The sequence below is a fragment of the Apodemus sylvaticus genome, chromosome 19, assembly GCF_947179515.1.
Source record: "Apodemus sylvaticus chromosome 19, mApoSyl1.1, whole genome shotgun sequence".
Classification (NCBI taxonomy): Eukaryota; Metazoa; Chordata; class Mammalia; order Rodentia; family Muridae; genus Apodemus; species Apodemus sylvaticus.
Window position 1 is genome coordinate 35286908 of NC_067490.1, and position 288358 is coordinate 35575265.

At 40.7% G+C, this 288358-nt stretch overlaps 2 protein-coding genes, 1 non-coding gene and 1 pseudogene across 4 annotated transcripts; 2 read left to right on the plus strand and 2 right to left on the minus strand.

Moving 5' to 3' along the window:
* Positions 1-32529: 32529 nt before the first annotated feature.
* Ros1 (ROS proto-oncogene 1, receptor tyrosine kinase) lies at positions 32530-168926 on the plus strand. Its single transcript, XM_052163597.1, has 44 exons — positions 32530-32652; positions 44163-44207; positions 45805-45864; positions 47132-47158; positions 58824-58884; positions 62330-62478; positions 63807-63945; positions 67123-67324; positions 67945-68021; positions 69312-69431; positions 70512-70696; positions 72012-72109; positions 77003-77499; positions 79723-79935; positions 80795-80905; positions 82181-82359; positions 83173-83364; positions 88448-88548; positions 90381-90595; positions 91277-91437; positions 91812-91956; positions 94345-94607; positions 96093-96156; positions 96445-96647; positions 98791-98996; positions 111499-111782; positions 113311-113487; positions 120766-120965; positions 122367-122511; positions 123236-123468; positions 124567-124743; positions 130356-130524; positions 132045-132162; positions 134311-134501; positions 140225-140308; positions 144222-144357; positions 146102-146264; positions 148248-148312; positions 149123-149252; positions 153810-153907; positions 154465-154665; positions 155789-155923; positions 163258-163421; positions 168616-168926. The coding sequence occupies exons 1-44, from the start codon at positions 32530-32532 to the stop codon at positions 168924-168926; spliced, it is 7017 nt and encodes a 2338-aa protein (XP_052019557.1).
* Positions 40591-40735, minus strand: LOC127670255 (small nucleolar RNA SNORA48). Its single transcript, XR_007974499.1, has one exon. It is a non-coding gene; the product is annotated as a small nucleolar RNA SNORA48 (small nucleolar RNA).
* LOC127669553 (high mobility group protein B2-like) lies at positions 100041-100510 on the plus strand (annotated as a pseudogene).
* Positions 168927-190438: 21512 nt separating the features above from the next.
* On the minus strand, positions 190439-195491 carry Vgll2 (vestigial like family member 2). 2 transcript variants are annotated; one of them, XM_052164543.1, is made up of 3 exons: positions 195411-195491; positions 192961-193270; positions 190439-191028 (listed from the first exon to the last, which is right to left on the minus strand). In XM_052164543.1, exons 1-3 carry the CDS (start codon positions 195489-195491, stop codon positions 190439-190441), a joined length of 981 nt encoding a protein of 326 aa, XP_052020503.1. The 2 variants fall into 2 exon arrangements, with proteins under 2 accessions (XP_052020503.1, XP_052020501.1); XM_052164541.1 differs by having other exon boundaries at positions 190439-191031.
* Positions 195492-288358: the final 92867 nt, after the last annotated feature.

Here is a 288358-nt window from a genome sequence, read left to right on the forward strand (position 1 = left end):
AACTGGACAGAGAAAGGGTTAATACTCGTTTTAAGGACTTGTTCCCTTTAGGTTCCCTGACTTTCCTCTGCGAGGCCACACCCTTAGCTCTAACTCTCACACCACCTCGTGGCCTCTGGGAATTATTACATCTAGGGGTGCAATGTGGGAGGGGGTCTCTAGGCGGCAGAGGAAGGCCAGACCTTCTAAGACCAAGTGATCTTTGGAATCTTCTCCACTCCCTAACTCTAGGCCTAAACTGACAGGTGTGGATAACTTTTTGCCTTAAAAATGTTGTTTTTGTTGTTGTTGTTGTTGTTGTTGTTGAGATTGCGGTTGTCGTCTGTGTTGAGAGGGATTCTCTTGTTTCCCTGGCTAGTATTGAGTTTGGTAAGCAGCAAGAGGCTGACCTTGAACCTCTGATCCTTCTTCCCCTACCTCTCAGAGTCAGGGGAATACAGGCAGGCCTTCACATCCTGCCTGGTTTACACTTTAACTTTTGAGATTCAAGGTGTGATTTGGCCACGGACTTTGCACCTTCTTCTGTGGCAACCTCAGAGGAAAGCCTTCCAACCGAGGCTTCCTTAGATCTGAGTGGAGAGCCAGCCTCTGACTGCCACAGATTCCCTTGCCTTCATATTAACTCCTCTCCGGTTGTCATAGAGACGAAATAAATACTTATATAAAGATCTGGAGTGCGAAGGAGGTACTTAAACAGGAGTCTTATGTTGGAATCAAAAGTAAATATTCTTTCATGAATACATTGAGTATCTTCACACACACCATAAAAATTTACCTCGGTAAGAAAACATTCACTAACTTCACCTCCTTGTTTTCTTTCCTTTGGAAAAATAAATTTTTCTTTTGTTTTATTTGGGACGGAACCTAACTATATTGCTCTGGCTGCCCTGGAACCCACAGATACCCACCTGCCTCTGTTTCCCAGGTGCTAAGATTAATTTGACCACCAAACCAGACTTTCAATTAGAAATTTTAAATCCCATTTTTCTTTGTTTTGTGTGTCCGTGTGGCTCCACCCATGGAAGAGAGGGGGTGTTTGTGAGTGTTCCTTCGGTCTTTCCATTTTGCAGGACTCCAGGCTTGAACTCAGATCTGTCTTGTTTGACAGCAGACCCTTTATCCGCTGAGCCATCAGGTCCTTCTCTTAAGTTTATTTCGAAGAAAGTGAATTTGGACAGCTCCTGGCTGTCTCTAGCAAGTTCAACTCTTGTGAGCCGGACTGACAAGCAAAGACGACCAGGAGCATTGTTGACCACTGAGGATACCATTGAGTCGTGGGGGCCCTGGTGACCTCATTCATCTCAGTCAATACTTTGTGAATAGTTTTATCTTTCGATCTTGAAGTCCTCAGCCAGATAAAGGGAAAGATCTGGAGGTGAGACGGTCACACAGACTTCCATTATACCATTTTTTTTTTCTCAAACATGAAGAAACATTTCTGTACAAAAACCCCACAGAGGTCACTAGCAGTAAAGATGCTGCAGGACCAAAGCTGAACTTCTGGAACCCCAGAAGTTGGAAGGAAATCCAACTCCCACAAGCTAAGAGAAACACAATACCCAAGCATAGGACACCAGCTTGCGACTCCAACATTCTAGAGGATGAGGCAGGACTTCACTGACAGCCCAGGCTATAGAGTGAGGATGTGTCTCAGAGAAATAGCAGGCAGAGCCAGGTGGGGTGACACATGTTTGCAGTCCCAGCACTTAAGTTACACAAAGGCGAACTCAAGCCATTAAAGTGAAAATAAGTCCTTTTTGGAACATTTCTTTATATTTATTTATTTTGGTTTTTTGGATTTGGTTTTTTCAAGGCAGGGTTTCTCTGTATAGCCCTGGCTGTTCTGGAACTCACTCTGTAGACCAGGCTGGCCTCAAACTCAGAAACCTGCCTGCCTCTGCCTCCCAAGTGCTGGGATTACAGGCGTGTGTCACCACTGCCTGGCTTATTTTTATTTTTAATGGAACCTCGTAAGACAATGCATAGCCCCATAGGAGGAACAACAGTATGAACCAACCAGTAGCCCCAGAGCTCCCAGGGACTAAACTACCAGCCAAAGAGTACACATGGAGGAACCCATGGCTCCAGCTGCATATGTAGCAGAGGATGGCCTTGTTGGACATCAAAGGGAGGAGAGGCCTTTGGCCCTGAGAAGGCTCGATGCCCCAATGTAGGGGAATACCAGGACAGGGAAGTGGGAGTGGGTGGGTTGGTGAGCAGGGGGAAGGGGGGAATGGGATAGGGTATTTTCGGAGGAGAAACCAAGAAAGGGGATAACATTTGAAATGTAAATAAAGAAAATACGTAATTTAAAAAAAGAAGAAGAAGAAAAGGCAACGCATAGCTAAAATACCTCTTTTATACAATAGAAATAACTAGCCGGCCGGTGGTGGCGCACGCCTGTAATCCCAGCACTCTGGGAGGCAGAGGCAGGCATATTTCTGAGTTTGAGACCAGCCTGGTCTACAGAGTGAGTTCCAGGACAGCCAGGGCTACACAGAGAAACCTTGTCTCAAAACAAACAAACAAACAAACAAACAAACAAACAAAAAACTTAGAGTAGTGAATACATAATCTGATCTCAACACTGACCAAGCCAGGAGAGGGAGGAGTGGCCCAGATATAGCTCAGCAGGATGGGTTGACAAATGTAAATGTATAACCACTGTACTGGCTGGTTTGTGTGTCAACTTGACACAGGCTGCAGTTATCACAGAGAAAGGAGCTGCAGTTGGGGAAGTGCCTCCATGAGATCCAGCTGTGGGGCATTTTCTCAATTAGTGATCAAGTGGGGAGGGCCCCTTGTGGGTGGTGCCATCCCTGGGCTGGTAGTTCTGGATTTTATAAGAAAGCAAGCTGAGCAAGCCAGAGGGAGGAAGCCAGTAAGGAACATCTCTCCATGGCCTCTGCATCAGCTCCTGCTTCCTGACCTGCTTGAGTTCCAGTCCTGACTTCCTTAGGTGATGAACAGCAATGTGGAAATGTAAGTTGAACAAACCCTTTCCTCCCCAACTTGCTTCTTGGTCACGATGTTTGTGTAGGAATAGAAACCCTAAGACAACCACTATTATATTTTTCTATATAATGATATAAAGAAGCATTGCTAAGCAAATATATCAAACCACAAATTCTTACATCAAGTGACTGTGCCTGTTTTAATCTTAAGATTTCACCTTACTTTAAAAAAGAAAAAAGATTTATTTATATGAGTACACTGTAGCTGTCTTCAGACACACCAGAGGAAGGCATCAGATCCCATTACAGATGGTTGTGAGCCACCATGGGATTGATGGAATTTGAACTCAGGACCAGTAGAAAGACAGGACATCAAGTGGAGGGATGGGGTTGCCATCCCAGTCAAAAACTCTGACCCAGAATTGTTCCTGCCTGAAAGAATTGCAGGGGCCAAAATGGAGGAGAGCCTGAGGGAAAGGAGGTCCAGTGGCAGGCCCAACTTGGGATCCAGCTCAAGGGGAGGCACCAAGGCTTGTCACTATTAGTGATGCTACGATGTGCTTACACACAGGAGCCTAGCATGGCTGCCCAACAAGCAGCTGACTGAGACAGATGCAGATATTTGCACCCAACCAATGGACAGAAGCCAGGGACCCCTGTAGCTGAATTAGGGAAAGGCTAGAAGAAGCTGAGGAGGAGGAGGGCTACCCCGTAGGAAGACCAGCAGTGTCAACTGACCTGGACCCCTGAGATCTCTCAGACACTGAGCCACCAACCAGGCAGCAGTCACCAGATGGTATGACGCCCCCGACACATATACAGCAGGGGACTGCCTGGTCTGGACTCAGTGAGATAAAGAAGATGCACCTAATCCTCGAGAGACTTGGAGCCCCAGGGAGTAAGGAGGTCTGGTGGGGTGGAGGTGAGAACATCCTCTTGGAGACCAGATATGGGAGTGGGTGGTAGGGGGAGTTGGGGCGTGGGATGATGGTGGGGTAAGAGGTAGGGAATGAGTAGAGGGGTGGGGGTGGTGCGGGGAGGTATGGGATGAGGAACCGGTAGAGGGTAGACCGGGAGGGGGATGTTCCAGGACAGCCAGGGCTATACAGAGAAACCCTGTCTCAAAAAAACCAAATCCAAAAAAAAAAAAAAAAAAAAAAGACTGGACTGTAAAAACAGATTAAAGAATTTAGAAAAAATATTAAAAACAAAGCACACACACACACACACACACACACACACGCACACGCACACGCACACAATGCATAGTATATAAACATTCAAGTAAACATATTGACCATATCGCCTCCAGGGAAAGGAGAGGGCAGAAAGGACATGAAGAGTGTACAGATAATTAAGGCGGGGCCCTATGTGCATACTGATTGTCTGCCTTCCAATGAGGATGGTTACTCAGCCTTGGCACTGAAGGTAAGAAAACAGGGAAGAGAAGAAGCAAGCGGAAGCTGGTGGTTAGAAACTGAAAGCTGGGCAGTCCATGTAAAACATCAGTGGAGAAGCAAGACCACTGAGAAAGGCACTCGACGCATGCGCAGCTTTCAGCTCTCCCTCTCCGGGAACAAGCTCTCCGCACACGGCTCTACTTCAACTCAAGAGTTACCAAAGAATCAGGAGGGTACATCACACCTGAAGTTTAGCAAGTGGCCCCACCAGGCCCCTTGTTTCAGGTAGTGATTCGCTACCGCCAGAATCTTCCTGGGAAGAGCACACAGACACCAGTGAGAGTTGAAGAGAGGAGATATTACCGTGGACCAAAGCCAGGCAAGCTCCCGAAAGAGTTAGATCCTTAGTCCATTTTTATGTTCTCACTTTATACTCTAAAACCACAAGGTGGGTGGGCAGGCGAGCAAGCTTTTATAGAAGCGTGCATGCGAGTTAGCAGGTTGTTAAGGGCAGTGCCACATTGCTTCAGCTTTTCCTTCAAGTCATTCTGTTCCAGATAGCAAGTGAAGTCACGCTTGGCAAACAGGCAGTCCAAGCAGCGTTTTAAGTAAATGACTAAAAAAAAAAAAAAAAAAAACAGTATCTAAAATTGGTGTTTTCTACTTATTTCTCTGACATCACTAGGAGTAACTTCATTCTCTCTCTGACAGGGTCTCCAGTTTCCCAAGCAAGCCTCAAACTTGTTAGGTAGCAGAGAATGACCTTGAACTTCTGATTCTCCTGACTTTCTGAGTTCTGTGATGGGTGGGAGGTGTAAGCCATTACTTAACGCCATTTTTTTTGTTTTGTTTTGTTTTGTTTTGTTTTGCTTTGCTTTGTTTTTCGAGACAGGTTCTCTGTGTAGCCCTGGCTGTAACTAACTCACTGTGTAGACCAGGCTGGCCTCAAACTCAGAAATCCGCCTGCCTCTGCCTCCCAAGTGTGCCACCACTGCCCGGCTCAACGCCATAATTTTATTAGTCAGATTGCTTAGCGCTGTGTGAGGAAGATAAGAACTGTTTATTTGGAACATCAAATTTTTTAGGGTGCAGAACCACTGGGCTGAGATAGCCTGGAGTTTATGTCCTTCCTGACAGTCAGTTTCCCCAATGTCTTACCTATCCAGATCAAGGTACTGCTTGGTCTTAGCAGAAAGCACACTATGGGATGAGTGGGAAAGAGATCATGTTCTCACTCTCCCAAAAGCAGGGAAGCAGTTGCTGGTGCCCCCTTATCAGGACAGCTGACCGGGACTTGTGGCTTCTGTGTAACATCCAGTTTATAGATCAAGCAAGCCAATTGCCTAGGTTTCCCCAGCCACTTTCAATTCTTATTATGTGACTAAGGTTATGTGATACTAGAGAAAGAACGGGAGCACTGGGGGCATGCTGGAAACATGGGAATAAAGGCTGGTGAAGAAATCAGTATGGGCCAACAAGTCCTGAAAGCCCATACCAATCAGAGGATCTCCATGACTTGTGGCTGATGTCCACTCAACCTAATCGACTCATTATATTCTTTTTTTAAAAAGATACTCTTTTTTCTTTTTTTATTTATTATATATAAGTACACTGTAGCTGTCTTCAGACACACCAGAAGAAAGCATCCGATGTCATTACAGATGGTTGTGAGCCACCATGTGGTTGCTGGGATTTGAACCCATGACCTCTGGAAGAGCAGTCAGTGCTCTTAACCGCTGAGCCATCTCTCATTATATTCTTAAAACACAGCTCCTTGCTTATGTGCTCGCTTATTGATTGACTGATTGAGACCAAGACCGAAAGCGGTGTTTTCTACACCAGCCACCATCTCGATATTTAGCTAATAATGACTGTGGGTTCCAGATCTTCCTGGGACTACCACTCATCCGCTGAGACTGCAGATGCCCTAGGATGCTTTCTTCCTATGCTTCTAGTAACTGAACCCAGGGCTTCCTGCCTGCTAAGAGAGCATTTTACCAACTGAAGCACACCTTCAGTACCAGCAGATAATGAAATCCAAGTTTGCTTGTTACTTCTCAGCCCTAGGGCTTGAACGTGGGCACTTTAAACACACTAGGCAAGTATTCTACCACTGAGCTACATCCCAGTGTGGTTTCATAACTAGTTACAGGCATGCGCCACCACACCCAGTTCATGCATTGCTGAAGACTGAATGGAGGATCACGTGTGGTGCATTGGGCAAGAATTCTACCAACCAACCTGCATCCCCAGGCAGGCTTATTTGAAAGTGGGTCTCATGTAGTCTAACCTGGCTAACTTGCTATGTAGGTGAGGATAGCCTTGAGTTCCTGATCCTTCAGTCTCTACCTCCCAATTACTGGGATTATGGGTATAAGCCACTCTGACAGCCTTAGGCTGTTATTAATTTTTTAAAAAGAATTATTAGATTAAAATGACATTTGAAATGGTTAACTTCAGGTATTTAAGAATTCGCACATAATTTTTATCCTATTTCATGTTATTTAAGTGTATCTTAGCAATAAAGCTGAGCTCATTTATTACTGTGTTGTTCAAGTTGTCTTTCTGTTGCTAAGGTAAAATGCTGACCAAAATTACTTTGGGGAGTTGTCTTAGACACTGTTCTATTGCTGGGAAGACACACCACCATGACCATGACAAGTCTTATGAAGGAAAGTATTTAATTGGGGCTTGCTTACAATTTCAGAGGTTTAGTCCATTCGCAGCATAGTGGAATATAGGCAGACAGTGCTGGAGGAGCTGAGAGTTCTACATCCAGTTACACAGGGAGTAGGAAGAGAGAGGGAGGGAGGGAGAGAGAGAGAGAGAGAGAGAGAGAGAGAGAGAGAGAGAGAGAAACAGAGACAGACAGAGACAGAGAGACAGAGACAGAGAGAGAGAAAGAAAGAGAGAGAGAGAGAGAAAGAAAGAAAGAGAGAGAGAGAGAGAGAGAAAGAGAGAGAGAGAAAGTGACAGAGAAACAGAGAGAGACAGAGACAGAGAGACAGAGACAGACAGAGACAGGGAGAGAATGGGCCTGGGCCTTGAGCATTTGGAACCCCAAGGCCCACCCCACCCTCCAGTGACACCCTTCCTCCAACAAGGCTGAACCTATTCTAACAAGGCCACACCTCATCTGTTTCAAGTAGCATCACTCTCTAATGATCAAATCTATGAACCCGTGGAAGGCCATTCTCGTTTAAACTGCTGTGGGAGGAAACGGTTTCTTTGGCTTATACTTCCATGTCACAGTCCATCACTGACAGAAGTTAGGGCAGGATCTCAAGCATGAACTGAGGTACAGATCCTGGAGAGGAGAGGAAGCCTCTTCCTGCCTTGTTCCCTATAGCTTGCTCAGGTTACTTTCTTATACTGTCCAGCACCTTCCTTTGTTTCTTTCTTTCTTGCTTTTAAAGATTTATTTATTATATGTGAGTACATTGTAGCTGTCTTCAGACACTCTAGAAGAGGGCATCAGATCTCGTTGTGGATGGTTGTGAGCCACCATGTGGTTTCTGGGATTTGAACTCAGAACCTTCAGAAGAGCAGTCAGTGCTCTTCACCTCTGAACCATCTCTCCAGCTCGGCACCTTTCTTTCCAGGGGTAGAATTGCTCATAATACATTGGGCTCTTCCACAACGGTCATTAATCAAGAAAATGTCACAGACACTCCTGTAGGCCAGTCTGATAGAGGCAATTTGTCTATTGAGGCTCTCTCTCCTTAGGCGACTCTAGTTTATGTTAATCTGACAAAAACTTAGCAGCACAGTGGTCTGCTTTCACGGTCACTACTCAGTCTAGACTGACTTCCAATGCTCCATCTTCCTGTGAGGAGGGCTGAGGGAACCTGAAAGCTAGCACAGACTGGGTGGTTGGTTGGTTTTATAGAGACTACATTTCTATGTAAAACAGTCTTCCATGTCCTGAGAGTTGCTCCTTAGACCAGGCTGGCCTCAAACTAACAGAGATCCATCTGCCCTCTGCCTTCCAATTGCAGTGCTACGTCCGGCTTTAGTGTACATTTCGATATGCACTATGATAGTCACGTCAATGGAACCATATTCTTTTTGTTTTTTGTTTTTTGTTTTTTGGGGTTTTTTTTGGTTTTTATTTTATTTTATTTTATTTTTTTTTGCTAGCGGCAAGGGAAATGACTCCTTTTGGAGACAGAAACATGTTTTACAAGTTTTGAGGAATATTGGCTTTTTATAGATAGAACAGAAATCCTTCTATAGTCCAGTTTGAGCTCATTTCTGGATATGTGGACTTCCTGAGACCTAAACCACTCTTGTCTTCTGTTTCTTTTTTTGGGGGGGAAGGGGGATTCGAGACAGAGTTTCTCTGTGCAGCCCTGGCTGTCCTGAAACTCACTCTGTAGATCAGGCTGGCCTCAAACTCAGAAATCTGCCTGCCTCTGCCACCCAGAGTGCTGGGATTAAAGGCGTGCACCGCTGCCTGGCTAACTCAAACCCTTCTCAACTCTTGTTTCAGGGGAATCTGATGCCTCTTCTGACCTCCACAACCACCAGATAGGTATATGGTGTACATACATACATGCAGACAAAACACACCTTTAAAATAAATAAATCTTAAAAATTAAAAAAGAGCCAGGCAGTAGTGGCCCATGCCTGTAATCCTAGCACTCTGGGAGGCAGAGGCAGGCGGATTTCTGAGTTCAAGGCCAGCCTTCTCTACAGAGTGAGTTCCAGAACAGCCAGGGCTATACAGAGAAACCCTGTCTTGAAAAAACCAAATCCAAAAAAACCTAAATAAATAAATAAATAAATAAATAAATAAATAGAAATAAAAAAATAAAAATAAAAAAGATGTGTCTTTACTGTGAACCATTGCACTGAAGCTCTTATTGAATATATAGAATGCTACAAATTTATGGCATATGTATTTTACTTATTAATTTTTCCAAGACAGGATCTCTATTTATCTCTAGCTGTATAGAACTGACTACATAGACTCGCTCAGAGATCTCTCTGCCTCTGCCTCTGCTTCTGCCTCTGAAGTTCAGGAATTAAAGGTATGTGTCACTGCATCCTACATATATGTATTTATATTATCCAAGTATAGCCTTCTGTCAGAAGAAACCAAGATAAATGGCAATATGTAATAAATTTACGTCCTATACGTCACAGGTTCACAAACATTTTTCCATCTTAGAATGATGGCTTTTTTCTTCTTTTTTTTTTTTCTCTTCCCCCTTGAGACAGAGTCCCACTATTTAGCCCTGGCTGGCTTAGAACTCTCTATGTAGACAAGGTTGGCCTCATCTGCCTGCCACTGCTTCCTGAGTGCTGGGGCGAAATGTGTGTGCATCACCATACCTGGTTTATAGTGATGCTTTCATTTTGTTCGTTTTTCTTGACACAGGGTCTCTCTTTCACTGTGTAGCTCAGCCTAGACACAAGCTTGGGTGCTAGAAGTACAGGTATTGTGTGAACTGTCATGCCAAATTGCATACATGTGGGGCTGAGAGGGCTCAGCTGGTAAAGGTACTCACCACCAAACCTGAGGATCTGTGTTCCGTCCCGGGAACCTTCATGGAAGAAGGAGAGAACCAGCTCCTCCAATTTGTCTGTGGTCTCCATGCACAAAGCTCACTGTAGCACCTTCACCAACCCTATGTGAAATAAGTAAATGTAATGAAGATTATTTAAATCCCAAACCACAGGGACTGGAGAGTAATTCAGGCTACGCGCTTGCAGGAGACCTGAATTTAGTTCCCAGCACCCAATTCAGGCAGCTTCTTAAGCTTCAGGAGATCCAACACCCTCCGAGTCTCTGAAGGCACATGTGAGAGCACACATACACACACACACACACACACACACTCACACAGAATAAGAGAGATACATATCATATATTCATAAGACAAATCCAAACACATATATAAAAATTATAAAAATAGGGCTGGAGAGATGGCTCAGCGGTTAAGAGCACTGACTATTCCTTTAAAGGTCGAGTTCAATTCCCAGCCACCCTATGGTGGCTCACAATCACCTCTAATGGGATCTGATGCCTTCTTCTGGTGTGTCTGAAGACAATGACAGTGTACTAACATACATAAAATAAATGAATCTTAAAGAAAAAATGTGTGTCACTACCTCCTGGTAAGGCACATTTTAAACAAAAAATATGAAAATAAATCTTAAAAAGGCCAATCCCAAATCACCGGTGCATAGACACACAATGACTCACACAAAGAAAGAACTGGCTTTCTGCTTCCCTCCCCTTTTGTGACTGGGCAGCTTAAGAAAGGGTTGCAGGTGTGAGCCACCACACCCAGACTTCCTTCTAATCCCTTTCTCCATCAGGTAACCATTGTCATGTTTGGAGTGAGTTCTTCTAGGAAGTTCAAAATATGGCTTTGAGTTTTACTTTAGGAACACTGCTGGTTAATTGTAATTATTATATCATGGGTGTGCTGACCATTACACAAATAAAAACTTAAATACAGATACACCTTGGTTTAAAACTTGTGGCGAGTATAAACTCAGAGGAGCTATGAATGGACTCTTTCATTTCATTCTTTTGCACAGGAAAAGCTGGTTGGGCTGGTTTTTCTCCGTTTGCACAGCATTCCTGGCACAGTTCAGTTTCCCAAAATTCTTATCTACCTTGAGAAAGCATTCTTTGTATTAACTATTTTTGCTTGGCAGTTCTGGGGAAAATAACTTTATTATATTTCTCTTTGCAGGAAAAAGGTTAGCCCATAGGAATATCATGTCACTCTGATGGGATGGATGCAAAAGCCATCTCTAACAAGTCAGGAAATACATGCCATTTTAAACCTAATTGTTATGTAGCATATATATGATACTTTCACTTATATACATCATTACATTTTGCCCCCTCCCATCCCTCCTTGCTTCTCCTGGTACCTTTTCTTAATAGTCTCCCTCCCATCCCCCCTTCTCATCACACACACACCCAGTTCTCATCACACACACACACACACACACACACACACAAACACACACACAGTGTCATATACCTATGAGACATATCTTTGTCATATATATAAGTATACACATATACTTATATCTTTAGATCTAGAGCTGCATATGAGATCAAGCATACAGCATTTTCTTCCTTCTCCCCATTGTCTGCTCGTGTTTTTCCCTTTTCTTCCCTCGATGTGATCCCCTTTGGTCTTCATGCCATGTATATAGGAACATGAGCAGCTGTAGAAATGGACATGTGTGGTGTGGTAGCTCACACATGCAATCCCGGTACTTTGGAGGCTACCACAGGAGGATTGCTTCGAGCTTGAGGCCAGCCTGAAGCTTTTAACCTGGTTCTGCTTCCTGACCACAAAGTGACCCCCTGGTCTCCAGCTCCTGTTGATACCTCCAATGCCAGCATTGAATGGGGCACACAGTTAAAGACATTGCATTGGGTCTCTGAAGAAACTTTGCAATTTAAAACAAAAACAAAACAAAACAAAAAAAGCAAAACTCTCTTGTGAATGCTGAAGGAAATGGCTGGGAGTGGATCTTGAGGTCTCCCTTTTTGGTCACCCTTTTCTCTGACTGTAGATGCATTGTGACCAGCTGGCTTCCTGATTCTCTTGCTCTGTCTTTCCTGCCACGATGAGATGTATCCACACTCTGTCTCCATATAAATGTAAGCCAGAAGGATCTCTTTCTTGCTTAAATCACCTTCTGTCAGGTATTTTGTTACAGGAACATGAAAGAAAGGGGTATAATAAAGTGTCCTTTAGAGGAGATGTATACTGTCCTGGCAAATAAAAATCTCCAAACATATTTCTTCCTAATAATAAAAGAAAGGGCCAGGCGGTGGTGGCGCACACCTTTAATCCCAGCACTTGGGAGGCAGAGACAGGAGGATTTCTGAGTTCGAGGCCAGCCTGGAACTCACCATAGAGTGAGTTCCAGGACAGCCAGGGCTACACAGAGAAACCCTGTCTTGGAAAAAACAAAACAAAACACAACAAAACAAAACAAAACAAAAACAAAAGAAAAGAAAAAAGAAAAAAGAAAGGAACTTGAATTTGTAAGCCAAATGGTGTGGTGCACGTCTATAATCCTAGTCCCCGAGATGCTGGGGCAGGAAGAGCAGCAGTTTGAGGCCTTCAGGCAAGAACCCAGTGAGTTCTAAGTTGGTCTGGCAAAAAAGTGAGTCCTACCACCCAAATCAAATCAAACCAAGTCATAAGAACAAAGCAACTAACAGAAAGCACACACTCTCTTCTGGTTTCCTAGATTAGGGCTTCATTGTCTCTGTGCTTGGATTTATTTCCACAATGCTGTGAGAAATGTCTGAGCCCATGCAGGCAAACATGATCTGCTAAGACAAACTGCAGATGTGGCGAGGAAAGCAGGCCCAGCACGAGGAGGCAGCAGGCCAGGCACCTTCTATTCCACAGTCTTCGTGAGCCCCGTCGAAAAGCAAAACAGCACAAGCCTTCAGTACATGGTTCAGATTGGGTCTGTGCATCTCAATCGGCTCTTCAGTAAGGAAAAGAAAGTGGCTTTGGATTACCCTCCCCCTCCCCTTCTTGGTTAGTAATATAACAAATTAAAATAGTTTCCAACTCCTAACTCAAAAGCTGGGTGAGGTGCCACAGCCTGTAATTCCAGTACTTGGGTAGCAGAGGCAGACGGATCTCTGTGAGTTTGGATTGGAGGAGGAGGAGGAAGAGGAAGAGGAGGAGGAGGAGGAGGAGGAGGAGGGCTGGGGAGGAAGAGGAAGGAAGGAAGGAAGGAAGGAAGAAAGAAGGAAAGAAGGAAAGAAAGAAAGAAAGAAAGAAAGAAAGAAAGAAAGAAAGAAAGAAAGAAAGAAAGAAAGAAAGAAAGAAAGAAAGAAAGAAAGAAAGAAAGAAAACTTTGGTCCAGTAAGATGTCTCAGTGTGTAAAGATATTTTTTGCCAAGCTAATCAGGGTGGAATGAGAGAGTAGACCTTCTGAAAGCTTTCCTCTGCCTTCCACATGAGAGCTGGGCCATGACAGTCTTTATTTGTGTGTGTGTGTGTGTGTGTGTGTGTGTGTGTGTGTGTGTGTGCTTGCGCATGTGCATTAGCTTGTGAGCAAGTTACTTTTGTAAGTAAGAAAGTTACTTTTTTCCTGCACATATGTGTATCATAGCCGTGTAGGAGCCTGTGGACATCTCATCTCCCTGCAACTAGTGTTACAAAGGGTTGTCACATTCAGGATGTAGATGCTGGGAACTGAACCTCCGTCCTCTGCCAGAGGTTACCTTTAACCCCAAACACTGAGTCATTTCTCAAGCCATTTAAAAAATCTTTTTTTTTTTTTAAATATGAGACAGTCTCCAAATTTGTGGCTCAAACTGGTCTCAAAGTACACAGCCAAAAGTGACCTTGAATTTCCCACCCTCCTGCCTATACCTCTCTAGTGCTGTGATTATAGGTGTGTGGCGCTAACACCCAGTTTATATGATGGTGGGTGGAACCCATGAGTTTTTGCCTGCTAGACACTCTACCAAACAAGCTTCCAAACAAGCTTGTCCCAGGCACTTTCTTTCTTTCTTTCTTTCTTTCTTTCTTTCTTTCTTTCTTTCTTTCTTTCTTTCTTTCTTTCTTTCTTTCTTTCTTTCTTCTTCTTTCTTCTTCCTTCCTTCCTTCCTTCCTTCCTTCCTTCCTTCCTTCCTTCCTTCTTCTTCCTTCCTTCTTTCCTTCTTTCCTTCTTTCCTTCTTTCTCTTCCTTCCTTCTTTCCTTCTTTCCTTCCTTCCTTCCTTCCTTCCTTCTTTCTTTCTTTCCTTCTTCCTTCCTTCCTTCCTTCCTTCCTTCCTTCCTTCCTTCCTTCCTTCTTTCCTTCTTTCCTTCTTTCCTTCTTTTCTCTCTCTCTTTCTTTCTTTCTTTCTTTCTTTCTTCCTTCCTTTCTTTCTTTCTTTCTTTCTTTCTTTCTTTCTTTCTTTCTTTCTTTCTTTCTTTCTTTCTTTCTTTCTTTCTTTCTTAAAGTCAGGGTCATGTGCTGGGATGTATAGGCAGACACTGCAACCTACATATCCTATTTTGGCATGTGTATATTTGTATAACTTAAGTATCCTACCTGGGATGTTCAGGCATGCACATCCATGCCTGTGTTAATGAAAGGAGAGGTAAAGGAGTTAATGTTTCACAAAATGTCATGAGCCTGGGCAGTATGAAACGTAATTTTTTTTTTTTTTTTTTTTTTGTGACAAAAGGCTGAAAATAACCTTTACGGTGTTTTGTAAAAGACTTGAGTCAGTTATACTCATTGAACTGTTTGTTCAAACTTCTCTGTCTTTTCTCCACTGGAGAGTCTGAAGACAGGACAGTAGTTCTGGAATAGGAGGATGGAATTGCTCTCCTGGGCTGTTGGCTGCCATTGCTGTTTTCTGAGAGAGCACATAGGTTTCATTAGTTCTGCTTCACCTGCAGTCTGGAATGCTTTCAGTCTGTGGAGGGTTACACTGCCACCCCGTGGAGCTGAGGCTCTCGGCATGAGCACGGCCTGCCGCTGCACTGGAAATTTACACAAGATGTCCTCTAAAGCAAGAACACATGAAAAGGCCATTCCTGCCAGTCACACAGGAATTAAGACAATGATTGCTTTCTGTTAAATGAAGTTATGTAAAATAATAGTTGTTTCTTTGAACATTTGCTCGAACAGAAACCATAGAGCTCATGAAGGAAAAAAGATTTTCTATTTTCTTCTGCACTAAGTCCCAATAGAGGAAGACTATATGTTTCAATTTGTAATTAAACATTTTCCCAGGACCCCTCATGTGGGTACTGGGCGAGCTCCCAGCAGTTGGAGACTGATCAGTCTCCTTAAATCCAAAATAGGTTATTGCTGTGTGATGCAGGGATTCAGACTTCTTTTGTTTCTAACAGTTTGTTACAGACATAAGGGAGCTTATAGGATTCTGTTTAGAACAATAGGATGCTCTGAGACATTAGTTTATTCTTTTTTGTTTTGTTTTGTTTTGAGACATGGTTTCTCTGTATAGCCCTGGCTGTCCTAGAACTCACTCTGTAGACCAGGCTGGCCTTGAACTCAGAAATCCGCTCCGCCTGCCTCTGCCTCCCAAGTGCTGACCATTAGTTGTATTCTAATGTGGGGTTTGGTGGCTCATTTTCACTTGGGAGAGAGCAGTAGGAGGATCGGGAGTTCAAGGCTAGCCTTAGCTTCATAGAGAGTTCAGGACCAGCCTTAGACTACCTAAAAGCCTGTTTGAAAATAAAACTAAAAACAAAACAAAACAAACACCAAGAAGTTGACAGATCTAATGTTGCTAGCAGCATGCTAAACTGTACTCAAATAGCTCTCACTCATTGAGTTGACAATTGGAGGTGGCATATTCACATAGAAGGGTATTGTCAGGGCTGGAGACACATTTCAGTAGTATTGTGCTTGCCAACATAAATATGGCTCTGGGTTCAATCCTCGGTACCAAAGAAAATGAAAGAAAAAAAAAACAACAACAATAAAATGCAGTCGGTGGTGGTGCACGCCTTTAATCCCAGCATTTGGGAGGTAGAGGCAGGAGGATTTCTGAGTTTGAGGCCAGCCTGGTCTACAGAGTGAGTTCCAGGACAGCCAGGGCTAAACAGAGAATCCCTGTCTTGAAAAAAACCAATCCAAAAAACAAAACAAAACAAAACAAAACAAAAACCCCCAGAAACCAAATATACTAAACATCACCAGACAGTACACATTAAAATAAGAGAACTGTATGGTTTGTGAATTAGATCTGGAGAAAGGTGTTTGAAAGTGAATAGATATTGGGAAGCAGAATAAGAATATAATTTACATGTCAAAGTTTCCACAACTGACTTTCAGGTCGTTAACTTAGAGACAATTGGAGAGAGAAGAGAAGCCAGCGCTTTCAGATACAACCTCGGTTCTCTTAGAACTGGAGACTTCCTGTCAACAGGTACATCTCAGGTCAGCTTCTGGCTAGGTCATCTTGCTGCCCAAGCCTCCCTTGCTCACCCAAGAACGATGTTCCCAGAGTTGAGGTGGAGGGATAAAGTAGGGGTGGTCCGTTCTCAAACAGTTACTGCTGCTTTGCCAGGCACGGACCAACCTCTGAGTCCAGGTGAAGGAGGGAAAGACACCCTTCTTTAGCTCTTCTGAGACATTATCCCGGTCGGCTCTTACTGGAAGAGTTTGCATCCCCAAGCGCTCTAGGTCTGGTTGGGGTTTTGCGTGCCCGGATCTCCAGTTTTCTGAAAGTTAGAACACAGACAATGAAGCTGGGCGGTGGTGGCGCACTTCTGTAATCCCAGCCCTCTGGGAGGCAGAGGCAAGCACTTGATTTCTGAGTTCGAGGCCAGCCTGTTCCAGGACAGCCAGGGTTATACAGAGAAACACTGTCTCAAAAAAAAAATAAAAATAAAAAAAAGAACACAAACAATGGGCTGGTGAGATGGCTCAGTGGTTAAGAGTGCTGACTGCTCTTCCAGAGGTCCAGAGTTCAAATCATAGCAACCACATGGTGGCTCACAACCATCTGTAATGGGATCTGATGCATTCTTCTGGTGTGTCTGAAGACAGCGACAGTGTGCTTATATATAATAAATAAATCTTTAAAAAAACCAAAAGAACACAGACAAGGTGGAATCGCCTCAAGAATCTTTTTTAGGGGTTCCTTTTATTTGTGTTTTCCTTTAATTAAAAAATTACATTTATTGGGGGCTAGAGAGATGTCTCATTGGTTAAGAATACTAGCTGCTCTTACAGAGGACCTGGGTTCATCCTATCCCAGCACCCACACGGCAGCTCGCAACTGTCTGTAACTCTAGTGTCTTTTTTGACTTCTGAGGGCAATGTGTGTATGGTGGTACTCAGACACAGGCAACCATTCATGCACATAAATAAATAAAAGTAAGTAAAAAAAATCTCAAAATTAAACTAAATTTATTAATTTATCTACGTGGCCATGTGTGTGGTTGTGAGAGGAACCCAATTTGTGGGTAGTTTTTTTTTCCTCCACAATGCTCTGGGTATTAAACTCAGGTTGACATGCGTGGTAGCAAGCACCTCTACCAACTGAGTGGCTTGCTCTCCTATTTCTTTTTCCTTATGCTGTTTGTCCTTTAATCATCTTTTTCTCTTCTGGCTATCCACTGAGTATTATTATTATTATTGTTATTATTGACCCATAGCACTAGATTATGCCCCTGTATTTAAAATGCAGTCATTTTTTTTCCTTATGCTCCCAAGCACAGGCCATTAGCACAGGCTTGACAGTTCAGTGCTGGTTTTTGCCACTGCTCCCTTCTCTCTTTCATCAAATCACATTTAACATTTATGAGCTTCGTAAGGTAGGTGGTCATCACTCTTCAGAACTGGTTATTGCAGGGTGGTCCATGGGTTCTGCGTGCTGGATACCTGCTTCATGTGAGCAAAGAAATTCTTTGTAAGGAGCCTTTGAGGTGAAGGGCAACACTCTACTTAGTATTTGTCCCCTGACATTGCTTTTCCATACTCTTTCTCTGTCAACATTCACCACCGCCCCCAATCTAAAGTCTCCACATGAGAGGATCTATGGAAGAACAACAGGGAATGTTTCCTAAATGCCTCAGCGTGGCCTGCACTGAGATCCCTAAGATGATGTCATGGTATCTCCACTTGGTGCTGTGCTTAAACCTGAGGAGTGCTGAAGGGACAAACATTATGGGAGTTTGTTCATTTCCTGTAGGTGTTCTTGCCAGAAAGAACCAGGCACAGTCTTCAGTGGTCAAGTAAGTTTCAGGAGAGGAAAATGAAGTGTGTCTGCTGTCACCATCCAGGCTGATGCTAAGATGAATCAAGGTTCTGCAGGACAAAACGTATACCTGGTCGGAAGGAAATCATGCAGAACTTACCCACAAGGCATTCTGAGAACTCAAGAGGGGGTTGAAGCCACTTATACAAGAATGAGGAAGGAGGATAGCAGATGAGAGAACCTGCTGGACTTGAAATTCCCATCAGACCCACTATTGGAATTTGCTACTATATTTAGCCTGGAAAAATGTCTATGAAACTCAGTGAGAAGTAAAATGTACCCCAGGTGTTGGCACTTGAGAGTTACAGACAGGAGGATAGGGAGTTCAGGGTCATCGGATAGGGAGTTCAGGGTCATCTTCAGCTACACAGTGAGTGCAAGTTTTGCCTCCACTACAGGAGACCTTGTCTCAAAATAAACCAAGCAATATTAACAGCTTTTTAACATTAATAACTAATCATGTCACACTCTTTGTCTGAGCTGAGGAGAAGGCTCTAAAAAACAATCAGGCATGCTGGCATGTTGGTACTTACTTGAAGTTCACCACTTAAGATGATGAGGCAAGGATTACCATGGCTTCCAGGTCAACATGGATGACAGAGGGTGTCTTAGTCAGGGTTTCTATTCCTGCACAAACATCATGACCAAGAAGCAAGTTAGGGAGGAAAGGGTTTATTCAGCTTACACTTTCACACTGCTGTTCATTACCAAAGGAAGTCAGGACTGGAACTCAAGCAGGTTAGGAAGCAGGAGCTGATGCAGAGGCCATGGAGAGATGTTCCTTACTGGCTTGTTTCCCCTGGCTTGCTCAGCCTGCTCTCTTATAGAACCCAAGAGCACCAGCCCAAAGGTGGAACCACCCACAAGGGGGCCCTCCCCACTTGATCACTAATTGAGAAAATGCCCCACAGCTGGATCTCATGGAGGCACTTCCCCAACTGAAACTCCTTTCTTTGTGATAACTCCAGCCTGTGTCAAGTTGACACATAAAACCAGCCAGTACAGAGAGATAGTGAGATGAGCCATTGGGTACAGGTGCTTTTGACAAAAATATGATTGCCTGAGTTTGATTCCAGGAACTCATGTAAATATGGAAGGAAAAAACCAATTCCAAAAGTTGCCCTCTGAACCATATGTGCACTGTGACAAACATGCCACTGTAATACCAGTTATGCATGCTCTCTCTCTCTCTCTCTCTCTCTCTCTCTCTCTCTCTCTCTCACACACACACACACACACACACACACGAAATGATGATGATGATAATTGATGATGGTTGATGATTGGTGATGATGATTTATGATAATTGAGGGTTGAAGATTGATGATAATTGATGATAGTGATGATGATTGATCATGTAAAGTGGAAACCTATGGTTTCCTTGGAAAGTCAGTTATGTCAAATAATGCTTTTCTGGGGTACAAAGGTGAAAGGATGTTTTGCTGAAGCAGACAAAGGTGAAAGGATGCATGATATTTAGAAGAACTATAAATATGACCCAACAGATAGTGAGAGCTCGAGCATGGGTTCACTTTGCTCCTCTTTATTCTTTGCTGACAACATGCATGGATTAGTTTGCCTAACATTGCATTGCTGAGCCTCGCTGGTGGTGACTCATAGAGAGAAACTGGCCAAAGAACTTCTTGTGAGGTTACCGCAGCTTCTTGCAGCTTCTGTGGACTCAGGCTGGTTGGCAAGCCTCACAGCTTCTTCTGGATTGAACTGAAATTGCTGATTCTTATGTGGTGCCTGTTGAGTGGACTAGACTGCAGCTGCTGATTTGTGTGTGGTGTCTGCCAAGTGGACTGAACTGAGAGCAACAAAGATTGGAGTCGCCCCCAAAGAACTAAACAGGTCCACTTCCCCTGTATCCTAATAACTTTTCTTTTCCACTACCTCTGGTCGGTGGTAGAGGAAGGGGAGGTTGAGCCTTATAAAAGTAGATTGAAAAAATTTATGCATACAATGATCGGTGATGACTGATGATGGTTGATTGAAAGGGGAAGTTCTGATACTAAGGTCTAGGGTCCTAATCGATTCTTGATTTGTCAATAAAGAAGGCCAGGTACAGGTCCCAAGAGGGAAAGAGGAGAGAAGGGGCTTTTCTGCCATGCCTTGGAGGGAAAGTGTCATAGCAATCATGTAAGGCCTCAAGGAGAGCTAGGCCCTGAGGCCTCTGCTAAGGACAGGCAGCCAAGGATGTGGAGGAGAGACTGAGATAATAAATTGGTAAGGGCATTCTTTTCCAGGCGAGAGATATCTGCAACCCGAAATTGTGCTTAGCAGGCAACTTAAGGTAATAAAGCTGAGTGTGCATCTTTTATCCGTGGATTCAAGGGTCTCGGGAGTGGGCTGGTAGTGAGACAATCTTGGAGCAAAGGCAGGTGGAAAGAGGAGCCAGGTCAGGGCTGGTGGAGGCCAATCCAGAAGCTGAGCCAAGTGGAACAAAAGGGATCTGGGAGGGGCTGGTAGCTTGGTCCAGGTCCTGGGCAAAGGCAGTACTGATTTTTAAAATTACACATGACAATTGATGATGATGATGATTGATGATGGTTGATGATTGATGATGGTTGATGATTGATGATGGTTGATGACTGATGATGACTGACAATGATGACGGTTGATGATGATTCATGATTATTGATGATAATTGATGGTGATGATAATTGATGATGAGTAATGATTGATGATAATGATGATGATAATGACTGATAATGATGATGATAATCAATGATGGTTGATGATGAAGAACAACCCAACTGGGTATGGTAGCACATCCTTTTAATTCATCATTTGGGAGTTAGAGGATTGGGAATTTAGTGATTCCTCCTTGAGGTCATAGTGAGTTTAAGGGCTGTCTGAGCAAAATAAAATCATGTCTTAAAAAAAAACCCGACCAAACCAACAAATAAAGACAATAACAAAACAGCAACAACAACAAAACTAACCAAACCAACCAACCAACCAAATCTGAAAAGATAAAACCAAAACCAACTGAACATGCATTTGCCTGGAATCCCAGAATTTGGGAAGTTGAGGGAAGAAGGTGAAAAAGGAGGAAGAGGAAGAGCAGGAGGAGGAACAGGAGGAGGAGCAGGAGGAGGAGCAGGAGCAGGAGGAGGAGCAGGAGGAGGAGCAGGAACAGGAGGAGGAGCAGGAGGAGGAGCAGGAACAGGAGGAGGAGGAGTTTAAAACTGATCTGGGCTATAAAGCAAAACTTTGTCCCACAAACAAAAAAATACAGTAGCTCATGCCTGTAACATTAGCTCTTGGGAAGTACAGGAAGATCAAGGCCATCCTTGGATATATAGCTCACCACCAGCCTGGGATATATGACTTCTCTTTTTAAAAAACCAATGAAAAGAAAAACAGAAATAAAAGAGAATGAAGAAAGAAAAAAGAAAGTAAAGAAAGATGCTCAGATAAAAATAAACTGGCCAAACAAGCAAATAAGGCTTTGAGTAGATATTTCTGTGAATGCAGATATAAAACCAACAAAAATGATGTATCAATGACTAGGGTGACTGATATATTTTGTGCCATAGACACTATATATCATACTGAGATACAAACCACAGTGCTATGACCAGGGTACTATGGTTAAGTAGAGTGTTTAGTATCTGAACCAAGGTTTACCAATAAATAAGGTCCTGTGCTTCTGATGTTTAGTTGGGACTCATCCTGTGATAAGAGAAACAAGTCAAAAGAAAATAATTGACTTCTGAATGTGGGCAAACACACTTATATGTACACACACACACACACACACACATACACATTTTTTTTTGAGACACTATATATCCTTGGCAGGACTTGAACTCACAGAGATCCACCTGTCTCTGTCTCCAGAGTGGTGAGATCAAAGGCTTGGGCAACTACATCTGGCTGTGTGTGTGTGTGTGTGTGTGTGTGTGTGTGCGCGCACGCGCGCGCGCGCGCGTGCGTGCGCACTCAGGCTGGTCTTAAACTTAATATAAAGCTGAAAATGATGTTAAATTTCACTTCCCAAAGGCAGTGATTATAGTCAATAATTTCCACATCTGACTTATTTGTGTGTGTGTGTGTGTGCAACATTTTAAAACATTGTGAAATATCTAAAAATATACAATAAGGTACAGAAACTTAAACTTAACCTCTGACACAAAACGTGACAGTTGTAGATTTACAAAATATATTTGTTGAATGAGGCATTTTCTGTTTCGATTTTTCTTTCCATTTGAGTTCAGAGACTGGAAAATTCCCATGTGAAACCCTACAATGGTCCTCTACAATTCCAGGGTTTCTTTTTTTAGATCACAACCTCTACTCGACCAACATCCACTTCTATTTTTCATCTGCCCTGTTCAGGTCAGTACAGATTTTCAAAAATGATCCATTATCTCTCTAGAAGTATAAAATATGTATAATAAAAGAATCTTTTGAGTTTGCAGATGTAGTTCAGCATGTAGCATGCACAAAGTCACGACACCACACAAACTAGGTGTGAGGGTACACACTCTGTCTAAGAACTCAGGAAGTAAGGACAAGAGGATCAGAAGTTCAAGGTCATCTTCAGTTACAAAGAGAATTAGAAGCCAGCATTGGCTATGTGAGATCGAGAGAGAGAGAGAGAGAGAGAGAGAGAGAGAGAGAGAGAGGAGAGAGAGAGAGGAGAGATATTTTCTTCTTTGAATGTAAACTCTAAGCCAAATATTTTAATTATTTATATACAGAACTATAAATCATTGTGCCTACATGTGCAGGCACACACATCCCATCACACCCAGTGTATGTGGTGCTGTACATATAGAACCCAGGGTCCCATATATACTATACCCTACCAAAGAAGCTGCATTAAGTGTTTACTTATACTATTTACAATGAAAGTCAGGCTATGGTAGCCTTGCCAGGCTTGGATCTTGCTATGTAAACCTTACTTGCCCTGAACTGGAGGCCTGTGCTACGTGAGACCCTGACTCAAACAAAAAACTTTGTGTCAACTTAGAACTCACAAAGCCTCTAGAACGACTGTGAGTTACCAGTAGATTTCAAAAGAAAGGAATTAAACTTAGTTATATAAAAATTAAGAAGTTGTATCTTTGTAAAATCTCCATTGCAGACCTTCTCTCTCTCCATGAGAACCAAATAACCCCATTAAAAAAATGAGGTACAGATCTAAACAAAGCTATACCACTCCTGGGCGTATACCCAGAGGATTCCCCGGCATGCAATAAAGACACATGCTCCACTATGTTCATAGCAGCCCTATTTGTAGTAGCCAGAAGCTGGAAAGAACCCAGATGTCCCTCAATGGAGGAATGGATACAGAAAATGTGGTATATTTACACAATGGAATACTACTCAGCAATTAAAAACAATGAATTCATAAAATTCTTAGGCAAATGGTTGGAGCTGGAAAATATCATCCTAAGTGAAGTAATCCAATCACAAAAGGACACACATGGAATGCAGTCACTGATAAGTGGATATTAGCCCAGAAGCTCTGAATACTCAAGACACAATTCACATAGCAAATGATTCCCAAGAAGGAGAGGGCCCTAGTCCTGGAAAGGCTTGACCCAGCATTGTAGGGGAGTATAAGGACAGAGAAGAAGGAGGGGGTTGATTGGAGAAGGGGCAGAGGGATGAGGGCTTATGGGACTTAAGGGGAGGGGGGGAATCGGGAAAGGGAAAATCATTTGGAATGTAGACAAAGAATATAGAAAATAATATAAAAAATAAAAAAATATTTAATTCCCCCATCCCCAAAAAAGAAATGTTCAGCATCCTTAGTCATCAGGGAAATGCAAATTAAAACAAGTCTGAGATTCCACCTCACATCAGTTAGAATGGCTAAGATCAAAACCTCAGGTGACAGCCGAAGCTGGCAAGGATGTGGAGAAAGAGAAACACTCCTCTATTGTTGGTGGGATTGCAAGTTGGTACAACTACTCTGGAAATCAGTTTGGCAGTTCCTCTGAAAATTGGACATAGTATTACCCGAGGAAGCTATACCACTTCTGGGCATATACCCAGAGATTTCTCCAGCATGTAATAAAGACACATGCTCCACTATGTTCATAGCAGCCTTGTTTATAATAGCCAGAAAATAGAAAGAACCCAGATGTTCTTCAACGGAGCAATTGATACAGAAAATGTGGTACATTTACACAATGGAGTACTACTCAGCTATTAAAAACAATGATCTCATGAAATTCTTAGGCAAATGAATAGAACCAGAAAATATCCTGAGTGAGGTAACCCAATCACAAAAGAACACACATGGTATGCACTCACCATGATAAGTGGATATTAGCCTCAAAGCTTGGAATATCCAAGATACAATTCACAGACCACATGAAGGAAGACCAAGTGTGGATATTTTGGTCCTTCTTAGAAGGGAGAACAAAAAACCCACAGGAGGAGATACGGAAACAAAGTGTAGAGACTGAAGGAAAGGCCATCCAGAGACTGCCCCACCTGGCAATCTATCCCGTATACAGTTACCAAACCTAGCCATTATTGTGGATGTCAAGAAGTGCTTTGCTGACAGGAGCCTGATATGGCTGTTTCCTGAGAGGCTCTGCCAGAGCCTGACAAATACAGAGGTAGATGCTCACAGCCAATCACTGGACTGAGCACTGGGTCCCCAGTGGAGGAGTTAGAGAAAGGACTGAAGAAGGTGAAGGGGTTTGCAACCCCACAGGAGGAACAATAATATGAACCAATCAGACTCTCCAGAACTCCCAGCGTCTAAACCACCAACCACAGGCACCCATGGCTCTAGCTGCATATGTAGCAGAGGATGGCCTTGCTGGACATCAAAGGGAGGAGAGGCCCTTGGTCCTGTGAAGGCTCTATGCCCCAGTGTAGGGGGATGCGAGGACAGTGAAGTGGGTGGATGGGTGGGCGAACACCTCATAGAATTAGGGGGAGGGGGAATGGGATAGGGGATTTTTGGAGGGAAAGCCAGGAAAAGGTATAACATTTGAAATGTAAAGAAAAAGAAAATATCTAATTTAAAAAAATAAAAAAAAAAACTTTAAAAATAGCAACTGTAATAGATGTTCCAAGACAGTTTACTTTTGGCCCCAAACACTTAACAGGCTGACCAGCCAGCTTTCTTAACCTTGCTGTGGCTAGAGCCCAGATCCTCTGGCTTTGCTCTTGCCTACATTCATCCATTTCCTGTGAACTAATCTAATCTGTAAGAAGAGTCTTTAAACAGGAAAGTAAACATTGCATTGTTCTGTGGTAGAAGGGTTTTGCAAGCATTGTGCATTGTGAAATTTCATTGTTTCTATGAGGACTGAATTGAAGCTTTGTCTCAAACAACCCTGGCAAATGGTGGCAAGTTCAGATAAAGGGACTGGAGGAAGACATGCAGGTTTTTTCTAAATCTGGTTGGTGTCCTGGTTCTTCTATGTACAGGACTTGTGTCACTGCAAAAGCTTTAGGAGTGCAAAGCACAGTGTGTTGCTCTTATTTGCTGGTGCTTTTCACTACTAAGTGGTCCAAGGGCTCTCATGAAAGTATGCGAGTGTTGAGATCCCTTCCCTAACTATAAATAGCTGAAGAAAACAATGCTAGATCTTTATCTGAGCAACAGAAAGAGGTAAGGCAGGAAAGTTGAATAAAGTACATGACACCAACTAACATGGTATTCTACTGCCTGCATTTGAACTTTGAGAACTATCTCCGGATTCATTAAAAACTGAACATTGATGCTACATTTTTTTTCTTTCAGAAATGATAACTATAATGGGAATACTTCTTCCTCGATTTTAACAAATGCGTTAACATATTTATATAGACATGTGGTTAGGCCTCATAAAAAGATGAATGGGTGAATGAAGAATACTCTGAGGTTGCATCTCACACTCATCAGAATGACTTAAGATCAAAAACTCACATCAGCAGAGGTTGGCAAGAGTGTGGAAGTGAAAATTTGTACAACCACTCTGGAAATCAAGTTGGTGGTTTCTCAGAAAATTAGGAATAGTTCTACCTCAAGACCCACCTATGCCACTTCTAGGCATAGACCCAAAATATGCTGCACCACACCAAAAGGACAATTGCTCAGCTATGCTCATAGTAGCTTAACTTGTAATAGTCAAACACTGGAAACTCTCCAGATGTCTCGCAACTGAAGAGTGGATAAAGAAAATGGCGTTCATTTATGCAATGAGATACTACTCAGCTATTAAAAACAAGGACATCAAGAATTTTTCAGGCAAAAGGACATGCACAATATGTACTCACTTATAAGTAGACATTAGCCATAAAGTACAGGATGACCACACTATATTTTACAGATCCAAAAAAGCTAAACAAGAAGGAAGGCCCAAGGGAGGGTGCTTGAATCTCAGTCAGAGAGGGAAATAAAAGAGACATTGGAGCTGGATGGAGGGAGGGAACTGGGTAGGAGAGGGGTGGGAATGGGAACAGGATAGGGTGGGTGAGAAGGGGTGTCAGGTGTAGGGGGAGCCAGGAGAGAAGTTTGGGAGAGTGAATGGAAATTGGTGGCAAATGTGGAGCAGATTTCTAGGATGTACCGGAGACCTGGGATGGGGGAGACACCAGGGAGTCCATAAAGGAGACTCTAGCTGAGACTCCTGGCAGTGGGGCATATGGAGCCCCATGTGGCCACCTCCTGTAGCTAAGCAGGACTCCCAGTGAAGGAATAAGGACAAAAACCCACCCACAAAACCTTTAGCCCAAAATGTGTCTTGCCCACAAGCAGCACAGGGACAAGATGAAGCAGAGACTATGGAATGGCTGGCTCAAGTTGAGACCCACCCCAGGGACAAGACCCAACCCCTGACAATATTAAGGATGCTCTGTTATTCTTGCAGACATGAGTCTAGCATAACTGTCCTCTGAGAGGCTCTGCTGCAAGATATTTCCTATCCATGCACATTGAGGCAGTGAGAGGACAGTGATTGGAGGGGAGAGAGAGGAGGAGGAGCTAAGAGAAAGTGAGAGGAGGAGAGAGGAGAGGCTCAGTGGACCACCTGAGCAGAGGGAGAAGGGGATGCGGATATCCAGATGGCTTCAGATGTATTTCTGATGTTTTGGAGAGGTTAGAAATATTGGGATAAGACTTTATCATTTTAAATTGTCATAATGTAATTGTGAGTTATATATATATATATATATATATATATATATATATATATATATATATATATATATATATATATATATATATTTGGTTAATTATTCAAGTTTTAGAGTCATGCTTTACCGGATACTTGGAAGAAGTCGGTGCTGGGCAGAAGTGTGGGACACCCACCATTTAGACAGTCTATGGCAGAGAGGAAACACAGCTGGGATGCTGTGAGAGCTAGCCAGGAAAGATTGGCTCGGTGGCGTCAGTAAGAGCTGACCTGAGTGAGACCTTCCAGGACTTGGTGAAGAGGCCTGGAGGGGTGGTACTTTATATAATTATTTTCCCACTACAAGGCTCTACCCAGCAATGGAGTGAAACAGATACAGGGACCCACCGTTGAACATCAGGTAGAGCTTGGGGAGTCTTGAGGAAAAGTGGGGTATAGAACTGATCAAGGAGATCTACAGCGTCAACTAGCCTGGACCCATGGGGCCTCACAGAGACTGAAGCACCAACCAAAGAGTATGCAGGGGTTGGACCTAAGCCCTATAACATTTGTTGAAGATGGGCATCTTGGTCTTTATGTGGGACACCTAACAATTGGAGAACGGGCTGTCTCTGACTCAGTTGCCTCCTATTGGATCCCTTCCCCTACCTGACTACCTGGTTGGGCCTCAGTGGAGAGGTTGTGCTTCGTTATGCTTGGACCTGGTGTCCCAGGGTGGGGTTGTAACCAAGGGGGGGCTTCCCTTTCTCTGGGGTGAAGGGGAGATTGTAGTGGGGGGTGGGATTCTGTAAGAGTGGAGTTGAGGGTGACCTTGAACCTGGGATTGTCTTATGTCTACCTCTCAAATGTTAGGATTGGAAGCATGTGTTTCCATACTTGTAAATCAATGTTTTTTAGTTTAGTTTTTGAGTCTATAATAACTGTTCACAGCCGAGCAGTGGTGGTGCACACCTTTAATCCCAGCACTTGGGAGGCAGGGGCAGGCAGATTTCTGAGTCCGAGGCTAGCCTGGTCTACAGAGTGAGTTCCAGGACAGCCAGGGCTACACAGAGAAACCCTGTCTCAGAAAAACCAAAAAAAAAAAAAATGTTCACAGTACAAAATTAGACAAGTATGAATGAGGCAAGATCTCAGGATCCCTTCTTGGCCATTCACATACATTATGGTAACTAACGTTGGAAATGTGTTATTGGGGAACTGGTTTCTCTGTGAAATTGAAACTTCTGCATATCAGAACTATGAAAATGTTGACTACTTTTGTGGTGGTCGATTATATTTTCTGGAGTAGAACAATAATTGCTAACGTAGGTTTTTCTGGAAACTTGTCTCATGGAGATGGGGCATAATTTCTCTTTCCAGAATCTGGGAAGGTTTATAACTCTGGTAACTAGTAGAGTGCAGCAAGTGTTACCCCATGATTTCTAAAGACAGCACAGCTCATGATTTCACACACACACAGACACACACACACACACACACACACACACACACACACACACACACACACACACACACACACACACACACACACACACACACACACACACAGAGGTTTTAAAGACAGGTTTCTTTGTGTAACACTTGCTGTCTGCTGTTTTAGAACTTGTAGACCAGGCTAGCCTCAACCTCAGAGGCCATCCATCCTAATGTTGGGATTAAAGGTATGTACTATTACTGCCCAACTCCATACACACAGACACACAGACACACACACACATTTGGTTTTTTGGATTTGGTTCTTTTGAGACAGGGCTGTATAGCCCTGACTGTTCTGGAACTCACTCTGTAGACCAGGCTGGCCTCGAACTCAGAAATCTGCTTGCCTCTGTCTCCACCGCCCAGCTTTTTTTTTTTTTTTTTTTTTTTTTTTTGAGACAGGGTTTGATATAGCCCAGGTGGCCTCAGAGTCACCATGTAGTCAAAGCTAGCATTGAATTCTGATCTTCCTGCCTCCAAATCCTTAGTTCTATGATTATAGGACAGTGTCACAACACTTATTTTTTCTTTTTTCTTTTCTCTTCTCTTCCTCTTCCTTCTCCTCCTTTTGTTCCTGGGTACATATCGCTGCTTAGTCTTGTACTTACTGTGCAGCACAAGCTGTCACAAAATTTGAGGCAACCCTTCCCTGCCTCAGCTTCCAGAGTGCTGAAATTATAGCCAGTACCACCACGCCTGGCTGATTTTTCTTGATGTGAATAAAATGCAACAAATATCTTTAAACACACATGTCCTTACACTCTTGTAAATTTATGTGCTCAAAAGATTACAAAACCTAGAGTAAACATGCAATCTTCAAATTACAGCAGTTTTTCATACCCCACTCCTAGTCCAATAAATGAATGTCTTAAGTTTTCAGGCCACATTTGGTGACCTATTCTGTTAGTGAAGTAAAAATTACAAGTGTTGTTTATGTTATCAAGACAAAAGGCATAGGTGGTCCAAGTGAAGAAAATTAAAGATTTATGTAATTTAATTTCATTGTATGAATATTTTGCCTGCATGCATGTATGTGCACCACATGTATGCAGTACCCATGAAGATCAGAAGAGGACATCAGATCCCATAAAACTGGAGTTACAGATGGTTTGAGACATTACATGGGAGCTGTGAACAGAGCCTTTACAAGAGCCTCAGGTACTAAACCCCTGACCCTTCTCTCTGTGTCTGCCACCAAATAAAGATTATGATTTTAATTTGTAAGAGGAGAAAAATTATTTTCTGCAGAAAGACGTTTAGAGTCCTATGATCAAGAAACAGAGTAGCTCTATATTTTATTCTTTACTCTGTATTTCTGAAAACACAGCAGACTAACAAAGAACATGTGGGCAACAGGGGAAGATTTTTAAGAAAACAATTTTTGGGGGGTTAAGTATGGGGTCAGTCAATATCCATTCATGTTTTATCATAGTCAGTGTCAACCTTTACCACAAAGACATGCAACTGCGGACAAATCCTCATGTCTGTGTCACTGAGAACCTGGATCCTGGGCTAAAGGTTAAATGATATTTGCTATTGTTGATTGAAGACAAGAGGGCAGCTCATTTGGCACTTCAGATAGTTGTTAAAGAGAACATTACTGGGCTGGTAGGATGGCACAGTGAGTAAAAGCACTTACTGTGAAGTCTGACGACCTGAGGTCAACCCCTGGGACCTGAGTGGTTGAAGGAGAGAAGCAATTCCCACAATTGTTCTCTGATCTCCACACACTCACTGTGGCACATATGTACTTATAGACAGGCACACATATACTAAATATAACAATAACATTAATTATGATAATAAAACCACTGCCACATACTTGAAATATAGAGGCAGGAGAATTAAAAATTCAAGGTTGAAGCTGGGTGTGGTAGAGCATGGCTTTTGTCCCGGCACTTGGGAAGTGCAGGCAAGTGTATATCTGAATTTAAGGCCAGGTTAGTCTACAAAATGAGTTTCAGGAGAGTGAGGTCTACATAGAGAAACCCTGTCTTGAAAAAACAAAAAAATTCAAGGTTAGGCTGGGCATGGTGTATGCATGCCTCTAAGACATTCTTTTTTTTGAGACTTAATTTATTTATTATATGTAAGTACACTGTAGCTGTATTCAGACACACCAGAAGAGGGCATCGGATCTCTATACAGATGGTTGTGAGCCACCATGTGGTTGCTGGGATTTGAACTTAGGACCTCTGGAAGAATAGTCAGTGCTCTTTACAGCTGAACCATCTCTCCAGCATTTGAGAGAAAGAGGCAGGTGGATCTCTCTGAGTTTGAGGCCAGCTTGGTCTACATGGTGAGTTCCAGATAAGTCAGAGCTACATAGTAAGGCCTTGTCTCAAACAAAGAAACAAAGAAAGAGGAGGAGGAGGAAGAGGAAGAGGAGGAAGAGGAGGAGGAGGAAGAGGAGGAGGAGGAAGAGGAGGAGGAGGAAGAAGTGGAGGAAGAGGAGAAAAACAAGAAGAACAACAAGAAAGAACAAGAGAAAAGAAGAAGAAGAAGAAGAAGAAGAAGAAGAAGAAGAAGAAGAAGAAGAAGAAGAAGAAGAAGAAGAAGAAGAAGAACAACAACAACAACAACAACAACAACAACAACAACAGCAGCAGCAGCAGCAGCAGCAGCAACAACAACAAGGGTAGTGGTGATGCTGCTGGTGGTGGTGGTGGAGAAGGAGGAGAAGGAGGAGAAGGAGGGGGAGGAGGAGGAAGAGGAGGAGGAGAGATGGCGCAGAGGTTAAGAGATGGCTCTTCCAGAGGTCCTCTGTTCAATTCCCAGCAACCAACCACATGGTGGCTCATAACCATCAGTTAATAAGATCTGGTGCCCTCTTCTGGCCCTCAGGTGTACATGCAAGCACAGCACTACATAATACACAAATCTTAAAAACAATATGAAAGAGGCAGAAGGAGTAAAGTTCAAAGTTATCCTCAACTATATAGAGACTTGAAGGCTAACCTAGGCATAGAAAATTCTGTCTGTGGGGTGGGGAATGGGGTAGAGAAACCAGAGTCGATCTATCCAGAATGGCTGAATCCTGTAGCTTGCAGATTTTAAATTCTTTGTTGTGGCTTCATATGAACTTTGTCTGGGTGATAGACCCGTGGAGATTCTGTACCATATTTTCTTCCCAAGGTGCTACACTAGTAAGTATCTTAGTTCTCTATGGTGCTTGGTTTCTGTCTCAATAGATTCGATAAGGCTGTATTTTAGTTAATATGTAGTAAAATTCTGAGAGTTTTTTTTTTTTTAACAAACTTCCTTGTCTTGAACTTGCCCTCAGAGAATATTTCTAATAGTTTTCAGCTTCTTTTGCTCTTTAAAAAAAATTGGTTTCAGAGCATTCCTAATTTATTCCCTAGCTCATTACTTACTATTAAGGCTTCTAGATTTTAAAATAATTATGAGATACCACGGTTTGCTAAGCATGCATAGTCAAAACCCAATTTCCTGCATTTCTCAGTCAACCTCAAAGAGGGGCGGTGGCTGACGGACCTAAGCGTTCTGCGTCAGGATTGTGTGACCTGGCTTGCTGGAAAGCAATCTGAGTTTCTACTGTTTATTTTGCATGTGGAGAGCTCTTCCATGATCTAGCCTTTAGCCAGGGGACGTCTTTCATTATGGGAGCAAAAGGAAGCTAAACTATAAAATAGCCTTGCTGTGATGTTCCGGGCTATCTAAGATCCAAAGGTCTAAACTAACAGGCCTCAATAGTCTTTTAAGAGAGACCAATGTTCTAACACTGCAAAAGAAAACAGAAAACCCACTCGTCACACTTGCAAGTGAAATATGAAGCTTAAAGAATTCTTAAAGCAAGATGGAGGTATGAGGACACCAGCCGTGTAGGAAGCAGCTCTCCTGAGGGATGAAGAACGTCTTCTGCCTTACCCTGAAACCTGTGAACTTTGTGGTCCTTGGGTGCATATGGATTTCTGTGGTGCAGGGTGCAGTTCTGAGCAGCTGCCTAACGTCCTGTGTAACTAACCTGGTAAGTTTCACCGGCTTTTGTCTTTGCAGAGATTAGAAGGCGAATCCCATATATAACTGACAGGATTGTTTTCTTTCCATGACAAGGTCCCCTTCCCTCACCCCCAAGGTAGGAGAAATCTATAGCTTCAAGATATAAGGAAGGATATTTTATTTAATTGCTTTCAAGTTCTAGATTTTTTTTGGGGGGGGGGGAATGGGAGACCTTAGATGGAATTAGATTTTACAAACTAAAATATTCTACTAAGTAATTTACTATAAAATATTAATATTTGTTTAAAATATAAAATAGGCTTTTGATACACTTTAATCTTTATATTTCTCACTTAACAGTGATCATATTATGGGTGGATTACTGACTAGGAAGCAGGTGCAGAGGCTAGGTACAACATTTTGTGTCAAAAGACAGGATTATTTGTGTCTCTTTTTTTGTCCCTAAGAATTCATCAGGTTTGACTAATCAGTTTTGACATGAACACCTTTTCTTTATTATTGTTGTTCTTTTTTAATGTATTCTATGACATTGCCTCAATAGTGACTTGGGTGTGCTTAAAACGGCCATTACGTTTATTTTAACTTTTATATTTTATAGCCACCAATTAACTTGAAAAACCAAAGCCAGGAAGATATGCATTGTTCCTATCTAAGGATTAAATAACATGATAGATTAGGTATGTCATTTTGTATCCTTATAAAGTAACAAAGTGTCTAACATTGTACTCATTCTTAAGCTAACACATTGGAGGTAGAGTTCTCTGGCAGATTAGAAGAGGGTGTTACACACATGTTTTAATTTAAGTAAAGCAGTAGATTGTTGCCCAGGCAAACTATAGAGAGTAACAATTTATAAGGAGTTTACAGAAGTCTTAGCCAAGATCACTCTCACTGATGCAGACAGGTTTGCTTTGGCTTCTTGCAGTTATGCTACAAACTTGCAAAGAGAAGCACAGAAATCAGGTATTGTGAGGAAGGCTGAGGCAGGGGGCCCAGGAATGTCATGCTAGCCTAACTTGCAGAAACCGTATGAGAATATGGTCTTCTGCCCTTAAATGAGACCTCTTCATTCACTTCCTGATAAGTCAATGGATATGTGGCAATATATGTATATATCTTTACACATCACACTGTTTATATGATAAAGAGGAGAGAATGAATGAGGACAGATGGTTCCACTGTTAACCCTTGATATTTTTCTCAAACATACTTTGATATGCATGTTGTGTGTATATATAATTATTTTTTGAGACAGAGGTTCACTTTGTAGCCAAAGTTGGCCCCAAACATCTGGCAATCCTCATGCTCCAGCCTGCCTAGGATTGGAATTACCATAGCAAGCTACTATGGCTGGCTTAAACATATTTATAATTTTACATATAATCATTCAATTTCACCTTACATTATGGATTTCCCTTATATCCTTAAGATCTTTGGAAATAAGCTCTTTAGCACATTTAGAGAGCTCTATTAAGAGCGTGTACCATTGCAGGATGTATATTTCCTTACTCTTGGAACTGATTTTGATTATTTTTCAAAACTCCAGTCTTCATTTTGTTTTTTGTTCTCCTTATCGTTGCGTTGTTCTCTGTGTGTGGGCTCCGTGCCCTCAGGGTTTGGCAGCCTAGACAGACATTCAGTTCCTTTGTTGGGCTGCCTTCCGTTTGCCACCTACAGAGGAGGGTACAGCCCCCAAGGTGGCCATTGCAAGAGACACAGTCTGCTGGTTTGACCAGTAAATGTAATAAAGTGTTCTGAGCTGAGCCTCCCACTCAGGTTTGGAAGGGGCAGCAGTAGGTAGATGGGCAAATTAACACAGCCACTGTGAGGCATGAGATACCCACCTTAGTATTCCCCACCGTCCCTTTTTAATGTGGACCTTTGCTGTGAAGAACATCTTTGATATCAGGATTTTGATAAGTGGTTGATATTAAGGCAGTTTCTGTTTTCTATTTAAACATGAAACACATTCTTGAATAAAAGAATGTAAGGATTAAGTCAAGCATGGTGATCCATGCCTGTAATCCGCAGAACCAGGACAGGTTCTGGGCTACAGAGTGAGCTCCAGGATAGAGTAGTCTACAGAGTAAGACAGACCGTGACCACAACAAGCCAGGCACAGAAAATAATAGTAGAATTGCTGGGGAAAGCACATGCCTGAGTTCTGTGCTTGAGCAGAGGGGATTGTGTGTTGACTGAGAGACACTATGTGTGAGCACAATATATCAATGGCCTTATCTTTGAATTCTAGATGCCATGTGCTCCAGAAAAAAAATAGTGAATCTTCTCAAGACCATTAATATTATGAAATGGTTTATAAAATAGACTCAGTCCATCCATCCATCCATCCATCCATCCATCAATCCATCAATCACTCAATCAGCCCTACCCCCAAATTCATAGTCAAATTAAGTTGTAGAAGTGCATTTTGCTATAGATCCTCAGGGCACAGCAGAACATAAAAGGCTTCGTTTTTATCACAATTTTCTCAGTTGTAGAAATGATTTAATAACCGAGGGCTAAGTTCAGGACTTAGCAGTGCCAGTTCTACTTAGTATCCTTCCTGGAAATCTGTGTAACCCCAGCTCTGCACCGGTTGTAGCTGGAAACTCAACAGGGTCAATAGGATGTGACCAGTGCCCTCGTGGACACGGCAGTATGCTGACATGCCAATGGTTTGATCACTAGACAGTTAAAAAAATTACTCACGTATTGTACTGTAGTTTTAGAGTTTTGACGAATTAGAGAATGATAATGATACAGTTTAACATTTACTAACCAGGAACCAACTAAAAGACTATTAGAAAACACAAGCTTCAGGAGGCTGCTCTGTTTAAAAAAAATCATGTGCAAATATCAATACCTTTTTTGTATGTCAACATAAAACATTTAAAAACAACAAAAACAAGATAACTGGGTTAGGGTGCATGCAGGAGACACTTCTTAGTGTTTAATAGTGTGCACTGCCCTTGCAGAGGCCTCAAGCTGCTTCTTTTCTTTCTTTTTTTTTTTTTTTTTTGGATTTGGTTTTTCGAGACAGGGTTTCTCTGTGTAGCCCTGGCTGTCCTGGAACTCACTCTGTAGACCAGGCTGGCCTCGAACTCAGAAATCCACCTGCCTCTGCCTCCCAGAGTGCTGGGATTACAGGCATGCGCCACCACTGCCCGGCTGTCAAGCTTGTTTCTTAATCTAGGCTCTACCCCAGGTTCTAACCCAGCCTAAATCCAGGTTGGGGGGCTCACAATTACCTAGCACCAGGGAAATCTGATTCCTCTAGCCGGTGAGCACCTGTACTCAAGTGCACACTAGAATCCCCTCTCCCGACATGATTTAAAATTATAAAAGCAAATCTTAATAAGATAATGGAGTAATCCCCAAATGCTGTGAAACGTCTAGAAATTTGCATAGTTTGTTTTCATGTAGAAATAGATTGGCCAGTAAAATGGAAAAGAATCCAAATCTAAAACTAAGGGGTAAGGATAAAGTTGACAATTCATTCTTTGTTGCCTTTTTCCCTATCTATCTATCTATCTATCTATCTATCTATCTATCTATCTATCTATCTATCTATCTATCTGCCTATCTATCTATCTATCTATCTATCTATCTATCTATCTATCTATCTATCTATCTATTCACTTTACATCCAAATCACAGCCCTTCTTTCCTCCCACTTCCTCCTCCCAAGAGCCTCCCTCCATCCCTCTCCACTTCACCTCAGAGAAGGGGTGAGCTCCCACCCTGGTATCTCAAATCACTTCAGGACTTCCTCCCTTATCTGAGGCCAGACAAGACAGCCCAATTAGGGAAGCGGGATCCACAGGCAGGCAACAGAATTAGGATAAGGCCCACTCCAGTTGTTGGGACACTTGCATGAAGACCAAGCTGCACTTCTGGTACATATGTGGGGGAAGGGCAATAGTTCTAGCGCTTGTAATCTCTTCGGTTGGTGACTTGGTCTCTGGGAGCCCCAAGTATCCAGTATAGTTGATTCCGTTGGTCTTATTTGGAATCCTTATCTGCCACCCACCTCTGGGTTCCTCATTTCTTCCTCCAACCCATCCACAAGACTTCCAGAACTCTGTCTAATGTTTGGCTGTGGGTCTCTGCATCTGCTTTTGGTTAGCTGCTGGATGGCACCTCTCATACTAGGCTCCTGTATGTAATCTAGGCTGACAGATACAAACATAGCCTGGGACTCCAGGGTGATTAAAATAGGAAGGCAGGCCAACAATGTGTCCAAAAAGATCATTAAGCACGTTTCCCAGAAAAATTGGAAAATTGGGTTGCTAATGCATTTATTTATGTCTGCCTCACATAGGGTACTTGTGTATCCAAGCCAGCAGTGACAAATACAGCTGCCAGCAATGTCTTCACATGCAGCATTATTGTGACAAGGCCTTGACCAACAAAGCGACATCAAAGTCTCATAGTGAATCCACACCCTGTGTGGTCATGGTCGCAGTTGTTTCTACCATACACACATCCTGCACTGAATTGTAATTTTTATTTTTAAAAAAGTTTTCAGAGACAGGGTTTCTTTGGGTAGCCCTGGATGTCTTGGAACTCATCCTGGGTACCAGGCTAGCCTCAAACCCAGAGATTCCCCTCACCTCTGCCTCCTGAGTGCTAGAACTGAAGGTGTGCACCATCATCACCTGGCTAAAATTCTCAAAATTTTAAATTTATGTGTTCATAGTTGGCAGTGCTGTGGTTGAAGCTAGAGCCTTGCATATGGCAAGCTGGTGCTGTACCACTGAGTAACTCATCAACTCTACTTTTTAATTGATATATAAAAACATTAAAAAATTATATTATAGTAGTGTATTATTTGATTGAATTTTCTCAAAATGTTGTGAGTTTAATCTTTTGTGATTCTTTTTTCCTTTTATGTTAAGGGAGAAGTTATTCTTTTTTAATTATTTATTTTTATCTTATGTGCCTTAGTGTTTTGTCTGCACGTGTATCCGTGTGAAGCTGCAGTTAAAGGCAGTGATGAGTTGCCATGTGGTTGCTGGGAATTGAACCCAGGACCTTTGGAAGAGCAGTCAGTGCTCCCTTAATTGTTGAGCCTTTTCTCTAGCCCATAGTTGTTGTTGTTATTGGTGTGTGTGTGTGTGTGTGTGTGTGTGTGTGAAAGAGAGAGAGAGAGAGAGAGAGAGAGAGAGAGAGAGAGAGAGAGAGAGAGAGTGAGTATGTATGTGTGCGTGCGTGCACATTGAGTCAGAGTCTCATTCTCTGGCCTGGAATTGGAATCAATTCTCTTGTCTTAGAGACACCTAAATGCTGGAATTATAGATCGAAGCATCAGGTATTATTCTTCTTATACGTGAAATGAGAACTACTAAGTCAAGCAGGTCTCTTAAGGGGCAAGTATATGTTAAAACAAGTTTGAACGCAGAGCAGGCTGCTCAGTTCTGTAAGTGAGGGAGGAAGTTAAGAATTTGATTAGTTCCAGCTCAGATGATGCCAGGGCAGAGAAGACTGTGCCAAGGAGTAGGTGTTGCAGCAGTCCTGAGGGTCTGTGATGTGGGACCAGGCCTGTGTGTTGGAGGGAGATAACTGGAGCCACTGAAGCTTTGCAGACGGAGGTGAAGGTCCAACGCTCAGAGAAAGGGGTCCCAGGGTGTTCACAAAGAACACAGCTTGCCTGCACCCTCGAAACCAGAACCCAAGCAGTGTACCAAAACGCCCTGGACCTCAGCTATAAAACAGGGTTAGTAAAAGAACATGTTTTGTAGGGTTGTTGAGACAGTTTATCGAGATGTGGCATAAAATGGCTCTAAAAGGGCCTTCTAAAAGTAGAAATGGTTCTATAAATGTGAGTTCTGATCGATGATTGATTATGAAGGGGACGGTGAATGAATGGAGGCAGGGAAATTGCTGCCACAATTCTGAATACCACAGAGGATCCTTGCCCAAGGCCAGGCCTGCCATTCCGAGCAGCTGGCTGAATTTCCTCTCTACCAACGGCAACACCGGGAAGCAGTCTTGCTGCGGTATGGCTTTGTGGCCATCAGGAATCTCCCGTTTCTGTGTTTAACACAGACACAAACTCAACTCAACATCTTCTATTTTGCCTTTACAAGTTAACATAATTTTTGAGGGGATGGGAAAATAATAAATTGCAAATCAGTTGTCTTTCATCTGAATTTATATTATTAGGATTTAATCACAGTCACAACAAAAAGCAAAACTCAAACTCCAATGGTTCAATGTCTGGGATCCAACTCACCATCTCCTGTGCTCCTCCAAGGGCTTGGGCCATTTCTTCAGTCCTGCCCTTTGTAGCACACAGCTTGTCTTCTAGGCGCCAGCTGCCTGTATTCCACTGCTGCTGCTGCTGTTCTTGGTGGTCTTCACATGGTACTGGCATTTCCAAAATACTGCTATCTTCCACTGTAATTAGGCTTCACCAAAAGCCTCTCATAGGCTCTCTTGATGGTGACAAGCCTCTGCTCCTATGCATGACCCCTTCAAGTCCTGGGCCATCAATTGCAACTGAGGCTGCACTTTCACCAATGGCCTCCTGTGACCTCTCACTGTGCCAAGAGCCTCAGCTGCTCTTCATGACCCCTTCATGCATTCAAAACCAGTACCATCTGGGTGACTCTTACACAGTACCAAGTCCAGCCACAGCACAAAGTACAACTGTGGCTATCTCTGGAACATAGCCTCTGTGCTCTCAGAAAACACTTCCCAGAAGATTTCACCTCAGTGATGCTGGTTTCTTCTTAATCACCACTAATTTCTTAGCTCCAGTTAACCAGCATCAATAGTCCCAGTAACACAAAGGTTCGATTTAGTGGTTCTGGTATCTTGTTAATCACAGCTGATTCTTCAGCCCCAGCTAACCAGAACCACAGAATCTTTACAATCGAAACATGGCCCTGATAAGAGTCTTTACTCGTCCCTCTGAAATTTCACAAGTCAGGCCTCCATCTTCTGCACTGTTCCTAACATTATCATCCAAGCTCCTACAGAACTTTCCACAGAGCTCTTAACACCGAATGGATCATCTAGACCAAGTTCCAAAGTCCTTCCACAGTCCTCCCCAAAACATAGTTAGGTTGTCCCAGGAATACTCTACTACGCTGGTACCAATTTGTCTTAGTCAGGGTTTCTATTCCTGCACAAACATCATGACCAAGAAGCAAGTTGGGGGAGAAAGGGTTTATTGAGCTTACACGTCTGCATTGCTGTTCATCACAAAAGGAGGTCAGGACTGGAACTCAAGCAGGTCAGGAAGCAGGAGCTGATGCAGAGGCCATGAAAAGATGTTCCTTACTGGCTTGCTTCCCCTGGCTTGCTCAGCCTGCTCTCTTATAGAACCCAAGAATACCAGCCCAAAGATGGTGCCACCCACAAGGGCCCTCCCCACTTGATCACTAATTGAGAAAATGCCCCAGCTTTGGATCTCATGGAGGTACTTCCCCAACTGAAGCTCCTTTCTCTGTGATAACTCCAGCCTGTGTCAAGTTGACACACAAAACCAGCCAGTACAGTTCCCTAGTGGTGATTTGAGCCACGGACATTGATGCTGACCCTGGCTGCTGCATAGCCACAGACTCAGACATGGTCCTCAGCAGCAGCTCGGGCCATGGCCCCGGTGGCTGAGTTGAGTACTCATAATAGGCTACTCCTCTCCATCCTCAAGGCCCTAGTCCCATCCTCCTTTATAATGCTCAAGCTGCCCCACTTCTCTTTCTCTCCCATCTGACCACCACATATTCACACATGGCGGTGGCTCCCACTGCAGGCTGGCCAGAGAGCTGGGCAACAGCCTCCGTCTGAGCCGTGCAGGGTCGGCAAGTAGGTGTCTTTGGCCCATCTCTGCCAAGGGCTGGAAGGCAGATCTTGGGGTTAGAGTGGGGCATGGAGGTCAACAAATCTCAGTCCTCCTCCTTCCAGGCTTCGCTGTCTGGATTTGATTCAGTTTGTTTTTTTATAAGTCCTAGGCATAAAACAACTTTGTCCGCCAAGACAGATGTCAAGCTAGGATGAACAAAGGAACTGCCATCTGCTCTGCCCTTGACTGATACAGGAACAACCCCACCAACAAGGTGTCTTTGTGTCCATTGCCAGGGGTAGGGGTATGCTCTTAACACATTGTTTTGCATGTATTAGTGAACAGTATTTACCCATCAGGGACTATTCCAAGTCTAGGAAATTAAGACTACATGTATGACTAGAAAATATCATCCTAAGTGAGGTAACCCAACCGCAAAAGAATACACATGGAATGCAATCACTGATAAGTGGATATTAATTAGCCCAGAAGCTCTGAATACCCAAGGCACAATTAGCATAACAAATGACTCCCTTGAAGAAGTAAGGAGAGGGTCCTGATCCTGGAAAGGCTTGATCTAGCATTGGAGGGGAGTATCAGGACAGAGAAAAAGGAGAGAGGTGATTGGAGAATGGGTGGAGAGCAGAAGGTTTATGGGACATATGGGGAGGGGGGAACCGGGAAAGGGGAAATCATTTGGAATGTAAACAAAGAATATAGAAAATAAAAAGAAAAAAGAAAAAAAAGACTAACATCTATGAAAAGGAGTGAGTTTACTGTTAGCTTAGCAATGGACTGTCCCTTGTGATGGCACCCTGTGTACAGTGGCCACACTGGATGCCTAAACCACACTTCCATCCTTGGGACTTTTCGTCATCTCCTGTGACTTATTAATAGAACTGGAAGCCAAGGATACCATTATGCCCTGTGTTGTACCAATTACTTCTCTAATTCAGTGGTTCATATCAATAAACCTTTTTTGTGTTTTTGTATTTGAGATATGGTCTCAAGGTAATCTTGGCTGACCTAGAACTTAGTACAAGGCTGTCCTTGAACTCAAAGAGATCCACCTTCCACTGCCTTCTGAGTGCTGGTATCAAAGGCGTGTGCCACCACACCCAGATTAGCAAACTTTTTTTAAAAAATAATTTTTAATATTTTGAGGCTATAATGTAATCACACCATTTCCCTGATTTCTTTTCTCCCCCCCCAAACCCTCCCATGTACCCTGTCCTTTGTTCTCTTTAAGGTTCAAGGTGTTTTTCTCTTAGCTGTTGTGATATATGTATTCACATGTGTGTATACTGCATATGTATATATATATATAAATACTATTATGAATATATTATTATATTCATAAATACAGAAACATGATCTGCTCAGTTCATATAATGTAATGCGTATTCATCTCTTTTTAGGGCTGGCCATTTGGTCTTGGGTAACCAGCGGTGTGCAGTTCCCTGGGGACGACTATTTCTTCCCACTTTCAGCATTCCTGAGTTGCCCATATTCTTTATTTTAGATTGAGGCCCTGTGGGGTTTCTCCTTCAGCAAATCCTCAAAGGGAAATGGTGTGGCAAAGCTAGAATCTCTGGACTCAGGAGGAGAGGCAGTTGGGTTGAAGGTTCTAGACAAGGCCTGAAGACATGTACGTGGTAAAATACTGTTTCACCAAATCGGTCCAAACCAACTCAAGCCAAATCATGGAGGTTCAGATCAGGACCAAACAGTACTAGAAATGTCCATGCAGGTTGTCTCTGCCTGTGGTTTGAACCAGTCTGTCTGTAGAGCAGAGCATGAATGAAAAGTAACGTATATTCATGGGCACTATGCCAGTTCTGACCTCAGTATTATGGGCTGGTATGTTATCCTTTATTCGCTTCCTGTAGTCCATGGAGTCCTGGAGTCCATGAAGGACTCCATTCTAACAAGGACCAGGAAAATGGGCAATTTACACTCCCCCTCCAACTCCTTTTATTTTTCATAGACTACCACCCCCACCCCTACCCCCAACAACAACAACAAAATAAACAAACAAAAACTCTACCTCTCACCAACCAAGCAACCAACCAAGCAACCAACCAAGCAACCAACCAAGCAACCAAGCAACCAACCAAACAACCAAGCAACCAACCAACCATCGAAAACTTCTTGCATAGTAAATGCAAGGGTCTGGATTTGATTGCCAGCACTGGAAAGACCATGTCAAACCAAACTAAACCAAACCAAACCAAAACCAACACCAAAACCCAAAACAACTAAATGCAATCATGTTTTGACCCAGTATACTTTTTTGGAGGCCATCCTATGCTCCATGAGACCCTGTTTCCAAAACCAGGATGATAAAAACAAAATGAAACAGAAACTTTCTCTTAAAAAAATATCTGCTATTTTAAGTTATTTGCATGTGTGTGAATGTCTTTGTAGTGTGGGTACCTGCATCTGGATGCAAGTATCTGTGGAGGCCAGAAGAGGATATTAGATCCCATGAGGATGGAATTATTGGTGGTAGTGAGCAGCTTGATGTGGGTGCTGGGAACTAAATGCAAGCCCTCTATATACATGGCAGTCTTAGCCACTGAGCTGTCTCTCTAGCCCCAACAAATGCCCCTTCCTTCCTTTCCCTTTCATTCATTCTTTTGTTCATTCCCTTTTTTTTTTTAAAAAAAGACTTATTTATTTATTATATATAAGTACACTGTAGCTGTCTTCAGACACATCAGAAAAGGGCATCAGATCTCATTACAGATGATTGTAAGCCACCTTGTGGTTGCTGGGATTTGAAATCAGGACCTCTGGAAGAACAGTCAGTGCTCTTAACCGCTGAGCCATCTCTCCAGCGCCCCCCCCTTTTAACTTTTAATTTTATTAGTAGTAGTATTAGTATTAGTATTATTTTATGTGTATGAATGTTCTGCTGGTATATTTGTCTTTGCACTGTGTGCATGCCTAGAACCTGCAGAGGCCAGAAGAGGGCATCAGATTCCAAGGATCTGGAGTCACAGGTGGTTGTGAACTACCTTGTAGGTGCTTGAATTGAACCCCATGTTTTCTGAAAGAGCCAGTACTCTTAATTGTGGAGTCATCTCTCCAGCCCCATGCCTTCTTAAAAATTTGAAATATGTGAGAAAGGAAGAGAGAAATCATGTTTGTTTTGTTTGTTTGTTTGTTTTGTCAAGGCAGGGTTTCTCTGTGTAGCCCTGGCTGTTCTGGAACTTACTTTGTAGGCCATTCTGGTCTCAAACTCGGATCTACTTGGCTCTGCCTCCCAAGTGCTGGGGTTAAAGGCATGCACCATCACCGCCTATCTGATGATTTATGTTTTATCAAATACGACATTCCAAATATGTGGAATTACTCAGTGACCCATAGTTACTCGATAATAAAAAAAAAAAAAAGAAGGAAATTTGAGGATAGTTCTTTTTCTAATTCAGGAGCCCTAATCCACAGGTCCATTTAACTCGCCATGACACCCTTGTCCTTTCAGACCCATGCTCTCATGCCTATCCTTGCAGATGGTACAGAATTTCTAGGCGCTACATATGTAATTTACTACAGATTGGATGACCGGAAAACACTTGGCAAGTCACTCTACCATTGGGGAACAATGAGAAGCACACTATTCCAAGAAGATTAAAAAAAAAGTGTAATGGTCCACTGGCGGGGTATTGATGGTATTGATGGTACTGATGGTATTGATTGTGTTTCTTGTTCCTTCTTCATTGCAGGGCAGGCAGCTTGACAGTGGAACACCGTACAATCTGAGTGAGGCGGTGAGTAAATTACTCCTATTGTCAAGAACTTTCAGCTTGTGTTGACTAAAAGAAAAGGACTATTGGTCTGTTTTATTACAATAAGAGTAAATGCTAAAGTCTCATTTTCTCATCGTTGGTGAAAAGTGTTTTATTGAAACCAGTGAGAGGCCTGAATTATAGAATTCATTAAAAATGAGATGTGTTAAAGTACAAAAAAAAAAGCAAAGGACTAATACAGATTCATTAGTTTTGCCCACACAGCTGGGTGACTTGGGATACATGACTTCATATTTTATCACTCGATGATAAACGGTTGGGCTATACAGTTCTTGTTGTGTCTTTCAGCAATTATGTTTTGTGGCTTTATTAATTTTCTGTGTGTAGATTCACTTATGCAACAAATGTTTATTGACTCAACATGTGTATGTGGCAGGCACTGGGCTAGGCAGAAGAAGTTTACAACTGGGACCTGCGTTTGAAGAAACTACAAACCTTTCATACATAAAACCATGAACAGAAAATATAATAGTGTTGTTATCACAGGACAGATAAGAGGTCACACACAAGACCAAAGTGTGTCTCATTTGCCTGTAAGACCTTCAGACTGAAAGAGGAAGAGCTTTCCAGTACAAAGATTTTTAGACTTTTCTCCACTTTTTCCTTTTTCCTCTGAGGAGATCTTGCTGTCTATAGGAGAATGATGTAAATCTTAATTGGAGACTACTCAGTGGGAATAGGTGCCGGCTATTAACATGACCAGCTGAGTTCAATTCCTTAGGCCAGCATGGTTGGAAGGAAAGAACTAACTCCTGTAGGTGGACACTGGGAACTGAACCTAAACCTAAACCTAAACCTTCTGCAAGAGCAGTAAATGCTCTCAAACATTGAATCATCTCTTTAGCCCTTTAGTTAAATATTTGATTCTACAAGGCAGATAGTTTAGAGAAAGAAAATGTGTCTGGGATCCCGATTTAGGCAACACCAACATGCACATGGGAGAATGTGTGGATGTGAGGGACTCTGTGTCACATGCTGACTCTATAGGGGGACTCAGGCGCAGGTGTCTAACGAGAGAGTGCAAGGCATAGACAAAGTGGGAGCCATGAGCCATCTGTGCAACAGGAGACCAGGACAGTCATGAGATGACATTTGAGAGCAGCTTTGGGGTAAAGGCAGCCAGAATTTAATAGATTCAGAAATGGTCTACCGAGTAGTTTTGACGTTTTGACTGGTTATAATCCGGGGTTTTGACTCTTGCTGGTTGTAGGGGCACAGATGGAGACTCATGGTATTCTTGATATCTTTGGCACCCTGGACTTTACCTGCTGCCATCTACCCAGTGCACAGGGCATTGGGTGTTCTTGGGGTCTCATCTGCCCTGGACCATCCTTCACTCTGCTTCCCTGCCAGCTTGCAGTGAGCCACACTGTGCTCTGGCCCATCTGCAGATAGGCAGCTCTGATTAAAAATCTCACTCAAATCCTTGAGGGGCCTTAGCGTTTTTCAGTAGATGCTCTATTTCTAAGATGCAAGACGATACTTTTCGTTACTATGGACTTTCAAGGGACAAAAAAGTCTTATTTATTCATTCACACCTGTGTCTCATCTCTTGTAGTGTATCCAAGGATGTCAGTTTTGGAACTCTGTAGATCAGGAACAGTGTGCTTTAAAGTGTGTAAGTATTACTTATTGTTACATATTTTAAAGAGAGGGTCTTAAGTAGCCCAGGATGGCCTCAAACTCCTATATAGCTAAGGATGACCTTAACTTTCTGATCTATCTCCAGAGGGCTGGGATTACAGTCATGTTCCACTGCATCAGCTACATGGTTACTAGAGATTGAACCCGAGTCAGCAATCTACCAATGGAACCATATCCAAGCCTCCTAACATCTTTTTCAAATTATAGATATGGCATTTTAAAAGGATATTAACATTAGTTTTAGCAACCCAGATCTGTGATCCAGTCGCTCCAAAGGCAGAAGCAGGAGAATGTCTTGGTATTTGAACCCAGCCTGGGAAACAAACATTTTGAGTCTCTGTAAAAGACTAATTCTCCACTTAGACACTAGGATATTTTTCTTGTCTTGCTAACCTCAGTTATAAAACTTATTTATGTGCGTTCCCGCTTGTAACCTTGTGCATTACAGAATATAATTTTGCAAAAGGAGGCTCATTTGTCATCTGGTCTGAGTTATTCTTACGTATCATTACAATTTACCACTTAATTACTTGTCTAGTTATGTCTGGTTAGGTGTTTAAAATGTAATTTATACCACCATGTGACTTCCTCCAGAGTAGAAAGCACTCCACCATTTTTGGACCACATCTCCTCCATTGACTAGAGTGGAACACACAGCAGGTACTAAGTCTTGTTGAGTGCATGAGTGGGAATACCATTTGTTTCCAGATAATCATCCAGGGCCCCACCCATCAACAAGGACAGAAGAACCTGCTGGCTTTGTTAGCTAGAGCTATTGATGGCTTTCAATTCAGTCTGTCTTCCTTGAGCTGCAGGTACCTTTCTGTATGCTGAGAGTTTTCCAGTAGATAACCCACTTCATTATTCCTAGTGATGCAAACAGTATAACTTTTGGAGCTATTAACACACAACACACACAGTAGCTTACCTGTACTCTTCTTCTTCTTCTTCTTCTTCTTCTTCTTCTTCTTCTTCTTCTTCTTCTTCTTCTTCTTCTTCTTCTTCTTCTCTCTCTCTCTCTCTCTCTCTCTCTCTCTCTCTCTCTCTCTCTCTCTCTCTCTCTCTCTCAGTAAGGTCTCCATGCCCACATGAACTCCTATTTGTTAGTCTTACTGTTCATTAATATTGTTGGAAAAAGTATTCTGTAGGAGGAAATGCACAGCTGACTTACTAAAGTGACCCGAGACTTTCAGGACCTTATGTAACTTTTCTTTCTTTCTGTTTTTTTTTTTTTCATGCAGAATGATACCTACACCACCATTTGTGAGGTGAGTTCACAATCACTTGCAAATATGTTCAAACCCAAGTCTGTATTCTTAGACTGCAGAAGGCTACTAAAGGAAGATGAAGAAATTTTCAGTGGCAAATCTATTTATTTGTTTATTTCTTTCTATGGGAAAGGTCTAATAGGAGGGTCTAATACTGTTTTGGCACAGACATTTGCTGTTTTCTATATCTGTATGTATATATAAGTTTTTATTAATGTGCATGTGCATATATACAAATTCATGTATGCACACACATATCTATATGCATATAAAGTCTCCCTCAGTGTCCAAAGGGGACTGGTTCCAGTAACTCTCAAAATTCACAAATTCTTTCATATTCAAATCCCTCATGAAAATGTAGTAGTATATGAATTATGCTCTATGTGCATCTCTACATCTTTTTTTTTTTTATTATTCGATATAATTTATTTACATTTCAAATGATTTCCCCTTTTCTAGCCCCCCCACTCCCCGAAAGTCCCTCAAGCCCCCTTCTCTTCCCCTGTCCTCCCGCCCACCCCTTCCCACTTCCCCGTTCTGGTTTTGCTGAATACTGTTTCACTGAGTCTTTCCAGAACCAGGGGCCACTCCTCCTTTCTTCTTGTACCTCATTTGATGTGTGGATTATGTTTTGGGTATTCCAGTTTTCTAGGTTAATATCCACTTATTAGTGAGTGCATACCATGATTCACCTTTTGAGTCTGGGTTACCTCACTTAGTATGATATTCTCTAGCTCCATCCATTTGCCTAAGAATTTCATGAATTCATTGTTTCTAATGGCTGAATAGTACTCCATTGTGTAGATATACCACATTTTTTGCATCCACTCTTCTGTTGAGGGATACCTGGGTTCTTTCCAGCATCTGGCAATTACAAATAGGGCTGCTATGAACATAGTAGAACATGTATCCTTATTACATGGTGGGGAGTCTTCTGGGTATATGCCCAGGAGTGGTATAGCAGGATCTTCTGGAAGTAAGGTGCCCAGTTTTCGGAGGAACCGCCAGACTGATTTCCAGAGTGGTTGTACCAATTTGCAACCCCACCAGCAGTGGAGGAGTGTTCCTCTTTCTCCACACCCTCTCCAACACCTGCTGTCTCCTGAATTTTTAATCTTAGTCATTCTGACTGGTGTAAGATGAAATCTTAGGGTTGTTTTGATTTGCATTTCCCTAATGACTAATGAAGTTGAGCATTTTTTAAGATGCTTCTCCGCCATCCGAAGTTCTTCAGGTGAGAATTCTTTGTTTAACTCTGTACCCCATTTTTTAATAGGGTTGTTTGGTTTTCTGGAGTCTAACTTCTTGAGTTCTTTATATATATTGGATATTAGCCCTCTATCTGATGTAGGATTGGTGAAGATCTTTTCCCAATTTGTTGGTTGCCGATTTGTCCTCTTGATGGTGTCCTTTGCCTTACAGAAACTTTGTAATTTTATGAGGTCCCATTTGTCAATTCTTGCTCTTAGAGCATACGCTATTGGTGTTCTGTTCAGAAACTTTCTCCCTGTACCGATGTCCTCAAGGGTCTTCCCCAGTTTTTTTTCTATTAGCTTCAGAGTGTCTGGCTTTATGTGGAGGTCCTTGATCCATTTGGATTTGAGCTTAGTACAAGGAGACAAGGATGGATCAATTCGCATTCTTCTGCATGCTGACCTCCAGTTGAACCAGCACCATTTGTTGAAAAGGCTATCTTTTTTCCATTGGATGTTTTCAGCCTCTTTGTCGAGGATCAAGTGGCCATAGGTGTGTGGGTTCATTTCTGGATCTTCAATCCTGTTCCATTGATCCTCCTGTCTGTCACTGTACCAATACCATGCAGTTTTTAACACTATTGCTCTGTAGTATTGCTTGAGGTCAGGGATACTGATTCCCCCAGATTTCCTTTTGTTGCTGAGAATAGTTTTAGCTATCCTGGGTTTTTTGTTGTTCCAGATGAATTTGATAATTGCTCTTTCTAGCTCTGTGAAGAATTGAGTTGGGATTTTGATGGGTATTGCATTGAACCTGTATAGTGCTTTAGGCAAAATGGCCATTTTAACTATATTGATTCTGCCGATCCATGAGCATGGGAGGTTTTCCCATTTTTTGAGGTCTTCTTCCATTTCCTTCTTCAGAGTCTTGAAGTTCTTGTCATACAGATCTTTCACATGTTTGGTAAGAGTCACCCCAAGATACTTTATACTGTTTGTGGCTATTGTGAAGGGGGTCATTTCCCTAATTTCTTTCTCAGCCTGCTTATCCTTTGAGTATAGGAAGGCCACTGATTTGCTTGAGTTGACTTTATAACCTGCCACTTTGCTGAAGTTGTTTATCAGCTGTAGGAGCTCTCTAGTGGAGTTCTTTGGGTCACTTAGGTAGACGATCATGTCGTCTGCAAATAATGATAGTTTGACTTCTTCCTTTCCAATTTGTATCCCTTTGACCTCCTTATGTTGTCGAATTGCCCGAGCTAGTACCTCAAGTACAATATTGAAAAGATAAGGAGAAAGGGGGCAGCCTTGTCTGGTCCCTGATTTCAGTGGGATTGCTTCAAGTTTCTCTCCATTTAGTTTGATGCTGGCTACCGGTTTGCTGTATATTGCTTTTACTATGTTTAGGTATGGGCCTTGAATTCCTGTTCTCTCCAAGACTTTAAGCATGAAGGGATGCTGAATTTTGTCAAATGCTTTTTCAGCATCCAATGAAATGACCATGTGGTTTTGTTCTTTGAGTTTGTTTATGTAGTGGATTGTATTGATGGATTTCCGTATATTGAACCAACCCTGCATTCCTGGGATAAAGCCTACTTGATCATGGTGGATGATCGTTTTGATGTGTTCTTGGATTCGGTTGGCAAGAATTTTATTGAGTATTTTTGCATCGATGTTCATAAGGGAAATTGGTCTGAAGTTCTCTTTCTTTGTTGGATCTTTGTGTGGCTTTGGTATCAGCGTAATTGTGGCTTCGTAGAAGGAATTGGGTAGTGTTCCTTCTGTTTCTATTTTGTGGAATAGTTTGAAGAGTATTGGTGTTAACTCTTCTTTGAAGGTCTGGTAGAATTCTGCACTGAAGCCATCTGGTCCTGTGCTTTTTTTGGTTGGAAGACTTTCTATGACTCCTTCTATTTCTTTAGGCATTATGGGACTGTTTAGATGGTCTAGTTGGTCCTGATTTAATTTTGGTATTTGGTATCTGTCAAGGAAATTGTCCATTTCCTCCAGATTCTCCAGTTGTGTTGAGTATAGGCTCTTGTAGTAGGATCTGATGATTTTTTGGATTTCCTCAGTTTCCGTTGTTATATCTCCCTTTTCATTTCTAAGTTTGTTAATTTGGATACTTTCTCTGTGCCCTTTGGTCATTCTGGCTAAGGGTTTATCTATCTTGTTGATTTTCTCAAAGAACCAGCTCCTGGTATTGTTGATTTTTTGTATGGTTCTCTTTGTTTCTACTTGATTGATTTCGGCCCTGAGTTTGATGATTTCCTGCCTTCTACTCCTCCTGGGCGAAATAGCTTCTTTTTGTTCCAGGGCTTTCAGGTGTGTCATTAAGCTGGTAATGTATGCTCTCTCCATTTTCTTTTTGGAGGCACTCAGGGCTATGAGTTTTCCTCTTAGCACTGCTTTCATTGTGTCCCATAGATTTGGGTATGTTGTGTTTTCATTTTCATTGTGTTCTAAAAAGTCTTTAATTTCTTTCTTTATTTCTTCCTTGACCAAGGTATCATTGAGTAGAGTATTGTTCAGTTTCCACGTGTATGTGGGCTTTCTGTTGTTTCTGTTGCTATTGAAGACCACTTTTACTCCATAGTGATCAGATAGGAGGCATGGGATTAGTTCGATCTTCTTATATTTGTTGAGGTCTGTCTTGTGACCAATTATATGGTCGATTTTGGAGAAGGTACCATGAGGTGCTGAGAAAAAGGTATATTCTTTTGTTTTAGGATAGAATGTTCTATATATATCTGTTAAATCTAATTGGTCCAAAGCTTCAATTAGTTTCATTGTGTCCCTGTTTAGTTTCTGTTTTCCTGATCGGTCCATTGAGGAAAGTGCAGTGTTGAAGTCACCCACAATTATTGTGTTAGGTGCAATGTGTGCTTTTAGTTTTAATAAAGTTTCTTTTACAAAAGAGGGTGCCCTTACATTTGGGGCATAGATGTTCAGGATTGTCAGTTCTTCTTTTTGTATTTTTCCTTTGACCAGCAAGAAGTGTCCCTCAGGGTCTCTTTTGATGACTTTGGGTTGAAAGTCAATTTTATCTGATATTAAAATGGCTACTCCAGCTTGTTTCCTGAGACCATTTGCTTGTAAAATTGTCTTCCAGCCTTTTACTCTAAGGTAGTGTTTGTCTTTGACCCTGAGGTGTGTTTCCTGTAAGCAGCAAAATGTAGGGTCCTGTTTACGTATCCATTCAGTTAGTCTGTGTCTTTTTATTGGGGCATTAAGTCCATTGATGTTAAGAGATATTAAGGAATAGTGATTGTTACTTCCTATCATTTTTGACGTTATTTTTTAAATTTGAATGCTTAACTTCTTTTGGATTTGATGAAAGGTTACTATCTTGCTTTTTCCATGGTGAAGTTTCCCTCCTTGTATTGGTGTTGTCCTCCTATTATCCTTTTTAGGGCCGGGTTTGTGGATAGATATTGGGTAAACTTGGTTTTGTCATGAAATATCTTAGTTTCTCCATCTATGGTGATTGAGAGTTTTGCTGGATATAGTAGTTTTGGTTGGCATTTGTGTTCTCTTAGAGTCTGCATGAGATCTGCCCAGGACCTTCTAGCCTTCATAGTCTCAGGTGAAAAGTCTGCTGTGATTCTGATAGGTCTTCCTTTATATGTTACTTGGCCTTTTTCTCTTACTGCCTTTAGTATTCTTTCTTTGTTTAGAGCATTTGGTGTTTTGATTATTATGTGACGGGAAGTATTTCTGTTCTGGTCCAGTCTGTTTGGAGTTCTGTAGGCTTCTTGTATATTCATGGGCATCTCTCTCTTTAGGTTAGGGAAGTTTTCTTCCATAATTTTATTGAAGATATTTGCTGGCCCTTTAAGTTGTAAATCTTCACTCTCCTCTATGCCTATAATCCTTAGGTTTGGTCTTCTCATTGTGTCCTGGATTTCCTGGATATTTTGGGTTACAAGCTTTTTGCATTTTGCATTTTCTTTAACTGTTGAGTCCATGGTTTCTATGGAATCTTCAGCATCTGAGATTCTTTCTTCTATCTCTTGTATTCTGTTGTTGATATTTGTATCTCTGTCCCCTGATTTCTTCCCAAGGCTTTCTATCTCCAAAGTTGTCTCCCTTTGAGTTTTCTTAGTTGTTTCTACTTCTGATTTTAGATCCTGGATGGTTTTGCTTAGCTCCTTCACTTGCATGTTTGTGTTTTCCTGTAATTCTTTAAGAGATTTTTGTGTTTTCTCTTTCATGAGCTCAGCCTGTTGACCAAAGTTCTCCTGTATTTCTTTAAGAGATTTTTGTGTTTCGTCTTTCATGACCTCAGCCTGTTGAGCAAAGTTCTCCTGTATTTCTTTAAGTGTTTTTTGCATTTCCTCCTTGTTGGCTTTTGTATTCTCCTGGATTTCTTTCAATGATTTTTGTGTTTCCCTTGCAAGGGCTTCTACCTTTTGATCCATTGTCTCCTGAATTTCTTTATGTATGACCTTCATGTGTTCCTGTACCAGCATCATGACCAGTGATTTTAAATCCAAATCTTGTTTTACTGGTGTGATGGGGTATCCAGGACATGTTGGTAGAGGAGAATTGGGTTCAGATGTTGCCATATTGCCTTGATTTCTGTTAGTGACGTTCCTGCGTTTGCCTTTTGCCATCTAGATCTCACTGGTGTTAGTTTATCTTGTCAGTGCTGGACTCACCAGTGCAAGCTGCCCCTTCCCAGTAGCCTCTGGTGCACAGCTTACCTCCTGCACTGCTTGTAGACAGTGTGCTGCTGCCCAGGCTGTTCAGATCCCAAAGCAGGCACCCGAAGGCTCCCGCTGGGGCCCGCTGGATTCACTGGAGCACACTGACTTCTCCCAGCTGGCCGCCCGGAAGCCCAGCTAGCCACTTGCAGGACTTGGAGATGTAATGCTGCCGCCCAGACTGATCTGGATCCGGAAGCGGAGAGAGTAGAGCTAAGGGCTTCTGCCTGAGGCCTTGCCCCAGATTGTGTCTGTGGAGCAGATGGAGCCGGTGTGCACTCCCAGGGAGTGCCGACGGTGTATGCTACTGTGACCTCCCCTGAGTTCCGCTCACTCCGCTGGGCAGCCGATCTGCCAACCGGGCTATCGCACACAAGGTTAGCCTGGCCGCCCAGTCCCTGAGTCCAGGCAAAAGCCTGGGAGGCCAAGGTCCGAGCAAAGTTCCCCTACGGCTTTGACTGTTAATTGGGTTTGCCAGGTGACTAGGATGGCGGGCGTGTGCGCCCGCGCTCCCTGGAAGCGCCGGGAGAGTCTGCTTTGCTAACAATCACCTGGGCGGGTTGACTCACAGATGGCCCACCAAGCCGCCCAGTTCTTGGGGTCAGTCCTGTGCCTTTTGGGGCCTGGACCCCCGCTTTGTTAGCCTTAGGCTATGCCTGTTACAGGTCTGCCCGCCTGAGCTCTCTGTCGTCCTGCAGGCAAAATGGCGGCGGCGCGCTCGCAGGCCTGGGCAAAAAACCTCCTGGTTGGGTTGGCACCCCGATGGCCCCCCGACCCGCCCAGGGCCTGGGTGCAGGCCAACGCCCGTCGGGCTCAGACCACCGCGGTGTTGGCCTCGGATTATGTTTGTGTACCTCAGTCTGTCCGATTCCTGGAGTACGGAACCAAGATGGATCCTCCTCTCCTGACTGGTGGGAGGCCGAGTTCTGAAGTGGCCTCCGTGCAGGAAAGGCGCCGCACAACTGCAGCTGCTTGCTGTCCGGCTGGTCAGCGAAGGTCAGTGGTCGTGGGCGCAGGGCCTAACTGGTCCCTGTGACGCCTTGGTTCCACTGCTGATGGCCCTTCAGCTGGAGCAGCCACTGCTGCCGCTGCTGCCGCCGCCGCCGCCCGCATCTCTACATCTTTAAATCAACCGCATCTCATTTTTAATAGTTAATACAATGGAAATAGATCATACCTTCCCTCCCTCTCCTCCATACTTCTGAAACAGTATCTCATGTAGACAAGGCTGACCTGAAACACTCTCTGTAGCTAAGGATGACAATGTACTCCTGGGCTTCCTGCCTCTACCGTCAATGGTGTTATGGGCCTGTGCCACCACGTTCAGCTTAAATAGATTTTTAGGCTGTATTGTTTATTACAATTAAGACAAAAGAAGCGTGTGCACACTTTAAGTATATGTATACAATTTGGCTAAGATGCAATTACAAGCATTTTTGCTGCTCAGTTGGCTAAATTTGCAAAGTATACAGAAATTTATAACCCAAGTATAAAGGCAAACTATAACTTCAATCTAATATAGAAGGTTATAGTTTCCAGTGCTGAACAAAGGAGAGGCTGGGTCTGACAGGGAAGAAAGAATAGAAGAGTGCACTCTGGGCTATCTCTGCTGAGAGAATTTTCTTAAAACATTTTTTTGCATTTATTTATTTATTTATTTATTTATTTATTTATTTATTTATTTAGTGTTTGTGTTGGATAGGTGGATATGTTCATGCATGTGTGTGGAAATCAGAGGACAGTTTTCAGGGGTCGTCCTCCCCTTCTGCCATGTGGGTTCTTGGGATGGAAATGAGCTTGCCAACTTTCCCACAAACTCAAATCACCGAGCCATCTTTCTCCAACCACAGAGTGCCCTGTCATACCTATTTACATTACATTATATGAGATCTGTTAGGCCAGGTGTGGCGGTGTACATCTTTATTATATATACTTAGAAGGTAGAGGCAGAAGGATCATCCAGTCCAAAAATAAAACTAAAGAACAGAAAAAAAAAAAAAAAAACTAAAGAGAATGCTGTAATTCCATTCCTTGTATTAGCCAAAATCCAGTGTCAACACTTTGAATTGAATTTCCCTCTGCTTATCTGCAAACTAGTGCTATTATTTTTTCAGTTTTAAACCTGGTTATGGGATGGTAAGATGGCTCAGTGAGTAAAGGAACTTCCTGCCAAATCTCATGGCTAGAGTTTGATATCAGAAAGCCACACGGTGAAAGGAGAAAACTGACTCCTGTAAATTGTTCTCTGATCTTTATATGTAGGCCATGGCATGAGCTTCCGCCACACTGAATAAATAAACAAGTAAATAAAATAATAGAAGCATTGTTATGCTCTGCTTAGGTGCCTTGAAACCAGAGCTGAAACTACGTTACCTTGCCTGCAGCAGGATGTGCATGATGACCCATGAATAAACATCGAGGCATAAATATTCTTTTTTTAATAGGAAGTTAAAGCTATACATTGAAGCTTTAAATACCCAATAGTCAGTGGTTATGCAGTATCGCAGAGACTTTCCCTGCTAGTGGGTAGAGCTGGCGTTTAATTGACATGAAACAGAGTGAAAAATTTGTCCCAAAGGTGAACAGATGAGGTTCTTCCCTGATGAGATGGAAAAAACCAAATTTCCTCAGAACCCAATTACATGATTAAAGCAGCATTCCCATTAAATGACATTCGCATTAAATGACAGCCATTAGGAGGACTTGTCAGTCAGGGATACCAAGGAGAGGCTCGCACGTCAATCATTGTGCTTCCTGGGGGGTCCATGCTTATATAATGCCATTCTTTTTCTGCATGAGAGTTTTAATTCAGTTATCCATACCTTTTGGAAATCAAGTACTTTCATCATGGACGTTTCCAGCCCGGGAGGTTCATATTATCTAGTCTTTGGAGGTAAAGCTTAGAAATGGTAACTTTGCATAATAGAGCCTAGAAAATGACAATGCCAAGTGAGCTACAACATTCTCAGTCCTTTAAAACATAAACTGTATCTATGATAGCATCTTAACCTTTTGATGGAGGGTAAATGCAGCCTTCCTTATTTCTGGAAGCCCTTTTGTGGTTCCTTATCGCCATTTGACAACCTTACTGCCCCCGTCTGACCCAACCTGAGTCCCTTTCCCCACGTTCCCCTTGCCAGACACAAAGGCTCCAACTCTTCTTTAACTGTAGGCGGTCGCCCTTCCTGCAACTGGAGGTCTGTCTAACCCACAAACACCATCACAGCCCCTGCTCCTTCTGATCGCTCAATTCTTAGTTGAGAGTCACCTCTGTACTGTTCCGGCTGATCACACTAAAGGAAGTTTCCTAGTTATGCCCTGTGGCTTTGATCTTCGTTCTTGTTCCTGTTGCCCTGACACAGACCAGTACTGCCACGCTCAGCTACATTCTTTTTTCATTATCTGAGGTGTTTGCTTTAAACTTGTCATCCATTTATTTTACACCCCTTCTAAGACAATGTAAATTCCGCAAAGGTAGGGAACAACATTGTTTGCTTCCATGTTCTTATACTCGAGAACAATACTTGGCGCAGAAAAGAGATTCAATAAATATTCTTGAGTGAATGAAAGATCTTTTAGAAGAGAATATTGCAATTCATATGGAGGTTACAGGGGTGTTTCTACCTTGTGCTAAGAAAATTAGGAAAGGTGGAGGCAGCCTATGAGCCAACCCGGCAAGCCAAGGGATAAAAGATGGTCTCACTACTGTGGGAAAATGATAGTGAGGATAGATTCGAATATGGCAGGTGGATGAAGTCCTTGGGCAGAAGAGTGTTGGCAGCCCAGTATCCTGGAATAGATCAGTATAAAATCAGTGATTCTCAACCCTTGAGGCATATCAGATAGCTTACATATCAGATATTTATATTATTTTTCATAACAGTAGCAAAATTACACTTACGAAGTAGCAATGAAATAATTTTGTGGGGGGGGTCACTACTGCATGAGGATCTGAATTAAGGGGGGGTCACATCATTAGGGAGGCTGAGCGAGGTCTGGAAGCTCTGGTTTAGCTCTGGACAGTGTGAACTGCTTTGAAACAACCGCTTCTATGTTCACCCCAGTCACCTTAGGCTTGGGAAATGCTGACTGCTCTCATCATAAGGGCTGATGTTGCTTTGCCTTCGTGAGTGGGGCACCACTGCTGACAGTTTTGCCTCCACTCAAGATAATGTTTAAACTTTCAAATTGATGGAAAGTTCATTCTATATTTCCCCTGGAACAAAATGTACAGAAAAAACAGGGTCACAATTTTCTTTTTTACCAGGATGGCCTATATTTCTAAGTAATATACATTTCTAAACAAAGTTCCTTGTGTCTTGGAAGAGAAATGCTCATTCTATAAGATGCTTCTGTTGCCCAGTGGTTTGTACTTGCTTCACACTGGGGAGCTATGCTAAGGGAGCTTTACTCAAATCTCCAAAGGGGACGTGACAAATAACTGAACCTGAAAGGTAAACAATCCCAAGCCCAAAGCGCCCTATTTGAATTAATCCTTAACTAAGCAAACCCGGGCTTATCGGGTTCTACTTCCTTTCAGAGCACAGTTCAAACATCTTCAAGTTAATATTTGCATGTTACAGCTCTTCTTTCCAGGGCAGGTGCATTGTGCTATGGTTTCTATCATCATCCTGAGACTGACAGTGGGCTGTTCCTGGTATTACAATTATAAACTGGAGGACACCAGGAAGATTGAGCACAGCCTCTCTGGAGTTTTATGATGTGTGCTTTACCCCCATGGGTTTCTTTTCGCTGTAGCTAAGGGTGAAACATCTCAAGTTGTGGGCTATTTGGGTTTCAGTCTTCAAATATGTACCCTGCTTTTGATTTAATGAGATAGTGTCCATTGTCATTAAGCTGTTGGAGACCTTAAAAGTCAGCATTGGTATGAATATACTCATTAGAATGTTGAGTATTGTATAATTGGTAGCCAATTTTTAATTCTAAGAATAATAGGGAAAATAGTCCTAACAGAAAATTAAATGCATTCATTATCTTGGGCTGGAATTTTAGTTTTCCAGATCATCAAAACTTTGACCAAGATAGTAAAAAATAAAATTGGATTATTAAGTTCAGCATTTTTTGTTTGTTTGTTTTTGTTTTGTTTTGTTTCCCTCAAACTATAGAATGGCAGGGGCACAGGATGAATTTAGTAGATCAGGAGTCACCTTAAGCAAAATGAAACAGAACAAATTAAAATATATAAGGCACTCTGCAGGGTTTCTTCTTGCAAGGAGGAAAATGTTCTAAAATCCCATTGTGTCGATGATGACACAATTTTGGAAATTACTAAAACCCTCCAGAACCACTGTGCACCTTAAATGCTTGTGTTCTTTCTCATTCTTTTTTACTCTGTATTTGAGACTGATTCTTATATAGCATAGGCTCCCCCAAACTGTTTGAGTAGCCAAGGATGGCTGTGAATTCCTGCTTGTACCTGGAAAGGGCTCGGATTACAGGCATGTGCCACCTTGCCTTAGTTATAAAAACCAGAACAGGGAAGTGGGAAGGGTTGGGTGGGAAAACAGGGTGAGGGAAGGGGGCTGATGGGACTTTCAGGGAGTGGGGGGGTCTAGTAAAGGGGAACTCATTTGAAATGTAAATAAAAAATTTATTGAATTAAAAAAAAGGAAAACAAACAAACAAACAAAAACAACAACAACAAAAAATAATTAAAGTTAGAGAAGGCATTTAGGTTCCTGATTTTAGTTGAAGCTTATTAGGAAAAAATGGCCTTGAGGCTGAACTCTCACCTGTCTTCCACAGAGGGAGTCCTGTGAGGTCGGCTGCAGCAATGCGGAGGGTAGCTATGAAGAAGAAGTGCTGGGTAAGAAAACACTACTGATAATTTCTGCCACCTGGGACTTATTCCTATGCAAGGCTAAGGAGCGCCTGTCAAAACACCTACCCTCCTGCACCTCAATAGCATAGAAAATATTTGTCTGTGAGACTTGTATGGCTCTCACCTATAGTGCCAACACCCAGAAGGCTGAGGTAGAATGAATACAGCAAGTTTAAGGTCAACCTAGGCTACAGTGTGGCATCACTGTCTCAAAAACCAAAAACTATCTCCACCAATATTTGTATATGAAAATGTTCTGTCCTTTCAAATACTAAGGCCATGCTGATTGTACTGGTTGGTTTTGTGTGTCAACTTGACACAGGCTGGAGTTATCACAGAGAAAGGAGCTTCAGTTGGGGAAGTGCCTCCATGAGATCCAACTGTGGGACATTTTTCTCAATTAGTGATCAAGGTGGGGAGGGCCCCTTGTGGGTGGTGCCATCCCTGGGCTGGTAGTCTTGGGTTCTATAAGAGAGCAGGCTGAGCAAGCCAGGGGAAGCAAGCCAGTAAGAAACATCCCACCATGGCCTCTGCATCAGCTCCTGCTTCCTGACCTGCTTGAGTTCCAGTCCTGACTTCCTTTAGTGATGAATAGCAGCACGGAAGTGTAAGCTCAATAAACCCTTTCCTCCCCAACTTGCTTCTTGGTCATGATGTTTGTGCTGGAATGCAAACCCTGACTAAGACACCGATGAAGAGCCAGTAGGCTCTTGTAGATAAAATATAGGAGATGTGAAACATGATTGATACTTAGGGCAGCACTTTGTCTTCAACATCAGTAGATGAATTATCTATCTATTTATCTATCTATCTATCTATCCATCTACCCACCCATCTATGTAGTTAAAAGAGGCTTTCATTGCCCAACTGGCCTTGGGTTTAATCTGTAGCTAAGGGAGACCTTAAACTCCTAACCCTCTGTCCTCTACTTCTATTCTCTTGGGAATAACATATCACTGTACTCAGTTTTATGGGGTTCTTGGGATCAAATTGCAGGTTTTTGTGCGTGCTAGGCAAGCACTCTATTGATGAGCTACATGCCCAGCCCAATCCCTGTTATCCTAATGAGGGCTTTACATCCCAAATAGACTTGATATCAAAGAAAACTGCTGTTTTGATGAACTGAAGGCATTAGGATATTATATCTAATGTGAAATACATTGTTCAGCTAATAGTTATTTGGTAAAGAACTTACTGTGTGGGTGTAACTCAGAAAAGGCTGTAGGAATTTGTGAGTGTATAGAAGCTATGCCTCCCAGGGCTGGATTTGGAATGGGTGGGAGCCTTGTGTGTTTGTGTGTTTGTGTGTTTGTGTTTGTGTGTGTGTGTGTGTGTGTGTTTGTGTCTATATAAATGGCTTTGTACCAATGCATTGATAATCCAGTAATGTCTGCAGGGTCAGAACTTTGGTAAGTCAAGCCTGGTGTTCCATAAGCTGTCATTTTTTTCTCTCAGAGGCTTGTGTTTACCTCATGGCTGTTGGGAGTTAGAAGGAGAGTGTTGCTTACTGTCCCAATATACTCTGCCCTTCAGTGTCTCATAAACAACAACAAAAAAAAACCCAAAAAAAACAATACTCTGCATTTCTGTAAAGGGGTAGAGCTGTGGCTTTTTTTTTTTCATTTTTGTTGTGAAGGTTAGCTATAGATAAAATCTGTATTTGTGATTTCCAAATGGTACACAGAAGCACCCCAACACATTACAGAAACATAGTGCCTCATAGGGCATCATAACACCCTCAGGGAGGTTACAGGAGAGTTTCAGTCCTGAGGGATGCAGGGCGAGTGAACATCTACTACATGCTGATGGCTCTGCTGCTCAGGCGTGGTTCATGACATAACAGTTGATTCTACTGTACTCTTTATGTGATGTCATAGTTAATAAGGTTGAGACTCTGGGTGACATCTAATGTAACAAAAACTTTCAGAGAAAAACTAAGTGCAAGACAGGACTTGATGATGGCAATACTTAATTAGATTACCCACATCAGAGAAGTTATGAAGTGCTCAAGGGGCACCTGATTGTCATTAACATGCAGTAACTTTTATTTAAGGTTGAAATAAGTATGTAATTTGACCCTTTAAAATGTGTGCTATTTAAATGTTCTAAACTACATTTATTTTAATTTTAAAAAGATTTATTATTTTTAATTGTATGTACACATGTGTGTCCATGTGTGAATTTGTGCACATGAATAAAGGTGCCCGTGGAGGCCAGAAGGTCAGATTCTCTCTCTAGTGGTAGAGTTACGCCTAGTTGGGAACCATTAGACTTGGGTGCTGGGAACTGAACTCAGGTCCTCTGTGAGATTATCAAGTGTTTCTAACCACTGAGCCATCTCTTCAGTCCCTATGTTGTGTGTGTGTGTTTGTACCCTAGCATGCTTGTGGAGATTAGAGAACAACTTGTAGGAACTGGTTCCTTCCTTTCATCATTCATGTGCTGTGAATTGAACTAGGCTTGTCAGACTCAGCAGCAAGCGCCCTTACCGTCTACACCATGTTGGCAAGCTCTTTTTGCTGCCTTGTTGTTTGTTTTAAGAGAAGACCCACCTGTGGCTTAGGCTGGACTGAAACTCATGGTGTAGCTGGGCCTTAGACTTGCAATCTTCAGCCTCTCTGAACTTCCTGAGTGCAGAGATTATAGCTATGAGCCACTAGGCCTGGCTAATGTGCCACTGTTCCAAGAATCTGCTGAGTTGTTAGGACACATACAGTTCTGGAATCACAATGTTAAATAGAGCAAATGGTCAGATAACTCATTTGTTCTAAAGAACCATGAAAAATGTACTAAAACCAGGAATGTCAGAACTGATAAAGGTGTAAATCTGATTCACAACTTTTTTTTTTTTTTTTGGTTTTTTGGATTTGTTTTTTTCTTTTCTTTTTTTTTTTTAATATTTTTATTTTCTATATTCTTTGTTTACATTCCAAATGATTTCCCCTTTCCCGGATCCCCCCTCCCCATATGTCCCATAAACCTTCTTCTCTCCATCCCTTCTCCAATCACCTCCCTCCTTTTTCTCTGTCCTTATATTCCCTTCCCATGTTAGATCAATCCTGATTCACAACTTTAAAAAAATATTTTTTAATTATATTAGCAGCTTGGCTACATACATTTTCCAGAATATAAGATAATCAACTTTTTGCTTAAATTTCTCATTCGCTTACAATCTATGCAATATGGCTTGACTAGGTAAAGGGCATTTTATTACCCACACACCTAGGCAATAAAACACTCTAAGTAAATGGAGCCCCAAAAGAAGTCTGGTGAGTCTCAGAGCATTGTTGTGTGCCTGTGATAAAAAGAGAAAGACTACCTTGAATATAATTTATTGCTCAGGTGCGTTATTGAGCAGGACAGACCTGGATAGAACAGGCACACCCATCCACAGGAGTGAATAGTGGCTGAAATGTTGTTTCCCTCCCAGAAAACACAGAGCCTCCTACAGCACCCTTTGCATCTTCCATTGGAAGTCATGGTGTGACATTACGATGGAACCCTGCCAACACCTCTGGAGTAAAATACATCATTCAATGGAAATATGCCCAACTTCCAGGAAGCTGGACTTACACAGAGGTATGCAAAGCTATTTCCTTATCTAAATAAAGACATTTTGTCCCTAAATTATTCAAAACTCCAAAATATTATGCCTTCCTCACCCATGGTGGTTTTGGTTTGCAAAGTATAAGTTGGATGTGCTCAAATATTTCTTAAAATGTTTAAATGGAAAATTATTTGAAATAATAGATTGAATAAAAGATTGAACAGATTCAATATTGAATATTGAATAGATTTAATAAAAGATTGAAGCCAGTTGTGGTGGAATAGGGGTATAAACCTATATCTTGATAGGCTGAGGATTGTGAGTTTGAGGCCAATCTGGGCTAGGTAGAAAGTTTCAGGCTATCCTGAACTTCAAATTAAGCACTGCCTAAAATAAAAAAACAAAGGCAATGCAAAGCAAGCAAACAAGCAAGCAAGCAAGCAAACAAACAAACAACTACAACAACAAAATAAGACCAACCAATGCCACCACCACTACTAAAATGAGTCTGAAGTTTTAAATCACATGACAATGAGAAGCATGATGAAATATGAGGTCGTCTTGCTCTATCACATTAGAAAGTCAGTCATCTTTTAGCTCAGTGTATCCATACTCTGTATCATTGATTAGACCATCTCTGTGAAGGTTATTGGATTGATTGTCACAATGCTGGTATTACGGTGCCTGTATGTACGATATGGTACTTTCTGGAGTTGCAAGCTTCCATTGGGGATTCAGGGAAATATCTCCTGTGGATAAAGAAAACAAATTTGTTGACATTAATGCATTCTAGCACAGCTCAATAATTGTGGTTGGATTAAATGAAACATAGCCTCTGCTACTCTAGAACAAGTGTATAGTCTACAAATATCATTCCTCCAGTAGAGCATCATAGAACCACTTATGCTACTGATCATTGTCTGCCCTGCCTTCAAAAGGGATTCCAGCTAGGGTGAAGGGCAGGAGGGAGATTCTCACAGGGGCATGTTTTAATTTAGAAATGAAGGGTATGGTAGCCTTTCAGGCTGATCACTTTCAGGAAAGCATGAGCAAGTTCAGAAAAAAATTCACCCAAGATACCTAATATAGTAACATGGGAATATTCAAGTAAACCCTTAGGTTAAGTGTTGAATAACTGATACCTTAGCTTTCCCATTTTGAGGAAAGGGAAGATGGCGTGAATAATGTTTGAAATGACTGATTTTTGAAAGCTCAGCTACTGGTCTGTTTCAAACCCAGAAGGATCTGGGCAGCCACATCTCCAATGGCACACCTGTCTTCCACAAGTTAACCTGAACTCCATGTCCCAATGAGGCACGGTGATTGGACAAATGTTGACTTTTATCTCTTCTGGATCTAGACTGTGTCCAAGCTCTCATACACAGTGGGACCCCTACATCCATTCACGGAATATATTTTTCGAGTGGTTTGGATCTTCACAGCCCAGCTACATCTTTATTCCCCACCAAGTCCCAGTTACAGGACACATCCTTACGGAGGTAGGCATATGTATGTCACTTGTGATGTAAGGACATTATTCTGAAGCTTTGGTTTCATTCATTTTGGTTTTAATCCTTGAAAGAAATTGAGTCCTTTGGTATTCCATTTGGTCATTGAGCTCTTAACTGTGTGCCCGGCAACATTTACAACTCTTCAGTGATCAGAACAATGACCCCTGCTCTTGTTGAGTCCACATTTTCATTGAAGGGAAATGTGTCATGACTAAACACATAAGGGGTACTGGTTAGTTTTTGTTAACTTGATCCAAACTAGAATCACTAGGAAGAGGAAACTTAATTGAAGAACTGTGTTCATTAGATTGGCCTGTGGTAGCATTTTCTTGAGTAATGATTGATGTAAGAGGACCCAGCCCACTGTGGCTGATGCCACCCCTGGGTGAATGGTCCTGGATTGTATAAGAAAGCAGGCTGAGTAAGCCAAGGGGAGCAAGCCAGTGAGCAGCACTTCTATGCTTCAGTTCATGCCTAAGATTTCTGCCTTGAGTTCCTACCCTGATTCCCCTTTGTGACGGACTGTAACTGTAAGCTAAAATAAACCAGTTCTTCTGCAAGATAGCATTGGTCACTTCAGTGTTTTGGGGTTTTAATAAAAACCCAAACTAAGACAGAAATTGATATTAGAGTGTAGACTACTGCTGTGACATACCTGAAAGCAGCAAATATGTCAGTGTTTTGGAGTGAGTGAGACACTGCTAGGGCAAAGGAGGTTCTGTATGCTTTACTTCAATCTGCAGCACTTCAAGCATGGCCCTAATCCAGTATCTGACCTTAGGTTCTAAGAGGAAATGTCAGAGAATAATCAATAGAGGTGGTCACAGAATCTCTGAGACCAAATTATCAAAGAAAGGACACTTACCAAGGAAGGAGACATGTCCCCAACTAATTTTATCAGGTTGCCAGCTCTAGTTATACCTTCTGCTGATGAGGAAGCCACAGTGATACTCAGATACTTATGTTCATACCTATTGTTTTATATTCTCTTTGGCCATAAGAATTATATGATTTTAGTTGGTATTAGTGCACTTTTCCTTTGGACTATTACAAAGAAAGCCCTATCCCCAACCAAAAGGAGTGTTTATAAGACAGATTATTACTTTCTAAAGAGACATGTGTGTGTGTGTGTGTGTGTGTGTGTGTGTGTGTGATACATTTAGATAACAATCCTACTTTGCTGTGTGGTTGGTTTTTAACTTGCTTGAAGTGGAGCAGATCATATCTGAACGTTGACTCTAATGAGTTGCTGTTGACATCCTGATTTTAATTCAGTTGGAGGTTGTTTCTTTTTTTCCTCTTCACATAGGTGACTGAGCACATAAAAGTAAGGAGAAACACAAAGATGTTTGTGTGCTAATGATAACTAATGATGTCTGCTAATAATAAGTGTGAGAGTTTGGGAGGGATTGTATCATAGGAAGGCTGTGAAACTTATGGAAAGGCCTTCTAAAGACAATCTAGTGGGCTGGATAAACTGTCTCACTCATGATACCTCTAGTTCACCAGGGGTGGGCAGAACATTTGCCAAAAGTGTTCAGAAGGAGAGAACTCTATTCAAGATCAAAGACATTAAAACACCATTCTGTGGAGAGAGCAGATACAAGAATATTCCATGGGGATAAGGTATAATTAGTAGCAGAGACATGGAACAGAGTTTGGCTGGCAAAGTCATTTGTTGGTCTTTTTTCTCAAAGTATGTAGAGTCTGTGAGTAAATGATTCATCATTTAACTCATGTTCCCTTCATCCACTGCAACGGTGGGGTATGAGTGAGGCTTTTAGGGTTCCCAGGGACTTTGGAGGATTGTAAAGGATTGTCGGGGCAGATAGTAGTACAAGCAAAGTAGATTATTCTAATTCCTGTTAATCTGAAGCACATTTACATCTGGAACTAGTCAGGCCATAGTTCATGGAGGAAAGAGTCCTATGACTTGCCTTGGTCATCTTGTGCCATAGTTCATGGAGGAAAGAGTCCTATGACTTGCCTTGGTCATCTTGTGATCATTATTGATTCCTGTTTTGTGTAGATCCTCTTCTTCTTCTTCTTCTTCTTCTTCTTCTTCTTCTTCTTCTTCTTCTTCTTCTTCTTCTTCTTCTTCTTCTTCTTCTTCTTCTTCTTCTTCTTCTCCTTCTCCTTCTCCTTCTCCTTCTCCTCCTTCTCCTTCTCCTTCTCCTTCTCCTTCTCCTTCTCCTTCTCCTTCTCCTTCTCCTTCTCCTTCTCCTTCTCCTTCTCCTTCTCCTTCTCCTTCTCCTTCTCCTTCTCCTTCTCCTTCTCCTTCTCCTTCCTTCTCCTTCTCCTTCTCCTTCTCCTTCTCCTTCTCCTTCTCCTTCTCCTTCTCCTTCTCCTTCTCCTCCTCCTCCTCCTCCTTCTCCTTCTCCTTCTCCTTCTCCTTCTCCTTCTCCTTCTCCTTCTCCTTCTCCTCCTTCTCCTTCTCCTTCTCCTTCTCCTTCTCCTCCTTCTCCTTCTCCTTCTCCTTCTCCTTCTCCTTCTCCTCCTCCTCCTCCTCCTCCTCCTCCTCCTCCCCTCCCCCTCCCCCTCCCCCTCCTCCCCCTCCCCCTCCTCCTCCTTCCCCTCCCCCCCCCTCCTCCTTCTCTTCTCTTCTCCTTCTCCTTCCCCTCTTCCTTCTCCTCCTCCTCCTCCTTCTTCTTTTCTCCTCCTCCTCCTGCTGCTGCTTCTGCTTCTGTTTCTTTTTCTTTCTCTTCTTCTTTCTCCTCCTCCTTGTCTTCTTCTAAAGATTTAATTGTTTAATTGTTCACGACCTCTGGAAGAGCAGAGTGCTCTTAACCGCTGAGCCATCTCATCAGCCAGATTCTCATTTTCTAATGTGCTTCCCTCTCACCATTCCCTTAGATCTCCAGAGGATTCTGACAGCTCTTTCTCTAGAAGATAGGTTCTATCCAATGCTCCAATATTGTATTATTTTATAAGTTAAAGTTGAAGAAATGCAACAGTCTTAGTGTAGCTCAGTTCTTAGCTGGTGTGATTAAGGGAGCAAGAATTCCAGCTGAAAAATTCTAACTCCCATCCCTTGGTCACATTTTCAGTATCAATCAAAAGATCTTATTTCTGCCAACCTTTGGAAACATTTTTCTCATTATTCTAGTCTAAGAGCATAGCAATCTACACTTTGTACCCTCACCATGTCGCTCATTATCTCTCCAGTTCCAGAAACTGCGCCTTTCATTATGAACATCGAAAGCTCAAGCCCTGACACTGTAGAGGTCAGCTGGGCTCCACCCTATTTCCCAGGCGGACCTATTTTGGGTTATAATTTAAGGCTGATCAGTAAAAATCAAAAATTAGATTCAGGGACACAGAGAACCAGTTTCCAGTTTTATTCTACTCTTCCAAACACCACCTACAGGTAAGAGATAAACAGAAAAGCAACATCAGCCTTAATGCAGTCATGATGATGATTTAAGAAATCTGGCTAAAAATTAGTTAAGTGTATTTAGAGACATGCCACTGACTCCATCCCATTGTGTTGAAGTTGTACTTTTTCTCAATTTGCATGTGTATTAGATCACACAATTCTAAGCAAAAATGTCTTCAATATAGCAGAGGATCCTTATAAATATGAGGCAATGATAGCATATATACCATGGCTGTAATTTGTTTATTTAATCGAACATGAAAAAAACGAGGAGGTAAAATCCTGTTAGTGGTATTGTTTATTAACCACTGAAGATTATTTTATTATCGTTAGCCTCTGTGGAATTTACTAAAACTTCTTTAAACAAGGGGAGCAATGGAGGTCATGCAGATAGCAGAGTTCGGCTTTTGACCTCAGTGACCCTGAACTGTTCCTGGGGAATGCAAACAAAGATGTGATTGATAGTCTCTGGGTGCTGAGCAGTGACACTGAGTAACTAGATCTATGTGCTACCACAGGATCTTTAAATAGAATCTCTGTTGCCCCTATATTTATCTCATGTTCACAACATGCCATGTGAAACGCATCTCTCCAAATTGTTTTTGGAATAGGTTTTCTATTGCAGCAGTCAATGAAGTCGGTGAAGGGCCAGAAGCGGAATCTTTAATTACCACCCCATCCCCAGCAGGTATGGTCTGGGCCCTGTCTTTTTGTTTCCTAGGGATAAATGTTGACTGGGGTACAGCTCAGAGTTCAGAGGTCATATGGAAGACCTCAAGATCCCTTGATTTCATGCATGTTCTTTTTTTGGTACCTGATAATTTTTAATTTTACATTATTTGTATTTGACAGATAGGTTAGATAGATAGTTGATATTAGAATTTTGAGATTTTGAAAAATAGAATGAAAAAAGTAAGAATTTTAAGAAAGATGGCTTCAAATTCTTGGTTTTTAGTTTATGTCAATAGTAATGGTAATTTGCATTTACAAATTGAGGAGTTACATATAAACTTTCTTATCTTGACATTACTTTACATGTGTATTGTTACATTAGACATTTTTCCAGCCTGCTTCAATGTTTTAAGTATACCTAAAAATTAAGAATTTAAATATTAACTTTGTGAAAATTCAGTGTGTGTATTAATTTTTTTGTAATTATTCCTTTTTGGTTACTGTGTTTAAACAATTACGTTGAGAAGTTGAAAACTACTGGTACTTATAGGAGCAAATGCTTTCTAAGAAGCACTAGGTAATTTTTGGTAGAAATGAGTTAAGAGTCTTGACTCAAAATTCCTTTAGTCTGTTCTCTACTTTCACCAGAATTATGTCTGCTGACTTGACTATCCCTTGCTCCAATCTGCACACAACTATGCTGTGGTATCAGATGTCATTTATTATCAGCCAATTTTTGTTGACTGTTCCTAGACTCTAGGAAAAGAGAGGCATTCCTGTCCTGCATGAAGCATGTCCAAAGGAAAAGTTAAAAATAGAGCAAGGTTAAGGTTGCTTACCATTTATTAATTGTTGGGAAAGTGTCCATCACCCGCAGACCTTGCATCAGTTTCCAGATGAACAGGATATCAGAGTTCTGTAGCCTTCACATTTTATTTCAAGACTTTTCTTTGTCAACATAGCTCAAATTATGTAACAACCCTCTTAGGTTGAGGCTGGATTACGCCTACTAAGAAAAATATCCTGACTGGGGATAATGATTTACCTTCTTTTGGAACAAGGATGTTGAAATGATGTAATACGCCACATGATATGGTCTCATAGTCCTACTTGACTGTCATCATATTTCCTATGATGGATTTATGAAGATTATGTCACAGTTGCAATACCTCTAAAGTGACTCCAGAAAATTTAGTCAGTCTTTTAAGAAAAGTGCTATCTTCCTTGTGTAGAAGTACTAAAACTTTCTGTGTTAGTTTGTTATAGTTGGCCAGTCTGCCTATAAATCATGTTTTTTTTTTTTCAGTTCAAGAAGAACAATGGCTCTTTTTATCCAGAAAAACATCTCTAAGAAAGAGGTCTTTGAAGTACTTAGTAGATGAAGCACATTGCCTTTGGTCAGATGCTATACATCATAATATTACAGGTCAGTCTAACAGAATCATGTCTCTTTACTATGAAAAAATATATCTGGAATTTCTGGAAGAAAACTTCTGGAATAGAGGAATATTAGAAGTTGCCCTTGGATCCCAGAGCTAGTATGGTTCACGTGTTCTGCATTGTTGATCTCTGGGCCCCCATAGATCCCTGAAACATTATAGGATATTGCCAATGCTCCTGGTTATCCTCCAGAACTTGGTAGAAGACACAGTTTTTGTAGACACCCTTACTTTAGTCTTAGAACATGGAGAAATCAGACTGGGTACTGTCCTGGAAGCTTTATCCTTTCTGGAGAGCTTTCATAGTGCCAAAATGGGCACAGGAAACTGTTCTCTGGATATGACTAAGCAGTTATGCATGTGAACTCAGTGAATGTGCAAGATCAAGGCAGAAAAAGATTCCAGCACGGATGGGGGAGGGCTCAAAAGATCCTCTGAGAGGAGCTCTTGAAAACTATTGGCTGCTGAGAGATGTCACGTGACTGGTATTTCAAGACCCCTGAGAGGCTGCTCATATTCTGAGGTGGCTTCATACCCACACATGTACTAGAAACACTATGTGGACCAAGAGGGCTTGAAAAAAGAATTCACAAAGGAACAGTGGTTGGGATAGAGGAAGAATTAAAGGGGAGCGAATGGGGCATGGATCTGATCCAAAGACATTTATGAAACTCCCAGGCAATAAAATAATATCTGAATATGCTTTTGTGTCTGGGGATATCGCCTCGATAGGGCATGTGCTTAAACATGTCTGACTGAGGCTTTGGAGAACTTCTTCTGCGCAAAACAAACAACCCTTCTTCAAGTCTACTCTACCCCAAAGTTTTCCAGTGTTTCTAGGATGTATTCTCTTGAATGCTTGTGGGCTATACTATTCTGAATTCTTCTAGTATTTTTATGGACATTATGAAACTACCCAACATATTTGCACATATAAGTTGTATGTACTGGAAGAATATAGAAGACTATTTTTAAATTATAAGAACTTCTAATTGACTTTAATATTAAAGACGAGTTTGCTTCAGTCTAAGTTTAACCATGTGAATGTGCTTGCTTGGCTTTTCAAGGAATATCAGTCCACACTCTGCAGCAAGTGGTTTATTTCTCAGAAGGAGCCGTCATATGGATGAAGGGTGTGGCCAACATGTCTGATGTGTCTGACCTGAGAATTTTTTACCAAGGCTCAGGTCTGGTCTCTTCCATCTCCATAGACTGGCTTTACCAAAGGATGTATTTCATCATGGATAAACTGGTGAGTCAGGGGAATATGACTAGTTAGCAATACTAACAAGCATATCTGATGGTAACCACAGGTCTGGCTCACTGATTACTGACTTCAGATCCTAGATTAGCATTGAATAATCTTCTTAATTTTACAAAATGGTCTACCTTTGACATAGTGGGAGCCAGTTCTGGTCTGCCATTAAGTCATCATTATTTGTGGCTTTTCATGGTTACAAGTTTTTATTAATGATAATTTATCTGCTTGTTATCACTGTGTGTTGTATCCCATAGCTGCCTGTAGCTATTACGAACTGGGTTGCTGGAACAGAAGCTGAGGGATGAATGGGAGAGGGGCGAAAGGAAGGAGGGCCAGGACAATGTTTCATTGATTGAGGCTGAAACTTTAATGGCGGTCAGACCTTTTAACAATTTGGGCAAACCCTTCCCCTCAGACTCATGGGTTGAGTTCCGGTGGAAGTTGTCTAGCTTCTCCTGGAGGTTCTTGTCTTGACTGCTCTGGCAGCTGGGTGGGTCACCTGCTTAATTCAGGAATTCCTAGACCTGGAGGAACATTGAGCTTAACCTTCACTGAGCTTCTCCACCCTAGGATAAAAATTACTTCCTTAACCTACTTCCCTATTATGTCCTAATGGCAGATTCCTGCCTGAAGCCAGGGATTGTCCTTGGCCAAGGTCAAGTACACTCTTAGCACTCCATCCAAGGATAAAAATTCCTGCTGTACCATGTGGAATGACTCCCCATTATGGCTCTGTACAGTGTGAGATTGTCCATCATGGGTAAAATTCCCTGCAAGCATCTTAAATTATATGGCAACCTGGGTTTATTTTAGTAGGTCTCTGAAAATATGCCCGTACTGGATTTTTTGAGAAGATACTGTTTCCAGCTTTCATTTTTTAAGTGTATGATTAATGCAATGAACAAAAACAACCACTCTCCCTGAAGCCCACAAGCTTGAAGTATCCAGCAGAAGTTTTAAAAATAATTGGGTTTCTCCATAAACCAAGAAAAACATATATATTATTGGTACTAATAGAATAAGCTGATTAGGACATAAGATGCAATGTTCCTTTTGTTTTTTGTTTTTTGTTTCATACTAAGTATTTTTATATAACTGGCCCAATATCCATGATCTTCCTGCCTCAGTCTCAGCTCTGGGATTACAGCTATGCACCAATTAAATTATCCTTTAAATGCTTTTTAAAAAATAAAAACTCCATAGCTTTTATCACAATTCCAAGCATGGAACAGCTCAGGAAATACTTGGTGGCTAAGATGAATATAGCCAGACATTAATCCTATTGGTATACTCTTTTGTTTGCTAGGTATATGTCTGTGACTTAGAGAATTGCTCCAATTTTGAGGAAATTACTCCGTTCTCTGTTATTGCACCTCAGAAAGTTGTGGTTGATTCCTATAATGGGTAAGTGTTAGCCTTGTAAACATGACTTCTCCTCCACTGGCAAAAATCTCTGCAAATCTCTCTTGTGATCACAGCACTTTAACACTTAAGGAGTCCATTTGAGGGCCTCATTTTAGGTCAACTGAATTAAAGTTGTGTTCAAATTTGGTTGCTTCCCCTTCTAGAGCAAAGTACAATTACATGTTAATGACCTCTTCTTAGAGAACTTGGGACCAAGACTCTAGTCCAAGACTTGACTCTACATTACGATGGGAATCAGTAGCTCATGCTCTCTTTAACAGCCAGTCTGGGAAGCTTCTTCATTATGTGCCTCTGTAGCTGAACCATACAGTTCTTTTTCATCTCCTGCTCTGGCTCCTTACATCTGTCAAGAGGCCGACTTAATAAGTAGGCTGATAAGCATCCATCCCCATGTGATAGGATTTGATGGCTGAGGAAAAGTACACATTTCAAGTCCAAGACTCCTTTTCTCTGATGTTGAAAAATGAAACAGACAGCCAACAAACAAACAAACAAAGTCCCCACACATTTGGGTTCAGCCGTGCTGCTGCTCAGTTGCAGTGAGATTCCTTAGCAAGCAAGTCTGTCTTGTTAAGTTTCAACAACAAGCTGTATCATCCTGAGAATGAAATGAAGATACTAGATACTGTATGTATGTTAAGTGTTCATGAATGTGGTTTGGGAAAAATATAGAAAGTTATTTTGGGGGTTATTTTCTAAATATGTCTAAATAACAACAAACTCTTTACTTATAAGCATGTTCAATGTGAAATCAAATATTTTTCTTTATTGTGGGAATAAATTGGCTTATTTTTTTAAAAATGTAGTTATATTTATGTACAGAAAACTTAGTGTATGTTTAACCCAATTTAGTGGCGAGTTCTTTAGCCTTTGCCTTTTCCAGCTTGGCAATGCGAGCCACAGACTTAGGACCCAGCACGTTGCCTCCCCAGTGGCAGTGGATGTTGTCATATCTGTCATTATAATTGGTTCTGAGAGCTTCCACCAGCTTAGCCAGAGTGCCCTTGTCTTCCGAGTTAACCTGTGTGAAGGCAACATTGGTGCATGTCCTCCTGTGGACCAGGCACCCCAGCCTGGCCTTTCCCTTGTTGATGCAGTAGGGCGCCCCATCTTTCAACACAGGGCAGGCAGGAAAACCACTAGCTCAATGGGGTCTGCACCAAGGGCCATCACCACCAGCTGAGCCTTCTTGTTCTCCACCAAGGTGGTGTCTGTGTTGACTCCTCCTCAGAGGACAGGTGGCCTCTTAGTTGGGACGTCCCCTTTGCCAGTGGCTTTCTTCTCAGCCTGGTCCTGTCTACTGATACTTGGGGCTAGTTCCTATACTGTTTAGAAAGTTCTTCCCTACTATGTCTTGAAGAATATTCTGTTTTCTTCTAGTACTTCTAATTTTCAACTATAGTTCAGACAGTACTGGAACTAACTCTGTAGACCAGACTGGCCTTGAGCTCACAGTGCTAGGATTAAAGGTGCACTACCTGCCTCCAGACTGCTGCATTTAAAGGCACGGAGCATCACAATAAACTTACCAATTAGGACCACCATTGCCTGGTTTTTCAAGTTTTAAATGAAAAGTTTAATTATTAGTTCACACCACCTGAATGCACCCAGTATCATCTAGTCCAGTTCTGATTTCTTCCATTTGTGAGGGTCTAAGAGCATATGGAATATATATGGAATGCTCTGTTGTTGCTGTTAGTTACAGGATATTACGTCATTCTGTTGATAATGAACTTGACTCACCAAGTCAGCCTTCCTAGGCTAGCACAGTGAGATAATCGGTGATCCCCATTTCCCATTAGAAAAACATGGATTTGTGCTTAGATTTTGAAGCGTGATCTGAAACGATCATGATAATTAGGATTTATACTGATTTGTTTGTATTTAACTTATTTCTAGGCTCTTTCTCCCAATAATCATTTTATCCTGCTGTAGGTCCTTTTGCTAGACAGGGAAATTGGGACAAAAGTTGGTTCAGTAATCACCTAAGCTGCTACGCAATGACCCAGGATAAGACGTGTTGCATCAGGCCCTGCCTTCTGATCTTCTACCTGGACAAGACAGTTTCTATAAAAATCAGCATGTACCTTTCAGTACGTTTGTGGTCTTATGGGAGACATAACATGTGCAGTGGTTTGCAGCTGTACTGGTGGTGTCCTTCATGCAGTTAGTTTTGCACATTATATCATGCCCTTGAGGAGTTTCAACTTGACATGAATCTTGGCTCATTCCTTCATCTCGCGCTTTGCATCCCTCTCCCACTTCTGGTGTCTTCTTCTCACTCTCCTTTCTTCTTCCTGCTTTTCTTTCCTCTTCCCATAGTGATCCAGGTTGAAGTTCTGCTTTCTTCCCTGCCACAGTCTAAGGACTATGCTTCCTTAACCCAGACTGCTTTTCTTTTAAGTTTCTCTAGATACATGTAACAATTTTTCAACTTCGTAGGGTAGACAATCAAGAGCCATTCTGTTTGTCCACTACCATTCTTGGTTGAGGCAAACAACCTGGACTTCTATCTCAAAGTGAGTTTGTGTCTCAGGGCTTTACATTCGCCTGGAATGTGGACACAGTTTTAAAGATCTGGGAAGATCAGTAAGAGGAATAACAGTGGACCGAGTACTGAGAAGAAAAAAATGGTTTAATAGTTGTGATGCAAGTTGGAATGTAACAAGATGTTGGGTTAGTAAACTGTACTAACTCACCAGCATCTATTTTCATGATCACACATTTTAAATTAGCTACCAATCAATGATTTTATATACCAGTTAAATTAAAAAATAGTTATTTTCTGTGTATGAGTGTTTTGCTTACCTATGTGTCTGTGAACCAATTATATGCCTGTTTTTTGAGGAAGCCAGATGAAGGGTGTCACATCTCTTAGACCTGAAGTTATTGATGGTAACTATGTGTGTGCTTGGAATTGAACCCAGGTCCTCTAGAATAGCAGCAAGTACTCTTAACTGCTGAACCATCTTTCTAGCCCCATTGGTTAAAAATTTACATTGATGTTTGATTTTTTTGTTAAATATTGAGCCATGTGTTTTCTTTTTCCATTACCTGTTCATTGCTATGAGGATAGACCTCATATAGAATATGCATCTTCAAAATGTATTTATTTTATTTTCATGTGTGTATGTGTGTGTGTGTGTGTGTGTATGTGTGTGTGCATTTGAGTACTTTGAGTACCAGTGCCGTCAGAGGTTATGGGCCTGAAATCCACTGGAGTTATAGGCTATTGTGAGCCTGTACTCTGCTATACCCTGATAGGGGTGCTGGGAATAGAACTTCTGTCCTCTGAAAGGGCAGAGAGTGTTCTTAACCACTGAGCCACCTCTTTAGGCCTTTGGTGACGCACCTTTAATTCTTCTGTTGGCTTCCTTCTCTGGCTAGTTGGGTGGCCCTGCTCAACATCTTTGGTCAGTACTTGTTGGGTACTTCTTTACTGTTTACAAAATGGAACACTTGTGTCTGCCTGACTCATTTATAGACAGATCTTCATAAGTTTAGAACACTTCAGATACAAAGTAGTTCTGTTAATTGTAGCAAAATACAAATGGCTTAAATGTTTTTTCTTTTTTTTTCTATTTATCATTGATGAATTTTCTATTGATGATTGTCAATGCATGAGAAAATTTATTGACCGAATTTGACTTAAGAATTTGCATAGTCCAATAAGGACACATGCTCCCCTATGTTCACAGCAGCCTTATTTATAATAGCTAGAAGCTAGAAAGAACACAAATGTCCCTCAATGGAGGAATGGATACATAAAATGTGGTATATTTACACAATGAAATACTACTCAGCAAATAAAAGCAATGAATTAATGAAATTCTTAGGCAAATGGTTGGAATTGGAAAATATCATCCTAAGTGAGGTAACCCAATCACAAAAGAACACACATGGAATGCAGTCACTGATAAGTGGATATTAGCCCAGAAGCTCTGAATACCCAAGACACAATTCGCATATCAAATGATTCTCAAGAAGAAGGAAGGAGAGGGCCCTGGTCCTGGAAAGGCTTGATGCAGCAACATAGGGGAGTGCCAGGACAGAGAAGTGGGAGGGGGTTGATTGGGCAATGGGTGGAGGGAAGAGGGCTTATGGGACTTATGGGGAGGGGGGAACTGGGAAAGGAGAAATCATTTGGAATGTAAGCAAAGAATATAAAAAATAAAACAAAAGCCCAAAAAATAAAAATTCTAAAAAAAAAAAAAAGAATTTGCATAGTTTAGAGGAAATGTTTTTAGAAATGTGTGTGTGTGTGTGTGTGTGTGTGTGTGTGTGAGTGCGCACTTGTCTGTTTGTGTACACATGGTGACTAAAGGTCAAAGCTGGGTGCCCTCTTCCATCACATTCTGTTTTGTGAGACAGGGTCTCTCACTGAACACACAGCTTGGCATTTTCTGGTAGGCTGTTTGCTAATGAGCCGCTAGGATTTACATCTCACTGTCCCTGGAGTTTCCAAGCCGAGGTTGGCTTTCACATGACTTCTGGGGCTCCATATTCAGCTCTTCATGCTTACCTGGAAGTACTTGACTCACTTGACCATCTCCCCAACCCTAGCTATGTGATTTTCACATAATATTCTTAGGTCTAAAAATCTTTAGAGATACTTTTTAGTCTTAATTCTATTTCTTCTGAAAAGTCCCTTATAAGCACTATAAAACAGGATGGAATTCTCAACTTCTGACTGTAATCAGTAGGGCATATGTCCAGCTCTGACCTTTGTTATTTTGCCCCTTGGGAAGTCCTGGGATACATGGTACTGGTTGAGTACAGCAATTAGCCTGGAAAGTTACAAAGCTATCCTTGTGCTGATTTATACCATGCTCTCTCTCTCTCTCTCTCTCTCTCTCTCTCTCTCTCTCTCAGGTACGTCTTTTATCTCCTGCGAGACGGCATTTACAGAGTCAATCTCCCTTTGCCACCTGGCAGGGACACCGAAGCTGTACGTATTGTGGAGAGTGGCACGTTAAAGGACTTTGCAGTAAAGCCACAATCCAAGCGGATCATTTACTTCAATGACACCATGCAAGTCTTCATGTCAACGTTTCTGGATGGCTCTGCTTTCCACCGGATCCTGCCTTGGGTCCCCCTTGGGAATGTGAAGAGCTTTGCTTGTGAAAACAATGACTTCCTCATCACGGATGGCAAGGCGATTTTTCAGCAGGACTCCCTGTCTTTCAATGAGTTCATCGTGGGATGCGACCTGAGTCACATAGAAGAATTTGGGTTTGGTAACTTGGCCATCTTTGGCTCCTCCGTCCAGTCATACCCTCTGCCAGGACATCCACAGGAGGTCTCAGTGCTGTTTGGTTCTCGAGAGGCCCTTATTCAGTGGAAGCCTCCAGCTCTCGCCATAGGCGCCAGTGAGCACTTATTTTGCACTTATTGTTAGTAGTAGGGTCTTTGTACTCCATGGGCAGACCACAAAAGAATAGCCCATCCACCTTTGGACATATGAAATGTACTGACTTTCTAGTTTGGCAACTAGCCAGGTAGATACAGACTTAGGCTCAGGGCTTGCATGAATTTCAGCCATTCCCTCAAACCTTTCTAAACTTGACTCTCCATCTCTGGATAGACAGAATGCATATGGTAGGAAGCACGTAGGCTCTGGAAAGTTTTAGGGAAAAAAAGGGTGTCTTAGGAGTTTATTGCTGTAAGGAGACATTGTGACCATGGCAACTCTTATAAAGGAAACGCTTAATTGGGACTGACTTACCATTCGGAGGTTTAATGTGTTATCATCGTGGTGAGAAGCATGGTGGCATACAGGTAGATTTGTTGCTAGAGACGTAGTTGTGAGTTTCTATCCAGATGGGCAAGGCAGCAGGAAGAGACAGTGAGCCACTAGGCCTGGTTTGAGCTTCTGAAATCTCGGAGCCCACCTCCAGTGACGCAGTTCCTCCAGCAAGGCCACACCTCCAATAATGCCAATTCCTATGAGTCTATGGGGGGGGAGACATTTTCATTTTTTCCATTAATCTTCTTATTTATTCACTTTACATCCTGATTACTGCCCCTTCCCAGTTCCCCCTCCCCCCCACAGCCCCTTTCCTACCCCCTTCATCTTCTTGTCTGAGAAGGGGGAGGGCTCCTCTGGGTAAGAACCCACCTTGGCATATCAAGTCACTGCAGGGCTAAGCACAATCCTCTCCCACAAGGCAGCCCAGTAGGGGAGCAGGATTCACAGGCAACAGAGTCAGAGACAGCCCTGCTCCAGTTATTGGGGAACCCACATAAAGACCAAGCTACACATCTACTACGTGTGTGTGTGTGTGTGTGTGTGTGTGTGTGTAGAGGGAGGTCTAGCCCATGTGTGCTTTTGGTTGGTGGGAACCCACATAAAGACCAAGCTACATCTACTACGTGTGTGTGTGTGTGTGTGTGTGTGTGTGTGTGTGTGTGTGTGTAGAGAGAGAGAGGTCTAGCCCATGTGTGCTTTTGGTTGGTGGGAACCCACATAAAGACCAAGCTACATCTACTACGTGTGTGTGTGTGTGTGTGTGTGTGTGTGTGTGTGTGTGTGTAGAGGTCTAGCCTATGTATGCTTTTGGTTGGTAGTTTACTCTCTGGGAGCCTATGGTGGCCACTTTCATTCAGACCAGCTTTGTGAACAGGTGGTCTCTGTCATCACTGCTGAACTCTGTGCTGCTGTGGAAGTAGCTATAGACCAGCCATAAATGGGTAGCAGAACTGTGTTTGAGCTTAACTTTCCTGACTGAAATAGGCAGTGAACACCTTTGCCCCGTGGACCAACTTTTGCCAGCCTCTGATCCATCAGGCAGTAATAGTAAAGTTTGACTTTTTTTTTTTAACTTCACGACAAACTGATTATGTCTATTTGCTATGTACCTCCAAAAATAGCTGAGGATGAAGGCTTGAGATGGAATTCAGTGGATGCAGTGCTTGCCTACCACGCACCAAGCCCTGAGTTCAATCCCTAGCAATGCATAAACTGGATGTGGTGGTGGACACCTGTAATTCAGGAGGTGGAACTAGGAGAGTTACAAGTTCAAGGTCAAGGCCATCCTCAGCTATGTGGGAAGCTCAAGGCTAGCTTGGGGTATATGAGGATACCTCCTCCTCCTGATCTTTTACACACACATTGAGAATGAATTGACAGGTTATATTCTCCACCACCCCCAAGTTGATTTTACCTCTTGTTAGAGGCCTTTTTTTTAGATTAAGAGCCTGGTTATGTCTGTTAGTGTTATTGAGAATCCCACTAACATGTAGAGTGACAGTCTTAGCTGGGGATGGTGGCACATATAATCTTAGCCCTTGAGAGGTTGAGGCAGGAAGATTTACAAATTCAAGGCAAGCCTGGGTTACATGGCAATATCCAAACTCAAAACTGTTTTTAAAAGTACACTTTCACGCCTTGCTGGAAATGCTGTCTTCTTCCATAAAGCTAAGTGAGGGGTGAAACGGCACGACTATCACCTGTACCATCACACTGACCCAGTTAGTAGAACAAGCAGGACTAATGGCTCTGAATTTGAGATAGGTTACTGGCTAGTTTTTAAGACTTCCTTGGTCTGTCCTCATGGTGACATTCTGGACAATGACATTATTGAACTCCTTAGGTCCTTCCGCCTGGCAGAACTGGACTTATGAGGTCAAAGTTTCATCCCAGGACATTCTTGAAATCACTCAAGTTTTCTTGAACATAAGCGGGACCATGCTTAACGTACCCAGACTGCAGAGTTCGACAAAGTACACGGTTTCTGTGAGAGCAAGTTCTCCTAAAGGCCCAGGTCCCTGGTCAGAACCCTCAGTGGGTACCACCCTGGTACCAGGTAAGATGATGACATGGGTCTAGGAGGTGATCTGAGCAATAAAGGGTTTGGCCTGAGTGTCCTTTTCAGTTTCTTGCTTCAAATGTTATCAAGAGATAAGAATGAGCAGTGTTGATCTCTTGAGGGTGAATTTTCAGTCTGAGATCAGGGAATCTAATAAACCATTGTGAATATTTATGTTTCTTACCTGATATCTTATACACTTCAGGACAGATTTGAAGAAATCTCATTTTCTTCTTCATTGATTACTTCTTAGTTTAGTCTTCTGTTAGGTCTTAGAGAAGTTGAAGGATCTATGAGTAACACCAAATTTCACTATCTTGGTTGAAAGAAATGATAGCATATATGTATAGGTATAGGTATTGGTATAGGTATAGGTATAGGTATAGGTATAGGTATATTCATCATAGTTGCTTCTGGATTCTCAGAATAAGATAATAGAAAGAAGTCACAGTGGGTAGGGAGGGTGATAGTGGTGTGACTACAGGTCCCTGGTATGACACTGTGAGTCACTCTTACAGAGGTAGCATGAGTATGTACCCCTCTTTATATTTTATTTCAAATATTTATGTAAAAATAAGAATAACACGTAACAGGATAGCTCCTTCTACTAAACAGATGTAATTGTTTATGTCATTCTGTAATCTTTTCTCAAAATATTGACATTTTATGTTTCAAAAAAGTATTCTATAGTTAAGTGTGTTAGCACACAGCTTTAATCACAGCACATGGGAAACAGAGTCAAGCAGATCTCTCTGAGTTTGATGCCAGCCTGGTGCTACATAGAGAAAGCCTGCCTTTAAACAATGTATGCGTTATGTGATATTTGTTATTAATATCTTTTTATTTTACCATATAGCTACTGAGCCACCATTCATCATGGCTGTGAAAGAAGACGGGCTCTGGAGCAAACCACTCAGTAGTTTTGGCCCAGGAGAATTCCTGTCCTCTGATGTAGGAAATGTGTCAGGTAGACACCCTCTCTTACCCACTGTAGGTTCCTATTCCGAAGCCTTGCCAGGTGACTCAGCAAAGAAAGAACAGAGTTCCAGTTACCAGGGCAACCATGATGAGAGGATTTTGTCAGTGCTATTGTTAAGGTAGTGTCAGCTCTTAGGTAGGAATGTTATTTATTGTGTCTGCTTCGGAAGGGCTTTGGTTGGTGCTCATGAGTTTCATTGCATCAATATTGTCCCTCAAGAGCCACCTGTCTTGTTCTGCTGAGACAGCTTTTCTTAATTCATTTACTGTGGCTTTGTCACAAGACTAGATCAGGAAAACTGCTGCATAGCAATTTTTTCTTTTCTTTCTTTTTTTTTTTCCCCAAGACAGGGTTTCTCTGTATAGCCTTGGCTGTCCTGGAACTTACTCTGCAGACCAGGCTGGCCTGGAACTCAGAAATCCACCTGCCTCTGCCTCCCAGAGTGCTGGAATTACAGGCATGCACCACCAATGCCTGGCATGCATTAGCATTTTAAACAGTGTTGGAAAAACTGTTGACAAGGAGGACTCTGAGGTTGCCACATAGCACTACTGCGAGAAGTGTTCTTTCTAAAGTGGTGAGACAAGGATCTTGCCTGAGGATGATCTCGTCTATAGTTACCTACTTATTTTATATTTTGACTTGGTCCTTAAGCTGACAACAGCATTCCCACCCAACAAGAGAACTGGACTAAGAAGGTCAGCGTGATGCTAGAGGAAAGAATGCGACCTGGAGTTGTTTGCAAACTTGGTTCCCTCTCTTTGATCTTGAGGCCTCAGACAGAACAGACAGTCTCATGGGATCTACGAAAATAATAATTTTTCTTATTTGCCATCACTGTTTCGGAAGTTATATTAGATTACAAAACACCTCAGACAATGTCAGACAGGTGCTCTGTGTAATTTTGTTCCCCTTCCAGGTTTGAGGGGTTGAGATTTGGGATTTATTTTACTGAAATAGTCTTTTTTAGTGTGTATGAGACAGCTTCTTACCATGAAGCCCTGGTTGGCTTGAGACATGAAATATAGAGCAGGCTGGTGTCAAATATGCAGCCTTCTAACTGCCTCCACTTTCCAAGAATGAGGCATAAGGGCCTGACTGCACCACCACAATCAGCCCTTACTGAAATATGCTTGACAGACCCATAAGTTCTCACCAATAGCTATGTCCGCACCATAGTTTATAGGCATCAGAGTGATTGGCTCATCCGACTTCTATTACTGTACCTGGAAATAAGTGCTGTTTGTGTGTCTTTGCTTTGAGATATGGATTGGTACAACAACAGCCTCTACTACAGCGACACAAAAGGCAACGTTTATGTGCGGCCTCTGAATGGGATGGAAATCTCAGAGAATTATCACATACCCAGCATCATAGGAGCTGGTGCTTTGGCCTTTGAGTGGCTGGGTCATTTTCTCTACTGGGCTGGGAAGACATATGTGGTAAGTCAGAGCCTGGCCTCTTGGGTGCTCTAAAGTAAATGCCTTCCCATTTCAGTGACTTGCATGGTATCAAGCTATTTCTCCAGGCCTGGGAACTAATATTTTAAGAATAAGAAAAGTACAGTGCCTGGCATGTAATAGTACTCAATAATTATAAGAATTAAAATGAGGAAAATATGTAGTAAAGAGGAGCAAGGAAAAGGCTCATCTTCTATAAAGACATGTGTATCCCTCTCAGTTTAAGAAAATTCTCCCTCTCCCTTTCCCTTCCCCTATCTCTCTTTTCTCTCTCCTTTTTTGGTGGTTCATGGGGATAATAGAGAGCCTAGTGCATGCTGAACAAAGCTCTTCCACTGAGTTCTATGCTTAGCCCCATCAAAATTGTCTCTGTCATGTGGTACACAGCTTTAATCCCATATAGATGCCATCCCAAAGCCAGATGGATGCCTGAGTTCAAGGCCAGTCTGGTATGAATGAGATCTAGGCCAGCCATGGCTACCTGGAGAGACCCTGAAAAACTAAGAAGGTATTCATAGGTATTCTAACTGGATATATAATTATGATAACTGAATGTTTTAATTCAACATACTTCTCCTAGGCATGAAAATAAACCAGTTCTATGGCGATATTTTGCCAGGTCTGCTAGCATTTTCCAAGGCTTAACCAGTACCACAGAATCCTGAGTATCTGTGGTTGAATGAGTAAATGAACGTGTGAATGAGGGAGAGATCTTACTAGCGATTGGATTTCACCATTCAGAAATAACGATGCCATTTGAAAAGAATTATCTGGCAATATTGTCACGTTTTCTAGATCCAAAGGCAGTCTGTGTTGACGGGACACACGGACATTGTGACTCACGTGAAGCTGTTGGTGAATGACATGGCCGTGGATTCAGTTGGTGGCTATCTCTATTGGACGACACTCTACTCAGTTGAAAGCACCAGACTCAATGGAGAAAGTTCTCTTGTACTACAGGCTCAGCCCTGGCTCTCTGGGAAAAAGGTGACAAAATAAAAATAGGATGCAATTATTAAATGACACTAAGTGATCATTCTATAGGAATGACAGGGCTGCTGCTACTTTCTTTAGTTGAGGTGGAATTAGAATAAGATCACTGTTAGAATAAGATCACCGTATGACTGGCATTTCCCTATGCCTCATTTGGGGGTCAGAACTAATTAATTACTCAGTTCAAATATAAAACAGGGATTTTTGTAGTTTGCCTTATCCTGAGTGAGTCCACATTGAATAGCTTTTTTAATGTTAATTCATGTATACAATGTACTTGATTCATCCTTTATTTATTTCTCTCACATCCCTGTCAATCCCCACTCATTCCTACGAGTCGCTTTTGTAGGTTAATGGCTTCTGGGTTTGTTTGGTGACTGATTTAGTTTAAACAGGACCATCGGTGTGATCATTGCATTAGAACTATGCATTGGAGACAATTGGGGTCATGAGTAGCTCTACAACTAAAGGCAATGCTCCTACTCTTGCCAAATCTATGGAAGCCAATAGTACAACAGTGAGGGGTAGGGCCCCCTGAGTTCTTCCTCCATACATGCCTGTTGAAGTGCACATTCCTGTGTGGACTGAGTGTAGGTTTCCTTAACTCCTTCATGAGTTCAATAGCTGTGTCTCATCCAGAAGACATCATTTGATAGCTCTTGGTTTTATCTTCCAGCTCTTGTATTCTTTCTACCTGTATTCTGAAAAGCTACTGAGCCTTAGGGGACATTGAATACATGTCTTGTGAAGGGCTCTGAGCAAATGAAAGGATAGAAAATAATACAGCCTAACTCTAATGACCCCAAGAAATCAGGAGTTTAAAATGCTATCTCACTTTGTTAGAAACTAGGTAAAAGGTCACATTCCAGAGCCCGCCCTTTGTTTAGACCTAGCAGAAAGGCCTTGAATAGGTGATCCTGGCCCCACAGGGTAACTGGAAATGGGCTAAACTTATCTTGCTTCTGTAAACTTACTTATGCCATTATCCCTAAGTAGGACTTCACTCAGCTATAGACATTATAAGAAACTAATTGGTCCACTGAGCATGAGCTCCAATAATTTAAACTGATTGTCCTAAAAACTATAGAGTGATACAAATCGATTGGCTCACATTTCGCAGGCTCTCCATGCTAAGAAATAATTGGTTTGTGATTCGAGGGCTCTGTCGTAAACTTATAAAAGCTGTCGCAATTCGGCATTCGGGGTCCATAGTCCTCTAACCCTGCGTGGTGCACGGCTATGGAACCCAGAATTCTGAAATAAAGAAATCCTCATGCTATTGCATCGAGACCATTTCTCAAGAGTGATTTGGGTGTCGCTTTCTGGGGCGTGGGGTGCTGGGGCACCCTCGGTTTTTGGGGGGTCTTACACAATCATCCTAACTTATTTTTAATTCCTTGAGCAGCCATGAGTCTACACATTTGCCATCGTTTGTAGGTTTAGATTTTTCAAAACCTACTTTAATTAGCGCTCTTGAATACTTCAGTCTACCTTCTAGCCCACTGACCAGAGGTATCTGAGGAAGAAGGATAGTAGAAAAAGGGGGCTGTGGACTTGTTTAGAAGTTGTACTTTGGATAAGTTCAATCTTTGTTGTGAGGATATCAGCAGTCCAGTCCAAGTAGCAAAACCCAAACACAAATCAGCAGAAGCACTTGATCCAGCAGAAACTGCAAGGCTCCACAGAATTTGCATGAGCCAGTGGAAACGGCAAGAGTTAGACTACCACAGAAGTGAAGAGAAATGAAGACCAGCGAAGCATTGCAAGGCATGACAATGCATGAGCGTCCTCTCTCTGTCTGTGGGGTTATATTTATATTCTGTCTAAACATTATGAGCCTTCTCAAGCATCTGCTCCAGCGAAACATCTTGTCTGTCTGTTTCAGCAAAACATCCTCTCATGTATCTGCTTCAGCAAAACATCCTCTCCCACAAGACAGCTTTCAGAAAAACATCACATGGCACAACTGAATTTCCAAAGAAACCAGAAATTCTACTTCAATTTTTAACTGTAAGGAGGCTTCTGTGGTTATGGCTGACAGTTTCCTTTATTTATAGATATAAACATAGATATTTAGAAGGCAACTTGATGCTATGTCAATTAAACAACAGTATTTATTTCTTCCTCTAGGCTGTAATAATTGCCCTGACTTAGGTTTTAATGAGGTCTTCAGTACAGGGCATGGATTCTCTCCTGTGGAGTGAGCCTCAAATGTAGTCATCGAGTTGGTTACCGCCTGTCCTTTAATAGTAGTGTTACTATTGCACAAGTGAACACATATTGCTCAGCAAGTTGTTCTTATAGTTACTAGGGGTCAAATGAGGTAAGGCTGTTAATGCCTTTTTCTCTAAATAGCTTGCAGAAACCCTTCCTGGACTCTGAAAGCTAGTCACAAGGGAGAAAGTTTCCAGCTTAGTTTCAGCTTGGTTTTCCTGTCCATACAGTCAAGATGCATGTCATCTTTAGCAATAGGGTCTTATAATCTGGTTCTTTTCACTTTATTTTTTTGAGACAAAGTTTCCTCACTGAGCCTGGAGTTCATCGATTCAGCTGAGCTGGTGTGTGATAAACTCCAGTGATCTACCTATCTGTGGTTCCCAGCACTGCCATTACAGATGAACCCTGGCACACACTAACTTTCATGGAGGCAAAGGATCTGAATTCAGATCATGTACAGCATGTATTTCACCAGTGGTACCATCTCCTTAGAGATGTGTGTTTTGAACTGGTACTGTTTTGCACTGGGAAAACTTCTTTATATAGCTCACTGCTTTTTCTTCATGCTACTTGTGGACTGATCACAGATACAAGCTGCTTCTAATCAGCAGATGTAAGAAAACACAATCACCTAATTATATGTAGAAAGACACAATTATATAATTTAAAAAAGGAGATCTTCTAGCATGTTTTTTTTCCGTATTTGACAAATTTAGCTTGGAGCATTAGACTTGAGTATAAAGATTTCAGTTTATGTCAGCTTTTAATAGATGTGATAATTGTTACAGAGACATATTGGACGCATTCTAGCTTTACTTAGACATGGACTGTGGAGAGATGCACAGGAATGCTGACCCAACATCTGGGATTTTGTTATCCTTTGGATACTGTGTTGCATTTGGGCAAAGACTTAAGGAATCTTTTGGTAAAAACAGAGATAGTTGTTTTGTAATTTTGAAATCTCTAGTATGTTTTATCATAAATATCCAAAGGAAGAGCTGAAATTGAGCTTCACCTCAGCACCACAGGCAAAGCCAGGCACAGAGCCATGTGGCTGTACCTGTAGCACTAGTGGAAGGCACAGACACGTAGACGCTGGAGCTTGTTGGCCAGTCTAGCCAGAGGATGAACTGCAGGTGCAGTGAGAGACCCTATTTAAGAAAAATAAGGTAGAGAGAGATTGGAGAAGGCACCCAACATTGACATCTGCCCAACAGATAATTATATTTAATTAATTAATTAATTAATTAATTAACTCATTTAAGAACTGTTTATCTTGCTAAGGATGAAGTCATCATTTTAACCCTTTTGATGCCTCTGGGCATCTGTGTAAGCTATGGGCACTTCCTCTATTCTCAGCTACTTGAAACAAATCTATAAAAGCCAAAGAAAGCAATGAACAACAGAAAGATCTCTTCAATAGTTTCTTCTGACTCATGCCCTCTATTTCCAAGAACAAACAGTATTTCCTCAGGGCCTACCTAGACAGATATGAAACATGACTGCTCTGCATGTATACATCTTTAAAATCTGTGCCGGAATACTTTTGGATGCAATCAACAGAAAGTACATTAGTTAATTTTGTTTTTTTTTTTGTTTTTTTTTGTTTGTTTGTTTTGAGAAGAAATAGAGTCTCACATAGCTTAGGCTAGCCTTCAAGTCTCTATGTTGCAGAGGCTGTCCTTGAACTCCTGCTCTTCTGGTCTTCACTGGGATTACAGTCATCCAACCCTTGTGGCAAAATGGAATTATGTGGGATTATTTAAGGGATTTTTGTGTTTCCTCTTTAAGGGATTCTACCTGTTTACCCCTGGTCTCCTGTATTTCTTTAAGGGAGTTATTTATGTCCTTCTCGAAGTCCTCTATCACCATCATGAGATGTGGCTTTAAATGAGAATCTTGCTCTTCCAGTTTGTTGGGATATCTAGGACTTGCTGTGGTATGAGAACTGGGTTCTGATGATGTCAAGTAGCCTTGGTTTCTGTTGGTAAGGTTCTTGAACTTACCTTTCACTATCTGGTTATCTCTGGTGTTAGCTGGTCTTACTGTCTCTGGCTGGAGTTTGTCCTTCCTGTGGACCTGTAAGACTGTGTTAGCACTCCTGGGAGACCAGCTCTCTTCTGCCGGGACTTGTGTACAGTGGGCTGTGGAATAGACCCAGCTCCTGGGTTCAGATGCAGATAGAAAGAATCCTGTCCCAGCTGCTCCACTGTTCCTGTGCCCTGTGTGTGCCCCTAGCCAGTCCTGCTCAGGACAGTTATTGGACAGAAAGTGGAAAGCACACCTCTGAGCCCGGGAGTGCTCCTGGGAGACCAGCTTTCTCCTGGCAGGACCCATCCATAGAGAATAACTGGTTTTAGCAACAACAAAAATCGTTCCCCTGCGTGACTAAACAGTCTAAAGCTACAGCTACTTTTGGGCAAGCTTGGTGCAAATTCTAGGTCAAACTGAGTAGCTCAGGCGTAGGTTGGCAATGGTATTCTCTAAAACTTTTGGGGCGCTGCTCAGCTGAGAACCACACTTTGAGAACCACTATGAGCATAAAACTGAATACCTGGCATTCCCGTCTTGTAAAGAATTTTAGATAATCCATGTATATTTCCATAAAGTATATTTATATGATTTGATATTTAGGGAAGGCAAAAATGCCCGAGTACATTATTCAAGAGATGTTAAGAAGTCTATAGTTAAAGTCTGACCTATTCACAAAGGTATATTTTAATCTGTGTTTGATTCACTTTCTTTTTATTTTTGCAGCATGGAGGATTGAGCAGATATTCTCAGATATGCTAGGCAAGCACTCTCCAACTGAGCTATGTCCTCAGGCCTGGTTCACTTTCTTGCCTTGTTTTCTGCTCAGGTTATTGCTCTAACTCTAGACCTCAGTGACGGGCTCCTGTACTGGCTGGTGCAGGACAATCAGTGTATTCATCTGTACACAGCTGTTCTTCGAGGATGGAGGTAAGATGATCCCTGGCAGTCTCGCAGAGAATGCCCTGCCTTTGTAAATATGTCTTTTTATTTCCTGAGAACGCCTTGATGAAAGGAGATAGGCTTCATCTATACACAGAACTTTTGGTATTATGCTTATTTTTTATAAACAGTTAAATGAGCTGTTCAATTCTTTGTATCCAGGCTTACCTTCTGCTTAAGTATCAACCTACACCAATAGCAAATTCATTCTTTTTTTTTTGAAAAGCATGTGCTTTTATTGAAAAAAAATAAGTAAAAACATTTTATGATAAATATTGAAGATTTACATGGAAAATACTTCTGATAAAATAGAAGAGATGCATAGAAAAAACACGTTAAAATAGACACTTCATGGAAAATTAAAGAGTAAAAGTGATTGACATAAAAAACATTGTTAAATTAATTGAAAAAAGAAGTAGAAACAACAAATTCATTCATTTGCAAAGCAGTGTGAGCATAATCATGCGGGCATGCAGACTCTTTTCTTTTTTTTTTTTTTTTTGTATTTATTTATTTATTTTTTTTTTTCCAAAACATTTTTTTATTCGATATAATTTATTTACATTTCAAATGATTTCCCCTTTTCTAGCCCCCCCACTCCCCGAAAGTCCCGCAAACCCCCTTCTCTTCCCCTGTCCTCCCACCCACCCCTTCCCACTTCCCCGTTCTGGTTTTGCCGAATACTGCTTCACTGAGTCTTTCCAGAACAAGGGGTCACTCTTCCTTTCTTCTTGTATCTCATTTGATGTGTGGATTATGTTTTGGGTATTCCAGTTTTCTAGGTTAATATCCACTTATTAGTGAGTGCATACCATGATTCACCTTTTGAGTCAGGGTTACCTCACTTAGTATGATGTTCTCTAGCTCCATCCATTTGCCTAAGAATTTCATGAATTCGTTGTTTCTAATGGCTGAATAGTACTCCATTGTGTAGATATACCACATTTTTTGCATCCACTCTTCTGTTGAGGGATACCTGGGTTCTTTCCAGCATCTTTTCTTGTTGTTGTTGGTGGTTTTATGTGAACTGGGTTTCAGGTGAGATGACTGAGTGAAGTTGTTAGGTAGATCAGAAGGACACTCTCCCAGGCCAGTGACTGTTTTGTGTATCTGTGGATTGGGGTTCTTATAAATGTTAAAATGGAGCTATTCATCCTGGGTAAACTCTCACAAATTCTTTGGTCATTGGCTATCTGCTTTTCCAACTTCTTCCAATAGACTTTCTTTTTTAAAAAACTTATAATTGTGCTGCTTCCAGTTTTGGGTTATTGTAAGTCCTTGGTGACTCCAAGACCTCTGCCTCTATTCATATGGCTTCATTGAACCTTTTGAACAAATAGCAATTTTTTTTAACCATTTGTTGTGGCTTTCTTTCTAGATGGCAACTTTTTCCCACGGCCTGTGAGAACTTAGCACTAGGTCTTCTGTGACTGCAAGTGTTATGGAAGCATAAGAAATACTACATGTAAATAGTTTAAGTTGTGATATTAGTGTTACCCAAACTACAAGGATTTATTCAAGCCTGAAACTTTTGTATATTCTTGCAATACATACATACATACATACATATGTATATGTTTATATATAATGATTAATAATAAGAAAATTTGGTTTAAGTTTGGTAATTTAAGAAAAAAATTAAAAATCAATTTAATATAAAAGTAAGTAAATATGTTGAAAGTTGTTGCAAGTTTCTTTTTTTGCTTATGTTCACAGACAAGCGTGCATTTATTTAGAAGCACATAATTTCATGAGTACTTGTATCTCCGAGTCCTCCCTCCCAGTCCAGATGCACATTCATTGGTATTATATTTTAACAGTGGCGGGGATGCTACCATCACAGAGTTTGCAGCCTGGAGTACTTCTGAAATTTCCCAGAATGCACTGATGTACTACAGTGGTAGACTCTTCTGGATCAATGGCTTTAGGATCATTACAGCACAGGAAATAGGCCAGAGAACCAGTGTGTCTGTTTCAGAGCCAGCAAAATTCAATCAGTTTACAATTATACAGACATCTCTGAAGCCTCTGCCAGGTACAATATTTTATCCATACCTATTACTTTTATGCTTCTCTTTAATAGATATTTCTTTTCTTTTCTCTTCTTTTCTTTTCTTTTCTTTCTTTCTTTTTTTTCTTTCTTTCTTTTTTGGTTTTTTGGATTTGGTTTTTTCAAGATAGGGTTTCTCTGTGTAGCCCTGGCTGTCCTGGAACTCACTCTGTAGACCAGGCTGGCCTCGAACTCAGAAATCCACCTGCCTCTGTCTCCCAGAGTGCTGGGATTACAGGCGTGCACCGATGCCACCACCCGGCTTAATAGATATTTCAATAGATATTCTACCTCTTTCAACATAACTCTTAAGAAAAAAAAATAGTATTTTTATTTGTATACAGCAAATTTAATCTTAAAATTATAGCCTGCAAAAATTAAAAACAATTTTAGAGATACTTTAAAAGGAAAGGAAGCATTTGACATTTATTTGTTTGTTTGGAGACAAGGTCTTGTGTAGCCAAGATTGACCTAGAAGTCATTTTGTAGCTGAGACTGTCCTTAAAGTTCGCATTTAGCCTTAAATGCCTCTGCTTCCACCTTCTGGTGAGATTACAGGAATGCACCACCAAGCCTGGTTTTAATTCTAGATATTAGTAATTTCTTCTGGGTTTCCATGATTCTGTGCTTATTTTTCTTACCATTTCTTTCTTTTTCATTCCACAGGAAACTTTTCCTCTACTCCCAAGGTTATCCCAGATTCTGTTCAGGAATCTTCATTTCGAATTGAAGGACACACTTCAAGTTTCCAAATCCGGTGGAATGAACCCCCTGCAGTGGACTGGGGCATAGTTTTCTACAGCGTGGAATTTAGCACTCATTCTAAGGTATGTGGCTGGTTAAGTGCTATTTCCTAAAGGACCTTCCTCATCATGTAGCCACATGTGATTTGTACACTGAGCCAAGCACACGTGGCTCTTTGGTTGTTTTGCTATAGCATGTGGTTGCCAAGCATACCCCCACAAGAACACATGCAAACACCCATGAGAACACATGTGCAGTGGTCTCTGCTCTGTGCTAATTATAGTTATGACTTAAGGTTTAACTGGTTTATCTCAGAACTATAACAATGATCAAAATTTGCATGTCCAAGATTTCAAGTCTTGATTTTAGAAGTAAACCAAAATTTAGAAATTTTTGTTAGTAATGAGTATAAGAGTTAATATTTTTTCTCTAAAAATGTTTTGTGCTTATATTGTAGTTCCTGGCTATTGAACAGCAATCTTTACCTGTTTTTACTGTGGAAGGGCTGGAGCCCTATGCTTTATTTAATCTTTCTGTCACTCCTTATACCTACTGGGGAAAGGGCCAAAAAACATCTCTATCATTTCGTGCACCTGAATCAGGTAAATTGAAAAAAGAAAATTAAAACAATAATAAGTCACACATTTTTTTCTTTGCGTGGTCTAGAATGGATAGTCAATACTAGTTAAAATAACTTTTATAGAAGTATATAGGTTCAATAATCTTTCCATGACTCCTTGGAGATTAGAATAGTAAAATCAAAATAAAATATATTCCAAAGATGAATAGTTGAAAGATTATGAACTATTTTTCTGTACTGTGGTAATATTTAAGAGGCAAAAACATGTTTCAGGAATGTCTATGAAGCCTCTTAGTAGGTGGAAGGGCTCTGAGGAGCAGTAGGTATTAACAAAGCTGGCAACTCAGGGTTCTGAGCATAAGTAACTGGAGTGCAGATTTTGTGCTTCTTGGAAATACATTTGAACAAAAGAACCACGGACATTTGAACAGAAGAAAATGCCTTATCTTTACAGGGGATTATCACTTTGAAGTATACCAAGCACACTTACAAGCACCACGCTTCTATTAAAAGTTTATTACCACCTCTGCTTGATTCCCAACACAGCTCTAAGGTACATAAGACAGGTGTTATAATCTTGTCTATGGAAGTGAGAAAGGAAGCTCGCTAGAGACTTGGGTGAAATAACTGCTTAGAGGCAAGAACCTAACCCAGGGTTTTTACTGGAGTTTCATCAATCTCATTGAAGGCATTTTTGGAAAAATTGGTTAGTGGTTGTATCATACTAATTTAACTTCTATAGAGGATCCAGCAAGTAGAAAGAGCTCAGAAGACAGAGAGATCCACTCAGAAGTGAACATTTTATGGCATGATTTATTCAATAATATTTAATCAATGAATCTCATGACAGGAACATAGTGGAAATTGGCAGTGTTCTGCCCCGGGTAGCATTTGGATCATGGTAGGCTTCAACATTGTCTTGGGCTTCCAGATTTGGCAGTTCAGTTCTGTGGACATGAACTTGATTATATCTCTGAGGGGATCCCATTGGGGCCTGTGACATCTGACAGATATTGAGAGCAGTGTGGAAGAATAAAGGGATTTGGCTGAAACCTCAGAATATTTGCGACATAGCAGACACTTATTCAGGCTCACTGATCTTTATTAAGCACTTATATGCCACTCCAGTACTAGATTTGTGGAGCTCTTAAGTAAGGAATAAGAATAGTTTGTTTTTATGGAATGTGGAAATGAATATATCTGCTTCTAGTATAATAGAAAGGAGGCCATGATAACCAAATTGAGAAGCATGGCGTGTAGCAGCCAAATAATGTTATAAAGTCATCAATTCTGTCAACATACTTCAAGTATTCCTAGAGGAGGGAGATGTACATGAATTGATGTGGTTGCAAAGGTCTTTCAGTGCAGAAACTTTAGCTGGATTATCAGAGATAGTGTGAGAAGAGATAGGTTTTAGTTACTGTTAGTTCGTTATCATCATTGCAGGGATCATGGTGGCCCACAGGAAGGCATAGGCCTGAATCTGAGAGCTTTATGTCCTGATGCATGGGCATCAGGGAGAGAGAGAGACACTGGTTCTGGCATGAGCTTTTGAAACCTCAAAGGCCAGCGCTCCCAGTGACATACTTTCTTCAACAAGGCCACATGAATTTTAACAAGGCTACACCTCCTAATTCTACTAAACATCCAAGCACACAAGCTTATCAGGGCTCTTATCATCCAAACTACTTCAAGGTACCATATGATAAGAGATATATAGTCTAAAAGATACTGCAGATAGAAGTGTGAGTGAGGGACATTAGGAAGCAAGGAGACCGGAAATGGAGAAGGTGTGAGACCTTGTCAAGCACTTTCAACTCAGAAGAGAGATTTTTGGAATAGAAAGATCTGGGAATGCATGACTTGGTTCAATTCTAGCATATCTAAAAATGGGATGCCTAAGCCATACTCTCGGGATATCTGTCGGCCATTTACACTACTTTCTGTTTCCTTTAGGATTAGAATAATGAAGGTCAGAACCCATTTATGCTGTAGTTTACCTCTTGAACTGGGTGAAGGGCAGTTATAATAATTGCCTCCCCTCTTAATCGTGAACAACAGTGAAACTGCTCTATCAGGATGAGAGTGGACGTTATACTTTCTTAGGGAAAGTTTGGAGTACAGATGAGAAAGATGAGCTTGAATAGTAGTAAGAGGACATTAGATTGGGTATAAGGACATCTTTGGATAGGATGTAAGGACATCATAAAGACTTGTGGAATATCAAGATGGGCTTCTGAAGAAAACTGTGCATTGTTACTCTAAGCAGAGCCTTAAGAATGAGAGAAATGAACTTTAATTTTCTTGAATGAGAAATGCTTTTTGCTAAGATGCCCATACCATGATCATGGATTATAAAGTTCAGCCTTATGGTATATCTTCCCTGTCTATCTGTATGTCTACTTTTCAGTTCCATCAGCACCAGAGAACCCCAGAATATTTATATTGTCAAGTGGAAGATACACAAAGAAGAATGAAGTTGTGGTAGAGTTTAGGTGGAATAAACCTAAGCATGAAAATGGAGTGCTAACCAAATTTGAAATCTTCTATCATATATCTAAAGAAAGGGACACAAATAGATCAACTGAAGACTGGATGTCTGCCAGTGTTACGCCCCCAGTGATGTCATTTCAACTTGAAGCCATGAGTCCTGGGTATACTGTTGCCTTCCAGGTACAAGAAAGAAAGCAGGGATAGATACTTTTTTGATTTTAGAATTTATTTTCATTATTTCAAATCATGTTCTTACATTTCTGCATGTACATGTACATGTCTGTGGAAGTGCCTATAGAGGCCAGAGTCACTGGATCCCTGGAACAGGAGTTACAGGTATTTGTGAGCCCCCTTGTGAATAGTGGGAACTGAATTTGGAGCCCTGAAAGAGCAATAGTTGCTCTTCAATGTCTCCCCAGCTCCTGGGTTTTATAATCTTGATTTTGTTGGGAGTCTAGTATTTAATGGCAGTGACATCTTTCCATTCCTGTGATATAAATTTTAATAGTGTAATAATGGGTGGCTAGTTAAAAGACTGGACTAAGACTTCCTACCTTGGCCTGGTGGTGGTGGTCCACATCTTTAACCTCAGCACTTGGGAGGCAGAGGAAGGGGGATCTCTGTTGAGTCCAAGGCAAGTTTGATCTACAAAGTGAATGACTACACAGAGAAACCCTGTCTTAACAAACCAACAAAACAAAACAAAACAAAACAAAACAAAAACAAAAACAAAAAACAAAAACCAAGCCAAACCAAACAAAAAAGAATTCCTATGTTGTTAATAATTTAATTCCACTGTGAGCAGAGAAATCAAGTGGTCAGAAGTACACAGGGCAAAGACCACAGCTTAGGTAAAGGATACTTTGACAGTGGTCTTGCATTCAGAGTATTGCGTTTGAGTACTCGTAGGCTACCTACAACTACCAATTATTTTGTGCTCATTTTCACAGTTGATCCCTGGGTCAGTCAGCTGAGCTCCAAGACTGCATGACTAGGCAATGATATGCCATATAACCCTGATCAAGTCTCTATTCCTACAGTAGCTATGCGGATTCAAATAGAATGTATGTGAAATGCATACTTGCTTTCAAATATAAGGAGGCTTGATTATTTTCTCCTTCTAAGCCTCCTTTTAGGAAGTATAGTCAGTTTAGCTTACCATAATTTGTAAGGTTTTATGTCTTTTAACTATTTTATATAATCTGATCTTAGAAACAGTTGAATAACTTGTTATCTATTTAAAAATGCTTAATTGATGAGTAAACATGTATATGTTTCAGGTATGACGACTATTGATTAGTTCCAGATGTGATGGCTAGGGACTAGTTGTGCCAGTATTGGGGAATGATTGACACAATCAAATTAATCAGTACATGACCATACCTGTGTTACATAATAATTACCCAGCCCTTTCCCACACAATGGAGATATTTGCCATTTTTCACTTTTTTACATCAGAAAACCAATGTGGTTACAGGCCAATATTTTCTTCCTCAGTTATTTATTTCAATATACTTAGATGTTAACAATGACTTCAAACTATTTATAATGCATATTAAGTGCATACAAAGAATATTGTATAATTTAATCAGTCACAGAGTTTACTGCTAATGAGAACATCTGTGAATATATTTTTAATTTTTTTCTCCCTTTTTTATTCTTTAGGTTCGAGTCTTCACATCCAAAGGGCCAGGGCCATTTTCTGATATAGTGATGTCTAAAACATCAGGTATTTGTTATCTAAAAATCTATAAATGATGATTTGAACATATATACATTTTTGTTTGATATGTTTAGGAGTAGGAACGGCACCTCTGGATTTAACATTTAAGTCAGATAAAATACTTTTTTCCCTACACCAAAGTAGTTTGAAGAAACTTCGGATCAGAGGTCCTAAGAGGTTTTGTTGGGCCCAACATGTTAGACGAACCTGAAATGGCCCATGGATTTCCAACACGTCTGTGATTTCTAACATGAAGCTTGTTTTTTATATGTACTGTCTATTTTTTGCTTGCAGAAATCAAGCCATGTCCATATCTCCTATCTCTTCTCGGCAATAAGATCGTGTTTCTAGACATGGATCAAAATCAAGTTGTGTGGACATTTTCTCCGGAGGGAGATGTCAGCGCAATGGGGTACACAGCAGATGATGAAATGGGGTATTTTGCTCAAGGAGACTCACTCTTCCTTCTGAATTTGAACAATCATTCCAGCTCCAAGGTATTTCCTTTTGTGATTCCTTTGAAGTGAAGGGTGTAATTAAAATGGTTGGCCAATGGGGGAGCCTTCAAGATTAGATGATTGAAATAGCAACTAAATGTGTGGCCATTTAGTCATACATAAATACAAAGAGGGTCTGTGCACATGTCAGTCAAGACTGGTTATTGGGTTTAAGGAACTATTTTTTCTTCAGGGGTTATTGAGGATGATAGCTTCTTTTAGAACATGTTTCTGAGAGAATCAACCTAAAGAGAGAAGAGAAAGGTTTGTTTTGACTCAGTTTTAGAAGCTTCATCTATAATCCTTTGTTGCTTTGAGCCTATAGTGAGGATGTACTCAATGGTAGATAGTGCCCCAGGCAGTTCAGCTGCTCATCTTTTGTTCAAGAGTGGACAGAAAGAAAGAGACCAGGATTCCACAGATCCATAGCCAATGACCCCTAGACTCCTCACAAAGAACCCCCCCCCCCCCAAGGCTTACCTCTTCCCAGTAGCTGTAAGGCGTGGAGCATGTCTTCAACACATGTGCTTGGGGGCATAGGACTGGTGGACCTTCCAGATCTGAACTCTACTAGGAGACAAAGCATTGCAGTCTTTGCTCTTTGCAAAGCTGGTTTATGGTTACTCTAACCCTAGGAGGCCGTATTGCACAATGACTAAGGTGGTATGCTTTAAAGTCTGATTTTATAGGACTTATGTATAACCTATACTGCTTTTGAGAGCTGAGTCCCTAATATATTGACTCTCTAAGTGGTATCTGATCTTTGGGTTCCCATGGAGCTCAAATGAGGAGATCAATTAAGACACCAGGCATTAATTAACAGTCAGGTGTCAAGCACAGCATCTGATCTGTGATAGCCATTCACAAATATGAATTAATATCAAAGAGAGAGTAGTGTAACGGCTATGCAGAGAGCAGGGTATAGTGGAATCACAGCCCAGGTTAAGGTGGTGTTCTGTGGATAGCAGAAATCTGTTTTGCATAAAGATGAGGCAGGAAAAGGTGCAGGGAAAGCAGCCAAAGGAGCTCCAGAGCAAAGGCAGGGGACAGGGAGCCACAACATGCCTGGGAGTTGTAAGGAGAGGGAATCTGGAGTGGAGGTGTGGGTTAGGGTGATAACACAGGGGGATGGGTGGGATAATGATCAGGTGTCAATCTAGAAGCTAATAGTGAGCTATTAAAGACATTTAGTGAGTCAATGACTGGTCAGATTGTGTTTTAATAAAAACTTCTAAAATTTATTTTCTTGCATGTTCTTGTTTTGAGATAGTCTCACATAGAACAGGGTGGCCTCAAATTAACTATGTGGCTGAAACTGACACTGAAATTCTGATTCGCCTTTTTCCACCTGTTTAGAGCTGGCCTTGCAGATGTGCACTACTACTTCCAGCTTCGAATTATGTTTAAGAATTCTCTCGCTTTCAGCAGTGGGTGTCATAGATACCCAGGAGTTAGGTGACAGTCAAGGAGGTGGGAAATGAGATACCTAGTGGGGAGGGATTCCTAAAGAGACTAGATTCCCATATAGTGATATGAGAAGAAAATAAAGGGGGAGCCATGTGTATGCAGAATGACTCCTTGTGTTCAATTGGACATCTTTAACAATACAGAGTACAAGAGAAAAAGAGGTTTGACATACGGCAGTTGGTTCTTTTTGTTGTTGTTTTGTTTTGTTGTTGTTGTTTTGAAACAGGGTTTCTCTGTGTAACCCTGGCTATCCTGGAACTCACTCTGTAAACCAGGCTGGCCTCGAACTCAGAAATCCGCCTGCCTCTGCCTCCCAAGTGCTGGGATTAAAGGTGGTGTGCCACCACCGCCCAGTGGGCAGTTGTTTCTTATTTTTGGAGTACCTCACTTGGAGATATGTTCATTAGCCAGTTTGATATTTGAGTCCCTAACTGAACAAAGCATCATGTCTGAATATGAGGGGTTTTGCACCTGGTCTTCAGATCAGAGCTGAAGTCAAGTGACTAAAATAATCTAGGAGCAATATACAGTGTGAGAAAATGGTGTGTGGTATAGTTGTCACAGCATAGAATGAGTGAGGCTTGGGGTTATGGACAGGTTCAAGGAGTAATGATATGAACAGTTAAGGAAGTATGCAAATGGATGACCACTCTTCTTGCCTGCCCCCCATGTTAAGCTTTTCCAGGATGTGCTGGTTTCTGACATTACAGTTATTGCTGTTGATTGGATTGCAAGGCACCTCTACTTTGCTCTGAAAACGTCACAAAATGGAACACAGATATTTGATGTTGACCTCGAATATAAGGTGAAATCCCCCAGGGAGTTGAAGACTTGCAAAGGACAAACAACAATAATTTCTTTCTCTATATATCCCTTCTTAAGGTATGAGCACCTTTGTTGCACTGAAAGAAATAGATTTTAATGTAGTATCTTTGCTTAATATTAGAAGTTAACAATGGTGAACTAAGATGCTTATGCTTTGTGTTGTAGAGGGTATCATATGGTGCATACTGACATTGAGCTGGCTGTGTAGCCCAGAACTCCCTCTCCATCTTCCTGTTTTAGCTTCTGGGTGCTGGGATTACATGGTTGGGAGATGCATTAAATTATAATAAACAATTCTGAGCCAAGACTGATGGTCCATATGTTCCATTCCAATTACTCATTAAGTCAGAGGCAGGAACATTGTGGGTTCAAGGCCAACCACAGTGATTTAGTGAGACTTCCCAATTCAAAATGTAGAAAATAAGAATAAGAAGTAAGGCTCAGAGATATAATTCTCATCTAAACTTTAAGCTTTATCACTAACATACACATTTTGACAACAGTTAATGTCATAATCTTAACATATGTTGCAAATATGACTAACCCATAGGCTAATTAACAGAAGGAAAGGCATAGCAAATTTTTATATCCATGCATTTTATAACAGTGGCAAGTAGTAAAGACAAGACGTAGATATGACCAAAACAGAATGAGCTGCACAGGAGGCCAGCATCTGTGGCCCAGTGAAAGCTCTTTTGGGTTTGTCTATCTTCATAAAGTTCATATCTTCATAAGACTATAGTTCATGTCTTCTTAAGACTATATTATTAATGAACTGAGTGTCAATTTTTTCCAGCTTTGAAAGGATGTTTTTAATTGTACCACATGCATGGACACGGACTATTTTGATATAAGTTGTTTATTGGCATTAAGAGACAGAAGTAGACACCAGCTCTTGCTAGAGCTTGGGGAAGGAAGTTATCTCTGTTAGGCTCTGAGGGAAGAGTTTGCACCAGGTAGATGCTGTGTCACCAGCATGGGTAAAAGAGACCCCAACAAGATGTGGGACTAAATGTTCTGGTAAGCCTTCTTCATGCACACCTACCCCAACTCCTTGGTCAACTTTGCAGAGTTCTCAAATTCCAGGAGAGATGGAAGACCATGTCTACAAAACAAAAGTTAAAGTTTGAAGATCTGGCCAAGAGAAACAAAGCACATTATGACAGGGAAATGAAGAATTACATTCCTCCTCTTAACGGAGTTAAGAAAAGAAAGAAAAAAGATCCTAATGCTCCTAAAAGACCACCATTTCCTTTCTTCGGGTTTTGCTCTGAATCAAAGGGCAGTGCCCACTATCTATTGGAGATACTATAAAGAAACTGGGAGGGATGTGGTCTGAACAATCTACCAAAGATAAACAATTGTTTAGCAGAAAGTAGCTAAACTAAAGAAATATGAAAAGGATATTGCTGCAAACCATGCCCAGGGCAAAGGTGAACCAAGAAAGAAGGATCCTGGTAGGCCAACAAACAGACTGAAAGAAGAAGAATGAATCAGAAGAAGAAGAAGAAGAAGAAGAAGAAGAAGAAGAAGAAGAAGAAGAAGAAGAAGAAGAAGAAGAAGAAGAAGAAGAAGAACAAGAAGAAGAAGAAGAAGAACAAGAAGAAGAAGAAGAAGAGGAGGAGGAGGAGGAGGAGGAGGAGAAGGATGACAAAGATAAGGAGGAAGAAGATGAGGCTAATGAGGAGGAAAACAAGGATAAAGAATAAATGGGCTGGACAATCAGTTGTTTCTTATGCCTTTAATCCCAGAACTTGGGAGGCAGAGGCAAGTAGATTTCTGAGTTCAAGGCCAACCAGGGCTGCACAGAGAAACCCTATTTTGGAGGAAAAAAAGGAATAAATGGCTGTCCTAAAATGTGTGGAAGTGTGTGTGATCAGGCAACTATTTTGATAATGTGAAATTTGAGTGCAGTTCAATATTTGCTTCAGTATAAAAATTGTACAGATTTTTGTATAGTGATGAGATTTTTTTGTCGAGAAATACTTTTTACCAAAAAGAGTTCATAGCTTTTTGGGGGCTACAATGTACAGTTAGATTTAAAGTTCTTGATGTTGAATGCTTCTAAATACTTAACAGTTTCTTTAATTTCTTATGGTAGCAAAACAAACTTAATAGGAATTTGTACTGCCAGTTAAAAAACATCTTTTAAAGATGTTGGGTTTTTTTTTTAAATTTTTAATAAAATAATGCATATTTAAAGGAAAAACAGGACCTTTGTTTAGTGCCAGAGTCATGGTCAAGAATGTTAAATACAGAGGGTGCCATTTGCACCAGGGAGCCAGCAGCGCTTTCACTTCTGAGAGAGGAGGTGAGCAGAGACTCTGCCAGAAGAGAGTTGGTCTCCTAGGAGTACGGACACAGACTTACAGTCCCACAGGAGGGACAAGCTCCAGCCAGAGACAGCAAGACCAGCTAACAACAGCAATGACCAGATGGCAAAAGGCAAGTGCAAGAACCCTACCAACAAAAACCAAGGCTACTTGGCAACATCAGAACCCAGTTCTCCCACCACAACAACACACCAGAAAAGCAAGAGTTTGATTTAAAATCACATCTCATGATGTTGATAGAGGACTTCAAGGATGACACAAATAACTCCCTTAAAGAAATACTGGAGAGCTTCAGGTGTCTGCTTTGGGATCTGAACAGCCTGGGCCACAGCACTCAGTCTCCAGGAAGTACAAGAGTCCTGGTGTGCACTCGGAGGCAGACTGGGAGGACACAGTGTGCTCTGGTGGGTCGGCCCCACAGAGCTTAGGTTCCAGGCCTGAGGCCTCTGGAAGGAGCCTTCAGATCTCTGCTTCGGGATCCAGAACAGCCTGGGCTACAACATCACATCTCCAGGCCCTGCAAGAGGCCAGAGGGGCACCCGCGAGGCCGGCTGGGAGGAGTCAGTGTGCTCTGGTGAGTCTAGCAGGCCCTGGGCAGGAGCCTTCAGGTGTCTGCTTCAGGATCTGAACAGCCTGGGCCACAGCACCTGTCTCCAGGCAGTGCAGGAGGTCAGCTGTGCACCAGAGGCCAGTTGGGAAGAGGCAGCTTGCACTGGTGAGTCCAGCATTGACAAGACCAACTAACACCAGTGAGAACTAGATGGCAAAAGGCAAACACAGGAACGTCACTAACAGAAATCAAGGCAATATGGCAGCATCTGAACCCAATTCTCCTTTAACAGCATGTTCTGGATACCCCATCACACCAGAAAAACAAGATTTGCATTTAAAATCACTGGTCATGATGCTGGTAGAGGAATACAAGAAGGACATACTTAAAGAAATTCAGGAGAAAATGGATCAAAAGTTAGAAGCCCTTACAAGGGAAACACAAAAATCATTGAAAGAAATTCAGGAGAATACAAAAGCCAATAAGGAAGAAACGCAAAAATCACTTAAAGAAATATAGGAGAACTTTGGTCAACAGGCTAAGGTCATGAAAGAGGAAACACAAAAATCTCTTAAAGAATTACAGGAAAAAAAAAGAATTACAGGAAAACACAAACAAGAAAGTGAAGGAGTTAAGCAAAACCATCCAGGATCTAAAATCAGAAGTAGAAACAACTAAGAAAACTGAAAGGGAGACAACTTTGGAGAAAGAAAACCTTGGGAAGAAATCAGGGGACATAGATGCAAATATCAACAACAGAATACAAGAGATAGAAGAAAGAATCTCAGATGCTGAAGATACAATAGAAACCATGGACTCAACAGTTAAAGAAAATGCAAAATGCAAAAAGCTTGTAACCAAAACATCCAGGAAATCCAGGACACAATGAGAAGACCAAACCTAAAGCTTATAGGCATAGATGAGAGTGAAGATTTACAACTTAAAGGGCCAGCAAATATCTTCAATAAAATTATGGAAGAAAACTTCCCTAACCTAAAGAGAGAGATGCCCATGAATATACAAGAAGCCTACAGAACTCCAAACAGACTGGACCAGAACAGAAATACTTCCCATTACATAATGATCAAAATATCAAATGTACTAAACAAAGAAAGAATATTAAAGGCAGTAAGAGAAAAAGGCCAAGTAACATATAAAAGAAGGCCCATCAGAATCACAGCAGACTTTTCACCTGAGACTATGAAAGCTAGAAGATCCTGGGCAGATCTCATGCAGACTCTAAGAGAACACAAATGCCAGCCAAAACTACTATACCCAGCAAAACTCTCAATCACCATAGATGGAGAAACCAAGACATTCCATGACAAAACCAAGTTTACCCAATATCTATTCACAAACCCAGCCCTACAAAGGATAATAGGAAAACACCAATACAAGGAGGGAAATTTCACCATGGAAAAAGCAAGATAGTAACCTTCTTTCATCAAACCCAAAAGAAGATAACCAATCAAATTTAAAAAATAACATCAAAAATGACAGGAATTAATAATCACTATTCCTTAATATCTCTTAACATCTCTGGACTCAATGCCCCAATAAAAAGACATAGACTAACCAACTGGATACGTAAACAGGACCCTACATTTTGCTGCATACAGGAAACACACCTCAGGGTCAAAGACAAACACTACCTTAGAGTAAAAAGCTGGAAGACAGTTTTACAAGCCAATGGTCACAGGAAAGAAGCTGGAGTAGCCATTTTAATATCAGATAAAATTGACTTTCAACCCAAAGTCATCAAAAGAGACTCTGAGGGACACTTCTTGCTGGTCAAAGGAAAAATGCAACAAGAAGAACTCTCAATCCTGAACATCTATGCTCCAAATGCAAGGGCACCCTCATTCATAAAAGAAATGTTAGTAAAGCTCAAAGCACACATTGTACCTAACACAATAATTGTGGGTGACTTCAACACTCCACTCTCCTCAGTGGACCAATCAGGAAAACAGAAACTGAACAGGGACACAATGAAACTAATTGAAGCTTTGGACCAATTAGATTTAACATATATATATATATGTATATATATATATATATATATATATATATAACATTTTATCCTAAAGCAAAAGAATATACCTTTTTCTCAGCACCTCATGGTACCTTCTCCAAAATCGACTATATAATTGGTCACAAGACAGACCTCAACAAATATAAGAAGATTGAACTAATCCCATGCCTCCTATCAGATCACTATGGAGTAAAAGTGGTCTTCAATAGCAATAAAAATAACAGAAAACCTACATACATGTGGAAACTGAACAATATTCTACTCAACAATACCTTGGTCAAGGAAGAAATAAAGAAAGAAATTAAAGACTTTTTAGAACTTAATGAAAATAAAAACACAACATACCCAAATCTATGGGACACAATGAAAGCAGTGCTAAGAGGAAAACTCATAGCCCTGAGTGCCTCCAAAAAGAAAATGGAGAGAGCATACACTAACAGCTTAATGACACACCTGAAAGCCCTGGAACAAAAAGAAGCTATTTTACCCAGGAGGAGTAGAAGGCAGGAAATCATCAAACTCTGGGCCGAAATCAATCAAGTAGAAACAAAGAGAACCTACAAAGAATCAACAAAACCAGGAGCTGGTTCTTTGAGAAAATCAACAAGATAGATAAACCCTTAGCCAGACTAACCAAAGGGCACAGAGACAGTATACAGATTAACAAACTTAGAAATGAAAAGGGAGATATAACAACAGAAATTGAGGAAATTCAAAAAATCATTAGATCCTACTACAAAAGCCTATACTCAACATAACTGGAGAATCTGGAGGAAATGGACAGTTTCCTAGACAGATATCTGACACCAAAAGTAAATCAGGATCAAATAGATTATCTAAACAGTCCCATAACACCTGAAGAAATAAAAAGGGTCATAGAAAGCCTTCCAACCAAAGAAAGCATGGGACCAGATGGCTTCAGTGCAGAATTGTATCAGACCTTCATAGAAGACCTAACACCAATACTCTTCAAACTATTTCACAAAATGGAAATAGAAGGAACTCTACGCAACTCATTCTATGAAGCTACAATTACGCTGATACCAAAACCACACAAAGATCCAACAAAGAAAGAGAACTTCAGGCCAATTTCCCTTATGAATATTGATGCAAAAATACTTAATAAAATTCTTGCCAACCGAATCCAAGAACACATCAAACTGATCATCCACCATGATCAAGTAGGCTTCATCCCAGGGATGCAGGGATGGTTCAATATAAGGAAATCCATCAATGCTATCCACTACATAAACAAACTCAAAGAAAAAACCACATGATCATCTCATTAGATACAGAAAAAGCATTTGACAAAATTCAGCATCCTTTCATGCTAAAAGTCTTGGAAAAAACAGGAATTCAATGCCCATACCTAAACATCATTAAAGCAATATACAGCAAACCGGTAGCCAACATCAAACTAAATGGAGAGAAACTTGAAGCAATCCCACTAAAATAAGGGACTAGACAAGGCTGTCCTCTCTCTCCATATCTTTTCAACACAGTACTTGAAGGTCTAGCTAGAGCAATTAGACAACATAAGGAGGTCAAGGGGATACAAATTGGAAAGGAAGAAGTCAAATTATCACTATTTGCAGATGACATGATAGTCTACTTAAGTGACCCAAAAACCTCTACCAGACAACTCCTACAGCTGATAAACAGCTTCATCAAAGTGGCTGGTTATAAAAATCAACTCAAGCAAGTCAGTTGTCTTCCTATACTCAAAGGATAAGCAGGCTGAGAAAGAAGTTAGGGAAATGACACCCTTCACAATAGCCACAAACAATATAAAGTATCTTGGAGTGACTCTAACCAAACAAGTGAAAGATCTATACAACAAGAACTTCAGGTCTCTGAAGAAGGAAATTGAAGAAGACCTCAGAAAATGGAAAAATCTGACATGCTCGTGGATCGGCAGGATTAATATAGGTGAAATGGCCATCTTGCCAAAAGCAATCTACAGCTTCAACGCAATCCCCATCAAAATCCCTACTCAGTTCTTCACAGAGTTAGAAAAAGCAATTTTCAAATTCATCTGGAATAACAAAAAACCCAGGATAGCTAAAACTATTCTCAACAACAAAAGAAATTCCAGGGGAATCAGTATCCCTGACTTCAAGCAATACTACAGAGCAATAGTGTTAAAAACTGCATGGTATTGGCACAGTGACAGACAAGTGGACCAATGGAATAGAATTGAAGATCCAGAAATGAATCCACACACCTGTGGTCACTGGATCTTCAATAAAGGAGCCAAAAACATCCAGTGGAAAAAAGATAGCCTTTTCAACAAATGGTGCTGTTTCAATTGGAGGTCAGCATGCAGAAGAATGCAAATTGATCCATTCTTATCTCCATGTACTAAACTTCACTCCAAGTGGATCAAGGACCTCCATGTAAAACCAGACACACTGAAACTAATAGAAAAGAAACTGGGGAAGACCCTTGAGGACATGGGCACAGTGGGAAAGTTCCTGAACAGATCACCAATAGTTTATGCTTTAAGATCAAGAATTGACAAATGGGACCTCATAAAATTACAGAGTTTCTGTAAGGCAAAGGACACTGTTAAAATGACAAAACGGCAACCATCCAATTAGGAAAGGATATTCACTAACCCTACATCTGATAGAGGGCTAATATCCAATATATACAAAGAACTCCAGAAGCTAGACCCCAGGGAACCAAATAACCCTATTAAAAAATGGCGTACAGATCTAAACAAAGAATTTTCACCTGAAGAAATTCGGATGGCTGAGAGGCACCTTAAGAAGTGCTCAATATCATTAGTAAATAGGGAAATGCAAATCAAAACAACCCTGAGATTTCACCTTACACCAGTCAGAATGGCTAAGGTCAAAAACTCAGGAGACAGTATGTGTTGGCGAGGATGTGGAGAAAGAGGAACACTCCTCCACTGCTGGTGGGGCTGTAAGATGGTACAACCACTCTGGAAATCAGTCTGGCAGTTCCTCAGAAAACTGGACATGACACTTTCAGAGGACCCTGCTATACCTCTCCTGGGCATTTACCCAAAGGATTCCCCAGCATGCAATAAAGACACATGCTCCATTATGTTCATAGCAGCCTTATTTATAATAGCCAGAAGCTGGAAAGAACCCAGATGTCCCTCAAAGGAAGAATGGATGCAGAAAATGTGTTATATTTACACAATGGAATACTACTCAGCAATTAGAACCAATGAATTCACAAAATTTTTAGGCAAATGGTTTGATCTGGAAAATATCATCCCAAGTGAGGTAACCCAATCACAAAAGAATACACATGGATGCAATCTCTGATATTAATTAGCCCAGAAGCTCTGAATACCCAAGGCACAAATCCGCATAACAAATGACTCCCATGAAGAATTATTGAGAGGGTCCTGATCCTGGAAAGTATTGATCTATCATTGGAGGGGAATATAAGGACAGAGAAAAAGGAGGGAGGTGTTTGGAGAATGGATGGAGAGAAGAAGGTTTATGGGACATATGGGGAGGGGGGATCTGGGAAAGGGGAAATCATTTGGAATGTAAACAAAGAATATAGAAAATAAAAATATTTAAAAAAAAACGAAATACAGGAGAACATGGGTCAACAGGTAGAAGCCCTTAAAAAGGAAATAGAAAAATCCCTTAAAAAATACAGGAAGGCCGGGCGGTGGTGGTGCACACCTTTAATCCCAATACTTGGGAGGCAGAGGCAGGCAGATTTCTGAGTTCGAGGCCAGTCTGGTCTACAGAGCGAGTTCCAGAACAGTCAGAGCTACACAGGGAAACCCTGTCTTGAAAAAAACCTAAAAAATAAATTACAGGAAAACAATTGAAGGAACTGAACAAAACCATTCAGGATATATAAGTGGAAGTAGAAACAATGAAGAAATCACAAAGAGTGGCAACTCTGGAGATAGAAAACCTTGGAAAGAATTCAGGAGTCATAGATGCAAAGCATCAACAACAGAATACAAGAGATAAGAAGAAAGAATCTCAGGTACTGAAGATACCATAGAAAACATTGACTCAACAGTCAAAGAAAATGCAAAATGCTAAAAGCTTCTAACGCAAAACATCCAGGAAATCCAGGACACAATGAGAAGACCAAACCTAAGGATTATAGGTATAGATGAGAGTGAGGATTTACAGGATTTACATCTTAAAGGACCTGTAAATATCTTCAACAAAATTTTAGAAGGAAACTTCCCTAACCTAAAGAAAGAGATGCCCATACAAGAAGCCTACAGAACTCCAAATAGATTGGACCAGAACAGAAAGTCTTCCTATCACATAATAGTCAAAACACAAAATTCATTAAACAAAGAAAGAATATTAAAAGTAGTACTGGAAAAGGGGAAAGTAACTTATAAAGGCAGACCTATCAGAATTACACCAGACTTCTCACCAGAGACCATGAAAGCTAGAAGATCCTAGGTAGACCTCATACAGGCCCTAAGAAAACACAAATTCTTTCACCTGAAGAAATTCTGATGGCCTAGAGGCACCTTAAGAAGTGTTCAACATCATTAGTCATTAGGGAAATGCAAATCAAAACAACCCTGAGATTTCACCTTATACCAGTCAGAATGGCTAAGGTCAAAAACACAGGAGACAGCAGGTGTTGGTGAGGATGTGGAAAAAGAGGAACACTGCTGGTGGGGCTGTAAAATGGTACAACCACTTTGGAAGTCAGTCTGGTGGTTCCTCAGAGAACTGGACATGACACTTCCGGAGGACCCTGCTATACCTCTCCTGGGCATATACCCAAAGGATTCCCCGGCATGCGATAAAGACACATGCTCCATTATGTTCATAGCAGCCTTATTTATAATAGCCAGAAGCTGGAAAGAACCCAGATGTCCCTCAAAGGAGGAATGGATACAGAAAATATGTTATATTTACACAATGGAATACTACTCAGCAATTAGAAACAATGAATTAACAAAATTTTTAGGCAAATGGTTTGATCTGGAAAATATCATCCTAAGTGAGGTAACCCAATCACAAAAGAATACACATGGAATGCAATCTCTGATAAGTGGATATTAATTAGCCCAGAAGCCCTGAATATCCAAGGCACAAATCACATAACAAATGACTCCCATGAAGAAGTATGGAGAGGGTCCTGATCCTGGAAAGGATTGATCTAGCATTGGAGAGGAATATAAGGACAGAGAAAAAGGAGGGAGGTAATTGGAGAATGGATGGAGAGAAGGTTTATGGGACATATGGGGAGGGGGGATCTGGGAAAGGGGAAATCATTTGGAATGTAAACAAAGAATATAAGAAAATAAGAATATTTAAAAAATAAAAGAAAATAAAAATATTAAAAAAAAGGGGGTGGGGGAGGTGCCGGGCAGTGGTGGCGCACACCTGTAATCCCAGCACTCTGGGAGGCAGAGGCAGGCGGATTTCTGAGTTCAAGGCCAGCCTGGTCTACAGAGTGAGTTCCAGGACAGCCAGGGCTATACAGAGAAACCCTGTCTAGAAAAAGCCAAATCCAATTAAAAAAAAGGGGGGGGGGCGTATGGAGCTAAACAAAGAATTTTCACATGAAGAACTTTGGAGGGCTGAGAAACACCTTAAGAAATGTTCAACATCATTAATCATTAGGGAAATGCAAATCAAAACAACCCTGAGATTTCACCTCACACCAGTCAGAATGGCTAAGGTCAAAAACTCAGGAGACAGCAAGTGTTGGCAAGGATGTGGAGAAAGAGGAACACTCCTTCACTGCTGGTGGGATTGCAAGATGGTACACCCACTTTGGAAATCAGTCTGGCAGTTCCTCAGAAAACTGGGCATGACTCTTCCTGAGGACCCTGCTATACCACTCCTGGGGATATACCCAGAGGATTCTTCAGCATGCAATAAGGACACATGCTCCACTATGTTTATAGCAGCCCTATCTGTAGTAGCCTGAAGCTGGAAATAACCCAGGTGTCCTTTAATGGAGGAATGGATACAAAAAATGTGGTATATTTACACAATGGAGTACTATTCAGCCATTAGAAACAATGAATTCATGAAATTCTTAGACAAATGGATGGAGCTGGAGAACATCATACTAAGTGAGGTAACACAGTCTCAAAAGATCAATCATGGTATGCACTCACTGATAAGTGGATATTAGCCTAGAAACTTTGAATACCCAAGACATAATCTACATATTAAATGATGTCCAAAAAGAATAGAGGAGTGGCCCCTGGTTCTGGAAAGAATCAACAACAGTACAGGGGAATTCCAGAACAGGGAAGTGGGAAGGGGTAGATGGAGGAACAGGGGGAGGGAAGAGGGTTTATGGGACTTGTGGGGAGTGGGGACCCAGAAAAGGGGAAATCATTTGAAATGTAAATTAAAAATATATATCAATAAAGAAAAAAAAAACACAAATGCCAGGCCAGACTACTATACCCAGCAAAACTCTCAATCACCATAGATGGAGAAACCAAGATATTCCATGATAAAACCAAATTTACGCAATATCTTCCCACAAATCTAGCCCTACAAAGGATAATAGATGGAAAACTCCAACACAAGGAGGAAAACTACACCCTAGAAAAAGCAAGAAAGTAATCTTCCAACAAACCCAAAAGAAGATAACCACACAAACATGAAAATAACATCAAAAATAACGATAAGCAACAATTGCTATTTTTTAATATCTCTCAACATCAATGGACTCAATTCCCCAATAAAAAGACATAGACAAACAAAAATATTTTTCATGTAAATCTTCAATTTTATCAGAAAATGTAATTCCTCTTTCAATTGATTTAGTAATGTTTTTTATGTCTACCATTTTACCTGCATTATTTTTCAGAATAATCTTCATTTTAACATGTTTTCCTCTATTTTCTATTTTATCAGAAATATTTTTCATGTAAATCTCCAATTTTATGAGAAAATGTTTTAATTCCACCTTCAATTAATTTAGAAATGTTTTTTATGTCTAACATTTTATCTGTATAATTTTCCATGAAATAATCAATTTTAACATGTTTTTCTAGATTTTTCTACAATTTTATCAGAAATATTTTCCACGTAAATCCTCAATTCTATCATAAAATGTTTCTGCCTCATTTTTCAATTAATTTAGCAATGATTTTTATGTCTACCATTTTACACTTTAATTTTCCACGAAAATTGTCAATTTTAATGTGTTTTTTATATATCTCTTCTATTTTATCTGAAATATTTTTCATGTAAATCTTCAATTTTATCACAAACTATTTTTATTTCCTTTTCAATCAAAGAACATGCTTTTCAAAAAATAAAAGAGAAACAGAAACAGAGGGTGGAAAAGACATACTGAAAATATGAAGGTAAGTTTAGAATTTATAGGCATTAATGGACACTGAAGGTACTCACTCTACAAGTCTAATATGATTAGAGTCCAGATCTTTGTCTGTAACACATTATTTGATTTTTGTTTTTGTTTTGTTAAAATAAACACTGGGCAACACTGTGTTGGACTTACTGTGACCTTCTCTACTTCAGAAGGAAGTTATTTGATGTTTGAACATGCTTACTCCCAAGGCTGCACTTGTCTTTCATTATTATGCACGATTGATCTTCATTAGAAAGTAATATTTGAAGTGAAATGTTTTTCTTCACTAAATTAAAGGGATGTTCCCCCTCTTCCTAACAGTCGCTTGTATTGGACAGAAGTTTCAGACCTGGGCCATCAGATGTTCTACTGCAATATTACCAATCACACCTTGCATCATATTCTACCGCCCAAAGCCTCAAACCATCACGGAAGGAGCCAATGTGCTTGTAATGTGACAGAATCTGAGTTAAGTGGGGCAATGACTGTGGATACCTCTGACCCAGACAGACCACGGATATACTTTACCAAAAGGCAAGAGATCTGGGCCATGGATCTGGAAGGGTGTCAGTGTTGGAAAGTCATCATGGTACCTGCTATCCTCGGTAATGTGCTGATGTGTTCATGTCTTCTCTTTTTCTTTTTGATAAGTTCCATGTAACCCAGGGTGGCCAGAAATTCACTCAATAGCCAAGGATGCCTTTGAATTTCTGATCTTCCTTCCTCTATTTCCCAAGAGCTTAGATTACAGATGTATGTTACCAGGTTTAGTTTTATGAAGTGCTGGCTATCAAATCCAGTGGCAATCTCATCTCCATCATGTATATCCTAATTTATAGCAGCAGTCTCTCTTGTCCATTAGAAAGGGCTTCCAGGGCTTAGGGAGATGGCTCAGTTAGTAGAACACCTGCTGTATATAAATGAGGACCTGAGTTTGAATCACTAGTACCCACAGAAAAAACAGGTGGTGATATCCGCAATCCCAGTAATCAAGAGGTGGAGATAGGAAGATCTCTATGTCTAAGAGAATTGATGTTCTACAACCTAAATCTTCAAACCAGCACAGGTTTATACATTTTTATTGCACAAGTACCAATTAAAATTATAATCTTAGCTTGGCACAGTAGCACATGCTTTAATCCGGATACTTGGGAGGCAGAAACAGTCAGATCTTTGAGTTTGAGGACAGCCTGGTCTACACAGTGAGTCTAAAACAGCCAGCCAGGACTACATAGAAAAATCCTGTATAACACAACAGCAACAACAACAATAACAAACCAGTCCAAAATAAAACAAAACAAAAACCAAATTATAATCTTAATCCTCTCTGAATTTGACTGGTCTAAAGATAGGCTAATTACTATAAAGAAACCCATAGAAAATAGAAAAAATCCTGTAACCTCTGCATATGTACACAAATGCATACATACATATGTGCTTACACTCATGCATACACATAGAAGCATAAACACATGTATATATGCATATACCATTAGAGATCACAAAACAAACAAAACAAAACAACTGAAAAAGGAGGATTAATGCAGGTTTAGATAAATTGATCATTCTGTAGAACATTTTTTCTTGCATGAAGCATGAAGACCTGAGCTTGGGTTTCTAGTGCACAGAGACACACATCTGTAATCCGAAGTGGCACGAAGGGAGGCAGATGCAGAGGCAGATGAGGCAGAGGCAGAGGCAGAGGCAGAGGCAGAGGCAGAGGCAGAGGCAGAGGCAGAGGCAGAGGCAGAGGCAGAGGCAGAGGCAGAGGCAGAGGCAGAGGCAGAGGCAGAGGCAGAGGCAGAGGCAGAGGCAGGTGAGTCACTGCAATCCCATCAGTCAACTAATGTAAGCTATTTTGTCATGGTCCAGACTAAAGGAACTGGCAGTGGCAATGTTTACTTTGACTTCACTGGGTCCAAAAGACATGAGGAAACATTGTTGAGCCAAATGGCATAAAATACATTTTGTTTTTTATTGTTTAAAGGTTTAAAAGAGCAGTTTTCTTAGGGAAAAAAAAAAAACCCGTAACTTCGTATATTATTTGGAGTAGAAAACTTAGGTGCCTAATTTTATGTTATTTTGTTTAATTCTTTATCCATTAATTTTTTTCTTTGTGTTTTGAATCTGCAGGAAAAAGAATCATTAGTTTAACAGTGGATGGGGAGTTTATATATTGGATCATGAAAACAAAGGATGACACACAAATTTATCAAGCGAAGAAGAGAAACGGGGCCATCCTCTCCCAGGTGAAGGCCTCTGGGAGTAAGCATATCTCGGCCTACAGTTCAGCTCTGCAGCCTTTTCCAGGTAACAGAGTTGTCCACACAACGTGCTTGTCCCCTTCCAAGGATGTCTGTTCCTCCAGTCTCTGTATTAGTCCCTCACTTCCTCTTCACATTCTGTCAGTCCTGCCTGCTGTTTACCCCGATTCACAAAGGTACACAGCTTGGACTGCAGTGGGCAACATTAGATGTGGGAGCCTATGAGCTGTTCTGTCCACTTGTCCTCTATCTCATATTTCTGGTTTAGGCCTTTCAGTAGGGTCAAAAGCATTGCATAAAGCCTCCACTCTCTTGCAAGGTCAAGTACTGTGTTTATTGATCTATTATGCATTATGTGTTACATGGATTAAATAGACTGCCTTGTAAGACATATTAAAAGAATTTCTTTATAAAGAAGGAAAATGACTTGGATCAGGAGCTCAGATCTATGTTATGATGCAGGAGTTTCAGAGAAGTGAGTAGTGTAGGGAAATAAGAATGATTATTTTTCTTAGTTGTTCTAAATTTAAAGTTGTTGACATTAACAGCAACAGTGATTTTATGATGCATGTGTGCGTGCCTATAAGCATGTGCATATGTTTCTATTGCCACCACACTTGTCTTTCAACTTGGATAGGAAATAAAGAGAACACTGAGTGAGGAGGAAGAGATAACATGGTGTTCATCTACAGATGACATGATCAACTGCACAGAAAATCTGGAAAAGCTGGCAGAAACAGTTCTCCCCAAACTAGCAAATGATCTGGCAAGTCTGTAGAATGCTGCAAATTTAATTTTTTTCGGCAACAAAAAAATCAAATTTGTAATAAAATAAGATTATTTGTATTATCATCTCCCCAAATGAAATACTTGTATATAAGTCTGACAAAATACATGCAAACTATATATGATGCATTCTACCAAATTCTGGTGGGAGTACTAAAAAGAAAGAGAAGTAAATATCCACCGAGACTACATTCATGAATATGAAGTCAAGATGCCACTTCTCCCTAATTTCATCTGTCAGTTCAATGCAGTCTTTCAGCATCTGGGAAATGATCTTGTGGATATTGAGAAGCACACTGTAATGTTTATATGAAGATTAAAAAAAAACTAACATAAAATCAAGGAAAACATGTAATGTCAATAAGTAAGAACTAACCTGAACACTTTCAACAAAGTTATAGCTATCAAGGCCCTAAGGCATTGAAAGACAGTGAATATAGCTAAATAAACAATAGTGTAACTAGACAGCTTGGAAACAGACCTTCATAAATACAGTCAAGGAAAGCTTTAACAGAGTTGTTATATTAATATTATATCATATATCATATATCGTATATCATATATTATATCATATATTTTATATTATATATTATATACTATATACTATATATTATCTATTATAAAAGTAATGTAATGGTGAAAGGAGAATATTTCTAACAAGTTAAGCTAGGGAAAATCACACACAAAATCAACACAAAAAATAGCTAATGGTGAACTATAAAACTACTAGTTTATTTTAGGATTAAAAAAAGAGCCATGAAATTGTAAAAAGATGTGCATAGAAGGCAATGAAAGAAACCAAACTGAAAAGATCACCTCACCTATTATATGATCACAACTGCATGACATTCTGCAAATGCAGAAATCACAGCTACAGTGTGTTGCATGGTTCTGCCAACTTGACACCAACTATAGTCACCTGGGAAGAATGAACATCCACTGGGGAATTATTTTCTTCAGACTGACCTGTGGGTTATCATCTTTTTCTTCTTTTATTGAAAATAGGTTTAAAAAAAAAAGAAAATAGTTTTTTTCCTCATATAATATGTGCTGATTACGATTTCCCCTTCCTCTACTTTCGTCTACCATCTGGACCCACCACTTTTTTTGTTTTTCAGCATGTTCTTAGCTGCTATTTGATGTGGGAGGGTCCAGCCCACTGTGGGTGGCGCCGTCCCTAGGCAGGTGGGTCTGGGGAGGAAAAGAAAGGAGGAGAGCAAGCCAGAGGAGGCAAGGCAACAAGCAGTGTCCTTTTTCAGTCTCTTGCTTCAGTTCCTGCTGTGGCTTCCCCAAATAACAGACATCCAAATAACAAGGGGTTCTTGAAGCCAAATAACTCTTTCTTTCCCAAGTTGGTCTTGGTAAGCATTTTTCATAGCAACTAAGAAGCAAACTAGATCAGACATATAGTAATGAAATCGGTGGTCTCTAGGGGTTGAGGGGAAAAGGGATATGTAGGTAGAGCACAGAGTGTGTTTTAAGGTAGTGAAATGACTCTGTAGGATCCCGTAAGAGTGGGACCATGCCATAAGACATTTTCTAAATAACCAAACATACAGCACAACAGATGCCTGATATAAACTATGTCCTTTAGGTAATAACATTTTCTAGTAAGCTCATTGACTGTAAATCAGATGGTGCTTTGAGGGAGTCTATGCATTTATGTGAGAGCTCTTCAACTTCATATCAATTTTACTGTGAACCCCAAACTGCACTAGAAAATAATGTTGATTAAGAAAAGAAAATGCCAGGCCTTTGCTTGCAAGTATAGTAGGATATCATTAATAGTGTCAAGGATTGGCTCTCTCCCATGGAATGGGTCTCAAGTTGGACCAGTCATTGGTTGGTCATTTCCTCAATCTCTGCTCCATCTTTATCCCTTCACATCCTGTAGGCAGGATACATTTTGGGTTGAAGGTTTGTGGATCAGTTGGACCTCCACTAGAAGTCCTGCCTGGCTACAGGAGGTAGCCCCTTGATCAGGGGTTGGGGGCCTAAAATCGGAATGTAAAGTGAATAAATAAATAAATAAACTAATGGAAAAGTGGATATAAATATGTGAGCAATTAGTAAAATAACTCAAGGATTCCACCAAAACAGTGAAATATTAAAAAAAAATTAAATTTTGTCTGCATGATAGTTTACATGTTCTGAATTACATAGTTGGCCTTTGTAAGTCAAGCAGAAGAACAAATTGTAGCACAAAATAAATAGTACAGTGTAAGTTAGTGGCTAAACAAGGAAATAAAGCAACTAATGTGTATCAGGGAGAAAAAGGAATGAAAGCAAGATTCAGTCTCTGATGCTGAATAACAGCCCCAGCGCATACCTAACAGGAAGGTTCTAAGGGTAGCATGAGTTACATAAACTCATTACAATCTAAGATGCTATCATTAGCGTGGAAGGAAGCTTCCCCTTTACCAAACTGTAGGTCCATCTGGGAAGAGTGCTTTACCTCCATCTGCTGGAGACTTTAAGCAAATACTAGTTTCTTTGCTCCTGAGATAGCATCTTCAAAACATAAAGGATTTGAAAAATGGAACAATGGAAGAGAGATGGGGGGGTGTGGACAGGGAGTGAAATCTTTCCTTCTGTACCAAATAACATCTCCAGAGTTTCAATATATCTATCATATTAGTTGAATAAAAACATTACTCTTTGAGTAAGTTTTTTTTTGCCCCATTTTTCCTAATATAAGGATACCATTGTTAATTTAGATCAGAAATCAGCACAAATGAATAACATTATGTTATTCATTTGGATGGAAGAGTGGCCCATTCTGTATCATTTGTGAAATTATCTTTCTCCAAATCTTCAGGCCTTCCCAGTGTCCTCAAAGTTAGAATCACGGGTTCTTTGTGTACTCCACTCTTTTAGGAATCAAGGGTGTATGTCTAGCTGAGCATGCTCTGCTCACTTTGGAAACCACAACTGGAATCTCCACATCAGGGTCATTTCCCAACAGCTTATGATCTCCGATAATAGACAACATTCATTTGAATTGTGGAGCGTGAGGAAGCAGAACGATATGTAAATATTTGTGAACTAGCTAACTCTCTCTGTAGAAGCACTGGAGTTACCTTCTCAAGCAAGTGGGGGAGTGGGCTCAATCAAGTGTTTGGTGCTTAGACATTCCTCTCTTAAGTTTCTTGTTAGATGCAAGGGATGTATTTATAGTTTGCAAGCACCCATTTGTAAAGACTGTAGCTAAAACGCGTCACCCTCTCTTCTGGAACTCTGGGCAAGCCCAGTCTGAGATTCTGAAGCTCCACATTCTACTGATGGATAAGCAATAAAGCATCAAACTAAAAATGAATGTGTCTAGTGTCATGGTGGAAGAAGGCAGGTCTGTGATGGGGACACAGAAGTAATGCTCTCCCCTGCATTAGGGCGTGGTCAGGGTTTCCCTGGAGATATGATGCATGAAGAAGATCATTCCAAACTGTGGAGGGAGCCTGCACCCGGGTGCAGACAGGTAGAAACCTAGATAGCTTGCAGACTGTGCAATGTGGGCATAATAAAGTGTAACTTCGCAGAGTCAAGAGACAAGACAGAACAGTGGACAGGAGATGTAATTGTAAACTCCAGTAGACAATTGACCAAGGAGTGTGTATAGAGTTGTTAGGTTTCAGATAAAATCACATTTGCAGTGGTTGGCACTTTGCATAATGATGATGTGTTTTAGAAGACAATTTACATAGTTCTTATCAGGTGAGTGGATCAGAATTACAGTCACCTGCACATGACAGAAACATGATTTTAGAGGCATCAGTGATGTGGTGATTAGTGTATGTCAACCTGATTAGATTCACCTGGGATGAGAAAGCTTTAATCTCGAGGAACAGCCTCTATCAGATTGGCTTGTGGATGTCCCTATTGGGCATTTTCTTGATTGATGATTGATGTAGGAGGTCCAGGTTCAGTATAGGTGATGCCTCCCCTGGGCGGGTGGTCCTGGACTGTATAAGAACATAGGCTGAGCAAGGCATGAGGAACAAGCAAACAAGAAACAGGGCCTCAGTGCCAGTTTCTGCTTCCAGGTTCCCATGTTCGGTTCCTGACTTGGCTTCCCTCAGTGACAGATTATAAAGTCTGTAAAGCATAAATAAATAACCTCCCCTTTTCCTCAAAATTGTTTTGTAATAGGTGTTTTATAACAGCAACAGAGCCGCAAACTAACACAGAAATAGGCAGCCTTTTCTAGGCCAAAGCTCCAAAATACTCCTGTAGTCCCCTCCAAAAAAGGCTGTCAATTTGACAAGGGGTCAATTCTGCTGGTTAGTTTAAGTCAGCTTAACACAGCGTCACTGGGAAGAAGGAACTGCCTCCATAAAACTGACTGGTTGCCATGTCTTTGAGGTGTTTTCTGTTTTAGTGATGTAGAAAGGTTATGCCCACTGTGGGAAGTGCTACCCCTGGGTGAATGGTCCTGGGCTATACAAGAAAGTAGATTGAGCTACCCACGAGGCTCAAGCCACCAAGCAGTATTAATACGTGGAGTCTGCTTTCAAGTCGTGCCTCCGTGTTCCTGTTTTGGTATCCCTTGATGATGGACTGTAAGCTGTAAGCTGAAATAAATCCCTTCCATCTCACAGATCGCTTTAGATCAATGTTTTCTCACAGTAGCAGCAACAAACTAGAAGAAAGGAAACATTCATTGTGGTGTGCCACTGCATGGGCTAGAGCACACATCCCTTCCTATTCCTACTGTGGTCTGTGTGGCTACTGCTTCCTCGGTTTGTTCAGGGTCTGACATGTCTGGTTGGGTGTTAAACATAGGTACTGTATCATGCCATCAGGACTGTACTGGCTGTTTTTGTGTGTGTGTGTGTGTGTGTGTGTGTCAGCATCATACAGGCTGGAGTTATCTCAGAGAAAGGAGTTTCAGTTGTGGAAGTGCCTCCATGAGACCCAACTATGGGGTGTTTTCTTAATTAGTGATCAAGGGGGAGGGCCCCTTGTGGGTGATGCCATTCCTGGGCTGGTATTCTTGGGTTCTATAAAAGAGCAGGCTGAGCAAGCCAGGGGAAGCAAGCCAGTAAGAAACATCCCTCCATGGCCTCTGCATCAGCTCCTGCTTCCTGACATGCTTGAGTTCCAGTCCTGACCTCCTTTGGTGATAAACAGCAATTTGGAACTGTAAGCTGAATAAACCCTTTCCTCCCAACTTGCTTCTTGGTCATCATGTTTGCGTAAGAGTAGAAGCCCGACTAAGACAAAGACCTTGATTTCTGTTTTTCCTACATTTTTTGTTGTTTTGTGACACATGGTCTGTCTAGGTACTTGAAGTTAGTCGAACCCATTACGTTGTCCAAACTGACCTCAAGTTCTTTTTCATTTTAATGTATTTATTAGTATATATTAATTGTACATAGCAATGGGTTGCATTATGGCATTTTCATACATGTTCATAACATACTTTGATCGTACTCACCCATTTCCTTCTCCTAGTCTTTCACTCTTGCCAATATCCTTCCTCTTCATCTAGCCACCCTTCTACTATTTCATATAATTTTAATCAGTTTCTTATTTACTGTGTGTGGGGGAGGTGGGTGAATGCTGGTGCATGTTTGTCATGATGTATCTGTAGAGGACAGAGGACAATTTTCAGGAGTCCTTTCTCTTCTACTGTGGAATCAGCGGACCCATCTCAGGTTGACAGGTTTGCAGGAACCTATCCATTACGCCATCTTGCCAGACCCCATATCCTATTTTTCTACTTACTGTCTTTTATTTTTTTTGTAAACCAATGGATTTCATTAGCATTATTTACAGTTGTATGCACCAAAATTTGTTTATAAAAGCATGTATATTTATCAGTGACCCTATCACCAAAGAAAATACCTTTTTTCTCACCAACCATTATTTGTATATAAATCTTTATAGAGCCTTTATGAGCCTTTCCCACTTTAATGACAGGGTGTCAACACGTCAAATTTTGTGGTGAGCCTATGCAGGTGGTCACAGCTACAGTGAATTTAAGAGTACAATAACACGTCATACACAAATGTTAGCATCAAACACTTGAGCCTCTGCCTCCTAAGTGCTATTATTACAAGCATGTGCCACCATGCCTGCTAGTCTCAAACTTTGCTAGCATGTCTTCTAGTAAGTTCTTACAAGATTGCTCCTGCCCCTTGTTATATGGTGGCTGCATCTTAGGCAGGAAGACAGTGAGGGTCAGGGATGTCTTACAGAATATTTGCCTTTCATTTTCAGTGAGGAAAATGCTACTTTGGAGGGTTCACAGAGTAGACACTTAACAAAATCGTGCAATTGAACTTCTGAAAGTGAGTTTCTTCTGGGTATGCCATCCTAAACATCAGACATATGTGAGTGTAGAGGGAAGGAGGAGCATACTGGGGAGGACCCAGGATATCGTGCCAAAGCCAGGGTCTCAAAGTAGACACACCATCAAAAGCATTTCATATTTATCATTTCCATGTAAAGTTCTGTGTACTCCACAAATTTGTTTCTAACATTTGCTATTGCCCTTGTTAGATAAACCTACTAATCCTTATTTTTCTTATTATTTTAGATGAAGCATACCTGTCTCTAGCTTCAGATAGGGTAGAAGCAACTATATTGAATGCCACCAACACCAGTCTCACACTCAAATTACCTCCAGTCAAGACAAACCTCACGTGGCATGGTATGACCAGACCTACTTCAACATACCTGGTTTACTATACGGAAGCTAATTGGGCAAACAGCTCTGACAGGAAATACAAAATGCAGGTAAGCCTGGAGCTGGTTGCTTTTTCTCTTTATAAAATGCTCTCACTTGATGTAAACCTTTCAACCATGTCTTCGACAAAGATATTCTAAGCTTTGCTTTAAAACTTCTTCTAGCCCATGACTGATCAAAGCATATTGGTTTCTAGCCTTCTTGCCTGGGAGTAAGTTAAACATTAGGGAAACTTATTAACATTAGCTATGGGTTGTCATGGTAACTGTTTCTTGCAGGTCCTGAGAGAACAAAGTTTATTCCCCTCCCTAATTGTCCCCAAGAATGATAGAGCCTGTTCCTATGACCTAGCCATTAAATGCAAAAGCCATGGATAGAATCAAGCAGGGAGAATGTGACTATTTTGTGTCCTTCTATAACATTTATCTAATATAAAGTATAAATTATATTTTTGTCTTCTTGTTCTTCATGTTGTGATCTATGGACTCCATCTGCTTGTTATCTGTCATTGTTTCCCTAGTTGTATGGAATAGTAGACATTCAGTAGATAGTACACTCATTTTAGACATCATTTTACTGTATAGTCCTGTCAGGAAACTAGTCCCATAGCCCAGGTTGGCCTTGGGTTTACTGTGGGATGCCTAGCCTCTGGTGTAATATATGACATTACAGGCATATATCAGTGTGCCTGGATGTGGCTATTTCTTGGATGAAATAATTGTCACTATTCACTTCAAAACCAAAGTATTTGATTGCTGTTTGGTTCTTAGAGTAATCTGTGTTCAATATTTATCTTTGTAATTGTTTCATTTAGCCAAATTAAAGAAGGGAAATTGATCATCAGCATTAGATAATAGATACTGTGTGTTGCCATAAAGTATACATTATGCTGAATAAGCTATGTATATTACAGTGCAGGACATGTTTGGTATTAGACCAACAATAGTTTCCTGTCTGAAAACTGATTAAGACAAGTTTAAGTCAGGTACTCTTCACCTTGGCTTCACACATGACCACTCAGTCAGGATCGCTAAGAGTGGTACCAAAGCACACGTTCAGAAACCTTCTTGGAGGGTTTTAAAGCACAGGCAGCATTGAGAACCGAAGTTTCCCGGATCTTGTTCAATCCATCAGACTTGAGTTCTGGGAATGTTTAACTGCATTTATTTGATCTTTCATTATGTTCACATAAGTTTGCAAACTGACAGTCCCACATTGTGAGGCAATGAGACTGAAATGCTGTTTCTCTGTGGGGTCTCACTGCCCTGTGTGGTGAGTCATTCCACATTTGCCAAGAATTGCCTGCTAATCATTTGTCACTAATTCGTGGAGACAGTAAACAAGTCAAGTCTGTTAGATTAAGATAGTATCACAAACAGTCCAGTATAACTGTTTCCAGTCATTTGTATGAAATACAAGAATTGAATACTTAATGAAAAATTCAACGACAGGAATCCCAGGAGAATGTAGCCCGGATTGAAGGCCTGCAGCCATTTTCAACATATGTGATTCAGCTAGCTGTGAAGAACTATTATTCAGAGCCTTTGGAACATTTACCTCTGGGAAAAGAGATTCAAGGAAAAACTAAAAGTGGAGGTGAGCTACAGGCTGCTGTGAGTTTCTAGTATGGCTGCTGTGGGTTTCTTTAATATGTGTGATGCTCATGTCTGTAGTTTTTATCTGAATGCTAAGTAATCACCATTGTGTGGGTGCTTAAGGTTCAATGTGAACTCTGGGAAAACACTTTAGAGACTTGACTCTGGCTCTAACCCTTGACTCGACTGAGTCCAGCAAAACACAAAGAAACTAGAAGGTAAGACATCAAAATGTAGATTGGCCAAGAAGCACAAGCTTTAGTCCTACCATGCAGTGTCACTCTCCTCCCATGTAATCAGAGGTTTCTGCACACGTGGCAGGAGAGGAAAACCAAGATATAATGTGAAATGTGCCCAGTGCCCTAGGGCTTAAAATAATGCAGACTCACAGTCTTCGAAATAGTAGATTGAGAATCCAAAGGCTGGAAATCATTTCTTTCAGCTGTTTTTGATGGTTGTCACAAAGCTCTCTCGAATTTCATAGTTTATCTCTGCCTGTAGACTTGAGCTGGGGTCAGAGAATGATTTGGTCATTAGGCAAAAATAGACAACATCTTTTCAGGCAGCCTGCTCGCTTCCCATTATGTAAGTGGCCAACTTTCCTTTGGACCTCTGTAACTCGTTCTGCTCACATGACAGCACTGTTCCTCAACTGACTCTCTCGCTTCTTTCCACCACCTAGTGCTGTTGCAATGTCCCTTATCCTTCGATGCTATTTATTTCAGTGCCCGGGGCAGTTTGTCATATCAATGCAACGGTGCTGTCAGACACCAGTCTCCATGTATTCTGGACAGAATCGCATAAGCCGAATGGACCCAAAGAGTCAGTCCGCTATCAACTGGTTATGTCATACCTGGCTCCAATTCCTGAGACTCCTCTAAGACAGGGTGAATTTCCAAGTGCCAGGCTTTCTCTACTTGTCACTAAACTATCTGGTGGACAACTCTATGTGCTGAAGGTATCGAGTGTCCTGGGCACTTTTTATTTTTATTAATTGGTTATTACATTTATTTAAATTTCAAATGTTGTCCCCCTTCTAGGTCTCTCCTCTACAAACTCCTCATCCCACTCCTTCCCCTTTGCCTCTAAGCAAGTGCTCACCCACCTACTCCTACCTCACCCCTCTTGTATCCCCCAATTCTGGGGCATCAAGCCTCCACAGGCCTCCCCTCCCATTGATGCCAGATAAAGCCATCCTTTGCTATGTGGCTGGAGCCATGGACCTACCCATGATTGGTCTCAGGGGGTCCAGTTAGTTGATCTTGTCCTTTTATGGGATTGCAATCCCCTTCAGCTCCTTCAGTCCTTCCCCAAACTCTTCTATTGGGGTCCCCAGGCTCAATCTGACGGTTGTCTGTAAATATCTTCATCTGTCTTAGTCAGATGCTTGCAGAGCCTCTCAGAGGTCAGCTATGCCAGGCTTGAGTATGCAAGCACTTCTTGGCATCAGCAGTAGTATCTGGGTTTGGTGTCTGCACATGGGATGGATGCCAAGGTGGGGTGGTCTCTGGATAGCCTTTCCATCAGTCTGCTCCATTTTTGTCCCTGTATTTCCTTTAGACAGGGACAATTCTGGGTTAAAAATTTTGAGATGGGTGGGTGGCCCCATCCCTCAACTGGGGGCCATGCCTATCTACCAAAGGTGATCTCTTCAGGTTCTGTCTCCTTTTGTTGGGTATTTCAGCTAATATAATATCCGTTGGGTCCTGGGAATCTCTTCCCTGTTGTCTGGGACTTTCTAGTGGTTCCCCGCCCCACACCCCACCCCATCCTTGTTCTCCCCCCTACTGCTACATATTTTTACTCATTCTTCTGACCCTCTGGACTTCTCCCCTGTCTCTTCCCGTACCTGCTCCTGCTCCCCCTTTTCCCCCTGTCCCTCCTCTCTCCCTCCCAGGTCCCTCCCTCTCACTACTACCCTGTCCCGGGCACTTCTAACTGTCATATTCAAGGTCATGTTCTGAGAAGGCTAAGTTGCTTTTTCGTATTTGTTTGTTTGTTTGTTTGTTTATCTATTTATTTATTTATTAATTCATTCACTTATTTTAACAAAAAGGTCCTGGCCTGTCACCCGGAGGAAATGTGGTGTACTGAGAGTCATCCCGTCAGTGTCAACATGTTTGACACACCAGAGAAACCTTCTGCCTTGGTTCCAGAGAACACTAGTCTGCAGTTAGATTGGAAGGCTCCATCTAATGCTAATCTCACCAGATTTTGGTTTGAACTCCAGAAGGTAGACTTTTGATGCAAATCCTTGTTTTATGATCTGCCATAAGCTGGAAAGATTTTTTTGTATGACTAGAATGTTCTCTTGTATAAATAAACAGTGCTTGCCACCATTTATTGGCGCAGATTGACATAAGAAGCAATAAATAATCCAGGTAAAGTTCTGTCCAAAACAGCATCCAAAGCCCAGTTTGTTTTGAAGGGATGACAGTGTGGTTTAAGGGTAAAGGTATTTATTGTCAAGCCCGAGGTCTTAAGTTTGATCCATGGGACCCACAAAGAAGAAAGAATCTGGTCTCACACATTTTCCTCTGAACTCTAGACACAAGTCTTGGCACGTGTGTATCTCCACTCCTACCCCCTCCAACATTAAATACATGTAATAAAAAATTGACTTTCAGAAGATTCATATAGGGGCTCGGGATATAGCTCAGGACTTAAGAGCATTGACTATTATTCCAGAGGACCCAATTCAGTTCCTGCACGGCTACTTACACCTGTCCTAGGGCATCTGACTCTGTCTTCCAGCCTTCAAAGAGAACCAGGAACATACATGGTATACGGACACAGATTCAGGCTAACCATCCCTATGCATAAAATTATAAGAACCATCCAACTAATTTTATATTAAATAAAATATTAATTATTAATAAACTCGATTTATATGCTTTCACCTTTAAAATCCATAACAATTGGGTGTTTTCTATGAAAAAGGTAATAAACCAACAAGCAAAAAGCTGAAACCTAGTTTGGAAGTGTGCTTTCAACATTTAATTAATTAGGGCATAGCAACAGAAGAGAACAAAACGTGAAGCTGCTTTATTCCTAAACAGTTTACTGTGAATACATAAAAAGTTTAAAGTGTTTCTTTATTCAGAATGCTTCATGATTTATTAAATCAACACCCAAACTGACGCTTAAGACACCAGTTAGCTGGACCCTGGCTATCCACGCTGGCTTTCACAGTGGTGCACCAAGAATAGATTATTGAGATTTTGTAATTGCTGTCTGCCATTCTTACCAAATGCTTCACTGTGCACATGTCCGCAAGTTTACAGGCTTATGTTGAGGCATTGGAAAGACTGTTTAAGACCATCTTGTTTTGGAGTTGCTTAAAGCAAATTAGAACTGTAGAGATCTCACTTTAAAAAAGTCAAATTGCTCCCTTTTTGCACATTTATTTTTTTAAAAACAAAAATTTAGCTGATTATTTAATAATTTAATACATGACTTATATACTTTGATAGCGTTCACACCACTCCCCTCTCTCACCTCCTCCCACTTCCTCTTGACAATTCCATATGTGGATATTTCCTATTTTGACCTCTCCTCTCTGCCACTCCTCTCTCTCACCCCTGCTTCTGGAAATCCCCTTCACAAAACATCCTTCTCCTACTTTCATGCTTATCTTAGTAACCCACTGAGTTTAAGCAGAATTACTTTCTTGAACACGGTGTGGAGCTATTTACTGGATCATGGTCGACTTACCTATCTCTCTATCCTCTTGGCTACCCCAAGCATCCATTAATTATGGATAACCCATCAGCTAGGGGAGGGATCTCAAGTGTCCCTTCCCCATCTGTGCTCAAGTGTTGACAGTGATCTTGTTCTTATGTATCCTCCTCTACTGCCCTCTGTGTTTGTCACTTGTCCCTTCCTCTGCTTTTATGTCACACAAATTTCAGTGTTTCATTAAAGTCTCCTCTTCTCATCTCATGGTCCCTTTCCTCTTTGTAGGTTCTTAAAATGTACTGTATAAGATATATTTTTGGTGATTTTGCTCTTTTTGGATAAGAATGAGGAAATAGAGGATCAAGTATTGAATATTGAGAAAGTAGCTTTATTTTCCATATTGAAACTCTTTTAATGACTTACCTATTTGAAATGATGACTTTATAAAAATAAGACTAAATTGGAGAGATTGGAGGATTGTTCTCTTTTGGACTTAGATAAGCTTAATGCAGTTCAGTGTAAAGTCAAGGGGCGAGGAGGTGAGTGTTACTTCTCAGACTGGAGAAGATTCGAGGGATAACAATGGGTAGGTTTCTCATTGTCTTGATGAGAAGACACGGAGTGAGATAGATTCTATGAGTCATATGTCATCGTCAAATGAGTCATTGTTCTGCAAAGAAGAATCTCAGGGCTGACGCACCCCTAGAACAGTCCTACTTGGGTGATGTCCACTGAAGAAGCATGAGTCATTAAATCAACTGTCCCATTCCTCAAGGTCTGGGGAGGACAGTAGAAAGGGTCCTCCTGGTCCAGTCCTCATGACTTCAAGGAAGTGAGTGTACTGCTGCACATTCTCTGTCCACCTATTTATTTATTTTATTTTCAGTACGGATTCATCATGGGCCACATTGACAAAACAACAAGGCTACTTGAGTATGTGGTAATATACACTGTTAATTTCAGCATGTGGAAGGAGGAGGTAGGAGGATCATGAGTTTGAGACTATCCTCAACTGCACACAGCAAGACTCTGCTTTTGAAAAACTCTATCACGAAGCTGACAGTAGTCCTTTCTGTATATGCGGCCATTTGTGGTACAGATGCAGGAGCAGGGTAGAAGGCTCTGCCTCTGGACAGTGGAGAGATGTCCTCCAGCTGAACACTCTGTCCCTTTTGAGCAACTTGAATTTGTCTCTTAATGACAAGATTGCTGGCAATGATCCCATAAATCCACATTGAGAGTCTTGGAGGATGAGCAGCCAGGGGAGATAGAGATCCCTTTTAATTAAACTTTGCTTTATAAGTGGAAGAACAACATGGTAAAATTTGGCATTATGACACAATTTCCATGTCTGCAAAATAAATACATCAGAACATAAGCTGAGGATTTATTTGTTTTGGGACAAGGTCTTAGCCAGCCTACACTATTCTTGAATTTTCATATAGCTGAATATAACCTTTGACCTAAAACTTTTTACTCTTTCTTCTGTCCTACCTTCTGCACGCTAGGATTAAGGTGTACACAAACACATCTGGACTGTGATACCGGGGAGGTACCAGTGCATCATTATCTTTCACTTCTTTTCCTATCAGAGAAACAACAGTAGCATCCCCTTTCCCTCAACGTCACACATTAAGCATTAAGCTTATGTAAGTAAGTCCAAAAGAGAATAATCCTCCAATCTCTCCAGTGGAGCCTTATTTTTTATAAAGTCATAATTTCCATAGGCAAATCATTAAAACAGTTTCAGTGTAAAAAAAAAAATCTTGTAGGCACTTTACCAACTTAGCTACATCCCCAGGACCCAAGCCATCTTTTAAAATCTTTATCCTGCATTACATAGATTTTTAAAAATATCTAAAAAGTATATATAAGCAGAACATATTCCATTTAAAATTAGGGAAAAATAATTTTACTTTGGCTTGTTCTCAAAGAAGTCCATTAAATTGCATTTTCCCCTTAACTTTTTTTTTTTTTTTGGTTTTTCTACTGAAATTATGTATTTCTGAAGTTTTGATCTACAAGATACTATAGGCTAGAAACTCTCCAAAACTTCACAGTCAGCCATTTAATCTCTCTAGGGTAGCCTTTACCCCTGCCCTTGTTAGCTGGGGCAACAAGGGGATGGTTACAACACCGTGTGAGTTTTTCTGGGATAGCCTGCTAGAGCTGCCAAGTTGGTGGTCCGCCCAGAACATTCACTACTGTAGTGAGGCCAATCAGCTGTCAGTTTTCCAGCAAGCGCTCTCAATAACCATCTCACCTGCATTTTAGGAGCCCTGCTGATGCTGTAGATTGTTAAATCCCCTAGTCCAGTCACTAAAGGTAACTTATAACCATATCATTAAGAAGGCAGGACCTAGCCAGGCATCGTGGCACATGCCTTTAATCCCAGCACTTGGGAGGCAGAGGCAGGCGGATTTCTGAGTTTGAGGCCAGCCTGGTTTACAGAGTTCCAGGATAGCCAGGACTATAGAGAGAAACCCTGTCTGGAAAAAAAAAAAAGGCAGGACCTAACTGGATAAAGATTTTAGCTGGAAGTAAAATCTCTCTCTCTCTGTCCCCTTTCTCTACACCTTTCCCTCCCTCTTACACACACGCACACACATACACACACACCACACATGGCCTGCCTCATTAAGCCATTTCATTATGTCAGTGGGATTGACATATTCATGAATTTAGTGCAGGCAGAACCTTGAATAACATTTCTTCTGCTTACTATTTTATTCCCTCTCCTTTCCAGCCCTCCATTTTTGTGTGTGTGTGTGTCATGGTGGTCTACCTCTTGAAACTGCAATAGAAGATATTCCTAACTTTAGTAGAAACTAGTGTAAAGTGCTTATTTGATGATACGATATGACTTCACAAGGACTGAATGAAAAAGGAGATGCAGAGGAAATGTTATTTATGGAAACTGACCTTCAGAAACACTACCAAGGAAAAGACACTAAGAACTGTTGACAAAATGCCACCGCCTTTGTCTTTCCTGTTTGTAAACAAAAGCAAAAATCAACAAAACAATAAAAACCCACTCGACATTGTCAAGTGATGAGTTTTAAGAACCTAAATTAAAAAATGTTTTTAAATTAATTATTTATCTATTTACGTTCCAAATGTTGCCCCCTCCGGTCCCTGCTCCCAGAGTTTTTCACCCCCTCCCCTTTGCCTCTGAGAGGGTGCTTCCCCCACCCCTACATCCCCTTCCCTGGGGCATCAAGTCTCTACAGGATCAGGAGCATCCTCTCCCACTGGGAACAGACATGGCAGTCCTCTGTTCTCTCTCTCTCTCTCTCTCTCTCTCTCTCTCTCTGTGTGTGTGTGTGTGTGTGTGTGTGTGAGTGATGGATCAGCCCATGTATGTTCTTTGGTTGGTGGCTTAGTCTCTGGGAACTCAAGGGGTCCAGGTTGATCTCAGTACTGTTGTCTTTTCTATGGGGTTGCCATTCCCTTCAGTTCCTTCAGTCCTTCCTCTAACTCTTCCATAGGAGTCTCAAATAGAAAGATTTTTAAAAAGTAATTTCACACAAAGAAAGAAGCTTCACTTAGTTGAGCTGAAAGACTATCAGATATGTAATGTGGAAGGGAATAGAGAATTCCTGTACTTAATGTCTAACCTGCAGAGGACCAGTGTATTGTGGGCCAGAGTTTTCCCTTCTGGAGGACTTTAGGTTCCTGGGAATGTGTATAAAGCATGGCCATCACCTATCTGAAGATAGCATTGGAGGAAAGTCCCAAATGTTTTGACTTTGTCGATGGACTTCAATCAAGAATCAAAAATCTAAGATGATGAATTTAAAATGAACAAGTCCCTGGAATTGAGGCTCTCTGTTATGAGTCCATTCTTGTTCCTCCACTGTGACTTCTGCCCTTAGCCATCCCTGCTTTAGCATGAGTGTCAGCACCTAGGGAGAGCAGCATGTCTCAGCTCTGAATCTTCCCCATTGAACAGACTTAGGGATGCTCTCTCTACCTTGCTCTTTGGTAAAAAGGGCCCTTCATCTAATTACAACCTGACGTAAGAAACAAGGGGGCTATGTGTGATGTGGAGCTGAACAGCATAAAGAAGTTCTTACTTTTAATGTAAATAAATTTAAGTGTTAATCATGTTCTATGTCCAAGAGTTTCTGAAAAGACTACAAATCTTAGTTGTGCTTCTTTTTCTAGTGGAAGTATAATGAATTTTACCATGTCAAAGCTTCATGCAGCCAAGGTCCAGTTTATGTCTGTAACATCGCAGATCTACAACCTTACACTCCTTATAACATTCGAGTGGTGGTGGTCTACACGACAGGAGAAAATAGCTCCTCGATTCCAGAGAGCTTCAAGACAAAAGGTATGTATTAGCATATATTGTTAGCATGTATTATTAGCTAATAAATTAACATATATGTGTAATGCAAACATCTCTGTTCTTTTCTCATTTCTCAATTCCACCAATAACATTCTAGAAGCACAGATTTTTTTTAGAAAAATTATATCTATTTTTCACTTATGTATGTTAGTGTTTTGTCTGAGTCTATATATGTATACCTGCCTGTGTACCTAGTGGCCTTAACAGGTTCAAATGTTAGACAGGAGAGGGTGTTGGATCTGCTAGAACTGTAGTTACAGATGGCTATGAGTCACAACGTAGGTACTGGGAATAGAAACTGAGTCTTCTACATGACTAGCAAGTGCCCTTAACCTCTAAGCCATTTCTATTGGCCCTCAAATGTTTACCTGAGAGTCATTACTATGTCTGTATAAGTGAATAAACTGAAGTGTCAGAAGTCACTACAGGAAGGAGTAAGAACATACTGGCTAGGGTTTGAAGGATCCTGAGATGGGCAAAACTATTTCTTTTAGTTTTCTGATATACTTTCCAGCTATTGTTTTGCAGCAAGAACTATATAAAATACAGTAACTGGATGCCTAAGAAATACATACAAAATAGATTTCACAGTCCAAATGCTAAAATGAAGAAACAACGGGGCTGGAGAGATGGCTCAGTGGTTAAGAGCACTGGCTGCTCTTCTAGAGGTCCTGAGTTTAATTTCCAGCAACCACATGGAGGCTCCCAACCATCTGTAATGGGATCTGATGCCCTCTTTTGGTGTGTCTGAAGACAGTTACAGCGTACTCCTATACATAAAATAAATAAATCTTAAACAAACAAACAACCAAACAAAAATAAACCAAGGCGAACCTTACAATTCTCGTTGATTAAGATTCTCAACACCATAACTCCAGGTTGATTCCTGAAAAACGTAGAGGGCAAAGGTTCCAAAAATATGACTGTTTTAAAATCTGTATTTATCACTTATTTTGTGTCTAGATAAGAGATATGATTAGTGTTCCTACTACGTAGCCAACCCATCATTAATGAAAGGTTCAGATATTCACATTAAAAATATGTACTTCAGGGCTGGGGAGACAGCGCTAGCAGAAAAGTGTTTGCCAGGTAGGTGTGAGGTTCTGGGTTCAGTTCCCAGAACCTACACTAAACATCTGGATGTGGTAGAGCACTTGTAATCCCAGTGCTATGGCAGGTGAACACAGGTGGATATCTCTGGGACTCCTTGAGCAGCCAGCCTAGCCCAGTGAATGAGCACCAAACCAATGAATGATTCTCTCAAAACAGTAATGTGGGTGGCAAATGAAGACCAAAACTTGAGGATAACCTGTAGCTTCCATATAAACAAGCACACGCGCGCGCGCGCGCGCACACACACACACACACACACACACAGCCTTTCTATCGGGATATTTCTTTAAAGCATTTATCATCTTCAGTGTATTCCAGAGAAATATAACTAATGCAAAATATTTTGTAGTTCTAATACATCAGTCAATTCTCACTTTATCCCCATAAAGCTGGAGTCCCAAGCAAACCAGGCATTCCTAAATTACTGGAAGGCAGTAAAAATTCAATCCAGTGGGAAAAAGCTGAAGATAATGGGAGCAGATTGATGTACTACACCCTTGAGGTCAGGTAGGTGTCAATTTGTGCCCTTGAGGTCGGATATATATCAACTGGTGTCTCATGTGCCACAAGAACTAAGCAGTCAGATACAAGGTGGCCAAAAGCAATAATTCTGTCAAAGTACATTTATATAGAAAAATTAATTTTTATGGATTTTTGTGTGTTTCATGATGTTCTTTGCCCATTTCCTAAAGTCAGCCTTGACTTTCTTAATTACAAAACATACCATGCCATTCCCAGAAATCTGTAACTGCTCATTCAAACTTCACAGAAACTGCTCCCACAGAGTTTATGCAAGTGATATTTACTTACTATCCACTCTGCTTAAGAAGCTGGACTACTGGGCTGGCGTTTGGTGTCAGGCAATGAGTGCATGTAAACTGATAAATTTTGCTTTTAGCAAAGTTGGATTCTGTCAGGTGAAAAGTGGCAGAAAGATAGGTATTCTTTTTTTTTCAGAGTCTGAAACGAGGGAGATAGCTGAAATGATATGAAGTCAATAGGTGTGCGGTCTTTTCTGTCTGATGTCAACAGATGAGTGTTTCCAAAGACTGAAAATGCGCTGTCGCCTAAAACCAGCAGCTGAGAAGCACATGCGTCTTCAGACCCAGCCAGTTTGCAGAGTTCAGTGAGGGAACTGGCCCAGAAGGGCTGACCTTATGCCAGCTCTAGGGGAGAAATCCAAATTCCAAAGACACTCCCCTCACGGGACTATGAAGCCATCTTTAAGAGGCTCCAAGGACAGAAGTCACTTCCATAATTATAGTCCTGGCAACTTGAGCTTTAGGTCTATTTTTGCTTTGTCTTTACTCTAGCATCCCAAGAACCTCAGAAAATTTCCTGCTAATGTTAGGAAATTCTTTGGGCTACATTGTTAGTTACAATTTTCAAAAAAGTAGCTTGTCACTGTTTTTCATACAGAGTAAAATATGTTTAAGAACTGTCTTGGCAGTCTTTGACTATAATGGTGGGTAACATCCAGGCCATGACTTTATCCTTGCTGGGACTCCTTAGTGTGCTCCCCTCAGGAAGAGCTTAAGTGTGTAATTTTACCTAAATATCTTGCATACATACCCTTGCCATAAGCTCCATTATTGGTATAATATGGACACTATAGGACAGGAGGAAGTGTTGTCATATGATTATCTCTAAGCCATATCTTGGGAAAGGATACTCTAGTTACACTCTACACTTTTTTTTACCCCCCCCCACTCATATATACTGATAATTTTGGTGGCTGAACTATCTGTCTACATACCAACTTAAGTATTACTGTTCTTGCAATTTTAAAATCTACATTTTTATCTAAATATGGCATGAGTAGATTAGAAGTAACACAGAAGACTGAAAAATTAATGTATATATTATATATAATATACATATATATATTATATTTGCCAAATGGTATTCACACTTGTAATCCAAGAACTGAGAAGGCAAGGACTGAAGGATCATGTGTTCAAGGACATCCTGACTACAGAAATAGCTCTGTTTAAAAAACCCAACCAACCAAGTAACCAACCAACCAACCAACCAACCAACCAAACAAACAAACAAACAAACAAGCAAAAAGATAAGGGAGATGGCTCAGTGGATAAGAGTACTTACTGAGAAAACATAAGGACTTGCGTTTGAATCCTCAGACCCCACATACAAAGCCAGGTGTGGCTGTGTACATGCCTATGATACTGTCCCTATGACACATGGAGGCAGCCTCACTGGGGCTTGCTGCTACCAGTCTATCTTTGGTTTAGAGACAGACTCTGCCACAAGGGAATAAGGTGAAAAATGATAGGGTAGGACACCCAATGTCTTCTGATGGCCTGGACAATCATGCAGGGCTGTATACATCACATATACATGCAGAAAAGAAAAGGAAAAAGTGCAAACGTTTGATCTAAAACTGTGAAGCAATTATGTGTTTAGAGATTAGCAGTTTCCAGCATTGTAAACAGTGGCCACCAGCTTTCTCTTTTCGTGGGTTTAGTTGGTTTGTTCATGAATCACTAAGACTTTAATTAATATACTTGCTATATTCTGTAGCAAAGGATGCATCAGAGGTAGGGTCAAGGGTCAAGTGTGTGATAGTGACTAGAAATAACCCCATATTTGTTTTATGTACTGTCTGTGTCTATTAATCTACTGTTTCTTTTGCAGAAAAGGCATTTCAAATGATTCACAGAACCAGAGTTTAAAGTGGAAGGTGGTGTTTAATGGGTCTTGCAGTAGCATTTGCACATGGAGGTCAAAAAACCTAAAAGGAACATTTCAGTTTAGAGCAGTAGCTGCAAATGAAATTGGATTTGGAGAATATAGTGAAATCAGTGAAGATATTACATTAGTGGAAGGTATGTTAACATATCTGTCTGCACATTAATTTATTACATAAATATTTAGTGTCAAAGATACTTAGCATTAGCAATATATATGAACAGACAAGGTGGATGAATAACCAACCATATAAGCTACTGAATGGTTCGGCTTATCTGATATATTTCTTCTTAAAATTGTTTTGTTTTGATATCTTTTGGTTTTATCGAGATGGTGTTTTTCTGCATAATAGCTCTAGCCATCCAGTAACTCACTTTGTAGACCAGGCTGGTCTTGAACTCCCGAGAGCTGGAATTAAAGGCACATGCCACCCACCATGCCTATCTTTAAAACATCATTCTCATCTTATCACATCTCAGTAGTAGGTGGCCACTCCTGACCATCTACCACCCCAATTCCATGCTCTTACACCGACTTCCAAGAGTGTCTATTATCTGCCCTCTATCTTTTTGGCCATATGTAGTACCTACTTTCTACTGCTCTCCTTTACCTGAGAGACTTAGAACGACTTTGTGTCTTTCTTCTTATCTATCTGTTCCATCACATCCTACGTTAGCTTATGCATTGTATTTCTTAACATCTATGTAGAAAAAAACCCTGACTAGAGTCAGCTTGGGGATATAAGAGTTTATAGTTAGGTTATAGGACTCAGGTCCACAAGCAAGGGAAGGTGAATCAGGAATTCAAGGCGGGAAGCCAGAGGTAGGAACTGAAGCAGAAACCACATAGAAAAGCAGCTGGATTGCTTGCCTCTGAGCTCACATCTGGCTACCTGCCTTATGAGTTCCTGGGTCTAGCTGCCTGAGATGACTGGTACCTCCATTCATCAGAAATAAGAAAATTTCTCCGCAGACATACCCATGGACATCTGAGTGAGGCAATTCTTTAATTGGAGGTCTCTCTTCTTGGGTGTGTCAAGCAGACAACAAAACTAATCAGGACTTATAGATGGAAACTTCAGTGACACATTTAATTTCTCTCTCTCTTTCTAGTCAACAACTTCATTACAATTGATGTCAATTCCTCTTTAAAAAAATTCCATTTATTTCTTTGCTTAAGTGCACCCATGAACGTTTGTCTGCCATAGTAATGTATATGCAGGTAGAGAACAATTTTAAGAGTTGGTTCTCTTTTCCTACGTGGACCACAGGGATCAAACTCCAATTGCTAGACTTGGTGGCAAGCACCTTTACCTGATGATCCAGATTGCTGGCACATCATCTTAATGTCTCACTGATCACGTCTCACATCGCTATTCCCACATTGACTTTCTTTCTTTCTTTCTTTCTTTCTTTCTTTCTTTCTTTCTTTCTTTCTTTCTTTCTTTCTTTCTTTCTTTCTTTCTTTCTTTCTTTCTTTCTTTCTTTCTTTCTTTCTTTCTTTCTTTCTTTCTTTCTTTCTTTCCTGATGCATAATGCTTTTAATTGACCCATCAGTAGAACAAAGAGCTCAGAGAAGCTGCTTTACCAAGGGTAATGCTAACATGGAGCTGAAGGTCAAATTAGGAGAAGCATAACTAAAATACAAAGCAGGAAAAACATTGGCTTGTAAATAAAAGGTAATTTTAAAAGATACAAAATATTTGTATATAAATATAAAATGAGTACAAATATCAAAAGTCAGATAATAGTGAAATAGCAAGCCTCTGATCCCACAAACTTCAGAGAACTCTCTCTCTCAAATATATATATATATTATAATATTATATATATATATAATATTATATTATATATGATACATACATACATACATATATATATATATATATATATATATAAAATTACATACCTATTATATTCAAATGGAGGAAAACTAAATGCAATGGACAATCTTGAAACAAGTTAGACAACAGGAAGCCCCTGACATGGTCATTATAGAATAGGTTCATTTTTCCCATAAGCTATAATCAAAGCGTGTAATTTTGTCTTTTCCAAGAACAGTTCAGAAGAAGTTAGAAGATGATAAACTTTTCTCAAGTAAGAGAATTTCAAGAATGATGTCAACAAATCATATTGATTCAAAATTCTAGAGGAAGTCTTCCTTTCATCTTTTTCAGACACTTAATTTCATTAACATTTCTACACTGCACAATATAGATCCATAGTAATAATTTTTTTTAATATTTTAAATTTATTTTCTATATCCTTTGTTTACATTCTAAAAGCCTTCCCCTTTCCCAGTCCCCCCCGCCCCCATATGTTCCATAAGTCCTCTTCTCTCCATCCATTCTCTTGTCTTTCCCCCTCCCTTTTCTCTGTCCTGGCACTCCCCTACAATGCTGGATCAAGCCTTTCCAGGATTAGGGCCCTCTTCTTCCTTCTTCATGGGAATCATTTGATATGCTAATTGTATCTTCAGTATTCAGAGCTTCAAGGCTAATTAATATCCACTTATCAATGATTGCATTCCATGTGTATTCTTTTGTGATTGTGTTACCTCGCTTAGGATGATATTTTCCAGTTCCATCCATTTGCCTAAAATATTCATGAATTCATTGTTTTTAATTGCTGAATAGTACTCCACTGTGTATATATACCACATTTTCTGTATCCATTCCTCCATTGAGGGATATCTGGGTTCTTTCCAGCTTCTGGCTATTATAAATAAGGCTGCTACGAACATAGTGGAGCATGTGTCCTTATTGCATGCTGGGGAATCCTCTGGGTATATGCCCAGGAGAGGTATAGCAGGGTCCTCTGGATGTGTCATGCCCAGTTTTTTAGGAAATGCCAGACTGATTTCCAGAGTGGTTGTACCGTCTTACAGCCCCACCAGCAGTGGAGGAGTGTTCCTCTTTCTCCACATCCTCGCCAACACCTGCTGTCTCCTGAGTTTTTGACCTTAGCCATTCTGACTGGTGTAAGGTGAAATCTCAGGGTTGTTTTGATTTGCATTTCCCTAATGACTAATGATGCTGAGCATTTCTTAAGGTGCTTCTCGACCATCCGAATTTCTTCAGGTGAAAATTCTTTGTTTAGGTCTGTACCCCATTTTTTAATAGGGTTATTTGGTTTTCTGGGGTCTAACTTCTTGAGTTCTTTGTATATATTGGATATTAGCCCTCTATCGGATGTAGGGTTGGTGAAGATCTTTTCCCAATTTGTTGGTTGTCATTTTGTCCTTTTGACAGTGTCCTTTGCCTTTCAGAAACTTTGTAATTTTATGAGATCTCCACATTGGCTTTCTTGATTTTAGACATCCTTGTGCTCTCAGCTTAACCAAACTCCTGACAGTTTAGCTCATGCACAAGGCAGATGCTTAGCCCATCTTTGAGTGACATGAAATACCTCTACTTACCGATTTCACTATGGCATGTGAAGCCTCCTAGGACCTCCCCCCCCCACCCCATGTGGTTCATGTTCCTAGCATTTGTTCCTGTGATGAAGCTTTTTCATTAGGTCTTTGGCTTTGTGTTTCCTTTAGTCACAAAAAACAGCCTCCCATGAATCCCTTACCAGGGGTTTCCTTTTTGCCACTGGTACTGGTTAAATGATTCTTTTGCTGAATAGACTGCATCTTGATCTTTATTCATGTACAATATTGCTAGACTCTTTAGGTCTTCACTTTCTTGTCACATTCATTCTAAGTTTGACTTTTCATACTTGCACTGCATTCTTGAACTGATTTTCAGTTTATATTACATGTGTACCAAGTAGCACTGTGATTTAGATTTGATTCTTCAATAAAAGTTGATTCTAATGATGTGGTCTGCACTCATCTGGCTGGTGGAAGTTTCATACACACACACAGACACACATACAGACACACACATACAGACACACAGACACAGACACACAGACACACATACATAAACACACACAGACACACACACAGATACACACACACACACACACACACACACACACACACACACTTTGGAGATTGAACCCTAGACTTTGCACATTCAAAGTAAGCACTCTATCACTGGTTACGTTTTCAGCACTGTAATGGCAAGGAATTTAACCTCACTTATTTCGTTTATTGATTTTACTGTAAGATCCTCCATACCCCTTGATATAGGGTTTCTTTTTGTAGCCCTGGCTGTCCTGGAACTCACTCTGTAGACCAAGCTGGCCTTGAACTCATAGAGTTCAGGAGAACTGCCTCTGCCTCCTGAGTGCTAGAATTAAATGCGTGTGCCATCACCTCTAACTTACTTTTAGGTTCTTACTAGCGTATGTTAATTACGAATACTAATAAGTTTCATTGTGACATTTTCATACAAATATATATTTTGATCTTAGTAACCTTATCATTACTTTCTATCATCCCCCTTCTAGTCATTAGCCTTTTATTTCAAGGCCTAACTTAAACGAGACTTCTGTCCTACATAATTGACATACCTAAGGCAAAAATAAGTTATTTGCATTTTACACATACATTTCACATAAAGCTTCAATCATTCTGGGCCATCAAGATGACTCAGTGGGTAAAAGTACTTGCTTCTAAGTCTGATGGTTTGAGTCTGCTCCTTGGAATCTCCACAGTAGAAGAAGAAAATCATTTCCCACAGTTTGTTGACCTCTAAATTTGTGTTCTGGCAGGCAAGTGCCTGCACATACACAAACATACAACATACAACACATACACACAAACACTTCAGTAAATAAATGCAATGTAAAAAAATTAAAATGTCCAGGAGAGCTTACTCAAAAGTTTAGAGCGCTTGCTTGGGGCTGGTGAGATGGCTTAGTGGTTAAGAGCACCGACTGCTCTTCTGAAGGTCCTGAGTTCAAATCCCAGCAACCACATGATGACATATAATAAATAGACCTCTTGCTCTTGCAGAGGACCTGGGTTTGAGTCTCAGCACCCACATGGTGGCTCATAGCCATCTGTAATTCCAGACTCCCCAGGGATTTGATGTCTTCTTCTGGCCTCCACAGAAACATCATGCACATGGTGCACATATATACATGAATACAGAACATTCATACACATAAAATTAGAAGACAAAACTGCCATTAGGCATATTTATATTATAGTCAGTCTTGACTAGGTAATTCCTGAAAAGGCCGGAGGAGTAGATGCTCTAGGTTTTGCGAGTCACATCTGCTCTCTGGAGGTCCCCTTCTTTCTCCTCCTCCTCTTCCTTTTCTTTTCACTTCCTCCCTTTTCTTCCTTCTAAATTTTTTTAATGTAAAATGTATTCTTAGCTTGTGGGAAATTTTACAAAGCTACAGCCAGGTTTGTCCCATAGGCTGGGTTGGCCAAGCTAGGGCCTGTATGCCTGGTCCCTCTGTAATCAGCATACCAAGATGCTCCACCACATTTTCATGTTGGTATTCCTTAGATTAGTGGCTATGGAGTGAAATAAGTTTGGAGAGCTAATGGAAAATAATAAGTATCAGCTACTTTTAATATATGAAGATAAAGATTTCTTTGTCCCAAATCCCTTAATGGGGATTTTGGGTTTTTGTTGTTGTTGTTGTTGTTGTTAGTTTTTGTCATCCTAACATGGATTGGATGGCTGTGGTTCAGTAACATGACAGTGACATAGAAATGGGGAAGCAGCACCTTTGATTTCTGCTGGTTACAGACTCTCAACATTGTTGATTGCAAATTGCCAACTGCTAAGGAACCAGCTCAGAGAAACTTCAGAGGAGCAGGCTCCTGCTGGCATGTGCAGTGTGTGTGTGTGTGTGTGTGTATACATGTGCATGCACACACATGCATGCATGCTTCTGGGGCAATTTGGCTTTCTGTGTGAATTAATTTCTTTTCAAACTTCTATCTTCAGATGGTTTTTGGATAACAGAAACAAGTTTTATACTTACCATCATAGTTGGGATATTTCTGGTTGCTACAGTCCCACTGACTTTTGGTGAGTATCATAGATTTTACAAGCAGGCAATGAATTGTTTATTAGATCATACTTACTGATTTATCTTTCAGTTTATCTAATTTACTACATGAAACAATGCCTTATTAAATAAGTTCATAAAGTTCACAGCATTGTCCTGGGCTGTCTTTTCATAGCCATTAACTTCTATGATTTTTTTGATCAAGGGGTGTGTTAGTTTTCTTTCACATAAAGGTTTATTTTGGCTTATAGTTTTGAAAGTGTTGGTTAATGATCAAGTGTCCTTGTTGGTTTGGGTGTGCAACAGCCCCTCGTGGCAGGAGTGTGATGTAGCAATGTCCACATCTCACAGCTATGGATAGAAGAGAAAGAGAAAGGAGCTGGGGTCCCATCATCATCATCTCCAAGAGCATGTTCCCCATACAAGAAATCCTCCTGTTTGGTCCTAACCTCTGTATCCTAAAGATGTCAAGCTGAGGGCTAGGATTTAACCTGTGCATTTGAAGACTATTCTGGACACAAACCACACCACGGGGCAACTATCTCATGGCTAATACATCAGAATATATAATATATACTTGAGATACAAGATGCTCTATTTTAGCTTGCTGTGAAACAGTGTTTGTTTCTGATCGGTTATTTCAAGTGCTCTGTGACTTGTAAGTTAGAATATAAATAAAAGTAACCATAGATACAAAGACAGTGTAGGATTAATGGGAGGCCAGTGTGAGTCACTGGTTGGGATAGCTTTGTTCTCCAAGCAGACAGCTCAGTTTGGAATGAATGGGGCCTCTCCCAGGAGTCCATTTCTGGCCTGTGGGACTCACTCTTGCTTTCTGAAGACTGATAGGTTTACTTCAAATCCCTGTTTATTTACAAAGGATCGAAAAGCAGCAGTTAGGTCAGATATCTAGTTCCTATAATTTATGTTAATGTGTTGTTATTCCTTAAAGCTCTCCCACTTTTTAATGTTTATTTTAATTATGATAAAAACACAGAAAACTCAAAATAGATTATGAAAAGTTGGGCCTGGAGGGATATCACCATGATCATACGTTCTGGCTCATTCCTATTGTATAATAAATGCTGACACATCACATTTATTCAATTGCCCACATTTCTTGGTTTGGGTTATAAGCTACATGAGCTTTCCATCTGCTATGATACTGAGAGTGCCCCTTACACAGAATTACAAGAAGGGCATGAGAGCAGGAAATAAATTCTAGCACATATGCAGAAAGTTGTGACTTATTGTGTTTATTAGAGAAAGTTACAAGGGAACGGCAAAGGAAAAGCTACAAACACAAAGTTAAATCCTCTCTTTCTCTCTAAATAAATAAATAAATAAATAAAGCTACTATTTAATTAATTTTCCCAGTCATTATTTTTTCTCCAGAGTGATTGGAGGTAAAAGGTCTCAGGCAAGACTTTGAATCTGAACTGAGGTTTCATTTAAAGAGAAATCCACCCAACCATTTTCTGAGTGGGAACCCAGAGGTGGACCTGGCTACAGAGTCCATCAATCAGGCCAGTGTTAATTAAAGCTTGCTTCAAACTTGGAAAAAAAATCCCCCCAGATAACACATAAAGCTTCTTCAGTTAAGAGGGGTAGTTAATCTTTTGTGCAGAGCCTGCTAGGATCTTAACGTGTGGTTCCAGGGAGTCTGCGAACGGCACAGCTGATGCCTCCAGAGTTTTGTGTCTGACTGTGGTATGTTTGGCAGTTGGCATATAGGCTCATCTGCTTTCTGCTGGGAGGCATGTTACACAAGGAAAACTTCATCTCACCTTTGCTTCCTTATTTCTCCATCACCGCTGCTTGAACCCATGACTCTAGTGGATGAAGATGCAATCATTTCAATGTTTTGTGTGCTTTTGAGGCATCCTACAGATCTCTGACATTCTCAGGACGTGAAGGTCTTTATTGTGTTTGGGATTTGTGGGCTTTGGGTGGAGCTAAGCTAATTCAGTTTTTCCTTTTGTTGGTGGCATATGTGGTTTTACCAGTAGGAATGTGTGAGTGCATGAACAAAGACCATGTGACTAAAATAATGAAAAGTAGCAATTCTTTAGGAATTGCCTTGTGCCAAGGGCTCTGTAAAATTGAAACAAAGGCTTAAAAGTAAGTACTGGCAGTCTGTGGATTAGCGAGAGGCCATATCTGATATGCAACACCAACATCATGCCAGGAAAAGAAGTTACAAACTATGCTCAGGGACTCCAGGAGCTTGTCCTTTAATAATGGAGGCAAGACACACATATTTGAGAAGATGCATCAGGATGTTGTGACATGAGATGTGTGTTATAGTGACATGGAAGAGCACTGACAGCCACACTTGGACTTTTAGGGGTTTTGGCAAGAGATGGAGGAGATTAGCAGAAGAATGAGGCTGTGTCTCTCAATGAGGATGCCTGGATGCGAGTGTGTGATGCTTAGAAAAGTGCTTTGTTAAAGGTGCTGGAAGACCTCCTCTGCAATCCCCCTAGCAGGAATGCCACTTGAGTAAAACTCTATTGTCTCAGATATGGAAGGAACTATGAAAAAAGGTTGACTTTTTAAAATTGATTTGGGGCTGGGGAGCAGAGCTGACTAGTGTAGAATAGTCTGGTCTGGAATTTGTGCTCCTGCTGTCTCAACCTCCCGAGTTCTCAGATTCTAGGTGGGCATCCCATGCAAAAGTTCAAATTTTAATAATCATTTCTGAAGCATTTTTGCTGATTTTGAGGCCTGTATCAATACAACACAAATAGGTAGTCTTACTGACATCATTGTATTTTAATCTTTATCAAAGTTTTTTTTTATCATTGTAAACACTGAGCATGATGTGGAAAGGGGAGAATACAAATCACTCATGTTCTACAAGTAGGCAGGACTGATGCTCCTGTCTATTATAGAAGTTTTCTACATATGTATATGAACAACAGATATATATTCTTTTGTATGGATTTCTGTCTCTGCATTGCAGTGAAAAGTATCAGAATACTTTGAACAGAAGGAGGCCACCCAACTCTGGGAAAGCTAAACATTACAAAGGGATATATGTCTTTCATGTGTCTGCATATGCTCATATGTGCTTATGTGTATGCATGTACATATGTATGCATGTGAGTGTGCACATGTGCATGTTCATGTGAGTGTACATGTGTGCATGAACACGTATATTATGTGTGGAGGCCAGGGGTCAATGTCAAAAGTCTTTTTTCTATCCCCATTTACTTTATTTTTTGAGACAGTCTGTCACTGAACCTGGAGACCACTGATCATCAAGGCTGGTCCCCAAGATCGGCCTGTCTCTGGCCTCTGACTCCAACACTGGGGTTATAGATGTGTGCTACATACTCAGCATTGAACTGGGTACTGGGGATCCAAATCTAGGTCCTCCTGCTTGTGAAGCAAGTGCTTTGTTTGCTGTGTCATCTCCCCAGCTCTGACATACACATTTCTGCCTTACACATCACACTGAAGATGTTTTACACTTGATCTTAGCCAAAGGGCTGAGAAGAGAGAAATTGAAAACATTTTAAATGTGTCATTGTGTTGGAAGCTTTCCCTCAGATCGACTGGATTGTGATGGCAATGTCTGGATGCACAGGTTTGTCTCATTAATAATTATTTTGCAAGTTTTAAAACTGAGTTTGGTTCTAACTTATGAGTAATTTTGAGAAGTGCACTCTAATGATATACTTCAAAGTTTATTTGTAATTGTAAGTAATATAATTGATTCTATGATTAAAAGTGTAAGACTTGTGTAGCTTCTGTATGGAAATTTTACCCATATTTAATTTAAAAATTTTTATTACAGGAATATTTTAAAATTCAACTAGTATTCTAGCAACAGTGTTTAGACACATTTATGTTCTTAAAACACACTACCATTTCTTAAGGGAAAGAAAAGCAATATTTTACTTAATAGATTGTCTGTTTTCTTTGTAGTCTGGCTTAGAAGCTTGAAACATCACAAAGCTTCCAAGGAAGGCCTCTCAGTTCTCGACGACAATGACAAAGAGTTGACTGAGCTTCGAGGTCTGGCGGCTGGTGTGGGACTGGCCAACGCCTGCTACGCAGTACAGTATGTGGCCCAGGCCCATCTTCTCGGATCATATAGGCAGAGTGTGGGCCCAGTAGTAACAAGAATGTCCATATATTCCCACATTTCCCAGGGATTTTCGGGTGTCATCATCAGTAGCATTTGCTTCTAGTTTCAAATGTGGCTTGGGACAAAATGGTGAACTATGTGCTTATCCTATAAGAAAAATAGAGGAAAATCCATTGCTTTCCATTGTTTAATTTTGTGATTCAAAAACCAACTTAAGAAGGATAAATTATTGTGAAAAAAGAATGAGTGGTAATGTAGTTAATTGAATTGGCAATAGAGACTGAGGAAGGGAGAAGGTTCTAAAAATTGCTTGTATCCTATTACTCCATTGTAGAAGCTGTAAGATAATCACTTACAGTGTTTCTTTAAGAGAGCTGAGTTTAAAACCTTCATTATAATTAAGGAAAATAAGTATTTCTTTGCATGAGATACTATGTCGTAGTGTCTGTAAAAAGAATCCTATGGTCATAGGTCTTGCTTTCTGAAATTTACAAAACAGGATTTATTTATTTTTATTAAACAATTCTCCTATTTATTTGTATCCCAGATGCAGTCCCTCTCCTGATCCCCCTTTTAGACTTCTTTCCCCAGCCTCCTTCCTTCTTTGAGAGGGTATCCCTGCCCCGCAAAACAGAATTTAAACTAGATACAGACATGAGACAATTCAGCTCTTCAGAGGTGGGTTTTTTTTTTGTTTGTTTGTTTTTTTGGTTTTTTTTTTTTTTGGTTAGTTTTAGAAAACACTGTGTATCTGATAAATTTAAATTTCTTCCTGGACCTGCAGAGATAGTTCAGTAGTTAAGAGCATTGGCTGCTCTTCCAGAGGACCAGAGTTCAATTCCAAGCACTTATATGCCAGTTTATAACTATCTGTAACTCTAGTTCCAGGGGACCAGTCACCCTTACATGCTGGAAAAACACCAATCAATGCACATAAGATAAAATTAAATAGGTCTGGAGAGATGGCTCAGTGGTTAAGAGCACTGACTACTCTTCCAGAGGTCCTGAGTTCAAATCCCAACAACCATATGGTGGCTTACAACCATCCGTAACAAGATCTGACTCCCTCTTCTGGTGTGTCTGAAGACAGCTACAGTGTAATTACATATAATAAATAAATAAATCTTAATAAACAAACAAATAAATAAATAAATAATGTTTTGAAAAAAGGATTCTTGCAAAACAAAACAAAACAAAACAAACAAAAACCTCTAAATTTAATTAGATTAAGTACCAACACCACAATCTTCCCAGGTAAGACTGGACTTTTGAAGGCTAAAGCGGTGGTGGAGGAGCTGACCCTTTGGTCATAGTAAATCCTGTTTGGCACGAGAGCAGGTATGTGAGACGGATGAAGTATTATACTTCAGGGCCCAGCTGCTTCTGTTGCTATTTTCTTCATCTGTAGGAGCTTTTACACGGGTCTGCAACCTAGAGCATTTTATAACTCCACATTTTGAGAGGAGCAGCTGCAATAGAAGCCTTAGGGTAGCCTTCACCTTCATGTTTCTATAGAAATGTCAGTGTCCAGGAAAGTGACATGCTCTGCCTGTGTAAAAGCCGATAGAGTAGAAAAGTGTTGGAGTGTAGAATTCTTCATTACCCTATTAGAATGTGCAGTGCCGCCAAGCACTGAGATCTCTCGATCTCTTTCAAATACAAACATGTAAACTTAAGGCCATTGAGGGGAACAAACATACTGTTGTTTTTTTACAAGTACTCTTCCAACCCAAGAGGAGATTGAACTTCTTCCTGCTTTCCCTCGGGAAAAGCTGAGCCTGCGTCTTTTGTTGGGAAGTGGAGCTTTTGGAGAAGTGTATGAAGGCATAGCTGCAGACATCCTAGGAGTGGGAAGTGGAGAAATCAAAGTGGCAGTGAAGGTAATGCAGATTTACCCTACATTTTTAGTTGACATGCTATTTGTATGATTTATATATCTATTGAGTAATGGACAAATCCGGGTTACTAGCATATTTATCATCTTAACCTTTCTCATTTTTCTTATTAGTAAGTAGATGGAAATTCTGTTGTGAGACACACAACACATCTTGCCTGCTGTGCTAGAAGACTTCTTTCTAACCAGTAGCTCTGAATGTTTATGTGCTCATACCTGGACAGAGTCTGGACTTGGAATACTTTCTCAAACCTGCTAACCATGTTGTCTCTGTTACAGCTGGTGAATTCTGACCCTGGAGCTCAATCACCTTTAGTACATATGTAAACAAATGAGATTTTCCACTAAGCCTTACTTATAACCATCAAAATCTGAATTTCCTATGTCATGAGATAGTAATATCTTTCTGATTTTCCCAACCTTTTAAGAGCATAGAGGCTGGTCTTAGTCTCTGTGTTGCATGGATATAGTTGACAAAACATAGAGGCTGATATAGACATAGGTTACAGTCTGCACCTGCACACAGACTGTGGTTGCCACCGAACATTTGATGCTTTTTTACGGAAAGACTAAATATATTTTCATATTTTGGTAACATTTCCTTTTAATAGAGGGCTGAACCATTTCATATAATTAAATGTCATGGTCCCTACTTAAGAGCGATCTGTGCTTTAAGGATGGCCAATCTGTGTTGGTAAAATTATGTCCATTTCCAAGTTATAGACTTGAAAGTTCCTTTAACTTCCTCTTGTCTGAGCCCATTAAATGCATGCTTATTTTCTTTCATACTGAGATGACTACTGGCCAGTACTTATGCCAAGTGAGTGTTGCCGTTTCTGAAATCTTTTTCCACTTTATTCTTGTTTGTTGCCTCATAATGACACTGTGAGTGCCAAGAATTAGGAAGGCGTCACCTCCTCATTAGGACCAGAGAGAGGAGGTAGGATACTTTATATGTGTTGGTCAGGAAGGAGCAAGTTTTCTATAAACTTCTCTACCACATCAATTTCTCTCTTTTGTTTCGTTGCCTGGAACTGAAACTTAATGGCAAAGAGATAGGAGAACCAGCTCAGGCCGATCTCCTGTGATTTATGGCCGAGAGACTGAAGAACTAACCAGGTGGGCCTCCAGTGACTTCTGGCAGAGGGATTGATGAACTAGGCCAGGCTGGCCTCTCATGATTTATGAAAAAGAGACTGGGGACTTTTAGAATAGATTCTCACAATTAACCTAACATTTATTGACCAGTAACAGGAAAGAGCTAGGGAGTGATTTCAAATAAGGTGGGAAAGCAAATACTGAGAAGACAATCTGAAAATAGCTGACCCATTTATGCTCAAATTAGTGTGTCTTTAAATTTTTTTTATGGTTCTGTATATGGATAGAGGGCTCAACCATTAAGAGCACTGGCTACTCTTCTAGGAGATCTGATTTTGATTATCATTACTCATATGGCAGCTCACAACCATTTGTCACTCAAATTCCAGGGGATCTGATGATCTCTTCTGAATTCCATAGACACTGTGTACTTGTGCTATACCAGCATTCCTATAGGCAAGAGCCATATACGTAAAATAAATAGATAATGTAGTGATTAAAAAAATCCCACAAAATAAGAAACATTCATTTTTCAGAGGGACCTTACGTAATTGTTACTCGACCCCTTATCTATCCCTTCACTGAGATAGTCTTGATTGAACAGTAGCGATAGTGGTAGTTTTAGAGACCACACACAGTGTCAACAGGTGATCACAGATCATAGGCACATGCTATTTCTGTTATTTAGTTCCAGATATCAGAGTAAATATTGCAAAGACAAAATCAAATGCAAAGCATAAGAAAACAAAAACAACCACAAAAACAACAAAGAAGACAAACAAGCAACCAAACAAAATACAACAAAACCTTGTCTCCAGTAATCCACTGGGCTCCCAGTGTCTGATTTCTGACTTGCCTCCATTTCTCCCAGACCTTGAAGAAGGGTTCAACAGACCAGGAGAAGATTGAGTTCCTGAAGGAGGCACACCTCATGAGGTATGGCATAGCTCATGCAGTGATTTTTCTCTGGCAAGTATGGATAGAAAAATTTCCTTTCTCTTTAGATTTTTAACGCCACAAATAACCCAGTAACAATCAGATCGTCCCGAAACTAAATGTGGACAAAAAATAAAAACTTTAAAAGGAAACACATCCATTAGCATTAAATATTCCATAGAAGCTAATATCCAGAGCCTGGGTAGGCAGTTCTCAGACAAACAGTCCTCCCATCTCTCATCTCATCCGGCACACATAGCACACCTTGTATATTCTGCAAGCAAATTCTGAAGCTCTTTTGCTTTTACAATGTGTCTATTCATAATGAGGGATAATGGGCCAAACTGACCCAGGAAGAATGTTGTTTTATATGTTCTGATATTAGCAAGAATATGTCTTGCCTAGAACTGGTCAGCAAGGTTCCAGCAGGCAGCAGTCATGAGAATTACTCAAGGACATCTTAAGGAGAAGCAGCAGGCAGAGACTCATGGGAAGTCAAGCTGGGTCCTCTAGTTAGACTGGGCCTTACTCACTCTGGTGTCTTCACAACCCAGAAACCCAAACCTGAGGATCTCAGTTGTTTCCCTGAAAGGGAATGGACATTTGTCATCATTGTAATGGAAAGCCCCTTCTATTCTATTCAGATGCACTGGCCACTAGGGGTTGCCATGTTCCTCTTTAAGACCAGCACAGGGGACATAGTCAGCGAGGGCTTTGAAAGGATGCTCTAGGTAAAGAACTGCTCTGTTCCACGAAGACCCCAGCTGGGACCACTATGACTACCATGTCATCTGTCTTTTTACCTTCCAGCAAGTTTAATCACCCCAACATTCTGAAGCAGCTGGGAGTCTGTCTGCTGAGTGAACCCCAGTACATTATTCTGGAACTGATGGAAGGGGGAGACCTTCTAGGCTATCTGCGCAAAGCTCGGGGGACAACGGTAGGTAGGAGGTGGTGTCTGCGGTACTGGCTTCCTAAAGCAAATCGCTAGAACTTTCTGTTGATTTTCTTCAATGCACAGTAGCCTTAACTGGTGGGAGAGCCTTTGAAGACAGCCATAAAAAGTGCATGTTTTCTAGATTAAGATTATTAGAAGCCTGATCTAATACCTGAGCCTGGTTTTAGTATTTAATGAGAAAACAAACCTCTTATAAACAGAAGAGCACCCATACCCCCAGCATAGGTATTATGTGGAATTTCCCTGTTTATTCCCCAAATTTAGTTCCAATCTTAAACTCTACTAACCTTTGTCTTTGGATGGATCTGCTGACCCTGATCTTACTGAGATCAGGTCATCTTCAGGATGACAGAGTTGTTCCGATTTTCTTTTTGCTCATTTTCCTCCTTTTATTGAAAGTAGATTTTTCTCATATTGTATATCCTGATTATAGTTTCTCCTACCTCTATGTCCCCCAGTTCTTCCCTTACTCTCCTCCCCCAGTTCCACTCCCTTTCTGTATCTCATTAGAAAACAAACAGGTTTCTCTCTCTATATATATATATTCTATATATAATAATATAACATAACATAACATAACAAGAATTATCAGGCCAGAACTCGACAAAACAAACAGAAGGAAAAGATTCCCACTGACCATCCCTATCCCCAACCCCCAATGGCATGAGAATCATTCAGAGACCCACATTCAGGAATCCCATTTAAGAAAATTCTATATGCAAATGGTCTGAAGTGTAAAAAGTGATAAACATGTATAGATAAGACAAAATAAAATAAAAGCCCTTAGAAGACAATGTGAGACAGGAGCCTCCGAAGATTGTATGACCTCAGTAGAGGTTGGCGGCTTTCTGCCGTCCATTTTCTCTCGGCTACTTACTGTTCGTCTGTTTCCCCAATGAGGCTCCCTTGAAGAAAACTTTCATTATCAATTGGAGATAGTGTCTGGGTTAGGGCCATATGTCTACTTCCCCTTTCAGTTCTAGGGCCTCTATCTGGTACAGATTCCTGCAGGCCCTGTGCATGCTGCCGTGGTCTCTGTGACTTCATGCATGCATTGGTCCTGTTGATTTAGAGGTCTTGTTTCTCGGGGTCCTCCAACGGCATCTAAAACTTATTTGGGGTGAAGCAAAACTCTTGACCCTATGCATCCACTCTCATTCCATCTACCCAGTGTCCTGTTTGCTCCTCTCCCTCAGACAGTCACCCCTACAACCCCTGTTCTCCGGGTCTGTCCTCTCGGTGGTTCCAGGTCATCCATCCTGTTCCTAGTGCTTGGCCCTCTGTGGATCCAGGAACTACTCTGGCATGCTGGATGAAGCCAGGCGATGGCCTTCCTGCAGGATCCTACTTTACACCTTGGATGAGAAGACAAGAGGCAGAGCACTGAAATCTAAAGCTATAGATTTAAAACACGCATTTTCTTTTTTTGCGTACTGTATGGCTAAGCAGAGTATGTAGCAAGGTGAATAATGTAAAAACCAGGAGGCTGTGCGCAATCCCACACACACTTGCAAGCCTGCAGATGTCTTTCAGTATTTGCCTAGTCTCTCCAATGCCCTGCGAATGCTGGTGCCCAGTGTCTTTTCATTTTGAAGGGAAATTTATACACTTTCTAAACTGGAAGAGCCTTTAATACAGAACTTCCTTACACACCTGCCTCACCGCTCCTACCATCACACACAGGAGGGATTTTTCCTTGTTATCCAATGGTTACTGGACTTTCCCACTTATCAGTATTTGGGGTTGCATCTGTATGAGGTTTCATCATGACATGTAGATGAACGAGCCAAGTATGATTGGAGGGCTTTATTTCATTTTCCTTATGGAAAATGTTCATGAGCACTGTCTGATGTTTTCCTTATCATTTGCTTTTTCTATTTACTCTCTGGTGGAATTGTAACTTAGAATGAGAACTGAGCACTTCAGTTTATTTCTTGAACACTTCCTCCCTGTAGCCAGTGCTGGTGCTTGCTCCAGGATAGCCATAGTTTTCTATCCTGGGACTTATCCTACTCTCATTATGGAAGACAAGATGCTGTTGGGTGCTGTGTCCCATATGACAATGCCACATGCACTTCATCCTTTAGTGCTTATTCACGTGTGACCCAGTCCTCTTCATATAGGAGTCCTCAGAAGCACTGTGCTGGAATCAGCAGTATGGATAACTTTCTTGTCCTTGATGTATTGCTGTGATGACAGCATAAATATTAACAGCAGCGAGGCCCCGAAATGGTTGCTTAGTTTTTCCACTTTGAGACAGTCAGCTCTCTTACCTATGAACTGAAGCACTGAATTAAACACTCCTAAGTTTTGGTGTTCTAGGATCATACTGAGATGGAAAAACATGAAAAAATGTTGTAAATATAAACATGGTACTTTCCAAATGCAGTCAGATTTATCAACGTCTCTTTGGGTTGTAATGGTAGACCAGCGGAGATTGTGACTTTTACTCTAAAGGAACATTTCACATGGCATTTTATTAATAAATAGCATATGAAAAATGTCAAAGTCCTTGCAGGTAGGCCATAGTTATACATTGTCTGCATCTTTCTGTGCAATTCATGTAAGGGAGAAAATAGAAAAAAACAATTATCATGGAATACATTGCTGGGCCATGGAGGGAGGAATGTAATTTCTAGTTCAGGAAAGCTGAGGTAGCTATATATTCTCCACCAGGGAAGACTCAGTATGGTTTGGACAAAACCAAGGCAGGAGATGTAAGAGGAACCAACATTTCCTCATTGAATGATTAGCATTTGCAGGGATAGAGCTTGGTAGAGCTTTAATATGACTAGAGGGTTCAGCAAGATACAACAAGAGGTAGGTGATATTAAGAGGGCCAAATATGGGGTGGGGAGGTATCCCAATTTGTTATAAGGGATAAGAGACATGTTGGGGATTCAGGCAGGTAGAATCATGGAAACTGTATTAGAAGGGTGCTTATAACCAGCAGGAAGCTTAAGAAAGCCATAAAGAGTTTATGAGTAAAGTGGGGTTTGCCCATAGGGTTCTGTTCACACAATAGCTAGTCAGGATATCTGACAGGATTCGCAGACTGTAACGTAGGTATCTAGTGGACCCAATTTAGAAGGGATATTATTAAGTGCTTGCTATATATAAGCTATATTACATATCTTATTTTCAAATCTTGAAAGATCAGTTGTACTAAAATCATTTTATATATGAGAAAATTGTCTTTTTAATTAATTTAAGCATTAGTTAACATTAAGAATTAGTTAGAGAACTATGTTTCAAATCTACAGATACAGTATTCATATATTTTCCTCTTGAGCTTTTGTAGTCTAAATAAGGATTCCTTTAGAACAGCAGGATATCGTTGGCGAATCAGCCATGGGTAGAGAAGAGGCATGGGGCCATGGCTCATTCTGTCCTAGAATGTGAAGGTGACCTCCACTTTTGTGACATGTGCAGAGTAGTGGGGCAGCACTTGACAGCACCTTTCATGAGTAATTGACAGATTGTAAGATTGGATGAGGTTAGGAATCTTTGAGGTGCTCAGTGAAGGATGTAGGCACTATCGAGAGTCAGGGTCTTTTCTAGCGAGGAAAAGAATAGCTTGGAGAAAAGAGGAGGATTAAAAAGTGCAGAGTGAATTTAAGGAAGGGCAAATAGTTGAAAACACTAAAGTGCAGCTTCTGAGAGGAGAAGCAAAGGGGAAATTACTGGGCATATAGAGAGTCTGGCGCAGCCTGGGGCTGCCATGAGGCTGTGCCCAACATCCGATAATCGGTTCTATGGGAAGTGAGGCACAACCAGGGAGTTAATGAAAAGACAAGAGGCTGGACACATGGGAAGTCTTTGGATGCATCAGTTAGAGATGACAAAGGCCTGCACCAAGGTAATTGCAGGGATATGGAAAGACTCAATGTATGACTGTGGCCTCAAGGCAGCAACTGTGAATTTTCTCCATATGCCACTATTAAAAATTTTGACTGGCTTTTGTTTTTGACAAGAATTCCTTGCAATGAGTATAAGCCTGTCTATATTTGTGCTGGCTCTTATAGATAAAAAGTAATCTAGAAAGATAATATTACTAACAAATTCCATGGGGGTTCTTATGAAGAATAATCCTAGTGTCCTGACTAAAAAATCAAAAGGCATTAAACCAATCATTAATCTAGCCATCGTGGGTTATTATTTTTAATATTTTATTAGTAATTCTATAAGATCAGATACCATTTGTTTATTAAGTACTTATTGTATGTTAGCAATATTATATGCCTTATTTTAAATCTTGAAAAGTCCATTGTACTAGGGCCCATTTTTCATGCAAGAAAAGTGACTAATAAGAAAACTCACCTATCGATGGCATAACTAGATTTTAAATTTACAAATGCAGTTTGCTACCATGTATGTTTGTATGTTTTCCTCTTGAGTTCCTGTAACCATAACAAAATTCCTTTAGCACATCATATAGTAGTATACATATTCATATATGCATATGTATTCATATATATTAATACATATGTGTATAAACTTTGTGACAGGTACATATAATGTTTCCTCTGTCTCTTATAGTTTCATGGTCCTTCACTCACCTTGGTTGACCTTGTAGAGCTGTGTGTAGATATTTCAAAGGGCTGCGTCTATTTGGAGCAGATGCACTTCATTCACAGGTACTATGAGATTCTGGATATTGGGTAGGTTATTGGGTAGTCACATGACAACCATGTGTAGTTTGGGCAGCCTACACTAGAGAGTTAAACACATTCTTTACTTCAAAGTCCCAGCATTATTTTAAAGAGTCTCTGTACTAGTTACTTTTCCCATTGCAATGAGAAAAGCAATGTCCAACAAATAAATGTAACTTAAGAAAGAGAGAGAAGGCTTATTTGACTTATATTTTGAGTGAACAGTCCAGTAGCTGGTCACAAGAGTCTGTACTGGAGTGAAATGAATGCTGGTCCTTACATGGCTTTCTCTTTTTTATTTAATCTGGGACTGCACCCTATAGCTCTCCACAATTAGAGTGGGTTTTTCCCCCCTCAAGTAACCCAATATGGAAACTCCCTTATAGACATGCCCAGAGATCTATTTCCTAAGTGATTCTGGATCCTATCAAATTGTCAGTCAATATTAATCATCAGCTTTCTCCCTTCCTTCCAGACCTTCTAACCTTGTATGATCTCTAGAATATTTGTTTATCACTATCAAATGTTAACTTCTAATTTAGGGATCTGGCAGCTCGGAATTGCCTTGTATCAGTGAAAGACTACACCAGTCCTCGGATAGTCAAGATTGGTGACTTTGGATTAGCAAGGGAAATCTATAAAAATGATTATTATAGAAAGAGAGGGGAAGGCCTGCTTCCTGTTCGGTGGATGGCGCCTGAAAACTTGATGGATGGAATCTTCACTTCCCAGTCTGATGTATGGTGAGCTAAATGGGACACAGGAAAACAGGGGCAAACTCTGTTAAATATCAGGATATCTATCTAATTTTTGTTCTTGGTTTTAAACTGTATTTTATTTAGTCTCTCTCTCCCCCCTCTGATATGTGTATGTAGGGATGTATGGAGTGCTCTCTCTCTCTCTCTCTCTCTCTCTCTCTCTCTCTCTCTCTCTCTCTCCCTCTCCCCCCCTCTCTCTCTCTGTCTCTCTCTCTCCCCCTCTCTCTCTGATATGTGTATATATGTGCATAGGGAGGTTTAGGATAACTATTATAGATCTCAGATCCTTTGCATTCCTCTCTCAGTTCTTTCATCATCAGTCTGAAAATTCTACATGAAGCAGACTCACTTATTTCAAGTATTTTGCTATTCACCAAAGGTGTATATATTTGCGGCTATGGTGTATTCAAACGTGTTTATATTGGCAGAAATTGTACTTATCAGTAATGTGCATGTGCCCCCAATATATCCTGCAGGGGATGTGTCATCACTAGTTTATAAATAGTCTTGAAGTCACGGATCATGAAAACACATAGGGGACTGGGAAATTTTTGTCTTGATTATCTGAGTTTTGCTTCTTGGTTCCCAGCTTTTGATTCGAGCTGCTAAAAAGGTTGTAGATTTGTTCAGTAAATTTTAAGCCATAGGAGAAATTGTATAGGAGAAACGTGATCCTCAGTGATGTGTTTTCATTTATGACATTCTTCTCCGTGTTGTTTGTCATCATTTTATCGTCGTCGAATCCAGGGCTGGGTGAGGAAATGGTGACACGCTCCCTTGCTCACCCCCACGCCTGTCCACATGTGCTTTTGTGTGCTTGTATCTCTGTGTACATGTGCTGCATGGAAGTCTGGCTCTTTGTGTGTGTGTGTGCCATCACCCCAAGCCTTTTTATCATCTTTGAAATGCGGTCCATCAACAGTGTCTTTCTTGTTCTACTTTTTCTTAATATCAACCTCCTTTTAAGTCTCCAATTTGCGTTTTATAAGGCCAATAATGTCAATCACAAACTAGCCCCTGTAGCCCCAGGAATAATGATGTTGGAGAAGCTACTGTAAACCTGATGTTTGTAATAAATATAATTAAAGAGAACCCTTTAACATCCTAGGTCCTTTGGAATTTTGGTTTGGGAGATTTTAACTCTTGGCCATCAACCTTATCCAGCGCATTCCAACCTTGATGTTTTAAACTATGTGCAAGCAGGAGGGAGACTGGAGCCACCCAGAAATTGTCCTGATGATCTGTAAGTTAATTACGGTAACGTAAGCGCCCCCAAAACAGAAACATGTGCACACACAGTCTTAGAGCTCACGGTTATGGCTTGTTAAAAGAAAACCTGGGATTTATATATTTGTACATCCTACATAAAATAGAAACTGAGGGTGGGACTTCATTTACTCAATACATTATGGCTTTTTAAAAATATATACATGCCGTATTTTACTTTAATACAAATTTTTGGAGAGTAAAATATGTTTGTAGTCATAGTAAGGAAATTTAAATAAATATGACATCTTTCTTCATGTGTGTGCATACGTGTGTGTGTGTGTGTGTGTGTGTGTGTGTGCGTGTGTGTGTACTTCTTCATTTTACTTTGAGAGTCTGTTTGAATACTATCTTTTTGTTTTGTTTTGTGTTTTGAGACAGGGTTTCTCTGTATAGCCCTGGCTGTCCTGGACTCACTCTGTAGACCAGGCTGGCCTCGAACTCAGAAATCCACCTGTCTCTGCCTCCCAATTGCTGGGATTAAAGGCGTGCACCACCACTGCCCAGCATTTGGATGCTATCTTAATCTTTGCCTTAAAATAGTATATTACATAAAAATATATTAGTTAAAAGTTCAATTGTTTTTTGATATAGCTCATACTGATCAATGGGATGTAGTATTACTAAAAATTGTATAGACAGATTTGCTTATGCACTTAACCCCAAATAACTGTGATATACAGTAACACAACTATAATATAATGTTGTACCACACAGTAACTTGGTCAAACAAATCCTGGTCACTGTTGAGTTCTAATAGTAACCCCTTAAGTGTGAGTTATTTGAGCTTAATTACAAAAGAAAGATAATTCAGCTATGCCGAATACATATTCAGTTCCCACAGACAGTATCAACAGAAATATCAAGCCTTGCAACTTTTACCCAAAAGGTTTATAAAAACAAGCAAAAACAAACAAAAAACCCCAACAAATAATGGGGAAATATTACACATACTCTGCCGAGCTAAACATCATGTGTGTAGAGAGGTCTTTATGCCAGGGCCACAGCTCTTGTGCATCTTGGAATGTACTCTGGATGAGATGGTAGAGGCAGCAGACAGACGGCCAGCCAGCATGTAATAAAGTGCTAAACTGTGTGCTACAGACAAATGCAAAAGGAATTAGCAGTATGCGGATGCACACCATGGTTGCACTGCCTAGACTGTGCTGTGTTATTTCAAGGACTATTTAGACTTGAGCCAAGAATGATTAAGAGCTGGGCACCTTGGTTGGCTGTTGTACTGGGGAATGTTTCTAAATTATTTCAACCTTCCACCTAAAAGGTATAATTTATCACAAGTTGCTGATTCAGCCTTTAAACCTTTCAGACATATACACACTTGGCCACATTTGATAGCAGCACCTTAAACTGAATCCTGAGTCTTTTAGGATTAGGACAATTAGGAAAAAATCTTTAACTTAAAGAAATTATACCAGACATTTAATTTAGGTCTAGGGTGGGGGATGAGTATGACCAAACATGCAATAAATTTTAATTACACGGTTGGAAAACTAATCACTATTTTCTACCTCCTACTCATATCTCAAACACTCTGAAATTCATTCTAGAATTTTAATTACACAATGTGTTCCTTATGGTCTTATAATTGTGTTTTTCACGCTATTACCTTCCACTAGGAGTATGCAGCATGTCTCATCATAATCAGGCAATACTTTTGGATAGGCTTTGAAGAAACAGATTATTGCATTACACTTTTTTCCTGTGTTCACTTAGTTTTGGATGATGGAGCTGAGGACAAGTTGATCTGCTGTATCTCAGATTTTGCTCTATTCAAAGATATTAAAATTCATGGGGAAAGAATGTTCTAGAATTCTCTCATTAGGAGTCTGAGGAAGGATGATATTTTGTGCATTCTCACCAGAATACATTATTGACCTATATTTTTCCTTTTCTAAAATCAAAAACAGATTCTTTTTCATATGATATATTCTGGTTATGATTCTCCTTCCCCAACTACTCCCAAACTATTCCCAACTCCCCACCCACCCAGATCCATATCTTTTTTGATTTCTCACATTAGAAACAAAGAGGAACTAAAAAGTATAGTAATGAAATGAGACAAAATAAAAACAAACTGAGCTGAACAAGCCAAAACAAATGCAGACGAAGCAGCCTTCAACGGAAAGCACAAGAGACACAAATAGACACAGAGGCACACACACTGCAAATACAGAAATCTCACAGAAACCATCATACATTGACAAAAGACTTGTAGGGTAAGAAAAAAAAAAGGCCAAACAAAGCATTATGGGAAAAAGTAACAAACAAACAAAGCCCTCCAAAAATACCCTTGAGTGTTAATGTACATTTTATATATGCTTTGCTAAAACCAAGATTCCTCATTGGTTTTGAAATTAATTTGAACATCATTCAAAAATCAAGGAATACTTCCAACTTCAGGACTTTGCAAAACCCCGGGAAGAGTTCAGGGCTACCATGGAAACAAGCTGTACTGGGAAGTAGAGCCCTTGTGCCATTCAATCTGGCCATGGCCTTAAGTTGTCATGATAAAGATTAACTACTCTCCTTGAAGCCCAGGAGGAACTAAGTTTTATTTGAAGTGCGTCTCTGAGATCACAGGCCCAGCTTAGAGGCTGAAAATCTGTGCTGAGCCACATTGCACCTCCTACTCACCCACCACCTAAATACTCAGCACCTGGATAATTCCTGGGGCAGGTGAGCTCCGAGGCCCTGTTCGCCTCAGTTATTGCTGGAATGTGGAGTTGAGAGCATTCCTGTATTCTGTACAGAGGTTCAGAGGTACAGACGAAAGTCCAGTCAATGGCGTTCTCTCCAGATTTTACTGTGAACAACCACCACACCATTCCTGTGAAGAAATAGGATCAAAGGGAAATTCTGTTGCAAGCAAGAGATGTCCGGGGCCTTGGGATGGACAGATCACAGTGACAGACTTGTTGCAGAATCCCTCAGATGTAAGACATAACAATGGCAGGTTGTGGAGTTGTAACATTATTTTGACTCTGAAAATTATTCAGCTCAATTCTAAGTCTCTCTGGGATTGGACACAATAAAAAGAGGGATTCTTGAAGTTTGCATTTTATGTGTCTTATTTAAATAGTTACAGACACTTGCCTGCTTAAATGTAAAAGATGCTGACATTTTTCCTCTTTCGAACTTCAATGGCTTCAAGGACTTTAACATGCATGAAGAATAATACTGAAGACAGCTAACGAGTCTCATGCTATTTTGGAACAAAACAAAACAAAAGCAAAGATGTAGAGAAGATCAAAGGGTCACACTAGTGGTGGAGGGATTTGAAGCCCAGGATATAGCCGAATGAATTACTCCAAGTATAGCAGTTACTCTCCTAGAATTAGAACCAGCATCCCACACAAATTTAAACAAACCCAAGAAATAGCAAAAGCATCTAGGATAATGCTCTTGGGTGTTTGTTACTGTGCCTTTAGAGGTGTGCAACGTACAGTACGAAGCACTGATGTGAACATTGGAAAGAAGACACCCCTAGCCACAGCTGTAATTGTTAATTTACTTGAAAGACCCGAGTAAAGCTTTCTTAGGATTATTAAATTCTTAAAAGCCTCTTCATTTCATCCCCTTGCCAGTTTATTGCTATTCGAGCCTACATTCTTTACTTTTAGATGTTGCAGTTTTATGTAATTCCTCTCTCCATAGTCTGTGTCTGTCTCTGCCTCTCAGGACAGACAGCCCTTGTATATCTTGTTCTGGCATCTAGAAGGTTAAGAGTGGTGACTAAGGCAAGTTAAAAGCCTTCCTAGATAAAAACGTTAAGCATATCTACGTAAAGAAATTACATAGATAAAACAAGAGGCACCACTTCTGGAGGGCAGAGTAGGTGTGTGGGTGATGGCTCAGTAAGTGTCAGCCCTGGGGATGGCTGCCTTCCCTCTCTTCTCTTTCCTTCCTCTTGATTCCACAACTCCAAGTAGTGTCCATTAAAGTAGGCTGCAGATAGGCTAAAACTTTGTAATGAAGTGAGATGGCTTGAATATCTAGACAATCATCTCTATTCTCAGAATTGCTTCGTTTTTCTCACCTTAATTCTTAAGAAAATGTCTAGATTAGCTATGCAGATTGGGTTTTTATTATGCCTTAGGATGCACAGTCTGGTATCAATGATAATCTTATCTGTAGTGTTCTATCTGTGAAATCAACGGGTCAGCTCTGCACCTACAAGGCACAGATTATAAAAGAGGAGGTGATAGATTTCGTCATTCGGTTTTTTTTTTTTCTCAGTAACGATTCTAACATAATAAAAATAAAGTCAAGTCTGGCATTCTGTAGCCAGACTATTCATCCCTTGAAGGCACCAGAACGGTCCAGAGAAAACATCCAAGGTTGTTTTCTCACAATACCCTGACACTTAGCACTAATGTTGACTTGACCTACATGTCTAGAAATGAAATAAATTCAAGTGGAGTTTTTATTATAATGTATTCAAGACTGTATTATAGTTTCTAAAATAAATACTTAAATACAATACCTATGATGACTTATGGATAATTGTCATCTAGTGCTTTAATATAATTCTGTTCCAGTTGCATTGTCAATGACTTAGTCCAAATTACGTTTCTTAGTCTTTAGTCGGCAGCTTCTGTTTGCCCCCTGTGTAATCCCACCACCATCTGACGGCTGGAATGGCCCTTTAAAGGTGCAGTGTGTATACTTTTTTTTTTTTAATTTTTTTATTCGATATAATTTATTTACATTTCAAATGATTTCCCCTTTTCTAGCCCCCCCACTCCCCGAAAGTCCCGTAGTGTGTATACTTTAAGACCTCCGATAGCTCCTTTCTTGGTTTGCGAGACCTGCAGGATCCTGCTTTTCCTTCTAATGCTGTTTCATTCGCCCCCCCCCCCCCCCCCGCCCCTTCACAATTTCACTTCAGCCATTCTGGCTTCTTTCAGATTTTAAAATGTGCCGAGCCCTTTGCAAATTTACAACTTTGCATATGCCATCTTGTACTGCCTGATTCCTGCATATGCCCTGTTCCAATGACTAGCATGTCTTTTCCTTACAAGTTCACAGGCTTAAATGGCATCTATGGAGAAGGGTCATCTGTGAGGAACTCACCAGCAATATTCCCACCCATTAGAACATGTGTTTACTTTCTTATGTACTTTTTGAATATATATAATACAATTTTTATTATATATATTTTCTATTGTTGTGGTAGTGCTAATAACAAATACTTCCCAGTTTATATTTATTTATCCATTCCTCTGTTCATTCTTAATTTGCTTCATATTTCTGAAAATCAAAAAGGAAAAAGAAAAAAGAAAGGATGTACTTGGTCACAGTGTCTTCTAGACATGATAGGAAAGCTGTAAATATGTAATATCTTTGACAATGTAACTATGTAATATCTTAACAATATCCTTGACTAAACAGGAACTGCTCAATTTGATTTGTGAACATGGACTGGAAATTTTTCCAAGGTCCTAAACCCTAGATGAAGAGCTACAGGAATCAATAGCTGATGAGGGAGTATCAGCTTTTTCCAGTGATGAGCACTTCACTCTCAAATGGTCAGCTGTAAACACATGTACACACATACAATGCTAAATGAACTTCGTAGGCATGTGTGTATATACATGTGTGTAACAATAAAATTTTAAATAATAATTAAAATTTTATTGTATATAATACAATTGTATTGCATATAATAAAATAATAATTTAAATTTAAAACAAAAAAATTTAAAATAAAAAGGTTATAAAATTGTTGAGAAGGAGAAGCTGGGGGGAAGGGATGGAAATACTGTATACATGGTACTCATGTATGAAATTCTCAAAAATAATTAAATGTTTAAAAAGTTCATAGCTCAGAAAACCAATGATGAAGGCTGACTAGTGTCCCTTAGCCTCTTATCAACATATAAAATATCAGCCTGAGCCACCGAAACAGTGTTAACCATTACACCGTTAAAGGAATGAGAAGAAGCCTCATTGCTTGTAAGATTTGGACTAGTGTGGGAAGAAGAGAACTTCAAGGCCAGGAACAACACCACAGCCTTCACCTTTGAAGGGATGACCCAGAGAGCACTGAATGAATGATCCCCCATTTTGACACGGGAAGACTGATCTTCGGTAAGAAGGTAGAATGGTGTATCAGACAGAGAAAATCAAGTTTGCACTTCCAAACTTCCTTTGCTTCCCATATGCTGTGAACTCTTTGTTCAGAGTTAAATATTTAGACAGGTAGCCTCATGTGGGGATCCCATGGAAAGAAGTATGGCTTTCCTGATATTTGTCTACAATTCCAAGGTATGACAGAGTCATAGAAAAACCTGAGGCTAGAGACAACAGACATCCTACTCAAGGGGCGAAGATCCCCAAGACTCAGCAGAGCTACCAGACAGTCTGTAGTTGTAGATGCATACAAGGAGGATGCAGCCCTGGAGGTTAGGAAGGATACTCATGGTGCTGCTACCTTGCAATCTGCACACATCTTTCTTCCCTGGCAGATACCCTGATACTATTTGGAAAGGAAGGGTGGAAGGGGTGGGACTATCCTAGAAATGAAACAAACTACATCACTGTAGAAAAATGTGACCATTATTTTTAAAGATGTTTTAGAGTGGTGAGTTGAACTAGATTGTATAGTACACTGTCTTAAATGAAGCTATTGCCTTCTTTTAGGTGAGAACTCTGTAAAAGGTCTAATTAGAGACAATATTTAGAGAGTTACATAGCCTGCCCCCATTCATTTGAGTTGCAGTGTGATAAACTGTCACTCTTTTTCCTTTGCTACACATATCATCTATGAAGTCAGGAGCCATACTTCTGGAAATCCTAGCTCCAAATGTTACGCTGGTGTTAAAACAAGTAACTAATAAATCTATGATGGGTCCATGGATACAGCACTTCTGAGTGCTGTATGGGAAAGGCAAGTCAGTCAACTTGCTATGTATGTCTGGCGAACTGAGAGTGTCCAAATTAATCTTTGAAGTGTATGAGGAATAGCCCCGAGCTCAAATCTGTGTCCCTTCTCTCTGTTACTGGACATCTATGGAGACCTTAGATTTTGTTATGTTGCTCTGTGAAGTTAAAAAAAAAAACAAACCTTCTGCTTCTTCAATCGTTTTTTCCTAGTTGTGCTAAGTAAAAATTCCTAAGCATCTATATACCCATCTGTTACCTTAGATTGACTACCACTGAGATAATGTCAATATTTGTATTAAACATGGGGAGCTGGATACAACTCTGGCTTTCTACTATGCCCTTCCCTTGACTATCAGTAGCTACATTTGGTCATCATGTACTTTCACATCTTTACCCACATGTCCAGGTGGAATTTAATGTCCCAATGCTGGGCTCAAGAACCTGACCAAAGGCCCACTTTCCATAACATTCAAGACCAGCTTCAATTATTCAGAAATGTTTCCTTCAACAAAGTTTCTCACTGTGGAGAAGCAGCTCCTGCCAGTGGAGTCATCAACAAAGGTTTTGAAGGTGAGCTTGCTTCTGTAGAATTTTCTCCTAGTGTTACAGTGTTTCTCTCAAGGTTACAATAGGACTACATAGCAGGTACTTTAGGGTAGGTAGCAATAAGAATATGCAGCCATCATCATTGTGCTGTGTGTTGTGTACCTCTTTGGAAAATGCCTTGCATTGTATATTAAAATTAAAGAAAGAGATCATACTTGTTTATGGTAGTAAAAAGGAGAGTTTGCAGGCTAGGCTGTTTCCTTTCGATCTGTTCATGGCCTCCTTACCCTTTGTCAGTTGTATTTCAACTGCAGAGTTGACTTTAGATAATTATAGACTCTCTGTTTATGGCACATTGTCATCATTGGCCTCTGCGGGGCTTCTGTCTTATTTTGTTTATCTCTTTAGTCGGTTTGTCTCCATAGTCTTCTCTGGATCTACTTCCTCTATTCCCCACCCCCACCTCCTGCCAAGCAACCATTCTAATTACTTTAATGAATATCTTTCTATTTGTATGTTTTCCTGGAAAATATGTAGTTTGGTATACATGAATACGAGGGACTGGCACCACAAGTTGGTGGGCATGGGTAGGAGATAACAGAAAAGGAAGAGGAAACGCCCAAGGTAGTGTTGTCATGGAAACCCAAAGTAGAATGAGCAGTTAGCGAAGAAAGGAGTGGGTGAATTCTGGGTGGAAGTGGGTGGAAGAAATAGCCACTCTTCCAGAAATTACAGTTGATCTGTATTGTATTATTTATTTAATTATTCTAATTTTTTGAGACAGGGCCTTATATAGCCCAAGCCGGCCTCACACTCACTAAGTAATTGAAGATGGCTTTTGTCATCCTCCTTAAACCCAATTAAAGGGTTTCTATTACTGTGAAGAGACACCATGACCACAGCAACCCTTATCAAAGAACACCTTTACTTCATTGGATCTGATTTGCAGTTCAAAGGTTTAGTCCATTATCATCATGGTGGGATGATGGCAGTATGCAGGCATATATGGCGCTGAAAAAGTAGCTGAAAGTCTATATCAGATCTGAAGGCAGCAGGAAGAGAATTGTCACACTAGGCTTGAGAATCTGAGACCTCAAAACCCAACCCCTAGAGACACACCTCCTTCAAGAAAGACATGCTTACTCCAACAAAGCCATGCCTCCTAAAAGTACCACACCCTATGGACCTATGGGGGTTTAGTTCTTACTAAAACCACCACAACTTTGAATTATGAAACTTCTTGATGCTCCTCAAGAGTGCTAAGATTACTACTGGGCTCTACTTGCAGTATATTTTAAAAATTCTTGTTTTTACTCATGGAATCTTTCCTATCTGCTATATTAACTATATTTTAAAAAAAACCCACAGAGGATGCTCCAGAGGTTACCTTTTTCTAAGGCTCTGCTAGAACTTTCCATAGACCTATTAACAGTTTACCTGTGAGGCTAGGAAGGAACTGATGCTGACATAAATGTATCTTCACACATGGCTGGGTTATACCACAATAAAGGGATGTACAGGCAGGCAGAACAAAAGAACTTATTCTGACTGCTGGATAGAAATCATGCACCGTTTTGGTTAGAGTATACCCAATAGATTTGGATACTAAGTGTTGTCAGAGAGGATTGGGATTCTAAATATGAGCAATAAAGTCCAATGTAGTGGCCCATGCCTAAAATCCCAGCACTCAGTAGGCAGAGATCTTACCACAAATTCAAAGACAGCTGCATCTACATAGAGGGTTCCAGGAAAGCCAGGGATAGAGAGTGAGACCTTGTTTCCATAAAAACAAAACAAATAAATATCATTAATAAAATCAGAGAAGTAGACGGTGGACAAAAGCATGGAATAATGAGGTAGGAATCTGTAGCAATCAAACTATAATGATGTAAAGAGTAATCTGGTCGGATTGAAAATCTAACTGTAGTAAAAGAGAAATCATTTTTCTGTTGTTTGAAGTTATGGAATGGGAAGGAGGTGGGAGCCACTAGAATCTTTGATGGCCAAGATTATGAGTGAAGAAAAGAGGCAGGAACGAGAGAAGAAACACAACGAAGAGTGAGGTTTGCATATTGGCAAAGATGTACATGCTGAAGCAGTTTCTGTAAGGGAAACTGGGTGTAATCATTATTTATAATATGAGAGAAATAACTTGTTGCTTCTCAGACTAAGGAGCATATTTAACACAGCATTGAGGTGTCTGCCTTTGTTATCATTGTGGGGGACATATAAGAAACCAAGAAAGACACTGGAAGGACTTTTTTCCATTTTTCAAAAATGGAAGCACTGTAGGGTTACAGCAATAATAGCAGTAATGCTATGTCTATGCTCTGGTCCTACTGACCTAATGGGGGAGAAGGAAGGAGGTGAGATGGAGAGCAAGAAAGAGAGAGAGAGAGAGAGAGAGAGAGAGAGAGAGAGAGAGAGAGAGAGAGAGAGAGAGAAATTAGTAACATATCTGGGCACCTAGTAAAAATATCCCAGTGACTTCATCCCAACATTTGTGTAAACATCACCTCACCAGCTCAAAGAGTTCTACAGGAAACAAATCGCAGTGCCCTGTGCTGTTCTAAACATAGCCAGTCAGCCGGCATATGTCTCGCCTCTAAATACCCTGTCTTACTCGGAAGTCTTTATTTTAATATTTCCCTTCCAAAGAGGTTCCTGAGTGCCTGCCACCTTTGTTCAGAGTATCTGCCTTCGCTTTGATCTGTAAGTTTTGTAGTGAATACTTTTTTGAAAAGAAGTATCAAAACAACCTTCCCCATCACCACCATCTCTCCAGAGCTCTTTATGCAACAAGATGTATTAATTGCTAAAAGCTAGCCAGGGTCAAGTTACTAAATATCACTGCCAGCACTCTGAACCAATGAAGTAGGTAGTTAATGGTTTTTTTTTTTCCTTAGGCACACAGAAGTATAATTTGCAAACAAGAAATGCATTTATTTCATATAAGCGATTATTTTTATTCCCTTAAACTCTTCAAAGCAAAAATAAAGTTATGCTTGGCGGAAGCACTCCAGCACACTGTTGAATGGATTAAATGGATGTCAGTGAAGCAGCTAACAGGAGTGGGGAGGTGCAAACTGTAGGGCAACCCATGTGATTTCTCTAAGCCCTTTAAGACTATCTTAATGAAGAGCATCTCCACTGGAACTGCTGAATGACTCAATGTTAAATATATTATTTTTTTGACGATTTCTATTGCTATTATTATAAGTAGCAAGGTTTTTTAGGTCTGTAGTGCATACCGGCAATACCCACAGTTAGTAGAAATTGGGTTGTCCCTTGGTACTTAGAATTTAGGTTTTGGACAAACTTGGCATCTCATCAAAGGTCCACTGTTCTTGCTGCTTCTCACATAGTATGGAAACTCAACCCGCCCCTCAGAGAGACACAACAGGACACAAACTCATTCTAGCTGGATGGCCGTAAGCATATTATTGAACTCCTTCACGCCTTATCTATCTCATCTGTTAAATGCAGACAGTAGCACTACCTAATCAACATGGGAAAAATGAGTTAACACAGGACTGTCTTAGAATGTTGCTCAGTGCATAAGGGCTCTGTAAAGGTTAACTTGAACAATAATCAAAATAACTACTAATATGCTGCGCGTCACCATCCTTCTCCTTTACTCTGCCACCTCACTTATCCGAGTGTGCATTCTTTCTCTTGTGTGCACTGTTGAAGGCGACCAGCCACAATGGATTCCTACTGTTACGTCACAGAGCATGCTCCTGCCTCTCAAGCCTTGCTCTGGCCTCGCCTTTCAATGCTCGTAGAATGACCATGCAGCTGAGCCAGTACAGGGCTAAAGGAGGATGCAGGCCTAGTGGCACAGCCCCGTTACCCTTGAATTTTGGAGGAAGCTGATGCAGAAGGGCTGTGCGTTCAAGTCTTGCCTGGGAAACTCAGGCAACCCTGTCTCAAAAGTTTGCAGAACAACAGGGACGTACTTTAGTGGTAGATAACTCGGGTAGCATGATTAAGGCCCTAGGTTCAACCTCTTGCACTGTTGCAAAAAAGAAAACAAAACAAAACAAAATGGAAGAACTATGGACATTATTCTTTTTTAATCTGCATGTCTGCTAGAATCTTACGTCTCTCACAGGTACTTGGTGACCGCTAGTTAAAATGGCAGCTCACTCACATGCTGTTATTCTTTCTCTAGGCCCTTTCTCTGCCCAGTGCTCTCCATAGTCGACTGGTCCACTGTCTATCTCTTTCCATCTGAATGTAAATTCTAAAAAGCAACAACAACTCTATTACAGCTAAGCAGTGCATGCCTTATTTCTGGCAGACTATATATCTTATGCATTATCTTTTTTTTATTCGATATATTTTTATTTACATTTCAAATGATTTCCCCTTTTCTAGCCCCCCACTCCCCAAAAGTCCCGTAAGCCCCCTTCTCTCCCCCTGTCCTCCCACCCACCCCTTCCCACTTCCCCGTTCTGGTTTTGCCGAATACTGCTTCACTGAGTCTTTCCAGAACAAGGGGCCACTCCTCCTTTCTTCTTGTATCTCATTTGATGTGTGGATTATGTTTTGGGTATTCCAGTTTTCTAGGTTAATATCCACTTATTAGTGAGTGCATACCATGATTCACCTTTTGAGTCTGGGTTACCTCACTTAGTATGATGTTCTCTAGCTCCATCCATTTGCCTAAGAATTTCATGAATTCATTGTTTCTAATGGCTGAATAGTACTCCATTGTGTAGATATACCACATTTTTTGCATCCACTCTTCTGTTGAGGGATACCTGGGTTCTTTCCAGCTTCTGGCAATTATAAATAGGCTTATGCATTATCTTAACATGCAATGCCTGGCATGGGGCTCCTAACCTTCATCACAAGGCAGTGACCTGCTTCACCCATTTCTAATGTCTGCCAGTATCACAGAATTTTAGATAGTCTTTTATGTAATGTGCATGTCAGCACCTACAGTGACATGTCCATTTGTCTTCTAGAGTGCCATAGACTAAAGGACAGGAAGCAGGTCTATTTCCTTTTGTCTTTGTAACATTTAGCTGTCCACATAAGATACTACCAAGCAAATTTTATATATATATATATATATATATATATATATATATATATATATATATATACATACACACACATATATATCCCAGTTCATATATATATATTATATTATTATTACAAACAAAAGAAGTTAGGCAGACACTACAATAACTTCTGTATTCTCTCACAGGTGAAGATGATGAAATGGTTGCTTTGAATTCAGATGACACAATGCCAGTTGCCTTGATAGAAACCAAGAACCAAGAAGGATTAAATTATATGGTGCTTGCCACAAAATGTAGCCAAGATGAAGGAAGTTATGAGGGTCCTCTATGCCCTAAGGAATCTGGGTCATCTGATCTCAAGAAAGACAAGAAGCAATCACAGGCAGACAAAGATTTCTGCCAGGAACCACAGGTGGCTTACGGCGCTCCTGGCCAGTCTGAAGGTCTGAATTATGCCTGTCTTGCTCACAGTGGACATGGAGATGTGTCTGAATAATAGTGTCTTATAGGAAATACAGCGCTGAGATCAACATCATGTTAAGTTACTCGCAGAAAATAATAAAGCTGTGGTGGCAGTTGACTTTGAATTGTCATAGTGAAGTTTCTAAGTTCTGATCTTGTGTCCAAGAGCCATTTGGTTTCATTCAGCGTTCTCTTTCAGTGACCTAACCTTCAGTGGATTATCAGAGGAACCTTTGTCAGTATGTGGAAACCCCAGGACAAATCCTAAGTCTGGGAAGAAAACATCACTGTCCCTCTTCTCTGAAGCCCTTTACTTTAGAGTATCACCCACGTTGCTGTCTAGGGTGCAGTAAAAACATATTTGCCAAATGGGTAGTGACAGGAATAGGTCCATGCAGGGCTGTGAAGGGGGGTGGAGTGGGAGTTTGCTGAGAACCACCTGAACTGCAGATTACCTTAAAGAGGTTGCAGGAAACAATTAGGGACACAAACAGGAGGGAGCAGTCTGTGTGCCATGAGAAATCATTGGTTACGCTATTATTCCAATAAAATATTCCCTTTAATCATCACTGGAAAACCTTTTGTATTTTGGAAGCTTGGATGAACAGCTTTAGGCATAGCAAAAACGGGACCATGAAAATCTCTGGATCTTCAAGTTTGACATTTTGTGGTCTTTAGGTGGCATAAGAATTATCTTGTGATTTAAAAAAAATGGTTTTTAATCTATTTTTCATTTTTTGTGTCTGAGCATTTGCCTGCCAGAAGGGACTGTTGGAACTCTTAGAACTGGAGTTACAGATGGCAGTAAGCTGCCGCAATGGGTGATGGGAACTGACCTGCATTCCCCCGGAAGAACAGACAGCTCACCTAAGTGCTGACCCTACTCTCCAGCCAGTCTTGTGATTTTTATGCCACTATGAAAACTGATGTAAGGATTATTGGGGAGAAAGAACTGGGATATAGCTCAGCGAAGAGCATTTGACTAGCGTGAATGAACCCCGTGGTTGTTCCCAGCACCACACACACATGCGTTCACACTCACTCATCACTGTTTTTTGTCAGACCTATTTTTAATTAAAAAAAAATAAAGCTAGAGTAAGTCATCCTTAAAATCAAATGTACGTGATTGTACACTTTTAATACAAACTTTGTAATTTTTATCACTTGCATAGAATAATAAACAACTACAAGAGAACAGGTGACACAATGCTCAGGAAAACACTTTGCCTGGGAACAAGTTTGTCTTTAAGGTTACACATTTACATCTTAGGCCTTGAGTGGTGCAGTAGCCACACCTACATTCCTAGCCTGTGTGTTCTTTGGTTGCTGTTTATGGGCTACCTGTTGATTGTAACATTTACTAAAAACTACTATGGAAGATAGTAAATATGCTTCCATCTTTGACAATCTTTAACTTGCCTGGAGGCAAAGAACCTACCTAGGAGACTGGCTGAACATGAACAAAGAAATGAGTGTCCTTGTTTCGGGGACAGATAGCCTCAGTGATGAGGTACAGAGTTTGTGTTCCCTTTGCCATGCACCCAACTCTTCCTTGACCAAGGCCGCATGGTTCCTCTCTGTCCCTGGAAGCATCCAGCAGAAAACTGTCTTTTCTTTTACCAGTTCAGGACATGAGACCCTTCCTTGCATTGAGTGGGAACTGGGTCACATTCCCTCCCTCAGAATGTCCTGCAGCAACAAGGCCAACATAATACCTCCCTCCATCACTGAACCTGGTACCCAGCCTGCTCCCTCTGAACTCATGGTGGCAGAGGCGGCAGAGACAGTAGAATCTGCCTTGACAGTCCGGACAGGCAGCCTGGACTGGTTGTGCTGCCTGCTGTTCATTGCTTTCTGCTCTATGACCTCCTGGTCTTCCTGGGATTCCCGCCTGCCCTGTGGCCTCTAAACCCTTTCAGTAAAAACTTTGAAATCAAAGTTCTGTTACCTGTAACTTGGGATTCATTTATTCAGCTCCACAGATCTCTGTTTTGGGAAAGGTAAAGGTATCTGTGATGCTAAAAAGTAAATTAGACTTGCTAATACATTTTCACCACTGTTTGGACAGTAGAGAATCCAGAGCCATCTGTGGGGGAATAGGCAGTACAATTCTGTTTCAGCTAAGCAGCATAAGTCAGCAGTCTTAATTCAGGATAATGCAGGAAGAGATATTAAATACAAAATAAAACAGTGGCAGGGAATCGCATATGTAAATGTTACAGATAAAAATAATTGTTGAAATGTAATTGATTTGTTAGTTACATAATTTGAGTTCTACAAGTGAAAATCAATTCTGGAAAAATTAGGAAAAAAATGCGATGGAGAAAACTGGCACGGGTTAAAATGTAGGATTCACTAATTTTTTTTTTTAACCAAAAAAGAAAAACTTTGAAAACATTATTTTCCAAAGTATGACTGGGAATGTTAGCGATGGGAAAAACAATCCTTGCAAATACATAAGCTGTGAGTGGTAACATTTTATGTAAAATTAGCTGCCTTGGTAAATCTAAGTTTCACTTAAAATTGTTTAGAGAAAAGAAATAGTCTTTTAGAAAAATCTAAGAATGTTGAAAATGAAAGTCATAACTTATAGGACTAGAGACAGGACTCAGTGGGAAAAGTGATTCCTAAATAAGCGAGAGGATATGAGCTCGGGTTCCCAGCGCCCACGGAGAAAGCTTAAGGTCACACTGTGTCCCTGTAACCCCAGCACTAGAGGCAGAGGCAGGAGGATACTCAGAGCTTTCTGGACAGCCGGCCTAACTGAAAACAGTGAATTACAGGTCCAGCGGAGTCTCAAACAAAGAAATGGGAAACTAAAAGCAACCAAAAGAGACCAAGAACTACTTGGAGAAGACATCCTTAATTGCCTGCGTGTGAGAGCATATCTGTCTCTCTGTCTCTCTGTCTCTCTGTCTCCTCTGTCAAATGAACAAAAGTTTACCTAAACAAAACTAACATGTTGCTGTAGTTCTAGTTAAAAGGCTTTACACAAGGGCTGGTGAGATTGCTTACTGGCTAGAGTGACAGTCACCACCAAGCTTGATGACCTTAGTTCTGTCCCTAGGATCCACATGGTGGAAGGAAACAGCCAACTCATGCAAGTTGTCCTGTGCCCTCTACAGACAAATGTAAGAGAAATAAAAGTTTTACTTAGAAGGTTCTTTAGGAGGCAGCCTGGTTTCCTGTTCCATCCCCTTTCCTGCTGTCCCATCTCCAGCTTTCTCTCCTGTGGAAACTACTCATTTGTTGGCTAAGTGCCCTCCTCAGGACCATCTCATATTCAGTGTTCTGGACAAGCCCACTGCTGTCCTTGTCATCTTTATCTCTTGTTTCTTAGTAACCATGTTTATTTACACTATTTCTATATTTTACATCAATAAATCCCAATTTTCCTAAATATAGAGTGGCATCTTGTTTTCCCTGTCCATATTTTATAAGGAAAAATAGGCATCCATGTTTAGTACACTGTTTGGAACCCCAGGAACAAACAATCCCTGGGGTTGCTTTGAAGTGAGACAGTCTAGAAGCCCTGAAGTGATGGTAAATATATAAGCAGGAAAACTTATTTCTTTCATTCTCAGTTTTTCCAAGGTGTCAAGCCCTCAGGGTGGTTCTTATGGTTTAGGATAAGTATTAAGGAGCCCCTGGCTTCTCTCTGACACCTTCTGTCTGAGTTGGCTTACTTTTTGAAGTTGGTCATGGATATATGGTACCTGAACCCAGTGACCTGTGCTACTGTTTCCAAGCTTCATTGTATTCAACCAGAAGAATAAAGCCGCTAAATACTTTCTCAACACGAGTGTACAGACATATTTTGAAGTATGTCCATCCATGTTCTCATTTTTATCATATATAAAAATGAAGCATACACATAATATTAATTAGGTATCATATCATTACACGTGCATACTGCCCTCTAGATTTGTTCTCTCATGTGAGCTTATTTTTATGTCTAGAGTAATTGTCGTGCTCTCTCTTTGTTTCATTTACTTAGTATTATTATAAGGTTTCCTCTCATGTCATTGAAAATTCATCATCAAAGTTTCTAACGGTTATATAAAATTCCTTAGGATGCATATACTGTAATTTCTAGCTCCTATGAAGACACATACATTCAGCTGTCAATCATTCATTTGGAGAATACTTTTTGAGTGTCCAGCAGGTATTTCCTAGGAGGGAGTAACATAGAGACGTCTCTGTCTCTACAGACATGATATATTGACATTCTAGTAAGAGGTGGAGATGAAATAATCACCAATAGCTGATGGCAATCACAGCATTACAGGCTTCTTATGCCACACACTCAGTGATGGGAAGACTGTCGAAAAAATCCTAAAATAAATGGTGAGGATATTTGTAGGGTCTCCCTCCTGCAACAAAGACTTTGACTTACCAGATCCTTTCTGACCCCTCTGAATGTGTAAGTCCCCTCTCCAAAGTGATGGCACAGTCTTTCTAGGGTAAGATATGAAAGAGGCCTGCCTCTTCCTTCCCAGCCACCCACTCAACCTGACAGCAGGTGAAACACTGGAATTCAGTCCCAGCAGAGCTTGATGTACAATGTGCTGCATCTGAAGAAACGAGTTCTAAGAGCTTCCAACATGTGCTGGCAGTTGCTAGGGAACTATAGGTTTATATTTTTCAAAATCTACCTTAATAAGGGTTCTTAAACCTTCAACCTCCCTTATAGTCCACTGACCAAAGGTATGGGAGGAAGATGGCTAATAGAACAAGGGGGATGTGAACCTGTTAAGTAGTTCTTTAGGAGGGCAGTGGTGGTGCACGCCTGTAATCCCAGCACTCCGGGAGGCAGAAGCATGCAGATTTCTGAGTTTGAGGCCAGCCTGGTCTACAGAGTGAGTTCCAGGACAGCCAGGACTATACAGAGAAACCCTGTCTCAAAAAAACCAAATCCAGAAGAAGAAGAAGAAGAAGAAGAAGAAGAAGAAGAAGAAGAAGAAGAAGAAGAAGAAGAAGAAGAAGAAGAAGAAGAAGTTGTTCTTTAGGGGTGGTTATGATCTTTATTGTCAGCAGTCTAGTCCACTAGCAAAACACCAAACACGAATCAGCAGTGGCTCAATCAAGAAGAAACTGCTCAGATTAGCTAGCACAAGTCCACTGAAGTGGCAAGAAGAAGCTAGGACCCCACCAGAAGTTCTTTGGAACACTTCTGCCTATGAAGTCACAACAAGTGAAGATCAGTGAAGAAAGCAAAGTAAACCAGTGCAATAGTGTTGTCAGTGAAGACTAGCATTGGCAAAGCCCAACAAAGACCAGCAAGGAGAACCATGCCAGAGCATCAGATACACTTATACTCTTTCCAAATATCACATGTCCTCTCTAGCAAAACATCACATGCCCCTTTAAGAGACTGTCTCCAGAAAAAAACACCACGTGTCTGTTCTCAGCAAAACATCCTCTCATAAGACAGCTTCCAGAAAAACACCACACGGCGCAACTTGGTTTGCAAAGAAATCAAGAATTTTCACTTCAGAGAACTGTAGGGAGCAAGGGAAGTCTTGAGCGGATGTGTACTGTTGACACAGCATAGCCATGTCAAAGACCCATAGGCCTTGCAAAGTCTTCCCCAGGTGAGGCTCAGAGAGAAGGCAAAACCTTCCTCTGGTCTGTGTGCATATGTTGACCTTGTATGCTGAAAATATCCACCATAGCTCTCTCCTCTACATGTTAAATTCACGAGACTCCTCTGCTACAGTGACTGCTCCTACTGAGAGTCCTAAACTGCTTCTTCATAGGGCTGTATATAATAACCCTGCCTCCTTGTTCAGCTCTCTATTAAAAAAAAAAAAAAAAACAACCTGCATCCTTGTTTATCTGTATGGGAAAACTGTGCCGTCTTGGTTAGCTGTAAGCAGTAACCCCACCTTTTTGTTGTTATGTAAGGAAAACAAGCTGAGCTTCTTAGGCTCTGTGGCTTTTCTATCGGAGAGTCCAGATCATACCATCTCAGCTCTCCAGTTTATGTATCTGTGGGTCTATCATTTCTTTATTCCCTTGTTGCCCTTGGTTAGGATTCTAGGACCCAAGTTATGCCAAGATTTGGCAAGGGACATTAGAATTATGTTCTAAAGCTGCCTGGTTATGGTAAGACTGTACAAGCAGAAATTCTTTCACTGGGTGAGATTTTTCCATGAACTGAACATGAATTTCATGACCTGGACAAAGATCCAAAGAGATGAGCTACATGTGTGGCCTTGGAGGTCTGGAGCCAACGGCAGCCAGTGCTGTGCCCTGTGGGAAGGAAGAAGGAGCAAAAGGGTGGAGGGAAGCAGGGAAGCTGGAATGGGCGTGTTGTGTGAAGCCCAAAGACCTCCCCAACTACACTAATTTACCAGGATGCTAATAATTTCTCGCTTAAAGAGTCAGTTTTTCGTTATTTCTTTATGAGACAGACTATAAGATATATTTGATAGGCTTTACAGCACAATATTAGCAATTAGAATCTCTTCTAAGATACTCTGGCTATCTTTCAGCCAAAATCCCTATGATACTTGCATTTTTAGTATTGATCTGCCTCTGTCTGCTTCACATGTTGTTCCGTGGTGTCTCTGGGACACTCTCCTTGATCAGTCGCTCAATCCTCTCTTCATCATCTCTCTTCTCCCCTCTCTGGAGTCAGAAGTCCATCCCTATAGTCTCTTCTGCTCAGTTATTGGCTGGTCAGCTTTTACTGACAAATAACAGAATAAATTGGGAGCAATGTTTACACAAACTTGAGTTGGAAGATTTTTAGAACAAGCATTAAATGCCATGTTACAGTAGATATGGGAGCGGAGACAACAGTTTTTGAGTATAATACAAAGATAATCTTACACAGCGCACAAAACATTATGCCTATACCAGGAAGTGATGATAAGAGGGACAACTCTGCAAGCCTCACCAAGGTGCTTAGGGATGTAGATGTTAGTTAGCTACATCTGCAGATCGCAGCTGATGGCAGGAGACAGGGTCTGAGTTTGTGCTGCTAATATCCATGGGCATGCTGCAAGCTTGTAATGATGGCAACCAGATGACTGGCTCTACCTCACCATAAGGAACCATGGGATCCCTTTGAGCATGATGATAGAGAAGCAAAGAGATTTGCTCATGAAAGGCTATTAAATGGTTTTAAAAGTACACTGGCCCTAGGGCATAATAGGGCAGGTGATGTGTACGTATTGAAAGTCAATTAAACAGGGTTCTTCAGAGAAATATAATTTTTAAAAGTATTATTTATTTTTATGTAATATCTATGCATGTAAAAGTTTGATTGAAAATGGCCCTTGTACCCCTTTTCAAAAGCGAAGGGAAAGAGGGAATGGGGGAAGGACTTGTGTGAGGGGATACTGGGAGGAAGGGAAGGGCTGATATTGGGTTGTAAAGGGACTAGATAAATAAATTTAATAATAAGAAAAGAAAACGGCCCCCATAGACCCATAGGGAGTGGCACTATTAGGAGGTGTGGCTTTGTTGGAGTAGGTGTGACCTTCTTGGAGAAAGAGTGCCACTGAGGGTGGGCTTGAGGTTTCGAACCAGATCCAGTTTTCCTCTCTCTTCTTCTGCTTTTGGATCCAGATATAGAACTCACAGCTATCTTTCCAGCACCATGTTGGCCCGTGTGCTGCCATTACAGCATTGGGCTAAACCTCTAAACTGTAAGCCAGCCCCAAGTAAATATTTCCCTTGATAAGCATTGGCACGGTCAGGACACCTCTTCACAGCATGACTAGTCATACCCTGACTAAGACTGTGAGTATTTGCTCGCAAGTATGTGTGTATGACTGGTGCCCGTGGAGGTTAGAAAAGGGGATTGGGTCTCCTGGAACTAGAGTTACAGGTGGTTGTAAGTCACCATGTAGGTGCTGCGAATTGAACTTGGGTCCTCTGGAGGAATAGCCAGTGATCTTAACCACTGGGCCATCTCTCCAGCCTGAGAAGTATAACTTAACAGGATAAATAGATGGGAAAAGATTTGACAATTTTATGTCTAGTGTGTTTTTATCACATCATTTATTTATTCGTATTTGTAAATGTGTGGGCATGCACATACTACAGCACATGTGTGGAGGTCAGAGGTCAACTTGTGAGCGTTGGTTCTTTCCTTTTCTCCCTCTATGTATGTCCCAGCAATGTCAGACTCAGCTGTGAAAGATTTTACCTGCTAAGCCATTTCACCAGCCCTGGCATTTTGGTCATACCCACCCCTATTCCTCCAGTGTATGCCCCTCCCACTCTCTCTGGACCCCTTCAAGTCAATACTGTGATGACTTCTTGTCTCCTTACCTGTCACCCCTTAGATACCACAGTGGTTAATCTTGGTTGTCAACTACATTGAGTTGGAGGTGAACTAAGAGACATGCCTCTGTCGTGTCTGGGAGAGTATTTCCTGGAGGGATTAACTCTAGGGGGAAGTCTCATACCTTAGTGAGCAGCACCTTCTGGTGGTGGACCAGATAAAAAGTGTCTGAGGGGAAAGCAGGAATGCTTTTGCCTGCCCCTCCTTTGATCCTTGCTAACAAGTGCATCTATCAGCGTGGTTATTGCTTCTACCATTCTTCACTGACACCAGAGTCCACCTTCGTTGGGTTTCCAATGGAGCCTGAAAACTAGCCAGGAGTCTCCCAGATGGGCAATACTAGGCCTCAGCTGCTGAGGCACCTGCCCGTGTGCAATGAGCATCTGTGGTCTCAGCTCTCCAGCAGGCACACAGCCACTGCTGGGCCACCCAGTGTGTACTAGGTAAGCTTCCCTTTCTCTTTACTGTTCCACTTCTACCTGGATTTCTCTCTCTCTCTCTCTCTAGACATGAGAGAGGATTTATTTCTAACATATTTTATTTTACAACTTCAAAAAAATTTTATTACATTTTTTTTTATTTACTAGAGAAAGAGAGGAGAGTCTGTACATGACAGGAAACGGGATATTTATCTTGCTGAATCTGATTTATTTCATTGAACATGATATCCACTCAATTCCATTTGTTTTCTTGCAAATGATATCATTTCCTTCTCCTTAGAGCCAAACAAAACGCTGTGGAATATACAGGCCACATTTTCTGTATCTGCGGATGTACACCTTGGCTGGTTCTGTATCTTGCGAGGTGTGTGGTAGTGAATGTGGATGTGCAAGTGTCTGTGCTGACCTGGCTCAGCTGTCTTCAGGTATACCTGACAGTTATGACTCCATCATTTGGTTGTTTTACTTGTAATTTTTTTTCACTCATGTATTCAGACTGATTCTTTTATTGATCGGTCAAGACTTTATTTTTTTTGTTTTGTTCTGATTTTAATTTTAATTTTAATTATATTTAACACAATATATGTTTTTAACTTGTAAAAATGATGTATGTTATTAAATGAACACAAAAAAGATAAAGTCCTTTTGTTTGTCTGTTTGTTTTGTTTTTAGTGGAGCTTAAAATCTTGGCTGTTATTGTGGTACAAACCCAACATAGGAACAAATTTTGGACATTGGGGTTCATTGTAATAAGGCTGTACTTCAATGCCCCTCACTTCACCAAAGGATTTTACTTCTAAGCTAAGAGTTGACAGTTCTGCTGTGCCAAGGAATGAATTGTAGGCACAATTATTTGGATACAGATTTCCTGCTATGGTCAGAGCTATTTGACTCGAGTGATTGTCATCATTCCCAGCCTACAGGGAACAGGTTACATTCATTTAAGAAATGGTATGTGTATTAAGATGGTCTCTCCATGAAGTCATTCATCGACTGTTTCAATGAACAATGGTTCTGCTTGGAGGGTGGCACAGACATTGGGTGAGGGTAAGATTCTGGTTCATTGGCTGTGATGATTTTGAAAAGCATCTCAGAAAAAGAGTAACTTATAAGGTCATCTTCTTGAAAATTGATACAATAATTACAAATATCAAGGAAAATGTTCAGTCTTACTCTTTGTTTTTTCTCTTACAAGTCACCTTTTAAATAAATTGTGTTTCTTTTGGCTGTATAAATAATTTTGAAATATGTAAGCTGTTCTGAAAACCATAGGATAGTGCTAAAACATAAAATAAACAATCCTACTTAAAGAGGCTGAGATAGAAGAAGCATGATTTCAAGACCATTATGTGGTATACACAAGACACTGTCACATACAAACAAGCAGAAAGTATGTATGGATTGTACAATATTGACCTATCTCTCTAATTACCAAATTAGAGATACCACTGGGTGAGAGCCAACAAGTTTCTAATTCCTTATATTTTTGAATTTCAATCTGATTAGGATATGTTGGCAATATTAATTTTCATATTAAAAGATATTAAGGAAAAGTGATTGTAACTTCCTGTTATTTTTGTTGTTAGAGGTGGAATTATGTTTGTGTGGGTCTGTTGAAAGATTACTTTCTTGCTTTTTCTAGGGTGTAGTTTCCCTCCTTGTGCTAGTGTTTTCCATCTATTATCTTTTGTTAAGACTGGATTTGTGGAATGATATTGTGCAAATTTGGCTTTGTCATGGAATATTTTGTTTTCTACATCTATGGTATTTGAGAGTTTTGTGGGTATAGCAGCCTGGGCTGGCATTTGTGTTCTTTTAGGGTCTGTATGACATCTACCCAGGATCTTCTATCTTTCATAGTCTCTGGTAAGAAGTCAGGTGCAATTCTGATAGGCCTGCCTTTATATGTTACTTAACCTTTCCCACTTACTGCTTTTAATATTCTTTCTTTGTTTAGTGCATTTGGTGTTTTATGTGATGGGAGGAATTTCTTTTCTGGTCCAGTCTATTTGGAGTTCCGTAGGTTTCTTGTATGTTCATGGGCATCTATTTCTTTAGGTTAGGGATGTTTTCTTCTATAATTTTGTTGAAGCTATTTACTGGCCTTTTAAGTTGGGAATCTTCAGTCTGTCCCATACCTATTATCCTTTGGTTTAGTCTTGTCATTGTGTTCTGGATTTCCTGGATGTTTTGAGTTAGGAGCTTTTTGATTTTTGCATTTTCTTTGACTGTTGTGTCAATGTTTCCTATGGTATCATCTGCCCCTGAGATTCTCTCTTCTGTCTCTTGTATTCTGTTGGTGATGCATGGCATCTATGAATCCTCATCTCTTTCCTAGTTTTTCTATCTCCAGGGTTGTCTCATTTTCTTTATTGTTTCTAGTTCCATTCTTTATTGTTTCTAGTTCCATTCTTAGATCCTGGATGGTTTGTTCATTTCCTTCACCTGTCTGCTTTTCTTTTTCTGTAATTCTTTAAGGGATTTTTGTGTTTCCTCTTTAAGGACTTCTAGCTGTTTACCTGTGTTCTCCTGTATTTCTTTCAGGGAGTTATTTATGTCCTTCTTAGAGTTCTCTATCATAATCATGGGAAGTGATTTTAGATCTGAATCTTGCTTTTCTGGTGTGATGGTGTATCCAGGACTTCCTGTGGTGGGAGAATTGGGTTCTGATGATGCCAAGTAACCTTGGTTTCTGTTGCTTATGTTCTTATGCTTGCCTCTCATCATCTGGTTATCTCTAGTGTTGCCTGCCCTCGAGATATCTGGCTGGAGCTCACCCTTTTTGTGATCCTGGTTGTGTCAGAACTCCTCAGAGTCAAGCTGTCTCTGTGATCCTGTGATTCTGGGATCCTGTGATTCTGAGATCCTGGGTGTGTTTAAGGGTTAGGGTTAGGTTTAGGGGTAAGGTCTCCATGGGAGACCTTTCCTTTTCTGAGGAGAAAGGGAGGAGGTGTAGGGGGAGGGGAAGGGAGAAGCAGGGATTTTGAGGAGACTATAAAGGGGAAGCTCTGATCAGGATTTAAAGTAAATTAAGTAATTAATTAATTAATAAATAAAAAACCCACTTGTTTCTGCAGAGTACTTGGGTTCAGTTACTAGCATGCATAGTTGTCCACTATCTGTAAGTCTGATTCCCGGGGATCTGATGCTCTCTGGTGACCTCCGTGGGTACCAGGCATGCACATAATACATACATATATACATGTACACACACATACATACATGCAGGTAGAATAAACACAATAAATAAATTAACCTTTAAAAAAGGCAAGGTCTCATGTTGCAGAGTCTGGCTTTGAATTCCTGACCCTCCTTTCCCTACCTCCTAAGATCTGGGGTTATAGGTGTGTATTACCATGACTACCTGAAGTTATTTTAATGTACATTTCCCTGCTGGGTAAAATGTTCACTTTTTTCCCCCAAATATTTATTGGACATTTCTTCATTTGAGGACCCGATGTCCAATTCATTTGCCTACTTGTTGACCAGATGATTTTGTTTTTATTGTTTGGTGTTTGGCATTCTTTATAAATTCCAGATAATCATCCCCTGTCAGATATGTGGTCGGTGAGGATTTTCCTCCATTCTGCAGCCCCTCTTCCCCCTCCGGTGATGGTTTCTTGCACTGTGCAGGAGCCTTTTAATTTCCTGCACTCTTGTCTGTCGGTTCTCTGCATTATTTCCGGAACCATTAGACTCCTTTTTAGAAGTGGTTTCCCTATGTCTCCTCTGGCAGTTTTGAGTCTTCTATTAGGGGCTTTGATGCATTTGGAAATGATTTTGGTACAGGGTGAGAGATAATAAAGTTTTCTTGTGTGTGTTATTTTGGCTTTTTAAACACAGGAAATATTGTAGCCTGTGTTGTATAAATGGGAATGATCCTGGAGAGAAGGAAGAACAAAGATGCAAGGAAAGAAGGTACTGCTGAGGTGGTGGCTTTGAGTAAAGACACAGGGTCTGCCTGCATATGGGACAAAATGACATTTGATACTCTTTGGCTTCTCCCAAGTGTGACAGGCTCTCCCAGCTCCTTGCGATAAGAGGGTTTTCTTTACTGAAGCAAACTTTCAGATTTTCTTTCCCTTTTTTTTTAAAACTTGTCCCCCAAATCTCAAGTCAAGCTAGATTTTAAAATTTGTTTGTTCATAATTAAATGGAATATTTTAATGCAACAGCTTGATTCTTTGCAATAGCCAATAGTACTTGCTCAAGGTGGTAACATCAAGTTTAGGGGGGAAAACACATTAGGAGTCATCTGTGAGTAAGAAGACCAACTGTAGCACTGCGCCAGCCTCCTCGATCCTGAATTAGAGATGATGTCATTAGTTAAGTGCCAAATAGACAACACAGATGAATGATGGTAGGAGTTTCCACAAGAGTGTGGTAGCTCTGGTCTAGGATGGAGACGGGCTTTGTGGAAGAGGAAAATCTTAAATGTTTGAAACAAGCTGCGGATAAGTGAGACATGAGGGTTGTTTTTGTTTTTGTTTTTGTTTTTTTTTTAATTATGATGGGAGGTGGAGGCTTACAATAGCCTTCTGTAGGATTTAAGGAAATACTGCTCTCATCCAGGGCAGTAGACAGCTGTAACAATTATGTTTTGATAGTCTAGTCTTTTCTTGGCTATACATTATTGTCTGAGGTGATATGTGATGGTGAATTTATACCCTATTTAATACAAGGAGATGATAGCTTTTTAACACTCTGCCGCATATTCCTGCAGGCAGGAAGGACCAGACAGTGCCTAGGAAAGAGCAGGAAACCAGAAGATAATATGCAAGGCATTTATCCTAATTGCTTGAATTTATTTCTGATCCTCTTGTCTCCATCTCCCGAGGGCTGAAATCGCATGGATGTTGTGCCACCATGCCCGGTTTATTTGCTGCCCAGAATGGAACACAGAGCTTTGGGAATCCTAGGCGAACGCTCTGCCCACTGGGCTGAACCCTCAGCCCAGAGGCCCCTTTACAGTTTATTCTAGTTAGAATTTATGTCATTGAGTTTGAAATCCTTCTGATTAAAGGGTTGACAAAAGTTAAATGCTTGTACAGACCCCACAAAATGTATTTGGAGGCATCATGATTTGAGAGTGTATATACTGTGAAGTCGATAATTAAAAAGCATGGACTGTCTTCCTGGTGTTGCTGTCGTGCAGAGCCGCGATTTCGTGGCACCTGTGTGTCCCGCCTCATTCTCTAAAGCTAGAGAACATCTATAGTAACTGGTGGTATAGGCGTATCTCGCAACTGTAAACTGTAGCTCATTTTTTTCCTTTTTTTTTTTTTTTTTTTTTGCTTTTATTACATTTTATATCCAAGTAAAACAGGGGCTACAGCAGTGTTCTTTGGTGAGTTTTTAAATGTTTCAGTCCTGTTTATAATGATATGATTCTTAAATGCCTAATGACCAACTCCACATTTTCAAGGAAAAAAAGGGTTATCACTTTTGGTTATTGGCTAAATAGTTTGGGGTTGTTAAGTGTAAAATCTTGAACGATTTTTCTGGCTAATTCAAATTGAACATAATTATTGGATAGTAAGTTGTATTCTCCTGAAAACTGGGAGAAGAAAACTCACTCTGTAGACCAGGCTGGCCTTGAACTCAGAAATCCACCTGCCTCTATCCCCAAGTGCTGGGATTAAAGACTCCACCACTGCTTGGCTGAAGAATGTGTTTTGAAAAGACGTTCTTGAACAAGGAAAAACAAATGATATGTTTATAATATGTTTCTTATCCAAACTTGTCTGTCAATGTCATTCTAAGTGTAGGAAAAACACTGTCTGAGAAAAAAAAATCATGATGTTGACAATAAAACCAGGCAGAATTACTCTAACGACAGTGCATGTCTTAGACAGTATTTTCAAAGACACCAAGGAATTCAGTAAAATAGCAGGCACAGTGAGGAAAATAATTCATATGATACCAGAGTAAAAATATCCCATTGTTTTCTAGGAAGGATTATCAACTGAGAAAAAAATCAGAAAGTAAAAGAAATGAGACTATACTTATCACAGTAAGGAGCAACAACAAAAAGTCACTTGGTTTTGTTTTCCTGCCCACTCTTCAGTAATATCATTTTTGGCACTGAGCCGATGAATTGGTTTTAAAGACAAAGTCAAGGCTATCGTGTGAGAACTGAGTTTGTGACACGTTTGTCAACAATTCCGATCATAAGTGTTATTTCTACCAAGTGTTAGCTTAAAAGCTTAAGAGACTTGGCCTTTTTCTCTCTTGAATGAAAACTACTTTTATTTGAAGTATTCTAATGGAGATTTCAAATGGTAAAGTCAATGAAAACATTTCCTATTAGTAAGTGCAGAGAGTATAATATATGAATGCCAACACAAATGTTGATAAAATTTGCTAATTAGTAACTAGACTATTAGTGTGACCCAATTATTGACAAGGAATCAAATAATAGTTTTGGTTTTAAAATTCAGTGTACCTTTACTGTCAATTTCTTTTGTGTAAGGATATTTGTATATATTCATTTATATATTTTTGATAGAAAGTAGAAATAATCATGAAAGGATTGGGCTGGGAAAAAATGGCTCATCAGTTAAGAGCACTTAATTGCTCTTACAGAGGACCCAGGTTTGATCCCCAACACATAAATGGTGGTTCACAAGCACCCATGACTCTAGTTCTAGGGGTTCAGTACCCTCTTCTGACCTCCGTGGGTACCAAGCATGCATGTAGTGGCTATGCATGCATGCCCTGCAAAACAGTCACATGTAAAGTCAGAGACATGAATCAAAATATTTTTAAAAAACAGAATGGCTCAGGAAAAAATCCTTTACACAGCTACAAGCGTCAAAGCTAGAGTCCCCTAACAAATAATGAAAACAACAACAACAACAACAACAAAAAGATAGAAAACATGTTTAGGGAAAAGAATGAAATTCTAGCAAAGTGAAAACATTTGTCTGGATGCCTTAGCTAAAGAAAGGCTCCTTTTTAACCAGTGCCTGGAAAAACCTCACAGAAATATTATGGTCTGAAGAAAAATTAATGTTCTAGTGAAGATGTTAGTTTTTGTTTGATTTGAGTTTCAAGTGCACGGTAATATGCTTTATGAAAGAAAAGGATATCTGAGTCAATTATATATATTTGGGCACACATGTGTAACTCTAAAGATTAAATACAAATTCTCTGGCAAAAACATTTGATTATTTTCCTGATGGGAAGAGTGTCTCTGGGAAAGTGAGTTTGGTTTAAGAGAATTACCTTCTGAGGTCAGTGCTACTCTGCCTGGATGCAGGGCTTGGAGATCACAGCCAGAAACAACTGAGAGTCCTTCTGGGAGATTGCCTTGCCTTTTTAGGTAATGAGGGTCTCTCTGTGTTTAGGGTAACATGATTGACAGCTCCACGCCAGCTCCAATTAGCACTCTGTCATTTATTGGCTTCTGCTCTCAGATTATGTGCTAACTTCACAAATATTTCAACCATGGGAACAGCAGCTATCGAGTGTCTGCTTCCCAATCCAGCCTGCCAGAGCTACAGTGAAACACAAGGAAATAAGAGTACAAATGGTTTGTCAAGAGAGAATTGTCATTTGTGTCTGTACCTGTTTGACAGCAAGAGGTCTCTGGTTTCTTCTTAGGGCTTTGTGTGTGTGTGTGTGTGTGTGTGTGTGTGTGTGTGTGTATAAATGGGTTCTTCTGTGAAGATTCAGGGATGCAGTTTTTGTATTACCAGACTTCATTTATAGACAATGGGGAAGAGCCAGTTTCAGAAACTATGAAAATCGTTTGCTCAATCTTTTTTGCTGTTGTGAATATCTTCTATTCCTCACAAATGGCAACTGTAGTAATGATGCTGTCATTGTAATTCCAGACTTTAGGAATACATGTTAATATATAAGTTTCTAGCAAGGAGAAATGGGACGTGGGTGCAAAGAGTTTGATAATCAAATATAAACCACTTGGGTATGTAACAGTCAAATGAATTAAAGCGGTGTTCTAAGTTTACCTAATTTTTCAATTTTGATGAAAGTCTTTCAAGTGTCTTCCCATTTTTCTCCCATGCCATGACCTCATTGTATGAATTATGCTGAAAATGGATTCCAGGGAAATGATATCGATGTCTAAAACCCTTTTTGCCCTCTTTCCTACTCCTGTAGTTCAGTGATCCTCTAATAAAGGCAACTTGTTTCTTTTCTATGCTGGAATAAGCTTGGGTGCCTTTCCATAAATGCAGCTTCTGAATCTAAGCAAAGTGGAAGTTAAAAATAACATATAAATAAAGAGTTTCTTCCTCAGAAGCAAAATGGCTCAGAAAAGGCAGCATCAACTCAGAGCAAGGGGGCCAGAGCAGCCTTGAACCAGGGAGTGTGAGTCCAGTCACCCACCAGCTCCCAACTAAGCCGGGAATCAATCATGTCGGAATATGCCACACGTTGAGACAGAACTTCAAAGGGGGAGACGGGCTAGCAATTCCTTTTCAGCTGAGGAAGAGAGGATAGAGTTCTTCTAGCTGGCTGAATGCTTTCTCAGCCAGAGGGCAATGGGCAGGAGGATTACTTAGTGGTGGGCAGCAGTCTCTCCTCTTTTCGTCACCTCTTCATCAGCTCAGGCCAAGTGCTGAGGAAGGTTGAGGGTGAGATGCACAAGAATGCCAACGACATGATTGCTGGTGAACCTAACCCTTCCTCAGACCCTCGATCAGTGTAATAAGACAGAAATTCCACCCTTGACTTCTGTTGTGCCATCCTTTGTTTTCTTATATTTCTTTCTGCAACAATTAGAACTTTTGGTTGGGGGGGGGAATCTATTAATATTAATGAGACAAGCATGCACCTTCTTATTTTACACTGAGATATGGTGGCTTTAATAGCGTGCCAGTTAGGGTTATTAATTCCAAAGTTCTTGTCGGTGCTCTAGTTACACAGTAGTTCTAGATCAACTTGCACTTCTGCTTTAGGAAGGCGTAAGACAGAATGGAGCAACCTCTTTGTGCCAGGCTCTGTGCTGGAGCCTGGGCTGCCTCGGCAGTCTGGAAGGGCTGGTCAAGACCGCTGCAAAGGGCAGTTCCAGTGAATGAGTCTCCTCAAGAGCAACCCGATATTCGGGTCAGGAGCAGCTTAGGTGGTTTCAGCAATCCAAACCTCATGGCTGTGGAAATACTCCTGTGGGTCATGCTCACAGCCCTTAGGAAGGTTGGTGTAGAAGGAGCCCAGGTAAAGAGCCTGTTCCAGTGAGTCGGGTATACACAGAGAGGATGTGCCTGGCCAGGAACGGACTGCTACGCCTTCTTCTTCTTCTGCGGTGTATTTAATGGCAGATTCTGAGAAGCCCACAGGGACCTCACGCATCTTATTTATGCTTGCATTACCAGTGACCCATGCCAGTGGAACATGGATTAAAAAATCCACAGAGAAGTCCAAAGTTAATTTTAGTTATTGCTTCAGTGTCCAACCCTCAGTCCCTTGCAAGCCTTGTTTATGTTGGGTGTGAAGAACTTGAGAGCAGCGAAGGCTGTTAAATACTGAAATGAATTAATAAGCAGCTGCTCTTTCCTGGAGAAGAATGAAGATCTGCACCAGTTAGGATAGTTAGTCTAAAGGCTGTGTCCTTTGACGGGGTTTAGATCATGCCCAGGGATAGCTCCTTTGAACCCTAGGAGTCTTCCTGTTCTTCAGAGTTCCTTTCCTTCTCTGCTCCTTTCCCTTCCTTCACTATCCACTGTAGGGGAGAAAATCAGCTCACAGCTGAACCGCAAAAAGAAAGAGAAACAGTTACCGCAGCAGGATGGAGATAGTATTTTTCTACCCTCATAAAAACAATGGCATCGTTTTCATGTTCAAATTTACTTCACAGAGGAAGACAGAGAAAGTCGGAAGGGCAGTTGACAGGCTTGCACTCGGAGTATTGTCTTTCCCTGCTTCTTAGAGTATTATCCAAGCTACGCCATATGTGCCTCTCACTTTACAGTGATGGCCAAATAAATGTTCAGATTCCATGCCTTATCAATGTACAAAGGGCAATTTGAACATAATATAGATAACCTCTCTAGGCACTTGAACGCAAAATTACAAATAGTTCTGGCATCAACCACAATAACAAAAGTTCTATCAGTTTAAAAAAATCTCTGCTCTTTTGATTTGGTGTCATCTTTTTAAAATATAAAATAACTAATGTCTAAAAAACAACAACAACAAAAAAACCCACACCTTAAACCAAAGGCTGTATTGTCCAGAGTCTAGGATTTAAGAACTGCAGGGACTCTTTCCTACAAAGAAATCTGTAGCGGACTAAATGGTCTACCATGTGGTGTCTCTGCTTCCAGTTTCCTGGATGCTGATAAATGAATTCTTAGCTTCTTTCAGCCATGGTCTCCTCATCTGTCAAACAGGGGTGTGTGGGGTGATGGTGAAACCATGTCTAACTTGTCATCCCGAGTCAAGGAGAGACATGGAACAATGTGAACAAGAATTCAGCAGTTATTTGTAAAGACTGCATAGCTCTCTCTCTCTCTCTCTCTCTCTCTCTCTCTCTCTCTCTCTCTCTCTCTCTCTCTCTCACACACACACACACACACACAGACCCTCCGCAAGATTTCTGACATCATATCATAATCCTGTGGATTATTTTATTCTATTAAAACTGAGACATTTATTTTCACTTTACAAAGCACAGTACACTCATAACACTTCGGCATCTGTAATGTTCATTACTTCTTCCTCATCTCCAGCTCTGCCCCACGTAGACCCTTTCCCTATCCCAACACAAAAGTTAGCAATCACAATGGAAGAGATTGAGAGAATTGCTGTTCTAGTTTCCAACTCCATGGTTTGATTCCTCCTCCCCTTGTGATTCCTAGCTCCTCCTACGGGAGGGAGGGGTTTGTCTCCTGTTTGCATTTTCATTGGAAGACAAGAAAGGGGCGGGGTTAGTGAGAGTGAAGGTGTAGCAAAATTTCGTTTTTTTCGTGGCAAAATGATCCTTGTAAAAGTGAAGTGATATATACGTGGTTATATTTAATCTGTCCAGTGCGATCACAACTGTCCTGCCAGACACCACGAAGTTCCACCTTGGTCGATGTATTTCTGGAGTTTGAAACAGCTGCCTTTCAACAGCTGCATTCCAGTAAGATTTGGGCAGGTGGCTCTAGATCTGCCGCTTGCCACTCATATCCAGACAGAGGCTTCGGTGCTCACGGCCCACAGGAAAGAGTGTGTCTTCTGTCTGGAGTAGGCGCTGTGGTAAGGGGATGGGTGGGAGCTGGAGTCTGGGCTATGAGGAAGAAGTCTGCCACCTTTATATTTAAGCACACGGAGGAGGAAGTTGAAGGACTTCTTTCATTCAAGGAAAGTGGGAAAGGGCAAAAAGACTAAATCACGGTTTTTGTTGCAAATTCACCTCAGCATAAACAATATCCGCAGTGAATCCCTTTCTCTTACTCTCAGAGTGCTTACAGTGCACCAGCCAGCTAAGCACACTTACCACAGACATTTCCAGAGTTTCAGCCACAAGTCATTAATTTGAGACAATATTTTTGTAAATGTGTGTGTGTGTGTGTGTGTGTGTGTGTGTGTGTTTCCCAAGAGGCGGGGAAATATCAAGCCTCTGTCTTCCTGCGCTCTCTTCTCCACTGGGAGGCACAGCTGCTGAGCCCCAGCTGCTGGTCAGAAGCTAGAAGCGGGAGGAGAAACTGGGGCTCAGCGGGTCATCTTAGAAGGAGTGTACCCCTGAAGAAACAGCAAGGGGCTACAGAGGAAGACAGAAGCCCTTACAAACCCACTCAGCTCTGGCTGCCACCGATGGAACTTACAGAAAAGAGACTGGTCTGTCTAAAACCCATATAGATGCTTGCCTTGGTCCAGAGTTTGCAAAGCTAAAATTAAATAAAGAGAAGATGGGGTGGTAGGGAGGGGACAGGATATTTAAGGAGGAAAGAAAAAAAGACAAATGCACCATTTTCTTGTGAAAGCTACACACTTCTTCTACAGGCTGCGAAAGGCAACAACGAAGCATACACGGACAGACAGAAGTTGAACCTTCGTTCAAGCAAAGTGGGAAAGGGCAAAAGACTAGCCAACAATTGGGTTTATTTTAAACATTTTGTCATTTGCTCTAAAAATCAAAAAGAGGGCAGCCGTCCCTCCCCCCTCGCCCACCGCTCTAGAGGTTTCCAGTTCTCATCAGAACGAACACACACGTGTCTGAAGACCAACTCTAGGCCAGCCATCTAGCGCCTTAGCATTACCATTAAAATCAGTCTCAATTTTACACGTGTAAAAGACCTTATGTAATTTGGCAGTTAAGATGCTGTAAGAGACCCCAGAGTCACAGGTACTCTGGATCAGCGCTGTGAAGCAGCAATGAAAAACATTGGCGCTGCAGGCATCACAGGAAGAAAAAAACAACGGAGCATTTTAATGGTGCATTTTATTTAAGCCAATATAACCAATAGGCAACCGCTGGACATAATAGAACATGCAAACTCAGTATAAAATGTTAACGAGGTGAGGTTTTACATTATTTTCTTTTTCAGTTTTGGAAATCCAGTGTGTATTATGTCTGACCACATCACCATTCATCTTAGCCACACACCGCAAAGGCTCAGTAGTCACGTGTGGTTAGTGGCTACAATTCTGACCAGCTCAGACTACAATCTTTCCACTGAACTTTATTCAAAAAAAACCCAAAAGGAGTCCTCTGTACCACCGAGCCAGGCCTAGGGCAGGGTGCTACTTTCTAGAGACATCTACCCGTAGAAACAAATGATGGCATGCAATCTCTTAGCCACGTGGTCCTGGGGTTGGGTGGGATCTCCCGAGAGAAGTCAGGGGCAGGGTGGGCGCTTAGCCCAGAGTCGGGTACAGTGCGGGAGGGGCAGCGGGGAGACTGCACTCCCTCCTCCGCTTACCTGAGTCCACGCTGAGACCCAGGCTCTGGGCCACGTCCCCCGCGGGGCTCACGAAGGGTCCCCCCGGCGCAGCCCACGCGCCGCCCCCCGGCTCGCCCTTGGCGGAGAGCTCGCAAGGAGGGCTGCCGGGAGCGGGCGCCGAGGCAGGGGCCAGGCGGCCGGGACGGCCAGAGGCTGCGGGCATGAGCAGAGGCCCATAGCGCGGGTCAAAGTGGGGCGCGTAAACCTCGTGCACTGCTGGCCGCGGGTAGGCAGAGGCTTGTGCTCCCAGGGCGCCGCCCAGCGCGTAGGGATGGTGCGGGTGCGGGTGCGGGTGCGCGTGGTGCGGGTGCGCGTGGTGCCAGTCGGCCGCGCCCTGGTGCAGGTGGCCGTGCAGCGCGGCGGGAGAGTAGGGGTCGGTGGCAAAGGGCAGCTCCGAGTGTGCGGCGGCCAGAGGGCTGCCCAGGGGCGCGGGCACCGGCGCCTGGTACGCGCTGTTCCAGAAAGAGGCGGGGAAGCTGCGTTGGCTCATCGGGAAGGTGCCTTCTGCTGCTCGGGGCGGGAGGAAAGCAAGAGAAGAGCATCGCTGAGGTCGTGTCAGCCCTACCCAACAGGGGGACTCGGGGTCAAGGGTGGGTGGGAAGGCGCCCGTCTCTGGGAGGCAATGAGGCCAGGGTACTGAGAAGTGAGACCAGGAGGATACCTGAATCATCTAGCAGGTGATGGTGGAGGAAGGGGATTTACGGAGTAAGAGCGTGCCCTCCTCTCCTCACTGGACCAGGGCAGATTCTTTCCTGGCTGCAGCCCGGCATCAGCTTTGTCTGTCTGCGGCTTGGCTATCTAACCCCATCCTTTCTCCCATTTCAATCCTTCTCGCTCCACGCTCCCCTTCAAAGGTAGGTGCTCCCTAGACGGTGAGACCAATGGCAGACTTCCAACTCCTATTATTAGTGCTTTTTCCCCCTAGAGGCTTTCTTTCAAATAGTCTCCCCCCTCCCAGATGCTGGCAGGGGTGGAGGGTGGGGTGAGAGGGGGTGGGTGTGGGGAACTCGAGGAGGGGGGACCAGAAAAAGGGGCAGTATTTGGAATGTAAATAAATCAAATAAGTTATAAACAATATTCCCCTTCCTGCGAGAATTCAAGATGAGTGAGGGAAGTATAATAAAAGGGCAGCCCAGCCCGTGGTGTTTGCACAGACAGCTTGAAAAACAAGTTTTAAATAACAAACGGTCTGATAAAAGCTAGGATGGCAGGAATGATAAAATAATAATAATAATAATTAATAATAATAAATATCAACCATTATCATTGTCATTGACGGGGTATCATTGTCAACTCCGTCAATTTGGTAGCGTGGTAGTAAGAAAAGGGCTCTTAGGTCAAATATGTTGCCTTGGGTAGAGAAGAAGAGAACGGAGTTCAATCCAAAGCCCTTTTACAGAACACCTCTTCTGGGGAAAACATAGACACCATATGCTAGAAAATCTAAAACAAACGGCTTGGAAATCATATGCTGAACAGTGATCCAATGTCCTCCTAAGAGAAGTTAGGTAATAGAATAAAAGGAGAGTTTGAAATTCCGTCTAAGGACTTGTGTAAAATAACAAGGAGGAATGACAACTGTCATTCCCGCACAACGGACAAATGAATATTAGTTTTCTGTTGTAAGACTTAGTTGCCACTTCTTAGCTCAGCTACATAACAAAGATTAAAGAGTGCTGATGAATCCTTTCCTCAGTGTTGGTAGGAGAGGAGACTGCTACCTGTTCATAGTTAAAGCAGATGTCTGTGGGGAACGTAGACAAAGACTGATCTGTTTTGTAAATTTGTGTCTTTGCCACGCCACTGGCTTGCATTATAAAGAATTTCTGCTTTAAGATTTCTCAAATAGTTGAAGCCTGGCAAAAGTCTGGCTAGTTTTAGGAGGTCTTCGAAAGCAGATTTTACTTGTAGGGAGGTTTGATGGGCAAATTTTCAGAAATTGCGAAGGAGCCTTGTAGATTGCTGGTGAAGGCTCTGCTCTTTCTGGTGTGAGAAACCTCTCAGGTTTCCACAAAAACATCCGCAAACATTCCAATTTTGGGCTCTCATAACTTTCTCTGGGAGGGCTTGGAGACCAGGTATTATTCTAATTTTAGAGACCTGTAAATATGGACCTTAAAGAGATTAAGAGACTTGCCCAAGGTCATACTGCTAGGAATTGGTAGAGCCAAAGAACCAATTGTATGGCTTCTGATTCCAAGGCCAGTGTCCTGGCGTCACTGCTCCAGGCCATGCTGTCCTCTGCATCTATAAGAACAGCATGCACTCTTTCCCTTTTGAAACCTCTTCTGGTTCTTGCCGCCCTCCAATACCGCTTTTCACTCCCTTTGTTACTGTGCCCTCGGCAGCGGCCGGGCTGCTTTGGGGCCCTGGAGGTCGACTGCAGGAAGGCAGATAACCCTTCACCTACTCTTCTCCACGGGGGGTCTCACTCACCTCTCCAGGGTCCAGAGCTTCTGTGTGCTTTGCTGCTGGTGCAGCTTGGGGTGTAGCTGCTAGGTTGGCTAAGGGCCCTACTGAAATGTTCGTCCACCACGGAGCTGATGTCCCCCTGGAAGTAGGTGAAGAGGACACATCTGGAGTTGATGTATTCAGCTTCGGGTGCCCGCTCTTTCTCTGGGCTGCTCTCCTCTTCTTTGACACTGGCTGGGTTTTGGTTGGAAAACGAGGAGCTCCCGCTGGCAGTGCTGCTGGGGCTGGCGCTGCACTCTTGGGCTTCCTGCATTTTTGAGTAGTAGGCTAGTTTCTGTTCAAAGAAAGAGTTAAACATCAATTCACAAGAGAGGGTCCATCTCTGTCTAAGCGTCGTGTCTGCCACATAAAGCCACCAATCAATGGCAAAACAGTTGTCTCTCGGCCTGCAAGATTCCCTAAAGGAAATTCGCCCTACCTGATACCTCCTCTTCCCAGAATTGCATCTGAGCTGCAGGAAAAACTCTCAAAATGTTGAGGTGAAAAACCTCAGAAGACAACCAACCATCAACCAATCAAACCAAGAAACCAAACCAAACAGAGGAAAACCTAACCCAACTGTAAGCCTAGGGTTCCCCTCTACAGGGGAACTCAGAGCAGAAGCACTGATAAGCATCCTCAAGATGACATAGAAAAACAGCAATGAGAAACAAAATCTACATTTCACAACCAGGGATGAAGTACTACAGGAAACAGGAAAGAGTTCCAAAATCATAACTGGGGACATGAGGGTCTTTTTAATAAGTGGAAGTAGGATTTTGTTAAGTGTACCCACAAAAACATCTCCAAAGTCAGTGACTGTTGTTTTCATTAGTTTGATTGGTTTTGACCCAAGGGTGGCCTGCAACTTGCCATGTAGCAGAGACTGGCCCTGAATTAAAATCGTTCTGTCTCAGCCTCCTGGGTGCTGGGGCCACAGGCATATTCTCTGTATTTGCAGTTTTAAAACATCATTTAAGTAAGGAAAAGTTAGCAAGCGGCTAGCACACTGTCAGCATCTTCAAACACGATTAGGACAGAAATTATAAAAAGGAGCATGAAAGAAGGTTGAGCCTTGGTTGAGCCTTGATGTACCACTGGGCAAATCATTGTATCATTAAAACTTTAAAACGAGATACAGCTCCTGAGAACATTGTCTTAGAATGAGCTACAGCTTGGGTATACTGATATACCATTCTGAAGGCAGAGATGGCCTTGAAGGAAGGCAGAGTATTACAGAGGCATTTAATATAGAAGCCAGGTCTGGGGTCCAGGAGGAGAAAGGACCAACTAGTGAACCCTGCCTTTCTTCTCTTTGTGGTAGATGGTCCCATAGTGCGGAAGGGCTGCTGATCTCAGAATCAAACTAGTTACTTAGCTACTGGGGCCAAAAGGTAACAGTTTCTAACATCATCACACTCCAATGCCATGTTCGTTCCCACTTCATTTACAATGATTCCTAAATCTAAGACTACAAATTCTATTTCGGAAAGCTTGTGAGGAGAACTTAAGGCAAAATTTACTCACTTCATATTTCGTTGATATTTGCAAACAAAATTGTTTAAAGTATTAACGCAAACATTACAATACGTGTCAACATTTTCCAAAGGGAAGACCAGGCGCGTACTTCAGCCTGGTCCAGACTTCAGCCCCAGGTGTGTGTGCTTTCGCTTTTTCCCTGGAACACTGGCCTTAAATTCTGCTTATCTCCGCCAGGGACATGGAAGGAAACACTGATTGGCTAGACACACAGCTCAGGGAAAAGGGAAGGAGGAATCGAATGAAGCCTTCACAGTTTGCAGGAGCGGGGTTAAGCGCTCTTGAAAGAGACTTGGGGTTGTGGGATTCTGCGACTGTCCCAGAAAGGTTGAGTTCCTGGAGCTGGCGAACTACACTGGAATAACACTCTCTGAAATTCCGTAAAACACAGACCAAAAGGCCGCTGCAGTCTGAGGGTTTCTGCTGCTAAGGAACCCACCAGTTACTTAGCTACTTGGCCGGACCAGACTGAGACCGCCTGAGACTTGGAGAAGCCGGCTTTTGATCTTCTTTTTATTTTTATTTCTATGGTCAAGACCAAAGTTCGGATTTCCCTGAGTGAACTTTGTGAGAAGCCCTTTGAACCTGCACCAGACTCTAAAAGGAAAATTCAGTCTAACTGATCTGGGAACAACTTGGGTGAACGTCCGCATGCCTTAGGTGCTGCTGTCTCAAGACAGAAAAAGCACCAGCTAAAAAGAATTAGTTAATAGCGGTCGCGGCTCGCGCGGTCCCAGCATCATCCCATCTTTGGGTGCCTGTCTGTCGCCCCTGGCTTGGGGGAGCTCAGGCGACCTTTCAGGTACATTTGTAACCGTGTGTGTGTGTGTGTGTGTGTGTGTGTGTGTGTGTGTGTGTGTTCCACCGGTTCCCGCCCCATCCGGACAGACCCGTACCTGGTGGTAGGGAGTGTAGGCGGCTGCGAAATAAGACTGTGGGGGACCGTAGACCTGGTACATAACATCCAGACAGCTCATGGCTCCCCGCCGCGGAGGCAGCTGAGTGGTTTCTCATCAAAGCTGTTTTGGCGAAGCTCAAGGATGCTGCGGCGGCGGCGAAGGCGGCGCCCGAGTCCCGGAGTCATGGGCCGCGGGGTAGCGCTGGCCTGGCGATGCAGTAAGCTCGCTCCCCTCTATCTCGGCGGTTCCAGCCGGGCCGCGCTCCCGGGCAGAAGCACCCGGGCTCTCGCTAGAGCGCATTTAAACCCGGCAGCCCGCGGCGCGCTGACGCTAGAAGGGGGCGGGGACCAAAGGACAGCAATGCGGTCGAAGTCTTTCCCCGGACTCCCTCGCGGAAAGCTTGTGTCCTAGGTGCCAGAGACTGAGGATCGCGAATGTGGGGGCCACCCCAGGCTTGCCTCCTGGAGCAGCAATTTCCTAGGGATTTCCCTCTTTCCTCGTTTCCACTTGGGACAAAGACTGCAGAGACACAAAGATAGCCAGGAACAGTGACAAACGGGCTGCGTGGCAGCAGAGCGCAGGGAAGTCTAAGCAGTTCTTGTAGCAGAACCTCTGCCCGCAGTTCCCGATCGATCTTGGATGGGGAGGGACAGGGCTATCTTTTGGAATCCCCGCATTAAGATAGGGGTTTCGGGACTCCTTGGGGGGAAGTGGCCACTGTGGCTAAAAACTGCAACTTTCCCCTCTGTCCCATCTCCTTTGCGCTCCCACCAACCCCAGCAACTCTCTTCAATTTTAATTCTGCTTTCTTGGGTCATATCTTGTAATCTATGGTTCGTTCCTATCTCCTTCTCTTGAGTGCCCTTCAATGAACCAACTCGGTCCACACGGACAGTGCCCGTTCTGTGCAAACTACTTTCTAAGATTCTGTGAGCTCCCACCCATCCTCCTAAGCTTGGCTGGCCAAGCTCAGTGTCCACCTGGCCTTTAAAGGTCCCCAGTATTTAGAGCGATGACTCCGTGGTTCTAAGTCAGAGTACTCGGGCTGTTTCTTTGGTTAGTTATAAAAGCTGTGTTTCATTTAAGGCAAAACAGTGTGTCCTCCAGTTGTGAAACATGCGCCTTAGTGGTTCCTTTTCTCGTCCAGTGCTGCCGGCGGGAGGGCGGGGTGGGCACTTATTGCAGTGCAGGGTGGGCTGTTCCTGGTGTCTGCTTTAAATCCCACCAGAAACCCTTGGGGGGAGGGGACAGACAGAGCAATGGGATCCTCCCTTTAGTGTAAAAGCGAACTGACACAAGGTTACCTCCATGGCAAGGTCAATTGGCAAAACGTTTTGTTGTTGTTGTTGTTGTTGTTGTTGTTTGTTTTGTTTTTTTTCCTCTTACTGACAGAACCTCAAGGAACCTTGGAGGGCCAGTCTTGGGGCCTCGGGCACAAGTGATGAGCTTTGAGAACCCAGTACAGGCACCGTGGATAGATAAGTGAACAGAAAAACCTTGTTATCTGCCAGTTTTAAACCCAATAGCAACTGATCAGGATTCTCACCCAGGTTATTCAAGCGCAAGGAACTAACTTTTGAAGACAACTCTTTTTAGAAACAGAGTGTGGAACATTTGAAATCAAATTACTTCTGTGTTGGTGGATTTTGTTTGTGTTTTCCAAAAACAGGGCTCCAATTCAGCTTATAAATGGGAAGCCATCCTGGGGAATTCCTCTACTGACTATGATATAATGTATTACAAAGTGTGAAAACTGTACTGGATGGTATTCAAATTTATAATGCCAACACTTTGTAGGCTGGTGAAGGAGCATCACCAGATTTTGGGGCAATTTATTCTACACAGGTTACCATTCCTGAAAACCAAAATAAAACAAATACATATAAATTACCTCCCAGTACAGTTTTTAGGAGCTGGGCCAAGGTTGGCTTAACCAAGCAGGTAGGGGCACTGTGTAGCTTTGCACTGTGGAGGTGCACAGGAGACAGAATATCCTGCTCAGGTCTCTGCTACCCTTTCTCAGAAAAGTTTCAGATGGTGTGCACAATGCTCCAGGCCTGTTCCATCTACTCCCTGTCATGGATGCAGGAGACCTTGCTCCTAGATTCCACACATTTGGCTGCTGACTCATGCTAGAAGCTAGGAGTTAGTGCAGGCCACAGGTCTACAGACTCCTGAGCAGGCCAGGTCCCAAACAGTCCCTGTGCTAGTGAAACTGAGACCCAACTTTTGCTGTGTCAGCCCAGCTCTCTCTATTCAAGTCTCCAGGTCATCTTTGAATGCAGAGGCTCCACTTTCAAAGAGCACTTCTTCAGAAGTCTCTGCAGAGTGGAGAAGCCAGCCATTTTGCTTGTGTACAGAGATGGTGTGGTGTGTGTGTGTGTGTGTGTGTGTGTGTCTTTTGTCCTCCTCACCGGCCCCCTTTAAGAAGAAGAGTCTAGCTGATGGTGTTTTAGCTAGCTCAATACGCCCTCCCTCCCTCTTTTTCTTTCTTAGCTTTGGACTTCAAGGCAAAGAAAAAATCACAACTTCTTCAGGTCCAGTAAGGCCCAGTACATGCTGTATCTGAAAAGGACCACAGAAGAGGAGTCTATTGCAGGAAGGAGGAGAAGATAATGCAGTTATCCCAGGCTGCTTTTGGTCCACAGGACTCCATCCCCTCTAATAGGAGGTAGTTTATAAGAATCTCTGTAAATGGGGATGGCCCATGAATTTAGAGGAACGTAAGGAGCTTGGTTAGTGAGAATCAGCCTTGAAATTAGAACATTCCTTTCCATCCAAACCATATATTAAGAAAAATTAAGAGCCTCAGAGATCAAAATACATCCATCAGTGTTTTTTGAAACACTGTGTGTGTGTGTGTGCTTGCACATGTGTTTGTGTGTGTTCTGCTTGCATTGTCTCTGCATGTTATGCATGTGCCCTGTCACTGCAGAGGTCAGAAGAGGGCATAAGACCTCCAGAACTGTGTTGGTGATGGCTGGTAACTGAACTCCGATCCTCAGGAGGACCAATAAGCACTCTTAACCTCGAAACACCTCTCTAGACACCCAAAATGTCCTCTTAATACCCCAGGTCACCAAGGTGTGATATACTTGAAATCCAAGCACTCTGGAATGCTGATGCGCCAGGAGTTTGAGGTCAATGAGACCCTGCCGAACATAAACTGATGAAAGAGAGTCCATCTAGTCTGCAAGTCTAACATTATCTCAAACTGTAAAAATAAGTCTCGCAGTCAGTAAAATTAAATCCTTCGGAGTGCCCACAGACATCAGAAGGGAGTCGGACGCCCTGGAGCTAGCTCATGAGGGTGGTGAGCCACTGTGTTGGTGCTTTGAATCAAACCCAGACCTGCTGCAAGAGCCTTACATGCCCCAAACTTGTTGAGTCAATTCTCCATCCCCAAGATGCATGTTTACGAAGGACACATTTGAAATGTAAATAAATAAAATAGTTAACGAATAAAAGAAAGGACAGGGCTGGAGAGATGGCTCAGTGGTTAAGAGCACCGACTGCTCTTCCAGAGGTCCTGAGTTCAGGTCCCACAGATGGCTCACAACCATCTGTAATGGGATCTGATGCCCTCTTCTGGTGTGTCTGAAGAGAGCAATGGTGTACTCATATGCATTTTAAAAAAAAAGAAAGGAAGAAAGGAAGGAAGAAAGGACACATGAATAAAACCAGTGGGCAGACCAAGCTAGGCCCTCAGCTGCCTGTGGTTTTGTTGGGCTCATAAGAGCTGGCATCATTCGCTACATTATTCTGCCAACCAGAGGGCTGAACACAATGGTAATCTCAGAGATTTCCTTCTCTAAAGCTGTCCTGCCACTTTAACTGAAAAGAGATGTGTTTGGACTTAGGAGAACAGCTGACAAGATTTGGTGGATTCAAGCTGTTAATAATATTAAGTGAAAACATTTCTGCAAAGCTGGGTCTTCAGGTGTGATACGCTACCTATAAATCACAACCTGTTAGTGGAACATCTAGGCGGTGACTTTATTTTTGAGAAATAATACAAGGAAAAAAGAGAGAGAGAAATTCATACCTCGAAGCCTTATTACCCTTATTAAAAAGCTGTAGTGGAAAAGCAAGGTGAGGGGGGGGGAGGATTCAATTGTTTTCATAGAAATTTGAATACATTCTAAGAGTGTTCAGAAAATGTCATACATGGTCAGGCCTGATGAATTCTTAACACTATTTGATAAATAAATAGAAGTTTGGGAACACACACACTGTGGGTTAAAATGGTGGCCTGCATCCAGTCCAGTCAGAGCTTGGACTGCTGGCTGAGGCAGATGCTGCTGGAAGTTTGACTGCATGCACCCCATGCCTCCTTCCCCGCATTGGGGTGGGGGTGGGGGTGGGGGTGGGGGTGAGGAAACACAGTCTGAGGTCCCCATGGAGCCAGCAAGACAGGCAGAGAACAGAGTTGGGAGCCTGGGCGGAAGGGAAAAGGGCAGGGAGGAGAGCTCTGTCCCTGTCCCACAGGGATGAGAGTCCTTGGCTTGCTTGGGCAGGTGGCTTGGTGTCTGGAAGTGCAGAGAGGTTTCCTGTGGGAGGATAAACACTGCTTTTTAGAGGAAGACCTGCTCCATTGCTCCAGCATAGGGGGTCCAGATGAGAGGAGACAGCCCACAGTTTTAGAGTGTTTATTGTTGGCGTGGAGTTGTGAGGAGTAAAAAGTAGAGGCTGCCCTTGGTCACATAGAGAGGGAGAGAGGGAGCAAGAGGGCAAGAGAGTAGGAGAGTAAGAGAGGGAGGAGGAGCAAACAGCCCCTTTTATAGTGGACTGGTTGTTGCCAGGTAACTGTGGGGGTGGAGTCTAGACAGAATACCAGGGGCTTAGGGCATTTCCTACATGACTGAGGGCCACAGAATTATGGAGTTGAGGCCTTGTGTCTGGAGCCTAGTGTTTGGGAGTGTGGCAAAGGGCCTTCCATTTATCTTCTGGGTCTCAGGGGTTTAAACCTAGCTCAACCAGAAAACAAGCTGCCTTTCACCGTCCCACAACACATGATTGTTTAAGAGTGTTAAATTTTACCTTCCTTGTATTTTTGAGACTATTTTAATGTAATTTAAAAATCAGCTTTATGAATTTCATTTTTCTTGAGTTTGTGTACCTGCTATGAAGGGTTAAAACTGTATTTAACTTTCATAAGTGAATTATAATATATATAACTCATGCCTTCAAAAATGCTGGGTTTCAGGTAGTAAAATGTGCAATTGAGATAGATATATATTAAGTATTTTGGACTGCAATATTTTTCAGAGGGGAATAACTTAAAGAAACGTACATTCTCCAATATGCATTTAGATACATAGAGTAAATCAGAGAGCATACACCAATCATTTGCTGATAGGAAGAGGTTGTTTTAATATTTGCTTTCTCTTAAAAACTTATTCTAACCACTTTTGATTTCTGACTGTACTCATTTCTCTCATTTGAAGATCTAGAGATCATCTAGAAACTACCATAGTGTGACTGTTGCCTCATCCTATACAGGGATTCAGACTGCTGATGCTTGGCTGTGTTGTGTTGATCCATTCCTAAACTTCTGCATGTAAACTTCACTTCAGCAGGGTGCTGAAGGGATTAAAAGGAAGTCATAATACCAAAAGGCAGAAGGTGAGGACATCTTGGACTGACTTCCGGTTCCACGTTCCAAGAGGTCTCCAAACAACTTCTTACAGGCTCCTTGGCATGCTTGGAAGAGTTTTCAAGAAACAAATGGCACACTTATGCTGTCTGCTTGTAGTTAATTTTTATTATGACTAGTTTTAAAATAAATTTAATGGTGGCATAAATAAAGTAGGCTTGTCTCTGTCTTAAATATATGGTGCAGTATGACTTTACTGCTTTGGTTCCCTGGTCATACAGTCTAGGTCAAGCAGAGCAGATAACACTTTACATTTTTGTTCTTAACTTCATGATATCAATGTTATACATCCTATCCTGAAATGAAAGTCCAGTTGTTGATTGTGAAATCCAGACGTCACTAAGTGGCATTGTATCTTTCTTCAAGAGCAGAACGAATCAACCAACTACAGAGAAAAGAATCAAATCATAACTTTATTTGAATTTTAACCAAATTAGATGTAAACTTTAATGTTTTATGTACCATTTTTTAAGCCTCATGTAAACCTTTCTACAATGAGATAAAAATAGACACTATTATGAAAGAGGATGAGAAACTATGTGTTTCTCTAGTTCTAATTCTGTCATGGAGTTTTTGTGGTAAATAAGTGCATAAAATGTTTGATACCAAAACTGTAAAGTTTAATGTAAAGTTTCACGGCTTCCGTTTTGATGCCAATTCTGTTTATGAGTTAAGTTGAATAGACTTTGGATCTAGTTATTTTCATGCATGCTGTTTTTATTCATTTACAACTTTCTTTAAATAGTGAAGTTTATAAAAATAGACAAAACTTGGGACATTGCCAGTTGTCCAGATAATTTGGAATGAAACTCAGCTAACTATGAGTGTATAAAATATCAGATTAAAAGTGCATGTCTTACAGCAGGCTTTCACTAAGGAAACTTCTTTTCTTCCTAGAGAACTACTGTCTATCTTCTAAGCAAAGCTAATTCTTTTTCCAGACACATGAACTCCAACTATGACCATGACCTTAGTAATGTCTGAGTGCTTGCAAGTATTTAAAGACAGTAATTCTGCAAAGCTTAAGAATGACCACGTGTTCTTAACCTGTTGCCTCCACTTTCCCTTTGAGTGTTCACTGGAGAAATGAATCTGAAGCCAGACTCTACATTCATGTGTCTGCCTTTGCCCTTGGGGAAGAGCTATTGCAAGGCAATAACAATAGCCTTTTGTTATTTTTGGGAATAGAAGTACATAAAACGTCCTATAGTAATGTAGTATAATAACTCTATTCCTAAACAATTACTGTTAGACAAATAATCTGTGTGTTTTCACTTAAATGAACAGCCACAGGAATTGGGAGATTCTTGAGATATGGATCAATAGACACAATGTTTCAGTTGAGCAGGAAAAAAAAACCATTTTGCAGAGATCTATTGTTGATTATAGTAACTCCAGTTAACCGTGATGAGCTATATACTTAAAAAGTTACAAGAGAAACCAGGATGTGTTGGAGTGCTTTTCTAGTATGCACAAGGTTCTGGGTTTGAATCGTAGCATTTTCAAAAACTGCAAGCAAAATGGATTTTAGAAGTTTTTACCACAAAAGTCTTGAGTTTATGAAGTAATTTTTAAACTGTATCTGTTTAGCCATTCCAAAATATATATTAAATATAATTTTCTAAACATCATGCTTGAATTTATGACAAAACGTAAAAATTTACTTGTCAATTAAAAGTAATAAATGAAGTGCTACATTGAGTCAGGAATAAGAACAAGTTAAAGAGAAGTAAAGATCGATTTGCCCTTGGTGGCAGACATTAAGAGTAGAGAGAGCTGACTTCAGCAAAAAGAAAATCCCGATGGTAGGTGACAGAAAGATGACATGTTGAAGTACTTGTTGTCAACTAGCTATGTAGGAAAGGAGCCAGACACTGGATAGAACCCCCAGGGCATGGAAGGGAGGGGACGGATAGACTGCTGCTGGTTGCCACCTTAAAACACACGAAGTGTCAGATCTGATCCCTGGGTGTCCATAGTTCTAAAGGTCACATATTTTTGGAATACGGCCCACTAGTCTCATTTCATGGGACGTTGCCCTGCCACCTCTGAGAACTAGCAAGGCAGACTCAACGTGATGAAATGATCTTATCTACTCCTAGAGAAGGCTGAGAGTAGAATGGAATGAGAGATGGTTAGGAGATCGGGACCCCAACCTTAGTGTGGATGGGGATCCTTCAGCTCTCCAATTATTTTGATGTACAATGAAGAAAATGCACTAGTTGCCCTCTAGAGACATTTATGGTACCAGTCTCTGAAATTGGAGTACCACCTTACTATACTATATATTACTATATATTACTGAAAGTAATATATAGTGTTTATTAACATTCCCAATGTAAATAGCACTTCTACTACAAGATCCTTCTTGAAGAATAGTACATTATAAGCTTGACTTAGAAACAAATAGTTTTTGTTCTCAACAAGCAAGTACATATTTCTTTCTTTTTTCTCATGTAAATCTTCAATTTTTTTGATTTATTTTCTCATTCGATATATTTTTTATTTACATTTCAAATGATTTCCCCTTTTCTGGCTCCCCACTCCCCGAAAGTCCCATAAGCCCTCTTCCCTCCCCCTATTCCCCCATCCACCCCTTCCCACTTCCCTGTTCTGGTTTTGCCCTATACTGCTACCCTGAGTCTTTCCAGAACCAGGGGCCACTCCTTTGTTCTTCTTGGACATCATTTGATGTGTGGATTATGTTTTGGGTATTCCAATTTTCTAGGCTAATATCCACTTATTAGTGAGTGCATACCATGATTCATCTTTTGAGACTGGGTTACCTCACTTAGTATGATGTTCTCCAGCTCCATCCATTTGTCTAAGAATTTCATGAATTCATTGTTTCTAATGGCTGAATAGTACTCCATTGTGTATATATACCACATTTTTTTGTATCCATTCCTCCGTTGAAGGATACCTGGGTTCTTTCCAGGTTCTGGCTATTATAAATAGGGCTGCTATGAACATAGTGGAGCATGTATCCTTATTACATGCTTGAGAATCCTCTGTGTATATTCCCAGGAGTGGTATAGCAGGATCCTCTGGAAGTGACAGTTTTCTGAGGAACCTCCAGACTGATTTCCAGAGTGGTTGGACCAATTTGCAACCCTACCAGCAGTGGAGGAGTATTCCTCTTTCTCCACATCCTTAACACCTGCTGTCTCCTGAGTTTTTAATCTTAGCCATTTTGACTGGGGTAAGGTGAAATCTCAGGGTTGTTTTGATTTGCATTTCCCTAATGACTAATGATGTTGAGCATTTTTTAAGATGCTTCTCAGCCATCCGAAGTTCTTTGGGTGAAAAAAAGGTTTGGCAGTCAGAGCCAGAGAGCTTGTAGAATTCCAAGGAAGTACAACTTAGAAGAGACTGCATCTTCCAAGCTTGAGATGCATGGAGTTGAGATAGCTGGTGCCCAGTAATTTGAAGAAAAAAATGTTCATTATAATTTCTTTCTGTGAGTGTCAGATAGAGTGTGGTCAAGGATCTGCTTCGTTTGGCATCAAACAAGGTTTCTGAACCCTCACAAACTGAGGGTAGAAGATTCCCCATCACTTATGGCTTCAGTATTTATTATCTTGGCTCCTCCTGTCCATGGATTTTTGGGTTTGCTTTTCTTGTATCCCATAGTTCTTTGTATATTGTAGTAATTCTCAGTTTTTCCTTCTTTAGCTTTGTTTGTGTTCCATCCTTGGTATTCTTCCTTCTGCTTGGTTGAGTCTATAGCTGATGCATTACACTGCATGTTTTTATTTTATTCGTTGACATTTTAATTTTCAACATTGAGAAAGTTTGCCTCTTAAAATTTCTAGATCCTCTTGCAGGTTTTGGAGAAGTGGCTTTCTGAACAACAGTAATTATAACTCCTCTCCCTTGATTCCCAGCTGATGGAAAATGAAGGAAATCTACTTCTGGGTAGGTAATAAAGTACAGTCTGATATGAAATTCCAGGAACACAGAATATATCCTATTGAAGAATATGGTCTTTTTAAAGCTCTTATGTGCCTGAAAAAAAATAGAGTTGTTAAAATAGATCACCATACCAACTTGATCCAGTGGATTATCATACCAACCAATCCAAGGAATTTTCCCATAAAACCTTTGTTGTAAAAGTTCAGCTCCTTTTCAACCGCCAGAGGATTAGGTTTCTGCTTGTAGTAACTGCTCACTTATGTTCCTCAGCTTCTAACAAGGACTTTCAAAACATTTTGCTTCACACATTCCACTCCTGCATAAACAAGACAGGCTTCAAGTGAGATGCTTGTCTTGTCAGGGTTAAATCTGAGACACAAGTGCACTTCAGAATTGAAATGGAGTAGAATAGGTATGTGAATCGTGCAAGAGTGACCTAAGTCACATCTCTAATTCCAGCCTTACTGCCGAGTTTCCTAGGAGAGCCTGAAGATTTACCACTTACAGACACTTACTCATTCTAATTACAGCTGTTACCCAACTAACTATCACAGGGTGTAAATGAGGTGTCAAGAATTGAGGATGCTGGAACTTGGAGAAAAAGTTCCTATCAAACTAGAGCACTGTAGTATTTCTTCGTATGATTTTTTCTTCCTTCATTTAAAAAAAAAACAAAAACAGTTTTTATTAAGGTATAATATGCACACAGAGACAATTGCTTTATGTAGGATATAGTTATGCATTTTCACAATTACATACAGGACTCAAATTCTCATCACAATAAGATGTAGGGTAGTTTGATCACACACAAATTCAAACAAACAAACAGAAAACCCAACCCTCCCAACCCTTCAAGCCCATTTGTAGTCAATCCTTACATTCTTTTTCCCAGACAGTGATAGCCGATGATACATCTTCTGTCTTTCCCTGCTGTTTTAATCTGCCTATTGTTAGGATGCCTCATTAATAGAACCATGAAGTATATAGCTTTACTTGTGTGGCTTCTTTTCAATGGTATGTATTTAAGAATCAGCCAAGTTGCAAAATTCTGCTTGTTCCCTTTCAGTGCTGAGGCACCGGCCACTGTAATGACTGCTTTACTATTTGCTTGCCTATTTACCAGCTGAAATGTACTTGTATAGATACCCGTGTCTTTAATTCCCAACAGGTTACTTCCCATTCCAAGTTGTCCTGAGGGGTAAGATGTGAACTATTTTCTGATAATGATATTAAGCCGTTCTTACGTTTGTGGTTTCCTTTTTCCAACAGAACCACAATGGCTAAGCAGTGAGGCACTCTGGCTTTGCAGAAGCAATACAAAGTGTTCTCAGTAGCATGCAGTGTGTGCATGCTTCAGCCTTGAAGTATGTATATACCTGCCAAAGCATTCTGCTTTCGGCAACCAATTCAGCTGGTGACAATCTCAAAATTCCAAATCCCAATTTGGAGAGTGTAAATCCCCCATCAGCTGCCAAGTGCTGTTGGTGGACATTGCCATGCTGTAGTTTTTTTGTGATTTGGATACCAGAGTTTCATGATGGTTAAGAGCAGGCCCAGCACGCATAGGAGTGACTTCCATGCGTACCTGACAAACGTCTAAAAGGTGGTACACATTCACTGAAGGCAAAGGTATAAGCAGGGTGTTCATACAGCATTTCAGAGGAATGCGGACTGGCATTGAGAAGAGAAGAATTGAATCAGTTACTGTAAGACACCACACTACTGTCCAGACAAGACTATGGGGTCATCATTATTATAGGAAAACAAAAGGGAGCTATTTGTGTGGGAGGATGGAGACCAGTAAAAGTAGTGCCTTGCTTTGGGTTTTGTTGCTGTGAAAAGATACCAGGACCAAGGCAACGCCTGTGAAGGAAGACATTTAATTGAGGCTGGCTTACAGTTTTAGAGATTTAGTCTATTATCTTCATGGCAGGAAGCATGGCAGTGTCCAGGCAGACATAATGATGGAGAAGGAGCTGAGGGTTCTACATCTTGATCTGCAGACAGCATGGAGGAGGCCTGGAGACCTCAAAGCCCGCCCCCACAGTGACACAGTTCCTCCAACAAGGCCACACCTACTCCAACAAGACCACACCTCTTAATAGTGCCACTCCCCATTAGCCAAGAATTCAAATATATTGGGGTCATTCCTAGTCAAACCACCATAAGCAGGAAGGTGGGCAAGGAAAGACAGTGGTGGGGATCCGAACAAATTATAGTGACACACGTGCATGAAAATGCTGCAATCATTTCTATGATTTTTGTACACTAAGTTAAAAATTAATTTAAAGGTTGGAAATATTAAATCGTGATAAGTAAAAAAATTCATACAATGTTGCTATTTTCTTGTAAATTTACATTTTTTTTTTTGGAGACAGTCAAGCTCAGAGTTCTGTATCCCAAGACTTTAGTTCTATACATTCTTATACTCCTTTCTCTTTTTCAAATTCATGGCCTCTTTTTCTTTTTTTAATTGGATATTTTCTTTATTTACATTTCAAACCCCTTTCTTGGTTTCCACCCCCCCCACACACACACCAGAAATCCCCATCCTATCCTTCCTCCCTTTGCTTCTATGAGGGTGTTCCACCACACACCCACCCACTCCTGCTTCCCTGTCCTGGCATTCCTGTACACTGGGGCATCAAGCCTTCACTGGACCAAGGACCTCTTCTCCCATTGATGCCCAACAAGGCCATCCTCTGCTACATATGTGACTGGAGCCATGGGGTCCCTCCATGTATACTCACTGGTTAGTGGTTTAGTCCCTGGGAGGTCTGGGGAGTCTGGTTGGTTGATATTATTGTTCTTCCTATGGGGTTGCAAACCCCTTCAGTTCCTTCAGTCTTTTCTCCAACTCCTCCATTGGATACCCCATGGTACCCAATGGTACCAGTGGGTCCAACGGGCTGCGGGCATCCACCTCTGTATTTGTCAAGCTATGGCAGAGCCTCTCAGGAGACAGCTATGTCAGGCTCCTGTCTGCATGCACTTCTTGGCAACCACAATAGTGTCTGCATTTGGTGACTGTATATGGGATGAATCCCCAGGTGGTACAATCTCTGGATGGCCTTTCCTTCAGTTTCTGCTCCACACTTTGTCTCTGTATTTGCTTCTATAAGTATTTTGTTGCCCTTTCTAAGAAGGACTAAAGCACCCACACTTTGTCTTTCTTTTTTCTCCTGCCCTTTTCCCTTTGGCCCAAGGCTAGAGTCAGCCCGTAGGTCCCCCACTTTGTTCTCAGATCTACAAAGCATCCAGCAGCATCTGGGGTGTCCAAGAGCCTGCGAACCCATTGTCCTCAGCCTCCATGTGGGCTGGGGCCCCCACCACGCCAACTCTGGGAGGTTCCACGGGGACCTTAGACTGCGTTTCTGATTTTGTTAATTTATATATTATTTCTGTGCCCTCAGGTTAGTCTGGGTAAGGGTTTTTCTATCTTGTTGATTTTTCTCAAAGAACTAGCTCTTGGTTTTGTTGATTTTTTTTGTATAGCTCTTTTTGTTTCTACTTGGTTGATTTCATCCCCGAGTTTGATTATTTCCTGCCATCTACTTTTCTTGGGTGAATATGCTTCTTCTTCTTTTTTTTCCCTAGAGCCTTCACATGTGCTCTCAAGCTGCTAGAGTATGCACTCTCCAGTTTCTTTTTGGAGGCAATCAGCTATGAGTTTTCCTCTTATCACTGCTTTCATTGTTTCCCATAACTGTTGGTAAGTTGTGCCTTCATTTTCATTAAATCCTAAAAAACCTTTAATTTCTTTCTTTATTATTTCCTTGATCAATTTTTCATTGAGTCGAGCTTTGTTCAGCTTCCATGTGTATGTGGGCTTTCCATTTTGTTGTTTGTTGTTGTTGCTGTTATTGAAGACCAGCCTTAGACTGTGGTAATTTGATAGGATGCATGGGATTATTTCAATTTTCTTGTATCTGTCGAAGTCTGTTTTGTGACTGATTATGTGGTCAGTTTTGGAGAAGGTACCATGAGGTGCTGAGAAGAAGGTAAATTGTTTTGTTTTAGGATGTAATGTTCTAAAGATATCTATCAAATACATTTGGTCCATAACTTCTGTTAGTTTCACCGTGTCTCTGTTTAGTTTCTGTTTCCATGATCTGTTCATTGATGAGAGTGGGGTGTTGAAGCCTCCCATGATTATTGTGTGAAGAAAAATGTGTGTGTGCTTTAGTAAAGTTTCTTTTATGAATGTGGGTGCCCTTGCATTTGGAGAACAGATTTCAGAATTGAGAGTTCTTGGCAGTTTTTTCCTTTGATGAGTATGAAGTATCCTTTCTTATCCTTTTTGATAACTTTTGTTTGAAAGTCGATTTTTTTCGATATTAGAATCAGTACTCCAGCTTGTTTCTTGGGACAGTTTGCTTGGAAAAATTGTTTTCCAGTCCTTTGACTCTGAGGTAGTGTTTGCCTTTGACACTGAAGTCATTCCCTCTATGCAGCAAAATGCTGGGTTATGTTTACATATCCAGTCCGTTAGTGTATGCTTTTATTGGGGGAATAGAGTCCATTGATGTTAGGAGATATTAAGGAAAAGTGATTGTTGCTTCCTGTTATTTTTGTTGTTAGGGGTGGAATTATGTTTGTGTGGGTATCTTCTTTTGAGGTTGTTGAAAGAAGATTACTTTCTTGCTTTTTTAAGGGTATACTTTCAATCCTTGTGTTGGAGTTTTCCATCTATTATCCTTTGCAGGGCTGGATTTGTGGAAAGATATTATGTAAATTTTTGTCATGAAATATCTTGGTTTCTCCATCTATGTTAATTGAGAGTTCTGTAGGGTATAGTAGCTTGGGCTGGTATTTGTGTTCTTTTAGGCTCTTATGACATCTGTCCAGGATCTTCTAGCTTTTATGCTCTCTGTTGAGAAGCTTGGTGTAGTTCTGACAGGTCTGCCTTTATATTCTACTTGACCCTTTTCCCTTACTGCTTTTAATATTCTTTCTTTGATTAGTGCATTTGGTGTTTTGACTACTATGTTACAGGAGGAATTTCTTTTCTGGTTCAGTGTATTTGGATTTCTGTAGGATTCTTTTATATTGATGGGCATCTCTTTCTTTGGGTTAGGGACATTTTCTTCTATAATTTTGTTGAAGATATTTACTGGCCCTTTAAATTGGGAATCTTCGCTCTTGTTTATACCTATTATCCTTAGGTTTGGTCTTCTCATTGTGTTCTGGATTTCCTGGACCTTTGGGTTAGGAGCATTTTGCTTTTTGTATTTTCTTTGACTGTTATGTCAATGTTTTTATGGTATCTTCTGCACCTGAGATTCTCTCTTCCATCTCTTGTATTCTGTTGGTGATGCTTGCATCTATGACTCCTGATCTCTTTCCTAGGTTTTCCTATCTCCAGGGTTGTCTCCCTTTGTGATTTCTTTATTGTTTCTATTTCCATTTTTAGATCCCGTATGGTTTTGCTCACTTGCTACACCTGTTAGCTTTTCTTTTCCTGTAATTCTTTAAGGGAATTTTGTGTTTCCTCTTTAAGTCCTTCTATTTGTTATCTGTGTTCTGTATTTCTTTAAAGGAGTTATTTATGTCTTCTTAAAGTCCTCTGTCATCATCATGAAAATTTACTTAAAAACCAAATCTTGCTTTTCTGGTGTGTTGGGTTATCCAGAACTTGCTGTGCTGGGAGAACTGGCTTCTGATGATCCCAAGTAGCCTTGATTTCTGCTGCTGATGTTCTTGTGCTTGCCTCTGGTTATCTTTACTGCTACCTGCCCTTGCTTTATCTAAGTGGAGCCTGTCCCTCATGTGATCCTGGTTGTATCAGAACTCCTCAGAATCCAGCTGTCTCTGTGATTTACATGATTCTGAGATCTTGTGATCCTGAGATCCTGGGTGTATCAGAGTTCCTGTGAGTCAAGCTACCTCTTGGATCCTAAAATCCTGGTGAGACCAAGCTGCTGGGATCCTGTTGTGTCAGAGCTCCTGGGAGTCAAGCTTTCTCTGGGTGTTGCATTGGTGGGTGGGGAGCCAGAGCCCTGGGTTTGCTCTGTGCCCCAACTGGGTGGGGGTTTGTGTTTCCCTGGTTCCTGTGGGGGGGTCACCATTATGCTGGGTGTTGGGAAATATGTTGTGTCCTCAGCTTTGATCTTGAGTTTATCAGTGCTCCAGTGCTTCTTGGTGTGTCCAATCTCCTGGGAATTGAGTTTCCTCTGTGATCCTGTGATCCTGTGACCCTGGACAATTCCGAGTACCTGGGAGTCAGACTCCTTCTGGGTGTTTTAAGAGTGGGTGCAGAGCCAGCTCCAGGTGCAGGTTCAGACCAGAAGTAACCCATGCCACTGACTGGGTGGGGGTTCCTGCATCCCTGGATCCCTGGGGACCCAGTTACTCTCATTGTTAGAGCAGATGTTGTGATCCTGGGAGTGTTAGAGCTCCCTCTGAGTGTTGTGGCACTGGGTGTGGAGTCACTGTGCAAAGTCTCCTCAGGACACTGGCTCAGACCATAAGGGGTCTCTTTTTCTTTAATTGTCATCACACACACATATGCAGACACACACACATATACATATATAATACATATATATATAACACATATACATACACACATACATATATACATACACACATATATTCACTTATAATACATAGACATGCACGCATACATATATATACATACACATACACAAAAACACACATATATAAATATATATGTATATGTAACCTGCTTAGTCCATATAATGTTATTTATGCATGTTATCAGGACTGACCATTTGGAATTGGATAACCAGCTATTCTCTGGGGATTATTATTTCTCCTGCTCTCAGCATTCCTTCAATGCATGCAGTTCTTTGTCAAGGGTTGAGGCTCTATTAACTTTCCTGACTTCTACATTGGCATGCTTCTTGGAATTATCCTTGTTCAGGTCATGTTTAGGTATCCATGTTGGTGAGACTTTATGGGTGTGGTCTCTGATATTTCATGGAGACACAATCTCACAGCAATTTACCTGAACCTCTGGCTTTTACAACCTTTCTACCACCTATTCTGAGATGATGTCCGAGCTTTAGGTGCAGGAATTGTGTTGTAGATATATTGGTTGGTTCTGGGTGCCACAACTCTACATTTTGATCAATATAGGCTTCAGCAATGGCCTTTGCCCATGGAAAGAGAAGTTTCCTTGATGTGAGGTGAGAACCACACTTATCTGTGGGTATAAGGATGGATATTTAGAGTGGGAAAGAAAATGCTGGTTTAGGAAAGTGGTGGTTATGTGTTCTTCAAGATCCATATTTCACTAACCCTGGGCAGTTTGCCTAGGTTTCTAGTACAAGACATGGTACCCTCTTGTTGAGTAAGTCCTAAGTCCAGTTAGAGAGCTGTTAGTTGCTGCCAGGGTATGTGGGACACTACTGCCCTCTTAGGGTTAAGGTGCCATGCTCATCATTGCTGTGGTTCACAGAGATCATTGCTGGGTAGGACCCTTAGTTGCTTTTCCCACACTGGATGTAGGCATGGTACCTTCTAGTACCATGAATGTTAAATTAGTCTGTTATATACCATGTTTAAAAACTGTGTGTGTGTGTGTGTGTGTGCATGTGTGTTTGTGAGCACATGAATGCAATTACCTGTGGTGGCCAAAGGGTGCTGGCTATCCTGGAGCTGGAGTTGCAGGTTGTTGTGAGCTACTGGTGAAACTTCTGGAGCCAAATTCCTCTGCAAGCATGTTTAGCCACTGAGCAAACATTTTGGATCCTATTGTTTTTATTTTAAATTTTTTTTCTACATTTAAAGCATTTTTTTGTGTGATGGGATTAAACCAGGGTGAAGTGGATGCTAGGTATTTACTCTACCAGTAAGCTCTGTCCTAGGTGTTAAATCTTTAAAAAAGTGAAACTAGGTTATATCTTTTCTGGAAAGTTTTTTTTTTTTCATTCTTTTTTTTTATTCGATATAATTTATTTACATTTCAAATGATTTCCCCTTTTCTAGCCCCCCCCCACTCCCCGAAAGTCCCGTAAGCCCCCTTCTCTTCCCCTGTCCTCCCTCCCACCCCTTCCTTCTGGAAAGTTTTGCCAGTAGTATTTGTAGTAAGCTATAACTCAAACCAATAAGTGGTGTAGCAAACATTCACTGTTATTTTATATCCTGGTAATGTACATTACTTTTCCTCAGGTATTTCTGTCTGATTTTTCTCTTGTATCAGATCTTGCCTGCATTAAATTTAATTCCTTTAACCACTTCTGTCAGAGTACCTGTTACTTGTTTGGGAGTTCTTTAAAATCACATTGGGCACAGTTCATCAGATGTTTTACCTTTGAGCAAATCAAGAAAACGTTTTATGCAATTGTTGTCTGGTTCTCCAAAAGCCATTACTCTTTGCAGAAGTAAGGCTATGTCTCCTCGTAACACATCCAAAACATTCACTGTATTAGGCACAAAGAAACCATCCAGTTTTCAGCTAAATTTTGACTTGTTCCCTCTTATCAACTCATCAATGTTATTTTTATTATCTCCTTTCTGAAAAAAATAAACAAATGTTTAACTTAAGAACTACCTTTCCGTATTACATACAAGTCAAAATTATAGAAATTATAGTTGTGATATTTTTTGCTTCCTTTCCCTGTAGGATTTTTTTCTTTCCAACTACTAATCTTCTCCCTTTTAAGACAGACTTTCATTTATTTCAGGATGGCTTTGAACTTCTGTGTGACCAGAGATATGTAAAAGAATTACAGATGTACACCACCAAGTCTGGCTTATTCAGCTCTGGAGAGTGAGAATTTCATGAATGTTAGACAAGCATTGCACTAGTGGAGTGGGTCACGTTCTCAGCCTGTCTCCAGGAGTTCAGTACATGAAATCAATGCAAAAAAATTTCCATACAGCTTTTCCCACTGGTTTAGTCTAGTTGACCTACTTTATAGACAATTTCGTTCTTTCTTTCTTTCTTTCTTTCTTTCTTTCTTTCTTTCTTTCTTTCTTTCTTTCTTTCTTTCTTTCTTTCTTAATTTTTAAATTTCTTTCTCTCTCTCTCTCTCTTTCTTTCTTTTTTAATTTTTAATTTCTTTCTTTTTTTCTTTCTTTCTTAATTTTTTAATTTCTTTCTTTCTTTCTTTCTTTCTTTCTTTCTTAATTTTTAAATTTCTTTCTCTCTCTCTCTCTTTCTTTCTTTTTTAATTTTTAATTTCTTTCTTTTTTCTTTCTTTCTTAATTTTTTAATTTCTTTCTTTCTTAATTTCTTTCTTTCTTTCTTTCTTTCTTTCTTTCTTTCTTTCTTTCTTTCTTTCTTTCTTTCTTTCTTTCTTTCTTTCTTTCTTTCTTTCTATTTTTTTTGTAGTTGTCCCTGGGGGTTGAACCCAGGATCTCACAACGATAGACAAGAACTTCATTACATTGCCTCTAATTCTTGCTATTAAAAATCAAATCTACAGTACGTTTCTTTTATTACATACTCAATTGATAATCACTGCTAAATCTGACACCAGTCATTTGCCTAGTTATTATTTTACATTCATCATAAATCTTGGCATTCTAGGATTGATTGCACTTTGAAAACTTTTCTTTTCAACCAAGATCCATCTTTGTGTCACCTTCATGTATAGAGCACAACCGCTCTAGCATTTGCTCAAATAATGCTCATATAGAAAATACATTATGTTATGCCACATTAGACATAATTTCTTTGTTTTCCCCTTGTTTGATGTTTATATTTCACTTTTTTTAATTCTAGAAACTACCATGTGTGCTTTTTAGTAAATGCCAGCAATATTTTGTGTTCATTTTATTGAGAATGTTTCCCGTCAAAAAGTAGCTTCATTGGAAAATGCCACTCTTGTACATTAATGATGGAGCACAATGATAATAGAAACATAATTTGAATGCTGTTTCTGTTCAGCCTGGAATGCTTCTTCAGTTTCCTTCAGCAGAACTCACGTCTCATGCAGTCTAGGCCTTTGGCCAAACAGCTCCTCAGAGAAAATCTTACTAAATGCCATCTCTACCAGCTGCGCTGTGTTATTTCTATTTTTTGTTCCACTTTCATTATAGCACAAACACGACTTGGTTAAGCTGCAGAAGGACAGAGAGATCTCCCTGTCTCCCCCGACCTCAACAGCAACCCTCCCCTCCCCTCCCCAAATCCAGGGCAAAATCAAATATGGTGGCAACTTGATTATGCATCCAGGAGTCAATTAGATCTCAGCTTCCTTCTTTTTTTTCTTTTTCTTTTTTCTTTTTTCTTTTCAATGTTCTTTGTTTACATTTCAAATGATTTTCCCTTTCCAGGTTCCCTCCTCCCCATAAGTCCCATAAGCCCTCTTCCCTCTGCTCATTCCCCAATCAACCCCCTCCTACTTCTCTGTTCTGGTATTCCTCTACAATGCTGGATCAAGCCTTTCCAGGACCAGGACCTTCTCCCTTCTTCTTGGGAATCATTTGATATGTGTCTTGTGTCTTGGGTATTCAGAGCTTCTGAGTTAATATCCACTTATCAGTGACTACATTCCGTGTGTGTTCTTTTGTAATTGGGTTACCTCACTTAGGATGATATTTTCCAGTTCCAACCATTTGCCTAAGAATTTCATGAATTCATTGCTTTTAATTGCTGAGTAGTATTCTATTGTGTAAATATACCACATTTTCTGTATCCATTCCTCCATTGAGGGACATCTGGGTTGGGAAAAGATCTTCACCAACCCTACATCTGATAGAGAGTTAATATCCAATATATACAAAGAAACCAAGAAGTTAGACTCTGAAGAGCCAAATAACCCTATTAAAAATGAGGTACAGAGCTAAGCAAAGAATTTCACCTGAAGAATTTTGAATCACTGAGAAGCACCTTAAGAAATGTTCAACATTAGGGAAATGCAAATCAAAACAACCCTGAGATTTCACCTCATAGCAGTCAGGATGGCTAAAATTAAAAACTCAGGAGACAGCAGGTGTTGGCAAGGATGTGGAGAAAGAGGAACACTCCTCCACTGCTGGTGGGATTGCAAGCTGGTACAACCACTCTGGAAATCAGTCTGGCGGTTCCTCAGAAAACTGGGCATGACACTTCCGGAGGACCCTGTTATACCACTCCTGGGCATATTCTCAGAGGATTTCCCGGCATGCAATAAGGACACATACTCCACTATGTTCATAGCAGGCTTATTTATAACAGTCAGCTTCCTTCTTAAGAGAATAAATGAAGTATTGGTTCAATGCATACTGCAGTTTGTATTCATAGCCATTGACTGCCTTCCAGGGCTAGCCGTATAGACTACACTTTCCTCCTTTGTTTGTTCCCATTTCTGCAACTCGAGAGGAAAATGGATGTGAAGTTGTAGGGAAACTGAGTCCTGGGATCAAGTTAGGAGAAGAGTCAAAGTTCACTGTTCTTATAAAGAGAATAATTAACATCTCAGTGAAAGGCATCCTATGCATAATCTTTCAAATACTTATCTAAAGAAAAGATCATTAACTATTAGCCTTTTCTTTGTTAGACTAATATGTTTTGTGGTTATTTCTTTAGTGTGTCACATATTCTGGGGTTTATGAATTAGTCTGGTAAAAGTTACTCTGAAGGCTCATGAAAGTCTATCAAATCTTTGTCTCTAATTAATATTTCTTAATTGGAGTAAAAAGTCAAACAAACCAAAGAAAATGTCCTCAAAATAATGTCATATTGGTTGGTTAAATTGCTTTACTCTATCTAATTTATGTCAATAATAGACTTGTTTCTTTTGTATTTTTGAAGATGGGGAAAAAGTTTTGACTCTCATATTTCATATTTTATGAAAAGAGAAGGATAAAGAAATAGACATTTAGAATTATAGCTCCCTGGGCAAAGGAACCACTAAAGTGGTATTCATTGGAAGCTGGTGAAAATTTCAGGACACTTAACTCCCTGCACATAGTCTGCCACAGGAATTTTCTTTCTTTCTTTTTCTTTTTTTTTTTTTTTTTTTTTTTTTTTTTGGTATTTTTTGAGATAGGGTTTCTGTGTAGCCCTGGATGTCCTGGAACTCTCTTTGTAGACCAGGTTGGCCTCGAACTCAGAAATCTGCATGCCTCTGCCTCCCAAGTACTGGGATTAAAGGCATGCACCACCACTACCTGGCTAGGAATTTTACTTTTAAATGTCAAGATTTTTTTTTTTTATGTTCTTGCCAAGTAAGGTTTATTGATGTCTAAAATTCTCAGCATCAGTCAACTGAGTTGCCCAATTTCAAGCCACAATGACACAGAATCTTAACTAAGAAGAGAGAGGTTCTTCATGCAAGGACAGCTAGTGCTCAGAGATGGTCATGGTTAGCTGAAAGACTCCAACTTTATTGTGCTGATGCTGTGGATATGCCTTCTGTCATGGCAGTCATATCATGATGGGAGCAACTCAGCCAAACTTCGCAGGTACTGTGCGTGTCATCTTGTGCCTACTTTTGCTTTACGGCTGGCTTGTGTTGTATGAACTGTTGGCAGGGTTGAGAGAATGAGAACCATGAGTACATGGTTCCTCAGGCCATAGGTTCATCATAGGAGAGGAGATGAAACCATGCTTTTTATTCTTATTTTCCAAGGCTTTGCAGATGTGTCTGTGAATGTAAAAAAAAATATGTGTATGAAAAATACCATACATGGCTTCCAATGAAGGTGTTTATTAGTAGTATTCTAAGTTTTAAAAATAAGGGATTTGAAAGACATAAATAACGCTGAAGTACAATATTGGAAGGTCATTCTAAACATTCTACAAAGAAAGGAATGGGCTCATGTTGACAGCGTCTGAAGAAGCATGTAAGGACTGCTTGTCTGATCAATTTTAAGTTTCCCTATGTGAAACTTAATGGCTCCTGTGGACCCAAGGCTACTTAAGAGCATATCAAATTAACCTCAAGACAGTAAATAAGCTTCTATTCTTGGGCCAGCATATCACTTTCTTGTCTCTGGATTTCCAGGTTATTTTTCCAAAGTTTGTATTGTGTAAAGAGGCTGAAACCTTGGGCCCCTTCAGTTAAGGGATATGGAATGTAGATGCACATGGAAAAATGCAAGGCATCTGGAAACAGTGCCCAGAGGATGTAATGTGTCTCGGTGACCAACTGGCTGACTGTATCCTGTTCTCTCATTCTTTTATTCCCTTCAGACACCTTTTCCCCCTCTTGCAGCTCTGAGTAGTAATGACTTCTTCATCTGGCATCACCACTGCAGAAAGAGCGAAGGCCTTCCCAGGCCACATTGGTCATGGCCCGCTTCTATTGGTTGGAAGGGATGATGGACAAGCAGCAGATGCTGCTGTCTGCCTGGCTTCATTGCTCAGTCTCAAGAGATTATTGATACTCATTAGTGGCTAGTCAGCTGCGCAGTAAAGGAACCACAAGATCAATATAGTGGCTCTCAGAAGGCAGTAGTGCCCCAGTCCCGTGCACATAATACTAGTATCTAGCTGTCACATCAAAACTTGAAGCCAAATATACTCTCTGAAGTCTGCACTCTCAGAAAGGCACATAGGTAAAATTCACTGACTCTCCCTATTCCAGAGTTTCTGAGGTGAGATGATACCCCTTTCCTAGTCACTTCCTCCTGATCAACTGCGCTCTAGTTCATAGTGCATGCCTGGCAAGTCTTGGAAGTACCAATTTGAGTAACACTGGCCACAGTGATTAGAGAATTGCAGGATGTCTGGTCAAACCCTTTTGATTTTGCTTAATTTATTTTTTCCTGGTCAGAGAGACTTCCATTTGGGAACTAAGTCTGTCTTACTAGCCAACAGTTTGGATAGAAATCTATGCTATGCTTACAAAGCTAAGATATAATTATGGGAGTGTTGCTGGGTTTAGGTAGGGATGGGGGTTGACCCAGACCCGGTATCTTCTAAAAACTATATCCAGGTCATTTGTAAGTGCCCAAGCCCGAGCTGGATGTGGCTCTTTACTGAACAGCTGAGTAGTGTCTGCTGCATTTCAGTGAAAATCTTATTAAGCAGAAGGTAGATTTTGGGATTAACTAAAGGCAGCAGCTGCTGTCATCCATCACTCTCTCCCTGACCAATGAGAAGGGGGCTACATTCTCCTGTGGGTGAGATGGACTGACTGCTAACTGTAAATGAGGAAGTCATTACTCAGGCGTGCAAGGAAAACCTCTGTGATGTCATGATGGAGCGAGCATATGAATAAGTCAGTCTTTGTTAAATCAAATACTTTTCAAATTCAGAAATAATTTGCTTGCTAACAGCATGGCACTGCATAGTAATATCTTAGTTTATTAAATGATTACATGGTTGACAGTTAGTATGTTATTTTGGACTGACAGAGCTCATAGGCCTGCCTATATATATCTTTAATGTTGAGGATTTTAGATATAAAATATTAATTGTTACAAATTAAACCTGACTGATAAAAATGGAATGAATGAGTTTATCTGTTAAAGTATAAATAGGTTGAGTGAATGTTTTCCAACATAATGAGAATGAAACATTTATTCTTTCTTTTTATCTGTGACCTCTCTGAAATATAAAGGTGAACAGAACAAAGAGAGCTGGTTTCAGTGGAGAAAAATACTAGCTGCTCAATCCTGATGACTTAAGTTCCATCCCTGAAAAGTTATTATAAAAGACACAATAGAGTACATCTGTAATTCAGTCCCTTGGTTTCTACAGCAAGATGGGAGGCAGAGACAGGAGACTCTTCTAGAAGCTCACATGCCAGCCAGCATAAAGTGTAAAATGGCAGAAACAACTGAGTCCCTGGGACCCACATAGTGGGGTGGGGGTGGGGATGGGGTGGGGTGGGGGGGTGGGGGGGTGGAGGGGTGGGGGGTGGAGGGGTGTGGGTGGGGGGGGTGTAGAATCAACCTTTGTGTGTTGTCTTCTGTCATCCTCACTCATGATGTGCCAATTTATGACCACATTCAAACTCCCTCAATAATAAAAGTGACATAATAAAAATGTCATCTCATATGCAAAATCAAATGCAAAATAAAATGATAATGTAGCAATTTTACCCATAAAACCAGCAAAAATGTATTACATTTTGGTCATAGTCCTTCCCCACCCCCAGCTCCTTCCAGAGATTTCCCTCCTCCATACTCACAAAATTTTATCTTCTTACTCTCTGTCAAGACCAAAAACCAAAACAAGAAAACAAAAACAATGAGAAAAAAAAAACAAAGAAAATCCTGTGGAATCCAATTTGTGTTAGCCAATTATTTCTGGACATGTGGAGTGCCTTGGTGTGTTGTTGATATGCCCAGAGGTAGTTCAAAGGGAAAACAATTTTCCCTTTGTCAGTAGGTATCAAGTGAGAATTGCTTCTTGGTTAGGGGAAAGAATTTGTGTCCGTTTTCCCCTCAGGGCTGAGATTTTGTCTGATTTGAATTGTGCATGCTGTCACAGTCCTATGGATTTATATGTATATCAATTTGTCTGGAAGACACTATTTCCACCACTTCTGGCTCCTACAATCTTTCTGCCTCCTCTTCCTCATAGATCCCTTAGCCTAGAGAGGAGAGGAGGGGTTTGAGAAAGATAACTCATTCAGGACTGAATGCTAAAAATTTCACTCTTAGGGACAGGATCTTTCCTGTTTCTGTCTATGCCCAGAGCTGATCCTGTGCCATAGCACTCCATACCCAAATGCCACTGGAAGAGAGCAGGACTACCAGGCGTGCTGACAAGCCTGTGAGTTCAGGTAACACCACCACTTCTGCTCAGAGGGATCTGCCAGTAGCCCTTAGGACACTGGAAAGGAGGAGCAGCCTGGGACAATATCCTTCCATTTTCCATATGCACCCAGAGCTGATCCTGTGCCACAGTACTCCATATCCAAATTCCTCTAGGAGAAAACTGGTTTCCAGGGGTACTGACACACAGGCTTGCAGGAATAACAAGCCACAGTCAGAGACCGCAAGACCAGTTAACAACAGACATAACCAGATTGTGAGAGGCAAGGGCAAGAACATAAGCAACAGAAACCAAGGCTACTTGGCATCTTCAAAATCCAGTTCTTCCACCACAGCAAGCCCTGGATACCCCAACACACCAGAAAAGCAAGATTCTGGTTTAAAAATCACATTTCATGATGATGGTAGAGGAGTTTAAGAAGGACATAAATAACTCTCTTAAGGAAATACAGGAGAACATGGGTAAACAGGTAGAGCCCTTAAAGAGATAACACAAAAATACTTTGAAGAATCACAGGAAAACACAACCAAACAGGTGGAGGAAATGAGAAAAATCATCCAGGATCTAAAAATGAAAATAGAAACAAACAAACAAAATCACAAACAGAAACAAGCCTGGGGATATATAACCTAGGATAGAGATCAAGAGTCATAGATGAAAGCATCAACAAAATACAAGAGATGGAAGAGAGAATCTCAAGTGCAGAAGATACCACAGAAAACAGTGACACAACAGTCAAAAAATGCAAAATGTGAAAGTCCTAGCCCAAAACATCCAGGAAATCCAGGACACAATGAGAAGACAAAACCTAAGGATTATAGGTAAAGAAGAGAGTGAAGATTCCCAACTCAAAGGGCCAGTAAATATCTTCAACAAAATTATAGAAGAAAATGTCCCTAACCTAAAGAAAGAGATGCTCATTAACATATGAGAAGTCTACAGAACTCCAAATAGATTGGACCAGAAAAGAAATTCCTTCCATCACCTAATAGTCAAATACCAAATACAAAAACACAGAAAAAATATTAAAAGCAGTAAGGGAAAAGGTCAAATAACATAAAGGCAGACCTATCAGAATTACACCAGACTTCTCAACAGAGACTATGAAAACCAGAAGATCCTGGGAAGATGTCATGCAGACCCTAAGAGAACACAAATGCCAGCCCAGGTTACTATACCCAGCAAAACTCTCAACTAACATGAATGGAGAAATCAAGATATTCTGTGACAAAAATGAATTTACACAATATCTTTCCACAAATCCAGCCCTACAAAGGAAAAAAGATGGAAAACTCCAACACAAGGAGGGAAAATACACCCTAGAAAAATCAAGAAAGTAATCTTCTTTCAACAAACCCAAAAGAAAATAGCTACACAATAATGAAAATAACATAAAAAATAACAGGAAGCAACAATCACAATTCCTTAATGTCTTTTAACATCAATGGACTCAGTTCCTCAATAAAAAGGCAGAGTAACAGACTGGGTATGTAAATAGCATCCAGCATTTTGCTGCATACAAGAACTGCACCTTAGTGTCAAAGACAGGCACTCCCTCAGAGTAAGGGGCTGAAAAACAATTTTTCCAAGCAAATGGTCCGAGAAAACAAGCTGGTGTAGCCATACTAATATCAAATAAAACCAACATTCAACCAAAAGTTATCAAAAATGGAAATGAAGGACATTTCATACTCATCAAAGGAAAAAATATACCAAGAAGAACTCTCAATTCTGAACACCTATGCTCCAAATGCAAGGGCAACCACATTCATAAAAGAAACCTTACTAAAGCTCAAAGCACACATTACACCTCACACAATAATAGTGGGAGTCTTCAGCACCCAACTGTCATCAATGGACAGATCATGGAAACATAAATTAAAAAGAGACACGGGGAAACTAAGAGAAGTTATAGACCAAATGGATTTAACAGATATCTATAGAAAATTTTATCCTAAAACAAAACAATATACTTTCTTCTCAGCACCTCATGGTAGTTCTGACCATATAATCAGTCACAAAACTGACCATATAATCAGTCACAAAAAAGGCCTTAAAATGTACCCGAAGATTGAAATAATCCCACGCATCCTATCAGATCACCAGGGACTAAGGCTGGTCTTCAATAGCAACAAAAAGAACATAAAGTCCACATAAATCTGGAAGCTGAACAACATCCTACTCAATGATAACTTGGTCAAGGAAGAAATAAAGAAACTGAAGACCTTAGAATTTAATGAAAATGAAGGCAGAACATATCCAAACTTATGGGACACAAGGAAATGTCAATAGAAACTGAGGAAATTCAAAAAAATCATCATATCCTACTTATAAAAGCCTATATTAAAGAAAGCTGGAAAATCTGGAAGAAATGAACAGTTTTCTAGACAGATACCAAATACCATAGTCCAAAAACCCCTAAAGTAATAGAAGCAGACATTAAAAGTCTCTGAACAACAACAACAACACAGCAGCAGCAGCAGCAGCAGCAGCAGCAGCAACAACAACAACAACAACAACAAGCCCAGGACCAGATGGTTTTATTGCAGCATTCTATCATATCTTCAAAGAAGACCTAATACCAATACTCTTCAAACTATTCTACAAAATAGAAACAGAAGGAACACTACTCAATTCACTCTCTAAAGCCACAGACTGCATATTCTCCCTTGAAGATGGAATGGTTTCTGTCTAATCAGGAACTTGTCACAATTTCTTTTCATAGGGGACTTCAATAAGAGATTTTTTCCTACTTCTATCATGCTTAATATTCCAAATAGATTTTAAAAAACTGAAAAAAAAAAATCATTCTCCACACATTGTCCAGTTGTGGGTTTCTGTGTTAACACCCATGTTCTGAAAGAAACAGCTTCTTTTCCGAGGGTTGAGTGATGCACCAATCTATGCATTAGCAATGCATCATTAGAAGTCATTTTATTGCTATGTTCTGGGTTACCTCACTGAGGGTACCATACTTTTTAATATCCACTCATTAGTTGATGAACATGTAGACTGTTTACTATTTTTGACTCTTATGAATAGAGACGCAGTAAACATGGATTAACAAGTGTCCCAGTAGTAGGATGTAGAGTCCTTTGTCTATATATCCAAGAGCAGTATAGTTAGATCTTCAGATAGACCTATTGACAGCTTCCTGGGAACCTCTTCTACCCTCACTGTAGGGTGGCTGTAAAAGTTTACAGTAGTACCAGCAATAAATGAGTGTTTCCCTACTCCACATTCTCACCAGCAGGAGATGTCACTTGTTTTATTGATTTTGGCTATTTTGTTTGGGGTAAAATGAAGTCTCAATGTGGTTTTATCTTGCTTTTCCTAATGACTAAGGATTTAGAAGATTTGTGGCTCTACCCCCAATTTTTATGAAGAACTATGTTGGGATTCTGATGGGGATTGTTTTGAATTTGTAGATTGTTTTTGGTAGGGTGGCTATTTTTATTATGTTAATCCTATTGAGCCACAGGCATGGGAGATCTTTTCAACTTCTGATGTCCTTTTCAATTTCTTTCTTCAGTGTCTTAAAATTTCACTTGCTTGGTTAGAGCAACTCTAAGGCATTTTTTTTGGGGGGGGGGCTATAATGATTTTCTGATTTCTTTCTCAGTAAAGGCTACTGATTTTGTGTGTGTGTGTGTGTATGTGTGTGTGTGTGTGTGTGTACCCACATGTGTGTGTGCTAAATTTGTATCCCGCTACTTTGCTTAAAGTGTCTATCAGCTGTAGAGTTTCCTGATGGAAGTTTTAGCATCTTTATGTATAAAATCATACTATCTACAGATATCTTTTATTTATTTATTTTTTTTATTGAATATCGTCTTCATTTACATTGCCAATGGTAAAACCTTTCCCGATACCTCGACTTCTGCCTTTCCTATGTGTCCCCTCTTGGTTTCCTTCAGTTGTTTCAGTGGTTTAGCTAAAACTTCAAGTATTGTATTGAATAGGTATAGAAAGAATGGCTAACCTTGAATTGTTCCTGATTTTAGAGCAAATACTTTCTATTTAGATTGATGTTGGCTGTGGGCTTGCTATACATTCTTCATTATGTTGAGTTATGTCTTTTGTATCACTAGTCTCTCTAGGACTTTTATTATGAAGGTGGTTTGAATTTTTGTCAAAGCTATTTTCAGCATCTAATGAGATGATCATGTGTTTGTATGTATGTGTGTGTGTGTGTGTGTGTGTGTGTGTGTCTTTGTGTGGTGGATTACAGTTACTGAATTATATATATTCAACCATCTCTTTATCTTTGGGATGAAACCTACTTGATAATGATAGACAATACTTTTGGTGTGCTCTAGAATTTATAAATATTGAGAATTTTAAATTTAATGGTCAAAAGGGATATTGGTCTATAATTTTCATTGTTTGGTTGGGTCATTATGTGGTTTTGGTATCATAATAATACTGGTATTATAAAATAAACCAATAAATGTTTCTTCAGTTTCTTCAGTTTATGGGATACTTTCAGGAATGTTGACAATAGTTCTTTGATAATAAGGGAGATTTCCATGCTGAATGTATCTGGTTATGGGCTGTTTTATTTGGGGGAATTTTAATCATTGCTCCTATCTAAGCGTTGTTGGTCTGTTTAAATTATTTATTTAATGCTAATTTAATTTGGGGAAGGTTTGTATACAGCAAAACATTCATCATTTTTTAAGCGTTTTTTTCTAGTTTAGTGAAACACAAATTTAAAAAAAGTCCTTATGACCCTCTGAAATCCCTGTATCTATTTTAATCTCTATATTAAATTGGGTCTTTATTTTGAAATAGAAACATTTTATGATAGAATTGAAGATTTACATGCAACATATTTCTGATAAAATTTTAGAAAAATGTAGAAAAACATGTTAGAATTAAAGATTATCATGGAAAATTTTATATAGATATAATAATCATAGGCATAAAGTATTCCTAAGTTGATTGAAAGTGGAATTATAAATATTTGCTGATAAACTTGAAGATTTACATGGAAAATATTTCTGATAAAATTGAAGAAATATATAGAAAAATATGTTAAAATTAAAGATTATCATGGAAATTATACAGATAAAATGAAAGGCATAAAAACAATTCCAAGTTGATTGAAAGTGGAATTATAAACATTTTAAGATAAAATTGAAGATTTACATGGAAAATATTTCTGGTAAAAATCCAAGAAATATATAGACAAACACATTAAAATTGACTATTTCATGGAAAATTTCACATATAAAATGGTAGATATAAAACTCTTTCTAAATTAATTGAAGGTGGAATTAGAAACATTTGTGATAAAATCAAAGATTTACATTGAAAACACTTCTGATAAAATAGAGGTAATATGTAGAAAGACATATTAAAATTGAAGATTATCATGAAAAATAATTCAGATAAAAGGGTAGACATAAAAACATTACTAAATTAATTAAAGGGGGAATTACAAACATTTTCTGATAAAATTGAAGATTTACATGAGAAATATTTCTGTTAGTCCATGTCTTTTTATTGGGGAGTTGAGTCTATTGTTGCTAAGAGATATAAAGAATAGTGATTGCTGCTTCCTGTTATTTTTGATGTTATTTTTATGTTTGTGTGGCTATCTTCTTTTGGGTTTGTTGGAAGAAGATTACTTTCTTGCTTTTTCTAGGATGTAGTTTCCCTCCTCGTGTTGGCGTTTTCCATCTATTATCCTTTGTAGGTCTGGATTTGTGGACAGATATTGTGTAAATTTGTTTTTATCATGGAATATCTTGGTTTCTCCATTATTTATGATTGAGGGTTTTGCTGGGTATAGTAGCCTGGGTGGGCATTTGTGTTCTCTTAGGGTCTGTATGAGATCTGCCAAGGATCTTTCTAGCTTTCATCGTCTCTGGTGAGAAGTCTGATGTAATTCTGATAGGTCTGCCTTTATAAGTTACTTGCCTTTTTTCTCTTACTGCTTTTAATATTCTTTCTTTGTTTAGTGAATTTGGTGTTTTGATTATTATCTGCCAGGAGGACTTTCTCTTCTGGTCCAGTCTGTTTGGAGTTCTGAAGGCTTCTTGTATGTTCACGGACATATCTTTCTCTAGGTTAGGGAAGTTTTCTTCTACAATTTTGTTGAAGATATTCACTGGGCCTTTAAGATGTAAATCATTGCTCTCATCTATACCTATAATCCTTAGGTTTGGTCTTCTCATTGTGTCATGGAGTTCCTGGATGTTTTGGGTTACCAGCTTTATGCATTTTGCATTTTCTTTGACTGTTGAGTCAATGTTTTCTATGGTATCTTCAGCACCTGAGGTTCTTTCTTCTATCGCTTGTAGTCTGTTGTTGATCCTTGCATCTATGACTCCTGAATTCTTTCCAAGGTTTTCTATTTCCAGAGATGTCTCAATTCATGATTTCTTTATTGTTTCTACTTCCACTTTTAGATCCTGGATAGTTTTGTTCAGTTCCTTTACTTGACTGTTTGTGTTTTCCTGAAATTCTTTAAGGGATTTTTTGTGTTTCCTCTTTAAGGGCTTTTACCTGTTGACTGATGTTCTCCTGCATTTCTTTAAGGGAGTTATTTAAGTCTTTCTTGAAACCCTCTATCAGCAGCATGAGATACGATTTTAAATCCAACTCTTTCTTTTCCGGTGTGTTGGGGTATCTGGGTATCCGGGACTTGCTGTGGTAGGAGAACTGGGTTCTGATCTTGCCATGTGGCCTTGGTTTCTGTTGGTAGGATTCTTGTGCTTGCCTTTTGCCATCTGGTTATCTCTGTTGCTAGTTGGTATTGTTGTCTCTGGCTGGAGTTTGTTCCTCTTGTGGGCCTGTAAGCCAGTGTCCTTACTCCTCTGAGCTCAGAAGTGAAAGTACTGCTGGGAGATCTCTCTCTCTCTCCTGGAGGGCTATGCACAGAAGGCTGTGGACTTTGCCTGCTCCCTGGTACAAATGGCGGAAAGACTTCTGTCTCAGCTGCTCCACTGATCTTATGTCTTGTGTGCTCCTAGCTGGTCCCCTTCAGAGAGATGGTAGAGATCTCACCTCTGTGCTCAGAAGTGAAAGCACTGTGGGGAGATCACGCTCTCCTGGCCTGGTGGACTATGCACAGAAGGCTGTGGAGACTCCTGGCTCCCTGGTGCCAATGGCTGCAGGAAGACTTCTGTCCCAGCTGCTTCACTAATCTTATGCCTTAAATTGGGTCTTTCCTCTCTGTCTTTTGTTTGTGTTGCTTGTAAATCTTGCTAATTTTTCTCAAAGAAACAACTCTTTGTTTGAAGAGTCTTTTTTGTTTGTTTGTCTATTTCTATTTTTAAGTTCAGCCTTGAATATAGTTTTTTTTTCTTCTGTCTACTCTTTCTGGGTATTTTTCATCTAGCTTTTATAGAGCTTTCAAGTGTCTTAAGTTATTAAGAGGTAATTTATCCAAATTTTTTAGGTAGGCCCTTAGACTATGAAGCTGCCTCTTAGAAGCACCTTCTCTGTGTCCTATAAGTTTGGGTACTTTGTGGTATAAATTTGGGTACTTTTCTATTTCTTTTTCATTTTACTATAAAATATTTAAATTTCCTTCTTCAATCTTGACCCAGTCTTCATTTAGTTCTGAGTTGTTCAGCTCTCATGCGTTTCTTTTGTTGTCAATACCCAGTTTTAATCCAAGGTGGTCAGATAGGATGCAGGGTTTTATTTCAGGTTTCTTATATCCATTGAGACTGGATTTGTGTCTGAGTCTGGATTCAGTTTTGGAGAAAGTTCTATGAGCTGCTGAGAAGGTATATTCTTAGTGCTTAAATGGAATGTTGTATAGGTGTCTGTTAGGTCCACTTTACTTATAGTGTTGTTTAATTCCAGAACTTTTCTGTTTAGTTTTTGTCTGGATGACCTGTCTGTTGGCCATAGTGGGGTATTGAAATCAGTTACTATCACTGTGTTATAGTCAATATGAAATTTTTAGCTACAGTAGTGTTACTTTATGAACCTGGGTGCCTTTTTATTGAGTGGTTTAATGCTTAGAGTTGTAATATCTTCTTCATGGATTTTCCCTTTAATAAGAATGTAGTGTCCTTCCTTATCATTCTGATTTATTTTGATTTGAAGTCTTTTTCTTTCAGATATTAAAATAGCTACACTTGCTTGCTTCTTGGGTTCATTTGCTTGGGATATCTTTTTCCATTTTTTTTTAAACCCTGAGGACAGTCTTGCTAGTGAGGTGTGTTTCTTGGACACAGCCAAAAAAAAAAAAAAAAGGTTTTGTTATTTAATTCAGTTTATTGCCTTGTGTCTTTTAATAGGTGATTCTATGTTATTAATATTGAAAGTTATTAACAAGCAGTGTTTATTATCTGATATTATTTTGTTGAGGTGGTGTGGTTCCTCCATGCACTTTGACTAACTTCTATGGGATTATTTATCCCTTGTGTTTTGTGGGGTGGTTAACCTCTTCAGACTGACATTGTTCTTCTAGTGATTTCTGTCTACAGACCTGGATTGGTGAGCAGAAATTTCTTAAACTTGTTTTTTATTGTGAAATGTTTTTCTTTCTCTGTTGAATATAATTGATAGTTTTACTGATTAGTTTGGGCTGCCATCTGTGGTTCTTCAGTGTTTGTACAGTATCTGTTCTTTCATTAATAACCTGTGAACAATCAAGAACATAAAATCAGAATAGGTATTATGGAGGTAGAATAATCAGAGAATATATGTGTAATAGGTCATACTGGTGTACTGCACAGATTGCTACTTCTAGGATTGAAACAGTCATCAATTCAGCTTTTGTGAACATTTATAAGCAATAGCTACTAGTTGAGTTCTTCTTCAAGCCTTATCTAAACTGAAACAAGTTACCTATCCCAATATAATAATGGACTTATTTTTCGTGTTCAATCACCTAGGAACTCAGTTCCAATATCTGCTTTTTCAGTTACTAGAAGACTCTTTGACAGAATCTTGGATTTAGGAAATTCCTAGAGTATGATCTTGGGGGCTAAATGACTTCAAGGGAGTGAAGAAAGCAGGACTAGAATAAAGGCCAGAGTAAGGAGGGATGCAGTTGTGATGGAGACCTCACCAAATCTAAGAAGAGACCTAAAATTAAGATAGCACTTCACAGTTGACCAGAAAGCTTGGAAAATGATGGGTGCTCTTGGTAGCTAAAGTCACTTGCAAAAGGAATTACATTAGAAAAATATTCACCATCAGAAATGGGGATGATTGGGATACTGTTTCCATATAAATCTGAAATGTCCTTTCCGGGCTCATTTTTATGCAGCTGGTCCCAAGATGTTGGCACTACTTTGTGGAGTTATTTGGAGATAGGGCTTGGATGATAGAAGCAAGTTGCTAGGAGTGTGATATTGAAGTGGTTGCTTATACCGGAGGTAGGTGGAGCCTTGTTGGATCATCAGCTTGGGGCTGTGATTGCAGTAGCAATAGCACTTGAGAGACAAACAGTACCAGTGTAACTGTCTGTTTCTTGATCTAGTAAGATGTGAGCAGGAGATGCCACAGCACCTCTTTTAGAATTTATTTTGTGTGCATAAGGATTTTTTTCTGCATATATGTCTATGTACCACATGTGTACCTTGAGAGTGTTGAATCATCTGGGTTTGGAGTTACAGACAGTTGTGAGTCACCATGTAGGCACTGGGAACTGAATCAAGATTCTCTGGAGGAGCAGTCAGTGCCCTTGAATGCTGATCCACTTCTTCATAGCACCTCCCCACCCCCACTCTTTTGCTTATGTATAGACAGCTACTCTACATGCTGTGCCTCCCTGTCCTCTCTTAACATGCTTTTATCAAGTGTTTTGTCATGGCAATGAGGAGGTAATTAATAGAGACACCAAAGTGATAGAAGCCCAGGTAGTAGCCATTAGCCATAAGAAACAAGAAAGTTTCATTCATTTTAATGAATAAATTGAGATTGACCTATAGTGAGGCTTTCTGGAAGAAAGGTATAAAAATAGTTAATAAAACATAATGTTCCTAAGAGCAAGATATTTGTGTTCAACTGTGGATTAACAGAAGGCAGAGATACTGCTCAAATAAAAACATAATCAAAGTATTTTATTCATTATCTGGCTATCAGTCCAGCTTCAGATTGGAATTCTTTTTTTTTTCTTTCTTTCTTTTATTTTTATTTTTTAGTCGATATATTTTTTATTTACATTTCAAATGATTTCCCCTTTTCTAGCCCCCCCATTCCCCGAAAGTCCCATAAGACCCCTTCTCTCCCCCTGTCCTCCCACCCACCCCTTCCCACTTCCCTGTTCTGGTTTTGCCAAATACTGCTTCACTGAGTCTTTCCAGAACAAGGGGCCACTCCTCCTTTCTTCTTGTACCTCATTTGATGTGTGGATTATGTTTTGGGTATTCCAATTTTCTAGGTTAATATCCACTTATTAGTGAGTGCATACCATGATTCACCTTTTGAGTCTGGGTTACCTCACTTAGTATAATGTTCTCTAGCTCCATCCATTTGCCTAAGAATTTTATGAATTCATTGTTTCTAATGGCTGAACAGTACTCCATTGTGTAGATATACCACATTTTTTGTATCCACTCTTCTGTTGAGGGATACCTGGGTTCTTTCAAGCATCTGGCAATTATAAATAGGGCTGCTATGAACATAGTAGAGCATGTATCCTCATTACATGGTGGGGAATCCTTTGGGTATATGCCCAGGAGTGGTATAGCAGGATCTTCTGGAAGTGAGGTGCCCAGTTTTCAGAGGAACTGCCAGACTGATTTCCAGAGTGGCTGTACCAATTTGCAACCCCACCAGCAGTGGAGGAGTGTTCCTCTATCTCCACATCCTCGCCAACATCTGCTGTCTCCTGAATTTTTTAATCTTAGCCATTCTGACTGGTGTAAGGTAAAATCTCAGGGTTCTTTTGATTTGCATTTCCCTAATGACTAATGAAGTTGAGCATTTTTTTATTTAGATTTTTTATTCGATATATTTTTATTTACATTTCAAATGATTTCCCCTTTTCTAGTCCCCCACTCCCCGAAAGTCCCGTAAGCCCCCTTCTCTCCCCCTGTCCTCCCACCCACCCCTTCCCACTTCCCCGTTCTGGTTTTGCCGAATACTGCTTCACTGAGTCTTTCCAGAACAAGGGGCCACTCTTCCTTTCTTCTTGTACCTCATTTGATGTGTGGATTGTGTTTTGGGTATTCCAGTTTTCTAGGTTAATATCCACTTATTAGTGAGTGCATACCATGATTCACTTTTTGAGTCAGGGTTACCTCACTTAGTATGATGTTCTCTAGCTGATTGGGATTCATTAGACTAAAAGAAAGGCCAGTTCCTCAGGAGGAAAGACTATAAGAACATGTGGTTCCAGTTTCTGTCCTCAAGGAGACTTCTAGTTGTTTACTTATGTAACCACACAGCAAAGAAGGAGAAAGAGGCATAGTTTGGATAGAGTCCAAGTTGATACAAGGACATTTTTCTACTTTCCATTCCAAAATGGAAGGGGATTGCTTGGATGCCTTTGGGTTTTGAGGGTGCTATTTTCAACATCTGGGAATACAACTACAAGTCACCTATTGTCTGCATTTACAGTTGCCAAATTTGTGCAGAGTTTAGAGATGAATAGGGGTTTGTGCAGGGCCAGGCTACACTGTAAGTGACTCTCTTGAATATGTTGTAGTAGTATGAGATATATGTGTAGTAAGAAAATGCTCTGTTGTGATTATTCATGTCCTCTAGAATTCACGCTGGAAATGTAATCCTCAGTGTAATGGTACTGGTTGGTGAAGTCTCATGGGAAGTGTTTAGGTCATAAGAGCTCCGATTCCCAGAATGAGGCAGCAGTAGTTGAGTGGGGTCTTTCTCTCCATCCTCCCCCATTCTTGTTTTCCATGTAGGAATATAAAGATTCAAGGTACCCCATTGGAAGCAGATAATCTGGGCCTTCATCTGCTAGTATCTTGATTTTACACCTTCAAGCTACCAAACGAGGATTTATGTCAGTTGTTTACAGATTACCCACTCCATCATATTCTGTGACCGCAGCATAAACTAATGTGGAACCTATGTGAAATTTATAGCAAACCTTAATAGAGACCTGTGGAATTCTGGAGAATATGGGGATGACAACAGAACTCATCAAATAGGTTTTTGTGATGACTGGTGAGATAATGCTTGTGTAAAGTATTTAGCTCATGGTTAGGTCAATAACAAAAAAAATCCATATATGCTAGCTGATACTACTTTGGGAAAATAAATATATGTGTCCAGATAAACTTATGTAAATATTTATTGAGGTATTATTTTTCCATAATAAGAACAAGACAACCAAATGTATAGCAATAGAACATTATTAAGACTAATAAGACGCTATGTTAGATGGCTGTTAAAAACATTTTCTTAAGGATATGTATTGACACTGGAAAATGCTGCATCTATATTTACACATTGTGTATAAGTGTATATTCATATGTATACACAACATGTGTATAGTTCTAAGTATATAGTATCTAATATGAATCATAAATTATGCATATAGTTTTTAGGAACACATATATAAAAAGAAGAAGTGCACTCATCTGGACTTCTATGCCTCTGGACTCTGCTGATGTCTTACTAAGCAATAGAGGGAAACAGATGTGAGATGAAGAGAAAAGGAGCAGAAAAGGAGGGCTGTGACTGGTATTCTTCAAGGTGCAGTATATCAGCAGCAATGGTTGTGTGCTATTAAGATGTGGGATTTAACAACGGGGGTGACCTTAGCTGTGACTCACATTTGGAATATGGAACCTGAAGAAGGTACCTCCAGTAGCCAGGCAGGAACCCTTGTGGAGCAATAGAGACACCAACCCACCCACACAACTTTCAACCCAAAATTTATCCTGTCTATGAGAATTGTGGGGGAAAGATGATGGGGCAGAGACAGGGGGAGTGGCTTGCCAATAAGCCCATGGATAAGCACCAATCTCTGACTACTAATAATGATACTCTGTTATGTTTGCAGACAGGAGTGAAGCATAGTTGTTCTCTGAGAGGCCCTACCCAGCAGTTGATTCAACCAGATACAGACACCCTCAGCTAAACATTGAATGGAGCTTGGGGACTCTTATGGAAGAATTGGAGGAAGGATTGCGGCCCTGGAGAAGATAGGAACTCCACAGGAAGACTACCAGACTCAAGTAACCTGGACCTTTGGAGTTCTCAGAGACTGAACCATCAAAGACCGTGCATGGGCTGGACTTAAGCATTCATGCACATATGTAGCTTGATCTTCAAGTGTGCCCCAAACAACTGGAGCAGGGGTTATCCCAAAAGCTGTTGCCTGCACGTGCGATGTATTCTTCTAGCTGGGCTGCCTTGTCTGGTCCCAGTGCGAAGGATGTGCCTAGCTTCATAGACTTGTTGTGCCTGGATGGAGGAATACCCTTGGGGAGAGGTACCCACTCAGAAGAGAAGGGGAAGAGGAATGGGGGAAGGATTGTGGGAGGGGGTGACCAGGAGGGGGCCAGTGAACAGGATATAAAGTGAATAAGTAAAAAAAAAATAATAAAAATATGTAGGATTCAAAATGCCAGACCACCTCTGCAGAGATTTCACAAGGGTTGGTTAGAAAAGAGGAGCTGAGAAGGGGGGTAAGGAGCATGCATCCAGGGTCATAGTTTAGGAGAATGAATATCCTTTATAAATTCTGATTTTCCTTTCAAATATCAGCCAGATACCCTTGGCCTTCTCTTTGTCCTTCAGAGTCTTCCATGTGGCCACACTTTTGTTCCTTCACAGGACACATGCACGTCTTTCAGTGCTGTTCCCCTGTCCAGCGCATGCTTGCCAGCCCTCCTTTAATCCCTGCCTCCCAGAACTCTGCACACCCAGCGCTCCACACATTCCAAGGGGTCAGTACCCAGCACCCAGTGCTCTTTCAACATTAGAAGACCAGACAGTTGTTGCTAAGCAGAGTATACAGGGCACAACTGTAGCCAACTGTCTAACTGAAGATCACGCCTGGTATTTCTCAGTTTGCATGGATTATGAGTGGGGAAAGCAAGGATTTCCCAGTTTACTGCAGAAGCTGGTACATCTTTGTGGCTTGTTATGAAAATGGTAACTGTGTTCTATGACTTTAATTTTGCTCAAACCAAAAGAAGCAACCTTTTTTTTTAAAAAAATATTTTTATTTTCTATATTCTTTGTTTACATTCCAAATGATTTCCCATTTCCCGGATCCTCCCTCCCCATATGTCCCATAAACCTTCTTCTCTCCATCCCTTCTCCAATCACCTCCCTCCTTTTTTCTCTGTCCTTATATTCCCTTCCAATGCTAGATCAGTCCTTTCCAGGATCAGGACCCTCTCCATACTTCTAGAAGCAACCTTTATTACACACACACACACACACACACACACACACACACACACACACTTTAAGATTTTTAGCATTTAGTTTTCCAGGTTAAAGTCACAATAGAAATAATATTGACATCATCTTCACAAGCCCATGTGTTTGGATTGGATTAGGGGTGTCCTCATGTGCCGATTTTTATTCTATTTAATCAAGTGACCCTAAATTAAATGTGAATGTCTGCACAGAGGTTATCTGAAATGAAATAGAGAAAACTTAAATTTGCACTGGTGTCGGGCCTGGATTCAGTTCCTCTTCTGAATTTTGAACACTGTCTCTGTGAAATGAAGGTAAGGCACTTACTGTGAATGAAAATGGGAACATGTATGTCAAGGGCTTCTGGGCATGGGCAGCAAATACATCCATTGCTCAGTAAATGTGAGTGCCTCTCTTCTTCAAATAAATTTCCATTATGATGGATTGAATACCTGCACTTTATTTTACCTGAAAATGGCTATAACTAATGTTTACTTCTGACATAATAGCATAAGATTTGTGCAACGAGAAACACAAGTTATTTGGAACCTTTCTAGAATAATTTTCAACTTTCTCAAGCTAATAACAACTAAGTGTCTTTGGTTATGGAGAGTTTGCCTAAAATCTGATAAAATGATTCATTCTTCTAAATTTTTTGTATGTAAGAGTCAGTTTCCAAAATCTCAGTAGTAAAATGGATAAGAAATGGGACAGGCTTTAAAATGCCAAGTGCAATATTAGTTGAAGAAGACATTGCTTCGATATATTTTTGTTGAATAATGAACACATAGGAAGTTTCAGAAGTCACACCGAAACTCTGTTCAGCAGGGAGATGTACAGGGAGAGATTCTCAGCTTCCCCGTGATAGGAAACAGAAGAGCCTCCCGAACTCTTTCTCTTGTGGCTGACGGGCTGCTGACATTTATTGGATGCTGCCTGAGTGCTAATCACCTCACTCATTTACATCCCTATCTTTCATTTCTCTCAATCATGCCTCCCAATGGGCTATTTATGAACTGAATGAGGGCAGCGTCTCTACATCCTGAAGAAAATACATGCACTTCCCATGGACTTTTGGGCAAATTTACATAATGGCAATTGGTGGTGGCCAGTAGCTATGGAACTCAGGAGGCAATAAAGAAAAGAAAAGAAAAGAAAAGAAAAGAAAAGAAAAGAAAAGAAAAGAAAAGAAAAGAAAGCCAAACTAATTGAATCATTTTGAACACTGAGACTAGGACTTGAGGGGGAGTAAAGAAGGGAATATGTATAGGATATTTATTATGCCCATGTGACATGGAAGACTCTCTGCAGTGTCTCCTCTTCTATAGTTTGTCTGCCTTTGTGTCACTGAATCTTTACCCCTTTTTAGATTTATTGAGCTATAATCAGAAAACTGTTTATATTTTACATGTATAACTTGTTTTGTTACTCATGTGCATGGTGAAAGTACTGAAACCAAACTAAATATAGTCATTCATCACCTCATCTAGGTTGCCAGTTTTCTCCTTCCTCTCCCCTTCCTTCCTTTCTTTTCTTCTCCTTTCCAGCTCCTTTTCTTCCCCTAAAGCTTTCCTCGTGTCACATACCATCATCTGAGGTGTTTTCTGTGACTTGAGAAGAAATGGTGGGCAGGTGAGGATGTTAACAAGGCTCTAGTCCTATCTCTTGTGCATTCCCCAAGGCTCTCAGTTGCTTCCATTGTAAAATATGTATAATATCCACCTTAGAGGGTTGCTTTTGAATTTCTGGTTTTGAAAATGCTGCAAGATTGCAAATCAAACCTCTGCAGTACCTCTGTTTTCAAAAGGGATCCCAGATTTGGGTTAGATTCTGTTACGGTTTCTCAAAATTCCCAATGATGTTATCTTGGAATATGTGTTTTGTAGATAACAGCACATAAGATACAAGTGGCCACGGCATGGATTATGGGCGATTTCATATGTATAGTTCCAGATCCACTGGGTGGGCCTCCTAGTAGATGTATATACATGATGCAACTTGTGCATCATGTATGAGGATACACGGATCCTCAACAAGGTGGCAATATTTACCATGTAAACACTGGTAGTGATGATGGTAGCAACAGACTTGTCTCACACAGAAAACCCAACCAACCCCAAACAAATGTCAGCTGTGGTGATTTGAGTGAGAAATATCCCCTACAGTCTTGGGAGTTTGAATGTTTGGTCCCCAGGTGGTGGTGCTGTTTGGGAAGGCTTAGTAAGCATGGTCCTGCTAGAAGAAGCATGTCACTGGGCGCTGGCTTTCAGAGCTAATAGTCCTCCTGGCACTTTCAGTTTGTTCTTTCTTCTTGGTGCTTGTGACAGAGATGCAAGTTCTCAGTTCTCGATGTCCAGCTCAGCCACTATGTCATGCCTCCTCCACATGATGGCTTCTTAGCTTTCTGGACTTACATAAGCCCAAATACACTATGTTTTCTGTAAGTTGCCTTGGTCATGGTGTTTTATCACAGCAATAGAAAACAAGCAAAGTCATCGGGAGATATGTGAACTTGTTCTTGTATAAGTTCACATTTAAGGATAAGTTTAGAATTACATAAAATTCTTTTGTGAGCAGAGTCAAATATTAAAGATATAATCTGTAAGAATGTCCTAAAATTTAAGCATAATAGTTTGTGGATAATGAACTCTAATGTTATAACCCTTCGGAGACATCTTCAACACTGTAAGTTTGTATTGTAGGAAAGATTATTCTGAAAATTATAAAACATCGTTTGTGATCTTGAATTTGCTAAGGATAACTGATGTTGCTTTTAATTATGTTGTGGAAAAATTACACTTGGTGCTAAGAGATTGCTCAGCAGTTAAAAATTCATATTACTCTTGTAAAGGATGCAATGTAGGGAGACTCACAACCCAGCTACAGGTGAACCAATGCCCTCTTTTAGACTTATTTGCACTTACATGTGAACCCCTCACACACATATGTTCATGTAAGCTTTAACAAAGTTAGAAACCTCGCTTAAAAATGTTTAAAAAGAAAAATTAAATTCCAAAATGATTGGAATTTTTTTAATCATTAAAATGAACTTGTAGAAAAATGACTCTAGCAAATTTTATAATCACTAAGAGATCATGTTAATAAATAGAATATTATTTACTTCATTACAAAATTATGACACCAAAATATATATTTGAGATTTTATTATGTATATTTGAATTGTGTGTGTGAATGCATGGGTGTACTTGTGTGCGTGTATATGTATGTGTGTGTATATGTAGCATATGTCACACAACACATATGGATTCTCTTCTATGGTGTGGGTACTAGGAGTTGATCTCAGGTTGCTGGAAAATTCTTTACTTACTGAGCCATCTCACTGGCACACCCAAATATATTTTTTTGCTTAATAATTCATATTTGTAGTCATATATAACTATATATGTATTTAAAGAAAATAGCTTGATATGTCAGTATCTTTAACTGGTCTGCTTTTAAAAATATGTGTGTCAAATTTTCTTTTCTCTTGGATCCTACCAATGACAGCATACCAGCATCTGCCACCTATAATCAAGCAGCTCACAGACCCACCTTTCTAGTGCCTGTGGTATTGGTGTCCATGTTCTCCTGGTTGTACTGTTTTCTGCTTAGGCCCCCCTTTCTTCCTCTTCACCTAGAAGGATCCTCTGTATAGTTTCATACTCAGCTCCACCTACGAAAATGCTCTCTACACGCCAGGCCATGGTAGTGCACAGCTTTAATCCAAGCATTTGGGAGGGAGAAGCAGGCAGATCTCCGTGACTTCAACGCCAGCTTGGTACACAGATTGAGTTCCAGAACAACAGGGCTGTTACACCAAGAAACCCTGCCTCGAAAAACCAAAACTCAAAACAACAGCAGCAACAAACAAATAAACAAGCTCTCTATAAAACTTTACCATACATTAATCACAGCTTCTTCTGTCCTATCATTTGTTATTTCTTTGACTCTCTCTTTTGCTAGAATCAGACCTTATTGAGGACAAGGACCCTACTTCTTTAATGTGTACTAGTGCATATACCCATGACTATGTATTCAGGCTATGTGCAAAGCCTTAAGAATAAAACCAGGCAGCAGTGCAGAGATACTGAGCTGAGATATTTAGCTGAGATAATGACCAGTGTGACTCGATGGTGTGGTTAACTCTGCAAGTGTCCCTGTTACTGCTTTCCCACCAGATACTTAAAGAATAAGCATAAGTCACCTAGACAGACAGGGAACTAGGGAGAAGAGCACAGTGAGGGAAGCAGAAGGGATGACAGGGACAATGACGCGGAGGCAGGAGCTGGCATGTAAGGCCAGGGACTCCTGTGCTTTGGTTACCCACTTCTTTCTCTCTGGAGTGCACTAGGAGTACAGGTATGTGCTACAGTGCTGGCTTTTCATGTGGGTTCTAGGGATTTGAACTTAGATCTTCATGCTTGTAAGAAAAGCACTTTTACACATAAGCCACCTCTCCAAATGCACAACTTAAACTATTAAAAAATAGTCTATATCATTGACTTTTAAGTAACCATAACTAATGAGTATTCAATGATTTCTATGCTGTTGTGGGTGCAGGCCTTTTCTAGTCTGGTTCTCTATTCTCATTTCTGGTTCTTCTGACTTCTTTCCCTAATTTTAATATTTAGTTGAAAATAAGTGTTTTATGCAATCTATTCTGATTATGGTTTCTCCTCCCTACCCTTCCACCTACGTGGTGGATTGAGTGTGCTTGGCCCAGGGAATGGCACTATTAGGAGGTATGGCCTTGCTGGAATGAAGGTGGACATTTTGGAGGAAGTGTGTCACTGTGGTAGTGGGCAATGAGATCCTTGTCCTAGCTGCCTGGAAGTCAGTCCTCTGTTTGCCTTTGGAAAAAGATGTAGAACTCTCATCTCCTCTAGTATCATGTCATGCTGCCATGCTTCCCACCATGATGATAATGATTGAGCCTCAGAACCAGTATGTCAGCCCCAATTAAATGTCCTTGGTTATGGTGTCTCTTTATAGCAATGGAAACCCTAACTAAGACATTGCCCACCCACCTTTATGCCTTTCCTTGTCCCTATCTTAGAAAACAAACAGAACAAAAAAAGCAACCAAACAAACCAGAATAATAAACAGTGTCTGGAAGGTACTGTTTCCCTGTTGTCTTCCCTCTCCTCTGGCTCTCACAATCTTCCTACCTCCTCTTCAACATAGCTCCCTGATCCTTAGAAACGGGTTTAATGGAAACATCCCATTCAGGACTGAGTTTTCCAAGGTCTCTCACTCTGCAAACTGTCCAGTTGTGGGTCTCTGATGTTCCCATGTGCTATAAGCTGATGCTTCTCTGAGGATGGCTGAAACAAGACCCTGATCTATGAACCTTTCAGGATGTTGCAAAGAATCCTTTTATTGTTAAATACCTTCTTTAGAACAATAGTATTTGGTTTTGAGTCTGGGGAATTTTTTCCCATTGTACTTGAGTCTCATAAGAAGTGAGGTAACCCAGACTCAAAAGGTGACTCATGGTATGCACTCACTAATAAGTGGTTATTAACCTAGAAAACTGGAATACCCAAAACATAATCCACACATCAAATGAGATACAAGAAGAAAGGAGGAGTGGCCCCTGGTTCTGGAAAGACTCAATGAAACAGTATTCGGCAAAACCAGAACGGGGAAGTGGGAAGGGGTGGGAGGGAGGACAGGGGAATAGAAGGGGGCTTACGGGACTTTCGGGGAGTGGGGGGGCTAGAAAAGGGGAAATCATTTGAAATGTAAATAAATTATATCGAATAAAAAAATTATAGAAAAATATAAAAAAAGAAGTTAGATACAAAAATAAAATAATAAATGTATAAATATGTGTTTTAAAATATTTTTGAGCTCTTCAGACTATTTTAATATGTAATAAAGTTCTGTGAAGTAGGATGAAGATTCTAGAGAGTTTGAGAGACCTGGACATCCATTCAAATTCAGGATATACAGAGTACAGAGATATCAATTATAAATTTATAGATAATTATCTTGGTAAAAATGCTTCTGTTACTAATAATGACAAGAAGAAAAAGAGGGATGAGGATAGGTGTTTGTAATTCATAAAAAAAGTCCATATGAGTTGGTGACAAAGAGTGAAGAAGAAAAAGCACTTTCTTTACTACAGTAAGAAAGGAAGTATAACATGTTGTACACTGAGCATGTTAAAGATGCAGCCTGTGAAATTTTACAAGTTATTAATGAAATAGTATAGCAAGATGAACCGCATTAAAATATTTTTCTAACCATTCCAGAAATTATGGTCCAAGTTGGCATGCCAGGGCTGGTAGGTCATGCACTTTGACTGTAGCTCATATTGCTAGAAGAAACATCCTCCTCGTTAGTCTCAGGTGACAGTTCACTGTACAGAAGAGATGCACTTGTAGAGAAAGAGAGAAGAAGGATAGGAAGATTTAGCGCTGCGTATTCTTGGGGGCAAGAAATTCCACCCTAGCTCCAGTGTGTGTTGGCCTGTTGCCTGGGATCTTGTTAAACACATGACCATCACCCTTCTGCCTATTTCTGGCCTGGATTTGGAACCTGGTGGCTAAGCAAACCCCAGCTGGAGCTAAAATTAGGGAGCAAAATTGTGAGAAGACATGCTTATCACAAAAAAGAGATGTCTGTTCAAGAAAAAGTGGATTTGCCCATGGATCAACAGGAATCACATGAATATTCATTGCTTCTCTTATGTATAAACTGAATTAAACTGGAAAACTAGACTACATTCTATGCCACTCTAATACCATAGCAACTCAGGTTCATTGTAAATGCTTATATCTACATGCAGGAAAGTTTTAGAAGTAGAAGAGTTCCAAAGAACTGTTGACGTGGACAGCAAACAGCAGAGCTAACAGACAGAACAAGATGGTTTAGATCAACATGGCTTTATATTACAGAGGTGTCAAAGTTTGAGGACTTTGATTTCATGGCAAGAATGAAGTAGTAGTCTCAGAATCATTTGACAGATGCGATTATAAGGATGGACACAAACACTAAAGCTGTGGAGCACCAACATCAGTTCCTTGTATTATACAACACATCTTTCATCCTTATAAAAATGTTGCAGAGTACTCTTCAAATGCCTCACTACATAGCTTCTGACTGCTTACTCACAATGAGCATAGGAGAGAAACAGAGAATTATTTGTTTGCCTGTACTTAAAGAGGATATAGCATTTTATTAATTATTTGAGACACATATAATGTGTTTTGATTGTATTTAACCCTATTCCTTCTTTAAACTTTTCCAAGATTAATTTTCTACCTTCCTAATCCTCCCAACTTGGTATCATCTTAAAAAAAAAAAAAAAAGAAAGAAACCAAAACCATTGATCCCACTTTGTTCCACTCATATACCTGAGTGTGGGGTCATTCACTGAAGCATGGTTGCCCAACCAAGAGAGCAGACTTTCCCTTTTCTAGAAACCATAAACTATTAGGTGTGGGGGATTGTGAAACACTCCTTCCAAAGACATAGGCTTTATTGGAAAAGACAAGAAACAAGTGCAGAAAAGTACAACAAAGAGAATTTATCAGCAGTTTGAGATAATTTAGAGACTTTTTTAAAAAAAATAAAGTAAGGGATGGTTGGCTGATTAACTGTCCCATGCTTTCTTTGCCCAAGCTGGCAACTCCACAGAATCAGTGTGAGCAGGATAGATTAGCATGACCGTGGAATACTGTTTTAGGCATATTATTTCCACTAACAGCTGTAGGGGAGAATATCACCACAAATTAAAGTTCAGGGTGGTTTGTTTAACCTTTCTAAACAAACATGCAAACAAACAAAACCAATAACAACCAGTTCATATCCCTTCTATATATTCTCAGAGAACTATTTTGTTATTAACCCACTATATTTAAATCAAACATTATGCCTACACAGAGAGGTATTTCAAGACAAGTGTAATCTGACATGGTTTCCCCCGGCAAGGCTCCCTTTCATATCTGCCTTTGACTTGTCTAGATAGAAGTCTTTTACTGAGGACTCAGTGTCCTAAGACTTGAATCCTGGGAACTCTTCTCTCAGAGCATGCCCTGTGTCTAAGTATGGTCAGTATGAGGTAGCTGTCACTTAAAGCCCTTGAGGGAAATTAATGGCTGACTACAGAGGGCAGAACGATAGGACAGATGGCTCTGTCACCACCCCCGGGCTGAGAGGCTACAATAGACTCATGGTCTGGGCAAATACTACTGTATGTAGCATACACTTGCTTCTTTGTTAAGCCAGCCTCCCTGTGAGCAGCTGTCCTTCATTGTTTGGTTTTCGGGAGGAGCTGTTTCCTTTTTTCACACACATTTTCTATTTGTTCCAATTTGTGAATGACTCAAAGAACACATTTTAGAAATTTCTTAAGATACATCAAATGAGAAAGGGATCTTGCTAGTCGTCTGTTAAAAAAAAAAGTAAAATTTCTATTTCTAAACAATACAAAGGAAATATGGCCACAGGATAATTCATTTAAATTCTGCAGAAATAACCAGCCAAAGACATTGAGTATCTGAGGTTTACATTCAGCTAATATTGACGCATATTAGACTACAAAGAAAGACAAAAGGGGATTAATATGATAAAAATCACTTGCATTAATAGAGTTGAATGATTCCTGAATTTTTGCATTTTTCAATGGTCTTGAATCAACTAAGTATGACACACACACACACACACACACACACACACACACACACACAGTGGAACTTCCAACCCAATCAGGTAAACGGAAAGGTGGTGAAAACATTGTAAAAATTTTCTATAATCTTCTTCCTCTTCTTTCATCATCTTGGCTGACCTTAACTCTCATTTCTCCTTTGTCAGAATACTTCTGGGGGTCAACAGCTGGTTTCTGAAAGGAAACAGTGGTTTAGATTCCCAAGGCTCAAGCCCCAGCTGAGTAATGAATAAAGTAAAGAATCTGAAGAGTGGCTCACCTGCACTCTATTTTTTGGGGGTGGTATTTTGGGGGGAGTTTTGGGGGAAGGGTTCAAGATAGGGCTTCTCTGTGTAGCGCTGGGTGTCTTGAACTTGCTCTATAGACCAGGCTGCCTTTGAACTCACAGATATCCACCTGCCTCTGCCTCCCGAGTGCTAGGATTAAAGGTGTGCACTACTGTTGCCCTTTGTTCCTTTACCAAAGGCTAACACTCTTGAGTCTTGAGACTTATTGAGAAAATACCTTTTGTTCCAAACCCACCCTCTTGGTGCTGTCAGCAGCTGCTGAAGTTTCCACAGCTCAGCTTTCTGTTGCTCTAATATGTACTACCAACCTTGCATGACACTATAAGTGTGCTCCAGATTCTTCTAACTTTCTGTACAGACAGTGACTGTATCAAAAAGTACACCATTATAATTCTGGATTGATTGGAAACTAATGAGTGTCTGTGTCTTTCTTGGAGAAGAGTGCCAAAGTAAGCAAAATAAAAACTAGAAAAATGTTGATACTAATTTCTGTGAATAAATGAATATTGGGACATTTGACGAGGCTCCGGAAATATAGAAAAAAAGAAAAGTGCATATACAAACAAGGGTATTAAAATTTGCTCCCATGACTCTCAGGACAATTTGAGAGGACCACAAACCTATGTTCCCCATTTCGCTATCTTTTACTGTTTTACAATTAAATAGTGAGGTTTTCTAGAGTAATAACAAGGCATATTGGGAAGAGCTGGATGCAGAATCCAATATGAGAATTTAGCTGTGTTGTGTTAAGATAGATATTAAAAAGTCTCAGAAAAAAGTAGAACAATGCTACATTTTTCAATGGAATACATTTCCTTTGGAAAATGTAGTTACATTTTATAAAATATGTGATGTTAGCATAAGATAAATTCATGATTGTGAATAAGTTAGCAAGTCAGTATTCTAAAGGCATCAGTTTTCATATCTGAGAGGATAGACATCAATAGATACAGCCACATCAACAGAAGACTTTTTGAGTTCTCAATGCTGTTTAAGAAAGTAAATAGGAACTGGGCTTGGTGGCACACGTTGAATAGTCCTAGCACATGAGAGACTGAGGCAGGAAGAATTTGAGTTCAGTATAATCTGCAGAGACCGCCAGGCCAGCCAGGGCTACAGACTTAGATCCTGTCTCAAAAGCCAACAGCAAGCATAGAGGGGAGGACTACACAAAGTCCCACCCCTAGCTGAGAAGTTCTTGGCATTTGGGACTGTCAGTACTCTTCAGTGGAGTGACACCTGGTATACTGATCATAGGCCAGGGCAGGCCCCACACCCCAGAGCAATCAATCAACACAAACTACACACCATGAGGGGGTGTGGAGAAAAAATAAGTTGATAGGGATTTGGGGTGTGATGGGTTAGGGTGATGAATATGACATTGTATAAATTCTCAAAGAATTAATTAAAAAATGACAAATACCATTTTAAAGGGGAGGCTAGAGATATAGCTCAGCAGTTAAGAGCATTTGCTGCTTTTACAGAAGAACCAGGTTGGGTCCCAGCCCTAACAAGGCCATTTACAACCACCTGTAGCCCTCTTCTGGACTTCCTAGGCACCCGGTACATACATACTTGGTATACATACAAACATGAAGGGAAAAATGGCCAAATACTTGAAATAAAAATTTAAAATAAAATAAAAACATTTTTGGAAAACTCTGAAATGCTGAATGTATCTTAAATTAGGTTCTCTTTTTCATATAAAAGTACCTTTACTCACAACTTCACAGGAATCCGGTCAATCAGACTCTTTTTCTCTGCAGTTCCTAGCTGAGTCCCTACATGACAAAGCATTAGAAATACTGGGGTCAGAGAAGGATGAGGAAATAAAAGCATATCGGGGCAATTAAGGGCATAGGGCAGTTGAGTGGCATAGAGAGCAACCAGAGGTCATCCAAGGGCCTGATCCCAAGGGTGTGGAAGATGCCAGACACCAATGCCCAAGAGCTCTGTGCTTCTGTGTGTCTTCTCCAGAACAGAGAATTCTATACACCTGAGATCATTTGCAACTATCTATGTTTGGCTAGAAATTAGGCTAAACTCCAAACAGGGTAAGAAACTTGATCAATATTTCTGATCCAGTTGATGAGAAAAAAATGATTTTTAGGAAAATGTGAGGAAACTTTTTTTTTTTAATGTATTAGTAGAATTTAGAGGGCATAGAGGAGGAGACTGACAGAAATATGAAATTTGAAAGCTACAAAACAGAAGGCAGATTAGGAGAAAGCACAATAACACAATACCCCAATGTTATCTGACAAGATTGAGAGATAATGGATATACCAGAAAAGAAAACACTGGAACAGTTGAAGACATGATGGAAAATTCTCAAAAGTTACAAAAAGCTAAGCATATAAAAGAATGTTGAACATCAGCAGTAATTGGGGAGTTTCAATAGAAAGGCATTTTCCCCTCACCCTGTCAATCATTAAATTGGCGCTGGAGAGATGGCTCAGTGTTAAGACCAGCTACTGCCCTGTATGTGTAGAGAGCTGAGTTTGGTTCCTAGCACCCATGTAACTTCACCTCTAGGAGATCTGACATCCTCTTCTGAACTCTGTGGGCATCTGCACTTATGTGCACATTTCTACAAATAGAAACACATATCCACACAATTAAACATCATAAAGATAAATCAAAATAAATAGACATCCACCTTTGCAGAAGGGTTTGAAGGAACAACTTTTTAAATGAAGGCTTCCTTGAATCTAATTACATAGAAACATGCCAATGTAAAATAGAATCTTTGAAACAATTAAGAAAATTTAAAATTTGGACTTAGTGTTACATGCACATATTGGGGGATTGTTATGAATTGTATAGATAGTATCTAGATTGTGGGTTGTATTAGTTAAGCTGCAAAAGGGAAAGGAATTGTGGAATGGTAGGTTATCAAAGATGAGATTTCTTAAACATTTCCCACACATGACCCCTGTCCCACCAGGGAGAAATATGAATACACACACACACACACACACACACACACACACACGTATGGTAAAGACCCTACTTGTGTTATGAATTTAAATGAAAAATACTTGCATTAACGTATGTATATTTTATCTGGGCATTGTGGCTTATTCTTGATTTTTTTCCCTTTAAATTGGAAACACTTATTTTTTCTAGGCAGTAGTATTGTAGGCCTTTAATCCCAACACTTTGGAGGACATAGAGAATTCAACCTTAAAAGTGGTTGGCTCATTTTCATTGTGATAGGAGAAGCAGAGACATTAAAGGTCTACTTTTTGTTTTTGTTTTTGCTTTTTTTTTTTTTTTTTTTTGAGACAGGGTTTCTCTGTACAGCCCTGGCTGTCCTGGAACTCACTCTGTAGACCAGGCTGGTCTTGAACTCAGAAATCTGCCTGCCTCTGCCTCCCAAGTGCTGAGATGAAAGGCGTGCGCCACCACCGTCCAGCAACATCAAAGCTCTTTCTTATACAATATCGACTTGCTAAGAAAATGGTAAGAGCTGAGGCAGAGGATGGAAAAAAATGCTGTAAAATTGTGACACTTTTGTCACAATCATCCATCCTCAGAGGACTCAATGCACCTTTCCTAGTCTCCACCGGCACCTGCACACACATGTCCTACACGGACACATAGTAATGAGCATTTTCAGAATGAAGGGGAGGTAGAAATTGAGGACTAGGCATAACCTTTTATATTATAAAAATCTAGAGATCTGGTTCTAAACTGTTCACTAGAGGGGATTATTAACACTGGGCTGGAGTTCTAGTCCTCACTGTCATGTGAAGCCTTCAGCCAGGGCTCATTTAGGAAGACATAAGAAACCAGAGCTTCCTTTGGCATTCCTGGCCAGAGAACCAAGCAAGTTTCTGGAACTGCTACTTTGGGTTCCTGCCCTGAGCTGCCTGTCTAGTTTTACCTCCTGTTCTTGTCATTGCCCAGGCTGAAGAGTTAAACCTAACTGACATTTAGGGAACTGGGCTTATGTGGGGTGAGTGGGCTCACTGGGTGTGGAGAAGCCTCTTCAGCAGGACTAAGAGAAAGTGCATGGATCTGTCAACTATGAGCCAAGTGTAGGGAGTAAAGGAGAAATTGGGGAGAAGAAAAATTGGAGCTTTTAGATCAAAGGAAATAATTGAATCCTACCAGGACTAGGGGTTAGCACAACACTGTAAGATCCAGGTAGAGAACCAGAAGGAAACACAAGGGGTATTTTTAAATGTCCATTAGAATCTCTAGATAAGCTCAAAAGGACATTTATTTATTGTGCTTTCTCGATGTTTGTGTGTGTGTGTCTGTGTGTCTGTGTGTCTATGTGTGTGTTTGCGAGGGGGAGAATGTCTTCAGTGCAAAACTCAAGAGTAGCAAACAAGCCCAGGATTCTTTACTTTTAGGCATTTTGACAGAGTCACAGTGTGATGACGTCCCTCTCAGGTGGCTTCTAGAGAAAGAGAGAAAGAAAAGAAACTTAGCTTCATTAGATTTTTAGGTTAAAAATCATTAAGCCCGTCTCAGGTGCCTACAGTGTTGAAATTGAGCAAAGGTGTGCTCTGTAGGTACCAGCTTCCTCTTCAAGAAGAAGTTTATTGGTGAGGAATACCTGTCTAGATAACATCTCATAGAGATTTAAGCCTCATGTCTGGGGAGTGTGAGCCACTGGACTACTGAAAATGTGACAACCATTTTACTCTGTGGTTAGAGTTTCTTTAGAGGCATGTAAGATCATGCTGGTGGCCAGAACTCTGCCTCCGCTTTTTATTGTCAATGCCAGTTTGAGGGTCTCGTCCCTAGGAGTCACTTGGGAGGAATCTCTGCGCTGTTTGGGGAAGAGTCAAATGCTTTTACTTGACCAGGATTTCACTGGGAACCATGGAAGACTTCTTCCTCTGTGCAGAATCTCTGATTTGCAAAATGTTTACTGGTTGGTTAGAGTCTCCCAGGGCTCAAGGCTCCGTGGCCTCCATGCATTTGCTATAGCTACCAGACCTTTTGAGACATGCCCTCATGGTCTTTGGGGATTTGGTCCATCTGTCCTTCTCAAGTGATTTTAGGGTTACCTGTTTAGGAGAAAAGGATTGTTACAGTAGCATTAAGCACTCATTTAGGGAAATTGCCTTCTGACAAAGACAATGACATCTTTGCCTGTGTACAGACCTAACATTCTAGTTGGGATGGTCGGTTAGGAGGCAATTGGATCACTTCTCAGGAAGGTAGAGTCACCTTAAACTATGCTAGAGAGAGGTGAGGAATAATTTTCTATTTAATGAAATAATGAGGCTGTGTACAAACATCATGGCTGTCTATCTGCTTTTTCTCCATCTCCCTCCTCCAGGGAGATGCCAAGATGGACAGCTTGTCCTGGAATTTTTCCGTCAGAGTTTAATAAAATTTTAAAGGATGGGGAAACATTTTCACTCTTGCTGTATATTCATCAGTGTTTACTATCTTTCTTCCTCTCTCTTCTCCTGTCTATCTCGCCGTCTCTATGGAGAAGTTGCTTCTTTGCGACGTTTGCTCCAATGAATTAGATCTAGCCAGCTCTGATTTTATGTTGCATTTTATCTTTGATATCTTAACACACATTTGAAGTTTGATGTCTGGCTCATCTTTGTATTTTTTTTTCTATAATTGAGTGATTTATATAAGCACTTTCTACAAGGGTCTTAGCACCTCATTCCTGTCCCTTGTTTCACAGACATCTGGCATTTTTCAAATGCAGTTTGTTGATGCTTTTGTTAAAGACTATCCATCAAACATTATTTACAGTTAACTCTATGAGTAGTTGGTTGCTCACTTTTGGTTATTTTGCACTACATCATTCTCCATTTTCCAGGTGTGTGTGTGTGTGTGTGTGTAGCATGACGGAAATGGGAAATGTACTTAGGGCTAGTTTTGTTATTTGTGAGGTGATATAGGTTAAACCTGGCTTTCTCTAAGGTCAGGCATTGTATAAACCCCTGTAATGGAAGTCTACTTGGTTCTATGTGGCTTATGTGGTGGTAGTTTTAACAGAGGCAGCTGGGAACTGAAGATAAATGTCATCTGCTACAAACAGGTTTCCCTTAATGACAGTCATTCTGAGTAGTAGAAGAATATCTCAAATGCATCACTGCTGATGTGTTTGAAGACAACTTCTAGAGAGGACACAGTTGAGATCACACAGTGGTGACAGGGAGACTCAGACTGAAGTACAGTAGTAAAACCACATATAGCTGATCAGAAATGCTATCTGAGGGACAACAGTAGAGTCTATCTAATAGTCATCGTCATTCTCAACTAACCCATCGGTTTACTCATTTACCCATAATTCTTTAAGATGACCTGTTAATTTTGAAGTTTTCCTTCAGCATACCTTAGAATGAGAGGGGAAAAAAACTTCACAACTTAAAAGAATTCTTGTGCAGGGTATCATGGCATTTTAAATCCACTTTAAATCCAGCACCTGGGAGGCAGAGGCAGGTGGATCTCTGTGATCCCTGGCATAGCCAGGGATATGTAGAGATCCCTTCTCAAGCAAAACAAAAAAACAATAAAAAATTGAAATACATTTAAGGATCTCAAACAGATTTTTAACACTAGGACTTCCCCAGCCTTTACTAAGCCAACATTCACACTAATGTCCTCGTGTGGGTGGTGGGTGTGCTGAATTTCTATAATTTATTTTGTTGATAAATACTTTTCCCTCGCTTTAAAATACATTCTGTATAACCTGAAACACCTGGCGATGGTGGCTTAGTTGAGATATAGTTACTGTCTTGTGAAACTTACTATTAATTTTACTTCTTGGACACGTTTTCTATTAAGATATAAGGAGAACTGATAACTTCTTTTTTAGTTTATAACTAGTTTATGTCCCAACTTATGGAATAAAGAACAAGATCCTGACCTGTGGGAATCCTAGTGTAGCTGTCCTTAAGAAGAAGGCATTGTGTTGGGGGATGGGTGGGAGAGGGCTGGGAATGAGAATGGAAATCAGTGGGGAGTCTTTGGGACCAGCTGGAGATATGGGATAAGGGAGGCTAAGGGGAGACTATGAGGGTGAGCCTAGTTGAGATTCTTACCAGAGGGGGATATGGAAACTGAAGTGACCACTTCCGGTAGCCAGGCAGGACTTCCACTGGAAGGAGGGGTACATCAACTTACACACAAAACCTTCAACACCAAATTTTTCCTCCTTACAAGATGTGTAGAGACAGAGATGAAGCCGAGACTGAGGGAACTCACTGCGACACTATTAATAATACTATGCTATGCATGAAGACAGGCGCCTAGCAGAGCCATCTCCTGAGGGGCCTCGTCCAACAGCTGATGAAAATAGATGCGGAGTCCCATAACCCAGTGTCAGGCGGAGCTCAGGGGAGTCTCGTGGAAGAGTGGGGAATAGAACTGACTGATCTGGAGGGGCCAAGGACACCACAAGAAGGCCTACAGAGTCAACTACCCTGGACCTATGGGGGCTCACAGAGACAGAAGCACCAACCGAAGAACATGCAGGGGCTGGACCTAGGCCCCTCTTCACATTTGTAGCAAAGCTCAGCTTGGTCTTCACGTAGGACCCCCTATCAAATGGAGCGGGGTCTGTCTCAGTCTCTATTCGGTGCCCTTGGATTCCTTTCCTATACCTGGGCTGCTTGGTTTGGGGAGTAGGTGATTAGTCCTGCTGGGACTAAATATCCCAGGGAAGGGTGGTAACCAAGTGGGGTTTCCCCTTCTCTGAGAGGGGAGGAGGTAATGGGGGGGGACTTGCAAGGGCGGGACTGGAAGGAGAGGAGAGTGGGGGCTGTGATTGGGATGTAATGTAAGTAAATGATGAGGGGAAAAAAAGAGAAGGTATTGTAAAGCATTAGGCAACAATGCCTTTTTCTCTGGTGGCCACATGGGGGCGCTAAAATGGGACTAAAGGTTTCTTTACTAGAACATTTTTTTTTTTTTTTTTTTTTTTTTCTTTTGGGGAATCCCTTTAAATAGTTCCTGCTTTCTGTTTTATTCTTTTTTTTTTTTTTTATTCGATATAATTTATTTACATTTCAAATGATTTCCCCTTTTCTAGCCCCCCCACTCCCCGAAAGTCCCGCAAGCCCCCTTCTCTTCCCCTGTCCTCCCACCCACCCCTTCCCACTTCCCCGTTCTGGTTTTGCTGAATACTGTTTCACTGAGTCTTTCCAGAACCAGGGGCCACTCCTCCTTTCTTCTTGTACCTCATTTGATGTGTGGATTATGTTTTGGGTATTCCAGTTTTCTAGGTTAATATCCACTTATTAGTGAGTGCATACCATGATTCACCTTTTGAGTCTGGGTTACCTCACTTAGTATGATATTCTCTAGCTCCATCCATTTGCCTAAGAATTTCATGAATTCATTGTTTCTAATGGCTGAATAGTACTCCATTGTGTAGATATACCACATTTTTTGCATCCACTCTTCTGTTGAGGGATACCTGGGTTCTTTCCAGCATCTGGCAATTACAAATAGGGCTGCTATGAACATAGTAGAACATGTATCCTTATTACATGGTGGGGAGTCTTCTGGGTATATGCCCAGGAGTGGTATAGCAGGATCTTCTGGAAGTAAGGTGCCCAGTTTTCGGAGGAACCGCCAGACTGATTTCCAGAGTGGTTGTGCCAATTTGCAACCCCACCAGCAGTGGAGGAGTGTTCCTCTTTCTCCACACCCTCTCCAACACCTGCTGTCTCCTGAATTTTTAATCTTAGCCATTCTGACTGTACTAGAACATTTTATGCTTTTTTTTTTATTTAAATTAACTATGAGTGATTTCATGGCCTGTAGTAGAGCCATTTTTTTCCCATGCTCATTAAAAAAAAAACAAAACAAAACCTAATGGGCTGAAACGAATTTTCAGACCCTTGCCTTTACCCAGCCACAAAACTCAGGGATTCATTATGGATGATGTCTAGGCACAAAATTAAGAACCCTTTGGGGACAACTTTTACATTTGATTTGAATTTGCAATTGTAAGAAGTTGTGTTTCAACATGTTAGGAAAAACAGAGGTAACACTTAAAATATCTTATTATGTCATATTTTGTGTATATTTAGGAACATAATAACATCTTCAGGCTTTAAAATAGTAATTCCTTTCTTTTCTTTACCTTCGCTCCTTCCTTCCTTCCTTCCTTCCTTCCTTCCTTCCTTCCTTCCTTCCTTCCTTCCTTTCTTCCTTCCTTCCTTTTAAGACAGAGTTTCTCTAAGTGGGCCTGGAGGTTCTGCAGTTCTCTATGTAGGCCAGGCTAGACTTGAAGTCACCGAGATCCACCCGCTCTACCTCTGAATGTGGTGCTGGCGTTAATGGAGTCTGCCACCACATGCCTGGTGTTTAAAACTGCAATTCTTAATATAAGCACCATGGCATTCTCTGTTCCCCAAGGAACATATATGCTTGTCCTAAACCGCTTATCCCAATCGCAGAGCTAAAAACTATGCATTTTGTGGTTTATTACTCTTGGTCTCAAAACAAAACAATTTGATCAAAATGCCTTTATTAAACTGTTATTCAGCTTTAATTAAAATGCTTTTACTTACTCTTCTAGCTCTTCCCCCTGTAGTAACACTGTGTCTAAAGCAATATAGACCCAGCTGCAAAAGAAACTGGTGTTCACTATTTTCTCTGCTCTACAATATTCCATTTAATAATTTGTACCATAAGTTATTTAATTCACTTAATTTATACTTGAGTTTTCCTCTTAATGTTCTTCACATTTTTTATTTTTCTTTTTTTCTTTTTTTTGTGTCTCTGTGCTATGTCTTTATCTCCCTATCTCTGTTTCCATCTCTGTCTCTGTCTCTCTCTACTTTCTTTACTTTTTTGTTTTTTTTATTCGATATATTTTTTATTTACATTTCAAATGATTTCCCCTTTTCTAGCCCCCCACTCCCTGAAAGTCCTGCAAGCCCCCTTCTCTCCCCCTGTCCTCCCACCCACCCCTTCCCACTTCCCTGTTCTGGTTTTGCCGATTACTGATTCACTGAGACTTTCCAGAACAAGGGGCCACTCTTCCTTTCTTCTTGTACCTCATTTGATGTGTGGATTATGTTTTGGGTATTCCAGTTTTCTAGGTTAATATCCACTTATTAGTGAGTGCATACCATGAGTCACCTTTTGAGTCTGGGTTACCTCACTTAGTATGATGTTCTCTAGCTCCATCCATTTGCCTAAGAATTTCATGAATTCATTGTTTCTAATGGCTGAATAGTAGTCCATTGTGTAGATATACCACATTTTTTGCATCCACTCATCTGTTGAGGGATACCTGGGTGCTTTTCAGCATATGGCAATTATAAATAGGGCTGCTATGGACATAGTAGAGCATGTATCCTTATTACATGGTGGAGAATCCTCTGAGTATATGCCCAGGAGTGGTATAGCAGGATCTTCTGGAAGTGAGGTGCCCAGTTTTTGGAGGAACCGCCAGACTGATTTCCAGAGTGGTTGTACCAATTTGCAACCCCACCAGCAGTGGAGGAGTGTTCCTCTTTCTCCACACCCTCTCCAACACCTGCTGTCTCCTGAATTTTTAATCTTAGCCATTCTGACTGGTGTAAGGTGAAATCTCAGGGTTGTTTTGATTTGCATTTCCCTAATGACTAATGAAGTTGAGCATTTTTTAAGATGCTTCTCCGCCATCCGAAGTTCTTCAGGTGAGAATTCTTTGTTTAACTCTGTACCCCATTTTTTAATAGGTTTGTTTGGTTTTCTGGAGTCTAACTTCTTGAGTTCTTTATATATATTGGATATTAGCCCTCTATCTGATGTAGGATTGGTGAAGATCTTTTCCCAATTTGTTGGTTGCCGATTGGTCCTCTTGATGGTGTCCTTTGCCTTACAGAAACTTTGTAATTATATGAGGTCCCATTTGTCAATTCTTGCTCTTAGAGCATACGCTATTGGTGTTCTGTTCAGAAACTTTCTCCCTGTACCGATGTCCTCAAGAGTCTTCCCCAGTTTCTTTTCTATTAGCTTCAGAGTGTCTGGCTTTATGTGGAGGTCCTTGATCCATTTGGATTTGAGCTTAGTACAAGGAGACAAGGATGGATCAATTCGCATTCTTCTGCATGCTGACCTCCAGTTGAACCAGCACCATTTGTTGAAAAGGCTATCTTTTTTCCATTGGATGTTTTCAGCCTCTTTGTCAAGGATCAAGTGGCCATAGGTGTGTGGGTTCATTTCTGGATCTTCAATCCTGTTCCATTGATCCTCCTGCCTGTCACTGTACCAATGCCATGCAGTTTTTAACACTATTGCTCTGTAGTATTGCTTGAGGTCAGGGATACTGATTCCCCCAGACTTTCTTTTGTTGCTGAGAATAGTTTTAGCTATCCTGGGTTTTTTGTTATTCCAAATGAATTTGAGAATTGCTCTTTCTAACTCTGTGAAGAATTGAGTTGGGATTTTGATGGGTATTGCATTGAATCTGTATATTGCTTTTGGCAAAATGGCCATTTTAACTATATTGATTCTGCTGATCCATGAGCATGGGAGGTTTTCCCATTTTTTGATGTCTTCTTCCATTTCCTTATTCAGAGTCTTGAAGTTCTTGTCATACAGATCTTTCACATGTTTGGTAAGAGTCGCCCCAAGATACTTTATACTGTTTGTGGCTATTGTGAAGGGGGTCATTTCCCTAATTTCTTTCTCAGCCTGCTTATCCTTTGGGTATAGGAAGGCCACTGATTTTGTTGAATTGATTTTATGACCTGCCACTTTGCTGAAGTTGTTTATCAGCTGTAGGAGTTCTCTAGTGGAGTTTTTTGGGTCACTTAGGTAGACTATCATGTCATCTGCAAATAATGATAGTTTGACTTCTTCCTTTCCAATTTGTATCCCTTTGACCTCCTTATGTTGTTAAATTGCCCGAGCTAGTACCTCAAGTACAATATTGAAAAGATAAGGAGAGAGGGGGCAGCCCTGTCTAGTCCCTGATTTTAGTGGGATTGCTTCAAGTTTCTCTCCACTTAGTTTGATGCTGGCTACCAGTTTGCTGTATATTGCTTTTACTATGTTTAGGTATGGGTCTTGAATTTCTGTTCTTTCCAAGACTTTAAGCATGAAAGGATGCTGAATTTTGTCAAATGCTTTTTCAGCATCCAATGAAATGACCATGTGGTTTTTTTCTTTGAGTTTGTTTATGTAGTGGATTGCATTGATGGATTTCCGTATATTGAACCAACCCTGCATTCCCGGGATAAAGCCTACTTGATCATGGTGGATGATCATTTTGATGTGTTCTTGGATTCGGTTGGCAAGAATTTTACTGAGTATTTTTGCATCGATGTTCATAAGGGAAATTGGTCTGAAGTTCTCTTTCTTTGTTGGATCTTTGTGTGGTTTTGGTATCAGCGTAATTGTGGCTTCGTAGAAGGAATTGGGTAGGGTTCCTTCTGTTTCTATTTTGTGGAATAGTTTGAAGAGTATTGGTGTTAACTCTTCTTTGAAGGTCTGATAGAATTCTGCACTGAAACCATCTGGTCCTGTGCTTTTTTTGGTTGGAAGACTTTCTATGACTCCTTCTATTTCTTTAGGCATTATGGGACTGTTTAGATGATCTATTTGGTCCTGATTTAATTTTGGTATTTGGTATCTGTCAAGGAAATTGTCCATTTCCTCCAGATTCTCCAGTTGTGTTGAATATAGGCTCTTGTCGTAGGATCTGATGATTTTTTTGGATATCCTCAGTTTCCGTTGTTATATTGCCCTTTTCATTTCTAAGTTTGTTTATTTGGATACTTTCTATGTGCCCTTTGGTCAGTCTGGCTAAGGGTTTATCTATCTTGTTGATTTTCTCAAAGAACAAGCTCCTGGTTTTGTTGATTCTTTGTATGGTTCTCTTTGTTTCTACTTGATTGATTTTGGCCCTGAGTTTGATGATTTTCTGCCTTCTACTCCTCCTGGGTGAAATAGCTTCTTTTTGTTCCAGGGCTTTCAGGTGTGTCATTAAGCTGGTAATGTATGCTCTCTCCATTTTCATTTTGGAGGCACTCAGGGCTATGAGTTTTGCTCTTAGCACTGCTTTCATTGTGTCCCATAGATTTGGGTATGTTGTGTCTTCATTTTCATTGTGTTCTAAAAAGTCTTTAATTTCTTTCTTCCTTGACCAAGGTATCATTGAGTAGAATATTGTTCAGTTTCCACGTGTATGTGGGTTTTCTGTTGTTTTTGTTGCTATTGAAGACCACTTTTACTCCATAGTGATCTGATAAGAGGCATGGGATTAGTTCGATCTTCTTATATTTGTTGAGGTCTGTCTTGTGACCAATTATATGGTCGATTTTGGAGAAGGTACCATGAGGTGCTGAGAAAAAGGTATATTCTTTTGCTTTAGGATAGAATGTTCTATGTATATCTGTTAAATCTAATTGGTCCAAAGCTTCAATTAGTTTCATTGTGTCCCTGTTTAGTTTCTGTTTTCCTGATCGGTCCATTGAGGAAAGTGCAGTGTTGAAGTCACCCACAATTATTGTGTTAGGTGCAATGTGTGCTTTGAGTTTTAATAAAGTTTCTTTTATGAAAGAGGGTGCCCTTGCATTTGGGGCATAGATGTTCAGGATTGAGAATTCTTCTTGTTGTATTTTTCCTTTGACCAGCAAGAAGTGTCCCTCAGAGTCTCTTTTGATGACTTTGGGTTGAAAGTCAATTTTATTTGATATTAAAATGGCTACTCCAGCTTGTTTCCTGAGACCATTTGCTTGTAAAATTGTCTTCTAGCCTTTTACTCTAAGGTAGTGTTTGTCTTTGACCCTTAGGTGTGTTTCCTGTAAGCAGCAAAATGTAGGGTCCTGTTTACATATCCAGTCAGTTAGTCTATGTCTTTTTATTGGGGCATTGAGTCCATTGATGTTAAGAGATATTAAGGAATAGTGATTGTTACTTCCTGTCATTTTTGACGTTATTTTTTAAATTTGATTGGTTAACTTCTTTTGGGTTTGATGAAAGGTTACTATCTTGCTTTTTCCACGCTGAAGTTTCCCTCCTTGTATTGGTGCTTTCCTCCTATTATCCTTTGTAGGGCTGGGTTTGTGGATAGATATTGGGTAAACTTGGTTTTGTCATGGAATATCTTAGTTTCTCCATCTACGGTGATTGAGAGTTTTGTTGGATATAGTAGTTTTGGCTGGCATTTGTGTTCTCTTAGAGTCTGCATGAGATCTGCCCAGGATCTTCTAGCCTTCATAGTCTCAGGTGAAAAGTCTGCTGTGATTCTGATAGGTCTTCCTTTATATGTTACTTGGCCTTTTTCTCTTACCGCCTTTAATATTCTTTCTTTGTTTAGAGCATTTGGTGTTTTGATTATTATGTGATGGGAAGTATTTCTGTTCTGGTCCAGTCTGTTTGGAGTTCTGTAGGCTTCTTGTATATTCATGGGCACCTCTCTCTTTAGGTTAGGGAAGTTTTCTTCCATAATTTTATTGAAGATATTTGCTGGCCCTTTAAGTTGTAAATCTTCACTCTCATCTATGCCTATAATCCTTAGGTTTGGTCTTCTCATTGTGTCCTGGATTTCCTGGATATTTTGGGTTACAAGCTTTTTGCATTTTGCATTTTCTTTAACTGTTGTGTCCATGGTTTCTATGGTATCTTCAGCATCTGAGATTCTTTCTTCTATCTCTTGTATTCTGTTGTTGATATTTGCATCTATGTCCCCTGATTTCTTCCCAAGGCTTTCTATTTCCAAAGTTGTCTCCCTTTGAGTTTTCTTAGTTGTTTCTACTTCTGATTTTAGATCCTGGTTGGTTTTGTTTAGCTCCTTCACTTGCTTGTTTGTGCTTTCCTGTAATTCTTTAAGAGATTTTTCTGTTTCCTCTTTCATGACCTCAGCCTGTTGACTATAGTTCTCCTGTATTTCTTTGTTTTTTACATTTCCTCATTATTGGCTTTTGTATTCTCCTGGATTTCTTTCAATGATTTTTGTGTTTCCCTTGCAAGGGCTTCTAACTTTTGATCCATTTTCTCCTGAATTTCTTTAAGTATGTCCTTCATGTGTTCCTGTACCAGCATCATGACCAGTGATTTTAAATCCAAATCTTGCTTTACTGGTGTGATGGGGTATCCAGGACATGCTGGTAAAGGAGAATTGGGTTCAGATGTTGCCATATTGCCTTGATTTCTGTTAGTGACGTTCCTGGGTCTGCCTTTTCCATCTAGTTCTCACTGGTGTTCGTTGGTCTTGTCAATGCTGGACTCACCAGTGCAAGCTGCCCCTTCCCAGGTGGCCTCTGGTGCTCAGCTTATCTCCTGCACTGCCTGGAGACAGGGTGCTGTTGCCCAGGCTGTTCAGATCCTGAAACAGACACCTGAAGTCTCCCGCTGGGGCCTGCTGGTTTCACTGGAGCACACTGACCTCTCCCCGCCCGGAAGCCCTTTATTTTCCTTTGTATGAGCACCATTCACACCTTTATGCATCAACATATCACAAATTCAAAGTAGTTTCTATACATGTTCATTCTTCAGAGGGAAGTGTATATATATGCGTCTGTTAAAACAAAAGAAATGCACTGTACTAAAACCAAGAATAGCTGTGGGCTAGCAAAATGGCTCAGTGGGTAAAGACAGTTGCCACCAACTGACAACCTGAGTTTGGTCCCTGGAGCCCATGTGATGGAAGAAGAGAACTGACTCCTACAGGTCTTCTGACCTCCCTAAGAATGTCATCATAGTTGTGCCTATATATATACCTAAGCACCAATAAAGATGTCTAAAAGCTTTAGTGTTATTTCAAATGCTATACTGCAAGTGAATGAGTTTACCCCTTGACTTTATGCTTTTGAAAGTTTTTAATATTCTTAATTTTATAAATTGTATGCATTAAAATGTTATATTACTGAACATTTGTCTACATTTCTTTAGTATCTATTAAATATAAGGGGAATATAAGGACAGAGAAAAAGGAGGGAGGTGATTGAAGAATGGGTGGAGAGAAGAAGGTTTATGGGACATATGAGGAGGGGGGATCTGGGAAAGGGGAAATCATTTGGAAAGAATATGGAAAATAAAAATATTTTAAAAAAGTCCTTTCCTTATTTTTTTATTTTATTTTTTTTGTGTGGGAGAGATTGCGTTCTTCCTAGCTATAACTCTCTGATTAACATAGGATGCCCTATCTTTTCAATCTTTTGTGGTGTGTTTTGATAAAGTGATATTAATTTACATTTCTGAACATGTCATTTTCTTCTGAATGAGTTCTACCTGTTTAGCTATGGCCAGATAATAGTAATGCGAACTATTGTTGGGTAAGAATCAATGCTAGAGCCTTTGGCTTCTTTTTTGGCATACTTTTTTTTTTTGTTAGGTTTGTAACAGGCTCCAAAGACAGGAAAAGCTAATATCCTATGTTTCTGTCAGGTAGAAATCTATCTCTCCTGCTCAGTTGTTTCATTCTATTCAGGACCTTGAGAACCCCACCCACTTCAGAGGGCAGTCTACTGTTCATATGTAGAGATCCAATCAAATTGATGCATGAAATTTTCACATCCACTCACAGTTTTTTAAGGGTAAATATGTTCTGAACATCAATGCATCATGTTACTTAGCATGTAACTTCTTTGGCATATTTTTGTTATAAAATAAGAATTTTTTAAAATGTAATTTTTAGATCAATTTTAGAGTTCTAGGGTTATCTGTCTACTGCAGCACAGTTCCCCATACTGCATTTTACACTAGTTAACGTATCAATATTGGTTCATTTCTACTAATCAAAGCTCATATGTTCAACCTTTTCGGGCACCTTTTTTTGTTATAATCGCCATGCTATCTCTGCACTTCGTAATTGTGTTGTCTTAGGCATTTCTTTGCTTTTTAGATTTCTTTTATATGTTAGATTACCTTAATGGGTTGCAGGGAGCTTGTCATGTAAATGTGAGCTTTTCCATATTGGAATTTTTTGGGCTGGAGAGATGGCTCAGTGGTTAAGAGGGTTAAGAGCACTGACTGCTCTTCCAGAGGTTCTGAGTTCAAATCCCAACAACTACACGGTGTTCCACAACCATCTGTAATGAGATCCGATTCCCTCTTCTGCTGTGTCTGAAGACAGCTACAGTGTACTCATACACATAACATCCATATCTGAATTTTTCTTTTAAAAATTTCAAAGTTCAAATCCCAACAATTACATGGTATCCCACAACCATCTGTAATGGGATCTGATTCCCTCTTCTGCTGTGTCTGAAGACAGCTACAGTGTACTCATACACATGACATCCATATCTGAATTTTTCTTTTAAAATTTATTTATTTATTTTAATTTATTTATATTTCAAGTGTAAATAAACCCTTACTCAGTTTTCCCCACTCCAGAAATTCCCTATCCCCTCCCCCCTGCTTCTATGAGGGTGTTCCTCCACCCACCCACCCACTCTCACCTCCCTACCCTCAATTCCCCTACACTGGGGCATCTGTCAAATCTTCGTAGGACCAAGAACCTCTCCTCCCACTGATGCCTGACAAGGCCTTCCTTCCTCTGCTACATATGCAGCTATAGCCATGTGTACTCACTCCTTGGTTGGTGGCTTAGTCCCTGGGAGCTCTGCGGGGTCTGGTTGGTTGATATTGTTCTTCCTCCTATGGGGTTTCCTGTCCTTTCAACTCCTTCAGTCCTTTCTTTAACTCCTCCATTGGGAACCCCACACTCAGCACAATAGTTGGCTACAAGCATCCAACTCTGTATTTGTAAGGCTCTGGCAGGTTCTCTCAGGAGACAGCTCTATCAGGTTCCTTTCAGCAAGGCTTTCTTAGCATCCACAATAGTGTCAGAGTTTGGTGACTGCATTTGTGATGAATCCCCAGGTAGGACAGTTTCTGGATGGCCTTTTCTTCAGTCTCTGCTCTGCACTCTATCTCCATATTTTCTCCCATGAGTATTTTGTTCCCCTTTCTACAAAGGACTGAAGAACCCACCCTTTGGTCTACCTTCTTCTTGAGCTTCATGTGGTCTGTGAATTGTATCTTGGGTATTCTGAGCTTTTGGGCTAATATCCACTCACTAATGAGTGCATACCATATGTGTTCTTTTGTGATTGGGTTACCTCACTCAGGATGATATTTTTTAGGTCCATCCATTTGCCTAAGACTTTCATGAATTCATTGTTTTTAATAGCTATGTAGTACTCCATTGTGTAAATGTACTACATTTTTTTGTATCCATTACTCTGTTGAAGGACATCTGGGTTCTTTCCAGCATCTGGCTATTATAAATAAGACTGTTATGAACATAGTGGAGCATGTGTCCTTGTTATATGTTGGAGAATCTTTTGGGAGTATGCCCAGGAGTAGCATAGCTGGGTCCTCAGGTAATACTATGTCCAATTTTCTGAGGAACCACCAAACTGACTTCCAGAGTGGCTGTACCAGCTTGCAATCCAACCAACAATGGAGGAGTGTTCCTCTTTCTCCACATCCTCATCAGCATCTGCTGTTACCTGAGTTTTTGATCTTAACCATTCTGACTGGTATGATGTGGAATCTTAGGGTTGTTTTGATTTTTATTTCCCTGATGACTGAAGATGTTGAACATTTCTTTAGGTGCTTCTCACCCCTAAATTCTCTGCTTAGCTTTGTTCCCCACTTTTTCATAGGGTTATCTGGTTCTCCAAAGTCTAACTTATGTTAGAATGAAGTTATGTATTTTGGACTAAAAGTCCACAAAGCTAAAGGTAAAGCATTATTCTTCTATTGCAAAAGCCATACACACTTCCAACACAATTAATGGTACAGATTCCAGGCATCTAGCTGATGCTCAAATTTCAGTTCTCTCCACAGTGGAGTATTAATTTTATCCTTTTCTGTGCTGTGTTAGAATGCCCTTCTGTGGAACTTGTGTTTGGGGAGTGGAGAGTCATGCTCCATGCCTCGATTTAAGAGTATCTATAACAGTTATTGGGAATTCTTCAGGAACAATTTTGTGGTTTTGTGTTCCACCTCACAGCTGGTGCATAGGAGCTCCACTGGGCAGATTTACCCTGCACCTGCTGTCTGGTGATGGGTTTGAGGGAAGCACTAATACACTGCTCAGGGAGTGGGAAAATGCATCCTAAGATGTGGAAGGAAGCTAGGGTTTCCTGACCTCCAGGCCTCCAGACACATGGAGAAGTTGGATTGGCATCAGTGGTTGTCCTTAGCTTAGTAGTGATTGTCTGCAAGCATAGAGGGAGACTTAGGCAGCATGGCTCTGTAGACGAAGGCCTTCTCCATGCTCCCCATGCTGATTCTTGATAAGAAAGACAATCCTTGGTTCCAAACTGTTTATTGACTGTTCATCATGAAAAATGGGTGCATACCACCTTCTCAGGGTGGAGCAGAGATTAAATACCTTTTTCTGGAAGGAATGTCTGGAAGGGAAGCTTATTGACTAAATCCTCAGGGCCTCTAGATATCTCATTAGCATGGAGAACTCTGTTCTGATCTACTAGACCATAGGTCCTATGTAGGGATTGTGGTCATGTGGCAAGGCCTGGTTGGAAGCAGGTGAAGCTCCTACTGTCTTCCCTTATGAGGGTCTGGGGCTTCCAACCTGCTCAACCTTACCAAGTTTCCTGGCAATTACTAGGTTTCCTGGCATGGTTCACTACCCAACACAATTTGTCTCATCTAGATTCATTTATTTATTCAAATCAATATCAATTCATGGGTGCTACTTTTATATACTTTAGCCTAAAAATCCAACACTGTTGTATTTTATTGTTTAAATTTTGATCAGCTGTGTGTGCATGTGTGTGTGTGTGTGTGTGTGTTTGTGAGCAAGCGTGCACATGTTTGCGGTTGTATGGAGGACAGAGGACAGCCTTGGCTCTCATTTCTCAGGCACTGTCTACCTTGTTCTATTGTTTCTCAATTGCCTGGAATTTACAAAGTAAGCTAGGCTGACTGGCAAGCGAACCCCCTACCTGTTTTCACTTCACTGGTGCTGGGATTTACAAGCTCATGCCACCACACAGGGCTTATTCACACTGGTTCTGGGACTCGCACCCAGGTCTTTACGTTTGTTCTCTCATCACTTTACCAACTGAACCATCTCCTCGGCCCTTTGAACACGTTTGTCGTTTGTTGTTTAAAGCGTGACCACTGGGAATTCTTTTAGTCGCTCCCAGTATCCTTTCAGTATACCTAAATAATATAGGTCTCTAATATTTAAGTCAACATCTTTTGAGCATTCTTCATTTTATGACTTCATGTGACACTCTAGTGTTACCTCGTGTGTTTTATGCCTCAATTATTTTGACAAAGAAGCTCTTTTCTACATAATGGGGAAATAATATTTGAAAGGGAGATCCTGGCCCCAGATATGATCACCATGATCGATATCACTTCTACCAAGCACTTTAATCGTCCAGTAAAATACATGTGTGGATAGGACCTCAGGTGTTTACACTTAACTATAACCATTTCTGTCTGTAACTGTATTTCTCTTTGGTTGAATAGAAGCCCCATTTAAACCTATTACAGAGGGCATCACTGTATTTGCAGAAAACCATGCTTGGTGTAAGAGACCTCATCATCCGCCAACCTTTATTGGTTTAATAATTGTATAAGTACAGTTTAGTAACTGTGTAAGTACACAGTGGTGTCAAATTGTCAACATGTTTGCCTTGTAGAAATCACATCATCAGCTAGAGCATGTTGATATGTTCTTCCTCCTGTCTTTAGTTGACTCTCTTGTAAAGCTACTGAGTGAAAAACCTCTCCTTCCTTACCCCTCAAGTTCGGTAATGTTGTTCTATGTGTTTATAATTAATTCATTCTTCTTTTCAACCTGTTATTACTTTTAATTTCCTAGGTGTTTTTCTAAAATTGACACACAGTGAGTGTCAGTCTCTACAACTTTTGAAAATTGTATAGTGTTCTGTTTCCATAGGTAGAGCCTTATACAGAATAGTTTCATTACTTTACAAGTCACCAGTACTTTACATAGGCAACTATTCCTCTCTACTCCTAAATCACGGATTCCCTTTAATTTAGGATCCTGTGGCATAAAGGTTATGAGGTGGCGGGGTCCCATGTCTAGCTGCAGGGCTCAGCCAGCTCAGGGAGGCAGGATGTGGGAAGTTTTGACTGCACTTACCCCTCGCTGTCGCTGGTGGGTGTTGGACACAGCTCCTGGCTTGGGGAAGAGCTCTCTGAGGCCTGAGACTGCCTGAGCTGGTTCTGGGGATCCGGGGCCTGTGGAGAGGCCATCTGGCTCTCAGGCTCTTGGGCACCCAGGCTCTGGTGGGAGCCACAGAAGAGCAGAGAGCAAAGTGGGGAGGGGTGGGCACCTGCATCTAACCTGGGGCTGGGGAAAAGGGTGGGGGGCAGCTCCAGCTGGTCCAGCAGCAATAGCAGGCTCTGGTGGGCGGGCTTGAGCTTGAGCTGAAGTGGCTGCAGTGGCTGGGAGCACAGAGAAGCCTTCTATGTGAGATTAGATAGCTGCTCTACAGGCAAAGGCAGCTCTATAGGCGAAGGCCTGCTCCATGGCTCCCCACGGCAAATCCCAATGAAAAGAGACAGTCCATGGTTTTAAGGCATTTATTGTCATGTCAGAAAGTGGATAAGTAAAACCATACTCCACTTCTCAGGGTGGGCCTGAGGTTAAATACCTTTTGCAGTGAGGAGTGTCTGGGTAGGGGTGTTTATTGGCTAAGCCTCCAGGTCTTTGGGTATCCCATTAAAATGGAGATCTGTCTTGAGTCTACATGACCATAGGTCATGTCCTCTACATGTGGAGGGGTTTGGGGCATTCCCTTTACTTGACTGATGGCCACAAATCTATGGAGGGCTGGGGCTAGTGACAGGGGCCTGGTGCCCAGGAACAGGTGGAGCGTCTACCACCCCTTTCAAGGTCTCCAGGGTTCTGAGCCTTAGCTCAACTGGGAACCAGGCCACCTCTCATGGTCCCACAATGGTAGGATGGCCCCCATCTCTTGAGTGCTGGGGTTGCAGATGTAGGCTTTCATGATGATCTTTGCCAGACTACTTTATAGCTAGAGTCCTACAATGTGTAGACTTTTCAGATGTGTGTTTACATTCAAGTGTATACATGTGTTTTTTTTGTGGGTCATCATTTCTTCTTATCATTTTATGCATATAATTTGTTGATTCATTCATCTGTGGAAACACATCTTGGCTATTTTCACTTTTTTTGAGGCTATAAAGGAAGCTGTTATACAATTCACATACAATATTTTCAAATCAATTGAGTGATATCGAGGAACATAATTTTTGGATCATATTAAGGCTATGTCTATTTGTGTCTGTATGAAACTATCAGGCTATCTTCCAAAGCCTTAAAAGCACTTGGAAATCCCATGGTTTTCCATCACTGTTAGCATTTGGCTTTTCTAGATACTGAAAATTCCAAGAGGTGTCAGGCATCAGTAACATGTCATTGTTGTAAACAGTGTTTTAGAAAGTAAGCTAAATCAAATAAACATTTATTTTAATCTATTAGCTACTTTCTTTGGTTAGTTAATCTACAAGGCATTGTTTTTTTAAAATAATTTCAATTGATTAATAAAAATATTTTATTTGAAGACATATATGTATGTCTTTTTATATTTAAAAGAATTAAAACACTAGTGTTAACTATAGTAGAGAGAAAATTATTTTTTCCTATAGAAATGTATTTAGATAATTTGCCCTCTGAAAATTCATCCTTAACCCAAAGATCGGTTTTTCATCTTCTCATAGGATCCACTGATAGAGAGGGTTTTAGTAGAAGCTCAAAGTAGTATGTTTTCTTATTTAAATAAAAAGTTCAAATTCATGGGAGATGAAATCAAGATATTTGCATACCACTTCAAATGGGGGGCATCAATTAGCAGTGAACTGTACAATTACTGGGAGGAAAGTGTAGACTGAAAGAAGATCCTGTGCTCTTCATTATTTGATTATTAAATGCATGCTGGATAGTTAGTGGACTCACTCAGCTCAGAGAATATATTTTTGAATTATTATTATATAGTAGTAGACAGCAGCTGAGATACTAGTCACAGCAGGAAAAAGAAGAAGCTTTGGGAGCTTCTAGTCTGGTAAATGAATTTGGATGGTGAATGAATGAGTAAGTACTACTGCATTCTTAAGTGGTCATGTCATAAGCTCTTGCGGTCTTGAATTATTTGAATGAAATACTTGAAATTTTATTTCACCATATGCTACTTGCGTTTTAACTGACACTTTTTTGGGGGCCTGCTTTTGGAATGGTTCTGCCTTAGACATCTCCAGGCTTGGAGATGTGTGTGGCTGCTGTCTGAATGCACACACCCAGATAGTTTATTTAATCTGGCTATGGGGGCTGCAGGAAACTTGATACTGGGATGGGTGAATGGTTTTTTTTTTTTTTTTTTTACTTCTATCAGGGCTAGCTGCTGATCCGCTGTTCCTCAATCTTACTCAGAAATATGAACAAATGTAAATATGAAAAGGGACTCTCACGGTTTGCACAGTTCTCATGTTCATACATGAGTAACCCTAAATGCCTATATGCCATTCAGCTGATTTGAATGAGTTCCAGGCTGGGCGATTGCCACTTGGTTTTCCTGTGAAATGGTTTATTAACACTATTAGTTGATTAAACATTTTCAACACTCGGAGTAAATCAGTTATGTTATCTATTTGTACTTTAGGCTTCTGTTTATGGGTGGAGTGTGCCAAACACGCAGACTGAATGAAAATATGCCCTGCAGGAACCATGCAAGGCATCTCTGACAACAAGCTGCTATGCTGTGGGGAATCCAGAGAATCTGTGTTTGGTGCACTGTGCTAGGAGCCTCTAGCTGTGGTAGAAAGTGAGTGGTGGGAGAGGAATCCTGCTTGTGGAGGGCTGTCATACTGCTCTGACTTTCAGGGAGAGGGAGTGGTAGGCAGTTCAAGGAACAGATGGGTGTCCCTGGACCTTTGAGGTTCATGGAATCAATTTTGGCAGTGCGAGTTATAGCTGGCTTGCAAAGCTTTCCCCCCACCCCCCACCTCCGCATTGAACTTTCAGTTCTGTGAGTCTGAGGAGGTTATTGACTCTCCAGTAACTTGTATCTTTCCCATTTGATGTTCTCCATCAAATCTAAACCACATAAAAAGATCCTGGTTGCTGTTCCATTTCAATGATCTCTCTAGAGCCCGTGAAGGACAGCATTGCATGGGGGGGGGGTGTAAGGATGGATAGATTTGGCTAAGAGGAAAGTGTTGAGATGATTCAGAGGGCTCCTGCTGACAGAGCAGGGGTAGCTTGACCTTCTGCAGGCCCACGTAGGCAGCCTCCTACTGGCTGTTATTTCTGGTGTTGGAAAGCCTGCCTGCCTCAAAATATCTCTCTGCTGTCTTGCCAGGTTCTGTAATTCCCACCATGAGAATCATCCTCTAGTTAAAGCATTGTGTCTCCTGGTTCAGTGTATAATCAGCCAGGCTACACAATTAACCCATAATTGCCCATTAGCCTGCAGCCTTGCTGCAGAGAATAGCTACCAGCTGTTGTAACCCAACCCTGCTTTTCTAAGAGAAGCTTTTTCACAGCCTCTTCACATAAGTGAGGGGGAAATGGTGCCTCAAAGCTCTGGGTTGGGAGTGTCATGGCTTCTGTGGGAGAAGCCACTGTGGCAGGGATGATGTCTTGACTCCCTCCTCGGAGGTCACCAGAAGTTATACTTTGGATTCTAAGAGGAATGTGGGATCCCCAAATGGAGTCAAATAAGTATATGAAGTCCATGGTTTATAGATCAAATGACCTTTGGCACTCATTTTTTTGGTTTGCTTATTATGTATGTGTATGAGGCTATGTGCGTGTCCTAACACACATGGAGGTCAGTGGATAGTCAGCTTGTGGGAATCAGTTCTGTCCTTGCATCATTTGATTCCAGGAATTGAACCCAGATCATCAGACTTGGCCGCAATTACTTTTACTTGTGAGCTATCTTGCCAGCCCCAACCTTGCCTATTTTTAAGGATGCCTGTCTACCACATATGATTTAATGTTTGCTCAAAATATCCTATTACAGGTTAGGAAAGATGCCTGATGTTTTCACTGTAACTACTCCTTTAGACAGGGGGAGGACGTGTTAAACGGTAAGCTCGTTACAAGAGATGACCAGGGATTCTTTGAAACTGAGAGTATTCAGGAGAATCAGCCCACGTTCCCAGGATAGCATGAGGGCAGGTGTGGAACCTTGGTGTGCCACAATGAGGTGGGCAGCATTTCTTCATACAGCGCTGGAACTGCTGTTGTAACCCAGCAGGTTGTGGCAGAAGGTGAGTTAGCTTCCTCACAAGTAGGGTCACAAGTTCTCTTTACAACATCAAATTCTTAGGTTGCCTTCCCATCTTCTGCTGTGGCACTCCTTGTTTCCTGGTCTTGTTTTCTCTTTGCATTCCTTGCAGGATGTATAGGGAGGACCCCCCCCATCCCCCTACTCCCCCACCCCCCACCCACATGTGCTTCTGCTTGCTTTCTTCTGGTGACTCATTTGTTTGGCTCAGTGCTGGATGTACAAGAGAGTGCCCTCCCTCCCTCGCTCGGGGCATGATTCTGTGAAGTGGCCATAGCCCATACCCCTGTGCTACCAGGATGCCTGCTCCAAAACCAGCGTGGTGACTTCAGAGTAGACTCTCTGGGGGCTGTTTTGCTGTCTGCTGCACATAAAAGGGAATGACTGTTAGTCACTGACATAAGATAGACTCAGGCTCCCATAGGGAGTAGAGAGGAGCCCATGAAATAGAACCAAAGCAGATCTGAAGTCAGGGATGTGAGGAAGGACTGTGGAAAGTTTCCCCAGAACAGGGACAGACACCGGACTCTGTTAGCTAACAGAAATTATCCAACATCTTTTGAGTCTTCATTTTCTATCACAAATGATGGTGTCAACTGATCACATCTAATTCATATCTTACGATTAAAAATGGATGAAAAGTTTCAGATAAAATAGCACTGTGATTATGACCCATAATAGATCATCTATCTATCTATCAATCTATCAATCAATCAATCCATCTATCTATCATTTATCTATCATTTATCTATATCTATCTAATCATCTATCTATCATCTATCTACCTATCTATCTATCTATCTATCTATCTATATCTATCTATCTATCTATATCTATCTAATCATCTACCTATCTATCTATCATCTCTCTATCTAATCATCTACCTATCTATCTAATCATCTACCTATCTATCTATCTAATCTTCTACCTATCTACCTAATCATCTATCTATCTATCTATCTATCTATCTATCTATCTATCTATCTATCTATCATCTATCTATCTATTTATCATCTATCTATCATCTATCTGTCTGTCTGTCTGTCTATCTATCTATCTATCTATCTATCATCTATCTATCTATTTATCATCTATCTATCATCTATCTGTCTGTCTGTCTATCTATCTATCTATCTATCTATCTATCTATCTATCTATCTATGTTTTTCAAATGCATATTTATTGATGTTCTGAAACCCTGGTTAGCATGTGGTTGTTGGATATTGAATGAGAGGTCAGGAAGTGAATCCTGGTTGGAAAGGGTGGGTTAACAGCGTTAACTCATGTTGCATGAGACGTTATAGTCAGGTGGTTTCAGGATGAAGGAGACTTGAGTATGAATGTATATTCAGTTAAAACGGCAAATAGACAAGTTACAAATGTGATGTGCAAAAGGGGTGATCGTTTTTAAATTAGGTCATCTAAAGACCTACTAGGAAGTAGACATAAGCCTGATGGCATGACTCACTAGGAATTTGCATTGCCCATATACTCATTGGAACACGGTCACACTTCCAGGGGCTGGTGCCTTAAAGGAAGCCAAAGTTCCCCATGCCTCTGCTAAAGTGTGATCGGGATACATTGTATAAAATTCCCAAATAATTAATAAAAATCCTATGTTGTGGGGGGTGGGGTGGGGAGAGAATCACCGGGATGTAGCAGGAGCACCTCTTGGCTTTCAAAGACAGGAAGACGAGATGAGGAGTTGATAGGTTATAGGTTTGAAAATGATAGAATCAGGAGCAGGGAACACAACTGGGAGGTGGGGAGGAAGGGAATGAGAGAGAGACAGGGAGAGAGAGACAGACAGAGAGAGAAAAGGACAAAGAGAGAGACAGAGAGGGACAGAGAAAGAGACAGAGAGACAGAGAGGGACAGAGAGAGACAAAGAGAAAGTGAGAGAGGGAGAGAGACACAGAGAGAGACAAAGATAAAGAGACAAAGAGAGACAGAGAGATAGAGAGAGAGACACACACACACAGATTTTTTTTTTAAAGGAGTTGGCTTATGGGCTTCTAGACTCACCCTAGTCTAAAACCTGATATGGACTCAGTGGGGCACTAATGTCACAGCAGTGGATGTCGGTCATGTTACAGGCAGGCCTTCGACTGAAGATGTGGCCCACTTACATTAACATTTTGGTAGGCATTTACTTCACTTATAACCTACTGATTAACATGCAAATCTAAAAATAACTTCATATAGGCATCTAAACTATTTGAACAAATATTTTAAGGTAGGAACCTTAACCCAGGAAAGTTGAGGCTCAGAATTAACCATCACACCTAATAACACCTCTCGCTTGATTTTGATCATTGGTTCTCTGTGTAAAGAAAAAATGAAGTAAGGGCTTTCTAGTGTAGGAAAGGCGGTCCTCTCTGTCATAGGATTGCTAATTTAAAACTTGTTTGTTTGTTTTTTTTTAATTCTTTTGCTTTTTCTTTAAAATATTCATTCCCTGGTCATACACAATCTCATGGCACCCAACTCTTACTCTCTATTTATTTATGAATACTTATCACTTGGTGTTTATTAGGATTCTATCTAAGCTCCACCCCATCATTACCTGGCAACAGCCAGGTAGGCCTGGCCTACTAGAAAAAGGGATGCTCCACCCCTCCCCTCTCTCTCACTCCCTCTTATCTCTCTTACTTCTTATCTCTCTCTTACCTCTCTCACTCTCAGCCTTTCTCTTGTTCCTCTTGGGCTCTCCTCCCCTCCCCCTCTCTCCACATGGTCATGGCCGGCCTCTGCTTCTCTACTCTCTCCCTCTCTCTGCCTTTCTCTGCCTCCACTACCCCCCTTAACTCCCATCCCATGCCCTAAATAAACTCTATTCTATACTATGTCTGTGTGTGTCTGGTCCCTAGAGGGGTAGGGTTCCCTGGGCATGGGTCCGCTGGGGCATCCCCTTCCCCTACACCTCTGTATACCATATTCTCTAAACCTCTTTCTCTTTTTATCATCACAACAGTGTTTGTAGGGCAAAGCGAGCTATGCGACTGAGGGGTAGGGAGTCGGGGGTGGGGACAGACATAGAGCAAGAGTAAAGTCGAGAATTGTCCAAATCCAGAAAAATCTCATCTTGAGATAGGCAGGAGTAAGGATGGATCCCTCCCTGTTTTGTACCTGTATGTTCAGACACATAATCCTACGACCCCTACCTACCTCCACCATCTTTGATGCAGTCTCTTAGCCTTGTTGCCAAATTACAGCTTTAACTTTCTCTCTCCATATAAGGATGTGTCCTGGAAGCACCTGGAATTCCTTTTCATGTAAATGAAGCATTCCCAGCTCCAGGCGATGATGTACACTCACTCCCGAAAACCTTAACCTACTCCTCCCCACCCCCAAAGAAAATGAGTTTTCCCTGCAAACCCACCCCACCCTGACAAACTTCATTCCTTCCCCTCGCCCCGCATAGCGCGCAAAGGTGCTTGAATATCCCGAAAGCAAAAGCAAAAGCAGGCTGCAGGTGTTCCTGGTTCTGGTCATGAGGATTCTCAGCTAGCCAGTTCTGAGATCAGCCACGGTGGTGGGCGTGGCTTCCGGTCTAACAAGATAAATAAAAGGATAAATAATAAGATAAACAACAATGAGTCCACAGAGTCACCTATTCCCAGCCTGGCTCTGTAAATGTGATAGTGTTACTAACAGCTCCTACTCAGTTTGATTTATTAGTGAAACTAAAGTCTGTACTTTCACAACGATGTCAGTGCTTCCTGGGTCTTAAAGCAAAGCAGACTAGGAGAGAACAAAACAGTTCCGGGTAGGGGAGCTACTGCAAGATGACCCAGCTAAACCACGAGCTGTTAGGGGCCAGTTGCTCTCTCTGCTTCCTGAGACCATTCTTTAGTGAGCCTGAAAAGAAGCGTCTTGGAAATTCCCAGTACAGTCAAGCCATTAAGATAAAATGTGAAATCAAATTTAAGAACTCAAGTACCTTTGGAGAATTTGGTGATTTGCATTTCTGAGTGTCTTAGACGAGGTTATAAAGAGTGCCAGTTTGGCCATTCATGGAACACAACGAGACTTGAACTAAGTGTTTGAGGTACGGTTAGTCCTGAACTTGAGCTGTCACAGTTGATGGATCTCGCGGATGACCCTGATTTAGCAAGGATGTTCTTCACAATAAATACCTCATGGTAACTTCTCTGCACTCTGTAAAATCATTTCTGCTGTTCTGGAATGGAAGAGAACATAGCTTCTCTTTTTTCTTTTAGAAAAAAGTCAGCTGTGAAAAAGCTATTATGTAGTTAAATAAAATGACATTTATATAATAGCAGCATTCCCTTGAACAATACTGACAGGCCCCGGGGGAAGGACTTGGTTCCACTTTATGAATGACACAGCCTACCCGCCTGGATGTGGAACTAATGAGGAAAGGCAGGATTGTGAAATCTGAGCTTTCAGGGTCTCCAGAAAACTTATGTTTCTGCCCATAAAAGTGAAATAGGACTTAAAATAAGCAAGCCTTTGTGTAGACCTCTTATTACTTTGCATATGTGCAGAGTATGACTGATACTCAGCATAATGCTTTTTAAAACTATTTTAGACTTATTTATTTTATGTGTGAGTGTTTTGCCTGCATATGTTTGTGTAGCATGCCCATGCTTACTACCCTTGGAGGCCAGAAGAGGGCATCAGATTGACTGGAAACTGACCGGAACTGAAGTTATGAATGGTTGTGAACCACCACATGGGTATTGGGAACTGAATACAGGTCCTCTGCCAGAGGAACAAGTGTCCTAACCAGCTGAGCCATTTCTCCAGCCCTTACGTTGTTTTATAAATAAAATGGAACAGTATGTTTGGAGCAAAGTCCTGTGGAATGTCCTGGGACATTGATATAAATTATCTCAACTAGTACAGGTGATTTTGTTAAAGAAATATGCTTTCAATAAACAAAATAATTTTGTATTAAATTTCCAGTGGAATATGGGCATAGAATAAAAACAATTTCAATCAGTCCTGCATATCTATGACCTTACTTCTGACTGAGCATCTAAAGACCAACCTGGAGGGGCTTGGCTGCCAATCACTCATCCTATGAGATGAAGGAAGATCTTTCACCCCAGCGATAGTTGGACTGTTATGAATCTCAGTCATTTCAAACATGTTCCAGGGAACTATAATCATACAGTGGTTTGCACGTGCCTGTTCTCAGGAAATCTAATGGCAATAGGGTAAACATGAGAATACAGAGAAATGAGTCTGCAGCTGAGTCCATTACAAATGGAACGAGGTGTGGATTAAGAGTGTGGGTAGTGTTTGTTTTAGATCTGTGTCCTGTGTGGATGGTCTGACGCAGATCTCATTATCTTTCACCTTGCTGTCAAGGCCTATTCTCAAAATAGCCATTTTTTTTTAAATGCCAGCTAGGTGTTTACTCAAGACTTGATCTTAAGGTATTTTCAGCGTAAGATACTGTTACACTAGAGGTAAAATTAAAAATTCAGTATTTCATGAGCAGGTTTAGTATGATGTAGCACACAGTGCAGAAGCAGGAATAGTGAGGGCCTCACGACACGCTTGGTTCTCTTGTCTCTGCTTTCCCAAATTTAACCTGGTGAGCTACTTAAACTGTAGGCATAAACTATGAGAATGGAAGATGAGGGCTGGAGAGATGGGTCAGCAGTTAAGAGCCAGACTGCTCTGGCATAAGCCTGGAGTTTGGTTCTGAAAATGTAAAGATTGGTTATTTTATTTATTTACATTTCAAATGTTGTCCCCCTTTCCTGGTCTCCCCTCCGCATATCCCCATCCCATTCCTCCTCCATTTTGTCTCTAAGAGGATGCTCCCCCACCCATACACTCACTGCCACCTCACCCCTCTAGCATCCCACTAAGCTGGGGCATTGAGCCTCCACAGGACCAAGGGCCTCCCCTTCCATTGATGTCTGGCAAGGCAATCCTCTGCTACATATGCAGATGCAGCCATGGATCCCTCCATGTGTACTCTTTGGTTGGTGGTTTAGACCCTGGAAGCTGGTTAGTTGATACTGCCATTCTTCCTATGGGGTTGCAATCCCTGTCAGCTCCTTCAGTTCTACCCCCTATTCTTCCATTGGGGTGCCTGGGCTCAGTCCGATGGTTGGCTGTGAGTAGCTGCATCTCTCTTTGTCAGATGCTGGTGGAGTCTCTCAGAGGACAGCTATACTGGACTCTTGACTTTATGCAGTTATTGGCATCAGCAATAGTATCAAGTATCTTTTAATTTTGTTTCTGTAATTGTCATCATGGAATCTTAATGCCTCCATCTGCTAACCTAGGTCTAGTCCTGGAAGCTTCTAGCCTCCATATAATCTAATCTAGGCCTAAAATATTTCTGCCTTTGAAGCTTGTTGCTGCATAAGCTTACCCTTTCTTATTCTTTTTGAACGCTGGCTGGCAGGTTCAACTCAGCTGTTCTGGCTCTAAACTCCTCTCGATGCTAATGGATTCAATTTGGCTTCTATTTCGACCTCTCTTGAATTGCTCTGCTTGGGCTCACACTAACTCTGGCAATCTGTCCTAATCTTCCAGCTCCTTCTTATTCTCCGGTTCATTCTCTCTTCACCTGTGCCTAGCTTGTTCTCCCTCAAACCAGTCTCTGTAAAACTGTTTCGGTAAAACTATCCCCTTCTTTCTCTCTATGTGTTCTCTTAAGTAGCTTCCCTTTGGTATATCCTATTCTGTCAACTCTTTTTCTGATTGGTCACTTTGTTTGCCACTCAAGTAGACATCACTTTCAAACATGAGTACGTTCTTCTACAAACTAACTTTACCTTCTTTGTTCAAGATTAGAGGTGTGTATTCCAGCCACAAGGATTAAAGGTGTCTGCATGACTGAGCTTTCTTTCCTTTTTTTTTTCTTCTTCAGCAAATAACCCAATCTCAGGGTCCACAGTGCAATCAAAACTCCTCAGCAAACACCCACATTGCCCAGACCATAACCACCTATAATTCTAGCTCTAGCAATCTGCACCTCTGCACTCTGGGCACCTTCAATCATATCAACCCTTCTAATACTTACAAATAACTTAAAATAATAAAAGTAGACCATGAAAGTATGCAAGACAAGTTTTCTTTATTACAGAATTAGAAAAACAAAATATTTTCATAAAATGCACTTTGGGAATTTTGTCCTGTGGTCACCATTCCTTACCATGTGGTAGATGAGGCTAGTAGGTGTTCACATGGACAAATGGGCTCTACACTGGAATCACAGGAAACACATGGGGTAAGGAAGAGCCTTCCATGCTGATCATCACAAGGTGTAATGGGTTTGATGGCCTTGGTTGGCCTTCCTTACAATGGTGAGTTCATTGCTTCTTACTCTTCTGCTCTTCTTCCTTCAGGAGGGCTCAGCACGGAGCTCCTATCGTTTGTAGGTCCATCAGACTTAGATTTTTCAGCCTTTAGAACTACAACAGTTAAATTTTCATCCTGTGTGTCTGGTCATTTGTGCATTTTTTGTGGATAGAATCACCGTCGTTTAGGCTGTCCTAAAAGCCACTACGAAGCTGAGCGTAGCCTTGAACTTTTGATCTTTTGGCCTTCATGTCCTTAGTGTGTCCCACCCCAGTCACTAAATCTCTGTTCTTTATGTAAACTACCGAGTCTTTGGCTTTCTATTATAGCAACACAGAATGGCTTCCAGTAACATGAAGCAGTACTAAATCAGGGGAAGCACCTTACCTAATCACTGGTGTCCTGTTGAAAGGACAGACACTCCTGTTGAAAGAGTAGAGACTGCTGGGATGCTGTTACATGCCAAGGATTTTCCAGCAAATATCAGATACAAGGTGGTAGGCATTGAAATGATTGTTCTCAGCATTCTCCAGAAGGGATAGACACACTAATATGTTAGTTTCAGGCTTCAACAAAAGAAAAATAATTCTGTTCTTTTTAAGCTATCTAGGTGGTGAGAATTCTTGCAGCATACTAAGCATATGCCAAATTTTTGGTTATTTGAATAAAGCTTTTCTAAACTTTCACATATCCTGTCTGACAAACAAATTTAAAGGAGCATTTGATTCACAAATCCTGTCTGTCACTGGACACTTGAAGCAGCGAGTCAGTAGTAGAGTGGAATGCATGCATTCACGCCGCTTCCCTGGTATTAACGCTATTATAAAGTCCAGGTCAAACCTAGGGAATGGCACCACCCACTTGTCCCAAATCATTTAAGACAATCAAGACAATCCCCCACAGACATGATCACAGCCCAACTGGATCTGGACAATCCCTCCCTGAGACTTTTTCTGGGTGACTCTATTTTGTGTTGACAATTAAAACATCACAACACGTTATCATTTCTCACAGTTAAACATCTGGGACTGGGATGGCTCGCTTATATACTTAACATTTCAAGAAGCTCCAAACAGATTTCCAAAATGTTTGTACCATTTTACAACCTCACCAGAAGCTGGAGAGTTCTTAGTTCTCTGTGACATGCTGACATGTATCTAGTATTTTAAAATTATATCCAATCTAATATATTTAGTGGTAACTTCATGGTTTTGGCTTGTATTTCTTTAGTGTCTTCTATAGAACTTTGAGTATCTTACTTTCTCTGATATAACTTTATGAGTGATTAATCTTAGTAGATTATATCATCTATGAGTATATATAATATTTCATCATATGTTGTCTTTTATTTAAATAAATTCATTTATTATGATAAGAATATATTTATGTAAGTATGCAATATATATAAACAAATATAAATATAAGTGAATATAAATAAAAATAAAATATATAAATATATAATTACATACTATATTATATATAACATATGTAGTATAATGCTTACCTATAAATATAAATTTTATTTACTTATAACTTATATTTTGAGACAAGGTTTTAAATAGCCCAAGCTGACCTTGTACTTGCTATGTTGCCAAGGATGACCCTGAATGACTGATTCTCCTGTTTCTACCTCCAAAGTAATCGGATTCTATGTCTGCATCTTTTCAGTTTTAATGATATGTTTTAAGAGAAAGTTTTAAATTTAATGATACCCAATAAACATTTTTCCCTTTGTCTTTTATGCTTATCATGGATTTTGTAAGAAAAAAACTGTTCCCTCATGATGAATATTTTCTACATTTGTCTTAAATCAATGTTCTACGATCTTAGTTTGTACTTGACATTTGATAAATTTCCACTCACATGGTATTTATCAAAGCCATTTCAAACAAATTCAAAGAGGACAAGTTAGATTAGATAATAGCCATAGTGACATTTGACTATACTGTTATTTGGCAATCCATTGCTGAAATCTTGCGGACCTTGTAGCCTCCTGATGGCATGGCACATGAAGAATAACAGCATATGTTTGATTAGCCTTGTCTATCCACTTCTGATGTGTACTGGCGATATAACCAGAACTGTGGAAGGAGATGCAGACAGAGAAAAGATGTGTGTAGAAGCAGAAGTGAGTAGGGAGGGACATCAGCCAAAACCATAGCTATAGTGAGCTGAGATTTTAATGAACTATTCTGGGCAGCATAAGGTACTTTCCACTTAAAAAAATCCATTTGGCAGCAATACTTGCTACGTTAGGTGACAGGGAAACATTTGTAATTTTTAAAGGGGGAGGCCTAAGGATAAAGCTCGTACTTTGTAAGCAAGCACGAAGTTCTGGGTTTGGTCCCCAGAGCAGCATAGATAGAATGTGGTTCTGTGCACCTGTAATCATAGCACTAGGGAGGCAGAGACAGGAGACTCAAGTTTCAGAGTTGGGGCTGGAGAAATGGTTCAGTGGTTCAGAGAGTTTGCTGCTTTTATGGAGGACCTGTGTTTTGCTTCCCGCATTCACATGGTAGCTCACAACTAACTGCCTGTGACTCCAGTTCTAGAGGATCTTATGTACTCTTTCGGCCTCCTCGTGCACTAGGTGTGAACATGGTACAAACGCAGGCAAAACCACTCATGCAGTTAAAATAAAGACAAATGAACCATAAAAAAGTTTAGCACTATTCTTAGCTACATGTAAAGTTTGGGATCAGCCTGGGTTATATGAGAGCCGATCTCAAAAAAAAAAAAAAAAAAAAACAACAAAAAAACCAAAAAAACAAAAAAAAAAAACAAAAACAAAAAACAAAAAACAACAACAACAAAAAAACCCATAGGAAACTAAACCAAAAACAAGTGTATATATTTCTACAAAGCTAAAAGGAAAGATTATAAATTATTGGAAAGCAGTGAATACATTGTAAAGTTGCAGTTGTTCCCCAACTTGAGCATTAATTCAGCTCCTACTGGCATGCAACAAAATAATTTCTTATTGTTTTTGGAACAGGGTCTCGGTATGCAGCTCAGGCATAGTTACATTTTTGAAATAGAGTTCAGTCTGTATAGCTCAGGCCACCTCAATTTCACAGCACTTCTGCCTCAGCCTTTGATTAGATTTAGATCCTAAAACATAGAAACCCTACAACAATGATAAAAGTCTCAAGTGCCCATAAGGCTTAATTAATAGCTTGTGGTAGAAGTATAATGTAGCCGTTTGCTTTAATTCTACAAGTGATGCAATGTAGAATCACCCGGGAAGAAAATCTCAACGAGAAATTATTTACATTTGGTTTGACTGTGGGTGTGCATGTGGGTGGTTGGTTTGATTGAGTTAATTGAGGTAGAAAGACCTGCCCATTATGGGTGGCACCATTCCCTGGGTTTGGGTCCTGGACTTTTTAAGTAGGGAGAAAATGAATTGAACTTTTTATTATTATCTTTCATCTTTTTATACAGCTCAGTCATTATCCCCCTCCAGTTCTTCCATCCAACATTTCCTTATCCCATTCCTCCTTCTCCATCTCCAGGAGGATGTCCCCATCCCCACCCCATCCCCATGCCCTGCCAGGCCTCCCCATTTTCTGGGGCCTCTTCTCTCACCGAGGCCAGACCAGGTTTTTGTTGAGGGACCCAGAAAAGGGGAAATCATTTGAAATGTAAATAAAAAATATATCAATTAAAAAAAATTGTCTATAGGCACACACACACACTCACACACAAAAAGAAACCAGGGCACATACATATCTCAAATAGGGTTTAAGATGTCCATATTACAAGTAAAATTTTTCACCAGTTGTTTTCACTATTTGGTTTCCATGTTGCCCAGCTGATTTCTTCCTTCTTTTAAAACTTCCTTAGAGCAGAATTGAAGGGCTGAGTGACAGTGGGAGGAAGTGTTAAGGACTTGGTATTTTCCACCGTGAAAGGCACCAAATGTGCTGGAGGTGAGAGTTAGGGCAGTTGCTGCTTTGTGGAATTCCAGAAGGATTTAGTCAATTTTATTTTGTGTTTGACTCCGAGGAATGGGAAGCATTTCAAGCCTACTGCTTTTTACGGATGGAGTATGCTGGGTTTTGGCCACCCAGCTGAGTGGTGGGATTTGGCTCAAGTGAAACTGGTTTCTAAAGCTCTGAGTGCCTGGAGGAAGGAACATTGATTGCTCCCACTGGAGTCTTGGCCATCGAGGCACTGTAGAGGAAAGCAAGCACATCTGTTCTGTGCTGCAGCGAGAATGTTATGGTTCAAGGAAAAGGAGGTTGGGTGTGATCCAGCATGGGAAGAGCAAGACCCAGCAACTGAAGTGGGAATCCTGATAGAGACAAGGTCATCAGCATCCTGGGCTGTCAGTCTACAAAGCCAGCTGCAGAGGCAAGAGCAGGTTTGCTGAGCTTCCAAGCACAGGTGGTTTTCCTCACTTCTATTCTACAACTGGGCACTGTTGCAGAACCCGAGAGGTTGCAACTCCAGCTCACAAAATACCTGTCTTTGAGATGCTAGCAAACTAAAAGACAGAGACAGACTTGTAAGCAGCTACAGTTTGCATTAAAGACATGTAAGCAGTTACAGTTTGCATCAAAGACCTGTAAGCAGCTACAGTTTGCACCAAAGACCTGTAAGCAACTACACTTTGCATCAAAGACCTGTAAGCTACTACAGTTTGCATCAAAGACCTCTAAGCAACTACAGTTTGCACCAAAGACCTGTAAGCAGCTACAGTTTGCACCAAAGACCTGTAAACAACTACACTTTGCATCAAAGACCTGTAAGCAACTATAGTTTGCATTAAAGACCTGTAAGCAGCTACAGTTTGCATCAAAGACCTGTAAGCAGCTACAGTTTGCATCAAAGACCTGTAAGCAACTACAGTTTGCATCAAAGACCTCTAAGCAACTACAGTTTGCACCAAAGACCTGTAAGCAGCTACAGTTTGCACCAAAGACCTGTAAGCAGCTACAGTTTGCACCAAAGACCTGTAAGCAACTACAGTTTGCATCAAAGACCTCTAAGCAACTACAGTTTGCACCAAAGACCTGTAAGCAGCTACAGTTTGCACCAAAGACCTGTAAGCAGCTACAGTTTGCACCAAAGACCTGTAAGCTACTACAGTTTGCATCAAAGACCTGTAAACAACTACAGTTTGCACCAAAGACCTGTAAGCAACTACACTTTGCATCAAAGACCTGTAAGCAACTACAGTGTGCATCAAAGACCTGTATGCAATGACAGTGTGCATCAAATAGTATTGATCAAATAGGAAACAAAGTAAAACAAAAGGGACACCAAAGGAGCTTGGGGTGACACCTTTTGGGATACAAATAACTTTTGTTTTCATTTAGTTTATTCAGCTCACAATGGTTTAAGATGAACCCAGATGTCAATCAAGACTGACACATTCCTTAGAAACCATGTTTATATGTCAGCATTAGGGATATTTTGTTTGACATGTATTTATTTGTTGGGTTGTCATGACCTCTGCCCCTGGAATACACACACACACACACACACACACACACACACACACACACACACACATACATGGACAGCTCCAAAGCTCTAGCTCTCCTGATGGCAATAATACACAGTTGGTGGGTCAGACATATTGAGTACAGTGAGTTAGTTAAATGACATTATTCTGAATATTGCCTTAAAATATTTCAGAGTGTTGATCGCAAATCACCATAAGCAGCAAGATGTTTCCAAATGAAATACGACGACTTGACCCAAAGACTCTATCTTTTCATTCTCCATGTCTCAGAAGCTCGCCATTTGTTGTGGCAGCATGTATGGAAGCTGGTGTTCTTGATTTTTGATTTATAGCCTGGGGTGGAGTCTAAGATTCTAGCACATTCCTTCAAGGGATGCTGGTGCTGCAGAATTCACCTTAAGAACTAAGAACCACTGTTGTATGTAAGGGCTAATAGGAAACTCATGAATAGGTTTGACAAATTCTCAGCTAGAGACCAGGATTTAATTTAGCTGATGGGTGAGGTCTTGCCTATGCCAAAGATTGCCATTATTGGCTCTCTACTTAAGATGCTTCATGTGGCTCTGAGAAGAATGTCACAATATTCCTGTCTGAGAACCTGACAGACATCTCATGTCCATACACCTAAGGAAATTATCAACAGGCTTCTTTTATCCATGGCTGCTTGGAGATGACAAGTTTATGCTGAGAAGATATATTGCTCTTAGTTTATATCTGGCATATGTTTTATATGCTTTTAATTGTTTTTCTTTATATTATTAATCTTAATTGAAAAATGACCTTTATCCTTGAATTAAAGTGATACTGTGATAACTACCCATAGGGCTTAGAACTGGTTTTTTGTTTGTTTGTTTGTTTTTCTAATCACTTGTTTCACCATGATGACCCATATTTACTAGTGCTATGGCACAGGCACACCCACATGGAGAATATAAACTGCTAGTCTATAATGTGAAGACATGAAGGAAAACAACATAAATTGTTTTAAATAATAAAAAATTATACATAGATCATTTCTTGATCATTTCTATCCCCTCTCTCCCTTTCAATTTTCCCTAATCCCCGTCTAACACACGTTCTTCATAACTTTATGTTTCTTCTTTTCCCCACTCATTTTATTGTCTGAGAATTTCTTATATAGCTATAATATACTTTAATCAAATTCCTTTTCCATTCCATCCTCTGTCTTTCCTCTTTAATCTGTCACCTCTTTTCCTTTTCAACTTTATGTCCTGTATGTTCATGGTGTAGGGTCATTTACTGAAGCATGGGTAGACTCTCAAATTGTCCAATTCTGAAGAAAATGATCTCCCTGAGCAGCCATCAATTACCAATAGCTCCTCAACTTGATGAAGAACTTCCAGAAATAATGTAAGACCAAAGGCAGTGAACATCAGCAACAAAAGAGTAGTTGCTGGACGTGATTAGGGTTCCTCACACGTGAACTCACCTTGACTGTGACTATTACCCATAAGACCTGAACAAGATTAAGCCAATGACGGTCACAGGAAGCATACAGGAGGGGCTCAGGGAGACCCACCCATAGCTGAGGAGCCTTGTCCCTTTTGACCTAGGTGTTGGAGACGAGGAAAAACTTGATGGTCTTTCAATTTGAATTAAATTAATATTATGTGAGAGGATTTCATGAGTCTTGAAATAATTTGCACTAGAAGCAGTTTAGGTTTTTAGAAAAAAAAAACCTTACTTAGTATATATATTTCCCCGAGAGTGGTAAGAGTTGTCATTTAGAATGCTACAGTTGGCTAAAGCTCCCCATTGTAGTCTGTAGTTTCATTTTGTTTTCTTAGTCACAAAAACCTCTTCAATGCATCTTAGAGACTCAGTGATCATTATCCTACTCTTTTATTCTCCAAACACTCTTATAATCTCTTAATATTTTTTTTATGAGAAGATATTCCTGCAAATAAAGAAACGAAGAACCAGGTTTATCACTTAATTTCCACCAAGATTATATTCCTTCTTTGAGGGAAAAAGCCAATCAGGATGTAAGCTTGATGCAAAGCCACTAAGCGAGAATTTGGAATGCAATATTCCTGTTTTAATGCTTGCAATCTAGTCACCTTACACGTGATAAACAATTTCCCGAAGTTCAGTGGGCAGGTGTGGCCATTTGCTTGCAGCATGTATTTCTCTTGATGTCACGATGCCTCTCCTTTGGCATTTTACTAGATCTTGTGGGGTTCTGCCAAGGGCACCAGACAGGCTTTCTGTCAGGAGTTTTTCCAGGCTAAGAGCCAGAAAAATGGCTCGGGGTTTTCCAGAAGCTCCTTAACTGTTCTTTTCAGCTCTGATCTCTTATGATAGCAGCAGGAAGGTGCAGGACACAATGGCTTATGTCATAGACAGCTAGGGGGCTGTCGATTAATAGCCAACATATATAGAAGCTTGCAAGAATTTGGGCCTTCAGTACCAGGGTGAAGGTTATAAGAAAGGAAAGTTTGAAGAAAAGAAGGCTGTAAGAATGCGTTGATGACAAGTCCCTGCCAAAGAGATCTGTCTTCACCAAAGGAAGGAAAAACGCTTGTAATATTGTCAGTGTGGAAGTTTCTCTGGCGGCCAGCAAGCAGCCGGCTATTTGAGTCTCTAGGCTCATTATGGCTTTCCCGTGGTGTGAACTTGGCTGCACTTGCTTTGTAACACAAATATCCCACTGGAACTCTCAGACCCAAGACAGAAAGCTGAGCTGCCCATCAGTAAGCAATGTTTCTGAAGTCTTGGAGCCTTTTCATCATGATGTCATCTGGTTTCAAAGCTCAAGTTGCATCTGAACTGATACACTTTCCATCCCAAGCAACAGCAATGTGTGTATCTAGGGGGCTCCTCTGCAAATGCCTGAGCCTTTTCACTACACTTCTACCTGCAAATGGATGTCCGCTCTGTTTAAATCAAGTTAAGAGCAGGTTAATTGTTCTTAGTCTCTGAAATGCAAGTGGCAGTTGAAATACGAATAGGCTGAGAAGACCCCCAAGTTAATTTGACATTTTTCTCCTATAGATTTAATCCAGACAGGGCTTTGTACATTCAAAGAATGAGCTCAACATTGAGCTATAGCCCAGGCTCTGTCACAAAACTATGCCACAACTAACAGACACTCAATTTAGGAGTATCACTTATCTGGGAAAGCAAGTCCTGTTCTGGGTTCTTTCCTCTTCTCTTGAACTGACTTCTGGTTTCCATTTTATGTAATGTCAGTTTGGGAGATCATGACCTATTGCATCACGGAGATAATTTGGCCTGAACCATGATTTGTTCTAGCAAGACACGTGAAATTGGTAGTTTGGATTGCAAAGTGCAGTTGAAAACTACAACAGCAGCCCTGAACAAAAAATTCACCTTCTTTTCCCACTGATCCCTTGAGTTCTGTCCTGTTCAAGTGTAGTGATGGCGCCTTCAGCAAGACGAGCCATTGCTTTATTTTTAAAGCTCGCTTATGTCAACGCTTTCTTCCGTGACTATGTTGGCCACTTATTCAGGGGTGAGGTCACAGTCCTTTTCTTTCCTAGAGCTGTTTGCCATTTTCTCAACACCTGCCTTGCAAGTGACAGCTCTGTGGGTGTCCTCATAAATTACAGATCATGTGCCTTGGTCCTGATGCCTTGGGACAGGCACAAAGTTAGAAACTGTTCTGTAACTTTAGAACAGTGGCTGCAGGATGGGACAGCTGAGTGGTGACCAGAGATACACATCAGCAGGGGTCCTGTTAAGACTGTCAGGCTGTCTGCCTGATGCTGGCGGACAATTTGTACCCCTCAACGTTGTAAAATGGGACACAACAACCGGCCAGCAAGGAAATAGACAGATTCCCCTAAGGGGAAGGTTTTCATCTTCTCACTTTTAAGGGGAATCTTTAGGACTACGATCATTTGAGAAACATAGCCTAGGGTAGGTGAATTGCACTGGATTTAGTAAGAGACAATTACTTACTGATACCTGAATGAACAAGGATTTAAATTTCTTCCTTTAAACTATTTCAGTGTATACAGTCCATTAGCAGAGTTTGATATAAATGTAAGAACAGCCATGTAAATGTGCATGAACAACTTTCTTACCATAGAATCTCTACCAAATGTGAAGTGTCGCATCTACCACTGGGTTATAATAACTGACATTCTACTGAGGACACATAGTGCACTAGTGAGTTGTGACCATGTAACGAGTCACATCCAGAATGCTTTATTATTTCTTGTGGGTGCATAGGCCTGATGGGCAGTTCTGCTAATGTGAGCTGCTGTCGGCTGAGCTGACCTTAGTCTATAGTTTGACATGGGGCCACAAAGAAGACTGAATTCTTTCACTTACTTGGTAGTCAGCTGGAATATTAGGGAGGGTTGGGCTGGGTTTCACATGTCCCATCCTTTATCAAAGGGTTTTGAGCAGGCTTTTGAGGAAAGTATAGGAAGCTAGACTCAGAAATGTCCAAAGGCTACTTAAAAGTCTCTGCTTATATGAAATTTTCTGCCTCGCCACTACCTGGTTCTACTCAAACAGCAAATTCTAGAGTCAAGACGGGAAACTACAAACAAGTGTGGATGTGGAAAACTGGCCGTACAGTCAAGTCTTCCACAGTGGCTACAAGCATACATCTGGAAACAAATCCTTTGCTAAAGTTAAAATATTTTGCTCTTCAGCCCAGTGAGCAAACATGAAAGTAAATTTTGGGCTTATATGAAATGTTTGGTCATCACCTAAGAGACTATTATTCTATTCTTTGTGCTTCTTCAAGCTTGTAATGTGTTCCTCTTCACTCAGAAGAAGCTTATTTAAGTGTCAGGATTAAGACTCATGGGCTCTATCTTTAATTTCCTTGGGCATAATATATAGCAAGTCTTGACATTTCGAGTTTTAAACGAGAAAGACTTAGAAGGAGGATTAGGAGTCCCTGGGTTCTTTACTGTACATATAATGCATGTTTTTTAGGGCAAAAGGCTGCAGTTGACCTGAACTGATATTTTATACCACATTTGGAGGATAAATGAGGTGACTCAATAATGGTATGCATATTAAGGAAAATATTCGTCAAATTTTATGACATATGGATTTTGCCAGGTGTCTACTGGTCACAATGATCCAGGATTTTCTTTTTTGCCTCCTGCTGGAGTGGAACTAAGACTCAGGGCCACCCAAGAAGACAGGGACCATGCTCCGATTTAAAAGTAAAACTCATCTTCAAGGCAGTGAAAACTTGAAGGCCATGATGAACTCCACCTGCTCAATTTTTCCAGGTGCTCAGCTCTGGGGGTGTCCTCATAAATTACAGATCATGTGCCTTGGTCCTGATGCCTCTCCCCTCCCCTCCCCTCCCCTCCCCTCCCCTCCCCTTCCCTTCCTTTCCCTTCCCTTCTCACAACGCCTTCCTTTCTCTTTCCTTTCCTATCTTTTCATTAGCTGTTGCTTCTGTCCTTTTGCCAAACTCTGTTCTAGAACCTGAAAATGGATGCCTCTAGGGTCCCATTTCATTAACCAGCAGCATCAAAACCCATCTAGGACCTTGGCTTATGTGTGAAGCCCACACGTCTATGGCATGCCTACAGAATCAGAAGCATGTAGACATGGCAGCCAGTGATCTGTTTGAACAAGTACTGTAGGTGATTCTGAGACCCACCACATTCTGACAGCTACCTGTTGGAGCTTCTGTAATGCATAGCCATTAGATACATATGGCATACATACTCATACATGTCTACATCATACATATAGGCACACACATTCAGCACAAATAAAGCTACATATATACAGCACACATAGGGATACATATATACATTTAAAGTTAAGGGACCTAAAATGAAATTTAAAACCCACATTTGTAGTAACAACAGCTTTCCCCCATTAGTTTTATAACTGTATATGGCTAGTGGTTACTATACTGATTACTATAGATATAGTGTGTTTCCTTCTTCACTGTAGAAATTCCTCTCAGTTATGGAGTTTTATGTCTCCAGCTGACTTTCTGGGATTCCAGTTATTTTTCTCCAGAGTGCTCCATATTAGAATGGGAGAGGGCTGTGGCTTTCCTAAGCTCAGAGGTCTTCTATTATCTTCTGGTGTTTAAAGCTACCATTGGCCACAGCACAGGCTTCCTTTCTTTCTGTTTTCCTTATTTGACATTTGATCTTTGAGGCTTGAAATGGAAATCAAGTAGGCCACTGGTTTCATTCTACTTATATATGCTTTAATTAACATATGAGATTTAACAAGAGAATTAATTTAAAATTTTAATAAGTGGCTGGAGAGATTGCTCAGCACTTAAGAATGTGCAGTGCTCTTGAAGAGGACCAGAGTTTGGTTCCCAGCAACTATGTCAGGTGGCTCACACCCACCTCTAACTCCAGCTTCAGGGCGTTCCAGTGCTTTCTTCTGGCTGCTGTGAGCACTACACTCATGTGTACATAGCCTCCTCTATGATTAAAAAACAAAATAAATCTTTAAAATCTTTTCATTTCTGTAAAGAGCATGTAACATCTGGCAACATAGATTCCTCCT

What these genes read in the sequence shown, in the direction of transcription:
- Ros1 (XM_052163597.1), top strand. Translation starts at nt 32,530, where the DNA reads ATGAAGAACGTCTTCTGCCTTACCCTGAAACCTGTGAACTTTGTGGTC. An exon ending in AGCTCTCGCCATAGGCGCCA is followed by an intron (nt 77,500 to 79,722) that starts GTGAGCACTTAT and finishes TGAACTCCTTAG; the next exon opens with GTCCTTCCGCCTGGCAGAAC. An exon ending in ATTTCGTGCACCTGAATCAG is followed by an intron (nt 91,957 to 94,344) that starts GTAAATTGAAAA and finishes TCTACTTTTCAG; the next exon opens with TTCCATCAGCACCAGAGAAC.
- Vgll2 (XM_052164541.1), bottom strand. Translation starts at nt 195,491, where the DNA reads ATGAGCTGTCTGGATGTTATGTACCAGGTCTACGGTCCCCCACAGTCT. An exon ending in CCTACACTCCCTACCACCAG is followed by an intron (nt 193,271 to 195,410) that starts GTACGGGTCTGT and finishes TTCTTTGAACAG; the next exon opens with AAACTAGCCTACTACTCAAA. An exon ending in AAGCTCTGGACCCTGGAGAG is followed by an intron (nt 191,032 to 192,960) that starts GTGAGTGAGACC and finishes CGCCCCGAGCAG; the next exon opens with CAGAAGGCACCTTCCCGATG.